The sequence below is a fragment of the Aythya fuligula genome, chromosome 10, assembly GCF_009819795.1.
Source record: "Aythya fuligula isolate bAytFul2 chromosome 10, bAytFul2.pri, whole genome shotgun sequence".
NCBI lineage: Eukaryota > Metazoa > Chordata > Aves > Anseriformes > Anatidae > Aythya > Aythya fuligula.
The window spans coordinates 16,452,145-16,729,672 of record NC_045568.1 but is presented as its reverse complement, the minus strand read 5'-3'; the positions used below and the strand labels follow the sequence as shown (position 1 = coordinate 16,729,672).

The following is a 277,528-nucleotide window of genomic DNA, read 5'->3' as shown; positions in this document are numbered from 1 at the left end:
TGCGGCGCTGGAGCACGAACAGGGAGCAAGCGGTTTGTTGTTGGGCAAGATCCTGACCTTGTGTCTCGGGAACCTCTTTGAGAGCTCGTCTTGTGTTAGAAGCTTTTCAGCAGTGCTGGTGCTAAAAAGATTCAGAAGGGGCTGGTCACAAGAAGCATGGGGGAGCAGGTTTTTAGCTGTCTGCGTTATGAAAGCAGCCAGAATCCTGAATCAGATGTGAGGCCCTGCGTTAAGTGCTCCACCACCAAATAACAGGAGACCTCTGTGTCCTGAGAAGCCCCCAGTATCAGGAGATGGGCTAGGTGAAGGCTGGGAGCGAGGGCACACAATTGCCCTCACTCACAGGTGCAGATCTGGTTCCTGAGGAGAGCAGAGCAGACCAACTGCAGTCACTGACTTCTGCTGAGGGGCCACGGAGGGGAGGTCACTTCAGCTGTCAGATTTCAGATACCAAAGACTGCTCAGCGGGGAAGAGATGAGGAACATATGGTGCGGTGGGAGGAGGTGACAGTGGTACTGAAGAGCAAGAAATTATAATAAGAAGCAAACTTTTGGTAGGGTGCTGACTTAGGAAACATTGTGGCAGAGGGCAGGAACCGGTGAAGATCTTGGTTGTGTGCACAAAGGAGATGGGAACTGTGAACAGGGATGAGTCTTGGGAAAGAAATTTGGGTGGTGAAATTAGCTTCCATCACTCACGTACTTCTCATGGCATATGACAGCCTGGAAGCCACTGAACTTCTGATGTGAATTATAAGAGCAGTTTGAAAGCTGGATGATCTATGTCCATGTGTTGTTCCCCAGAGGAATTAAAACTGGAGACCTCTGCTGATTGCTCTCCAGCTCTGATTTTGATTCAAGAGAGGACAGACCCTAGTTGTCTAGCATGCATGATGGTGAACGCAGTCCTGGAAGGAGGAACCAGCCCCTGGAGGAGATGTGCCACCTACCTTTCCTTTCCCCTATTTGCCTGGGGTGGCTCCATGGGCCCACAGGAGCTGCTCCAGCAGAAGTAAACAAGGAGGAAGCAGCTGATGAGGAGTCCATCCGTGGGACTGAGTCCCATTTCTCCTTACCCCATGCTGCTTCAGCATCAAGAGCTTTTGGATGTCTGAAGATCTGCAAAGGAATTGCTCCAAATGGGTTATGGTTTCTTGTAGAGTCTGGGTGTCTGGTATGGCTGGAAGGGGAGTTTTTCCCTAAGTTACATAAATTCAGCATTTGAAAATATTGTTGTCCCATATTAAGGAAGAAAACTAAAACCTCAAAAATTTTAATTGTGATTACTGCAGTTTGGCTTCTGCCTTTTTTAAATTTAACAGAAGTTAAATGCTGATCATTTTAAATTTCAGAGAAAGTAAGCAGTTCTACATAACAAGCAGCCTGTTTCAAGTAAAAAATGTATATTAAAAAAGAGTAGTTTAAACAGATTGCATTTTTTTTCTAAGTAACTGATTTTTAAACCTTCCTTTATCTACAAAATGTTTTGATTTAGGTGAATTGGCATTTACTGATGTTTCCTCAAAAAAATTCCAAACCTGTTGTTCTCACGATCTGACTAACAGCAGCAGTTTTCAGTGGCTTTTTGCCAATATGTTGTTTTTGTGCATAATTATATTGGAATTATATTAAAAGGAAAAGTTTTTTTTCCATAATGAGAATAACCTCTAGACAGATGAAAATGAATATAGAGTTGTAAATGAAATGCTCTGCAAAAAGTGCAAGATGCACTTCAAGTAAATCCATGCTCTGCTTTCAGGTCTGGGATGGTAATAAATTGAACACAGAGCATTACACAGACAGTGTCAGATATAAAATATATTAATCTTGTCAGAGAGTGTACTAACTCTCCCAGATTTATGATCAGGTGCACTTAAGTGCTGTTCTTCTCATTAATCTTGATTTACAAAACAGTGGCCTTCAGAACGAGGGGTCAGGAAAGAGAAGAGAATCGTAGATGTGTCACTTGGATAACTCACCTTCTCCAGCTACCCTGTACCTTTCAATGACATCCTTCCATCTTTAATTACTGAAAGGTCTTTAATCTTGTCTGTGTAAGGGCAGAATATGATGGATGTGAGGGGTTGCCTGTGCCACTCTGAGTGTGTTTTTAACAACGTATGCCATAGACATTGGTGGGGACAGCAAGATAATCCTTTTTACCAGTAGCTGGGAATCAATGCTGAGAAAGATCAGCAGGAGAGGTGTTCTGGGAAGGGGAATGAAATAGGAGAATGGTTGAAGCCAGTCACTTTCCAGTGAAAGCAGCCTTGTGGAAAAAATGCAGTTCCCGAGGCTTGACACACAAGTGGCATGTGAGATCATGTCCATCTGTAAAGGACTGTCCCTTTGTAATTCTTAAAAATATGGGGAGCTGGAAAAGCATTATTATTTTTTTTTCAGTGTAAAGAAAGCTCTTATTTCCACTGGTCAGTACTATGAACAAATCAGTCTTCTGCACATCATTGTACTAGGTAGGATAACGTTGTCCTGGACACTTGTCAGGGTGGTTGAGCTGGAGAAGGAGCACATAATATGCTCCCCAAATTTACTTGTAATTCATAAAGAGAGTGAACAAAATCATGAGGAAGCTGCACAGCCTCCATGTAATGATGTAAGAAGCTAGGTGTATGCCAAAAGAAGATGCCTTTTTAACCTCCTCTCTGATACAGCATGTGATCAAAAGAAACCATCAAGGATGGATTGAAGCACAGACTAAATTGGGCTCTGTATGTTCTTCCTGCTCTTTATTTTCCTTAATTTCTGTAAGGGTATTTAAGGGCTGGAGCCTTACATGAAGTGTACCAGAATTTGGATTTGCCTCATCTCCACTAGAAAAATATTCCATAGCAATTGATATAAAAGGCCTGTTTTCTTCACAGCTTTCCTAGATGCTTTGTTCTGAGCTTTAAGACCTCTCAGAGGAGCACTGTTGCCATGGGGGTTCATGGATGAAAATTCAGTCTTTGATGTAGTTGGGTCTTGAGACAGTAATTGCTTTGAAAAATAGGACCAGGGCCTTGAGTAGGCATCAGATGCTGTCTGTGAGCTATGCGGAAGACTTGAACACAAACCAGATATGCTGCTGGCTACGTGAGCCATAGAAAAAGCAGTTGTTCCCCATTCCCAACCAGCTGGAGCTGGTGTACAGCTCCCAAACTGAGCTTCAAAATGTGTTCAGTTGTTATAATCCAGCCCAGAGGTGACAAATTCATGGATTACTGATGCCACCTAAAGCAGCCAGACTTCTCAAGGTGTCAGACTCAAGGCACAGCTCTGGCAAATGTGGGCAGTGTGCTTTTCCACGGAGTGGAAGACGATGCTTCCACGAGTTCTTTAAAAAAAAATAATAAAATCCTTCTTCTCAACCTGCATTTTGGTTGTGCTTGGATTCATTCACTTCAGCCTTGCTTGGATTCAGTTCAAGCCATCTGCTCCTCTCCAAGAGCTAATTTCCTGGAGGTGTTCTGGCGTGCTTTTAGTGTCAATGGTTGTATCCGTGGAGAATGAGGACTCCGTCACTGCAGACTGTTGGCAGCCCAGCCTGCAGCACCTCCGTGTCTCTCCTAATCATCTTGTATAATTAATGGAGAGAAGAAAGGATTATGTGGATGTCTATGGCCGGTTCAAAGAAGGGAGAGCCTTCTTTGTGTCTCCACTCTTAGATCTGCTGAACACCAGTGGTAGCAACTACTTTGAGGAGCGGGGAGTTGGTAAGGTGCATGCAGGAATGTTCAAGGTCAAGGATGAATATTTGAAAAGCTTAAAGAAACTATTTATTGTTGGAAGAAGCACTTTGAAGTACTGGAGTCTGAATTAAGGCTTTTTGTGGAGAAGAAGCAAAAGTTAAAAGGGATATTTTTTTCAAGAGTCAAAAAGATCATTGTGTCATGTCTCAGTGATGTAATAAAGACTAAATACAACATCAAAACTGAAATCCTGGCTGGTCTGACTGGTTTTATTGGCATCTGATCTTGTAGTTAGCTGCTAGAACATTACACTCTTTTTTTCTCCTTCCCCTTTGTTTAATGGTGCTGCAGAATGAGCAACTGGCTTCAGAACTTATTCAACATATGGTGCAGTTGGAAGAAATATTTTCTGTGGATTTAGAAGGTGTAGGACAATGTTTTTCCAGAAACTTTGTCCTGCTGGTTTCCAGTTTCTGAGCCCTGGAGTGTCTCACTTATCTGCCATATTTTGCTCTGTATTGGGAGATTTGCATTTGTTCTTTAGCTGTGTGTGACTGGTTTAATCAACTGAAGTATACTTCAAAGGGCTGGATGTTCTTGAAAGGTGTCAGAGCCAAATGTCGTAAGACCTTTGTCCCACTGATGTGACTGAGGCCAGAGCTGTGGTTTGGAAGGAGGTGGCCATCTGTGGTTGGGAAAAAAAATTATTCAGTGAAGCACCATCCCGCAGTAAACTAGCGAGCATTGGTAGTAACTGCGAACGCACCATTCGCGGTGCTTAGCTCTACCAGTGCTTCCTGTATGTGCATGAGCGATGCTCGTGGTGAGAAGTAACAGCAGATGTAACAAGTTACAAATTTACTTTTTTTTTTTTTTTTTTTTAAATATGTAAAGCATAAATTAGCACATATAATAGAAAGCTGAAAAGCTGATTTTTATCCCTGAGAACCTCAGCTCAGAATGTTTCTTTGTTTTGTCAGATTGGAAAGGCTTCAAATTGTTTTATTTATTATTTCTCCCCATAGGATACTTTTCAACTTTGTGTGCATTTTGCATTGTATAGTTTGGAATCTTCTCAGACTGTAAAGTGCAGGCAAAAGGATGCCAATTTGTTTTGACAGTGTCTTTTATATCTTTCACATAGCCTTAATGAAAACAACAACAACAAACAAAACAACAAAACCCACTGCCAACACCAAAAACAACAACAACAACAAAAAAAACACAACCCAAATAATAATAATAGTTAATTTGGTTCATTCAGCGGAACTAGAATTTATATAAAAGCCTCTTCAAAGACCAAACCATGCAAATAAAAACTCATGTCTAAATACAAGTGTAGTAGGATTCGCTCCCAATAATTCTCAGAATAGTTGAAACAAGATCTTTCAGGAATGGTTTAAATAGATGTGCTCCTCTGTTGATAGAGGGGGAATAAACTGGGTAGACTTTTTCAGGCCCTTTGTGGCTCTGTCTTCTGTAATTCACTGCTTTAATTTATTTCCAAATAAGGAGGGATTGTTTTAATAAGAAAAGCTTAGTAACACTAGAGCTTACTTGGTCAGAGCACCATGAAGGCCGGATGAAGAGAAATAACTCTACTACTGGAAGTTTCCCACAGATTTCAGCAGGACCTGGGTTATGCTCAGTATGGAGAGGGCTCAGTGGGACACAAAGACTAAGCTGGATTTATGAGTATAGTTATACAGGAGTAGGTTTTGCCTCTCAAGGTCAGCCCACATGAAATGTATGTATATAGTGACATTATAGAGAAATAAGCTATAAAACTATAAAACGCACTGCAGACTGAGGAGATGTCAGGTGGATTATTACTTCAGCAGACTCATGAGACCAAAGCACAGGTGCATCCTAACAGCAGCCAATAAAGTAAGTGCTGACTGCTAACGAGGGCTCCCAAAGTGCAAAACTGGTAATACTCCAAGGAGACTGCTCCTTGGGTAGGTGCTGTTCCGCCTTGCTGCCTTCCAAGGCTAAGAATAGGCTAAGACACCCCTAAAGGGTGGATAAGTCTGCTAATCCAAAAGCCGTGTGCTCTCTCTATCCTCGTGAAGCTTTGCAATTTCCACTGGAGTTGCATAATCCCTAGCATGAGTGAGCATACATAATGAAATTTGGGAAAGGCTGGGGATAACGTCCCACACCACAGCAGCCTTGGAGATTTGTAATCATCAACACTGGGAAATCTAGAGTTCCTGTGGAGCTGAGTGGGGAGAACAGAGAGCTGCAATGGGGTTTGGGTTTGTTTCTCCCTCATAGAAGTAGGGTGTTGAATGCTCACCACCACCCTTTGCACCCATGGTAGATGGGAGGAACCAAAATGTTCCCGGCTCATGTCCCAGGTGAAGGTACAATATTCTGAGTGTTTTCCTGCGCCTGCTGTTTCTCCCCCACAGAAGTACTAGCAGTGTGTCAAACAGAAAACATTACACTGAGGTGGCTTTGTTGGCTTCAGCAGCTCCAAGATAGAGGTTTTCCTGGCAGTGGAGGCACCGTGTACCTTGCTGCCTAATTTGATGGAATGAGCTTTGCAAAAATGGATTAAACTATTTTCCGTACACCTAAGGAAGGGATAATTAGCTGGGAACAGAACAGACAGGAGCAAGTCACAAACACTGCACTTTCAGACACTGCCTTTGATTATGCTACTCCTAGGTCTGCAGTCACAAATTAGGGTGTTCTATCTGCAGTGGATGGGGCTTCATGCACATTGTGCTCCAAGCTGCAGTTTTCCTTGATTTCCTCTTCAAATACCTTTTCTGATGCAGAGACTTCCAGACTACCCTGGACTCAAAGAAACTGTGCTATCTCCAGCAGGCGTTCAGAGGAAAAGGCAGCCTTCCAGTCTTCAAGAACACGAGATTTACCTTCTCTGAATTTGAACTAAAAAGCAGAATCTCCTTTGTGCCTCATGGAGCTGCTTACTGAGAGGCAAAGTTAATTATTTAAGCCCCTGTTTGTTGAGACTTCTCTCTGTTCTACATAATAAATGTCTTTTCTTCACGACTATGGCAGACCATGTGGCTAGCGAATATCTAATAAAAATATAAAACATAGTCATGGTCACCAAACACACTCTGTTACCATAGCTGTGATCGATGGGCTCCAGGCAGCAATCCTGGCAGAGCTCAGAACCAGACAGCCTGCCTGATCAGTCTTGCATGTTTTCATTCCCCTCAAAGTCCTTGTTCATTCAATTTAGGAAAACCTCCGTTTCTGTCTGTTCCCCTCACCCAGCTCTGTCTGTAGTATCTGGTCCACCCTGGAGGGGCTGAGCTCCAAAGGCTGTCGCTGAGGGGAGTTGTGTTTGTGACTGGAGGGGCTGCATGGTACCCCCCTTCTCATGCTCACTGAATACAAGTGTTTGCTTTTCAGTTTTGCTGTGGGTAGTGGCAGGGAACTGCTCCTGGAAAAAAACGTGTCTGTAGATATGTCCCCAGAGAAAAGTCCTGATGACAAATGCGATGAGTCCAATACAGGAGAGAAAAATAGCCAAATTCCTTCTCTATTATGAGAGGTAGAAAGGAGGAAAGTGATGGAGAGACTCTTGGGCTGCTGTGCTATTGCTTTGAAACTGAAGGAAACCCCTTTACATGAAGGATGGAGGAACAACCCCTCAGTTAAGTCTGAGTCTGCCAGGTATGGGAAATGGCGCTTGATGGAAGCTCCTCTGTTACCAAGTCTATTGCAACTTAATTTTGTATCTTGCTTCCCTGGCGAGAGCCCTGGAGGAAAACGAAGCAGCTGGAAGGCTCTTTGCAAAATCTCGAGAAAAACATGGTGAGGCTGTCACAGGGTGGAAGTCCCTACGGCCCTTGTGGGAAACCTCAAATAAATGATTCAAAAAGGAAATTTCAAAGGATGCTTCATCAGTATAGCCTCCAGGACCTGTGTCAGAGAGGTCCTGCGTTTGAAGTCCACCCATCTATGGGGCTCAGCTCGAGCTGTTAGCGTTTCTGTTTCAGTGCCAGATGCCCTGTGTCAGCACCAGGTAGGTCAGCCAGGAGGGTGACCATCATGTTTCCCTCAGAAAAATACTGACCCTGCACTTGAAAATAGCACTGACAATGAATGTGCCTCAAGCACTGGTAATTTCTGGACTCAGGTCACACTTTACTAGCAAAGAATCCCCCAAATGTTATTTTGCTTTGAAAAAGGGATACTTTCTGTCCAAAATCCTGGGATCTGCTTTTAGAAAAATTAAATCCAGGCATTTAGGCCTTAGCGACATAAAAATAACCCCTCTAGGTAGAGGTTTGATAGAGGAAAGGAAATCGTATTATTCTTCATGGGATTTGTCATTTCATGTTATTGATGGAAAAGAAAGAGGAGGATTGCACTGAAATGGTGGAGCGATGCTGCTGGAAGTGGTTTGTGCTGCCGAAAAGCAGGCTGCATCTGATGGAAATTGAAGAGATGTGGGTTGGAGCAGCAGGCACGAGGCATACAGCAGTGGCAGGATTTTGTTGGTTAGTTGTGCCCATGAGCTGCTGGAAGGAACAGCAGGGCAGCTGCTGCTGTGTGATGGTTTCCCTGCGTGAATCCCAGCCCTCGGTGTCCCAGCTCTGCGCTGGGTAATTCCAAAAACCTCAGGTGCCCTCTGTATACAGGACTGTGCACAAGTGCCCCCACCTTCCCGTGCTGTGCCTCGCCTGCCCATCTTTATGTCAGCATTTCTATGGTGACCAAACCCTGAAAAGGAACGGGGACTGTGGAGATGGGCTGACTTTATATCGTTTCCCATTCTTTTGGCCTGGTTACAATGACAAAGATTGCATTAGGAGCTGAGCAGCTCATAAATTCCGAGAGTTATAGCTGTAGGCAGTTCATAAAGGGGAAATTGGGACTGGGTAGGTTTTGAAATTTGCATATATGCCACACCCACTGCTATTTAATTTGAATTTAATTTACATGCATCATGGTTAAATAATACTCATGCGGTACTTTTAAGGGGTGAGGATTGTATCAGTTTGTCTATGATTTATATCACTTTTGCTTTAAGTGTAATTTTATAGAGTAGTTTGGAGAGCATACAGTATAAACTTAAATTAAATTTCACAAAAATGATCAAATAACACTTATCAGCTGTAAATATCCAGTTCTCTTTGAAAATAAACGGTGTTTTCATGAAGATGCCAGATTAACAGCACTGCAGGCTGAAGTCTGCTGTTTAGCCACTGAAAAATCATAACACAATGCAATTACAAACTTCCCCCCACGCTGCTCTGGTACTGGCATCTGCCCGGAGCTGAGTGGGTATTCAGGGCTCGTGTCTGTACAAGGGTACACGACACCTCCTGCTTTAGGGATGGAGAGCTTTAAGGTCTGTTCCTTTCTTGTTTGCTTTACATTAATGATTCTTCCAGGCTGAACGCAGGAGCAGATTTATGATCCCAGGATGGTAAATGACTATCATGTAATTCTTAGATCATTGTGGCTAGGGTCTCTTGTGGGAAGAGAAAGTAGAAAAACATCTTGAAATATCTTTTGCCTTTTTTTTTTTTTTTTTTTTTTGATGTGAACTTGTCAGGAATTCAAATGTAGAAAGTAGAACCACCTGCTACTGTTTATTTTGTGCCTGTTCTGATGGCTCAGAAACTGCAACATCCTTTTTAAAAACTTGTTTTCTTTTTAAATGTATATCTGTTCTTTAGTACAAAGACCACTCCTGCAAAGACATTTTTGACACTTTAAGGTATGAGTAGGTGCACAGACATCCTCCTAAAGCACTGAAGCAGGGAGGTGTGGTGGGCCTCACTGGGAGGACATGAAAATTTCACTTAACTCTGCCCAGGAAAAAACATTTCAGTGCTTTCTTCCCTGAGGATCTGGGTCCATGTACTTCTCTGCACCTTCAGGCACCTACACATCTTTTAGCTCTACGTACACCTTTGGTCACGCGTTAAAACCCTCGAAGTGTCATGCACTGCCATCTCCTCCTCCTCTCCCTGCACTCAGAAATCTTGCATTGTAACCACCCTCTAATGAAAAGGAGCAGGAGCAGTTTTTCCTTGCATCCTCGCAATAAATCTGCTCTGAGACAGAATATTTCTGTATGGCAAAACAGAGATCTTTATGCGTCCCTTGGTGACAGTGGCTCCACAACATGAGCACCTGCCCGTTGCTGCTTGCTGTGCTACCCGTAGGCTGCCTGAAAGGTTGAAGTTTGCCTTAAATGATCTTCCAGCTAACAAATAACAACGTGTCACTCTGGGAACCTGTGGTTAAATTGGTTTGAGTCTGTAAGAAATGCTCTTGGTTTCTCTGTAACCTCCCTGCACCTGCCATAACTCAGCTCTGAACGTGCAGCCCGTTATTACTGTGAGCCTTTGACACTTCCACCCGAAATCTCCCTCCCCTTAACCTGGTCAGGCCTCTGCTGGTGTGATGGACATCGAGAAGGTCTGCTCCGTGGTGATCAGCGGCAGTTTACTTGGGGAGCATATCTGTAAATGGTCACTTTTGTCTCAGTGCTTCCATGCTTTCAGGAACTGGCAGGTGATGTCTCACCTCCCTCTTGTGTTGTCTTTAATCCCAGACACCTGCACAAAATGCTGCCTGGAGAGGAAGCTGCTGATGTGCTCTTATGTAGGCTGTAGACACAGTAATTAGCAAAACAGACCAAGCATGGATTTGTGTGCTTGAGGTCCAGGAGCCTTTCTCCGAACTTTATGCTCTTTTTGTTGCTTTATAATGTTCAAATGAAATTTCTCCCAAAGTCCTGAGTTAATGTGACCTGATAGGGTATTACCTTCTGATCCTTCTGAGAGTCCTCCAGCTTTGTTTCTTCATTTCTGTGATCATGTATAGCATCAAAAACAGTGTAATTGCTGATTTGCTTTGTCTAAGTTGCTCAGATGGCCTCCAGCTCCTCTGCAAATTACAAATGGGTGTCAGTCGCCTCTCAGCTTGCTTTTTATTGATGGGGAAATAGGTGGGTTCACTTAAGCTCAGAACAAACCCTTTAAGTTTTATCTCCTCATCATCTGGCTTTGCACTTGAATGGCTTTTATTAAATTCAAGCCATGAATGATCAAAGCTGTGGAAGAATACAAGCATGAGTGGACTGCTGAGCAGGATTTCTGAATAAGACCTTGGTGACTTAGGAGCCCAGTTGCACCTTTGAAGATCTGAGCCCTCAGAAATAACTGCATGAAAACAGTGTCACAGCCCTGAATGCATTGCCCTGTGCCTTCCTACCCTGCTGCTAATGGCTGTGCAGAGATTTTCGCTTAGGAGAGGACCGAAGCAGGAGGATGGGCTGGTTTGTCCTCTCTCGTAGCCCTGTCTGGCAGCCCTCGAAGGTATGAATTGTCACTTGCTGGCTGTGGTGTTCCTGAGACTGCTCAGGCTGCAGAGTGCTGCTACAACCTTAAAATCCCCTTGTTTACCTGCAAGTGTCCTTGGTGCCATCAGCTGCTGTCTGGTGCCCTGATGTGCTCGTGAGCCCACAGAGGTGGAGTTAAGTTGTTTTCTGCCTCCATCTGTCTTTTCGTATTGCCGAGGCTGCGGCTGCCTATGCATGGCAGCATGTGTGAGGCTTGGAAAACAATCTGAAGGAAAGCCAGTCACTTGGTGTTTGCAGAGCAACAGGAACGTGCTGTAAACACATACCCTTCCCGAGCCTGAATAAAATAGAGCAAGACACCAGGTCAAGCAAGAGACATGTGTAGCAGAAGGGGAAGTGGCAAAGAAAGCCATAAATATTCAGTGGAGGAAGTGGGAAAACACATTCTGATTACAACTCTAGCTCTAATGTATGCAAATGTAATAGTTTCCTCCCCTACTAAGGAATCATGTATTACATACATTACATGATGTACTACTGTGTAGCAACATAGTTTATGACTCCTAGGAGAAGAAAATCATAATTCACAGCCATTAACAAAAATAATAGTGCTTTCACCCAGAGGAGCTTTCCTTAGAAAGCCTGCACAGATTCTATCTAACCTAATTTAAGCAATGTCATGAGTTGGAACAGATCGCTATCAAGTCTGTCATGCTTGTCATAACATGGCACTTGAATAGAAGACATCGCTTCCCAGGAGAAATTCCTGCTAAGGAACTGTATTATTTAATGGAGTTTAAGATTCCTTTTAAGTTTCAGAGCGTGTTTATTTGAAAATTGTTCCAGTAAAAAGCAACTCTTAGCCAGGTTTCATTTAAAGAGAAATGAGTTTCCACATACATGATTATAGACTGCTATTCCTCAAAGTTATAATTAACCAGGGGCTGCAGAGGGGAAGCTGCTGCAGAGGAGCAGAGCACATATCAGATGGCTCGCATCTGGCATATATTTTCTCGGGGATGAGGTTTTCTGGAGCCTGCAAATGGATACGGGTATTTACACAAAGAGACGTTCCCCTGTGACAGCCACCTGTCTCTGTCGCACCTTCCCTCAGCCCTCCTCCATTTTATGCAAGCAGCTAATTAATTTCCGGCTTTTAGTGTGTAACGAGGCAGAGAGCCTGAGAAGGAAGTGGGAACCTACGGTCTCACCCAACAAAAATACACGGTGCCAAGCAGCAGCTTAGTGAAGATGTTTATTTAAACCCTTGGGTGGTCGCAGGCTCAGGCCTGCAACTGCTCATTTAGTTCCCGATTTAAAGCAGCAACAACGAGCGCCACGAGATGCAGAAGTTCAGGTTCGCTACCGAGTGCTGCTCCCACCGCCAGCCCTTCCACGTGCTGCTTGTTCATTTATTTCTGGAGAGCCTTGTGCGGGTGCTGAGAGGCAGATCGTGGGCACCCTGCATGGGTGCGCTCCGTTAGGAGCATGGGGGGGTGTCTTAATTTATTGGGGCTGCTCAGGAGCCTCCTGCTTGCGAGAACTTGGGCAGCTTGTCACAGCGTGTCAGCTGCTTGTCTCCCTAGATGGCAGAGTTTATGCTTAATGCAATAAATAGAGACAGGGAAAATTGCGTTACTTACATTTAGCTGATATCAGACGATGTGAAAGAGGAGTTAAACTCATGCCTTTCTGTCAGTCTCACAAAATATTTATTTATTTTTCTTACTTTATTCACTCCCCTCATTTTTATCTATTTATTTACACAATACCTTTAGGTTTTACATCTCTCTCTCAAAACTAAGTTGACATATTTTCCTTTTCACATCCCTTAGGAGACATTGAGGAATACCTGAACAAGAAATATAATGGGAGCAACAGTGACAAAGGTGTTGAAGGAAAAAAATAATCCTTACTTTCTTCTCCCTTGTCCCCCTGCCTATTCATAAACTTCCGTGCCCGGACCCCACCTTGGCCTTTGGAAACTTTGGTGTCTAGCTCTGAAGCTGTATTCAAAGCAAAGCCTGCCCCGTCCTGCGGCGGTGTGCAGGGCTGATCAGCGCTGCTGAAGTCAACGGAAAGGCTTTGAGTAAAGGCAGCGGGCTTTGGCTCAGATCCTGAAAGCATTATCATCACTCTCTGGCTGATCCTCTTGATACCAGTTCTCTCATCAAACCCTCTAAGAGAAAGAGAGAAAATCCAGTCCCCGCTGGTTAAAACAGCAGTTAAACACAGACTTTTGACAGATCTAAACCACCGCTATAGAGAAATCAGAGTTTGCCAGCACAGAGGTACACAAACGTGACTGCTCAAAACTCCTCTGATCTTCAAAGCTTCCCAAACACCCCAAATTTCCCCTGCAGGTGATGGTGATGGCTGAAGGGGTTTGTTTTCCTGGCACGTCACCTGGCTGGCAGCAGGGCATGGGGGAGCAGAGCTGGGGGCACAGGGAGTGTGGGGACCTGCCCTGACTGGGGACAGGGCTCTGGTGGGGGCAGCTGGGCAGTGGGGTCCCCAACTTGAGGACTTGATGGGAGCCTTATGAGCGGGATTTTGAGTGAGCAGGATCTTGAGCCTCATGGAAGGAGAGGTGAAGATGAAGAGCTTGCAAACCATAGCTGGAGGAGCAGCAGGAAGCTGAGTTTGTAGACCGAAAGGAAGAGATATTTAATGAATATTCAAGACAAAAAAATAGAAAAAAAATCCACAGATGATCAGAGTTCTCTTATTTCCAGTCTTCCAGTCCCGGCATCTTGATACCAAAGACCATAGCAGAGAGCACACAAATCCTGCCTCTTGTTCCTGTTTCAGCCTCAGCTGCAGCCCATGGGTTCAGTCTCTGGTGCTGCAGCGCCAGCAGGGGCACAAACCCCAGCAGCAAATTTTAAGCAGCTTCTAAGTCAAACAAGAAGAGAGAGCTAAGCAAATCCCCCTTGATTCAATCAAATACCTCTTCCCAGCCAGCAAGAGTAACAGGCTTTGGGTGTTAGATGGCTGGCCTGAGTGGATTAATAACTTGCTTTGTATTATCAGCCGAGTTTCATCTAGAAATAAATCCTGTCTGATCTTCGTGAACATGACATAAGATTATTCCGGTGAGCGTGGAGGTTGAGATGCTCGTTGCAATGGTGCAGAGGCAGGAAGGGCTCTGGGCTGGGGGGACGGGGAGAGGGTTTTGGGATGGTGCCCTCTGCTCCTCGCCTGTGGGCAGGGTGGCTGGGGGCAGCAGCGTGGTGATGGGGTGGGACAGGACAGGGAAAGAAGCCCGGCAGAAAATAAATGAAAATAAATGGCCAAGGAAAGTGGCCACATCCCATCTCTTGCTCAGACTCCCACCACGAGGCTCAATTTCCTTGATGCCTCCCATGGGAAATTCTGCATGGCTTTTTAATTAGCAATAGAAAGACATTTAAAGAAGCTTGAGGCTTGTAATTCCTTACCCATGCGTTGCCCATCCACAATGTGCACCTCACTTAGCCTTTCATTCCTGGTCTACATTAACAGTTTCTTTCAGTTTTATTTGGCCTGCATTTAAACAAAGAAACAGAGAGCACAACTGTAAATGATTTGGTAAAAATATGGCCTTGGGCTTTCTGCTAATTTCTGTATTAACTTTTCTCTGTTTGTACTGTGGGGACACATGGTTCTGGGGGTTTAGCTCCATACAATCCACAGGCAGAGCTCATTCAGAGCCCTCAGTGACCTCTGGCTGAGCCCACACAATGCTCTGCTCTCCTTGGGATTTTGGAGGGTGGGTTCAGCCTCACGGGGCATCAGCATCTGGACCTGTATGGAGGGGCTTGTGTCCAGGTACTGACAGGGCTACTAAGGGCAGCCCTTAACCAGTTATTTTTTTAACTCCCACCCCCAAATCAATGAGACAAAAACACATAGAAATATATTCCTGAATCCAAAAACATTTTTTTCCTCACCAAAACACTTTTTCCCTCCCACCACAGCAAGCTGCTCTCTGATTTGGAACCACTTTCACAGCCATTGATTAAATTTAAATGTCCAAGGTTCCTGAGCTGATTTGTGCCCTCTGGAAGATACCCACATTTATTTTTACCTGTCTCTCACCTCGGTTCCCTTTGTCTACTCTGATCTGCTCCATCTGCCCTCGGACAGGGCGTGTTCCTGCACCAGGCAATAACAGTGTGGGGAAGGTCAGTGCTCTGGTACAATCAAATAAAGCTCAACAGGCTCGTCCCATCACTGTGATCCTTAGTCTGGCAAAACCTCAAGCTTTCCTTGATTTGTCCAGCAGTACTGGGCAGCATTACACAACAGGGTTTAGTTTGTTTTCTTGCCTTTTTTTTTTTTTTTTTTTTTTTTTTTTTCCCTTTCCAGCTGGAAAAATATCATTTTCTTTCTGTCCAAATAGAAGGGGTGATTTTCTTGTCAGTCTTTAAATTGGCCTCCTTGGGAACGTGCTCTGAGATGGTGATGTCTACATTACAGAATAGAGACAACTCTCACCTTGCCAAAAAGTAGGAAAAAAAATATGGTGGTTAATAGAAAAAAAATATCTTCTCAAAAGACTTTGCAACAAAACCCTACAGACAGACAGCTCTCAGACTGTGCCTTTCCTTAGGGTCTCAGCTATGGGCTCTTCATCTCTTCATGGACCCTCAAGACCGATTAAACCCCTAGGGAGACATATATATATATATATAAACACATGAACCTATAAAAAAAAATAAAAAATTCTCTATTGACTTCAAAGACATTTCAATCCATAGTAGTAATGCAACTGTATATTTGTAGCTGATTTGAGGATTTAGGGAATCTCTCTCTGAACTACTTCTGAAGCCTGTTGGAGATTACAGCATTACTCCAGGTAGTTCTATTAAATTACAGACCCTGCTCTGATTGCAGCCCTAGTCTGCCCATGCTGCAGTCTTTTTATTTCTGTTTTGGACTGAAAGTCCCAGACACGGTGATGCAAGATTAATAATGGATCGTGCTGCTCCTGGAGGAGAACTTCTTGTTTACTGCTCAGAGGAGCCAGGGGATGGGGAAGTGGCAGGTCATTTTGAGGGGAGGGAGTTAAAAAGTCACATTGTGTGGGTCATTGCCTGTCCCCGGGAGCTGGAAGGTAGCCAGGAGGCCTGAGCACCCTTTCTGACAGTGAACAGGCAGTGTTGGTGTGTCGGAGAAGAGCCAGGAAGTGGTTTTGTAGAAGTTGGTGCAGAAGTGGCTGGGCCCTCCATCGCCTACTATCTCAAGGCGAGGGTTGGAAAGGAAGGCATCCCGAGGATGTGCAGATAGATAGATGATAGACGATATATGTATGTATTCACACAGTGCCCTCAGATGTTAATCCTACTGGTGGGTGATGCCGTGACAGCCTTCTGCCTTGGATCTATTCTAGACCTTGTCAGCATGGGAAGTGCCAGCACCTGCTCCTTCTCAGGAAACTGCACCCCTCCTGCCTGTCCTGTGTTGTGGGTGTGGGACCAAGGAAAAAAACTGGGTATGAGAATTAGCCCAGAGCACCAATATGTGGGTATTGTGAAATGAGATTTCTGGATCCAGTTGGGCAAGCCAATACAGGTGGCATGAAGCAATATTGTTTTGAAGCTGCAGAAGATAATTCAGCCAGTTGCTTCAGCAATTCAATAGCAATGTATTTTTAATGCTTCCACATCTGGAAAGTGTTAGTGTTGCTTCATGCTAACACATAGGCATCGAAGCATTCACACGTGCAATGCTAGTTATGCAAAAGGCAAGGATGATTTGGGGAAAAAAATGTATTTTCTGTTACTAATCTGCTTACCAAAAAGGACGAGCAGAAATATTAGCTATTCTTGTTTGAAAGATCTTTGTGACTTTGATCAAGTCAGATGGCCAGTGAATCTCCCATAGTTATAGTTTGCTGTTAAAAAGATCCCTGAGATTAAAATACTGAAAAAAAAAAGGCCGAATGAAATGGACAACAGGTGCATTTCCAGTTTTGCAGTTCAATGAATACAGTAGTATGAATATTTACAAATCATTAAAAATAAGAAAAAGGGAGCTACATGGGGTTTCATCTTGTATTATTCAGGCCAATGTGAGTTTTGTCATTGATGTCCCCAGGCAGGGGCAGCTAAGCTCCATTCCAGACAACTAATAGCTGTGCCTTATGCTTGTGCCTGATTTGAAATGCAGCGTATGGAACGTCCCATATGCATCTGACCCTCGACAAACTAGCTGGAATACATAATAAATTTTCAAGCTGGGGAGAAGGTAATGAAAAAAAGATGCATTAACTCATATTTTGAGTCTGCTGTAAATTATACTGTACTGGGCAGAAAGACTAAAGGAGATTAGTGGGACTACTGCACTTGATGTGGGCAGATCTGTGGATGAAGTATCTGTTCCTGAAACATGAATATTTAATAATCACTTTTCTGAGCAAAGGATGGACATTATTAGTGGGTGGGAAAGTGTATGATGGTGCAATGGAAGCAGAGCAGATGAATTGCATATAGTGCCTTATGAAGCACTATATTTGAACTCTTTGGCTGTATGATGGTGATTGTGAGAGTACCAATGAGGCTCTTCCTAGTGGAGGAGAATGGCTGTGTGCCTCACAGCCAGCATCTTTGGAGCAGTATGTGCTGGGCACTCACATAATCCTGAGGATCAGGACCAGAGTAGGTAGCAGAAGCAAAGACCAACTCCATCTAAAAACAAACTTGAGGGCAAAGTGTACATTTGTAGCATCAATAGCTCTAACTTCATGCTATAACGCTGGTACAATGCTTTGACATTCAGTGAACATTGAAGCATGATGATGCAGAAACCAGGAATTTCAATGGAATGGTCACAGCTAGTCGGTGTCTTTAAAAAAAAAATGTTTTTCCTTAGTTATTTTCCCAAGTTCAATTAAAGCTAAGAGCTATTTAGCTGTGTAACAGCATGGTAGCGATAACAGGTAATTGAACAGCATCTAAAAACTTGGAACTGATTCTGTGCTGGCACAGATCCATGGAAAGGTAGTGGCATCTCATCCATCCCTCTGCTAGGCTGGGGGCAGATTGCTGGTGCTGCAGCAGCATAGAAACAAACCCTCTTTTCCTTTGCATAAGACCAAGGATTCATGCATGTTCGCCCTGCAAACCATTGTTTTTTCCCTTGGTGAAAATATTAAGAAGAGGTGCCATATAATAATAGTTCTGCTCAGCACCTGTAAAATGAGCTCCAGAGGATGAAACCCTGGTAGGTCAACCCAAGGAAACACTGGACTGCAGAGTAAGGTCTGTGCCACCATCACCCTGGTATGTTTGGCAGGAAGAAGGTTTCCTTGTCTGCCTTCCTGAGCTTAGTTTTAAATGGATTTTATAAGAGAGCAGGATCCTTTTGTGATTTCACTGTATTAGATATGGAAGTAGCGAAGTTACACAATCGCAAGTAAAACAAAACAAAACAAGACCGCCAAACCTAAAGAAAAATAATTCCCCTGAGGGATTTCTCTTGCTTTTTTTACTTACAGTGAGTGGCTCCTTATGCTGCAGGAAGGCAGTGCCAGCACTGGAGTCACTGGAGACAGGGCAGTTTTTCCTGGGGGACAGTTGATAATTGTAGCCATATAGGCTGTATATTGCACCCAAATGGCTAGAACAAGTCTTGTTTTCTGCATTTTTTTTTCCCATTCTAATGAGCACTTAGATTTTTTTTTTTCTATTAGCCGATGTATACCTTTCAACCTGAGCTATATCAAAGTCAGCATTTAGCACTGTATATTTACATACGGTTTGCATGCGATTTGCAAATGATATACTGTACTTTTCTATAGTTAATTTGTACATTTCAGTGTATAATGCACCCATGGACTTTCTGAATTTTGAGTTGAAAATATGATAAGTGGGTTATATTATGCAGTGAAGGAGTTGTAATACAAAAACACTTCCATATCATCAATTATGTACTAGCTTAATACAAAATGATATTAATACATGAATCAATAAAGGAAGTTGTATAATACGATTCTCATGAGAACATGCATCTGATGTTTATTAAAGATGTAAGTTCCACATTAAGAAGGAATACTTTGCTTTATTCATTTATTTGATAAGCAGCTCAGCTGCCCTGAATGAAACGATTTCATTGTATATTCACAAGGAACTCTCGCATGGATTTCTCATTTTTCTTACAGAGTTCAGAAATTTAATAACCAATATAGATATCATAAAAAGCTGACTATTGGTTTATGGTCAACAATAGCACTTCCTTTGAGCAAAGAGGAACTCAGAGGCTTTGGAAATGATTCCTCAGGGTGTACACACTTGTGCACCCCAGGTGCAGGCTGCTTGAGCTGGCTGGGATCACAGCCCTTGCTGCAAGGACCTTGTGCTTCTGCACAGCATGATCCAAGCACCCTCAGAGTTTTTTTTGCCAGGTTGCTCTCCTGCTTATTTCACCTGGATCTCAAGCTGTGAATGCTCTACTCCTTCCAGAAATGTTTTCAGTGCCAGCTGCAGAGCCAAAGCTGCTGGGGAAAAATCAGGTTTGAGGGTTCTTGGAGGCATGGGTTGGGTTTTCAGGGTCAGATGCAGTGTTTTGTGGTGAGATTAATGTATCTCCTTCTCTATTTCAATTTGGATAGAAACAAAGGACAAACTGGATTTTAAGCTCAGAGGAAAATGGGGATGTAATTCTACATTTTTATACCAACAAGTTAGCAACCCTAATACACCAAGGCATTGGTTCTCCTTTAAAATCACTCGATGGGTAGGCATTAATTAGAGTCTGAGGTTCTCAAAGAATAGCCTAATATTTTCTGTAGCTCCTATTCATCTTACTTTTACCATCTTGGTTTTACCAGTATTAAGAACCAGAGTTAATACCTCTGAGATGAACGGGAGCCTCTGCATGCTGCATTTGTTTTTGTTTGATTCATATCCAATAGCTTTTTTGAGTACTACCTATGATGAGAGAATGTTTATTATTATTATTATTATTATTATTATTATTATTATTATTATTATTATTATTATTATTATTATTATTATTATTATTATTATTTTACAAACAACCATTAAGATGCTTTGGTGATTTGTGGGATGGCACAACCATGTTGTACTGCAGCTGATAATCATCACTGGCACCTACAGGCACCTGGGTATCAAGAAGACCCAGGGATACTTTAAAAAGAAATTCTACGCAGCTGGAGGAGCTAAGAAAAGAAATCCTGCAAGGCATCAGCATGAAATGCTGCACAGACAGCAACAGCAAGAAGGCAAAGCTTTAGAAAGCACACTGCTAGAAGAATTAGAGGGAACTTCAGGTGAGCAGCATGTGGCAAAGATTTTGTAGCATGGATTTGATTGAGAAGAGTCATTTACTGAGCAGAAGTGAGATAATACAAAGAAGAGCTTGTATAGTACCCAGAACTGGGTAAAGAAAAAGATTGACAACTGTCGTGGAAGTGAGAGGGAGAGAATTGTGTCTGTGTGTGAGGGAAAGAAGAGTGGCGATCAATATTAAGATCTGCCCCCAGTTTGTTGGAAAAAGTCATGGGATATACAGGAAAGCATAAACAAGGTGATGGAAGCATGGGAGAGCTGATGCAACACCCCTGGGAGTCAGTGGCAATCTCTCTTCTTCCTTGTCAGGTAACAGGGACCCTGCAGGGAGCTCCTAGCCTAGCAGCCAGACAAATCAGGTGCTACACATGGGACAGAAATTAAATAATAATTCAATTAAAAAAATCCCTGCTCATCCCAGGATCCCTAGAGGTAGTTGCTGTGGGACAGTCAAAACGCGAGTCACTCTGAAGCAGTTTTACTGAGGTCCACAGCAAGAAAGTTGCTTTATTTTTCATTTCCTTTCCCTGCCTTGCCAGCTCCCAGCCCCCAGAGCTGAGAATGGCTGTGGGGCAGGAGCGAGCATGAACATGTCCTGCTCCTCCAGCCATGGCCCTGAAGGCCTCAGAGGGAGCACTGGGGCACATCCAGTACGGTGCTGAGCTGCCCAACCCCATTTTCCAGCTGTTCTGGTGTTAAAGGCAGGAACTTTTGGGCAAACATTACCGAAAATACCATCCTGCATGCAGGCCCTGAAGCAGACGTGAGGAGTGGCCGAGTCAGTAGGAAATCTCACTTCTTTGTGTGATTTTATGTCCTATTTCTCATCCCCAGCACTCCACAGAGTGATGGATAAGCATTCAAAAACATGGAAAAACCTGAAACAGGGGAGCACTCCTATCGCTAATGAAGATGCATCATCACTGGGCTTGGTTCAAAGACCATTAAAGCTTCCAAGTGGTTCCAGTGGGAGCAAGAACAACCCTTTTCCTGGAGAAATAAAGTCATATATTAAACCTTAATTGGGAAGAGCCTCCACAAGGATTTTCCCTCTGAGGAGAAGGAGCTTTTGTGGATATAATAGTTTTGGAGGGAGTAATTATTCCATGGACATTTCCCGGGGTGAATGATGGCTCTTTTGTCTATTTTCCTGAGAGTGGAGGAGCTGTAGCTATCTTTTTATGGACTGACGGCATTACCTAGCAAGCCAGGGACAGGCTGCTGTTTCAACATATATGCACAGCAGTAGGAACAAGTTTTGTACGGTTTAGCTGAATAATTCTCTGTTATTCTTTACCCTGGAGCATGACACAGTTTGCAGCAATTGATTGACTTAGCTGGACAGTGAGATAAAAAATTACAACTAAGACCGACTGGAAGCTGTTCTTCTGTTGCGATTAGAAGTAAAACAGCCACAGCCAGAGCCATGTTTTGCCCAGGGTCAGATCAACAGACCACAGATTTATTTATTTATTAATGTGTTAATTTTTACACAGTTTCAGGAGGGCTGCAGATCATCATCTCCAAACTCCCTTCGTGTGATGGAGTGCGAGTGTCACTGTAAGCTGCAGAATAATCACTTCTTCCTCCTGGTCAGGAAGGCATGGCAGGGTGATGATATGCTGGAGGGAGAGGCTGGCTAAGATTGGAAAGAAAAAGGTGCATAAATCTGGGATGGGGCAGAAGGAATGAGGCAAAACATAATAGAGGGGAAGGTAGATCCCTGAAAAAAGAGCTGTCATTGGTGAATAGCTCAGTGTTTCTGCTGATGTTTTGAGCAATGTGAGCAAAATCCTAAGGGCTGCTCCCCACCTCTTGCTGGGGAGAGCTGCCATTGAGAGATTGCCTGAATAGGGAATGAGCCCAGTCTGATGGTTGCTTAGCATAATCCATCCCTCCTGGAAGAGATGCTGCACAGTGCGGAGGAGGAGAAAGACACTTGAAATGAGATAACTTTGCTGCAAATTAGTTACAAAATGGTTTTAAGCTTTCTTTCATCATTTCCCTCTCTTCCGTCCCAGCCTCCCTGTTTGTCTTATCAAATCTTGGCAGAGATATCAGCATGGAATAGGGAGCTGCTGTTGAGAAACTGTTTCCAGTGGTGTAATAAAGCAGTCTTACTGCAATGAATTTTAAAGGCTGTATTTGCTGCCTCAAGAAATGCTGATTTATGACTTGAATGAGTCATGCTTTTTGCAATTAGCAGGACACTGTCTTGAAGTTATAGACCATCTTAGGCAGAAATAGACATTACTTTTTTTTCCCCCCAGTTATTTTTTCTATTTTACTTTCATTCAACCAGCAAGTTAAATACTCTCCAGCAATAAAGAAGCTTTGTCAGTTAGGCTAGGAAAATTTCTCTAGATTTTGCTTTGGATTTGATAATGTTATCAAGTATGGCTCCCCAGAAAAAAAGATTGCCTTGAATGACACACAATTCATTAAGCAAACTAGTTTTCATTTGAAGGCACTAAAACATGTTACATTTCTTTTAATAAAACACTTATTTTTTCTTTAATAAAAATGCTTAGCAAAAATAGAATTTCAATAATGATTCTGATAACATATTCCAGCAGATATCAATTAAAATTTTCATTATAAGAGATGGCTTTTCTTGAGTTTTTTACGAGCTGTTGAATTTTTAATTGGTCTTAAAAAACAAACAAACAAACAAAAAAACCACTTTTTTTGGGGAAAATAACTTTAAGTTTAGACAAGAGTTATGTATAAACCACAAAGCATGATAAAGAAAACCTGAGATCTTTGTAATCTAGAGGGCATGCACAAGGTTAAGGTTACGTGTCTTTGTACTAACAGTCTCCAAAATGTGGAAAGCACATATCTTCTACCTCATCCAGTTTTGATCTAGGCTCTGCTCTTGCTATAAGAGAGTTCTCCTGACTTTGCTATTAAAACATGTCTGTTAATGCTTGGCGCTTGCATTACTAAGAGCTACTTCTGGAACTGAAGAAAGATGTAGAGTGAAATACTAAGCAATGAAGAGGATGTTTGCCTCAAATGTAGCATTTGGAGAGCGATGAGTATGGAGGAAGGAGGTCAGCAGTGTAAGCCTAATGCAAGCACTAAGTCATTTGTGCTCCATCTTAGTGTCAATTATTGCAGACACATAAAAAAAGAATATGCTTTTGGAAGTTATGGGGTGGAAATACTGCCCATTGTAGTGTTTGAAATAAACACATTATCCTTTGCTTTCCTATATGAAGCCATGGCAATATATAATCGTTCATAGTTATTATAATAGCATTTCTCCTTGCCATGTTCTGATTGGATAAAGTATCTCTTGGTTTACTATTAATGCACATTGCCTCAATGAATAACTTCATAAGGTAAGAATAAATGAAAGCCCAGTGTTAAACTAGTAACTGCATTCAAAAAGCATTTGGTTTATCAGACTCCTGCTGTGTCTGTTATGCACAGATTTTGATGTAGCCAAGTGTAGTAATGCAAAATGTGGAACATGCAAGCCTTAATGATGGCTTTGGCTCAGTATTCACCATATTTACAGCATCAAAAAATCACATTTTAAAAGCAAAATATGACCTCAGGAAATATAAGGTTTATATTCCTGCCAATTCCTATTGCAGTTTCCCAGGGAGGTGTTAAACCCATTATCAGTCATCATAGACGAAATCAGCACTTCCACCTTTCAATGCTGTTTGATTGAACGTACATAGTGAATGACAGGCTTGAAGCAAAAAATGGGTACTTTGCACTTCTGTCCATATGTACACGGAGCCCATTGGGATGAAAGGCTCAGCCTAAACTCCCCATATTATTACTTGTTCAGGATTGCTCAATAAAGCTGATTTTCCTTTGCTTTGAAAGCCCCTGTAATAGTAGCTTTGACTCTTTCCTTCCTAGGTCTACAGTGCATACAGAGAAAGACAAATTATGATGTTGAAAAGTGATGACTTCCTAAATTTTCCAACAATTTTGTGACAAATAATGCAAGGAAATGTCAGAATCATTTATGGTTAGATTAACTAGATATGGAGTGGCGTCTGTCAGCATTTCTTGTTTATGAGGATTCTATTATCTTGCCATTTTCTAGCTGCATTGGTTGGAAAACTTGATCCAGGGTATATATCATCTTTGTATTTTGTAGAAATAGGACATTATGTACTAGATGACGTTTTACTCTCCACTGCCAGAAAGACTAAATTGCTACATTTTATTTCTAAATGCTCTAATCAGAGATGTATTTGAAATAAAACTATTGGAGCTCTAGTTTGTCAACAGAAGCTGTAGTTCAAACAAAGGCACATAAATGTAATAGTAGCACGGGTATCTGAGGAAATCACCCCAAAGCCTCCTTGGACACCAATGCCTATTATTCTAATGCCAGTAGTATTTCCCAAAGCAGTGCTGCCATGATCTGATGTTACTCCCACATGCAGGTATGCTATTCACACATCCATGCCAATCATGGTACTGTTAGTGGTGTGCAGCTGCAGTGCCAGCTAAGCTAATGAACTGTTAGGGAGGGTCTGTGGCCTTCAACCCCAGTGCAGGAATCCCAACCTTTTGCAGCCTGGGGTATGTGCAGCATTGGGACAGGTAAATAAGCCTGGGGACGAATGAAGCTGGATAGCAGCTGGCACAAAATTCTGGCAGGGACACAATGCCTTGAAGCTCACATGTGGGATTTGCAGCAGCCTTCAGCCAAGCTGAGCAATGAGCGTTAATGTTAAAGTGCTTTCCTGAGAGAAATCAAAGCCCGGTGGAAGTGTTGGTTGATAACACCACTCCCTCACTCTTTGAGGCAGGCAAGAAACATCCTGTTACCACCTGACACGCAGATACATCGAAGTGCACTTTCACTTGTACTTTAAAGACTCTGTAAGCCAGAGTGGTACAAAGAAGTCCTAGCATCAGAGAATTAAGCCTTGAGGCACAAAGGCCAGATCTGTACTTGAAAAGGCTCCTTTGTGTTGCTGTGCTGGCAAACCCTCCTGCAAGGGATGAAGCATAGGTAATGCCACACAGAGGAGGAAGAGAGTTTTTAAATAGGTACACCTAGCTTTGTACACCAGGACTTATGTGGATAATACAGAGCGTTCACAAAAGCTGTGCTCATGGAATGATCTTGCTGTGCAGGCAAAAATTTCTGTGTGGCTGAGAGGAGGCAGGTGTGGGCAGAGCGAGCTCTGGCCTGCCTTGGGAGCTGGGCCGAGGCCTCGCTGCCATGTGTGGAGGTGCACCAAAGGACCTTCTCAACAGCGACCTGTGGCAGTGCCATCTGCTCTGATGACCTCCGATGGTCCTCTGTTGAGTTGGTGTTCTTTCATTTCTGTATTCCGAATGGCTCTATGTCAATCCCTTCCTACCAGGTGAGGTTCAAAGCCATTCTGCTGACTAAGAGCCAGCAATCTTGTCTGGTGTTAGTCTGCGTAACCACATGGTTGTGTCTCCTTTTTCTCCTCACACAGCTGGCATGCGAGACAGTTCTTCAGTGCAGAAGCTGTCTCATAGAGTAGGTTTCCTGAGGAAAGGGAGGTGACTAAGGATATTTCCTTTTGACTATCCGTGCAAGTTCCTGTCTGCTTTTCAGACCTACAATTCAGCAGAAACAAAGGAGAAACCATGCTGGTGACAAACAAGCCAGAGTGAGCGGCTGCTCATTTTATGCAGAGCTCAGAGCTTTTGGTTTTGTGCCTGCAGAGTCACCATATTTTAAAAATGGTAATTTCTGGGACCAATCTAAAAGGCTAATTGTTGCTGTTACTGATCTGCTCTAAAAGCCATGATTAAAACCAAAGAGAACAGTCACAATTCCTGCCAGCTGTGGGAAACTTTGTGGCTGCCTTGTCCCAATTACAGACTTTTTTGTAGTGAGCACACTGTATTAGCATAGCTGCAGCTCCCTTCTAACAACAAGTAATCACGAGGAACATTTAATGGCAGGCTACGGACCCTGTCTTTCTTCCCTTTTCTGTATAGCATTAGGAGTGAGACATTCTGGTGCCCCTAAAACATTTTTTTTCCAGTTTAATAACAAGTCTGGAAAAAGATAGCCAAGGTTCATGTTTACGTATTCACTCTATTTATTCCTTTTTCCAAAATGAAGTAGCTGTTGCAGGCTTTGGGTGGCAGTTTCCATTCGTGGATCTCAAGTGTCATCTCTCTCTCCTTTCACAAGGAGGGCAGGTGGGACAGAAGGGTGTGAGACAACTTGCCCCAAACCAGAGACTTTAAGGGGAAGAAACTAGACTGCTCCTTGTCCATCGCTTGTCTGGACAGCCAATGACTCAAGAAACGGTCTTCAAAAATCAGCCAACCCACCCTCCCAGTTGCCCAGGCTCTCTGTTAGAAAGCTGTTCACTAAAAACACTGATTTAATGGTCAAAACAGTCTTCTAGGAACAACATTGCCATAACACTGTCCCTGTCCAGCCAGTCATATTCTTCCTTGGACTTGATCCAAAGCCCACCAAGGTCAGTCAGGACCTCCCACTGACTTTATAATGGCTTAAGCTCTGTTTAGTTGGAGTTACTAATCTGATTTCCACAGCCAGTGCTACTGTTTGTGAAGCCCCAGTGCTGATACATAAAATCTCATTTGCTGCCAGCAGTAGCATCGTTATGGTTCCTGCTGGTCTCAGCTCTCTCTGAAGCAAATATGTTCCTATAGCTGAAACCACAGAAACTTGGACAGAAGTCTTGTAAGGTAAGCTAATTTGGGCCTTGTCCATTGTGAATGGAAGACCTCCAAGAACAACTCAGGGTATCGGCAAAAATCAACCATATAATTCAATAAACTGGCACTCTTCTGCTCAGTGCTGTTCCATTGGTTCAGGGAAGGTTCCTCTGCACTGGCAGAGGTCATTTCTAGTAAGACATATGATTTCAAGTCAGTAGAGACTGTTAAGAAATTCTTCCAAAACAAGAGCCATTGCTAAACATGTTTGTTATCAATTTATCGAACAGAGAGAACTGAACTGTTTCTTAATATTTGATATGTGATAGTGATACCTAACAGCCTGGTGAAGATATTGTACCAGTGCACAGGTGGACACAGCTTTTTCCCCAAAAAACCTTACAAGACTACTGTCATGTGTGCTGGAGTCCAAGGGTGTATGACAAGTTGATGAGTTTCTCAAATTAATTCCTGGCTTAGACACAGATTTATCTTCTGGTCTGACTGAGAGTATTTTAGTTTTCCTCTTCCTCCTTTAACCTACAATTACTCTCAGGAATCACTCCCATTTATTCCCCCAGATGTACAACCCTATGGCTCACTAGTTAGTGTTTTCTAACTTAAAATTCCCTTCCTGCAAGCATTTAAGATAGGCAATTGATCGTCTCAGAGTTCATGGACAGTGAAAACACTTAGGGACCCAGCAGAACTGAAAAGAAATTAGAGACCCAGGGAAATACTAAATAATTGTTTGATTCAAGTACAATGTCCACCAAGATGTGGAAAGGAGTACACCAATATTTATTTCTTGCTCTCCAGACCAGCTGCACAGAACAGTGGTTAGCAGAGCAGTTACCTGTAGCGTACATTAGGGAACCTTGAAAATGAAAAGGTCTTTATGACTGTAAATCAATATCATTCTCAAAAAAAGGGTATCATGTCCATAGCAAAAATGGCCATTGAGCTCTGCAGTGTCCTTTATGTTACTGTTGAAGTTACCTTGTGTTTCAAGATTTCCTAAGTTTCTTTTAATTGCCGAGAAACTGGAAATGAAACAGCAGCTATAAATCCTGTAAATCCAAAAGTGCCAGGTGTATAACAGCAAGTAGTTTATCAACTTCCATTTATCTGGAATTTCTTAAAACTTGTCAGATACAATGATGATCATTGCTGACTTCCTACTAAACAGGTCAATAGAGGCTTCTGTCTCTGATTCAGATACCAGATGAGTCGTCTATGAAACATCCATTAGGACACAGACCTCAGGTGCGAAAAAAGACAACAAACAATTGCAGAGACTTTCTAAAGGAAAAGTAATTTAAGCCATGATCACCTGGTTTCTCAGAAATAACTGGTAAAATCGGTGATATGATTTCTAGTGATGGCTTGCCTGTTTTGTGTCAGGAAGATGCAGCCTCGCAATATCTGATTAAATGTTTCTAACCCTGTAGCATTGTGCTAACAGATAACAGTTTTAGCAAGAAATGTTGTGCCATCCGTTTTGAGGGTGGGTGTGAAACATCTGCCCTGACCTCTGCCTGGAATGGTACTGGGAATGATGCCAAGCATGGTGTGGAAAGGAAATTTTATCTGGAGGAAATGTGAATGTGGTGCCATGCACACATGGTAATGGGTGGTCCTCAAGAGTAGTTGTACTGTGTGCTGCAGACCCAGGAGGTTCTGAGTAGAGTGGGACAAGCTAACACCGTGCTTAAAAGCAGAGTTTGGTTTGTCTGGTAAGTCATCTATTATGTTGTTAAAACGTGATAATTAGAATCCATGCATTACCAAGGGAAAAAAAAAAAAAAAAAAAGAGAGAGAGAAGAAAAAGACAATAATTAAATACGAGACACAAAGGGAAGTGAATTCTCCAGGACCATTTTGTGCAGAGAGAGGTATTTGAGGGTTTCAGCAAAGTCTTTATGAAAACCCCTGCTCCTACAATGAATCTTTCCAACTCTCTGGAAAATAATCTAATTATAGTTAACACTATTATGTTCTTTTGTGCTTTGAATAGAGCTGTGGGTAATATTATGATTACTCCAAAGCAAATAGCTATGTGGTTCAATCTGACATTTCCTATTGATAAAAACATAAACATTTTATTAAAAACAATGGGTAAGAGAAATTATTCATTTTCTAGGTAACACAACAAAAGAGGGGAAAATGCCATTGTTTTCTCAGCAACAGGAGAAATATGCTCTGCCAGAGTCTGTTCTATAAATACATTTAATTGAAACATCGTATTCCTCTTTTCATGCACTCTAAGGGAAAACAGGTGAAACTTAACTTTCTCTTTCTTGAAATCTTCCCATATAACTCCCCAAATAAATGAGTATCTTAAGAGTAAGACATTCACTTGAAGGCTTATAACTGCACCTGAAAAAGAAAGATTAAATATGAAAGAATGGTATAAAGCCTGAAAATGTGCATTTAAATCTTCCAGTTCAATCTCAGACAGACAGACCTCATTTTTGTTTTTAATTTTTTGTTTAATAAACTTCCAACTGGAAGCCAATGAAATTGGGAATGTATTGGCTTTACTTCATTTCTGGTGTAATTAGTCACACATTGTTGGATACTGATGTTAGATGGCAAAATACCCTCCATCAGCCTCTGTACAGAAATGAAAATGCAGTTGAAATTCACTGCTGTTCCTGAAGCTGGTTTCATTGAATCTGATTTATTTTCATAGTGATCTTGTTGCCAAATGCAGTTAGACTATGGAGGTTACCTGATGTTAGTGCAACACATGTTCACATAAGCATGACTGCATGGTCATATTTTATGGTAGGTTGAGTCACAAACCAACACCTCTGGCATTTATGAGAGAGATGTCAGGAAACTGGGATAAGGGTGGTTCAGGAGCTGGTTGTATGGGAGGCTCTTAGCAATCCCCTTTCTCCCAATGGGATAGAGAGGAGAGGGTTTTGGGGTGGAAGGGTGGAGGGTGGCCTCTGCAGCCCTTGCTGGCCTACAGCTTTGCAGGCAATGCAGCTACCACATGGCAGCCTCATGCATGGCTCATGGTATGCTCATTGTGGATTTGCCCTCCATGGTCCACCTCTGCCCCTTTTGAATTGCAATCCTGCCTGCTCTTGCCTGGCCAACCAACTCCACTCACACCATGAGGCTCTTCAAACAAGCTTCTTGGGTGAGGATGCACAGAGCCCAGGCTCATGCACTGCACAACGTGAAATAGAGTAAAGCCAGGCTTTGCTGAAACTGCATTAGAGTGGAAATGAGCCTGTCTGCTATTTGACTAGATGACTGACACCTTATATCTCCCCCCGAGAAAGCAAATATTTTTTTCTGTCAAAATGCCTGTAATACAATCCATTCTCACTCCTTCCTTGGTGTAGAAGCAATAGCTGCTATGATTTTAATCAGTGCTGGATTTTGTGCTCCCACTAGTATTAGAAATCCAAGAACATACAACTCTGTACTCTGGAGACCACTGGAGCTATTCTTTTTTAAGGTCACTGCAAATGTAATAATGCCAACAGCTCATAGCTCTCTTCATTAGGCTGTGTGACTTTCCAACATGTCAGTCACTCAGTGGAGGATGTTTACTTACTTTCTTTAACAGAGTGACTACTTTTTTTTTTTTTATTGATAACCTTATTTAAATTCTCCTTTATGGGACAGATGGGGCTGACCCAGCTGCTTCTGGGAATTTAGTGATGCAGAGCACAGAGGCAGCAGAGGGATCTCACCACCCAGAGGAAGCACCAGGACAGTTCAGCTATCCCCAAAGGCAGCCCGGTACCCAGGGCACCGTGCATCCCCCCCAGACCTCCCTCCCACTGAAGGACTTGGTGCTGGGTGGGTGATAATTGAATAGATGAAATTTGTACTTGGAAATGTCTTCTGTCTATGCAGGTCAGACCTTTAATGAGACTCTGTCGTACTCTGTGAGTAACTAAAACTTTGGAAAGGAGGTTATGGCCTGCTGCAAACCCTGCCATGGTATTGGGGTTAACTGGACACCTGGCACTGCAGCACTGGGCAGCCTGGATTCAGTCAGCAAGCTAAAATCACTGCTCACTCTGTCCTATCTTGCAACAGAGAAATATTTGGAAGTGAAAATGCAGAGCCACAGCTGCAGCTGGCTGAGGAGCACTGTACTCAGGCCCCGCATTTGGCTCCCCATGGCTGTCTCACTCTTGCTGGATGGAGGCTCAGGATCTCCCCAGGGGCAAGGCAGAGCTTCAGGGGGTGTTAGCAGCAAGGCAAACAGGGAGGAGCAGGACCCTGTGAGCTGGAGGTGAGGGTGAACAATGGGTATTGTTGGTCCAGGCTCCATCTTCTTCCAAGCTGCTCCACATTTGGCTGCCCTCTTCAGCCCAAAGGGTCATTCCTATGGGAACCCCTCTTCCCTTCTGCTGGCTGAGAGCAGAGGGCCCACAGCCACGCTCCAGCTGGGGTTTTCTGGTGCCCTGCCCATCTCCTGGCCTTTGTATGCCATGGTTTACATTAGGGTCTTCGGTGTTATTTAATCAGAAATTTGGGCTCGGGTGGTTGTTTGGGGTTTCTCTGCTCTTGTTTTCTTAGCATTAGTGGCTGGCTCCTGGGAGCTTGCTGCAGACAGCCACGCTGACAGCGCTGGGCTTTGGTGTGGTGCTGATGCTCTGAGCACAAATTGAAAATTGAGGTGAGGATAAGGCTTGGCTCACACCCCTCGTGGGGTTGCATGTGCAGGGATCTGCCCATGGGGAGAAGGCAAAAGGAGTGGTCCCCTGCCTGGGGAGCCAGGCTGGGGCTGTATGGGGCTGAGGGGCATCAGTACACTGGAGCTGCTGGCACAGGGAGGACTGGATGAAGCACCCCAAGAGGTGCTGGGCTCCTACACTAAGTGTGTTCCTCTGGAAAATGGTCTAGGAAAAAAATGTGGATGTTTTGTTTTGTCAGAAGCGAGCTCAGAATGTACTGAGCTGTCTGAACTTGGTGGTGAACAAGGAGAAGGAGAGGGGGAAGGCAGGTGGACGATGAAATGCTTGCTGTGCTTCGAAGCACGTGGCCACTGCTCCCGAGTGGCACAGGGTCACATTTGGTGCCAGCGGGCTCTGTGCAGCAGCCCGGCTCACAGGAGAGCAGTGTGTGCCTTTTTGGGGAAGGAGCAGGTGGGAAAAGGCTTCTTCAGGAGCAGGGGCTGGTTCTCATCCTGGGACAGCAGAAGATGCTCATTCACTCAGGCGGATAACAAAAGGAGAGGCATGTTGTGTAGATCCACTCTGCAGAGCTCTGCTTAACACAACAGCACTGGTGGGCATGCGGCCGGCACGGCGAGCTGCTCCGCTGTCGCATCTATTGTCTGACAAGAGTGGCAGGCAGCCACACAGCAGCTGGGCAAGCAAGGAGAAGAGCAATTTTCTGAATGCCTTCTGCTGAGTGGATGCAGGGCTACAATACAGCACAAGCACTCCATCTACCTGAAGTGGAGACCCAGTGCTGCCAATGAATTAGCCTTAATGCCCCTGGAAGTTTTAATTCAGATAAGAAACCATGTTTCTGGCTGTATATGTGAAGTATCTCTTTGTGGTGGAAATCTTCTCTTTTTTTTTTGGGAGATTATGTCTGTAGATGCCAGAAGGTACTTGGCAGTAAGTACCTTCTGCATTTGGCTCCCTGCACTGTCTCCTTAATCCATTTGCTGCCTGGAGATGATCAGCTGAAAAATTCAGGCTTACATCTTTGCTGTCCTAAAGCTGTCAATGCCAGAAGTTTAGGGTTATCTGATCAGTATTTCCTCCTTGGGAATTTGGTTTGGGACTAGCTTTTCATAAATTAAATAGTTTAGTACATTTTTAAAATTTTTTTTTTAAAGATTTTCTTTTTTTTTTTTCCAGCAAAGGCCCATCAGGGAATACTGAGATAATCAGTTTGAAGGAAATCCCAAGAAACCTGGCTGCACCTCTCCAAATAGGCCACCCACCAGGCAGCATCCTTGAAAATTGTATGGGGTACCTCTGAGATACCCTCCAGATTATTTATGGTGTTATAATTCAATTAAGTGGTGGCAGGGGATCAGTGAGGGTGGCTGTGGGATCCTCATGTGCTAGATATTTCTGGAACCTACGGAGGAAGAAGTGAGAGTATTTAGGATTGAGTAATTACAAGGGTTAGGATTTAACAGGCAATTCAAACTGCAATCTGTGAATATTAGACTAGCAGAGTAACTTTGTATGAGGGCATGTAATGAAAGCACTCATCAAACAGGTAGTTATGATGCTGCTTATAAATAATTGGTAAATGATCTCTGGAAAAGGAGCAGATCTGCTTGGATTATGTTTTATGACCACCTCTAAATTATGGAGAAAGATGCTCTAAAATGTGAACCTATGTTATAAACAGCAGGGTTTTAGGTTAGTAGAACACAAAAAAGTGATGGGGTAAAACCAGATGGATTTTCTTCTGCAACAGACTGCAAGCAGATCTCTCTTCAGTCATTTAAAGGGAATGGGCAAAAAATGTATAGGTGAAAGTATAAGGCGTACTTTAATGTAAGGGGCTGAAATGCTAGCAAAGTGCTTTCCCAGAGAAGGAGTGCTCACTCTCAGGATCAGAACTGTCCTGCTGGAGGTGTGGATGAAACATGACTGAGCTGAAAAGTGAGCAGAACATTGCTTCAGTTCAGCTACAATGGGAAAATATTTGCACTACTAGTGCTGTGCTCTCACACACTGGCTGAGTTTAGGACACCTCCTTCTGAGGAGATCTTTGCCTGGTCTTTCAGACTTTCAGGTAATATACTTTCCTCATGTTTCGGTTATAACATACATTCCTCATTTGCTTAAAACCTGAGGTTTCAGTAAGCAGGGCTTCCTAACTGCTTTATCAGACCTCTGCCTGCATTTTCTGTGTCTCTCATAAGCAATCAAATAACTGCAGCTCATTAAAAAGTTATTGTCTTGTCCTCACCTCTCTGGTTCCGAGTGAATGAGTGGTCTCCATCTGTTAATCCACTTGGTGAGAAGAGAGGGACAGCTTCGATGGCATTCCCTTATGTGGCTGCAGAGGATGCTGCCACTCACCTTGTCAGGCACTCCTGAATTTCATCACGATTCATCAAACCCCCAGGTCGCTCAGTCAGCTGCACAGCAGAGTGTTTGTGTGTTTTCAGCCTGAATTATGTACAGGCAGGTGAGCAAAGCCTTATTCCCAGAGGCATTCGGGCAGCCCTGTTACATGCTCGGCTGCAAAGGGTGTGCTGCTCGTCTGAGCCAGTGATGCCCACAGTGCCCCTGCCACAGGTGGCAAGGAGGGCTCCATGCTAACCCTCACCTGCCTGTATTTGCCCTTTCTGTGAGTCCTCCCCGACAGATTCACTCAAAATTCAGGGACTGGCAACATCTATTGGCTGTTTAAATTCAAGGATACTGCTTTGATAAATGGGCGAATGAAATCCTGGAAGCGGGGGGACGCCTTACCATCCTATGAGCACTCTGCAGTCGTGCTATCTGTTATTGTCTGGATGAGAAATCCACATTTCTAGGCCCTGCTAACCATCAGTAGTGAACAGCAAATCTAATTTATCTCTTGTAAAGCCATAAACGGACATGCTGTGGAAGGGAAAGCAGTATTTAGCAGTTCAAGTCCTGCACTGAGATGCAGCTAGTTTGGGTTCAGTTCCTGCCTCTGTTGCAAAGGTCTGACAGCCAGGGCAGGGTTCAGGGCCAGTACACAAACCCCATGGGTGGGATTGCAGAAATATTTAGGCTACTTCACTCCACTGCGGTGCTCACTTAAGTGCCCTAGGTGGCCACCCTCTCACTCTCCTACTGGGAAGTTAAGACAGAAAATCAATGAGGTCATGAAAAGGAAATAAGCAAAAGAGAGCCAAACTGTTCAGCCTAGGGAGAAAGGGACCTCAAGGCTCATTTCTCTGCTCCTGGGAAATTTTTATGTTTTTCCTGAAAACACAGGGAAATTTCAAGGATTCCTTTAAAGATGCAAAGTCAGCATCCCGTGCAGTTATCTGTATTCTCCTTCATTCCTCATTGCACTACAGCTCAGCTTCAGCAGGAGGATGGGGGCCAACAGCAGCACATCTAGAGAGTGGCCATACATTCAACCCCCTTGTGACGGGGCAGCCATGGGACAGGGTTCCTGGAGGTGCAACAAGGCAGCCCCATTTCCCATTCCTCAGACTGGGTAGCAGCTCGCCCCAGCCCAGTGTGCTCCTGAGATGGGACAAGTCCTGGCCACATCTGAAGCGTGGTGCTTCCAACTGGACACTTTGGTTGAACCCTGGAAAGTGTTGACATAGTCTTGACTTGTCTCAGCAAGGGAAGATCCCCAAATATAGGGTCTGGGATAAGAAAATAACCCTTATTTTTAAAGGAAGCAGCCATATCACCCAACAGTCATTCCTGGAAACTGCAGAGCTCATAAACAATGACAGAACTGAATGGCAATTTATGAAGAGACCTTGTGAGTTACTGAGGATCCCTAAAATGGAAAGCTGCGCTGTATTAGTGACATAATAAAACAGCTTTATAAGAAACTATCCATGAACTAGCTGTTCTCTGGACAATCAAATCATCCCACTGTCTACTCCAACTGCTTTTGTCAGGCTGGAATACTTCACACGCAAGTAAATAAATATAATGAAAAAATAACCCTGACATGCTCATTTGTCTATGCTGTCACCAGTGATCTGTATTTTTGAGGATATCCTGAGATGAATGGCTGCAAGAAGACCCTGATCTTGTTTTGAAAAACACAGGCTGTCCTTTTAAGCGAGATGATAGATTTATCTGAAGGCCAAGTGTCCCTCAAATATTAATTCCTGTTTGTTTTTAGGAACAACATGTGCTGTTTCTGGCTACTTCATGGAGTCTCTTTGACAGAGAAAATATATGCAGATTTAAGGCTACCCAGTGCCATTATGTGTATGCAGAGATGTGTGCACATGCACATCTCCACACACATACATGTTGTGGTCCCTATTGCACTGTGACAGCACAGATAGCCATGGGTAGCGTGTAAACAGCTGTAAGTGCCTATGGACAGCCATAGGTAGCCTGCCACACTTCAAGTATGCACCAAAAGACGTCACTCCTGCTTCACATTTCCTCTCGCTGACTGTCTCTGGTCAGTATTAATCACTAGGCAATTATGTTCTTTAAGATAAATCACCACAAATTTCTCTTCAGTAAACAGACAAACAGCTTTTCTTTGTAAAGATTGATTTAGTTGCCCTGCAATTTCCTGTTTAATTAAGCAGGATCAGTCTGACAAATGCAGGTTTTTAAACACTTTGTTTCTAGCTTTATTTCCTTCTCCTAGGAGTATACCAATGATGGACTTATTTTTCATGGCATTGAGAGGTTAGCTGGGTTAATACCGGTCACTTTGCCCTTGGGCATCAATAATATCAACTACATCAGATAATCTCAGATAAAGGGACTGCCAGTGTGATTCTGCACTGTCCTTTGCAGCCTTCAGCTTGTACAAAAAAAGTGTCAGACCATCATGAACCAGAAGATGTGTTTTGCCCAGATATGGGACATCTTTGCTCTCATTTCTTCTGAGACACAGTGAGCCCTGCTCAAAGGGGACAGAAACTTTGTTGAATGAAATCACAGGTCTGCACATGGGGCACATACATAAAGGGCTGTGTTTTCTTTGGGGTGGTAAAAGGTCTTTTGAGGTGGGGAAAGAGCTGAGAAATCCATGGACACAAAGCTGAGGAGTATGCTCAGATGGGTTTAGAACAAATATATCACAGACAAAGCACCAAATTGAAGGTTCTGGCTCTCCTATTGTCTGGAAGAAGGCTTAGGGGCCCATGGCTGTGGGTTATCAAATCATGAAAGCAGGAGGTGCTGGCCAAGAGAAGGATCAGCCAAATTCATGAGCCACATGTCCAGAGGTTTTCTATTCATGTCGAGAGAGTGCTGGTTGAGATGGACCTGACCCATGGGGCATTTCTTATCTTAAATGTTTCCAGAAGCCCATCAGCCCCTCAGAGCATGCACTGTACCAGTAGTGCTGCCCTCCCCATGACCACAGCTGTGCTAAAAAGGAGGTGTGCCCTGCAACATAGATTATTGCCTTATCTCAAAACAGTCATCAAGATGAAGTTAAATGGCCTGGGAAAACAGTAGACTGTCACATTTTTATTGGCTTTAAGATAAATATTCCCTGACATCAAAACCATCTGCAGATTCACTCCTGCCACTCCTTTTATTCCTGCCTTTGTTTAAACAATTTATTGAAATGAGAAATCCAAAGGATCGTTTATCCCCTTTCAATCTCTTCTTTGTATCCACCTGGGAATATCACAGACCACCCTACAAACAATTAGCAGTCGCCCTTCCATTATACTCAGTACCATTAGTGTCCCCACAAGATGAAGGTGTCAAGTTTCTGCTGCTTGTTCTCAAAACCAATAACAAGAGCAGGGATTTTTCTGGAAGAGATTTTCTTAAATTTTCACTTTGGGGTTTTAATATGGCACTACGGAGCTGTTGTGACCTGAGCTAACCCTGAGCCATGTTGAATGCTGCTTATCTTTTGTTATTAGTTCTGTTCCATAGGAAACAGTTTTAAATGTCCTAAGGGTTCATATTAATCCCATTTGACATTTAGACTGTGCTTATAAGGTATATCAGAGTAATTCCCACTGCACATATGTACATTGAATAAAGACTATTTTCTTGGGGCTTGGCAGAAAATGGTGGCAAAACTTCTTGCAGAGATCTGAATGCTCTCTCCCTTTTGCCTTTCGCCCACTTCCCATGCAGAGGCAAAGTCAAAATGCATGTGAATGTATTGCAGACGTGCTCTTGCATGCTATGGGAGTAACAGGAGTGGGATGGGTAGTATCAGTGCTGACTGGCACATCCATAGCATCACTGCCTTTCAGGTACAGCTCTGGTCTGCAAAACTTTACAGCCCTGCCAGCTTGCAGTGCCCTCTCCTCACTTTCTTCAAGGACCACACATTGACCAACACAGGATTACACTTAATTTGTGTTGGACAAATGGTGCCAATGTGTCAGGGAGGTGGTGCCAACCTCCCTGTGGTGGTATGGTAACATCGTCCCTGGCACAGTGGGACATGGAGGATGTCTGACCACAGAGTAATGCTGACAGAAGTGACTCTCATCTTCCCAAGAGCTCAATCTGTCTGCATGAAAGGAAAGGTGAGGAGGTGACTCAGCAGGAGCTATCAGCCCGAACAGGAATTGAGCAGGCTGTGGAGAGCTGGCCTTCAACGCTGAGGCAGCTGGAGCTGAAAGAGAGCATCACCCGTCTCTGTGAGGCTTTCCTTGCTGCTTAGCCTGCTGAAACATCTTCTCCCTCAGGCTAAGTGGTTCATGGCTCTCGGCTCATTGCTGTTACAAGACATTTATGTTTCACGGCAGATGGCCTACTGCACAACTTGTTCCTATCTTTTTTTTTTTTTTTTTTTTTTTTTTTTAAAGAAAGAAACAACCTACAAAACAGCTAAGGTAGATCAGCCAGTAGCAGTTCTGTCTCGGGCAGCTCTGGGTTGAGACTTTACTATTACCCCACATCTCTTTAAAGAAAATGAAAAAAAAAAAAGTAAAAAGGAGGAGGGGCGGAGATTATTTCCATATGCATAAGTTTTGTCAGGCTTTATAGAATATCTGGCTCATATTTTTAAAAGACCAAAATACGATGTCACAAGCAACTTTTGAAAACCTAGCATTTCCATTAAAATTCAAAATAATGAGTGAAAATATCCACAAGGCACTACAATCCTTTCTAACTGAATGCATGTAAATGCAGTGACTTTAAGCTTCACCGCATGGAATTTGACCTTGGCACAAAGGATGGCATTTCTCCACCTGCTTTCTGACCCGTACCTTTTCATACAATTCGTAGATTTAATTTACAATGTATTTCCATATACAGAGGAAAAGTGCTACAACTTTATCTGTCCATAGAGTCCCAGCAGTGTCAGCTTACCAGATGTTCCTTACTCATTTAAGCAGTACATTGAGCTTTGCTCAGTACAATAATTTTAAAATGCAAAGAGTATGGGGACACATAATGAAGAGTTAAAGGTAGTGGCTGTAAGGGTAAAATGTTGCAGAAGAAGATCTATTGCAGTGTGTCCAGCTGCATTACCATAACTGTGGGTATTAATCGCAGTGCAAAAACCTTATAGGTCACTCTGAGCTGTAAATTATATTTTGATTTCTTTTCTCAAGGCCAGCTACCTGATCAATAACCTTCATTTAAAAATAGGACCTCACTGCAGACAAAGCCTTTATTTTGACTCACAGCCCAGTGATCACCAGGTCGGTTTTGCTGCAACAGTGATTGTAACTGGCTCTGCAGTAAGAAGGCAGCTTGCAACCCATTTCACCAACCTGTACAAGACCTGGTGAGAGCCATTTCCCCTATCCCCAGCATTGCCTCTGAGCACAAAGCTGCCATACTCATGGCTGGGAGACAAAGTGTTTCTTGCTGCATGTGAGGGAAGGTGTGAAGGTCAGTTTTTGTAGACATATACCCTCGTACCTCTAACAACAGACCTGAGTATTCAGGGAAAGACTCCTTTGTGTAGTTTTCTGATTTTCGGTCCATTTCTGTCCAGCCCTTGCTCCCTGAAGTAGTCTGGCCTGGGCCAGGCATCACCCTTGGAGTGGATACGTGCAGTGCAATCTGTAGGAGCTCTGAAAAGGGCTTTGGTGAGTGCCGTGTGTTGGAGCAGGGATTTAGGGAGTAGTACTACTTACAGGCTGAGGGGCAATCCCTGACGAGCGTTCATTTAGCCCCCTTTCTCAGCAGAAAGGCTGGAGGTGTCCCTACCCTTTGTAGCAGCAGAGCAGACCAGCACAATGGACTTGAAGGGGTTGAGGGATATCAATGACAGCTCCTGAAGGGTGACCTGAGCATGCTGAATGATGCTAATGACACTCCTAGGTGTGCACCATATGCTGAGTAGCCATGGCCAGGTTCTACTTCACTTCAAAACAGACTGCATGGCAAAGAATGGAAGGAGAGTTTTCAAAGGCAAGAGCATCGATAATCCCTGGAAAACCTTCTTGAAATAGAACAAGCTTAGTGGAAAAAAATAAAATAAAATCTTGTTTTCACCCAGTTCACACACACACAAAATCATGTTTTTTACCAGTTGAAAGACAACTCCCAAGCCCATGTTTCCTATAGAAACTGAAATCTAAGAACTCCACATAGTTACCTGAATATTTACCGCTTAAGAAATGTTGGAGCTCTCTATTGGGTTGTGAGCTTATTACACTTTAAAATATGTTCTTCTGCCCTCCAATAAGTTACTGAAAAAGTAAAAAATTCTCAATCATCTTATTCAAGTTTGCAGTAAATTATTTTTGCTATATATTTACAGCAAGGTCAAATTTTTCTCCCCGAATTTTCTTGCATATAATTCATTTGAATGGAGTGGATTCTATGTCAGCTTTAATCTTTTAAATGCATCTTATGTCCAAATTATAAATCCTGGAAAGGAGTGACCTATAACAAATTCTTAACCACAACTATATTGCTGAACAAATATACTTCTCTAATATGCAAACTGTTAAATGTTTTCTTATCATACTAAAAGTGTGAATTAAATTATAATATGATGAAAAAGTAGCAGTTTGCAGTAATTCCAAATGTGGCAAATCTTCAGTAGTGCATAAAATTATTCAGTGAACTGTGGAAAACATCAGAGCAATTCTAGCCTTAAAGCTTTTCTTCCAACAACCAAAAAGTGCCAAAAACAAGCAAGCATAGCTAAGCATTTCATCTTGGAAGCAGCTTATTGAATTAATAAGACAAGTCAATTAATGTAATGCTCTGTTGCTTCAGGATAAAACATGAAAAGGAAAAATATGGAGCTGTTTACTGTAGTGAGATCAAGCAACCATGAAGTCTATAAAGCTAAAGTTGCTCATTTCTCTAAATCCTAAGGAAATCATCAGCATAGCCATTGTATACACTCTCTTTGTTTGTAAGTCATCTGTGAGATGTAGATCTTCATCTGTCCATACACTGGTTTTAATATCAATTTATTCCTCTTACGAGTATTTTATTTTCTTCTATACTGCATAAACTTTAAAATGAATTGTCAATATAATTCACACTGCTGGATGTTTGGCTACGCTTGACGAGTTTACACGTGTATCAGTCAGTGCATCTTGATGCTAAAATGTGAGGAAAGTTACTGCGGAGGCGAGCAAGGTATTTTGGGTGGGTTTTACACTTCCAAACTCAGTTTAGTCTCTGCATTTTACAGCAGAGAAGAAAATTGAGAGCTGCAGGTAGAAACCTTCTGTATTTCAGCAGAGCAGTCTGCGTTTCAATCATGGCAAGGTTCCGATAAATTGAAAGTTAAGGTTGGTAATCTTTGCTTTCAGGTCAGTTCAATTTTCATTTAACTTAATGTTAGGCTTGTATGTGCTCGGAAATCCTGATTCTAGGTGTCTGTGAAAAAGTGTCTGAGAAGGATGGAGTCAATCACTGATGAGCAAATGGTTTTCCTATGTAATAGGCAGTATCTTCCCCAAAATCCTTAGTATGCAAACTTTGGTTTTGAGTTGCTAAGTGATAATAATCCTGATCAATAACTTTACTTGTTGTGAACTCACGTTTTTCAGTTCTTATGCCCCAAACCACTGCCTTTGATTGCAAGGCACTAATTAGATCAGTTTAAATAGGGCTGCTGCAGGTTAATGAGGAATATAGCAAGCAACAGTCTCTTGGTAGAGTTGAGTGCTTCAATTATTCAGGCATAAGATGACTTTCATGCCTTACAGCAATATATGGAGAACAAGTCTTCCGTAGCTACTCTGTTCAAATTCTTTCGGGAGCACAAATGCAGCAGCAGAAAGGTGTAAACGAAAAGCAGAAGCTCACTGACCAGGTCTACACCTACTTTGTGTAGTTTGGGTGGCTTTTGAGACTCCTTTGCAGGTCTCAAGACTGTAAACGGTATATCTACAGGAGGTGCTTCAAGGTGGAGTTTCTGTAGTGTCCAGGTAGATGTGTGGAGAATAAGGGGAGGACCACAGGGGCTAGAAATGTATGACAACTATGTACTAAGCTGTTTTTAAAGTTTTGGTCTGCTCTTCCTTATTTTACCCCTATGTCTTGAACAGCACTGACAGTAAGAAATCCTGTCATCCTTATTTTTCTTTGTAGCTTTACTGCAAGACAGAGAAAGGGATGTATCCCTTCATAATTATAATCCCATCATAAGCGTTTTTGTAGGTTGTTGTTAGAGACACTGTTGAGATGTTATTATTGAGAAAAGATAATGTGGCAGATTTGAGAACTTTTGAGGACTGTCTCTAACTAAAAGGCCTCACAGATCATATATAATGAGCAGTCACAACTGCCACAATACAAATAATTATTGAGGAAAAAAAGACATTTTTAATTCAAGAGGGGGCCTATAAAGCAACATTGCGAATTGTGGGTCTGTCTAATCCACTTTTGAAGGAAACAGGTGTACTTTGGCCGAAAACAGTCTTCAGCCCTTACCACAGAGTCCTCTGGAGTGAATACAGTAACTTTCAGTCTGGAGAATCTTTCTAGGGATTAGGTAATCTTTGTATGTATCTAACTTTGACTTTGCTCATCTCCATCTTTTACCTAACCTTTCTACTCAGTGGTGAAATTTTGCTGTACCCTCAGTTGAGGTGAGTGACTAAAGGATAAAGAGAAGCATTAAATATTAAACCACCTAATGCGTATTTTAATTTGTAAAATATATGAATGCCTGGAATACAAATTCAGAATTTTCTGTTTCATTTGGTGTTGCCCAGGGATAGCACTGACTGGAAGATGCTACTTGGGGGAGCATTGCAAAGTAGAAACTGTGGGGTAAATGGACACAACAAATACAAGAAGAAAATGGCAGGTTTGTGCCTACTATTTTGAAATCTCCATTGAATTGTTCTCAAATCAGAGAATTAGAAAAAGATTGCAGAGCTGTAAACACATTCAAAGTTGTCCGACTGGAAAAGATGGGATCTAAAAAAGGTGTTTCGGTTATGAGGGTATGCTGGAATACTCTTTTATAATCCCACGGTGAAGCAAGTCATGAGATTAGCTTTGCTAAAATCCAATGGGATTTTATCATCTGTCTTGCTTTCTATGTCAAGTAAAAGAATAGGCTTTTGTGCAAGCAGAATATAATTTTTACTGCCTAGGACAGGGTGGAAGCAGGCTGAAAAGGAGATAGGCTATAAAAATATTTAGAAATCAGTGGCTGAGGGAGTAGGAAAGCTTATAGAAAATGTGAAATTTTTGTAATAATCACATCTCAGCACAGCTGGGCAGAAAAGAACAGTGTTGGCGTGTAACACTTTTAGGACTTGTACTGGAGATTTCTCCCCTCACTCCCACCTCCTTTTCTAAATCTTCTCTTAAGCCAACTCAAAAAAAAAAAAAAAAAAAAAAAAAAAAAAAAAAAAAAAAAAAGGGCATACCAATTAGGGTAACTGTTTATCCACCACCTTTTTGCTATTAAGTCACTGTTTGGTGCTGTATTGATCCCATCAGTTCTTGGAAGTCAAGGTCAGAGGAAAATGAAGGAAAATGAATGAAGTATTCACTGAAACTGCTTCTTGAAGGCACACATCAGACTGTGATGCTATTTTTGTTGTATTAGCAGGTGCTACTTAGTTTTATGTGCCTTTGAGAGTCTGGTGGCCAAGCTGAATGGAAGAAAATAGCCAAGCTGCTTGAGGAAAAACATTGCAGCCTGTTCATTCCTCTTGAGCAGATTTGAAGACATATCCTACCAAAATCTGCTGAAAAATCAGAAAATTGTAAAAAGGTTGTACACCTTCCTCTGGAGGAAAGCTTTATTTATAGACTCTGGTGCTGTGTTGGAAAGTCATAAGTGCAATTATCACACATATGTATCAGTCAAATTCAGGCTAGGCTTCAAGGGAGACACAAACCTGCTTACACTGGATACAGTGCAGCCCCTTTTGTACTATGCACTCGGTGCTAAATGTTAGATTTGCCACTGCCAGAATTAAAGGAAAGCTGGAGGGTGCCTGGAGGTAGCACTGAGAGGTAGCAACGTCTCTATGATAGGTCTCCTTCCCTGCTTACATTCATTACAAAGTATTTAATGGGTCTCAAGGTGACCGATCAGTTACTGCTCCAGAAGCAAAGCTAATGGAAGATTTGACTAAGGGCTTGAATTCACTGGGAGCCAAGTGCATTTTGTCTTTAAGGATTTTTAGCTGATCTTCAGCATTAATTCAGAATTGAGGTTCTTTAGGTTGCAGAGTGCTTTGAAGGTTCAAGCTTTGTCTCAAAGATGCTTTCAGGAAAGATTTTTTTTTTTGATGCAGAGGAAGGGCACAGAGTCTGTAGGCTTCAACCTGTAACATTTCCTAAGTGTGGATCTGCTTTACATCAGTGTGTGTGAGATACTAATAGGGCTTTGGGGACTTGGTACCAGATTTATAAAAACTCTGGAGTCTTTACTTGAGATACCATGTTATCTCTACAAATCTGGCTAGCAGAGTCTTTCAGAAAGAAAATGTAATTGAAAGAGTAACAGGGAAAAAAAGCCCAGACAAAAACTAGCACCACTGTGCTTGGATCCCAAATGCTGCATTTAATAGCAACTTGGGCTGTTCTTCATTCTCTATCTCAAGTCCAAGACAAGTGTGATCAAATCAACAGCGACACATTTTTCTGTTGCAGAGGCATAAATTGATGGCAATGCCACAATGATCAGTGTGCCAAGTTCTCTATACATGACTGTAGAAGATGCAACAAAGAGGATGGGCTCAGTGAAGGTGAGGAGCTGATGATTAGGTCCTCTGCTGCAAATAAAGTACCAGCAGCTGCTGCTTCATGCACAGGAGGGCACAACTGAGATGGACCCTGTGGTCTTGAGCTGGGGCTTGCTGGTGTGTGGAGCACAAGTACAGGGAGCTTCTGGCATAGCAGCAGCAGCCAGGTTGGGCTTCTGCATTCCAAAGTACTCAGGAAAAAGGAAAAGAAAGGTCACATAAATCACTGCTGTTTGGGGGAACAGCTCCCTGAATTGGGTCTTGACAGCACAGCTGCTTTTCTTTCGTTTGTGGGGTAGTACCAGTGGAAAAGGACTAATAGAGATGGATGAAAATAATTAAGTGGTGTGAAAGAGAGGGGATGAGATGAAATGAAAATGAAATGAAATAGGAAATGAAGAGGAATGGCAGGTGGGAGGAAGAAATTGCACATTCCCCTCAGCAGTATTTTAGGTCATAGGTAGTTTGCTTCAAATTTAGGCGGGCCTCTAGATCTCATTTCTAACTGAATCAAGGACAGCCATCTGACAAAGAAAGCAGATGAGAAATGATCAGCAGCAGGTCAATAACCTGATGCTCAAACATGTCTATTTTTAATGGTCATACAAATTCAACCACATTGCTCATTGGTGGGAAAACAAAAATAAACTGACACTGAGTGTTGGAGGAAAAGACGCCATTCCCAGGCCTGTGATGTGGGAAGGACCTCTGTACCTTTCTGAGTTTCATTCTAGATTTAGGGGTACTTGTCAAGCAACAACAACAATAATATATATATATATATATATTTAAGATGTGCCAAGTGTTCCCACAGATGAATATATCAAAAATAAAGATGTTACTTCCATGACTTAGTTTCTGTGTGTAGCATCTTCTTCCCCAGTGGTGATGCTCACATTTTTCTGTTGAGTATGTTATTTGTGCTTTTTGTTGGCTGGTTCTGGCACTCTCAGCAGCTTCTGTTCAGGAACCATAAAATCAAACCAGGGTAGGACTATGTCACTGTCCCTATGGGAGCAGGAGATGTTGGAGCAGGTCTAGTGGTGGTCTTTCATGCATGAGTAGTTCGCAAATCTCAGCTGAAGGAAGTCACCTTCAAGCTGTGTGGCTTGAAGTGCTGGCATTTGCACACGATTGTCTACACTTGACTGCAGGCACCCTAATTCTGCCCCCTGTGACCCAAGCTGAAAGCCAGGGCCTGCTGCCCGTGAAGTTTCACTGACGCGAACTTTGGATGAACTGTCTGTGATGCTGGCCCAGAATCTGGGAGTCCTCAATTCTACTGCTGGTTCTGTTGCAATTAAAAAAGTGTAAACTGGGGCAGGTCTCAAGTCTTGTGAGTCTCAGTTCCCTACCTGCAAAGCAGAGGATTCAGTTTCTTTTCCTCAGAGCGGCACAGTTGTATAAAGTATAAATATTTGCAGAGTTAAGTGTTTTGACTGTTTGAGTATTTTGGAGAAGACACCATAAATATGTGTCAGGCCTATGATCCGAATTCAAACCGGTGAACTAGAAAAAGTGTTGACAGCCTTAAACCAACTGCCCTTTACACACATCCCCTTCTGTCTACCTGAAAGATTATTTGGGGAATGTATTTCTATTTCTCTCTGACAAAAAAAAAAAAAAAGAAAAAAAGTAGAATACCAAGCAAAGAAGCATGACCCATTTCTTTGTCAGGCAAGCTCTAAAACCTGCTTGCTGGGATGTAACTGAGGTAGTGAAATAAGAGAAGCTCACATTAGGACACAATATTCATCCTGTCACTAAAAGAGTAACAAAGACTGCCACCTTCAGATGAAATGGATATGCTTTGAAGCCAAGGTAGGTTTATCTCTTCCACAGCTCCTCTATCATTTATAATTATATTTGACCATACAGTGAATGGGAAAAGTACTGCTTTCCTCTGACAAAGTGAACATGAGTAATGTAATACTGGTGGCAAGTGAAGAGAGTTTGGAACAGAGCTAATCAGTTTAGAATAGGGAAATATACAAGCAATACACTGCTGAAAATATCTGCACACTATGTTAATGGTTGATCAGTAGGTCTAATAGGAGTATCACTCATCATAAACCACATCAGTCACCTTCAGTATTTTTTTCACAGGCCTCTCTTTGTAATACCAGGTTTTGGTGCACATCATCCTGTTCAAAACCACTGGCCATAGCACTCAACTGTCTCCATGGAGCATTTCTCTTTACATACAGCATGAAACATATTAAAAGCAATATCAAATCATACCACACTGAGCTTTTTATTACTAGAGATTTTTGGACAGAAACATGTAATCTAGATTTTTTTTTTTTTGAATCAATAGGCAGATGGTAGCTACTTTTTTTTTTTTTTTTTCCCCAGTATTTTTTCCAACTTTCACATTTTTGATTTACATAACTTGGTTTCACACATCTGAGGAAGAAACACTGATATAACTAAGTTTGTCTTTGAGGCATTTACAAATGTTTCATTTTTTTCCCCCCTTTACATCCTTTTGTCTTGACTTCTGCCAGAAACAGTAACTTTCTCTTCTGTTGATGTAAATATTTTAACATTGTGCAGAGGACAGCATGACTAACACATTTCCATGAGGATAGGGGACGCATTCTTTCCACTACTGGAACACATTGGGTTTCCACTGGCCAAGGTGAAAAAGCAGCTATGACATCTTCCCTCTACACACTGTATTACTGTGCATATCACTGAAATACATGATCATTGTGACTCCAGGCTGGTTGAATATTTTTATTATTGTTTTCAATTTGGTTCACTGAAACAATGAAGGTTAGCTGCATCCAGCTCTTAATTTGACTTCACGTTTTATTAGTCATTATTTCTGCAAAGGCCTTAATTCCCCTCTAAAACATTTTAATTAAAACAGCAATTTCTCAGTGCCGCACTTCATGAGCAGATTTTGCAGCAACTTCAAAGAGACGCAGATGTTTACTGAATTTGGTGTGGTGGTATTTGAGGCTGCCTACTGGCAAAGAAAGGATTCATAAACATCTTTAGGAAACTTTACTGTGGAAATGACAACATTTCCTTCTCATATTTTAGCAAGTCTAATATTTCCCAGTCTTAACAGGCGTATTTCATAGACACAGGCATAAGCATTGTTATTTGCTCACGGTCTGAGCCATGTCGGATACACTGCTATGGGATAAACACCTCTCAATGGTGATATCTTGGAATTTGCCAAAGGGTACAAGATGCCATGGGCTAGTTTGTTGTGTGGGTGTCATCATTTAGAGCATCACTGGACTGGAAATAAAGAAACTCAAGTTTAGTTTTTGCCCAGTTTTCCAAAGACTGCTAATAAGATTTTGAATGGACATTTAGCTATTCAGAGACCATTGGTAAAGGGATGGTAACACTTTCTAGGTTTTAATTCCCCCTTATCTCGTAGCAGGGGATATCTCTTAGTGCAACGAGGGATTCCTAGCTCTAGAGGGTCCTTTCAAAGTGCTGTTCTAGCAAAAATAAGAAATGCTAAGGATTTTTTTGGAAAGAGTTTCTCCTTATTTGTGCCAGGTGGGTTTGGAGTTGGTTTGACAATCTCATTTTGGGAGCACACCTGTTACTGGGTAATGAGGCAGGCAGTGGTCCCCACCAAATCGAGAGGATGGGACTAGGGGCATGCATCCATGGTAGACCATCTCTAAAACAGAGTGCAGGTATTTTCTGTGGCTCAGGCAGATGTCTGTGGCCAGAAAATACATGGCCTGACCAGCAGCGCTGCCAGTGGGGGCTGGGCTCCATATGGTAGGATCTGCAGCTGGTGGTGAGGTTTGTTTTATCTAGTTTTTCTGTGTGCAGAAAAGAGAAAAAGATTTTTCCCTGTACTTTTTCACTCTGTTATCTTTTTAAATAATAGAACTACTTGGAAGAAACATCTCCATTTCTGCCGTGAGCATCAGGCAGGGACCAGCACGGAAAGCCTGCATGGAGGATGGCGTGACATGTCATGTAGCTACTTTAACACACAATGTAATTACAGTGACAAATTTCTGCCTCTTGAAACATCAGGGACTGAAGTGGTTGCCCCTAAGGAGAAAGTAAGTTAGTGAGAGATTTTTGACCAATTCTGGGTTGGGAAGTGCAGCACTTCCTCTGCATTGGATTAAAAGTGATTAGCATGGCTGAAGGGCTCCTGTGAGAGACAGGTAAGCGGGCTGAAAGAAAATTGGACATATTAAAGAAATGAAGCTCGACTGGATAAAATGAGTGCTAGGCTTCTACATTCCTTTTTGATTTGGTAGCATTAGGTGTACTGAAGGGTGGGCTGTGCAGACTTATGCATGAAAGAAAGACACTCTTCCACATGAATAACCCCCCTGAAACTAATTGAACTGCTCAGAAAAGTGCTTGGGAATGTGAACTAGGCTTGCACATTTGAGCCCTCAGATTTGATCTTTCTTCAGCAACACAAGGGCCAGGCTGCATGGTGAAGAGCAATAGCTGAGCTAGGAATGTGAATACTAGGAGTATTCACGGTTAGTAGCTAAATGCCTCTGTGGATGCATCCTTGCTGAAGATCATCTCATCTCAGCCGAATTCACCTTAGTGAGAAACATTAAAATTAAACTGAAAGAAACCATTATTGTGGGATCAAAGCACACAGCCAGGCAAAGTGGGTGTGCCTGTGCACTTGAGCTGTCCACAGGGGCATTCTCTTAAGCTAAAAATGCTTGTTCGCCAATTGCAAATTGACTCATAAAAAAAAAATAAAAAAATGTAGAAGCCCTCTTGCATCTCAGTCTAGAAAGAGCTTTGTTGTTGTTTCAATGAATTAGTGAGCCAACAATGCAAAGCTTTGGAGTTGGTTACTGGGATTTTACTGCAGTCTCTATGAGCTATACAAAGTCTGAAGACATTGTACGTACAGTACATCTTTAATAAGAAGGGAGCTCACAGTCTACCAAACTGCCAAATAAACTTTTAATACATACTGTACTTCACTCAGTAGTTGTCCATTTCTTCTCCACAGAATATCTAACAGCTCTAAAAATATTTTCTTGGAAGAGGATAGAATTATCATTGTTATATATCAATCGAGTATCAAGTATGGTTATGAAGCAAAGCCAGCATGCTAGTATTGCACAAGGGGAAAAGCCTCCAGAACACAAAGTTGAACAACAAAATGCCCTTGAAATTCTACTGAAGGGAATGGAAAGCTCTGGATGCTGCATCGATAGGATTCGTGTAGCTCTTAGGCGTCCTTGTACCGCAGCAGGTTTGCTTTGCCTCTTCACTGCCACATTTCTCTCTGAAACAGGTAGGGATCTTCCAGACCATTACAATAAAGAAAAAAAAATTACAGCAGCTGCAGCAAAGTGTGGTACTATTCAATTTCTTGAAGAGTGAGGCTTTTATTTCAAAATATCATATATTAATATATATATATTTCTATATATATATATATACTTTAAGTGGTATAAAGTAAATTGTAGATCCAAACTTATACTGTTGTTTGTACTTCGTAATCTCAGAAACTTTACCAAAGGAACCATTTTCTTCATTTTTCTTTTCAGCTGTCAAAAATCAGGGGCATTATTTCCACAGAATACTCTCTTTCACACAGTAAAGCCACTGTTGTTGTCTGGTAAACAGTCAGAGTGCAAATAAGAAATCCATTTGGCTTGTAAATGCTGAGATGGTTTTCAACTTTTGATATTTTGTCCTCATAAATCAGCTGGGCTTTCACTGCCTGTGTGCAGACGTCGCTCTGTTAGGTCCTCGGGTGAATCTGCAGTAAGAAAATGTGAGAGTCAGTCATTTTAAATGTGCCAGCGGAGGAAAGAAAAAAAAAAAAGACCTAAGCTTTGCAACACGTTGCCCTGCTCATTGTATAGCTGAGATCAAATTTCAATTTTATATTTTGTGTCTCTCTGCTCCTGAGGCCACAGTGATTTAAGGGTGTACAGAAGCAGGCCCCAAAGGAGCCCCTGCCCATGCCTCTGATCCTGGATTTGTGTGTGGTGCAGGAGATGCTGGCACAGCTGTGGGCATAAGGCCAAAAGCCTTCCATCTTCCCCTTCTTGGGGTGATGCTGATAGCTCCTGCTAGGCTGGGACATGTGGCTGGGCACCGCTTTCAGGTTCATTTACTCTCCCCCCCCTCCCTACTCATTGCAAGAGGGACAAGGTATGCCAGATGACCAAGGTAAGAGACTGGGAAGTCTGACCGACTCCATCCTCTCACCTCGGGTGAGATAAGATGGCCTGTGTAGCCCAACAGAGAGCGGAACCATCTCCCTTCATGACAAACACCACGATTGATCTAAGTGAGTGCACTAATGGCTTGAAGAGGAAACACCACCGCCCAGGGGTTTTTAAGAACAACCTACTAGAAGCAAAAAATGGCTCTCCTGAGGAGAGGCTTCCATTGCTTTCCCAAACCGATACACGCAAATGAATGGCAGAAGGAGTCCAACACTTTGCTAGATGATTAGGTCAGCAATGAAACTCATATTGACTTGAATATGAGCAGGCTTAGGCATAATAGGGGCTACATATTATTAGCTAAGCGCTAGGTGATATGAAGAAATGCTACAGTAAGTCTCATGGCAAGAGATATTTACTATTTTGTGCTCTACTACTTTGAACTGACCTCTTAATTATAGAGACTGTTATTGCAAAAATAGAAGGGTTTCTTCTTCCTTTCTTTAAAGAAAGGAAGGTGGGCTGCAAGGGAGGGTGCAGGCCATGAGGCTGCTCCCAGCTGAGGTGCTGTGCCAGTCCTCAAATGCTGAAGGCTTTAATTTCCATCCTCCATGGTATCAGCAGAAAAACAGCTTGTTGAAGCATTCGGAGGACTCATATATGAATGCCAGGTGTTATTAGTGTGGATTACTGAAAAAGCACATTTTGCCGTGCGCACAGGCTGGGCACAAAGCCCTGGGAGGAGCACTGCGCTCCTCAAGGGCCCTGCAAAGTGGTTCACAGAAGGCTGTGCATCGGCACCAGCTGCATGTCAAGAGCTTGTGGGGCAGTCCCTTGCTCAGACAGCAAGCCCCAAAACATGGGATAAGTGAAGATTCATGCTTTTGTGTTTTTCAGCAAGTCTGGTCCTCTAGGTGTTTAGGTGTGCTTGTGGGCACCACCTCCCAACATCCAGACTGAGACCATGTGTTCTCTTTCTCCCTGGTGCCAGCTGCTCTCCTGAAATGTCATGGCATGATCTCCAACCAAGTGCTCATACTGCTCTGAAAAAAAACCTCCAGACTTTCATAGAAATCTTTGAAATTTACATACTTAAAAAAAAAAAAGAGTAAATAGGGATTCAAAAAAGGTTGAAACGGTTCCAAAAATAGAATTAAAAAATGTTTTTTTTCCAGTGTTTGTCACCTTCTCTGACTATCAATAGAAAACAGATCAATTTACAGGGGCTGTGAGCTTTATATCTTTGGCTTTAACAACTTAATTAGTGAGCTATATTGAAGGACTAAGCCCAGGAATAAATGCATGAAAAGGAAGGGATGGAGGCTATGCTGGCAAAGCCTTCACTGGATCTGCTGTCCGCATGCTGACACTACTCACTCCAAAGTAATATTAATTCTGACACTAATTACTCCTCAGAACCAATCACATAGAAATACACTGTAAAATTGCACACACTGTGTACATGTATTCATACATACATATACACATACATGTACACACATGCTTATATGTGATATGCATGATATGCTGTGGACCTTGAAGATAATAGGTATTTTAATCCTGTGAGTCATGAATGTGAATGTTTTCCTTGCCAGGACAGCAGCTGCCCAACAAAAATATATTTTGTGTAAGGAAAAGCCTTCATTAAAATAGTTTACAGCCTGTGGTGACTTGCTCTAGCTTTTTTTGGCTAATCACCACAGATATATCTAGGATGATGACTGATTTGTGTTGCTTCTTCTGCTTTCTTAACTTCCTTAACTACATAAATTAGACATACATTGCCCAATCTTGCAGCCTGGATTGGGATCAGTACAGATTATAGTGTAATCTCTTTCTCTGATGCCATCTGAAATGACAAAACAAAGAAAAAACATGCCTGTTTCAGGATCTGATTGCTTCTATTATTTTATATTTATGTTGCCCGACTTGACGCAGCAGTACGGACTCAAGCAAAGTTTCAGGGATTATGAAGTAGGATTTTTTGCTTTGAAAATGCAAGAGACAGTTGCGCAGCTCATCATGTCATGTTGCCTTTGTCAGTTGGGCTCTGTAATGATATTTTAAAGCAACAAAGCAAAATTCTACTGGAAGCAGCACCATAAGGTATTCCCCTCACAAGCTAATTAAAATAACTCCTGTGGGTAAATGACAGAAATATTTTTTCAGTTATGAGCACTCTCTCTGTAAGTATTTAATTTAAATGAAATACAATAATGCATACTGAATAGATTGGACCATACATCTGCATATTAATGAAGCTGCTAAATTTCTAGCAATCACCTCTATCTCCTAGAACTACTTTATATGATGATGATCGGGAGAGTTAAGGGTAGGATAAGTTCACAGAAAAACAGCAAATGCAATTCCTAAATTATATAACTTGCAGACAGGCTGCAAAGCTACCACAGCATTGTAATTTAAATAGAAAGTATAACATACTTTATGTTTTTTATTGCTTCTTTAATATCCTTTTCTTCCATTTTAAATCCCTAATTTAGCGAGAAAACTGTTGCCTCACTGAAAAGGTCATATAGTAATTTGTTAGTTTTCCTGTATTTTTTGATTGCATTGCAAGGCACATACAGGAAGGGCACAATTTTAAGTGGTGGTGAGATTAGCTGTGCCAGGAGAAGGTGAAGTTGCAATACAAATCATTCACCATGGGATAAACCACATGGAGGGAAAGAAAAGAATTCAGAAGCCATGGGGATCAGCTTGGGTAAGATCTCCTTCAACAAAAGGCCTGGAAAATGTTAAAAATAATTACAGTTGAGACTGCAGAAAAACAGAGCAGAAAGGAAATCATGACACTAAATTTCCCATGAATTACTAGCCAGATATGAGTATGTAGAACTTTTTAATAAACAGGAAATAAAATCTTGAATATTCTGCTTTTTAAATTCTGTAGGTTTCAAAAAGTATTTTTCACTTTACTGAAAACCAAGATGCATTCATTCATGCAAAATATGTTTGAGTAGACAACGGTATAAAAAATTCAATCGTGGTGTGAAAACAATCTAATTAAAATTATTGAATACAGGTATAGGTGGCCATTTTATGTAAATGATTGTGAAATATTTGACAAAAGCAAAAAATAAAAAAATTATATTTTTGAAAAGATCTCCCCCCCGCCTCCTCCCCAAAGATAATTTCGTAGTGGAAGAAGCTTAGCCACCTAACATTCTACCTTTGCTATTTGCACCCATATTGCAGCATTTTCTTGGCAATGCATGGTGAAAGTCACCGTCACCTGCTGGCCTGTTTTAGCTGAATCTTTAACATCTTGAAGATATGTTAATAATGCATATTTTGAGCAAGTCCACCCTCCATGGCAAAAAGTTGAATTTATACTGCAGGAGTCAGTGAGCCTTATGTGTGCCGATTGCTGATGGGCACACAGGGCTAGACCTAGTTTGCAGTAAGACCTGAAACACAGACAGTGAGCTGAGTCCTCAGCACCATTTTTTGCTACAAAGTGCCTGCACAGCTGCTAGTACAAATGTGCCGTGGGACAGCCAAGGAATGCATACAGGATCCAATAGATCCCTTAGATCTTATGTTCTTCCTTTTAGCTACCAGAAAGGGACTCAGTCTTATAGACAATGTCTATAAGAATGTGACCTGGTGATTCAGTAGCTCTAAGCTGCTGGTTGCCAACCCTAGATTCAGCTGAGCAGCCTGAGTCCAAGAGTTTTCAATAGATCAGAGGCATTTTCTGGCTGGGAAGGTGTGCAGTGATCTTTGAGACATTTACAGCAGACATGATGCTGGAAAGATGTAGGTGTAGGTGATCACTATCAACTCCTCTTCCTGTTAAAACCTCACGGGTGTGGACAGAAAGACGACTTACTCTGGTGGTCTTGATTTTATTGCCAGTCGCACACATCCATCCAGAATTGTCAGGCAACGTCTTACATTCCTCTCCTTCTAGGCAGGGCTCCATCTCACACCACCATTTCCCAATCACTATTGAAGCTAAAAGATAAAAGACAACGATCACAGCAATGTTATAATGAAAATAATAATCAAATTATATCTCAAGGGGACAATGTTCTATTTAGGAGCATTATCTAAGCCCTTCATTTGAAATTTAGTTGCAAGGAATTCACATTTAATCAATTGTTTTGCATCAAATATTGTCCAGGACAGTGCACTGCTTGACACAGCTTCCTTACACAAAAGGCCTAATCTGTGAGTGACCAGTCTGATTTTTTTGTATGTAACAGAACAAGATAAGTTGAAATAGATTTCCCGCCAAATATTCTACAGGTCTTCAGGACTTGTAGCTCAAGGAACACTGGAATCAATGTCTGCTTTGCTACAGGTGGCTTTTTCTTCTACAAACCTGTGCATAATTGTTTGAACACAGACTTTCAGCTTCTGCAATATCCCATAGCAGGGAGTGCTACAACTAGAAAGAGAAGGTAAGGTATTACTCAACTGCAGGAGAATCTCAGTTTGTTGAAATGCGATTATGAATTTTATAGAAACCATATTGTCTTTAGCAGTTGATTTCAATTTCCAAATGCTTAACATTCTAAATAATAACAGTGTTTGGATCTTGTTTGAATTTAATCAGCATGTATGTTTACAACCTTGAGTGTATCTTAAATTAAATTTTATTTTTTTTCCTTGGGAATTGGTATCTGTCCGTAAACTTAACTGTATCTTAATGGCACTATTTTCTGGGGATTTTGATAAACTTTAGCTGACCTTGCAAATTGCAAATATTTGGGGATTGAGCGTCTCTGTCTGTCACTTGTTTTCCCTGGCAAGAATTAATTTCATGGTTGCACTTGTGACGCCTAACTGTCAAAGCTTCTCCCACACTCATTCAGATAGAAAGGCTTAACCCTTCTGTACCTCTCATAGCTGCGTCAAGCCTGTAAAGTACCTTTGAAGCAGCAGACTACCTTGCATCACACCATTTAGCCCTGGAAAATGCCCCCTTGTGCATGGATTGATTTAAGGACATTCCAGAGTTTATAATTAAATTCTTGATTTATTTTTTATCTAGCAGCAATCCGATTATGCTTACGAAGTCCTAAGGAAACACAGAGACTTATATACACATGCTTGTACCCAAAGAAAGCCAAATACCATTTCCTTTAGGTAAGAATGTAACAGAATGAAATGATTTATATTGATTAAATAAACACTAAATCATGTCACATACTCAGAAAGGATTTTTTTTTTTTTTTTTTTTTTTTTACATAAAGTTGGTAGTAAACTGAGGGAAATAAAAATGAGTAATATAGAGTGGGAAGTCCTGTGAAGAAGGTCAAGTATACTGTCACTAAACTTTAGTTTTATTTCTTTTACAGTGTGATAAAATTTTCCTTTGAAAACATGAAATCGCTGTTCCCCATATAAGCTGGAAAAACCACTTGCTGAGCAAGTTGACCTGAGCAGCGAGTGGTCAACACATTTAGTGGGCCGTACTGGAGGGCATCCAGCCCCATTAGGACAAACACACCAGAAAGAGAAGCAACATTGGCGGGCCAGCTATCTCTTTAGAGCTAATTAGCTCTAATAAAAGGTCACTCCAATTTTGGAGTCCAAATTAATATATCTAAAATAGGCCTTCACTTGGTATGTGATTATACCAACAGGCCCACTGGATAGCTGTCCCAACAGGAATATACTTTTCACCTGTTGGGTTTACTTGAAACACAGGCAGTAAATATTTTGGTTTTACAAGCTCATTTGTTCTGAATGAAGATGTCAATAAGTTGGAGCAAACGAGTTAAACTCTCTGTTTTTTCTCTCCTATTTCTTCTCACAGCTTGTGCCTCATTTTTATCATGTAATATATCATTTCTCCATATGTAGAACACAAAAAACCTTTACACCTGCACTTGCAAGGCAGTGTAATGATGCTATTCACACATCATTTTCAGAAGGTTATCATTAATGCTGCTAACAGTGAAGAAAAGAGATCTCTCTCTTTGCTATGCTTGAAAAGGCACATGAGGCTGAATCTGCACTCTAATAATAGATTGTGCAGTGGGCAAACTGAAAACTCTACCCTGCTAAATACAGGCCCTCACAGCAAGCATCAGAGCAGAGCATCCTCAGAGTGCTTTAGGAGAATTTGATGATATGGAATCAAAAGCAATGATCATATTTATTTATTAGTAGCAGTGCTGTAGCATTACTAACTGTGGAGAAATATCCTAGGATGCTAGTTGCTAAAGTCCACAAAACTAAATTCCCTGGCACAGAGAGGTTGCAATGTATTCAGAGATAGGAGAACACACTGACAGGCAGCGTGGGGAAACAGTGCTGCTCATTGTGATTACAATGATCTAACTCCTCATTGATGTTGTTCCTAAATTCAGCCCAAGCATCTGGTATTGACCCCAAAGAAAAATCAAACACAAAATGAGCGCTGAACCCTGATGTCAACTCTTTCATCTACCAGCATGCAGCTTTTAGTGTACCGATCCATTTGTGATCACAGTGCAGGTACAATCACAAGGAAGCCCTCCCAAGGGTCCAGCACCCTCACAGCTCCCTAAGCAGTACAGCTGGGCTGAGGAAAAGGCTCCTTTTTAAAAGGGAAAACTGAGGTCATTTGCAGATGAAAAGCACCAATTTGTTTCTAATACGTAAGTGGGCAAAGTTCTTTATAAGTCTGAAGCACTACAAAGCTTACTGTGGTCTTGTCCTCAGCACCACGCTGTGGCAGGGGCATCTAGAGCCAGATGAAAATTATTTCCTTTGAGTCCTGTGTTTATAGGTTTTCACTTCTATTAAGAGCCTTTTAATCTTTAGGACCAGCTATCTTCCTGGGCACTGCTGCTCCTTTGAGGTCTGCTCGATTTCAAAGTTTTACACCTCCAGCTCTGTTCAAAGAGGCAGGCAAAAGCTTTAAAATGAATCACAGGTGGCTGTGTTTGAGCTTAGGTACACCTGTATGGGGAGGGAGAGAAAAAAAACATCCTCTCTGGGGAGTACAGTGCGGTTTCACTCTGTTTAGGTGATGTCGCCCTGAGATGTGCTGAGGTGGTCGTGTGGGGAGAGATTTGTTAAAATTAAGGTGCTTTCCCTTGGCATGGTTTGTATTTGAAATCTCCAGGATCATGAAAAACCTGAGCTTCTCGGTGACCCAGGTTGCTAATTGTGGACAAGAATTACAGACTCCTGTTAGTCACCAGGCATTGCAGGCTGTGAGCGCTCACATCATTCTGAATTAGATGCTTGTAACATTTTGGAGCGGTTTTCACTGTGTTCTTTCTCACTGTCTGGGGAATACGCGAAGTGTAGAGTTTTTTCATGCAAGGCTGATTTGACTGAGACAGATACCCTCAGCCATGGGGAGAGAAAAAGGATATGATATAAAAGAGGCTTGACTGCTCCTGCTTCGTTTGTGTTATTTTTCCCCAGCTCCTGCTAGTGTAAATAAGGGATTGCTTATATCTAAGCTCTTTTCAAGAAAATGCATCTTTTATGAGAATATTAAACTTTAAGCACATAACTAATGGAGCTGGGGAGAAAGGAAACTTTCTTCTTCCTTCTTCTTCCTTTTTTTTTTTTTTTTTTTTTTTTTCAGTTCAATTCACACTGGATTTTTATCACCTTTGTTAGAGAAGCTATAGAAAAATTTTGATTAAAATATTTAACTTTTGATGCGTTTAGCTTGCATGAATTGCAGACAAAACAAACAAACAAAAAACCACTTAGTTGAAATGGCATTTTCTCTTCATGTATACCATCAGAGAAATAAAACAACAGATAAGAGATCTGGTAGTCAGATTCCATATAGGGAAAGAGCAACAGAAAGTTACGTTTGCTAGTGTTTACACAATTCTATCACATTTTAAAATGAATTTGTTCCCAAACAATGCCCAAAGACCCAGATGGCTGCAGGGAACTTTCTGCTTAGATTGAATTCAGTGGGCTTCAGCCTGCAAAGTTCATGAGATTCTTTGTGGGTTGCATAAGGGCAGTGACCGCTTTTTGACTTGTTCTTGTGCATCCTCTGTAGCACAAAGCTTGGGTGCGTGAAGAGGGCTGACTGGGGATATTTTCCCCTCAAATTTCATAGATAAATTATTCTATTACAGCATCACAATAAAAATGCACTTGAATGCCCTCAAACACCTACATCCAATCTGAGATCAAATTAATAAGGAAATATTAACCATTCGATCACCTTCCCCTTGAATCAAAAGATATTTGAAAAAAAAACAAAACAAAACAAAACCAAAACTAAACAACAAAATAACAACAACAAAAAACACAGTTCATTTGATTAAAACGCCCTTGCTCTTTTAATCTCCCAAACTTGCTGAGTTTTACATTTCTCAGTCTTCATCTTCAAGTTCTTGCATTAAACTGCAGTTATTCTGTCCTTCAGAGCAGCAACTGACTGCTCTCTTACAGGTGATTAACAGGGCAGAGGGAGGTCTGGAAGAAAATGTGCACACAGCTCAGAAACTTGCAGGCACTTGCCTCAGATGTTTGCTGTGCAAGTGAGTATAAAGAATGCGAAGATTTTTTTGACAGATGCAATTCTCCTTTAACTTATCTACTTTTGTATTTAGGAAATTGCTTTAACAATATGACAAACATATATGACAATAAGTATAAAGACATCATATTTAACAATACAACAGTATGACAATACAGAATAATATATAAATTTAATTCATGTTTATGGAACACCCTGAAATATGAAACAGAGCAAAGTTTCATCATGCATTTTTCAACAGTTCAGAGGAAACATGCTATGTATGAAAATGCTCCAAGATTACTTCTGCATTTGCCATCACAAAGCCACAGCAGCTATCTCTTTTTGCCTGTGATAAAGTATACACATTTTGTTTATTTAGAAATAGAATACAAAGGAATAGAGAGATTAGACTGTGCTTCCTCCTGATCATAGGTATTGCGTTACTCCAAGGAATAAGAAACAGAGATCGTTTGCAGAACCAGTATGACACTCATTCAGGATGGGAAGGTTTTTACTGTAAGTGTAAAGCATTCCATTTTAATCTAGTTTCCACCAGAGAAGATTGATATAAATAAAATTTAAATAGAGAACATATTTCACAGATGCCAGCAGTGAAAAAGACTTTGTCAGTCTAATGAAAAGATATCAATTTTCTCCAATTTATTCAATAAATTGTAAGTCATTTTCTAAATGGATTAGATTAAAGGAAAGTTCAAACTCCCCGTGAGAGACTCTTGCACTGATGGAGACTTTTGGCAATAGAAATAGCACAGAGGTAGGTAAAACACTTCAGGCTTTTTTTTTTTTTTTTTTTTTTTTTTTTTTTTAAACCTGGTATAAGCTAGAATAGGAGTATCTGTATCTGTAGCCCTGTACTCACCTATTCCTTAGAAAACAAAATCTCAGAGAATTAAATGAGACATGTAGTTTCTCATATTTTATTGGGATGTCATGGGGTGCAGAATGAACTACAGGGGAGGGAACACACTTTCTAGGAGGATGAGAAAACCGGAGTGAAACAACATGTCCTCTGTGTATTTCATAAACAACTAAGATCCCATTTACTCTGGGAGTAGCAAAGCAGTAGTCTGATAGGTTAAAGAATAAAAATCCAAAACAAGATTTCGGGTTGAATAACACTGTCTAGGAGAAATACAGGATGTTTCCCACTGGGAGTCCATCAAACTACCTGCTTTAATTCAATCTTACTCAATTTTAGAAGCATCAATCTAATGCTCACCCAGTGTAATACTTTGCAGACTTTGATAACAGACCTCTAATAATGCTGGGAAAGCTGACATTTCTCCAGTTTAACATACAAGCAGAGTGCAATCAGTCTGGCAAGTGATGTCTCATATTTCCTAATTACCTCAGATCCAGTCTTGCGGAGTTAATTTAATATGTTTTAATTATAGTAAACATTAAAAAAAAAGAAGAAAGATCATATTAATTTTTTCTTTTAGAAACTTCTTTGCAACATTCTCCAGGTTCTTGAACAATGTATTACAGAGAATTTAAGCTTTTTGTTTTTTATGGTTTTTTTTTTTTTTTTTTTTCCCCCATCTAGACTTCTTGATTTTTCATTGCAGTATATTCAGCAGCCAGAATAAGATATTTTTAAGGGCATAATAAGTATCTGAAGAACTCTGTGGGCTGCACTAAATATACCCATAAAATATGAAAGGTTAAATAAGAGTTAAAGAGTCCCTGAACAATTTCCATTGAAGATCTGCATAAGCCACCAAAATTCAACAGCATGAGAAGGCTCACTAGAGAAAAAAAAACACATTGCCATTTTCTAACAGTTGGCATATTGGTAGGTAAATTGAAAAAAAAAAAAAAGACATGAATGTTGTAAATTTCTCTCATAACATTGAGATAGTGCTGGCTAATGGCCTGGGAATCAGAAACTCCTGAGGCTTCTATAATCGTGGTTCTGCTTCTGACTGTCTCTGTTACTATGGGTAAATCATCTTGTTGCTGTTCCAACTTTCCATCTGTAATATTATTTACTTGAGAGGAAGAGGTATTTTTGCATTGTTTCCTTGTATGTTCCTCTCTATCCTTACTGACCTGTTGAGTTTCATCACTTTGGGACTGACCTTTTTTCTGCATTTCACAACTAGAAGAAAGGTGTCTTGGATGGTAGCAGAGCTTCCTAGGTACTATGATAATAAAAAAAATAACATTAGATTTATGTGATGTCTGTCTGCTGCCAGGAGGTTTTTAAGCACATGTATGACTTTCAGAGATGGTCTGCTAAAGAGCAGATTTCATCCAAAATAGCTCAGAGCTTGCAAGGGAATTTTTAGTCCTCATGCTGCTCAGTCTGTGAGGCTTATATGCTGCAGCTTGTCATTTTTTCTGTGTCCCTCTCATTGCACCTTTGGAAATAAATGTTGCTCAAACATATGGCTGAGGGGCATCTGTAACAGAGGCAGGGCCATGGTTTCTCATGGGTGGCACCTTCATGGCAAGCGAATGTGCATCTTTACTTCCAGGAATGTATTAATAATGACAGTACTTAACTCCTCTGAGTACCTAAAAAGTGTGTACAGCTGTTCAGATGGAAAAGCTCTTTTTGTCAGCTTAGGTGCACAGGTAAACACATCCAAGTTTTAAGGAGAACTGTAGGGATTACTTAATATCTTCTGAGTTAGGTACATCTCAGAGATCTCACGTGGAACCTTTAACTTCTAGATTTTGGGAAGTCAGATTTGTTTCAGATACTCACAACTGAAATCCCAAATACAGCATGATCCACTAATTGGGAAAATACACAGCCTGACAACTGGCTCCCACCCCAGGACAGGTCTCACTTGCTAATAATGTACTCAAAACATATGTATATATATATATTTATTTATTATTCCACATGCCACTTAGCTCAGATATGTGCTTGATATTTTTCTCTGGCAGTTACAGATCACAGCTGATGTTTTAACTGAGCCTTTTGTGCATTACTTATCTGGAAACATATCTGGAAACTTGATTTCTAGAATGAATGACAGAGAAAGTCTTGACAAAACAGGTTTCTGTAGATATATGTGCCAGAGAAGAAGGAAATGAAATGATGAAATAAATCATCATTGATAAATTTGTCTCCACAGAAGCACATAATGTTTTCTATGATTTTCTGGAGTGCTAGGACACAATCGTACTTTTTTTCTTGGTAATTCTTGAAGTTGTGCACAGCAACATACATCTAAAGCAAGCGTGGAGTCACCCACCCTTATTTATAGTTTTATGCATGTGAGTTTATTGCTGATTGACATAACCTCATTGCAAAGAGAGTGGGTCACTTCAGAGCAACCTGATGACACTAATGAGTGCTAATGAGACTAATGAAAACATGAAATGCTCACCTGCAGGGAGCTGGAATGAATGTATGTGACTGAGGATCCTGTCTGAACCCATATGGGGAAAACTGATCTTTTGTAGGTTAGGGAGACCCATTGCTGTTATTTACTGCAAAGTTTGGAACTGACTCTGTCCCTTGCTGCAGGATAAAGCCGATAAAATATTTGTGCAGTTTAGCAGCATTATTTACATCCTATTTGAACTGCTTCTAGATAGCCTAGCAAATGCTTAATCTTATTGTTATATATTTAATGAAATGCCAATGAACTGCAGCATAATTATACATTTCTGGAAAGACAATAGGAAGCAGCTCATAAATATTCACACATATGTCTCAGGCCAGGGTTGAGGACTGGCATGCTGTCAAAGAAGAAAAATGCCTCCATGCAATGTTAATTTTTCATTAATAATAATTCATTAATGGAGCAAATGGAAGATGCAGAACAAGAAGAGCCTGGCTGCGGGTTGAAGATGGGGGGGGGGGGGGGGTACCGGGACATCTGTGGGTGGCTTTCCATTGCTATTCCTCTGGTGGCAGCAGGGGCCCTAAATTAAATCTGGCTGATGAGTTGTTGTGGTCCTGATGCTGCAGTGGAGATGTCTGCTCACGCAATCATAAATGCCAGGAAATGACGGTGTTGAACCAAAGATATAATTACTATGACTTTGTCTCTCATGATGGTGGAAGTGAGCACCCGAGAGGAACAAATATTGCCTGTCTTTGCATTAGAAATCAATAAGCTGTGTTTAAGGTCTGATTCAACAGTTACTGGAAAAAAAAAAAAGAAAAAAAAAAAAGAGAGAAAAAAAAATCTTCCTTAGTTTTTGTGGGCTTTGAACCAAATCTGGTGTCTGTAAAACTTGATGTTTGCTCAAATGTGAATTCCCTGTGCCCTGGGAGGCCAGGTTTAGTGAGGTGGAAGGGAAAAACTGCAAGATGGGCTCCAAAGAGTGAAAGTGTATCATGAAATTTGTGTGAATGAAGTGCCAGAAACTCAGCTTAGCAGCAAAGCCATGAAAGAACACTGAAAACGAATAAATTATATAAACATAATGCATTTATGAGACATAACAAAGCATGCATAATATATTGGATAGTTATCAGTTATGAAATTAAGATCTGGTATGCTGCTTGTGTGGTATTTATCTCTTGTTTCCAGTCCATGTGGAAGATCCCTGTAAACAAATACATAAGGAAATAGTTTCCATTTAATTTCTAGACATTAATAACACACACTACAAATATGTGCTTCTGGTTGATGAAAAAAAAAAAAAAGCTTTGTATATGATTTCCTGTGTGAAAAGTGATTATTTTATTTTTAAAATGCAAACTATCATATTGTCACTGGATTTCCTGTTAAGAACAAATGAACAAACCAATAAAAACCCTATGTTTTCTGTGCTTTAAAGTCCTAAGGCTGAAAATGCTGGAGATCCAGGCCTCTCTTTGTAATAAAACAAGAGTTGTCACACATATACATGTTGTTGAAAGTATGCAAGGACAGGAGAAATTGCAAAAGAAACAAAGGCACAATGGCCAGAGATCAGTGTGAATAGTAAAAGGATGATGTTTCTCCTATAATCTGGATTCCAAGATTTTTCTGAAAAAAAGAGACTTCTAAAAAGCATGAAGTACATTAAGCTATCTTCTAATCTTCCCCTGAAAAGGATGGGAAGAGGTTAATAATCAGAGCTGGAAAATTCCTGAATGCACCTCATAATTTTGAGGTCATTACAAGAACCTGATGTCCTGAAAGCATCTGAGTATCACTGTTGGTCTAAGCCTCTTGCTGGGATGAGCAGCACTGGCAGATTCAACAATACATTGATGTGTGTGATTAAACATGGATTTCAGCCATCACTTTAGTGACTCAGGTTTGTGGTTTTATAGGAGAACCCTTGCCTGAGACCTCATCCTTTTGAACAGGCTGATGCAGCCATCCGAAGATAGGGTTGGGACATGAGCAGCCATGTGCTGGCATGAGCACAGCAGCAGGACATGGCTCCAGAAGGACCTTCTTGTCCTTCTCAGTCCCACCAGTACAAGCACTGGCCAGTGCAGTCATGCTTGCGTCCCAAACACCCACCAAGAACATGATTTCTCCTCTCTAATCACAGTAAAGCTGCCTAACTGGTCCATGGTTGGTGATTAAAACACCTCTCAGGTATTGAAGTTCATCTGCACTTGACCTAATGCCTCATAATATATTCTTGATATGTTCTCTTTCCCCCAAATATTCTGCCTGTTGTGTCTTACAGCCTAATAAAAAATGCACAGAACTATTATCCAAGATACTTATGCAGTCTTCATTAGTTTTCTGTTGGTGTGTGGCTGTCTGATTTTCAAAGTAAAGTGGTGGGGGGCAAAGCCCTGATGAGCATAACCCATGGATGACCCAGAGTTCTCCAGAAAAGGATGGAAGCATCCCTTTGGCTTTGCCTGTACACACCATTTATTCTCAGCCAAAACAGTCACAGAAATATGTTTATGATGGGCTGGTTTACAGCTGGAGGAGAGTTATTAAACCTCCACCAACCTAGAAATGCACACTGCAAAGGTCGGGTGCCCCATGTTCTCATTGTATGAATGATTCAATTTGAAATGCTAAACAAAGTCAGGTTTTATTGTCCTAGTGATGGTCTGGCACATGGTGTGCAGCTTTATCCATGGCAGTACCAAAAAGCAGAGCCTGCAAATTTCTAGGAGAGGTAGATCAGTTAACTTGCAATTACCTCTGCTGTGAAGAGAAGCCACGGTCCAAATTCTCTTGCATGAACTGGGGGCTGCTGTGGTATAAATAATAAACCTATAGAGCACTTAAACCTCCACAATCCAGCTCTCAAAATGTGTCTCAGAAGGGCATTGTTTAAAATCTGTATGGAGGAAGCTGTTTTCAAAGGTTACGTTAAATGAGCCAACTGCCACTCCACAAGGCAATTACTCATTTATTAAAAGTGTTGTATTCATGCAAATCTCTTTGTTCTGAGATGTAAGACAAGTCTAATTTTGTTTTAAAGATTAAAGGAACATTTGTTTTTTGTAAACAAATCCCTAGCTACTATTACAAATTACATCATGCATAATCTTGACATGATAGATTTGGAGATATTTCAGCGCAACAATGCCAGTGCAATCGGAACAAGAACTGTTAGGTTGAACTAAAATTGATGAATTGAGCACACAATACTTTGTATCTCATATCATAGCTTAATTACTGCTTCAGTATGCTTGGAATAAGAAAAGTAACTAAATTATAAAAGCTTATCAGCATGAATTAAAAACAGTGCAATTCATGAGTGGATATTAAACTGACCTTAACTGAGAAGCTTTTCTTTGAAATTATGTTTTTCTTCAGTGCTCATAATACCTATTTACTTCAAAACATTTTATAGAGCTGAGAAGTCTGGTAATGGGCACTTGAAATTTCATGGCCGTGTTGGTATTGGCACAGCTCGTGTCTTTTTACCTTCATTCAATTTAACTCTAAGGTGTATTATTTTAAAAGACAAAAATTCACTATCATTTACAGTGTTTTTTTTTTTCTTTCCTTTTTCCTTTTCTTTTTTTTTTTTTTTTTTCCCTCCAACCTTGGGCGAGTCCCTGGATTGCACTTATAACTCTTTGCTACAAATAATACATAAAACGACCTCACTCTGCTTTCCTTGGGGTGAATAATCCTGAAGTTATACAAGGATCATTATCTCTTATGTGCGCAATACACAAGATGTGTGCTTGAAAAATAACCATATGGAAGGAGCTGTGAGTCTTGGACTCCAGATACTCCAGGAATCCGACGCATGCTCTGGTCAGATGATGCTTAGCTATGAAGCCGCAAGCTCTGTTCTCATCACTACAAATAGGAGTCTAGCGTTTTATTTTTCACAAACATCTGTCCTTGTTCTACTTGATCTCATTAATGCTCATACAAAATGAATGTAAATGGAGCCTGAGCATGCCCAGCACAAGTTCTTTTACAAATCTGAGCATGAATTAGCGTAAAATGTTTTGCAGAATATGTTCAGCTCTGCCAGTTGCAAAATGTCTGCAAGCAGAAGCCCTCCAAAGATGAATAGCCAAACAATGATACTGAGAATTGCTAAAATGACAAACAAACAGAAAAGGAAGTTGTTTTAGGTCAAGTTTTAAAATGTTCATATTTTAAAGCGCTTGAAAACAACATGAGGTTGAAATGGCTTTTTTTTTTTTTTTTTCCTAAACAGTCACCACCTGTAAGTAGACAATATATGAAAGATAATTGGCTAGTAAATCCCTTACATTGCAGCCCTCATGCTAGTAAGATCTCTGATTTTCTGTTTTAGCAGTGGAAAAGATGGATGGAGAACAGAAGCAGGTGACTGGACAAATGTTGGGAAAAATCTGAAGTCTGGGTACGTGGAACAAATCTGAACTATCACGCCTCATAGAGGTGATTCCGTCTTTACACGTGCTTTGGTTTTATCAGCCAGCATGAATTCTCAGTCTGAGGCTTCACAGCAATAGCATCTCCTGGTCTATTCTGCATGACTGTGAAGTGACCTTACCAAGTTCTCAAGAAATCCAGGCACGTGACTCAAGGAACTCCCTGAACACAGGACATGGTGACAGAAAAAGAAGTACATAGTGAAAGGGATCATCTTGGGACATCTCTTTCTATTTAATTGATTTAATTATCCATTATCCAAATTCTGCAGAGCTACTTCTGTCCTGATTGGCACCTGCCATTTGTAATGTGTAATGACTTTGACAGCTGGACATGACCATGTGCACTGAGTCTGGGACTCAGAAGATGGGAATATCTCTGAAATGAGTCTTCACATCAGCAATCAGTACTGCAAAACTAACAACTCCAGACCTGAAGTTTTCTCCCATCTGGAAAAGAATTTCAACTGTTTATCCAGGGAGGTTTATGCTATCCTGCTGCTGCCATTTGTTGCTCAATTTTATTTTGTGTCTGTCCTCTCAGATAAGAAATCCCCTTGCACTGTTCAGGCTTATCTGCCATACAGTTGTGGGATTGATGTTCTTCCCAGGACTGCTTACAGTGTCTGACTTCTCACTCACTACATCCATCTGTGCGAGCAATTTCTTGTTTCACTTGCTCCAGGCTTCTCCTCTACACCTATATCTCCTCTTCTGCTCATTAATTCAGTCTCTGCACCTGTGATCTCAAAGTCAAGGATGGAAACTGATGGCTCCTCCCAGAAGACATTGAGCACGGGTAATTATACTCTCACATGCTTGATTGTGTGCCACATTTAGTATAACCACTCTAAGACTGAAGTGTTGATATTTCCCTTTAAACTTTAGGTGCTGCTTTTCTTTTTTTTGATGCTACCTAGAGATAATGCTCCTACCCCTTGTAATGACAGGCAGCAGCGATGTCTTTGTCACAGAAGCTATATTCAGAGTTCTGTAATTAACTTTCAATAAAGGTAGAATATGATAATTTATTATGAGTGCCTTTTGCATGGGCTTCCTCAAATATTTATAGTCTCATTTAAATAATTAATACATGAGTTTTAATAAACTGTTTATATTCACAAAAAGAATGTAATTTGTAGGAAGGACTGTTCAGGTGATAGGAACTATGGATAGACCACATGAATTAAAAATAATGTCTTGCATCTAAAGTTGATATGACCTTCTTTGAAGTTCTCTAAGGTTGCTTTCTGGGGGTGAAAAAGTGCTTCTGTTAAGCCGTTTAAGCAGTTAGGCTATGCACTGCACAGACTGTTGTAGGAAGGAAAAGGGAACAATCTTCAACTTGCCTGGAGACTGTTGAGATCAAGGTTTTGCCAAAGAAACAAAACACATTCTATTAAATAAGCATGTTAACATAAGTATTGTTCTCCCCTGTTCGCCCCCCCGTTCCTCCTTTTATTTTTTGACTAACTGTGGTTGCAAACTATTTCCAGAAAAGAGAAAACAAGATTTTTGTTCATTGGGAGAAATTTGCAATTATTACTACAGCGGGTCGTTATTTATTCAAACATGAGCTATCTAAACCAGCTTGCAACCATCTTAATTTGGTTAATAACAATAAAATCCTATTAACAAAAGCAATTAGTTCACAGGAATCCAGCCAGCTAGGGCTTTCCCACACTGCCTGGGCAGCAGTAATTTCCTTCTTCTGCATCTGAAGCCAAGTTAAGCACTTGGCTCTTGAAGGACACCTGCAATGATTTTGGATTCAGGCTACCATGGGCCCAAGGAGAGTAGCTCTCTCGGTCTACTATCTCCTATATGTTCCTTTATATTAGATTTGGGGGATTTACCCTGTCCTGAGGCAGGGGCCCACCTCACTGAGCTGAGCTCATACCCCAGCATAGCGGCGCTGTAGAGCCTGCAGGGTAAAACTTCTCTGCTAGTGCTGGGCTTGATCTGGTGCTCGGAAGCCAGGCTGGACCTGACACTTGACATCTGCCCTGCATCCACACAGCACTGAAAAGCAATTGCTTCCTGCCATCTTCTAGTTAATAAGTAATTGCTATTGCTTGCTCAAGGCATATCTCTCAAGATGTGTGTGGAAAAGGTTGCTTTTCACCCTGCTATCATTTATCCTCTTCAAGGTTAACTTTAGTCTTTCCGTGAACCACCTTGATGCACGCAGGTGAGTGCAGCTTTCCCTCAAACAGAGCTATTGCAGGTCTGCAAGCTTCTGCACGAGCCTGGATCTTCCTTATTCTAAGCACTGTCCCTTTGAGATGCCAGCAACCCTCACTGCTCCAGGCAGTGTGATCTCAAAGTCATATCACATATAATTTCTTTTCACAAAAGAAATGACAGGTAGAAAGGAGATAGAATTTATTTCCTTTTTTTTTTTTTTTTTTTTTTTTTTTCCCCCCCCTCACCTCATCTATATAGGCACAAACAAAAGCTTCACCACATTTGGAAAGGTGATCTCAGATAATTCAAATATTAAACAAATCCATACTTATCTTGTAACTTCTTCTGCTCCCTTAAAACCAAAGGTACTTTGTTCTACAAACACCTCCTCTTTGCTGTGCTAGTGTAAAGCACCAGCAACCTCCAGCTGCAACACTGGAGAGAGCTTTAGCGAGTAAACCAAGGTTGATACCAGGGAAGGAGAGGAAAGTATACAAATTTAATTGGGCACACAATAACTACTAATTCATAGCAGAACAGATCACAGCAATTCATGCTTATCCCATATAATTCAGTCACAGCAGTATTCATTTTACTATTAATTTTAATAGAATAATTACCTCTATAAAGAAGAAAGAAACTACTGTTAGCGGGTCAGATCCTCCCGTGGTGAAGATATGGTGATTTATGCTAGTTTGATGAGGTTTGTAATCTTCTTTTTTTTTTTCCTTCCTTTGAAAAGGAATTCAGTAATTGACTAGTTGCAAGACTTACATAGGAAATCTATGCTAAATTAAGCAAACTAAGAAGAAATGGTGGAGCAAAGAAATGTAAGCACTTAATAGCAAAATTTACATATGTGTATTTGAGTGTTTTGGTATGTATGTGCCTGGTAGATGCATGCACACACATAAATACCCACAAGCGTCTGAACAGTTTCCAGTACCTTCCCAAGGCTGTCTGGTAGGAGAAACAGTTCCCACAGTGACACACTTTGCTGAATTAATAATGTTATGTGTCCAGATTCAGTTTTGCAAAATGGCAAGCAGTTTGGGATTCCAACCAAATCCTTTCTGAGATCTTAAGAGAGAAGGGTTTAGAATATGTGCTGTATAAATGACCTACAAAGTAAGGAAGAGACAGCTATATAATCATCTCAAGAGCCTGAAGGGTTATGCAAATGACTTATAATTTTGCTCTTGGTTACCAGAAACTTTTGATAGAAATAGGTAGTAACCTGCAGCTGTTGTAGTTCTCATATTTATGAGAATAAGCTTATATGTTAAACCCCCACCTTGAGTTGCTACTCTCACTTCCATTTTTGTCTCCTGTTTTCCCTGACATTTTCCTTTCTTTTTCCTTCATTTTCCTATCTAGCCTCCCAAGAGCAGCTCTAGGTCTGCCTTCTCCCTGGTGTGGGAGGAGAGGAGAGTCAGCCACCAGGAGCTGCTGGGCAGCCTCTGCCTTTGCTTCTTGTCTACCTGGCTTCAGCCACTGCAGTTTGGGTACTTCAGGGTGCTGCGTTATACCAAGATGAATTGCACAGAGAATTACTACTGAGATTAATTGAGTTTATGGCCCCATCCAAGAGTACATGCCCTCTTGTTGTGATTAAAATAATCTGTTGCTTGAAACAGAAGTTAAAATACACGTCAATTTTATCAGTCAGCCGTGTTGTCATTGAATACTTTTACCTCTTAAAAAAAAAGTATTTCAAGATAATTGTTTCTTTTCTCTCTGCCAAGGTTTCATATTCAACTATTTTATTTCAGGTTTCTGTTTAAATTGAAACTACTACAGCATTATATGCAAAGAGAAACCAATCTCAGAGGGGGAAAAAAGAAGAACCAAATATAGATTAAAAAGCTGCCTCTCCAAAGATTTTGAAATATGAGAAGCCTGGCTCTGCATGTAAGATTAATGGCAGCTACGTGTGTGATGAATAGTTCAGCTCAAATCAGGGGAAAGTTTTACCCTAAGTATCTGCTGTTCTGAATGTTGAAACCCTAATTTCATCCGGTCATACAGCAGGTGCACACGGCTCCCCTATTCTCCCAGACTGCACAATGAAGTGAACAAAGAGAAATAATACCTGTGCTTATAATCAACCTACATCACTTCATGACAAAAAGGTAATTTTTCTCTCTGTATATCTTTTTCCTTATTTTTATATGTATTAATATATTGGCTTTGTTCACATCTTATTAAGAAACGTAGATACGACATTGGTGACAGATACTTGTCTCACATTGTGGCTTATGAATGGAGCTATTCTCGTACTTTAAATTATCTTTTTTTTTTTTTTTTTTTTTTTTTTTTTTTTTTTAAAGAATGGACAAAATGAATATTCAGTCACTGTACATTCACAGGCTCAGTTCATGGCCAGGGAGCATTTGAGGCTTCATTTCTGCACTGGGAGCTCATGGGGAGACCTTCAAGCTCTGCCTTGCAGGGTCAGGGAAATACAGAATCCCTTCTGCAAAGAAGTGTCTTCTTCAGTGCTGCTGCAGGATTTTATGTTTTAATATTAACGCATTAGTCAAACAATGTCATCATTTGTTCATTTAAAAACCTTGGAGAAATAGTCAAATTAGGACAGCTTTGGACCTCCCAATGCTTTGGTAGTAATGAGGAGGCTGATGGCACAGCAACATCAGCACATCACTACACCAGAGCAGTTTCCAGTATCTTTTTATCACCACCTCTGCAAGGATTTCAAAACACTTCCCAAGCTCTGCCTTGACATGGTAAAGCTCCGCCAAGGTGAAAGCAAAAGTATATTCCCATCCCTGGATTGTTAGGGATTGTACAAGCTGCTCCAAAGGACATGGGCAGGAAGGGTACCAACTATCCTCTGCCTAGGAGAAATATTGTGTTATATTTGTGTCCTATTTGCTGGAGAGAGAGATTAGTGGCGAGCTCCCTTCCTCTTTCTGTGGGCAGTGGAATAAAAAGGCACTCATGAATTGTTTAGCAATGGTCATAACCTTTTATATAGCTATAAAAAAAGGATTTTTCCAAGGCTAAAAAATGGGACCCAAGAGAGAGCTCTAAATGTTCACATGTACATTTATTATCACTGTTTGGAAGGAAATTGTCCAAAAGATAAAGAGTTACATAAACTTACTTTTAAAGTCATTGTGTTTGCTATTGCTTTCAAATGGAGAAAATTTGAGAAAACAAATTGTACATTTGTTAGTGCTCTTTGTTTTAAATTCTTAATTTAGAAAATCACTGAGGGCAAGTGATTTAGGTGGCCAATTATGGAATTTAGGTAACTCACTAAGTCCTCAGTCTGTGACAGTGAGGTCTTAAATACCTAGTTTAGGGTAAACTGAGAATGGAACAGGCTTTTTCTGCATCTTCATTAATACTTCCTAGTGTATTACATACTCTGGGGCTTTCTTCAGCAGTCTGTCACACCCACAAATCCCCACCCATTTTTAGTGTGATTGCAAAGAGCCTCTTTCTACATACACCTGAGGTAACAATATAGGACGGAGAGAAGCATAGCCTTGTCAATCAGATAGCTGTGAAATGCATTAGATATATACAATATACTTTTTTTTTTTCCTGCATCATTTTTCCCCTCTTTTTCAGGGCATTGAAAGAGTTGGGCAGTAGGGACACACCTTTTCAGCTTCATTTCCCTGGTAGGATCACAAAACTCCCCTCAGAAGCTGAAGCTTCCCTTCAGCTGATGCACATAATATCTGCCAGTAGCAATATTTTGAGAAACTCCACCAGTGTGGCATTGAAGAACTCCAACAAGATGGAGTTGAAAAAAGATTGATGTATACATTCAACATGTTCAGTTTGAAGAATTATGCAAATAATGCATTCTTTACCTGAAACACTAACTGTGCTCTGACCTCTAAGAGCTGTACCCCCCAATTTTGGTCATAAGTAGAGTTACTGTCTTGTCTAATTTCTTATATACTTATCTGCATACAGGAAGCCTGTGTTCCATATGTCTTGTCTGACTGTTTCTGAGGAAAGCTAGTTGCAAGCAGTGGATAACTTTCTAGGGACAAAAGTTACGCAAATACAATTTTGGATTTGGGGATCATGAGAAAGATTCACAGCTTCAATCCTGATCTTCCTGCAGACACCATGGAGTATGGAGAGAACAGCAACAACTGCAGTTCCCAGCCTGAGAGTGATGTGAATCTTCTATATTAGCAGACGGACTTCAGCCAAGGCTCTAAGCTATAAAACAAAGTACTCTAAAAATACCAAACCCTCACTGCCTTGATTCAACTAGCATGCGATGATTGCTAACACGCTTTACAATGTGCATGACAAACAAGGGTGGAATTAACATTAAATCCACCAGCATTTCATAATGCAGGACTTCTTCCTAACCAGAAACACAATCTGTTATCCTCCTAATTTTGATTCTGTCTCTTTCTATCATCATCTTTTTAGTGGTGACTAGGTATGACTGAGAATTAGTTTGCTCCATTTGATCCTAATTCACGGGCATATCTGAGACTTTCTACCTTACCCATCACTGCTGGTGAGTATACCTATTACAACCTATAGTTCACAAGGATTCTGGGATGACAGCAAGCCAGAGGGGGGACTTCAACTGAACCAAACCATACTTATCAACCTTATCATGAATGTCTTTTTATCCACATCTCATTCCAGAGCAGCTGGGAATCATTGCAAATATCTAAAAAATCACGCAAAATTTTGGTCTGAGATAGGCTGCTGTATGGTGCAGGCAGATCCTTCCCTTTAAAGAGGCTCAGAAGAAACCAGGGAGGCTTCAAAAGATTGATGATCAGACAGAGCATCAAAACATCATCTCAGCTGCCTCTCTTTGCTGCTTTTCCAGGGAGCGGTGTCAGCTGCTTCAGGTGTCTCCTCCAGAGGCTTCTTATGAAGCAAGTTGGGGTGAAATTTTGCCCCAAAGCATAGCAAATCTCTGCTCTGTGGGGAGCACATGTGTACTGAATCATTCCTGTAGGGTTTTTCAGTGTAGCAGGTAGTGGTGAAAGACTATCATGTGAGTTAGGTACCCCTTATACCAGTTGATCATGAAGGAAGAAATTCAGCTATGTGCTAGTCTAGAAAAAAAATGTCAAAGGGATATCAGAGAGATTAATCTGGTGCCTTGGAAGCAGCATAATTTGGACAAGACTTGGTAATTCTCTTCAGTGACAAATGAGAGATTTTATCCTTTTCTTGGCAGAAGGGTGAACACAAAAAGAACTCCTCTCCACAGGAAATGGCGAATGCTATTATAATTGCTGACACCATCCTGGCCAGAGATGCTCAATTAGCACTATGTACAATTCCCTTCTAGGTCACAGACTTCTGTGTGAACGTGTACTTTGTGGCTCAGTTCCTTAAGTATGCTGTAGGCACAACACCAACTCTTCTGTCTGCCTGCTCATAAGGTGAGGATGAATGATGTGAACACAGCTTCTGAATGCCCTGAAATGGGACAATTTCAGCCTCTCCTGGGAGCTGGGACTAGGAGTCTTGCACAATTCATGCTGGTCTGTAAACACAGAGCAGCAAGTCATCTCTCTGCAGAGGGAGACCCGTTCACTGCACCAGGCCAATGGTGGTATGGCTTCAGCACCAAACTCTGCCTTCCCTTAGAAAATATATTCTTGTAAGCACAATAAAAGCCTCCTGATTTTTACAAGGAATTAATTTTCTGCTCCCCTGTGATGAATTCCCTGCTAACCAACATAATGTGACAAGGAATAATTGTCAAAAAGTTAAACTCATATTCAGCTGTTTTGATGATTTGGGAGTTTTTCTACTTGCACAGACAGCAAGTAGTATTTTTTTTTTTCCAAATATACTGGACTTGAATACAATCGAAGATGCTCATGGTAAAATATCCACTACCTGTATTTTATAATGGAGAGAACTGTGGAGAGATGCAAGATAGGATATCAGAGCAAAGCTTGCTGGATGCATTGACTCTATTTTTGGCAACTCGCCACTCCCTGAAGATATTTGGTTTCCAGGGGGTGTATAGATCAGCTCTCTTAGGAAAGGACAGACCTTCATAGAAATTTCAATTTGGTGATCCATCATTATGCACCACTTCATAAAAATCTCAAGTAGACTCTTCTCTACTCTAACTGCTATTTCTGCTGTAAAGCTGAGCAAAAAGGGCTGTGCTCATTTCTCGTCAAGAACCTGAATTGACACTCCTGGAAAACTCCTATTAGCTTGAATGTGAATTGTCTAATGCGAAGATAAAGTTATAAATATGGAGTAGCACAACTGGCACAGAACCGACACTATTGTAAAAAATGAGGTATGCTTACCTTGGTCTACTTTATTCTACATATTCATTAATACAGCTTCCACGGCTCACCAAAGTTTGCAACAAACCCCTAATTTTCATCAGATGTCTATCCCACATTCAATGGCTTTTTCATGTCCCTGTGATTCCAGAGGGCATAAAGCTTTGTCAGAAGGTTACCTGAAATACAGTGTTTTCTTTGCAGCATTTTATTAGCAAAAGAAAAAGTAATAGAAAGAGTGTTCAAAGAGGTGTAATATAGTAATAGCATTGAGGTATTGATTTATAAGGAACTGGTTTTAGATTACAGCAGGATAAGCAATACTTAGAAGTCAACAGCAAGTAAAAAGAAAAAAAATATAACAACCAAGTATCTGAATTATTACTGGAGAGAGAAATGTGAGATGCAAGGAGCAACAAACTGAGCAGTAGGCTGGAGATCAGAACTACGCTTATCATCAGCACAGGGTGTCCAGGAAAGGAGTGCAACATGTCAGTTTGACACCAGACCTTGGTGAAGGCAATTACATTAGTGTTTTTGCAGGCAGAAAAAAAATGGAAGAAGTGAGCAACTTGCCCAAATGAGCTAGTAGAAGATCTAAGAAGAAAAGTTGAGAACAAGGCTATGGTCTTCATTTCTACTGGCTGTGACATTGCATTTCCTTGGAAAAGGAAGTGATATTAAAAGTTACTGTTCTGAGAACAGCAGCCTGAAGACACTCTGTTTGGGCATGACTAGAACAGGAGAACAGGCTGGAGAGGTCGTGGAGGGAGACAGCATTGCTGCAACACCAGCATAAGTGTAAAGACCAAAGAGACAGCTAAACTAAAACAGATTGCATCACTAAATCACTTTTCTTTCTGGCAGGGATGAAGATTAATCAAGACAGAACTAAAAGTGAGTCTTTGATAAAATGCTTAAGTGGCCACACTTGAACTGCAAATTATTTGCATCAACTAGAGGATGAAACAGTAGTTTTCCATTATGCTGCAGGAAATAGCGGCTTGCTAAGTAACTCTTAACTTTCCTCTGGCACCTATTGATTATATCCAATAGAAATTAAGAGTAGAAGGCAATTAAGTTCAAAATTTAATGGTGTTCTGCTCCTGTTAATTTACTGCCTGACCTGATCAATACATTACATTGGATAACAATCTATTGCAGTGAGGCTTGGTTCCTCCACTGTCGCTTCCACTAAAATTATTATAATGACTAACTTGTCATAAATAACTAACCTGTAAACAAAACATAAATAAATAATAATAATAAAATAAAATGGGATTATTCATAATAGTGATGAAAAAACAGCTTAAAACTAAATTGACTTTTACAACTCAGAGCTTGGACTTTGACAAAATATTAGATAAGCAACAACCTTAGCCTTGCATAACCCTCTCAAAATTGAAATCTCAAGCATGTTTTAAACAGCTCAAATACAGAGCAATATGACAAAACAAAACAACAAACAACACAAAGCCAAGCAAAAGAAAAACAACAAAACACCTTAATCTAGAAAGCAAAATTGAAGTGTGAAACTAAAGATCAATAGTAGTGAAAGAAACAGCATTGTGCTGTAGTTGTTCTTTCTGTACATAACGATTAAGGTCTCCAGGTGAATAACCATAGCGCAGACTTAATGCATAACAAGCTCTATCAAAAACCTAAAAGGAGTTTTGAGTTGACTGACGTCGGGATGGTGGTTCTGTGGACCTCTCTCCAAAACCCTGCAAGCAGTTTTTAATTCACCCAGAGAATTTTCTAAAGAAAACAGGGATGGGCTGGCATTTGGCACCTCCTTTTGTTCCCAAAGGTGGCACTTGAGGGGGTACTCAGAGGAGCAGACAAGCCTCCATACATCATTACCTTCCCTGCAGGGGCTGCTGGTTCACACAGTGCCACACAACACTGGGTGGACTTGGTGACCACAGGGATGCTCCTGCAGAGCTAATCCCTGAATCACACCATCCTGGAGCAAATGATGATCAACCATCCAGCAAGTGTCAAGCAATGGAGCTTTTCTCTGGAGAGAGATTTCCTTCCAGGAGCAGAATCATCAGTCATCTCTCTCTCTGTCTCTCTCCACGCGTGTGTCTATGTGCACACATGCATGCCTATGTAGCTGGCTGAATTTCATCACTTTTTTGCCAAAATTCAACATGTCAGCATAAAGTCAAAACAAAATATGATGAGGCTTTCTGAAAATATCGTCTTCTGTGATCGGCTGTATCCCTAGCAGCATTCACTGTGTAACCAGCACACCATTAATCACTATGAAACATTTTCATTTATTTTGACACCCAAGAAAAATTGGAAGGAAGAGTATTTTTGGATAGGAATGGAAAGCAGGCTGTAGGAATATTTTCTTTTGCCTTAGCATTTCCCAGAACCGAGTGTAGAACAGGACCCTGTAGCTCTGCCTTTCCCTTACATCCCCCCATGCTAGATGTTATCTCATCCTTCAAAGAAACAGCAATAGTTATCTGAACAGTGCATGGTTTTAATATATTTAGATACGACACAGTGACATTTGTTAGAAAGAAAAATAAATCCAAACGTTTGGGGTTATTTACCATTTCCAGTATTACCTAACACAGCAGGTGTGCTCCCACTCTGCACTGTAACCTCTCATCACTCCTGTGCTGCCCACAGCCCAATTTTTCCACTTCACAAAACCTGTGCTCCTGCCCTTGCAGGATGCCTGCCTTGTTCAGCAGCATAAACTAGTAGATTAGGGTCCCTTGTTGGATTTAGGAATACAAGTATAACCCCTTGGTCTCTGCAAAACCTGGCGAGAACCTCTCAGCATCTATGGTGCTGTTTTCTTAGTGACAAAACAAAGAAAACATGCTGTAATAATTCCAGGCACCTGTCATTTTACCTGAAAAGTGTGGTAGGAAGCAGCAGCAGTATCTACATTCTTTGATATACTGTACTATGCCACGAAGTGAGTGAATATAAGGGCAGACAATCAAAATATGTTGTACAAGCAGGACACTACTCTTACATAGCTGATTTATATTCTGTGGAAAGCTACATTTAGTGATACCTAATATTTCATGAAAAGCTAGCAGAACAAGCTCACGATCCACATCCTGAGCACAGGGATACTGCAATAAGCCTTGCCCATAACTCTGCTCAAAACCTGTGGACTCAGCAGAGCCAGGAAAGGCTCCGGCTGGCCCTTTTGCTTCTTCTGAGATCTGCCAGCACCGCAGATGTTCCTGGCTACACGTTTCCTCCAGGTCCATGGCTACTAGACTGTTACATTTAGGAAAGTAAAATAAATAAATAAATAAATAAATAAATAAATAAAAAAGAACACCAGGATAAAAATCCAGCACAACGCAATTGGTACTTTCTCAAAATAGCGTAAATGTCTACCAAAAACCATGTATTCATAACGGTGGTAAAGATGCAGTGTAACAGGTCATTAAGATCCAGTTGGTTCTTACAGGATTTCTAAGAAATCAAGAAAGCCTATGTATTACCTTGCATTTTTAGCACAAGCCAGTAAGAGAGATCAGCATGTTATATTTGCTTCTTATCTCACAGCATGTAAAACAGAGCCTAGCAAATGCTTCACAGTTAGCAATTTATTTGATTTAGTAATGTATTTTCTGTCCACGAACAGTCTGCTCCCTGAGCGTGTTGATTATTCTTTGGTTATTTTAGCATTATTGGGTGACAATTTTCAAAAGGGGGACAGTCTGCTCTTCAGCTACTGCGGTAGCATTTCAGGTGTGCACTACTGAGAGTTAGCTGGGCTGAAATCCTCCCATCTAAACCACAGCCAATTTATTCCTGTAACACTGCTTCCTCACAGGTCATCTGCATGGATTAGACGTGAGACCTTGGGGATGTTTAAAAGCAAGAATTTCTACTGCTATTTCTATTGGTTTAATAGTAATCCAATAATAAGTAATTCTAATCCCCTTTTTCTTTTTAAATGCCAGACTGTTTTTTGTTATAAATATAGAGAGGAAAGGGAAAAAAACCCTAATTAAAGAAGTTTAAATCAGCAGGGTAAAAGCTCCTTACAGGGTTTAATATATAAAGGCATTCACATGCAGGTATTTTCTACACCAATTATGTTTATTGTAACAATTAGGTTGTAATATTATTAGTGTTTCTGCCCCAGATTTCTATATTGCATTATATACAAAGCCAGGATAGGTTTTTCACACCACTTCTACTTGCCTTTATGGGACCAGATTCCTCACCACTGAAGACCAAGAAGAGAAATTAATGCTCAGCTCAAGCTGCTGGTGGTATGAGCATCTTACCAACCTCACACTTTGCCTTCTGCCTCCCCGGGCTCTACTGAGCCAAAACAGCCCCCAGGTGTGAGGTGCCCACAGCTGCTCCCAGACCTGGTCCTAATGAACCTGGGCAGGAGGCTCCCAGGCAGGGCTCACACCTCATCAGAGCAACTGATTTAGGAAATGAGCACAGGGCAGTGGGAGGCTGCCAACACTAACTTCCTAAAGGTTAATACTCACCACCACGGTTTGGCTGATATTTTCAAAGATGCCTAAAGGGAATGAATGCCTAGTCCCCATTAATTTTAATAGGAACTGGGCAGACACAGTCCTTATAAGGCTCTGATTATTTCAGCCCATTAATGCTGGTGACATAAGGTTTGGTGTTGCAGGAAGCTGATTACCTGCTGGGAGCACTGAAGCCAATGCAGCTCCCCTATTTTGGCTTGAAAACTGGATATGCAAAATGCATGAAGAGTGTGGCTATGCTTACCATAAAGAATGAGTTTAAAATTTAAGTGGGTCACACAGACCTGTACATAAGGGTCTCTACATTCAGAGTGTAAGCTTCTGATCTGTGTTGTCCATTTATTCTTTTTATTATGAAACTGTATGAGTTTTCAAAATGCTTTCAGTAGCAGGCAACACTAAATCACAGATCTGGGTGGCATATAATTACATTTAAATGTTAGGGATTTTGAAATTTCCCCTACTCATTTTATTTACCAATCCCGACTGTACACAATACATTTAGACCATATCCACTGTAATCACAGATCACTTCTGGTCATAGTTTCCATCCCGCTGTGTGTTAATGAGCAAGCTCAGCTGGGAAATCTGCAAATTCAAACCAATACTTTTTGTTAGGATCCTCATTTATGGGCACCAGGGATCATTTGAAGAATGCAAACCAGAGAGTAAGGCTGTTATTTACTTAATCTTTGTGTGCAAGTGCTGTTTTTCACAATGACCACATAGAACTTGCAAGCAGTGTTTCAGGGGATTAGTAGAAATGGATTCCACGATACTGCCTCATTATTGCTCATCCAGGGAAGTGCAGTTCTGCCATTGCTGACAAATAGAATAGATTAAAAAAAATCTAAGTCAATACTTAACAATGGAAAATTAATCTGTTCCACCGTTAAAAGTGGTTAATCAGCATGCTATTGCAAATAAATGGATAAAAGAAAAGATGTCAATGTTGGCCAACCAAACAATAACAAATTACTGTATCAAATAAAGCCAAACTGTAACTAAAGCCTTCAAAATGGGATGCAACTCTTCCATATATCTGCTTGGCAATTTTGTCCCCTTTTCTTTTACTGTGAAAGTCACAACACTGACAAAACATTTTTGTTTTCAAAGATTGCATTTCAAAAACCATCAGACAACCCACCCCCCCAGACTTCACCCTTTATTTGACATGAACTACAGCTGCCTGAAAACTACTGTGATATTTTTTTTTTTTTTGTCAAAGTGAGTCAATTCTTGCTATATTAAAAAGAAAAGATATATGCAATTAGGTATCTCTCTAACAGGTGAATGAATTCTTATGAGTCTGCTCTATGGCTCTTTTTCTTGAGTTATATCTATCTGTGGTACATCCATCCTTTGCCAGTATGCTGTGGTGGGTTTTATCAAACAGTAATCTCTTTGCCTTTGTGGGTATGGCAAAGCACTCTGTAAGCCTCCCAAAATATCTGACATTCCTACGGGGAAGCTGCTACCAACCTTCCCCAATAGTTAGAGTTAGTAATAGTTAGTTAGAGCTAGTTCTTTTAATTGCCAACCTACATTTTACTATAGAGGGTTTATATTTATTAAATCCTCCTTTGTTTTCTTTGCCTTTCCTGTTCTTGCTCCTTCATCCTTTGCTTTGATGCCCTGGAGGTCTTTCCTTTCAGCAGAGGCTGCCTGTTCTCCTGAGCAGCCCAAGCCTCTGCACCTGGGCCCCCAAGACAATCTATTTCCTTTCTTGAAGCTGAGTTCCCAGAACCACGCATCCATCCGAGGAAAGGGCCATGTGACAGAGAAGCATTACGCTTCTCCAGCTTCGCCACAAATTCCTCACCTGCTTCCCTGTCTGACATTCGGATGAACCAAATTCATCACAATATACAGACAAACAAGAGAAATGAATAGCGCCAGTGCAATAATGAGGGCAGGCCTTTGCTACTAAGCTGAATCCCAGAGGAAACATGACCTGTCAGAAAGTGTTCAGATTTTCTCCTTTACTGCTTCATTCCTGTGCTCTTCAGTTCAAAGCACTGGTAACCCTCCTTTCCCCTGTCCTGCTCTGAGCACCAGGTATCTGTGTCCCCAGATAATGATCTTGCCAATGCAATGCAAGTGTTCATTACACTAATGGTCTTTTATTTATGAACTTAACTATTTATTTATCAGGGACTACAGGTGCTCTGATTTTAAAATGTGTTCATTCACTTGGCAATTTTCAAGAGGAGGGAAAGGAATTTTCAAAGGAAATAGGGTAAATTTGATATTTGCATAACTGCATTAAATACAATCATATTTGATGGTACTTTGCAGAGGGTTTTGAAGAAAAATAAGAGGGCATTTTGTAATAATAAAGCCAATACACAGATATGTTTTCTACTCTCATTTGAGTTAATGCAAGATTTGCCATTGTGCTCAGTTAGGACAGTGTCATTTGCTTCTCAGTTTCATTGCAGAGTGATGGCTTGTGCTGATGTTTCACCTTGCTGTTTGTGAGTCCTGGGAACATTAGGAAGATAGATAAAAAAATATGTACTGACCATGCCCATGCATCTTGAAAACTCTGCTGTATGCTTGCTGCCTAGGAATTGTAATCAAAAGGAAATGATTACACAAGACCATGTATTATAAACAATCCATCTGCTTGCAGAATAGCTTTTATGTACTAATGACAGGGCAGAATGCTTAATTCTGTGGAGTACAGCTCCTGTCCACACCGCTATCTTTTGCACGATAGTTTCAAAAGGGAAAGGCAGCACTTTAAAAATATTATTGAATTTTGTCATTCTGCATCAGCACTTGTGCTTGCTTAACCTTGAGCAGTTATTGCAGTAAACAGAGTGGTCTACAGAAACCAAAGAGGAATAATGCCACCTTTGAGCCACAGGATTAGCAAACTGCTTTCTGACATGTAGGTATAGAGACCAGTTTCAAAATCTGCAGGGTATGTACATGCTGAATAATGGACTTCCTTGGCATAAAGTCTGAGGTTTGAAATAAACCCCTTGCTTGCAGTGTACTTACTTGATCCTACATGTAAGGCAATTCTGCAATGTTAATGCATGAAAATCACGTTCAGAACCAGCTATGGGCAGACAGACTCTGAGGGGCTTGGGTCCTACAGCTACCTGGCTGTGCTCTAAGAGGAGCAACAGGAAACACTTGTGTGATCAATTTTATGGATAATCCATTCTCTGAAATCAATTAAACACTTGTTAACTTGTCCACCTTTAGTTGCAGTGGCCAGATTAACCCATGTAGTTTAACATAATGGACAGTCCTGGGGCTAAATTAGTGACTCTCATTTGATCTCACTGAATGAATAAAAAGAATTAATGATTCGTATTCTTCTTACAAGGATTTGGTCATTGTCTCTTTAAAATTGCAGTGTGCAATAGCTTCAGGTTCTTGTTCCTTAATTTAAAGAGAGCACACCGCATAGCAGGGTTTTCCATTTTTACTTAATCATCCATTTCTTTTGTGTTCATATCCTAATCCTACAAAACACATTCAAGCCTCATGAACTAGCTCCTTGTTTATAGACACAAGGTAGCTGTGAAAGAAAAGAAAAGACTTAATGCTCTGCAATACTCTGATCACGTATTTCTATACCACATTAGAGATGCCTGTAGACAAGCTGCATTTCACAGCCCTGGTGCACTGAAAATACAGTATCTGATGCAAAAAGATGTGAGCCTGTGCAGAATTAGCCATTGAGTAATATGGCCCTTCCTGGCAAAGACACATTATCAAGATTTTGTGCAAAGGGATATAGTGCAGATGCTTACTTGACCTCAATGTTTCTCTAAGCTCCTCTTGGCCACTGTTTGGATGCCTGCTTGCTGCAAGTGGAACACCCCTCAGCATCACTGAAGATTTTTTGGCCATATCTGACATCCCTAGACTTGCATGAAGGTGAGAGTGGACTGCTGCCCTGTCCTGGGCTCATCCAGGCTGGCCCAGATAGAAGCCTATATGAAAAAGTTACAAAAAGCCCTTCCCTCAGTTGTTCTCTGTGTTTGGCCTGGCAGCACACCCATTTTTTCACTACCTGATCTCATGGGGCTCACCTGCATGGCCCTGCCTGTGGTTTAGCCCCTGTGAAATAATTTTCTCTCATTTAGGCTCTCTTTTCCCACCCAGCTTGTGCTTCTTTTTCCCTGTGGTGCCCATGGCCCTCTGTGCCTGTGCTCTCTGCCTCCAAAACCCCTTGCTGGGCTCTTTCCAGTGCTGTGATTAACACTTAATGCTACCTGGAAGACGAGAAAACTCCCACTGCTTTTCCATTTAGCCTCTAGCTGGCTTATGAGAAGTATTTTAGAGAAATGTTACTTTCCTCTGTATGGAGGTGAAGTAATTATATGTTCCTGTGTGTCTTCACACTGCTACGTGGCTGTGCCGGTCTCTAATTTCACCGTAAAGCTGCTGGTTGTACACCTTGGTTGGCTCTCCTCCCTCTGTGCCAGCACTGAGACCTGTCAGCTGGAGCGTGGAAAAATGACCGCCCCTCACGCAGATGCTGCCATGGCTGATGGCTTTTTTTTCCCTCTTAGAAAAAATAAAATAAAAAGAAAATGTTTTTCCTGTCGAAAAATTCATTGGGATTGAAATGAGTGCTCTGCACTTCAGGAGTGGATTAGTCAGCTCTTCTCCAGGCTGGATATTAAAAAGGGTGGTTGCTTTGCTACGTGGGAAACCAAGATGTCAATTGGAAAAGAAAGAAATATAAGACACAGGTAGAGAGATAAATTATAGCGGAGATGAAGATGTACTCACATAAGCCCCTAGTCAGATGATCTCATTAGCTGCACTGTCTTCACACCAGAAAGACGCGATCATCTGTCTGCTTCTCCCTGGTGCCCCGTGGAGGTTTGCAGGCAGCACAAACAATGCAGAAATGGGGAAGGCATAGCTCAGCATCCTCACTACAGATTTTGGTTCTTATTGGCTCCAATTTGACCCTTGAATATCCTCCCATAGTGTACCTCAACCACTGGGAACATATAGTTACACTTCTGTGCAGCACCGGGTGCTTTGGCGGGTCATCCATGGCAGGATGACCCTACACAGTGTGCACAGGTATACAAAGCCATACAGACATGGATACATAAGCACATGGTTTGCACATATGCTTGTTCAGGGAGAAGCGTGGCCACTCTGCTCTCCCTGGCTGCTCACTGGTGGGCTGGGCTTAGGAAACCATGCAGCTTCAACTCAAGGCTCCCACTGAAGTCATCTCAGCACCTCTCAGGGGCTGGCTGTAATTTCAGAGTGGCTGCAAGGGCGTTTCAAGAAGATGTGTTTTGGGACAAAAACAAAGTCTGAAAATATTCCAGTAGAAAGTTAGGCTTCTCTCTCTCTCTTTAATAGTGCATGTGATATGATTTTTTTTTTTTTTTTTTGAGCTTAGTAAATGGGTGTCAGTAGGGAACAGATACATTTTTTTCCTCTTTACAAATGAAGTCATCTGAATTCACCAAATCAGAAAATACGAGTCTCCTGCTCAGTTCCAGTGGTGCTGCAGAAGGACAGGGCTATAGATTTTCCCAGGAGTGTGAAATAATTCACCAAGCCTGCTCGTTATTCATACAGACAGTGCATTAATAATATGGGACCCTGAGATCTTCTCTTATCTAGGCTGAAGCACAGCTAGAGGGATGAGAAGCTGACTTCTTCAGTTGCAAAAAACATCTTTTTCCCCTTCTTTCTTCAAAAAATAAGAATTGATTGAAAGTATTTTCACAGAGTGGGAAAAAAAAATAGCTTTTTGGTGATACCACCTAACGTACACATAAGATAAATAGAAAGCTATTGGCTTTGTGACGGTGAACCATTTTCACTTGATGTAAGTGCTGATAGATACAGGATTATATCTAACAAAGTCTTTGCTAAGGAGCTGACCTAAAGTCAATGGGAGTCTTTCATCTGACTCTGCAGGGCTTGAATCTGGCTTCCACTTCAAGAAGAGCTGAAGTTTCCAAACGTCCCATGTCCTTCTTTTCCGGCGTGAGCTGGGGCAGCAGGAGTGCTGCAGGAGGATGCGCAGGCTGAGAGCCTGCTCAGGTCCCCCCTAGGGGATGAGCTGCACCTCTGCTTCTGCAGGAGCACGGTGCTTTTTAATTATGAATGCTCACTCTACAGTCGGCATCTTATCCATAATTTAAAAATAAAACAAATTAGCTCTTGTCAACAGCGTGGCTGCAATTACCACCTGCCCAAGGAGCAACCTACCAGCCACGACCTTTTCATTTGCAGGCGCTGGGTGATAGAAAGGAGGGCAAATGCCAGCAAAAGGAGCAAGTGCTGATGAAAGCTGTTCTCTCTCTGCTCCCATTATTGCACAGGGGAAAAATAATGTGCAGTATTGACTATCAGTAGCATGTCTGGAGAGTTGTGTGGTGCTGGCCCAGAGACGTACTAAAAGTCACAGTGCTCCCAAGAGTCATTAGGACTTGTGTTCAGTTTGTTAGCACTGTCCAGACAAAGTCTGATGTAAAATCACAGGGCTGTGTGTTGGCTACTGATGGATAATCCTCAAACTAATAGAAATCTGAAGTATGTACATGCATGTGAATATTTCATATATTACGGAATGATTTGAAACTTGATGTGATCCAAAGCCAGTCTGGCAGAATGGGAAATATTGGATTCATTTCATTTTATTGTTCTGTATCAGTGAGTGATTTCCCTTTTCCCTGATGCATGGCTGATATAAAACAGGCCAGCAGCAGGCATGGAGAGTTAGCACACTAGTCCTGCTGCCTGAGAGCTAACAGTTCAAATCCTGTATCTGCTCACAACACAGACTGGGATCATCTCAGACCTTAGCAGAGACGTTTCTTATGGGAATAATTTACAGGGAGAAATAATGCACAGCAACTAGGAAACACTTTGGTAACACCTTCCTTCTTACTCATTGGTTTTGACCAGTGTTAAAAACTCCACATTTCCTAAAAGCCTTGGCAACATACACAACCTGTATAATGGTTCCTTCTTGAACAATTTCAAAAGCCAGTGCCTGTGCTTTTTTGTTATTCCATACCCCACGGTCCAATCAATTTCACAGATAATTGTATAAGAAATACTGAGATTGCCTCTGAGAGAGCTTGAAAGAGACTGGAAGAAGTTTGAAGAGAAGAAATTCAAGCACTACAAAAATGTGTGTCTGAGAGCATCATTAACCATAATACAGTAAACTTCAGCATAGATGAACAAATATGTATTATTCAAAGTTCTTGAAGAACACATGGGAATAGCCACTTATTGACTCCACAGAATGGCCCAATACATGTAAATGACATGGTACCATGCACATTATTCACTGTGTAAAAGTGACAGTATTAAGATTAAAAATAGCTTGTATTATTATTACATTTTTAGATCAATTATATAAAGTATTAGAGATGAGAAATTATTACTAGAGCTTTTCCATTAACAGTGACTAGTAACCTCAGGAGTTTACTTCGCCTCCACTCCCGTTTTCGTCACACTTGCTCTTTGTGACCAGGCCTGTTTACTGATCTCCTGAAAGGAATGTGTGCAGCCACTGCAAAGTGCAGTAGAAAGCAGAGGTGTATCTAGAAAGAGGATGGGAGACTTCCAAATAGGAGAATTCTTAATGAAAGTGTAGAAAATGTGGTGACTCCTGTGTATGCTCAAACATTCATGTTGGGTATACTGAGTACCAAAATGAACTGTTTCCAAAAAAAACAAGCAACCACCCACCGACAACAAAAAAGAAAAAGTGGCCATGAGACTGTTTTCGTAATGGAACCAACTGTAGAAAACTGCAAGTCGTGTGTAGACAGTCCATAAAGAATCAAAAAAAAAAACCACCACCACCACTACCAAAAAACTACAGCAAGAACAACAACAAAAACCACCAAAAAGACAAAAGTGCACTAATCAATTCACGGCTGCCACTTGCTCATTGTTGTTCTCTAGTCCAAACAGCCAGCTTCATTCACACCAATGAAGAAAATCTTAACTTCAATTTTTAATGAAGATTAGATCAATGAAGAATGAAGGGTGGATATTACAGTCCTGACCCAAATATGACAGTGTTGGTCTAACCTTTACATTTGATACTGTCATAACAAAGTTATTTTAAAGTCTGCCTGAAGTTATCAAACCCCATACAATGCCAAGTTCTAGTAGAACCACCAAACCTCAAGCAGCCTGCAGCCACATATTTTAGGAAAGTGTTGTAACAAAGCAAAAGCAAAATAAAAACAACTTTTTGTTGAGCTTTTCTGAATGCGAATCCTTCACTGAATAAACATTTATGTATTTTAAGAATATGCTGAGTGCATCTGGAAAAGCTTCAAACAGTGATTTTAAAGGCATTTAAAAGCCGCATTTTTTTCATTGGGGTTTGCCTGTGTTTAGTGCTCTGCATACCAAGAAGGAAGATGGTGCAGAAACAAAAACTCTGCAGGAATGATGAACAAGATAAAGAATCCCTCCATGTTACTCATGAACAATGGAGAAAAATCTTGGCCCGCTTAATGTAAAAGATGTACTGGTAATGGTGGAAAAAAAAAATATTGAAAAAGACATACCTATTAAAAAAGGATAAATATCTGAGTTTTTTTTTTTTCTTTTTTTCTTTTTCATTTTAGCAGATTCTTTTAGTGTTATGTGGAAAGATAGAAGATTCACTTATTAAGGAAAAAACAACTAGAGCCATTGCCTAGTCTTTATGCATGGAGATGAACAGAATTTCTAAGGGATATGGGTTTGACACCTAACAGGGTCATCAGTATGTGCCCACTGCCACCCGAGTGCCCTCGTAAACCCACAGAGACCATTGCAGGAGGAAGAAAATTCATGGGCTTCTGAAATTAGCAAGACAAGCTGTTTGCAAGTAAAGTGAAGAAGGGTATGAATTCAGAAGTATAGGTTAGAAAACCATGCAGAAATAGAGTGTCACACTAAGGATCTGCAGTAACAGCAAAGTGAGAGAGAGCAGGTCTGTCAGAGTGCAGACTTAAAGGGGTCTGCATGCTGGTCTGAGCTGCAAACTCAAGCCCTGAGCTGGCCATGGCCATCACGGGGACAATGGGCAAGACATTAGAGCATGAACTTGCTCTGGTACCTTCAGCCAGCCAGCACACAGGCTATGTCCACCAGCACTGTTAATACTCAGCTGCACAGGTCCCACGTGCTCCATAGGCGGAGGGCTGGGGAGCTTCTGGAAAGGCTTGGCACTGCTTCCCCCCCCCCAAAAAATGGGACAATTCCATGCTGCTGCAACGGAAAGTGAGTGAATCCACTTGGGACTTGCTCTAGAGAGGTATTTGGGCAAATGGAGAAAATAGTAACAGACATGACAGAGAGCTGAGCAGACTAATGCCCATAGTACATGCTGCTGCCAAGTGACACACAAGATAAATTGGAAGAGAGAAGGGAACATTCAAAACAACCCTAAAAAAAACGACTTTGGAGCAGTGAAGGGAATCATGAAAGTAAATGTGCAACAGAAGAGGCGATGAGAAATAATAGGCTGGCTTCTCTGTTTCATGGCAAGATTTGGCTTCTGTTTTGCTCTCACTGTTACTACACAATTCAGACAGATTTTAGGACAGTATCTACTGAATGAGCAGCAAAGGAGAATTTAGAAATTCAGAGGCTGCCTTGGCCTAGTCCCATTCTATCTGTTTTAATATGAGGCCCCTGAGAAAGGGTTTGCAGGACTTGGCAGGAAGCATTTCATGGGGACAGACAGGAGCTTCCTGTCCTTTCCCTTCCATACACACAGCCTGGCTTTCAGGGGGAGAGCTGCATTTATGAGTCTTATGTACTACGATGGTGTGCTATCCACAAAGAGATTTCACAATGAGAGACAAAAGGGCCATTTGTCACCCCCGATACTTACTGAAAAGGTTACGCTGACCAACTCATATAATTGTGTTCTCCCTCCTACACAGCCCAGCTGTGTCCTAGGGCGTTGGCTATTGGAGTGCAGGGAATGCTGTCCCTCCTCTGTGACATGAACTCAAACTGTCAAAGCATTGGCCTTGATGAAGTGTTTTCTGATACAATTGGACTGAGAAGCATCAACAACTTGATTCTGATCCCATTAAGTCACAATTTGGCCAATGGTACAAATAGGGCTAGGCCGAGGTTTATTATATATATAATTTTTAATTTTTATTTTCTTTAAATACAACTAAACAGCTATCAGGTGGAGATGGCTCAAGACAGTCATCAACCACAGATGAGAGGAGACTGCTGACGTGGTATCTCCCAGTCTCTGTCACCTCAGAGGTGGTTGGCCTGTTTGGCTGTGAATATACTGCTGTAACCTGAACATTCATGTCGTATTTTTAAAGTAATGGACCCAAACAAGCTTTCTTAACCACAGATTGTGGCTTGAAATCATAGGCAGTGTACAATGCACCATGGTTAAAAGGTCTTAATCCTTCCACTAATGTAGGTAAAGAAGGTAAAAAGTTACAGATGACATTTTGAAATGTCCTGTGCAAAAGAGACAGCAAATCCCAAACCTTTATTTGAGTTAAAGTATTGACTTCCACGAGTCTCCAATGGGAAGTTTCAAGAGTTTTGCATTAGCAAGGACAGAAGAGCCAAATAGGTCAAAGTTCTGACTTAAAACAGGTCAGTATGTCAAAAGTCACAAGGCAAAGTCTGGGATAAAACAAAGGCCAAAGAAATGTCCCTTCTATTAATTTTTACAAGCAGCATATTGGGCTTTTGAACTGTTCACCAGCCATCCACAAAAGAAGCTATAGTCTGACTACAACAACTAAACTTGAAAGGGGAAGACATTCCTTTGTAGTTCACGTTTTCAGGCTTTGAAGTCACTGTGAGTCTTACCAGTGACTTCAATGGGACTAGCTTTGCACTTTTATATTAGTCATTGTTTTATCCTTACTCCTTTCAAAATTCCAGACAAAAATGTTTCTTTTTTATTGTAATCCTGACAGAGCAATTAGGCACCGGTCCACACCTGCACCCAACTTTTTCTCTTAACACAGCAGGAGCTCCTGTCCTCTGAACAGAATTATGAGATCTGAATTAATGGTGTCTGCTCTATGCGGTGCCTCTGTTTCTCATGACCTGCCAAAGAACATGAAACTCTTCAAGGCTTGTATGGTTGATCTTTGGTTAAGATCCACTGTAGGTTTCACTTATGGTTTTATGAGTGTGCTCAACAGAAAATAAATAAATATATATATATGTGTGTATATATATAATTAATTGGGTTAACTAAGCAATAAAAGAATGACAGAATATAGATTAAAGTGCAGTCATTCACAGGTCCATTCATAGCACATTTTTAGCACATTTCATGAATTCAGAAGCAGAATAGCATTCCCAGTATAACAAGCTTTAAATGACTGCCTCATAACTTAAAATTCTGAAAGTATTTTTGAAATTATGCAACATTTTCTTTCAGTCTTTAAAAGATAAGCCAAATACATACTCACCATGGATACTTGCTGAGAAAAAATTAGGTTCTCATCTCTTAAAAGTGCTCCCTGTTTTTCATCTTCTTTAGTACTGAATATGCAAGCCTCCAAGCTTCGTCTATAAGGTCTTCCTGTCCTCAATACCCAACAATTCTCCTGTCTCACTTTGGGCACCAAACATTTACCATAAAGAGCAGCAAGGAACTTTTACAAAAAAAAAAAAAAAAAAAAGTTTCACAAAGCTGCTACACAAAGGGATTCCTGAACACCCAGTGGCTTGTTTGGGAAGAGGAATTGATGGCACCACTTACTCCCTGTCAATTCATAATCAATTCATACTGTGCTAAGCACATCCAAGCCACAGCTAGCTCCCCCTTGCTGCCTGGTTTCACCTTGCAGGGGTGCCAGGGGAGCCCCAGAGAGGAAGACACCCTGTTGAGCTAGACCTGGGGTGCAGCATTGAATCCCAAATACAAGTAACCTGGTGTTCTTGCTACAGCAAAAAATCCCCGTGACTGACAAGATTCAACACACCAGTGAGTTCAAAATACAGAGTTTTTTTCCTAGCTTTCTGTAATGTTCATTACAGAATAAGACCACAGCATTTATTTATTTATTTATTTGCCACTGACTTTTCAAATGGCTAATTAAATCAAAATGAATGGCTGTTGCCCTTTGAAATATTTATGGATCAAAACTAATGTGGCACCAGGAGGCCTCTTGAAGTGATGCAAGGGATAATTTAATCCAATTATTTATTAAGGGCTCAATCCTGACACAGAATCTGTTACACTAATCTGAGTGGCTGCACAGAGTGCTATACTCATATTTTCGAGAGTAAATCTTGACGTGATCCATGTGCATAGTACCACGTGTGAAAGTAACAGGCAAGCTGGTTCAAATATATGCTTGTGCTGATAGCTTTCCTGTTTCATTAACAGATAACACAACAAAATTCCTATGCATACTCTATAGACTTAAAGCTGCTTACTGGATGGTACAGATACAGACACATATATACAGGAGGAGCTACTTGCCATCAACACAGGAAGGTCTGTTTCTTGTAGTCCCAGCCACTTTCCCAGGTAGACAGGAGCATTTTACTGTTTGTGATCTTTCCTCAATTCGATTCTTATTACAGCATCTGTGTGCTGCTATAACTTCACACGTTCCTCCTTCTGGCAGAAAAAAAAAAAAAAAAAAAAAAAAAAAAGGAAAGAGAGAGAATATTGACACTCTGATTAGGAAGAATAGTGGTGGCTAATCAAAGCACCTGGGCATGCTACTGTCTGTGTCTCTGCACAGTTTCTGTGCAGCTGGGATTACGACATTATTTCTCCCTTTATGTGTGAACAGGCACATGCTGCTATGCTTCAATTTTAATAGAAAATGCAGATAAATATCCCTCTAGAACAGATATTGTTTGCTTGTCATATATTAGAAACTTTTCTGACATCAATAAATTTCTGGCATAAAAAAAATGGAGTATGCCACAAATATAGGTAACTTAATGCTTATGTTGAATGCATAAATGCAATAACTTTTGGCTGATTTTATACTAGTATTGTTGGTTGCCCTTTTCCCCAAATATTCTCTCATACAAGGACAGGGGTTAAGGGAATACATCTAAAAATAACCTTTTTTTCCTCTAAATATTTGATTCTATGCCAGTACTCATCCTTTAGTGGATGGCAATCAGCCTCTCCAAATCACTGCATGGTGCAACAGCCTTTTCATTTCCTACCCCACGCACAAAACTGGAAGTTTTAAGGCAGAAAACATTCCCTTTGTTTGCAAGGTCACCAGGCTTATTTAGTCTTCTCCCTCATTGTCCTTTATAAACATTTGCAATGGTTTTACTGGGTGGAGAACACAAAGGAGTGATAGACAGAGAGGTAGAGCCTTAGGGTTTATGTATACCAGGTATTTGTGGCATATGCTATGACAGAAATGAAGTGTCACGTGTACTATTCCCGTTCACCTCAGCAGTGTAGTGAGAGAAGATGAGACACCACAGTGGGCTAATACGCTGCCCAGTAATTTGCTGATTCCTTAGTTCAAATTCTGTTTAGCTCATGATCGCCAAGCATTTAATAGCACCAGTCTGTTCCCCACAGATATTTGGCTACTTTATGAAATTGCAGCATAAATTTGGCAGGACTTCTTTAAACTTAGTAGAAAACATCACATAGAGCATACTAAAGAGCAGGATAAGTACAAAGGTTTCCTAGAAAAAAATTATTATTTTATGTCAATATAAAATACTAAATCTACATTGCCTTTACGGTAGCATAAAAAGCATTATTCCTATCTTTGGCATTCACTCTTCTTTTTGAAACAGCTTTAACAGCTTCTGAGCACTTCTGCAATCCTGCAGGCAGGAAGGAGAATAAGCAGTGTGGAGACACTGGTCCACATGTTGCTGTGAACAAGGATTTCAGAAGAGGTTGAGGAATCCAGTGGCCTCTCTTCACTCAGGAGTGAGTCCCGTTACTACGTGACTCCGTGAATGTGGTATTTCTGTAGTGAACTGCTGGGGTAGGTAGACAGGGAATCTCCTTTGACTGCACGTTGTCAAAACAAGGCAAGAGTAACTTCTGCCAGGCCAAGGCAGAGGAGAGGAGAAGCTGGGACAGGAAGGCTGACCAGATGGCCTCTAGGTACAGTCCAAAGGTTATGTTGGAGACATGATAGATCTCTTTTTAGAGACCCTTGTGTCCTGTGATTCGCTCTGTCAGTCACTCTGGATCAGACATCCTCTCCCTCCTGACCAACTTCATGACAGGAGGCAGACAGTGACAAGGCAGGCTTTTTGTTGTCTGAGAGGGCCTCACAGCCAGGGCACCACCGAGGGTGCTGTGAGCTGAGAAAATGTTCCCTCCTACCTTCCCACCTGCCTACAGGAGCTGTGTCTTCGCTCTCATCTGTACCATAAAACCCAGTGCTGCATACAGTAAATCTGTAATGGTCGTGTTGAGGCTGCTTTTTCTTTCTTGACTTTTAAGGCCTTGAAAGGCCTTGAAAAGGCTGTCCAGGCCATCCAGGTGGGTATTGCCTGGCAAAAGGCCATCCAGGCAGGTCTTGCCATGAAATAGGAATGACATTTTGCTTGAAAGTGTACTCCCAATATTAAGTTGCATGACAACTACCATTGAAGAAATACTCCACAATGTGTGGAAATGTTTTATATTATTAAGTTTTCAAATCACTGACCTTCCAGGGTGAATCAGTGAATCAAAGCTGGTGAATATCCATTAAGGTAAATGAGCTTAGGTTGCATGGTCATGAGGTTAAGGACCGATGCATCCACAAGCCTGAGACAAGATTGACTGCAGTAAATATTCAACTCATCTGGAGAGAGATGCTGCTTCATGTATTACTTATTAGGTGTATTTGGCCTGCTGACACAGTTTTTTTGAAAGCCAATAGGTACCACAGAAGAGAGATCCCAACAATTCAGAAAGCTTTTGTCTGACAAAAGGTCGTTTAATTGTCTCTCAGGAATAAGAGGAATTGTGACAATCAACTCAGCCCCAAATGCCTTTGTCTTTCTATGAAGTAATTCATCACTTAAATTCCCTGTTCCCCCATCCAAATCATATTGAAAGCAATAAAAAGATTCTCATTGGTTTGATTCATCTTATGGTCATGTCCTAAGAGAAGAGAGATTTGTGATTTTATTGATAGAAAACTCGACAATAAAGATAATGTACACAGTAATAAGTATTTCTAATTTTAGACTACATATACTGTGTGGTAAATATCTGTGAATAAGCTAAATGCTTCATTTTCTCTATTAATTTCCTGTATGAGTAGTAATAACCACATGAGCTAGTCTTGCTCATTTGGTTATCCATTCAAAATAATGGGTTGTAGTTGATGAGCTTTATAAAACCTTTAATTCTTATGTGGAAACTCAAGTTGTGGCAGCAATAAAGAATTTAACTCAAAATGTATAGATGCTTAGGAGCATCAAAACATAACAAAACTGTAAAAGCAAAAAACAAACAAACAAACAAACAAAAAACCTCCTTTTGTTACCACTAGATAGTTAAGTACATTAACTGAAGCTTTAAACTGTGCTGACTGTAGCTGTAATGAAAATAATAATCACAATAATAAAAAGACCCTTTATGGTGCTGACACAGAAGAAAAAATCCATCTCACATGGAGAAAGTTATGTGTGTTACACACCCATTTTCCTAAAAAATTTGTTACATAGGATCAGATTTTTCCGTTAAAACACACTTTACCTATTAACCATCACTGGACAGCATTACATGCACTGAGTTTTGTTGGAATATATTTTAACAACATTGCACATACATGTTACACTTTTTAAAAGCCACACACAAAATAGGAATAGAATATAATGCTCAGATAAATACAAATGGACACAGTGAGACTGCTAAAAAAAATCATTGAAAAAGCACACTCCTGATTACTGTATTTATTGAACCACATATACAACAATTATAGTGAGGATACTTATCCCCCATAAATTTGAAGAGAGCTCAAGGCCTTGTTGGCTTTGATTTTGGATGTGACTTCTTTCTGATGGTAAAATAATCCCCACCAGTAGGAAGGTTGATTTTGCAGAGCAGGAAAATATGGTATGGAGCTTCAGAAATTTGTGCCATGGCCTGACATTGGAAAGCATCGGTGTACATGGTTAAACATTATTTGATTTTGTATTTCCCACACATTGTCTAGAAAACAGATCACTATATCCACAATGTTGCTAATACTAAAGATTATGAAATGTGTTTTCCCACACCTTCTGTTTCTCAGATGGAGATATAAGCAGAAGCATAGCTGGAAATATTTTCCTTGAGCAAAAGAAAACAAATATTTTTTTTCCCTTACTTCCATTTGTCTAGTTGCTCTAGCTTCTCAGGTTTAATATCAGAGATTAATTCTACTGAAACCAGTCCATGGGAGATGTAACACAGAAGTAGCAACCTCGCACATTGCCAAGAGGTGAATTGTTAATAAAACTACTACTCCGACTTTCTTAGCCTTTAACAGTGCACAGACAACATTTTGGACTTCCATGCTGCAGAGTACAAAGATTGGGTAGTACAGGTGCATTATGACATTTGTTCTTTCTTGATGCTGTTTGCTGTTTTGGTGTTAATATTACATGTGTCAACTTTTAGTTAGCAGGAAAAGAAAAAAAAATGCCCAAAAGGTATTGTTCACAGGAAGCATTGCATTTGGACAAAGTGTACATTTTGTTTACCTGCCTAGAGCTTGATATTGCTTACTAAAGATATCCTCACCCAAGGAGTAAATTTTATTGAAACAACACTGGTGTCTGGTCAAAAATGACATCTCCAATCCTGCTGGGTAAATGTGGATTTCAGGCCTTAGGACATCTTTTGAAATTTGGAAACCAGCATATCTCCCCTTTTAGTTGCCATTATCCTTATGGGAAGGAGAAAAGATCCCAAGTAATATAATCGGTTGTCATCATCAGATCTTTTACAAATCACTGAAGCTGGCAATATGTACAATTAGTACAGGTGTAACAGCCTGTTTTAAAGAAGAGAGGAAGAAATACTCAGACATTTTGTAGGGTATATCAGGGTTGACCTGGATGGTAGACCAAACATATATATACATATATATATAGGCAAATCATATACATATAATATATACTATATATATAATATATAAATACATATCTATCTATCTATATATATGTATTTATAAGTTTATGGACTTTTAAAAAACATGGATTATTGACTCAAAACTGTAGCAGCTCCCTTGGAGCCATTCCCATCTGTTATAAATGAATATTTAGGGTCTTAAATAAAAATGTGGATTATTAACCTGACAGGCTGAGTGCAGAAAAAGTTTGAATCTTTGTCACAAACAATAGGAAAGGGTTATTTTTTTAACGGTTTATGGTCTACCGAGCTAATATGGCTTCTGGCTTTGTTTCTACAATAACAGTCTCATCCAACTCATAGAATTCAATAGAGGATTTGCTACCGACTTTAGTAGGAGAGGAAAGCACCCTAAAATCCTCTAAGTAAGAGTGTTCTGGATGTCTTGCTGACGGTTATATCCCACAAAGTGGCTGCATTACCCACCAGGGAAGAAAGAAGGCTTTGCTTGCTTGTTTTTTTTGGTATTCACCCTCCCCCAAGAAAATCAGGAAAAGATTAGAAATACATACGACCTCACAGATCGGGAATAGTTTTGCTCTTTCTTCAAGAACCTTTGGAGGTGAATGTGACTTGCATCCTTTTCACACTGAACATTACCAGCACTTGATAGTAAGAGCAGCTGACCCTTTGTGAGTGCTCAGTTCACGGATTGCCCTGAACTTTGCATAAAGGAAATTTGCTGTCTACCTAAGCAAGAGGGACAGAATTAGCTTCTGGAAAGGAATTAGCTTCTTCTGTCAAAGACTGCAGCTATCTACAGCATTAAGACTGTCTTTGTATTTCCTACTGGAAGTCTTTGTTCTGCATAGGTTTAAAATATTGAAGTACAGAAAATACCTATCATTCTTCGTATAAGACAGGGACAACTGTTTGTTACTGCCTGCAAATGTTTTAATTCCAAATGGAGGACACCTAACTCCTGAAAACATGTTCATTTTTATCTCTGTTATAAAGCCACCTTGAGTTTACACACTGCAGAGTGAAATATTTTATCATAAGTATGAACCAACTGTGGGTGGCTGTGATTTAAACTATCTAATCAGCAATAGGGGCTGAGTGCATGCCTGGCAGAAGCCAAAAAGCCATCTTCTAGTCATCTCTGTTTTTTATATCTCTAGCTGAGAGGTAATAATAAAAGCATATTTTGCACTTCAAAATTATAACTCACCTCTGTGTTCTAGCAGAGCCTGAACTTATCAGTAAACAAACATTAAAAAGGCAAACACCAGTACTTATTTGTGTTATACATTGTGGAAGTCATTAACTATGACTCAGGTAGAAAAACTTATATGTTCTCTCTTTGACAGTGATGACAATTTAATAGTATTTGACTCTGCTGAGTTACATGGAGCATCCTGCAGCAATGAGATAGGTTGTTTATCAAAATGATAAACATGTTTTCATTTGCTCCTTGGCTGCATGGATGTGATCAGAAGTCTAAGACCATCAAGAATTCACTTATTCTGGCCACCAGGCAGACATTAAGCTATTCAGGACCATCTGTGCTTGAAATGAGCTCCACTTAATGGACCTTTGTAGGGCAGGTCAGCCATAATGAATGCATGCGTGCATGAATGCATGAGCAAAGCTGTGCTTAGGTGAGGCTTCTTGGGTTGTTTGGCAGAGGCACAGACAGCTGATAGATAAGATCTGCCTTTCTCTTTGGGATCATATGCCCAGTGATTTTAGAATTCAGACTCTCTGCTGCATTTTCTTCTATCTCCTCTTCAGTGCACTGTGCAACTTAATCTGGTTGAAGGTTGTTGTAAGAACTTGTTTGTGTTACTTGCAAAAAAATAGTGATACCCAAACAACTATATATGCTCTGCTGGTCAAATTCTGCCCTCTGTTACACGATAAGCAACCCACTTTAGGAATATGAACAAAGGAAGTCATACGAACCAAGTCCTTTCAAAACAGCATTAGAAATATTACCAGTTTTGATACCTCTATTTATTTATACAGCCTCATCTAGGTAGTGTATGTTCCAGTGTTGTCATCCTGTTTGAGGTCATATGCCCAGTGACATTGTTCTGATAAATGCTTGAGTACATGCAGATGTTCCTAGACCCAGGATGTCACAGAAATCTTTAAAGAGAACTAAAGTTCTTCAGACCTTCAGACTGCAAACAAATGTTTAATAACACGGAAGTTATAAATCTTCAGACACTTAAAGACTTACTGAAACTAGTGGGAAAAAAAAATTGCACACTTGCTACTTCATTTCTTTATACAAACATTCTAGAAAAAGAAAAGACAATCCTGTGACAAACACTTCTACAGTTGCTGAAAGGAATTCAGATTTGGGAGCAGTGGTTTGAAGAGTTTGTAGTTTGAATAAGCTTTGGAAACTTCCCAGGTGTAATTAATACATTCATAAGCTTTAATCAAAATGTTTATGCCAGCTAATGTGCCAGAACTACAGACTACATTGCGCTCAGGGGAAAATACTATACTTTACTTTACTCTAAGAAATAATAAGCTACTACTATATTACTTACAAAAGAACATTTTTGCTCCTGACAGGAATATGTAACAGATGGAAAAACAAAATCCCATGCTACTCCATGAGCCACTTCATAAGTGAACAAATAAAAGACTCATCATAGCCACAGTGCAATTATACTTCAATTTTTATCTTACATATAATGTACTGACATCACAGAATCACAGAATTATAGCGGTTGGAAGGGACCTCAGGAGATCATTGGGTCCAACCCCCAGTATACATACTGTATCTGCTCCAGAAAGAAAAGGATCAAGTTTACAGGACACATTTCTGCACTCAGAGGAGCGTGCCGTTCTGCACTTGGAGAGTGGCAATGGCTGCAAAGCAATCAGGCTCAGGGTTTTTATTCATTTTTATGGGGTTGAGGCTAACTGCAGCTCAGTTGCTGGAGTGCCATCAGTTCCCATCAAGTTACAGAACAGTTGAATTTGGCTTATGAGGTTTAAGTAACGCAAAGGTATGATCAAAAAAATGGACCAAAATTTACCATTAAGCCAGAATTCTGATTTCTAACTCATACTTAATTCTTGCCGATTATGAAAACTATTGTAAATAGATTCATGGGCTACTCATTATACGTGGAATTACAGTAACCGTGGCAATTTGTAACCCACTACATATGCTCTGTGAGCCTCCTGGTTATACACTGCATTATTTTTTTGCCCAGGGGATCAGAATAAGACTGTACTGGTTTATTTCCTAAATTTATATTTATATTTTCATTAATATTCAGTATTTTCAATGTTCATTATGTGGCACATATATTATTTTCAGTGTGGGAACACTATGCAACAGCAGCAACATAAGTGATTCCCGCTGTGGGTCATTAAGTTTTAGGCTGGGATATTATTTCCTTAAAAGTTGTTGCTATGAGAGGGTCCTGGAGACATGGGGTGTCTCCTCCAAAGAAAATGATATTTGTTTACAAAAGACCAGAACAAGTAGTTCCATGAGGAGTGTGGCTAACAAAATTTGGTTTCCTATGGATTTGCATCTTCTGGTTTATTTCAAGCTACTATTGAAGCTTCTTCTAACACCTAGGTCACTTAAAAGATTACCCGTGGAGCTCAGAGCTTGGCTGTGAGGCAAAGGACTTTTCTTTCCTGGTGAGTGGTGGTGCAACATTCACGTTTGGCTCAGGCCCTAATTTCTAGACCACTGATACAATGACCCTATTTCTAGTAAGACCAGAAATATTATCATCTTTGTTCATGTAGACCTGTGGCACATGTGGTCCGAGTCTGGAGAAGAACTGCTGGACAAAGCAGTTCTTCATAGGAAGCAGAAGTTTTGACAGTTTCTGGAGTCAGAATTCAAAACCTAAGGGGGTCAATGTGCTCTCAGTACAGGCATCCCTGGCTATTTACACTGTTACAAGCTAGTTTTCTAAGACTCATTTTTTTGACAGAAAAGGCCGTTTCCATGAAATCAAACTTTTCTACAAAAAATCCATAACAACAAGAATTTCTAGAAGAAAATAATACCTTTAAAGTGTGTTGTTCAGAGGACTGTTAATGTTTCATTTGAATACTAAATCTTTTTTTTTTTTTTTTTTTCCATTTGTATTTTATTTCCCATTCAGTATAACAAGGAAAGCAGGGATATGCAAAGCTCTAATTAACACATGGATTTGTAGTCTTTTACAATTTTCTACTAATGCTCTCCCATCAGCCACAGGAGGTTTTTTATCTGAGAGATTTACCAATTCTTATACTTACACCCAGAGTAGACTCTGATCCTCAAGAACTGGTTTATTCGCAGAAATTAAAAATAAGTATTTTTTGAAAAGAAGAAATTGTATGGTTTCTGCTCTTGAATTCACAAAGAAAACCCAGAGCACACCAGTGTATAAGATGGGGGTGGATCTAGGGCAGGCTTATGGATTTCCATATCAAACCAATATACACACTAGAGAATAGGTCTTTCTACTAAAGAGCCTTGCAAATTGATCTCCTGAGAAATTTGCACAGGACCTTATTCTTATGCATATTAAAAAAAAAAAAAAAAAATCTCTTAAAAATGAATCAAAGGAAAAAATGGTATCCAGAAAAACAAGGCAGGCTTCGAGCAGCTACTGCCTCTGGCACATTGCATTTCAAATGGCAGTGCACTAACCAACACTGGCTGAAGTATTCAAGAGGACAATGAAGCAAGAGTGGCTGGAGAGGAATGCTGATGAGGAATTTGCTTCTAGCTGTTACTGAAGTAGAGTTATCGGTAGCCTTAATTACAATTTTGTATGCATGCGTACTGTATCCCCTTAGACAAAAATGACAGTTTATGAGAAAATCCCACCTACTGCCTGTGCCCGCTGTCCCTGATAGACAGCAGAGGGAGAGCTGTCAGGCAGCACTGCCTGCAGAGGACCATACACATACCCTGTACATTTGATTGCTTTTTTTGTCACAGGGAGTGTTGAAAGTGCATTGTAATAGGCGCTATTAGCATTCTTGTATAGATGAACTACAAAAAGCAGAGATGTAACCCATGAGGCAGTCGAGAATCCAACAACCTCTTAGTCAGGATCTTCAGTCTTTTAATGAGATTTTTCTACTTCAAAGGGAGATCAGCTTACAGCAACTTGGAGACATAGAGGCTAGAAATTAGAAGTTTTGGTGGGATTTACAGCTTTAGGATGACATTAAGAAATGTATAAAGAGGCAGGACTTCAACAACTCGGAAAGAGAACATTATTTTGGAGAAATAACTTAAGTTCCATTTCAAAAAGTAATAGGCAGTATGACTCTAATTTTCATTGACTCTCAGTGAGATATTACATTCCTAAAGGTCTAGATCATTTGTAAATGGGATTTCTTTTTTCTAAATGATGTAGACCTGGAAAGGCTGAGCAAAAAATCTTGAAATATCTTTTAAAAAATTGTGCCCTTAGTCACTTGGGTGGTTTGGAAAATTTAATATTTGATTTGTCAGAGAGGATAAGAAAAAATAGTGTGGGAAAATAGATATACTATGCCTGCATTCAGGTAGGGCTCCTCCTGTAACTTAAACTGCAGGCAGCAGTATAAACTAGAGATAAAAAAGACCTATGATGTTAACAAAACTGTGGAGAAATGAACATTTCTGCTATTGACATCTCCAGTTCCTTGCCAGCTTGCAGTGAATATCTATACTGAAATTAGGCCTGAAAATCTCCTAACAAAAAATTGTGGGTGAACCACACAATATTATTCTTAGGGCCTCAAAGTATTTTTTTCCTAAACAATGCCAGAAAAAGGCATCCAAAGAACAATGTTAAGTTAAATGAGTCTTAGAAACGAGACAGAGTAAAAGATGGAATAAATAGACTGGTAAGAAACATGTGATTTAGGTACATATGCTGATGAGAAATGAACATAAGAAGTTCATGAAAAGCAGTTGCTATGAAAATTTTGAGAAATTATTCTATGTCAGCCAGGTGAGCACTGTTTGATCCTGTGAGCACTGTTTGATCCTGTTAGTCTGTCTTGCGCGGGCTTTACCAGGATCCAACATTTTTTTCCTGGGCACCTTGTTGTTTCCAGAACTCTAAAACTGACCAATCCTTTTATTCATGGATCTTCACTTTCCAGATCAGTAAACTGTATTCCTTTCCCTATCCACTTCAGAAGAGACTACAAATTGCTCTGATTATATTCGTAACATATCCTTTATATGTTTAATATGGTACCCCAAAGTCTTGCACTTCTGCTTTGTTTTTTGTTTTTTTTTTTAATATTCATACACAAATCTACCAATTAAAAAGAACAGCAATAATAAATTTTAAAATCTAGATTTTCAGTGAAAACAAAATGATGTAGGGACCTTAAACACTTGTGGAAAAGCAGAACAATGCTATTCTATACAGTCTGTCATTTGATATGATTGCCGCAGATAAATTCATCCCCAGATAATTTTCTCCACTAAGGTAATTAGCCTATGGAGAGTCTATGATATGTTTACTGAACAGAGTAACATAGTTTATGGTAATGCTCTTGTCATGCTTTATAAATGTGTGAGGTGTTTTTTATGAAGTAGTTAGATAAGGGGTGGTGAAAGTAATGTTCTCCATAAAGAACGTACAGCGATGAAGAGCCAGGATTGCATAGATACTGAAGACAGACTGATACAGAGAATTATTACCAGTGCCGAAGCTGCATTAATCTTCCAAAGAATGGCAGTAAATAAAATAACAAGGAGGAACAAGACTGAAAGAACTTGGCCGATGTATAAAACTGACATGGTAGGGCGGGATCAAAGTGTAGATATTTCAAATGGGATCTCTTGCAGATGGGTTGTCTTGCTATAGTGGCAGTAACATTTTTGTCAATGGGGTTTAGCACGTGTTACAAAATCCACAAATAGGAAAACAAAGGACCATAAGTTATGGCATATGTAATGAAAATGTCACCGTACAGGTGCTGTGTGCCATGAGCAGCTGCAGTAAATTCCAAACTCTGTTGCAGCTAAGCAATGTCAGGCCATTATTTCTCAGTCATTTTTCAGTGGACAAGCGTGCACATTATCCCACGCCATATATATTCCTGGAGTCATTCACACCGTGACGACCAGCAGCTGGTCCTATACTTGTGTAGAAAATCATATCTTCTCCGGGAAGTGACTGTACAATGCTACAGAAAGACAGAAAGTGGAACTGAAGGGACAGAAGCCATCAGCTGGTTTTGCATGGTAGGCATTTTACACTCTATGCATTACCTATAGCAGAAGAACGTAGTAGACTCCAGCCTGCAGAATTTATAGTATGTTCATTACTGGACTGTATTTAGTCAAATACTTAAGTAAATGTTACAGACTGAGTAAGTGAATAGCCATATTTTAATTCTCAGACTACAATACCATGATTATAAGTAGAAAAGTTTTAAAAATTTATTTCCCAGCATAATCTATTTCAACCAGATTTAAACATAATTTACCTGGTTTACATCTGGTCAGGACCAAACCAGGTCTAATTATGGGAGAGATGCAGAAGGTGATCTGGGATCCAGCCCTCACTGTTCCAAGTTTCATCTCATCATTGTGGCTACTTCTGTGGGAAGCCTTATGGAAGAGTGATTGCCTTCTCAACAGCATTTTAAGGAGAGGACAATGGACAATATTTTATTTCATTATAACCTTTGCCTCCTTATATTTGCTTCTTTTTGTCTTGTTTTGGTGACATTAATATTACACACAAGTCTGACAGATTTTCTCTTTTCCCAAACTGCTTTAATGATTCCCAAGAACTCCTTTCCCTTACATTTTTGAATAGTCACTATCCTGAGTTGCCTTCTTGTGCAAGTCTCCATATTTTGATGTCTCTCTCCTTCTACTGTTATTGATGAGCAATATTTTATTTCCTGTCACCTTGATTTGCTCTGTCTTTCCACTCCAGCTCTCAGCATACAATTCAAACGACATTCAAACCACAATTTACTCTGATTCCTCTCTCTCTCTTTTTTACCTTTTTTACTTTTTTTTTTTTTTTTTTTTTTTGGTAACGGCATTGAATGATTGAATGTTTTCTCTTTGACAATTTCTTGTCTCTGTTGAAGCTCCTGGTGAACAACACAATACCATACTACCTCCTGATAATTGATCATCTGGCTCCTGCTCAGATTTGTACTGCTTCTTTGAATACATGTGCAATTCATTCACTCTGTTCCCTTATAATATGAATAAAAAGGGCTGCATACTTGAATGGAAATGCATGAAGTCTAGTGAGCAAATAATTTCCTACTTTGAAAGCAATGTGTGATATATTACAGCATTGGCTTGAAATTTATATTAATTTATTTTTTATTAGTTAAACAGCAGCAGTGTGCTGGGAGCTCTGCAGTTAGCAGAACCAGAGAGGCCAGACAGAAAACATGCATGTTTTTCTTTCTCCTGTTTACCCTTGTTAGTGATCAGTATTCATCCAAATACTATCTCTGAGAATATGAGGTAGGATTTTTCTTAATTAATGTTTTCTTTTTCAATAGTTTTTTTTTAGTTAAAACACTTCTGGTGAAAAATACTGATGCTTCATTGGCAAACATCAATACATTTCAATTTAAGGTAAAATCCCTCTGTCGCAAGGGGGCTATAAGTCATATTATTTATCTACTTTTAGCTAATGGTTTCCACTTTTATTCCCATACAATATTACAGCCAAGGAACCTTACTATGTACTCATATGTTCATCAAAAAGGGGAGAGCATCCTGAAAGCTGAAGTTGAGACAGAGAAGGAAATCCAAGCATCACTTACTTTAACTATGACTCTTGGAGTCATAAAACGGAGGAGCCATTTTACATGGGGAAAAAGAAAAGAATTCAATTCCAGCACCAAATAATCCAAACGATATATTTCACAACAAAAATATATATACATGTCTTTATGCATACACTGCAACTTCCTAAGGAAAAGCAATCTGATGTGCTGCAGATGTTTAGCTTTAGATATCTCAGGTTTAATTGACATTCCATGGGGTTCATGGGCATCCAGGGTCTGCTCCTCCAGGTTAACCCTTCCAAAGAAACTACCCTAATGTCCTGACGGCTCCCACTCCAGTTTCATCACAGTCACCCAACCCACCTCTGCCATACTAAGAGACACAGAACCAAAACCAAGAAACATCTGGACATTTTGACTCCCTCATGAAGTTCTAAACCTGTGACAGGCTCCTAGCTTAAATATGTCTGTCTGAGTTCAGTTATCAGGGTAGCAGGGACTGTTTTGTGTTGGTTTGGCCTCAGAATTTGAAAGCTTCACAGTTTTGGACAGCTTCATTATTTCCATTCTCAGTTCAGCCCTCCCTTTCCCTTTTCACTTGAGTTTCTAATCTTGAAAGTTTTGGATAATACTGAATTTAAACTGGGCCCACATTACAAATAAAATAACCAAAAATGCCCACAAACTAGAAATAGAGGATCTCTGCCAACTCTTTTTAACAAAGTGCTGGAAATCAGAAGCAGAAGAGGTCATCTTTCCCAGTCCTTTCCCAGTATCAAAATGTTTCACTCTGCACACTCATGACCATCTTGCTCAATTTATTTTCACATTACTTAAGCAATTGGGCTTCTGCTGGTGCAACCAGGGATCCTCTGAAGATACCATTCTAGCATCTAATGTGATCTACTGTTGGACTCAACAGCAAAAAAAATGTTCTGTGTTTTCTTTTGCTCAGTTTTCCTCATTAACCCTAATTGTAATGCTATGACCAACTGAACACTACTACTCCCTGTTCTATGTTTACAGATGTCAGATACATTTAGATGGTCATCACATCCCCCATCATCATTATCACCACTTAGCCAAGCTGTGCATTTTCTACTTTCTCTTCATCTTTCTTCATAAGCCTGCCTCTAACACCTTAATTATGTCTATAGCTCTTCTCTGCATCATTGACATCACTGGTACTGATGTTTTTAGGATTCTACTATCTAATAACAACATTATTATTAACAGTAATAAAAAATTCTGTGCTCTTAAGTTGAGGAGCATTATTGTCTCCATTTAAGACAGGAAATCTGCCCTCTTTTCCCAACCCAGCATTTATCTCTAGTCTGTTCTTCAGTACAGTGTACTTAGTTGAAACATAGACAACAAGCATGAGTTAATCAAGTTTCAAAAATATTTGAGCATCAGCATGTAAACTACAAGACACACAGGCATTTATCTATTATTGCTTAGGCACATAGGCACTATAGAGATAGACAAGGAACGAAAAACAAGCAATAGATAGAAACAGAGACAGCTGCTATGTAATAGAAAAACTAGCCAACAGTCTGAGGGTGGAAGAGGAATGCCGTATCTAATTGAAATGGTGCTCTGTGCTTTCCAGCAGTGTTCTCAACCAGGCAACTCAGAAAGAGACTATTACCTCTTGCTCTTTGAGAAAATGCCATCACATTCCTGCATTTTTTTTTTTTTTCATCTCCGCTGTAACAGCTAGCAATTTTCCAGCATTAATAGTTGAATACTTCTTTTCCCCAGATATATTAGTTCACATTTTTCCAGTTCTACTCACACTATTTCCTTTGCCTGTTTTTCAGACTTTTCTGGTCCTTTGTATTATGAGTCATCTGTTACAACACATATTTTAACATCGGTAGTAAACGGGCAGGGACCATGTTTCCTACAAGGCATAACCTGGAGAGAGCTGTCCCCAAATATTTATTTTAAAACCCTAACGATGAAGGCGTTTTCTTGCTTGGCACAAAACTAACACATGTGCTACCTTTACAGCTCAAAATGGAGGAAGGGGAAAAGAGCTGAAACCTGCTAGGATATCCAACATGGTAAAGATGCAGGTTTCCCTCTTTTTCCAAAGAGAGTTTTCTTACTGCTATCAAACACCACACTAGAAAAGAGGGAATTTAACCCTGCAGCCAGGAAACTACTGGCTCTCCACTGAACAAACGAGAATGTAATATCTGAAATACCTTAAAGGCAGGCTTGGTTGACAAACAGGTGTTCTTTCTGTAAGACAGTTTTCTTATTGATCTGTGCTAACATCTTGCAGAAGTGAACAATCTCATTGCTATGTCAAAGGCTAACCATCTGTGAACAAGTAATGCAGCTAGCAAATCCATGTTGCTACAATAATAGCTTTAGGACGTGGGTCTTATTTCAATTGCCACGAAGAGAAGCCCACAGAAAACATCCAAAAAATTATTGTTCTGACATATTAGTGTATCCAGAAAAATACTTCTGAAATACTTCTGATTACACAAATTTCATCTGAACATGTTACAATAATTTATACATTCCATGGAGCAGGTAAGCTCCTGAAATCAGTAGAAAATTCACTGAAGACATTTCCTCCTTCGATATTACAGTCTCCTCCTCAAAGTCACATGCATTTTAGTCCCCTTATTTAGAAAGCATAATTCACATTGTGAGACAACTCACTTGCACAATGTCTGAATATATATGTTAATGTTTTCAGGATCGGATACTTTTCACAGCAATAACTAATATTCAGCCCTACTGGAACTGGAATATTAATGACCATTCTGAGATGGGGATATGCAATCACAGTTTCATACCAAGAGGCAGTCCAGAGAACTAATGGTGCTGGAAAGGAAATCTAATGTCTGAAGTTTCTTAGACCAAGAGATGGTCTTTGTTGGGAGGTTTCTAACTCAGTGAGATAGCACTTGGTCCCAGGTAATTGCTTTGTCAGGAGATGCTGAGGCTGCTTGCCCCAGATTTTGAGTGAGTGACTTCATAATCTGGCTGCTCACATAAGAACATGGACCAGGAATTTCCTTATATCAAGGTCATGAATTGTTAGTCTTATCTCCCTTTGAAAAGATGCTTGACGTTGTCCAGTGCATATCTAAGTGTTACATAGATAGTTTTATTACTGAAAAACCTAAGGTCATGGCTAGATCTGGAAGGGTTTAACTTTGTCCTTCCATTTGCTGATTATGCTCGGGAGTATTGTAAAATACAGTCAGGACAGCACCCAAGGAACAACTACAGTTCCCATCTTCCTGATGGGGACCTGTGAGGAGCAAAGATGAGTGCATAGCCTTTCTGACCAAGGCAGGACTGGTGAGAGCATGTGGATGCAGACGTTTCACTGGCATAACAAGCAACTAAGATGTTTGACTTAACTAGCAACTAATGAAGTATAAATTTGTGTACCTTCCTTCCCAGTTATTTCTAAGATAATGGTGTCAGAGCTGAAGACATGGAGCTGAAAGTACACGTGCTTGTAACACTTACGCTCCTGAGCTCTTAGTTCTGAGCTTCAGCAAAGGCAGAGTCAGGAAGGGAATCCTTAGCCCTGAGACCTTTCATCTCAGTGCACAGCACAACGAAAAGCTGGGCTGGGAAGAAGCACAATGGGACACAGCTGCCCCAAAATTCTCATTCTCCTTTCCTGCTTTGTTCCTTCATGTTTTCATTGCAATGATCAAAAGCCTATCATCCCCAGCCAGTGTAGGGAAGCTATCTGTGAGGTCTATTCAATTTGTGCATAAATATTCCACTGCTTGCTGCTTTCCAAACAGATCAAATCTCCTGGGCATTTGTGGTCTCCTCCCTACTATCAGTTTTGTTGACTTGCTTCAGCTGAAAATTTGCACGATCTTGAAGCATTGATTCCAATTCTTTTTGAACTAGGTTGGATAAAGAAACTATTGTAGGGGCTGACAATAGAAAAAAAATACTGCAGAGAGCTACAATAGAAAATAGAAAATGCAGCACTGTCAGTAATTCAGCAAACTCATAGTTCTCACTTCTTGGGCTCTTTCAACCCCAAACCTCAAAAACAACCAATTGGCACTTCTTGATGTATATTTGCATACTTGTTTACTTTTCAAAGTAATTAGCTTTTAAAGTATTACCAGGGAGCTGAACAAATGTACCGTATAGTTCCAAAAACAATACAAGAGAAACTGTTTGCATTTGAATGAATTTACTTTGCTGGTACCATGCATGTATCAGCCGAGTGAACATTTAATGTTGAACATTAATTATACAAACAAAAGAAATGGCACAAAGCTGTTGTCTCTGTTAGTTTTCTTCCAAGATTAATCCTTGTTTATGTTAGAGGTTTTGTGTCCTAAATAAATTACTAGCTGTGACTGCTTCAAAAGGGATGATATTTAGGAAGATTGAAGATATGCACTGATCAATGCCCCAGACAAACTAGCTCTTAGCTCACTCACTGACCCTCACTCAGTAAGAAATTCCTTTTATCATGCTGTGAATTCCATGAGATGGTCATCAGCATGATGGACTGATATCTCTGCTCCTTTCTTGACACTTATCTAACTTACGGGCTTTCCAGACAACTGATCTTGGTTTTATGCCTTTGTTTCTGATTCTCCAGGGACAGAGAGTAAGCACTTGGGCATTAAAAACAAAGCAAAACAACAACAACAACAAAGCAAAACAACAACAACAAAGAAAACAATGAAAACAATGTAAAACTGCACTGCAACTTCTTGAATAAATATAGGTTTTGTTAAAGTGGCTGTTTGAGCTAGTCTCAGTACTTTGGGCTGTTGATTATTTTTTAAAAAAGAGAAAGATTACAGTAATTTCTACAAAAGATAATAGCAATCATCGTTGCAAAAGATGCAAATGGTGCAAGATTGCAAAGGTCAGAGGCAAGAGATGAAGCCAAATCTGACCAAATTTTGACTGAATTCCCTATAGGTAGGAATGAAACAGTGTCCTAAGAAAACTCAGTCATTCCATAAAGTAGCAGACACCACCTCGTCAAGATTATTTTCTGGGAAGTATCCTCTATTGCTCTTTGTCCCACAGGACACCCTGTGCCACAGAATAGCAAGGTCTAGTTAATGGCTGCTACCTCACAGACTTTGGAAAGTCTTCCATACAGTTATGGACCACCTAACCCAGACATCATACCATGACATCCATCATAGCCTCATTCATCGCTTCCTGATAGCTGCTTATTTTGGTGTGTATGCAAGAGGAAAAACAAGCTTTCAAGAGCCAAATCACTTCAGCAAAATTCATTGCCAGATGAATTAGGAACATTCACAGTAACAGAAGAATCAACTTCTCTACAAAGTTTCCCACCATAAAGCCAAACCAGATATCACTCACACTCTTCTGTATGCTATAAGAATTAAAATTAACAACAAAATACAAGTAGCCTATTTCCATTAGGCAAAGAATACAGCAATGTTAATGTGCCTTCCACTTGTGGGAGATGCTCTCGTACTATGATGCTGAATGCTGGCATAAGACATTGGAAAAGGGACAGGACTCTGACTTGGGTACTTGCATTGCACATAAATTCGTGCTACACTTCCAGATGAATATACTTGCCTCTTCACTCCTGAAACTTCATGCAGTTTGGCTGTGGGTCATTGTGTCCTACCGCAGAGAAGCTTGCACCATAGCATGACTCAAGATAGCATTATATGTTTCTTACTTCTTTACATACGTTAGAACACTTTTTATGAAATTTACCTGGCAAACGAACCTAAAAAGCCTTGTGTGATTTCTCTGCAGTTAATGCAGTTACATAAATAAAATGCTTTGTCTCTCTTTCTCTCCAAGCTCTTTGAGATTTTAGTATGAAAAGGCACTACAAGACAAGAATAAAAATAAGTGCTTGCAATTCATTCAAAATTCACAAAGAAAAAATACAAACTGCAAGAAAGTTCATATATATCTTCAAAAAAAAGTGCATATTTCTGTTTTGGAAAAAATTCAGAACATGCTTTTAGTCTCTGAGGAACAGTAAATGACAGTTACAAGAAGAGCTGCTGTACAGGACAGTCCTCTGAACACCCGATCTCGCATATAACTGCAGCTCTGCACCTCTCCGCCTGCAGCCTCGTGTCAGCACTTAACTCCTGTGAACAAGACAGCTTTCCACTGACCACAATGTCTAAAGGAATACCTAAGTCAAGTTCTTCTGCGGTAGCTCTTGATTTTGGATGTCTACTCGAAGATGTGCTAAGAGACCTGAGTGGTAGGAAAGGTAAAAGATACATGTATGCTGCAAATTGGACATCTTTAGGAAAATCCAGTTTTTGTCCCCAAAACAGAGTCCTACAAAAATTAGTTGCTATTCTTCAAGGTGTTTACCTTAGGTCTGCTTAGTTCTTACACTGCTTTATTTTTTTCCCCCCAATAACCAATTCTTTTGTAACAAATCATCCTTTGCAGTATCACCACATGGCTGATGTCTCTCTCACCACTGCAGGAGCAGTAGGTGGCCCCTGGTGAATCACCTCTAGGAATAACCTAGCTTTGCTTTCTAATGATTCTTGGCCTCTTTCTCTATTTCCTTCCTGTCCTTTTGGTCTTGAACTCCTGTTACCCTATTCTGCAGTCTCTGGCCCCCTGTTAGCAACTAGAAACAATTCACCACACATTCCCCTGGGTGCTCTTCTCTCTCTGCAGTTTACATCTTGAAAACATCACTTCCCTGGTTCTTCACTTATATGATCCCTCACAAATCCATTATTCATATTTGGAGAACAATGTTGCTAACCACATCACACATTGCATCATGTTAAATATAAAGTACAGTGAGCAGATGTTCTGCTTAGGGGATGAACCAGGTCTTGAATTGAGTAGTTATAATTTAATTAGAGAACAGTACTGTGAGGGACATGCACAAGGACTGGCTTTAGCTCGTTTAAGTGGCAATTTAAATGCTTACTTCTTTCCATTGAATATAAAGGCAAAATAATGTCCCAAGGCTAAAATGAACATTTGTCATTTTTGTCCTATGTATGTGTTTTTTTTTTTTTTTTTTCCTGTTTTCATCAACATGGAAAACCACCTGCCATTATACTACCCATTCATCTGGCTTTTTTAGTCCCCATGAAACTCTTTGCCATGCTCTCCATCACCGAGGACTATGAGCTTTGTCATTCTTTCCAAGTCAAGTCTCTCCTTATGTTTGAGAAGAAAAAAAAAAATAATGTTACACATTTCCAGACTCACCAGATCATTACTCAAAGGTTTACTCCAACCTAACTTAGTGTAAGCAAGTCCTCAGTGCTAATTAATAAATATTAAAAATAAGATAAAACTAGCACATTTCTTGAAAATAGTGTTAACACGTTAAAAGTAGTACTGGAGATAATTCCATTATTTGCACATATGCACCCTCATTCTCCCATGTACATGCTCTATTACATGAACATTATTTCATTTTAATTTGTCTTGGTTATACAGAAATAAGGATTTTTTAATTTTAAGACTGGGCTGCCTGCAGCATGGAAGAATTTCATGTTACAGTGGGGAACACAATTTTATGTACACATTTTAGCCATGGTTATACATGTCAGCCTGTGGAAACTCTGGATGTGCATGCACAGGGTGGACAATTGTGCACATCAGCATCCATCCAGGTCTGCAGCCATCAGTACTGAGCATGCCTGTTTGTGGTCTGCATGGAGATATAAAGGGTTTTGCATGTTATACTCATAGTCCCCGTTACAAAAAAATCTTGTTCATTAAGCATGAACAGTACATTTTTCTATATTTTTCAGCACATTAAAATATGTTCCTCAATATATTTTTAGCTCAGTTCATTAAATGCACACACAAAAATGCACAAATGTATATAATTCCGCTAAACTATTCTTACAGAATTGCCAAGCAATATTAAACGCTCTGTACTGCATATTTTGTGTTTGACTATTACTGCCATGAGGTTCACAAATGTAATCACCAGAGTGACAATATTTCAGACAGAGCTGTGGACTGAGGCCATTGCATCTGAAGTGGTGGAGGGCAGATATTTGACATCTGCTTTTGTGCAGAAGTGTAAGAATTTTATTCATGGAAAGCTGGTTCTGCTGAATACCATCCATGTCTACAAGGTATTGTCACTACAGAATATCTCATGGCCTCTCTACCACATTGCTTGATTCATGATGCCAGTCAAAGCAAATGGAGAAAAGGTAAAATGCTGTTAGCTGTTATCCTTCTGTATGTTTTGTTTGTTTGTTTGTTTGTTTTTAAATATACTTCAGACTGTGGATAAGAGATGTTGATTCTGTTTCCCAAATGTGTTAACAGGTTAATGCCCTTATGCTCAGGCCTTTTCGCAAACTAGCTCCTGTCCACTTTTATTTTTCTTTTGATTGTGGCAGACCACCAGCACATCAATTTAACTGAGTAGTGGCACTGATAAATACCTTTAAGCACACAGCTCAGCTTCAACTTCTTGATCCCAAGCTGGGTGTAAGACTGACGCATATGGAGGTGTTTCTCCATTCCTGTACCTACTATAATTACGGGGTGTCTAAATGTTTTTCATGGGTAAAATACAAGGGAGGAATGGTCTCTTTCATAATACAGTAGAATTGGTAGCAATAATTAAGTAATCAGAGAGTATAACATACAGAAAAATAGAATGGTGAAAGAAAAAGAAAAAATTGTGAAAGCTGAAGTTCAGATTCAGTAACATCAAGAATCTGAAGAATGTAGACATTTCTGTTTCTGGATCAGCCCTTAGTCACTCTGAATTGCCTCAGGTATTCTGAGCATATGTAGCAAAATCCACCATAGTACCTTTCTGAGATGCTTCTAAGGAATTAAGGTACTTGAAAAGAAACCTAACTTGTCAAGACAGTTCATAGTGGTAAACTTGATGGGAGATTTGGTCCCTGTATGCCACACGCAATCTCAAGGCAAAATCTAGGTCCCACTGAAGAAAGTGCCAAGCATGCCAGGACTTCACTCTACCTGCGTAATTATTGAAGCTGAAAACTGCTTCATTTATTTGTGGACTGCATGAAATCAATCTGCCTTTGTCTCACCCATGCAGCCTTTTTCCAGTCCCTGATGAGGGATCCCAACCTCTAAATGCAACAGGTTAAGTGGGATTTAAAAGCTCATTCTGTGGAATTGTTCCTTTCTCCACTGTTCTGGGTTATAAATGATTCAATTACTGAGACACTACCATAATGCCTCTTAAGTGTTTATTTTTTTCAGGAATCCAGGCCTTTCTTCAGGTTATTTTTTTTCATACAGAGGCTTCTTTCTGTGTATGTTAGCCTCCCAGATTTATCATTTTCATGTTTGTTTAGCAAAACACTTCAAGGAAGAGAAAGAAAGGATGGAAAAAATGTTCAAAGGAACATGCAACACTAGATAAATGTGTCTGGCTGTTGAAGCTGAAGGGGCCCAGCCAAAAAAAAAAATACTCTAATAAGGCAGTATTGCATCCCATTACTTCCAAAGTAAACACCCAAACCAATATGAATTAGCTCTTCCTGAAAACTTCAGTAACCCAGAGTATACTTATGACATATGCAGAAGCATTCCTTTTAATATCAAAAGTGTTAACTAGAATATAAAATAACAATTGAATTATGCCTTGATAGTTTTTGCTTGAGCAGAATAGATAATGAGGCTTTACTCCTAGTTACATTAATGTTTAATTTGGAGTAAATATGGTGCCTACCTGAACTGGAAGCACGAATAAAATGAATAAAGCCATGCTATATTGCCATGCCTCCTCCCACAACTTCTTTTATGTAATGTATTTCTGCTCTTCCTAAGTAAAACATTACACAGAAATAACAGATACAGCACCGTGATTGTTGTATGATTTTAAAAGTATAAAGACAGTGTTGTCCAAACCTATGGAAATGCTTACAGGAATAAATACATTGCTGTTTTCAATGATATATGATAAAACTTTTTTCTCCTTCTCTCCTTATATTGTCAATATTCTAATGTGTGTTTTCTTGTTCAGCATAAAATAGTAAGATTTCTAAATAAATCACTCTTTTAAAGATTTCTATGTCTTAGTGTGATGTCAAGCTGTGAATTTAAATGGCAGCATATGTCATATTTATTTGTATAGAATGTATTTCAAGTGACTAAATAGAACAATATTAGTAACACAAATTTAGCAACTTCTCAAGCTGCTGAGTGAACCTTTGTAATAAAAATTGTATCAAATGGCATATCTACTGAGTAACTAATGAAGCAAATTTTGCCCTATTTCTTCCATCTGCAGACCCTTTTTTTCTGTCAGCATTTATTAGGTGGCAATGCAAGTTGGCATCTTGTTATTGAAGGAAGTCTTGAATTAGCCATGACAATAATACCACTGAGATCCAATAACTAATGAGTCCTGTCACTTACAGCTGGAACAAAGTAAAAATCAGAAGTTAACCAGGCAGCAATCAGCTCAGTACCTGACTAGGTACCTGTTCTCAGAAAAGGCATTTTAGGCATTCATGTGACTGCTTTTATAAGCTCTGATGTTTGCTTCTCCATCCTTTAGCTTTACTGTGGAACAGCTTAAACTTTACAGGCAATCACGTGCAAAACACGGTCAAAGATTACCCTATTTGTGTGCAAATAGCATCCAAACACCTTTACAACTTCCTTTGCAACAGCCCTTATGAAACTTATGAAATTACTGGAAAGTTCGGATGAGTGTAAAGAACACTATCTGTATATCATAACATTTACTTTAGGGAGTCAGCTGAAAATGTTGCAGAATATTGAAAAATGTCCAACCTGTTTATTTTTTCCCTAGGAAAACCCACAGGTATCAGCTATAAAATGTTGAAGCTGCTTGGTCCTGCATAATGTATTTACATATTTGTACAAACTATACAACCCTAATTCCCGATCGTTTTTGAGTAACACATCATGAACAACCAGTACACTTTTTGATTAAACCCTTCTCTCATTTTTGCTAGAAATAATGTTATTAATCATTTAGTCTTAATATAGTAGGAGAATCATATTCATCCCTAAATGAAGAGCTCCATCATGTCTGTAATGGCTACAAGTGGTGATGGCTGCTGGGGAAGAGCATTTTTAGCAGTGCATGTCCTACACTAACCCAGCACTAACTGCTTTATGAACTACTGTATCACCTCTTTCTGGTGATCTACTGTTGCCATCATAGCATTAAGTATCTCCCCGCTATATGCTTAAATTCACTGTATTTTTGTAAAAGAGCTGTTGTTTGGCTGGCTGGAGACAGTTTTCTACCTGGATGAGTTAATAAAGTAACAGTGCATTGATTTATTTCAGAAAGGCTACTGCCACAGCAAGAATAACTGGAAGTTACTTAGTTACTTGGCAGGTTGTTTTATTTTGGAAAGAAAACAGAGTTTCAGAAAGGGTATGATTCTAGGATTCCTGAACTTGTCAAGTTGTGTGGCTGAGATTTTCCTTTTTTTTTTTTTTTTTTTTTTTAGTATGAGAGTTGGGCAGCAAAACAAAATGTTGAAAAAGTGAGTTATTTTTCATTTGGTTTCATTGCTTTCCAGCCCTAGAAAATTACTTTTAGAGCTGGTTTTCAAACATGTCCCCAAACTAGTCTTTATTATAATAAAACCATAATTATGTCTGAAATAAAGAGAAACAAACACCCTGATAATGGCTTCACTGAGCTCACACCATTTATTATTTTAAGCCCAGGTAAAGAGCCCTTTCCCGTTAAAGGCCACTGGTGTCCTGTATCTCTTGTAAGATTTCCTCCGAACTGCAAACCTACCTGCAGGACATTCTCCTGCTTGGACTGGGACCATCTGCAGCCCTCAGTGCCTCTCCCAGTGGGTGAACTTCCCTGCAGAGCGGATTCACTGCTCTCCTACCCCCATAAACACCCTTACAATCCGCTTCTGAAATGGTCTGGGGGAGCAATATTTCATCTTCCCCAAAATGGAAGGATGTTTAATGGCAATGTGCACTCATCTATTCCAATCCCACCCTCTGGACCTTCATAAGATAATTCTGTAATTTCACTAATTAGATATTTTAGGGTCTTCAACATCATTTACATGGTGTCAGTCACTTTTTTTTCCCCTTTTTTTCCCCCTTCCTCCACCCTGCCCCCTCCCCCCTCCCCCCTTTTTTTTTGAGGTGGAGCACAATGTTTGGTCATCTTTCTTCCCAGCACAGTGGGCAATCTCATTTTCTTAGTGACTATGCCTCTTGTTACTCATCTGCTGCTTTCTTGGTATTCCTCTAATTCTTTTTTTAGCTGCTATCAATGCGAAACAAAATTCTTAACCACATAACCAACTGAGAAATACCAGCTCTGCTAAAGCTGAGGAAACCCATTTCAAGTCACCAGACAGCAATTATTATTACACCTTTCATGCTACAGTAAGCTACATTACGTTTCTTCAAAAGACCAAGCAAGAGAAGATAATAAAAGGGTCCTCAATTAATGGCAAATAATATTATCAATTTCCACCTATAAAATCAGAGTCTGAGTGTAACTTCACTTCTATGATTTTTTTTTTTTTTAAAAAAAAAAAAGCTAATAAAGGAGAATGAAAGAAATGTTATCTATTGACTTTGAAGCAGGGCATATTCTGTACTTAAATGGAGATTATAATGCCATTTAAGGGTGCATTTGCACATAGAGTGAGTATCTCTAAAATCCATGGACATGTGTATACACATACTCATTTTTAAACATATATATGCATAAGGGTTTAGCTAGCTTAGAATTTTAAATTCAGTTGTATATTCCTCGGGAGTCTCTGACTATCTTGAAAGATACGTGCTGTTAGCAGATAGCTTGAGGTACATTAGAACAACTGCTCTGCCTTTACCTGCTGTTATTATCGGAAACAAGAGGAAGCTGAGTGATGTCTTCTACTCTTCATCTAAAAACACCACAGGCGCTAGTAAGTGTTTTAAAGCATCTTTGCTCGAATAACTTTCTTAATGTCATCTGGCATATTCTGACATTTACTAGCTATTTGCAAGTTAGGTAAGAAATTGAATACACAGATCATTTTCTACAATATAATGTCACGTTTTGGTGATAATCTAAGTTCACCCAGTGAATACTAACTCTACATTGGAGACATCCAGATAGTAGAAAGGATGATCTGTTATGTTAATTAACTTTTTATCAGGCTTAATAATTCATTGGTTTATTTTTCTGTTCTCTCATGTTTAAAAAATACCCAAATTGGAATCTTGTTTAAAAAATACCCAAATTGGAATCTTGAACTTCCGTGGATCAGCACAGCTACTGTGGCTTGATATGACTATTTGATAATGCTTCAATTAATTAAAATCTGGTTCATAAAGCTATCATTGCCATGAACTGCATGTAGCATCTCCTGCAAAATGGTTCCTCTTCCTAGTGCAATTTGGTTTCTCATCAGGTATCCAACCTGATAAGTCTTCTTATTTTCCTGGTTTGGACTGTTACAGGAAATTTATACTAAGCACACATTAACACTTTTATTCTTTGGCAAAGGTTGTGATTTCTCCTTTCTTAGTCTATTGCACAGTCCTGAGTCGTGATTCCTTATTCTTGCAATTCCCTTGTTTTGTTGTTTGACCAAAGCCCAATTGTGTCATCTCCAAATTTGATGTGACAACTATATGCAGCTAATAATGTTTTCCAGAGATATTCTGAATACAGAAAGCAACAAGTTTTGGTGATACAGGATGTTTGTCTACTTCCATATTTCAGTCTAATCTTATCTTGCTGCTCCATGTATATACCATTATACAATTATCACCCATGTGTCCCTGAATTCTCATGCATTTATTCCACTGCTCACTTTTTCACTCATGCAAACACTTATTTGCATGAGCTCCTTCAGTAGATGCAGTAACAGCTTTGTGCAGCTGCATTTAGCAATCTCCTCTACCATCACATTTTGTGTTTAGAAATGATCAATAGTAGAGAAATTGAATCCATCTCCTGCTTGCATGTCTGTGGCTAATGTGCAGACACACACACAACTCAGAGCCTTACAAACCTTGTTACGCATAATTACAAAGCATATTCCCTTGCATTACTATAAATATAGAAAGCAATCCATATTCATGTTGTTGTGATATCAGGCAGGATGGATAAAATCCTACAGGCCCTCTGAGGTGATAAAGTCAATGGGTTTTCTAGTCAGTAAAATCTGAAAAAAAGACATCAGGAATTTGTCTGATATCATTAAGAGGTCCTTTCTGTATTACAAGTAAAGTGCACTATATTACCCACTGTTTTCAATTGCAGAATATTTTACAGTTTGTCATATTACACTGCATGCTGTTTAGAAGTCCTTATCCAGTAGCTCTTAACACGTTCTGATGGAAGCAATTGAACTCATATCACATGAAAATCTTTGAGGTGTTATTACGGAGATAAGGTATTTGAGGGGTTACTGGGGAAGAAAAAAGAGAGAGAGAGAGAGAGAGAGAGAGAGAGAGGGAATTTGATGCCTTTGCTTACCACACAGGCAAAAGCTTCTTTTTATTCCTGTTTCCAGAGACAGAGCTCTGAAAATATAAGAACTACTTAGGAGTAAGCTATTACTTATTGCAGTCTTTGCATATATCAGAACAGTAAAATCAGAGGGTTGTCAGAAAAAGTCCTTGCACACCCCTGTGGAGAGGTACACAGATGCATACAGACAGATGCATACTACTACCAAAATTCTTGAGATAGCTGGAAAATTCATCCTTCACTCTTAAATTGCCCCTGAAATTTGGATACAGCAGATTTCAGATGAATATTTTATATTACATCTTAAAGGCTCCACACTACAAGAAGTAAAATAATTGTTATTAAATTCTCAGCAGATTACAAGGCATCTCCAGAACACAGTGCAGAGGAGAGACTGGGCCTTTGTGATGCGTAACTTACTGAGCACTGGGGAAGTGGATTTTTGCTTTTTGAAGGATATTTGCCTCCAGCATAATACCAATAATGGAAATAATATCAGATCATATAAAGCTGAAGCTTTTATTCTCTATAGAACTAAGGAATGATGAGAGAAGTACTCTGGGAATTTTCCCCTTTAGATTAAATATTTGAGTCGTGAACGTCTGAGACAATCAGTTTCAGTTCTGAAATTACCTTGCTATCTCAGGCATAGGAAGAATAAAAGACACTCTCTGTATTACAATTAAGACATGGAAAATCTTATTTTCAACAAGATTTTATGCTTAATGCAAGAGAATATATATTTTTTAATAATAGTGCTTAGCCTTGATGTCATTTTTTCCAGTAGCATCTGAACTTCAGCCTGTGCTTGCAAGGAGTGACCTGCCCCCCTTTGCACACTGCAGCCAGCAGTGGTACAGTTTCAGTACAGGTTCAGGCCAGGTACCTGAACCTGTACTGAAATTTCCCCAGATATCTGACTTTTTGATAATGAGTTTTATTCCCCCTAAGTTTCTCCATTCACAACTAATACAATCTGCAATGCAGCAGATTGCATTTTTCAAGTTCTCTATCATTTCTTCTACATCAGCAGTAAACAAAACTCCTTTCCATGCTTTTCTGTAGCAGCACATGTGCATGTTACTGGCTGCAGGATAGCCGGGTTCGCACTTTCACTCTGTCTGACTACAGAAAAAGCTTCTCATCCAACACCATTCCAACCCCAGCCTGGAGCATAACAAATAGCAGCAATTTCCTGATCCAGGGTGGGCTGGGAGGACCCCACCTCAAGACCAAAGGCTTCCTTCCCCTCTTGGAAAACATCAGGCTGGCCAGTGTCCTCTCAGGCAACTCTTGGGGCCAGCAGGCACCCAGAGGACATCCAACCAGCCGCGGTGCCTGGGAGCCTCGCTGGGGTTTCAGAAGCATTTCACAGCCAGCATAGAGCACCTTTGATAAAGGACTTTTTTGTACCAGTTTGGAAGCTCAACACGATTACCAAGTCATTTCTTTCCTTGTGAATTTGACTAGTGGAACACATGAGCTGCAGATGCCCTAAGCAGTTCATCAAAGGTTTGTTCTTGAAAAATTAAACAAATAAGGACAGACCATGCATTTTTTGTCTTCATTCCAGAAGTGTTACTTCTGTGAGTTAGAATTTTCTCCGCTTTGTAAATTTGATCTATAAAGCTTTTGTGAAGTTTCTGAGGAGTTTTCATTGTCTAAAACAAATGGATTATAGATGTAGAGATTATCATGACAGAGGGATTACAAATGTTTGCAGAACTAAAACTATTCTCAGGCAGACTTTACCAAATAGAGAAAGATTAGTGTGTGCCTGCATGTAGATTAAGAGGAGTAGATCATATGTATTTACTTTATTATAAAAAACATGCTAGATGTTAAATCTAAAAAAAAATATAATAAATCACCTTTATGTATGTAAATTTTTTTTTTATTTTTTATTTTTTTTATAAAAAGACAGTTTGAGAGGGGAAAATTTGATTCATATCTCCGGTTCATTGACTTCTGCCTCAGTAAATATGCTTATTCAACAGAGTGTATGAGGCCCAGCAATGAAACAGCTGGCTGAAGTCCTGTGACCTATATTACACAAGAGAATGGAATACATAATTCCAGTGACACTTTCTGACCTTAAAGATCTTTGAGTTGGTGGAATAACTGTAGAAAAAGAAGTTTCTCACATTTTTTGAAATGCTGAGCTCATGAACCTTGAAAGGATTCATTCCATTTATTCCTGTTTTTGGCTTTTGCTTTAGTTGTTGATATATTAAAGATGTTCAGATACATAAGAGATTGAATTTAAAATTTGATGTAATTATGCCTCCACCTGAAAAGAGAGAAGCATATGAAAATGTTGACATTACTTGGGAAAAACTTATTTTCCATAGTCAGATTTGAGTTACATGTATAAAAATTTCACTGAAAAAATATGGTTTGACAGAAAACTCCTGAGTGATTAAAGGACTAACCAAGTGCTCATTAGAGGCATAACAACCTTTGGTAGGATAGCCACAGACCTTTAAGCAGTACTTCTTTTCTATTACTAGTTGACTGGGAGTTATGTAAACAGAGTAAAAAGTAAACTTGATTTCTATATAGACCTCAAGTCCTGAATAAGTAAATAAACTGCACCAAACCTAATACAACAACTTGAAATAAAATAAGTTTCTGACTTTAAAATAAGCAATTTGTTAACTGCAGCTTTGTTTCTGTTAAAAATTTTACTACTCACAGGTTTCGGCCTAAATTGGATTTGGGGTAATTAGTTGTATACCCAGGGAACAGCTGAAAATGTGATCCCGATTTGTACTGTTAGGTGCTGCCAGGATTTTTAAGGTTTCTCTGATTTGGAGTTCTGACATTTTGCTAATAACAGCTCATACCAAGAACTATACTGTGCTCACTACTGGTAAGCAGTGCATAGGTACTGGTTCAGAAACTTCACATGCGGAGTACAATAGTTTTAGAACAGGACAAGTATTGGTGGAGTTTGAGGGAAATATCCCCCCAGAAAATTTCAGCTTTTTCCACATTTCTTCTGTTTGCTTTCTATATATATTTATTACTCAGGGATTTGCTTGCACAGATTTGAGCTTAAAGTTCTTCATACCTTACAAAATTGTCCCCTAGTATCCTATGTTTTCTTAATTCTTTTAGAGGTACCATATGACAGAAGCAATCATTCAATACAACAGAAACTTTGTGTTTCTGGACCACCTTCCTCTCATCTACCCCCACCTGTGTGCTACTGTAGATGCAGTTAAAAGAAAAGGGAGATAGGAGTAGTAGGACTTTCAGTCTGCCTAATATTTAATTGTATTTCTATGTTGGATGAAAAACAAAGAAATGATTCATGATTTTTTTTTTTTTTTTAATATTTTCCTTCCAGTTCTAGTTCAGTTCCCAAAGGCCTGCCAGAGGCAAAGGAAAAAAAAAAAAAAAAAAAGAAAAAAAAAAAGAGGTTGAATGCTTGGCACAAGTAAGAACTGTGCTGATAACTTAGAGACAACTGCATGTTAATCAACATCTGAGGTTAGTAATATTGGTGAAAGCTATGAGTATCTGGTATCTGAATTAGCATCACTGGGGGCAATTTTTGCTTATCCAGGACTAAACATCAATTAGCTCTATGACAGTGGCAAGTGCAGTATTTAGGCAGCAAAAGGAGTAAAGTATGTATACATAATATATGAAGACAGTAGAAATTTCACATCTCGGTTTGCAGGTGAACAACTCAAACAAAAAACAAAACAAACAACAAAACCAAGCCAAAACCAAAACACACACACACATAGGAATACCTTTTAGAGTTGATTTCCTATGTACCAGATGAAAATAGACACCATAAACAAACAATCTATAAAGCTATATAAAATTGCCCCATGACAGGTCCCTGACAAACCATCAGCTCTCCACACACAGGACCTCTGCAGATCCACCTCTCTCTGAAAAGCTCTCAAGTTTTGGAGGCAAAGATCCAACAGCCCAAAGATTCATAAAGTCACGTCAACCATTTTAGGAGCCATTGATTTGTCTAAATGAGGAAAGCACTGTAAGATTAAGATCCAGAATATGTTAACATGCAATGAAATCTGAGCCCGATGTATGTATGGTGGTTGTTTGAATATCTGTCTTTTGTCTGGATAGATATAATCGTAGCTTAATGTTGAGCCAATTATTCATGAAGACACCAGGGGACTCACATTAACAACTAGTTATCTTCCAAGTTCTCAAGTGAAAGTGAAAGATGCATTTCAACTGTTTGTCTACAAATATTCAGCAATTATACAGATATGAAGACATTCAATAACACTCAGTAGTCATGGCAACCTGCTCTCACTTTATTTGAAATGGAAATCCAAAAAGCTATTTGACTGGAGTAAAGTGTGTCATTTTTTATTCTTTATTGATCTAGGAACAAGATTTTAAACTTTTGTGCTGTGTTGTGAGCATGTCATTATGAAGATTATATCCTGGCTGTGCTGTTGTCTACATTTCTATTTTCATTTCTCCTTCTATTTATATAAGTAATTTATGTTTTTACTCGTTTTCTCAGTTTTACTTCAGATCTGATGGAAATATATGGATGAACTGAGCCCTCCTACCTGTGAGTCTTCCACGTACCTGCACTTCCTTTCTCTCCTGTTATCTCATGAATCACACTTAACTTTTAGTTGTAAAGAACACACCAGCTGACAGCTCTGTGCTGCTCATTTGAAATTATGTTCTTGTTTTCAGTCATAACAAAATGCAGCTAATTTCAAGCTGCTCTGTGTTGCTTTTTGTTTCAAAGCTGCAAAGAGTGTGGATGCAGCTTTCTGGTGCAGATAATGCCTCCTTGCAGCAGGGAGATGGAAACAGCTTCCACAACCTTGCATGTCGGCTCCCAGAAGAAAATGTTTCAACTGTATAGTCTGACTCACCTATTTCAGGTGGAAATCTGAGCTAATGCACAATCCTCATGCTGTATTTTAACCTTTTATGTACCCATTTTATACTCGAATATTTCCTTCACATATTTGGGAACAGAAACCAAACATTTGGATTAAGGGACATAACACACATGAATCTGATAGCAATCAATAGGGGTATAATATTCCAATACCTGAGTCTTCAGAAAAAAACACAGCATACTTCAAGTTTGGATGGAGCAAACGCTGTTCCAGAATTATTCTGAACCCTATAAATACTTGGTCAATATTGCATTGGTATTTCCAGGCTTAAAAACACTAATCTCAGCTAAACCTTGTCATACTTATTTTGTATATATATATATATATATATATATACACATAATTATTTTATATATATATATATTATATATATATTTTATATACAAATATAATATATATAATATATATATAAATATATATAAAATTTATATTTATATATAATTTATTTACATATATAATTTATATATATATATATAAAATTTATATATAAAATATAATATATATATATAATATATATATATATATATATTTTTTTCCCCTATAAAGCAAATAATTGCCAAGATAAATAAGGGTTTTCTCCCTTTGAAGGACCTGTGGAGGGCTGCAACTGCCGAAGAGGTACTGCTGTGTACTAATGAGGGCGGCAGCACGGGTAGAGTGCCTTCTTAGCCTTGTCTGCTGTGCTTGCCTCAGTTACTAGCTTTGGGGTTGGGAATGATTCTTTCTCATATAAAATCTGCAGGACTGTTGTGCCTTTCCCTGTAGGACAGGCAAGGTTTTCCTGCTGAGATCATCCTGGCACTTAAAAATGTGCCATGACTCTCAACTCTCTCATTGTCTGCCCACCATGTGCTGTTCACATTCTGAATAAGCATTAGTGCAGTCTCCGTACAGGATATTTGGATGAAATTAAAGTTTAAGAGCAGTCAAAACAGAGGAAATAATCACCTCCTCTACCCTTAGAATCCCAGAAACTACCAAGTGGTAAAGGTGGATTTAGGCCAACACTGACTTTTCTGCATACAAGTATTGAAAAAACTATGAAGAAGTAGTTGCATAAACCCGCAAGGCAATAAGCCAGATAGTTTTGCTAACACCACTTCCAGGCAATGTTCCATTCCCAGTGGAGGATTTTATTGATCAGTAGTTACTCTTGCTTGCAATCAAAGGTAGAGTTGAAAAAAAAACCACACAGATCTCTTTAACAGAGCATCATCATAAAGCTTATCAAGGCATAATCTTTCAAAGTTCATACAAACTACGGAGGACCTTTTGATTGCACCACACATCCAATTGTTATTTTATTTTCTCTACCTGCCTTCTGTTTTGTTGTTTGTTTGCTTGTTTTTATACTATTTTCCTTTTCCATCACTTGGAGTTTGTAATAGCTCTGCCATGGTCAAACACAAGAGTTTTAATATTTATAGCAGCTAGAAGCTGCTGCAGCTGTCTTGGGGTAGGTAGCATCTCATCCCCAAAACCATCCTGAAATCACCAGTGCTCTGTGCAGTGGGACTCTGCCAGCGGACACTACCATGGATGATGGTTTGGACAACTGGATTTTCAGCTCATTTTATGCTGAAATAACACTCTGTATGACTCTGTCTTCTCGCATGCTTGAAGCATCCTAGGAGGCTGCATATGTTAGCAAAGGCAAAGTCAGTCTATTTTGTAGGGTACTCCACACCTAACGCTTTTATTCAAAGGCCTTTTCCAGAAAATAGAAAAAGATGTTGAAAAGACAACCTAAAAATTGCTGAATATTTAATTTAACAGATTGTAAATGTTGAGGTTTTTAAATGCGTATGTTATGCTGATGTTTACAACAAAGCCCACTGAACTCCAGTGTCTGACTTACATGTCTGCTCTCCACAGGTGTCATCTTCAAAAGAAAATGCAAAAGATGTTTCTTTTGAGATTTTCACTCTCCTGGTAATATAAAGGTTAGGTTATTTATTTATAGCTTCTGTGTTTTTACTGTTGTTTTCTATTACAGGATCAGCATTGTCTATGTGAAACAAATATGTATTTGGCTTTAACCACCACTAAATGTACATCTTTATGAATGCAGGTTACTATAGTTACACTGGCATTGTGGGTAACTCTTTTATTATAACTGCTGCATGTTTGTATATAAACAGCTGAGCTGCATTTTTTGACTTTAATCTAAGAAGCCACGGGAAATGCTTTGATTTAAAATTTGCTGATCAAGCCTGCAACATTAAATATGTGAGATCGGGGTGAAATCAGCATAATTCGCTGCATTATTGTTGCAAAACTTAAGGAAAAATGTGCTTCAGAAAGCTGAAAAAAGTGTTAGAATGAGACACATGAGTGGGTCCACAATCCATTAAGATTAAACATGTGCTTAACCATTTCACAGATTCAGATTTTAATGCCAAATGATAGGCTTCTGTTAAGTGGACCATGAATCTAAAGGTTTGCTGTATGCTAGTGTTTCTGTGATACCTTTAGATCTATTGAAAAGGAATTCTTCCGGTGCAAATCTAGCTTGAGATGCTTTTTTTTTTTTTTTTTTTTCATGGTGTGATCACTCACCTCAAAAAAAGGATCCATATTTTAGTATGGATAAAAAAGAGTCAATAGTGAATGAGTATTTCTCAACTCTTTTCAGTATTTTTGTCTAAATAAGTCATCCAACAACTCAGGACCTGAACGGAAACCCATGTTATTTCTGACAGAACCACCAAAGGCAGTGACAACAAGTATGCGAAGTCTTAGACAGGCATCTTCAAAACAAAGAAAATGGGATGAAAAATAGAGAAGAATTTTAGAGGGTTTCAATCCCTAACTTCACACATGTGAATTATAATTCACATCTTAAACAATCTTGATTTTTTCTTCTAATATGCCAGTTTTATTCTCAATTTCTGTCTTTTTCATTTAATACCTCTGATTATATTCATTCCAGGTAGGATTGCTTATTTGAAATAACACATTTTTAATATGTGCTTTAGTGCTGTTTTAGGAACAGAATAGTCTCCACTTGGTCAGATTAGTGTATCTCTCATTTAATTACAAATCGAAAGGTTAGAAAGTTTTATCATGCACACATATTCTCTGGGAATTATCTGACTCTAAAATATAATTAATCATCCTCTGTCATGCTTTTATTATACCCACTGCTCTCTGGAGTCGTTCTTTTATTTCGTCTTCATTCATATTCCTCTGACCTTCCTCCTCACTCTGTTACCACAGACCTCAGGTGAATTTTAGCTGACTGCTCAGAAATGAGTGGATATTGTTAAACCCATTTGTCAACCACATTATCAACTCACAAACATGAGATCTCTGCATATGTTTCGCATTTTCCACATATAGCAGTCCAAGTATTAACATGGATGGCATCTGTCAATGTTGACTAAAATTAAATTTTGGAACTACTGTAAATAATAAAGCAGTCATATAAAGATTATTTCTCCAGAGCATAAGCTACCAGTAAACATGATTTGCATATTGTGCTTACAGCTGTTTCAACATGAACTGTTTGCTGTGGTTCATTAAAATGATTTGATTTGTCAGATTCCAGGATAGTTGTGAGTGTACGTACACCAGCGTGTATGAGTATGGTGACAATTCAGGTTTTCAGAACTATGCACGTGTGTACTGGATTAGTGAGCTGAATTGAATAATAAAGCTTAAAAAGAGATCATTAATCACATGTTTCTGACGAGAGAAATGAAAGAGGGAGTACCTCTGAGAGATGTTCCTAAGAAACGAAGAGTACAAATAGCAAAGCAATGTCCCCTGTGAAAAGAAAACCTCTTTTATAGACCTGCATCTTGCTTCCATTGAACATATTGCAATCTTTTCTATTGACTTAGTGGAAGTTAAACTGGGACTTGGGCATGAAATAATATTTCCATATAATACTCTTGATCTAGATAATAACATTCATATATCTGGGAAATGTTTTATTCTAAGTTACAGTAAATCCGCACAAAACATTTTTTTCCCTCATAAACATTTTCTTTATTTCCTTCTCCCATAACATTGCAAGAGTCTAAATTTTCTCTCTTCTCTCTTCCTCCCTACACACATAATCACAGTGGAGTGGCAAAGAGCAGGCAGAAATCTGATTTCATCTACGCAGCTGTCTATTTCCCAAACAGAAAAATGGGAAGATGTTGCAAAGACTGAATTAAAAGAAATCCTGCGCTATGAAGGCATGTGAATGTGAACATAAGACTCACTGGAGAGCCACAGCACCACTCTGTGTGATTAGGGCTGTATTTTAGCATTCAGCTATGCCAGGGAAGAGCTACAGAAAGAGAATCATGGACATCACTTAGGGCCTGGGGGCAAATTCTTCATTATAGCAAACACACGAAGCCTGGCAGGGCTGGCTGTGAGGTTGATGCTGGACCCCAGGTGACTTCAGCTTCCCTGCACCACATCTCCAGAGTTCTCAGCCCCTGGTCCTAGGGAAATTTATAAGGCAAATATGATGAGGACAAGAGCAGCTGCTGTCTTCTTGGTTGTCTGTCCTTCCTTTCTAACACCTGCTCTCAGCACTCATAAGAGGGGACGATAAAGCAGTTCCTAGATGCGCATTGATTTTTCTTCGTTCGCAGGGCATTCAAGCCACAAAGAGCAGAAGAGAGGACAGGTGCTGCCTGACTTTTCTCTCCATTACAGACAAAGCAATAGATATGTGACACCCACTTCAACAGCTGTGTCCTGAGCAAAAAATACTCCATTTTTGCCATCTCTGCCTATGCAACTCATTACTCTTCACACTCCTGAAGTGTTTTTCAACTTTATTGAAAGAGATAAGGATACCAGAGTGAGGCACTACACTTTTACAGAATTTGGACATCATTGAACATACCAGTGCAGCTTTTAGAGATGTGTTTTCCAGTCAGGAGAGATCTTAACTAGGAGGGGTGGGTGGGATGTGGTTGCAATAACCCTGATTAACCAGTGAACCTGCGAACTTCAGTGGTTAGCAAAGGCCTATCATTTGACCCTTAAGTCTTCACAGTCCAAAGGCAATAGACAGATCTCCACTGCTGACAGAGTATTATAGGAATCTAAAACCTGAATTTGCCATAATAATCAAAGATTTAAGAAAAATATATTTAGAATAATTACTCATGGAGTATGTGGCCAAGGAAAGTGCTCTGTAAGCCATTTTGGAGCAACACAGTCTGCCTCAGGAAGAACACACATGCAAGATGTTTCAGCAGAAAATATTATCTCTCTAGTCACAGGCAGAGAGATTTGCTTCTAGAAAAGCCTGTCCACTCTCAGAAAAGTCTGCTAAAGAAATGTAATGCTACATGAATGCTGGAATAGGGAGAAGGAAAAAAGCTTCTTTGGTTTCTCAGCCAGTTCTGAGATTGAGAAGGAAATTGGTTAAGGTCAAAAAATATATATATGCTTTTTCATCAACAACCAAACCTCTGCATTTAGAATAGAAACAATATGAAATGCTTCATTTAATCTAAAATAAAGTATTTTATTATGTTTTGGTTTATTTAACTCCTCAATGAAAGACTGTTTCCTTTTTTAGTACTCAAATCTTCTATTAAAACAAAAAATGCTGATTTGAAGCAAAAAGCTAAGAAGTTGGGTCATTAAAGCATTAAAATGAAACATTTTGGTATTTCCCATGAAGTAGTTTTGAATTCTTTTTTGTTCCTATATTTTTCCTCAGGAACTATTTATAGGATTTGACCCAAATTCTTTTCTTCCCAGCTAGCTCCTATTTTTCAACTAATTTATTAGTTGTCCAGTAAAATAGTTCCCAGTTCTAAAGGTGGCATCAGCTTAGTTACCTAAAGGAGGTAGAAAAATAACTCATAAAAAAAAAAAAAAAAAAAAAAAAAAAAAGGAGAACAATGGGCAGAAGAGCTTTTCCTTACTGAACTTCTATTTTTCAAAAGATTTCCTAAGAAGAGGCCCTCACAATAGACCAACTGTGCCTTCAAAATGCAGCTTATCTTATTTGGCGATATATTCCTTATTCCATGCCTGCCTGCAGGGACAGCTCTTATGCCTCATGCATGTGCTGAAGCCCAAGTGGATGTTATGAAACCACATCAGTGTTCCTGCCCTGCTGTCCCTGAGTACGATGCTGCAGGGTTCCCAGCCCACGACACTGGGATCTGGGGCTGTGTGTCCTCCTTTGCAACCCATGCAATCAATTCCCAGGAATTTCTGTGCATCTAAATGGGGACTGCTGCACTGGGTGAGGGCTCAGGTGGGAGCAGCCATATGTCTATAGCCAGTAACACAGGGGCTTGGGACAGGGGAGCCACCGAGGTTTCTCCCAGCAGATATGTGAACTGAACCAGGTATTCCAATCTGCGTTTTGCACAGGAGCTCTGTTATAAGCTGCAGAGTACTTACTGAGGCATGCTTGTTCAGGTTTTTTACTCTGTTTTTTACCCCTACCATTTTCCCATACCCATGTTGAGTTCCAGTTTTCAATTTAAAGTGATTTATTGAAACCAAATTCTAGCCCAGCTGCTGACACCAAATCGCACCCCAGAAGTTGGCACAAAGACTCTGTGTGGGTAATTGCTAAACTGGCAGAATCAGGTTCTTTTATTTTAGCAAGCAGAAAGGCTTTGCTATAGTTTAAATTATAGAACTGAGTTTTCTTCAAGGAGGAAAAAGACCTTATTGAAGTCAAAATCAAAACTCCCATTTACTTAAAAAGGTCAAAAAAGTAAAAAATCTAAAACTTTTGTAACTTTAAAAGGAAGTCATAAGTGAGCCAGCTATCCCATTCGTTTACTGGATGTGTCTGAAGGGTCTGGTCTGAACAGCTTTTTTTAACATCTTTTTTTTTTTTTTTTTGAGAAGATTGAAGAAACAAAATGACTTGCAATAAGGGAAAGAAAATAGATGACTATTAAAATTCTGTGGGGGAAAAAAAGAGAAAATAATCTTAGTTTAAGGTGCAAGTTATGAAAAATTATTGTGATTCATACTAACTCAGTCCTTACCCTTTCATTAGCAAAGGCTGCTGTCTGCACCACATTACTGATGGTGGCTTTGCAATCACTGCGGCACACCAAACGCCACCAATCGTCACGCTGAGATTGTTTTTAGAACCACACAATGCAGCCATTGCCTTGTACTGCAACTGCAGATCTGATTAAATAACACAAGCTGCTTCCAGACTAATGAGTTTTAAAAAGGATTTGTTTACATACTCAAGTCATCAATTGCATATGAAATTGCAAAAAAGGAAAAAAAAAAAAAAAAAAGAAATGAGAAAAAAAGAATGAACAGTTGCAAATTCATAAACAGATATTTATAAACCCAAACAAGTCGATTACAACAAGTAGGGAGAATAGGGAGCTGTATATTACCCTCCTACAGGACAATATGCATAGGACCTTGATAGAGCACTGGATGCTGCAGACAGACAGCAACAAATATGAGGTGTCTAAAACTCCATCACAAATCAGCCTGGTAACAGCACATGAGCAGGCTTGCAATGACCTCAGCACCACTGTGCACACTCTTATCTGCTAAATTGCTTTGTGGTAACCTCACCTCATGTCCTTGACCATACTTTTAAAACTATTTGTCTCTTGGTTTCTGAAGAGCTGACAGAAGGACCTTTTGGGCTTCTGAACATCAATTTTTTATTTTTAATTATTAACCATTATTTCTTGCTTATTTATTCATTTATTTGTAGATGCAAACCATTCCTTCTTACTACTGACATACAGCTAAAGAGCTAAACCAACTTTGGAATATAGCATTCATTTGTCACACGGGCAGCTACAGCTTTAATTAGCCAATGGATAGATGGCAAACAAAGCAATTACATATGGAAGTCAGTGAAATGGGAAACTTCTAAGAATGCTGTGAGAGTCTAAAGGGAAAACCAGAGTTTTTCAAAAATGAAGCATTAAAAAACCAGCAGAAAACCTCAACACAAAGCAGTCTTTTGGATGTAGGTACTTTAAAATTGACGTTGATTTTTCAATATACTCTGAATCTGCATGCATGAATTCAGTCTGGTCCCCTTGATAATCTGGATTATCAAGGGCACCTAAAATTTCACCATCCCACCTCCTGGGTTTGGTCTACCGGTTGAAGGTATCTTTACCATGAAGTAAACACACTATGGTGACTTCATGGGCCCAGTCTGCAGGAGGTGGGGAAAACACACCTCTCCCACCTTGTGACATCCCCTGAAACCAGGCTGGTGGCGGGCAGCTCATGTCAGTCTCCCCTGCTCAGCCAGTGGAGAACAGGACCCACACAGCTAACCCAAGCTGGCGGGGGAGTATGAATCACAGGGAAATTATGCTTTAATTAGTCTTCCTTAAGGAAAATTTTAAAGACTTGCTTAGAAGCCCTTGGAGAAAATCCACTATTCAAATGCATAACACAACTATATTCAGCCTTTCTTCATCCCTCCTCTCCTTTCAGTACCTAGCAGCTTTCTCTTCCACTTTTCTGACTATTTTCCAGGATGGAAGGAATTGACTGTGGTATTTGTTAAATTTGCCCCTTCTCTTTGTGTGTTCTATCCCCTCCTGCCTTTTTTAGTTATAGAGCAAACTTTCTGAAGAAGATACTTTCTGTACTGTCTGTACTGTGTCTTTAACCACAGAGTCTCATCAATGCTTGGTTTGTTGGCACAACAATAATAGAACTGGTAATTATTATTGGTCCATGATATTAAAGTTACATCAGTGACATTAATGTGGAAAAACATCAAGCTGCTGTAAGGAATATCTGTAAATATCTTAGCAGATGTCATGCGTGTGCAAGATGAGTTAAGGAGCTAAACAAGCACAAGTCTGTTTACCAAATGATGAGAATGCTCAGAAAGGATGGAATTAGTTGGCACACACAAAATGGAAGTGTTGTGTGCTAGATACTTACTTCACCTATCCTGTTTTAAATCAGGGGTCATACTCCATTACCTTGTGCTCCAAGCTCCAAGTCAAATTTGATTAGGGACTAATCTGATTCCACATAATGAGAATACTATTTAGGATGCATGCTTTAAATGTGGCTTTTAGTCTACAGTTTGTTAGGTTAATGAATTTAACAATTGAGATGATTCGTATGTTCCGTGGGTGATTTGGCATGAAAGGCATCTGTAAAATGTGCAAAACTGGCTAAAAAATGGCATTTCATGCAAAACAAGCAAATAATTATGGCTCTTGTTACCACCTGCCTTTGTCCTTCATTGACATACAACAAACAGCATGCATATAGTTAATATTTTTCAGACGTTTTTAAAAGTAAATTTAGGAAGCATGAAATCAGGAAGACTTTCTTGGACAGATAAAATACAGCAAGAATATTTTAATTATCTGAGCAGGTAAAAGTAAAGGACTAACAAAGGACTTTGGTGCTACAATTGCTATGTTTATAAAGTGCTTCCAAAGGAGTACAAAAACATCCTATGCTTGGAGCATAGAGCCTCTAAAATCAATTCTCTTGTCTAGCTATCCATCAGCAAACATGGGGACAGCTGTAGGATTTAACTGCCACTTATTTAAATTCCTATTACAGGCCATTTCTGTGTGGGAAGGTCCCACCCAAGACCCTCTCTGAACACATGCAACCATGTCCTTTCTTTCAAAGCATAGGCTCTGATAGAATTCTTTGTGTTGGAGCTTTCCTTTTTTATTGCACAGCAGTTTTGTTGCTAGAGCATTCAGCTAGAGCCTCAGGTGTCCTCATCACCCACCTCTACTGAGCACCCTGGTCACTACACAACAGGCAGAGCAAGCCTGTGCTGCTGGGTAGGAGAGATGAAAAATGACCTCTAGCTACCCCTGGGAAGGCAGCAGCCCTGGATCCTGGACCCTGCTTGCAGAAATACTGGCAAGTTTTATACAATCACACAAGGTAAGCTGCTAAACCAAAGCATTCAGGTGTCCTCAGAAATAGGTAGCTGGCTGAGCTTTCAGAATTGCAATTTTAGACACAGGAGCCTGAATTTTGCCCAAGCTTTACAATGATGCTTAAATCCTTTATTGGATTTGTCTTGCTCGTTCCTAACTCCAGGACCTGAGAGACAATTGCTTGTCAGAGGCATTGAAGCAGATTGGTGGGAGGGCAAAGAAACTCGAATAGCACTAAAAATCAATAATGACTTTTCTTATATTACAAGTTTGTTGCAGCACAAAGCCCTGTAATTGGATGCTCCATGTATCAGTGCACTCTTTTAAAATTTGGAGGCATGGGGGATCTCTTGGTAAACAGAGCTCTGGGAGATTCGGTGCTAAACTGGCTGTTCTAGAGGAAAGAAAGTTGTGTTTCCCAGAGCACCACCAGGCCCTTCAAGGAAGCAACAGCAACAAGACCATCTAAATGATGTTGTTACAGAAAGAAAAAGAAAAAAAAATCCTCTTCCATGGTTACACTGTGTCTCAGTGCTCACTCTTTTGTTTCCTTAGAGCTCTACTGCAAAGATCATTTTGCTGCTGGCATGTCACAAATTCCTGTGCTCCCATTCTTGTGCTTAGGGAATGCAAAGTTTGCCTTTCCTCTTCTTGCTGAGCTGAAACCAAACCTTCAGGGAGAAGTGCCAGTGCCTCTAGGAAGAATGGATGACAAGTTCAAAGAAACCTGGAGGAAAGGGAACCTCTTGGCAAAGAGACACCAGTCGATGCCTGGGAGGAGCAGCAAGAGGCAATGAGACATTCCTCCTCTCTGCCTCTCACTCCTAAACACTCATGACACTGCATGTGCCACCCATGGCAACCTGCCTTCACTGAAACCCACTTGCTTTTGCAGCTCTTTGAATATCATTTGCAATTACACAAAATGTCAGGTCAGCCCTCCAAGTTTTCATGCTGCTCCTAGTGCAAGTCAGCCGTGTAGTGCAAGGCGAGGAGATGCTGCCCGCCAGCCACCCCTCCTGGGCACCCCGTGTGCTCCTTGGGTCCCTGTGAAAGTACAGATATAGGACCTCAAAGGGCTTTTGGTTCTGTCACACACGAAACACAAAAGCTCAGGATTTTACTGTTCTGAAACATTATTGTGTCATCCTATTTAAAGGCAGAAGTATTCTCTCTCACTTTGCTCCCCTGCTGAAGCAGTATCTCTGTTAAGTGTGCAGGGTACATCACTGGATTCGCCTTAGGGCAGAAACCGTAGTGACTACATTTCCTGGCTAATGAGCATCTGAGAAAAGGCTGTACAGGGAAGACAAAAAGAAGCAGCAGAAATGCTTTTAGTTAAATATCAGCCATTTGATCAATTTTATTTAAGCTCAATATGAGCATAAAAACATTAAGGTCCGTGCTGCAATTTCCTAAGCTATGAGTAGCAGACATGATCTATGGTGGATGATGCCTCTCCTACTGCCAGTACAGGATCTGTCACTTCTGAACAACCAGCTCACCCACCTGACAACCTGCTAGACATTTTATAAAAGGTACATTTATCGTGGGGTACATCCTCACTGATACAAATTTACTAGGCTGAATTTTGCCAGCTGAGGATCTTGCCTTGGAATGATGACAGCAGAGCAGACTGGAGGAATATAAGGAGAAATAAACAGTTGGTGTAACTTCTGCTGTTGTCTTGAAGTGCCTCAATTGAGTTTAATGGTGATTGTTTACAGCACAGAGTGCAATACCAGTCATAAAGTGGGAGAGCAAGTGAGCAGATGACAGAGAGAAAGGGATATGAATTTCTTCCTCCCAGAATACTTTGCAGAAACTAAGTATTAATTCTCTAAACTTCTTTCCTTTGAAATACCTCCTTAGATGGATCTGATGATGCTATGATGCTGTATAGTCCAGCATTTACAGAAATAAGCTGGCAGGACTATACTAATATTAGCATTTAGGAGAAATTATCTGGTTGAGTTAGCTTTGGACACATGTGCATTCTGTTGAAAAAGCACACGAGGGAATCTTCAACAAGAAATAATCATTGCAATGAGCACAAAACGCTGAAAGCAAGCACTGTTGATTGCTGGATGCTGACCAATGCATTAGGAATCCTAACTATGAGCTTTGTGTGGATATTTAAACATATCTATTGCTTATATCTTCACGGTTTGCTTAACACTGACCTTCTGATCTCAGCTACTCATAATAACCAGAAGTAATTTGCCAAAGGTAACAACGGTAACGAGTTACAACTGTACTTAGGCTTAGCTCCCATATTGCCACAATAATATAACCATATTAGCATCTGATGGAAGGGAAGATTTCAAGTCCCAGTACAGTGAGACAAATGTTACTAAATGTTAGACTGCTGTGAAAGATTCAACAAAACATAATTACTATGATTATAGGATATAAAAAGTAACACCACAAAAGAGCTCACTTAATACAAAGGAGAAGAGGAACAAAAAATACATTTTTGTCCAGGGGTCCATTTTACATGATTACAGCACATTTAGAAGTTGATAAAAAAGCCAGGTGGTTGTATGCAGAAAAGCAGAGAGAGTTGGGACTTTCATCAGGACAGTGGTATGTATCTCTTCACTTCCCTGCCTCTGTCTGGTTCTACTGGTTTTGTTCTGGTGAGAGTTGGTTTAATGGGCCATGGCCAACTTGTCAAGGTATTCAGACAATGCGTCTTTAGCATAAAGAGCTTCACATGGCCCACGGCAGCACAGAGAAAAAAAAAGGCCTTTGAAAGGGTCCCAAGGAAACACAGAAGTAGTGGGAAAACCACAGAGACATAAACTTTCTGCCATAGACTACACAGAAAGATTCCTTCTTTTTGGTGATGCAGAGACCGCTTTCATTAGATTTTCTGAAACTAGACCAGTGGACTAGCCCCAGGCATACATTGCATGCAATATATCATACAGAACAGTAATGTGCACGTCTATATTCAGTGCCACTTTGGGATATCGTTCATCCCACAATACGTGCATACACATCTGCTGCTTGAGGGAGCATCCACTCTTCCTCTCCACAGCGACATCTGTGCCACATCTGTATTTCAGCTTTTGCCTCATTCATGAAACAACATTTGGGACTTTTTGTGAATTGACATGAGTGAATATTTACTGAAATCTCAAAAACTGACAGCCATTTTTCTCCTGCTAAATTGTGCTGATATTTTCTATCTCCTACCAGGGAAAAGTAAGCGCACAAACACATTCCTCACAAGTAATGCAAGCATAGCTTCTTAAAAATATTATGTTAATAACATGTTAAAAATATTTTAATGAAAGATATTGTACAGGCATTGTACAGCCACAATGATATGTATTTTTGGTCTTATTTGGTGTTCTTGTCAATTACATTTTTCCTCACTGCCTCAGTCATGAGTTGCAGTCAGCTCAGACTCTGCTTTGGACAGAATTAAAAACTTGACCCAGAAAGTACTACAAAGGAAAAATGATTGCCAAAATAGTTTGAGGTTTTAAATAATGACTCCCTGAAATAACTTATAAACAGGTCACCGTCTTCTTCTGGTGGGTAAGCCATTTGTTATTTTTCCACTATGAGGAAACATTTTTTGGCTAGACAAATAATGTTTTGCCCTGCCATTTTGAGAAATTGAAGCGCACACACACAAATAAAATAAAAAATATATATTGAGCTTTTTTGATTTTCAGAGAACTCACATCTATGTGTGCTGTAAAGGCATAGATCTGTTGTGCCATTCTCTGACTGAATGCAAGCAGTTTGAATTCAGTGGCGATACATTAAAGGAATGCATGCAAAGGATATGGTATTATTGAAGTGAGAAAATTCAAATAAACATATTGAGCCTGTTTTCTCTATCATGAAGGGCAGAGGAGGAGGATGAAGTAGGTTTAAAGTTACAGTGGCAGCTAGGACATGTGGGCTTATTTGAACCTCTGCTCTTGCTGGGGCCTCAATGGGAGCGAGACACTGAGTGATGCTCACAGAAGAGCTTGTCTGCACTTTTAGGTACTTAAATGACGTGGATAATCTTAATCGTCATCATCAAAACATCACATTGTATTTACAAACTCGGAAGACAACATTTCTATTAAATTCATGCCAGGTACTGAACAAAGGAGAAAAGCAGAAATGAAAACTACATTTATTATCTTTGTGTATAGTATGCTCTCTGAGGGGTATTTACACAGCATGAAGAATGTCCCAAAAAGAGCCTCATTAGTGGTCTCCCACCTCCTCTGGCTGCAATTTTAGGAAAGACTTCAATCATGACATGTTCACAAAGTGCCAAAGAACACAAAGCCAGAAGTTGTTAAGAAACTCACGGCATATTCATTAGTAGCCCTGAGAGAGATGTGCATTTCTCCAGCAGCCTTTCAGGCAGAAGCATGTATTGATCTCTGCAAGTTGCCTCATTCAGAGGGGCTGCATAGCCACCCTGGTCACATCTTCTGGATGTCCTCATCTCCCGTGGAAATAACTACTCTCCTGAGAGCAGAATGTCCTGTTTTCACATCCTTCCACCTTCAAGCCTCTACGGAATTTACTTTTTGTGTCTGTGCTGACAATCTCGTTGCAGCAGCTTCCATATCACCTTCCCACTCTTACTTCCTAACTGGCAAGTCACCAGGGCCCCTTTTTTTAACCTAAATTATAGCCACCAGGAGGAAAAGCAGAGAGATGGTGATGGGTGTCAGGTGAGGGCAAAGGGTATCGGGCAGGGGGGCAGTTTCAGTAGGGTTTGGGGTAGCTGAGCTCAGCAGTGCAGTCACCCACTGCTTGCTGTGGGGAGCAAACTGTTAATGAGCTCCCAGTACAATCTTGCTGGGCTTATAGACTGGAAATGGGGCGTCTTACCACAATGAAATGTGGCAGGACCATTCAGATGCACACATTGTGACTCTGCAACCTTTGTTTTAGGCCAATTTATTCATTATTTTGCAACTCAGCCACATGCACTAGGACATGACACAGGGAATTTTTTACATGTGCAGATGCATTTTAACTTCAGCTTTGCATAGGACAGCAGTGCTGATCACTTATCATGACTAACGATCAAATTGGAGGTAAAAGTTTCCGGGTGATAGTGATAAAAGTCAATGGGAAAAAAAAAAAAAAAGTCTTTACAGTCATTGCAATTACTTTCTAAATTTGGTTCATAGGTTATAAATTAATGCTTAAGTATATTGGGGGAGTATGTGCCCTTTATTTAAACAGCAATATAGATATCAATTAAAGGACAAATTAGTTATACCTTTTGACTTATGTGCGAAGAAGAGAATTGCTACAGTATTAAAGAGTTTTTAACTAGTGGGTAGTCTTGTAATTAGGGAGCTGTCAGAGCTTGTTATGTTATCTAGCAGCAGTTGGTGTTCAAAATACTTCTTGCCACTCATGATCTGAGTGGGATGTTGTTAATATGCAGCTACAGTCTACAAGAGTTCAAAGGGTAGAATTTAATTACGATACTGTAAATTCTTAATTTTCAATTACTATGACACAAGGGAACTGCCCTTGAGAAAGGGCAGATAAAAGACATTTTGGCATTTACAAATGTATGAATAAATAGGAAGGCAAAAAGAAATATTTTTTGTAGGATTGTTATGCTTGCAAATTGTGCAGTTACTTTTTTTTTTTTTTAATATAAATTTATTTTTTGCTGTACTTGATTGCAAAACACAGTTTTACTCTGTCAACAGTTATAATGCATCATTTCCGGATATTATCTGACTCCAGGTGGCAGTTTTGAGGCCATCAAAAATAATACTGTGATCTGTAGCATATCATAAGCCATGCACACCTGATGGTCAAAAGAGTTATCTACAGAAATAAACCACCTTTTCAAGGAAAAAAATCTGATTTGGAAAGAAATGCCCAGCTAGCTACTTCGCCAGTCTCACTTATTCTTGAATTCACAAGATCATCTAGGCTAGTGATACCCAAATTTTGGGGAGCAGGTCTTTCTCTGCCTTCCAGTTTTACCACCAGCCATTATTAACTTCCCCACCAAACTCAGCTGGGAGTAGGATAGGAAGGCCCCAGCTTCACCACCAGCTGGCCTCAACCTGGAGGCTGGGGACCACAGTGGAAACACTGGATCATAGGAGCCCTTTCCTTCCTGGTGCTCTGTTACTAACTGTAGCTCACTGAGTATGCACATCAAGGCACAGAAGATAACTCTTATACTAAAGGCTATATATTTCATAAGATGGAGTACAAGGAACTCTTCTGAAGTCAACATTAATATGGGAGGCAGAAGAGCAGAGGGAGAAAAATTGCCTGGATAAAATAATTAGGTTAAAAAAGCAATTGATTTCTGCCTTGTGAGCAGTACTTGAGGAGAGAGAACACCAAACATCATTCCTGTGTAGCCTCTCTCACTGGAGAGCCTTATCTTTGCACTCCTCTTCACAGCACAGCCTGTTACACATCACTTACCAGTATACCAAAAGCATTTAGTCTGCCTGGTTTTCCCTCCACCATTTTCACAGGTGCCAACACGAATGTTCACCTTAGGGCAACACAGCTCAAGTCAGAATATTGAACATAAACCTCTCCTGCCAACGGTGCAGTGAGAAACAAAGTTGCTCACCCTCATCCACATTCAGGGCCACGTACTGTGAAACACGGCAAGACAAGGGTGCGAGCTAGGGCTCACTTGTCACCTTTGCCCAGAGCCGTTTTCCAGTTTCTCTTGTCCAGGAGTCATAAGCAACTCTGAAACAATCCTTAGCAGAAGGATAACTAGCAAATCCTCTCACATGAAAGGGAAATAGGAAACACTCCATGACCCCAGGACATTTCTTTATCACTGAGGAGCACTGGTGGCTTGCATTTCAGACTTACTGTTGAGATGCTGCTGCTTAACAAGTTACAGCAGGCTCGCAGAGGTACACCAACTGCCAACGTGAGTGCTTCTTGCCCGTAGCAAATGCCAGCCAGTGCAGCTTCTCTTACACCTTAGGGAAACAGCTTTCAGGACAAGTCATGTTTGCCATGAAGGTTGTAAATAGTTATGCTGGGTTTCTGTTTCAGTGGGAAAATGGCCCCTCGCCTGCCGGATTTGACCTTTTTGACCTGCCGCAGGTTTGCGTTCCCGCTGTCGGTGAAGTTCTCAATACCAGGGCTAAAAGTTTCACAGCTCCCAGTAAAATGGAGTAAGAACAAACTAATGGCAGACTCCTTGTTCCTCTTGGAAACGGCAGGTGATTCTCTTATGATGGTCTTTACACCACTTTCACAAACAACCACTGTTCGAGGGACTGCAGCAGAAATTGTATTTGTGGGCGTTTCCTACAAACCTACAAAATCTAGTTTCCGACCAAACCTACAAAATAAAGAAGAATGCTCCAGGGCCAAAGATCTGGAGAAATCTTTTATTCAAGCTGAATAAATAGCTATAATTGAATCCTGTGAAACAGACTATCTTTGGTGGGGGAAGGGACAAATAGCCATAATCGAAAGTTTACGTAGCGTGAGGCTCCACAGTAGGAAACTGTGCTATTAAAGTATTTTTTCTGATGTATTTTTAAAACATTTATAATTTATATAAAAACACCAGGCGGTACCTTTAAAGTTATTTAGCATGAAAGTCCAATAAAAAGCTCCTTAGGTTTTAACAGCGTGATACAATAGCTCTCACAGTATGTATAGTTAGCCAACTCTTATATTCAGTAGTGTAGGAAACAAAAGCACAATGCTTAGCACTCTCTGTTGAATCAGGAAAAAGTCATTTTGCCTCTTACAGTGATTTACATGCATGGCAAGTCAGTCCAAAATGCAGGTGCCTTATCCAAGAAGAGAGGGGAAGCTCAAAAGGTCAGAGGCACAATCACAAGCACTAAATACAAAGCAGTTTCATTAGGTTTTCCCAGATACGAGATGCTGAAGGAAATCCCAGCTGAAGCATGTCCTTCAAGTAACACACATGTAGCAATACACTAATTTGCTCAGCTATTCAGCAGTGGAGATCGTGTCAGTTTGTTAATAAGGCAATCAGCATGTGAGACATCAACACGAAGAAGTAGGAAAACAAGCTGCATTCAAGATCTGGGTGCACAGAAATAATTTATTTGGGGTCTTTAATTTCCAGTTCTCTGCTCCAACCAGTCTCTTGCATTGGTGGTTTTGTTTATTTCTTTGTTTATTTTTCAGAATGAAAAATAAAACTAAGGCAAAACCTTTAGCCTCAAGTCCCTCTCTGTGATCTCCCACTGAAAGTCAGTGGGAGTCTATAGATATAGCCGAGGGCAGATTCTGTCTCTGTGCCTGTGATTAGTGATTTGAGGAGGTAAGAAGAGTAAAGAAAAGAAAAATAGAAACAAAACTTATTTTATGTTGGACAGCTGCTTTTTCACATTCTGGACCACTCAGTACCCTGGCTCTAACACTGACATGGACCAACCTGCAAACAGGCATGCAGCAGAAGCAAATCGTAATTACGCTGGCACCCATGGTACAGGCAAATCTGCTTTTCATTATTTGTTCTTTTATCTGACTGACGGCCGCAGCACCAACAAAATCTAAGCCATTTCTCCCTATTGCAGCTTCTAACAGCTGTGTGGTGTGAGTCCTGCATCTCCCAGCACTCAGGGAGGGGACACACTCCAACATTTTGCAGTGACAAACCCACAGACCCATTCTTTCAAGGTCGTCTTTCAATAACCCAAAGTATTAATAGATTACTTAATAGCCCCCACACTAATCCAGATATGCAAGCTGTATACACTGACAAAAAAACTAACAGATGTCAATAAACAACTGAGGTAATGCCATCTATTGTTCAGCTTGGTTAATGGTTGGGGCTTGAGAGTGTGCAATGGTAGCTTCATTTTGACAGAGAGTTACCTACAACTTTGTCAGAGGCAGACACTTATTGTCAGAGACAGAAGTCACAGAACAAAGTTTTAAGCTGCGAGAACATGACTTTATCGTGATCACAGAAGAAATAAGTGTTGGAAAATCCTGTCTGCTCCCAGATCCCTAGGCTGTCTGGGGCTGGGTTGGCCCACGATATAATAAAGCCGCTTTAGTTATCTCCAAACATCAAACTTATGCCACAGTGCCTGTACCAGACTGCCATAAATCCAGCTGCTTGGAATACCCTGCCACTGGATAGATCTAGCAAGAGCATGTTACCCAAACACGGATTGAAACTGCTCAGGGCAAACCTGCTGGTCCACGGTCAGCCACAGGATGTTCCTGGTGTTTCAGGATCTTCCTGTGGAAGAACAGTAGTCTGGACAGGAGGGTTCACAGCTCACCTGTGTCAATAACCCTCCTGGCACAAGTAAGCAAAGCAGAGTGTAAGAGTCAGATACGTGCAGGGATCAAAGGGATTTTGCCCAGAATGCATTTCTAATGTTTGTGCAGTTGTGCTGACTCCAAAGCTATGAGAAAAGTTAGTAATGCCTTTGCACTGCGTTCAAAGAACTAGTAGGGTTTTTTTGTTTGTTTTGTTTTTGTTTCTGTTTTTTTTTTTTTAAAAAAAAAACTTTACATCCCAACATTGCACCTCTACTTCACATTAGAAGTAATATCAGAGGAGCTCAGTGCTTTACGCTGTAAATACACCAAAATTGAAATAACATTTCTCTATAACAGAATAACTCATCATCAAGGCCAAGTTCTACATTGATTTACATTCCATGTAGCCTCAGGAAGACTGCATGGGCTGTAAATCAGTGTAGAGCAGCATCCTTTGAGTCTAAATCTCCCCAGCCATTCAGAAGTCATGTTAATATGTTGCTACAGCTGTAGTGTACATGAAGTGACTGCGGGTCTGGGCTGCTACAATCAATGGTATTGAAAGAGAGAGCTGCGGTTAGCTACTTTATTGATCATGTTAGAGTGATAAACAATTACAACTACCAACGCAGTATCATTGCACAGGACACTAAGTGAAAGATTCCCATGTCTTTAAGGTTGCATTTTTTATAGTTGATTATATCTTTGCTCAAATTATCGAGTTTTGTTTAATCTGTTTTTCAACTCTCCCTAAATGATAAAAGCACCAGGGTCTGGAGGACAAACATGTCCTTTAAATCAATGCAGCGAAGCTACACTTGGGGATGTGGCTGTAAAAAGGAAAAAAAAAAAAAAAAAAAAAAAAAAAAAAAAAAAAAAAAAGCCTTGCCAAGCTGCAAATTCTCTGCTTCTCCATAACTTTCATCACCTCATCTCCATAACTTTCATCAACCTGATCTGGGTGCCAGGTTGTTTTTGCTTTAACCAATAGCACTGTGTGCTTGACACTCCTGTGGGCTCCTGCCTGGGAACAGAGGGGCAGAAACAACACCAGAGACTTGGGAAACTGCAGCCTGAATTAATGTGATGAAGTCAGCAAAACCAGCTCACTTCCATGGAGGCACCTGGTATGAAACAAACACTACTGGAATAGAGCATGCCTTTCAAAGTTGTTCTAAGCGAAACAAATACAATTTCAAGTACCTATAGGAAAAAGAAGCCATTACAAAGATGTGCCTTATTTTCTCAAAGACATACTTTTGAGGCTATTTTACACACTTGAGCATGTAGGAATTTCTTCATCTTACCAAAAGGTGGATGAAATCCACTTCAGTGTAAGGACAATGAAATCAATGTTGACTTGTGCCATTATAGGCTATATAGTGACATATATGAAGAGCAGAGAAAATAATTTTCTCCTGTTTATTTCCTTTAATCCACATGCCATTTCTGCATCCTATATCACACATAATAGCTCTGCAAATCTGGCTTGCTGAGTCCTGACACAGCAGTGCAGCTGTACCTTACGTGGTTAGCAGGGCTGCAGCACAGGCCCCACTCTTTTCAATTCCCTGCGCTGATGTTCAGCTGCCTGTGCTGGACACTTCTTCCAGACACCCAGTTATCAGATATATTTTCCATTATGTGCTTTGAGCCAAAAAAATGGAGACAAATGGATTTCTCCAGTTGGTGCAGAACAGCCGAATCATTCTTTTTTTTTTTTCAACATAAAATTATCAATGATGGGAGCAAAAGAAGTGAAGGTACACCAGAAGCACTCAAGGTGTCAAATTTTGAATGAAAAATGGGTGCCACTGCCCCCTGAAAATGGCTCTCCTGCTACCAGCAGGACACACCTAGGACACATATTTTTAGGGTCTCCCATGCAGAAGTGTCTCTGCATAAGTATTTTCCAGAGAAGTTTTACTGAGGTATGTCTACATCAGTAATTCCTCTCGTGATTCGTTGGAGCTGCTGCTGCCACGGTAGGGCTGGGGGGACATCTGGGCTTTTGAAAACGTAAGATCCTTTTTTTCTTTAGTAATAATAGCACCGCTGACTGAATAAAGAAATGGGAATTAGGCCTCTTAGGCTCCCACATTTAAAAGCGGCCGTGTAGCATGCATATTTGCCCATCAGGTGGTAAGCACTGTGTGGGAGCCTTGCGCACAAATCTTATTAAATAACCTGTGGGATGCATGCCAAAAGCCCATGCACCTCTTTAAATAAACGTAGCATGAACATTTATTTACCATGTTCATTTTCTCTGTCAATCAGCTTTCTGAAAAAAATAATAAAGAAGTCAAATTGACAGTCTCCATAACGCCTCAGTGCAGAAACACTGAACTACTAGATTATTGTCTCCAGCCTCTTTCTATATGGTTTTTGATAAAATTTGGCATCTAGTCTAGTTATACAGTGTTAAGTGTTTATCCACACATGAATCAAATGCAAAGGCTGATAAAAAAAAATAAAATAAAACAATCAAAAGTCTCTCTACATTGCAGTGCAGAAACAACCAAGCAGAAGAAGGCACCAACCCAAACAAAAACAACCCCTGAAACATTTTGGAAGGCAGACTGATTTTCATAAACTCATTAAAACAATTCCCAATTAGGCATAAAATAGAAGAGTCAAGATTCACATTGTGAAGAAAAAAACAGTGTCTCCATCCTTATGGCTGATTTATGTTGTGATTTGCCTGAACTTTAAAAATAAAACACCACGCCATCCTCCCTCCCTTGCCCCCATTTTAAAATATTGCTTTCCAAAGCAATCAAGAATACCTCCTGGAAGAACCAAATCAAACTATATCTTGTCCTTGAGGATATTAGCTGAGAAACGATTTTTGCAAGCTACACTGGAAGGCATACATTGATCTGATGACAGCTTTTGAATCTTTAGCTAGAGGTGAACTTTGGCTTTTTTTTTTTGCCCTTTTTTTTTTTTTCCCCCAGAATGCCAGTATGTCTGTCTCTGTGAAAGCCCTGCTACTATATATTTTTTTCAAAACAGAGAAATATATCTATGAAAAATTGTTTTGTCATTTCATTTTGCTGTTGCCACTTCTCTTGTAAATTTGTGTCTGCCCATGATTTTTTTCCTACCTTGCTATAGAGTAGCATGTGATTTTAAAGAAAGAAATAAAAGTGGGTTACATTTTTTTTTTTTTTAAGGGAAATGCAAATCTTTTTGTTTTCCTCTTCTTATGTTTTCTTATCTTAAAATAATTGCCAGCATTTTCCTCATGCATTAATCCAGGCATTTGAAACAATTCAAAACCACATGCAGAAACACAGAAGGAATGAAGAATATAAAGTCTAATAGATGGTTATTTAACTCACATGATAATGAAGGGTGGAATACTTTGGAGAAGAGGAAAACAAAAATCATTTAATAGTTGAAAAAGAAAACTTCGTGTCCTCTAGACGCCTGTGAGAACAAAGTCTGCTGTGAGCAACCTTGCTTGCCACTTTCATAGAGTTTATGTCCTGTAAGGGAGAACTTCTCCATAACTCTCTTACGGCTCCCAGCAGCTTCCACTATCTGTGGTTTTAGTAGTCAATGAAATCTAACAAGGCCCTAAAAATAATAATTCACTACTGGGAAATCAATTTAATGCCAACAAGAAAGATAAAATAACTCTTAAATATGTAGATAATTCCCAAAGAATAGAAAACTTCAGTGCTCAGCCCCTCCATCAAAGTCTGTTGATGTCAATCAGAAGATTTCACTTTTGCTGAAACATCTAACTTAGTATGTTGTGAAGACTGAAAGAAAATGGTGAAAGTGGCTAAAACCTGCCTTTTCTCCTATTCTGTGTCACCTCCATATTCAGGTACCAAAATCAAAAAGATCTATGCTAAGAAGCTAAAAATGCAGCTGGAAAGAAGGCATCTCCTCATTCTTGCACCTCTCAGGCAGGTTACATAGGACCTTAGAGATGAAATCTGGGATACACTTGGAATCCACACAGCATTGAGCGGTTTAAGTAAAAGAATATCTATGGCACAATTTCTCTTAAATACATCTCACATCTGTCAAATCTGTAATGCAATCAATACTCTTATGACTGTAGCTGCAAGTTGCTGAAGAAACATAGCAGTTATCTTTTAAACTGATATCAGCTAGATATAATGGGATATCGGAATTAACATTAGCTCAGCCAAGCATGACAGCTTGGTGTAGTGACTAAGTGTCAGCTATTTTGGAAGTTTACATCTCTTTTAATTACCACGATTACCCAACTGACTGGTTTTCTGCTCATATAATTCCTGGAGGCTACAAACGAGCAACAGGACATAATACGTCAGCAGACTTTTCCACTGAATTGTAAGGATCAGATGTTGATCCTTATCAAACTCTTGTCCCTCTGTTAAAAATAACATTGCAGATAGCCTTACCACTGCTTGGAATGGGGAGATAAATCTTATTTTTGCCCTATTACTCAATATAACTGCTGTCCTAGGCATTGAGCATTGGGGAAACTTGATAGATCAAGGATCTTTCTTACTGAAAGGCCTCTCGTGTATCCCACCAAGTTCAGGGGTGCTGAAAGTCTGTTTGCTTTTTCCTAATTAAGGTTTCCCTCTTTTGTCTCCAGGCTAATGCAGCTCTTTAAAACAAATCTTGTGGGTTACATATTATGCACAAGAACCACTTTTTTCCCCTTTAAGTACAGAGAGGCTGGAAATACAAACCTAACTTTTAATGAGTTCTTTTTTCAACTATAACACCTTCCACTTTGCCAGCTCAAAACTACCAAAAGCCAAAATTCCACCCGAGAGACTACTAGGTGAACATGCCTGTACATAAAGCCTTTGACTTGAGTCCATCCTCTCCCACACCTGCACAAGGCATCACTGGGACTCACCGAGAGCTGTCTCCTGGACTAGAAGAAACCTCTGACTTGTGACTGCTGAATTGAGCTCTTACCCTTGCTGAGAGAGAGCTTGTTGCAGTAGGGTTCACTGCCAGGGTGGGACATCTTTTTACCATCTCTCCTCTCTATCTGTACTTTGGCTTTCCTACTCTTCACCCCCACTTCTGTGGATTACATCCCAAGTGTACTCCTCCTTAATACATTTTTGAAGCAAGTATCACAAGAGCCATGAGGAGACGTTTTCATAATGAAGGTAATTATCATTGCATTTTAATGTACTGTAACACGGAGCCATGGTTCAGTAGCTTTATTTTAGAGCTACTGTTTTAATAGAGAGCTTTAGATCTATCATGAAATACATCTGTAACTAACCTTTGGTGCTGCGTGCCAGCATTTTCTCATCCTAAACACTAATGAGGTGTGCTCTGGCCTGCCTGCCACAAGTGGCTGAGGCTCTTCTAATGAGTCTACAGCTACAAAAAAAGAAATAACTATCAAGTCACTTTGGCCTCTTTTTATATACAGTGCCATCTAATAACTCTAATTGTGACAGAACATTGCCTCCTAGAGATTGATATCACTACATTCAAAATAATCAAATCGGAGCGCAGCAAAGGACAGTGGAGCTCAGAGAAAAACAAGATTAGCTCTAGATATGGCCAACTATCAGAACCATAATACTGTTATAAATCCCATTTCTTTCAATATACCTGACATAGTATACACAGATAGCAAGTAGCACTAAAATACCACATACAGGTTCATTATTTTCCTTGGCACACACCACTTGCTGTATAGTGCTGCAAGGAGGGGAGGAAAAGGGAAGAGGGCATTTAGGGGACGGTGAAGAAGAGCCAGAGATGGGCAGCTGACCCATCTTTTTTCAGTGAGAAAAATCCCCATTCTGGACATGCACAAGAAACCAACAGCAACCCCCAGGTTGCCTCCAAAGCCTCTGAGCCTCACCAAGGTTTAAAAATCCTTCTCCAGCCTCTCAAGGCCTGGGTAAGGCAGCTGAGCCTTGTTAGCAAAGTGGCCAGGCAGAATAGGTAAACTTCAGTTATCCCAAAAGCTTATTAAGAGGACTTGCAGGGCAAATCTGTTTGGTCAGCAACAGAAAAGATTGGCAGCCTTGGTTTGGGAAGAAGGAGCCAAGGTAGCTGGGATGATTACCAAGGCTGTGTGAGTGTATGATGCTCTCTAGGTCTCAGTGATGAGCAGGCAGGCAAGCAAGACACCGCACAGTAGGAGATGCAAGGTGGAAACGCTGTTAATCTGAGACTGCAAACAAATCCAAGGCTGAGCAGAGCTCCCCTCTGCATTGCCCAGGTGCTGTGTGAAGTGTGTTGCTTCTGCTGTGCTGGCTTGACCCCTCCAGCAATCCTGCTATTAGACAGCAGAAACATTAGGTGTGTCACTGTGCCTCCTGCCCAGATCTCTGCTTTTGCTGAGAAGCAGCATTTGTGCATAAATAAATAAGTGTGGAGAATTTGGGATGGAAGTCTCCAAGAGTGAAATGAAACTTTAAAGCAAAGGCTGTGAAAAAAAAACAAACAAACTGGAAGCAGTTTACCAGCACTAGAGCTGGTGGAGGCAGCAGATAGAGCAAGGGAGAGAAAAGAGCATGATGCATAAATCGTGGGGCCTCAGGTCAGTCGGAGGGGAATGGGTAAGAAATCTCCTTTATTCTTTATTGTGATTTCCCCTGCAGGAAGAAGGAGCTCTCCAAGTGAAGAAGTCATCAATGCAAGCTGAATTTTATGTCGACTACAAAACTCCTCTCCTATTAACCCTTCCTCTGAGAATCACCATCAGGCTCTTCCTGCACAACACAAAATCCCTCTCGTACCAGAAAATCTTCTCCTTCATAAAAATTGCCCTGTCATTCAGTTGCATTTTCCAAGGCATGAGCCAGGTAGTTTCCATCGCTTCCTGCGGGAGCCTTATCTCACCCCAATCAATCACTTTCCAAAGAAAGCCTTCCTATTTCTCCATCTCTCAAGGCAGGCAGAGCTGACTGCAGTAAAGAAGCATAGGTACAACAAATCTATAAAGAGAGGGGCTACACAACTCAGAAATGTTAAGCATTATTAATGCATTAGAGATGTAACATGGTAGCTATTCTTGCTGTTACACTCTTCAAAATCGAATCTCACCTTCCACACAATTCCTAGCATCTGCCCAGAGAAGCCGCAATTACTGTCTTGGCCACATAAAGGAAAATGCTGCTTTTCCATTGTGATTCTACCCACAACTTCCAATGCCATATTAAAATAATTTGCCCCTGACTTTCACAATATTCTGAAGGTGACAACATTTTAAGATGTGACATCCTTCTCAAACAACGAGCGCAGTTAGAGGAGTTTTCTAATGGCCCTTGCAAAGTAATTGCTCTGCAACTTGGAAGAATAAATATGAAAAAGCTGCTTTTATTAAGATCCTTGTTTTCATTAATGTCAGTATGTTGGACATGTATATCATCCTGTGGATATTGATGGCAGAGAACTGGGTACTACAGCACTCAAAGCATCTCCTCTTGGTGATTTACTTTTCTGTAAATACCCTTCATTTATTTTATGTAAGAATGAAAAAAAAAAAAAAAAAAAAAAAAGTGAGGAAAAGAACATTTTGATGTATGCTGTTTTTTTCAAGCTCGGGTGTAACGTGTCTCTGGCAAAGATAATCTGTCAGTATTTAGAGAATAAACTCAATGAGACACCTAGATGTTTCCACTTCAATCTGTTGGGGAAATCTACTGAAAGACACTTGGGAGCCCTATCCAAAAGAGGACTTCTGGAGATCAGAAAGAGCCATTTGTTTGAAAGTTTCCATGCCAGCAAAGCTGCTCTTTGTGCAGAGAGAGCAGGGACAGTCACTGGCAGACCGCTGCTGGCAAACCTCTCCGGTGGCCTCCCTACACCTTCCTCGAGCATTCCTGCTATGATTTTATTTTGTTCAAATAGATCAAAGTTCTGAATCCCCTCACAAGTCATAAAAACATAAACACTCACAACAAAAGCATGCACCAGCCATCTCAGAAATGGCAGATATCAAGCACAAGGAGCTATTTTTTTCTCACATCTGTAGAACTTCTTAAGTAGCTCAGCAGTATAATTTAAAGAAAATTCTGATTCAATTCTCTGTAACTTCAGGCTTGTCCTTGACTCATACTGTAGGAAGATATTCTTTCAGTAATTTTACAATTTTGTAATTTATTCTCAGAGCTGCTCAAGTACAACCCCACTCTTGGCATGAATCCTTTGTAGATGAGTTTAAAGGTCTCAAATGTCAGTGAATATGCTACAAAAGGGCACCCCCTACCTCTTGATTCCGCTTAAGCAAGGCAATAGATTCCCTCTTGCTTTACATTAATGTGGTTTGGCAGATACTGTCCATATTTAGAACTGAATAATTTGTGTGAGCATTTGTTCAATAAATGCATCTTCTCCCAGTCCCAAGATTGGTATCTGTCTCCCCAGCACTGCAGCTTGAATATTTTTTTTTTTGGCAAAAAATAGTTACAGCTGAACTTATGGTTTTGACAGAAATAAAACAAGAATATCAACACATCAAAGCTCTCAGTTTGAATTCAGTGAAGCTATCACATTTTTCTTCCCTGCTTTTTATGAAAGAATTCTTTGAGAACCATGTCCCAAAGAAACTTCTGTGGTATTGTGACTAAATTTTCATACCATTCATCGTTAGTGTAAGCATGGCAGTCTGGTGAGAACAGTATCCACTCATAAAAGCTGTCGGAGACTAACAGATATTGCTGGCAGAAGACATATGATGGCAAAGTCAGAATATACTAAGAGGACCATGTTTTCTTCCCCCTCAACCCAACCATTAGCAGAGCACATCTGGGCAGGGTACGGCCCCAGCTGGGGACACATTTACCTGTCACATTCCCAGTCGCAATGATTATAACGAGTAAAAATCTCCATTTCCTCAGTTCCTAGCTAGCTGAGTGTCTCTGAAGCCACAGAACAACCAGGGGCAACTTGGAGCCGCCCCTTCAGATGCTCTAATTGAAATCAAGGCTGGAGCAGATGGGGCTTGCGAGCCTGAGACCTGTAATCGGCTCCCTGGTACCCCTCCTCTGCACCGAGCAGATCTTGAGTCTGGGCCAATGTACACTGCACTTGGAAGGGTGCTTGAAGTAGCTTAATTAGGGAGATGCATCACAAAAACTGCTGTCATACAAAATAAATCATTTACTAACATAAAGTATAGAAACAATTCAATTGGTTTCAATATTTCCAAGTCCAATGCACCCTGTGGAGCTAAGGAGAATGCTTACAGCTTCTTAAGAAAGAAAAGCAACAATGAAAATGATGAGAAAAGAGCCTGAGACACCAAAAATCAAGCAATTAAAAGTGCCTAATATCATATTCATGCTTTCATGTATCAGATGCTCCCAAACTGTTCTTGCCGCATGCCTGCATTCATTACAGTGTGTAAAGCTGTGAGTGATAGTCATGGTCTTAAGTTAAATTATCCCACATCAAAAATCAGTCTCTGCACTTCTACCTCAATCTTGTCATGTTGGCAGGCTCCAGAGTTGGCCACTTTCCTTATTATAATCCTTATCTTTAGTGCTCCTTTCCCTTCCCCCTCTCTCCACATAAAAAAAAAAAATGCATTGTACTGCTAAACATGGTAAAGGATTTTAGGAAGGAGGAAAAATCCTCACTGCAGCAATCTCTTCTCATATCCACGCACCTATTTAGAAAGTCAGGGTGCCCAAGTAGTGTTTTCCTCCCCTACATTTTACATTTCTCTCCCCAGAGGTGACCCTTCTGAGATGCCACCTCTCTGACATGAGCACACTGTAATTAGCAGCGGGGTCATGGAGGAGCACAGAGCTGACTGCACAGTGGGGTGCAATGCCAAAGTCCATGTTCAGATGTGACCCAGGGCCTCTCGTTTCCGCTGATGCAAATAGGAAGCACCAGGATTCCCCTCAGATGCTCTGTGAACACCACCTGACAGAAAGGGAGCTTGTCTAAGCTAATTACTAGAAGAGTAGGACAAGTAAATGAGTCACAGCAGCAAAAATCCCACCAAATGATGGTTGTCCTCCTCACCACATTAAAACCTGACATATCCTTTGGGAAAAAACAAAAACGTTTTCCTTCCATTAATAAAAATTATGTCAGAAACATCAGCACAGGCTTACAGAAATATGACAAAGTTTAGATATTGGAGTTGTTGTTTTTGTTTGTTTTGGAAAAGCTATTCAAACCTGCTAAATAATCTTTAATAGAATGCTTTACACTTGATTTTTTTTGTGTGTGTGTGTGAATTGTTTAAAGATAATAGAGGCTTTTAAAGCTACATTTATGTTAATCCCAGTCCTATGATACCTCTTTAAAGTTCAGAGCACTGGCTATGCATTCAAGTACTTCATTACAGACCCACGTACATCAGCTGGAAAATCAAAATGTTATCATATTGACATGCAGACGTTACCAGGAAAAGAAGATCAAGTACACATTTTCTACAAGTACAAAAAAATATAAGGGAAACTATAATTTTAAATGAACTGGAGAATTAAATAGCATTAACATGGTGGCAAAAAAAGCTACTTGTAAATATTCCAAGAAAGAATAAGTGGACTTTCAAGGCTTTGGGTGGGCCTGAGATCCTCCCCACTGAAGTCAATGGCAGACTTCAAGAGGAGCAAGCTTAGACCAACAAGACAATCGTTTTGAAAAACAATGGGTTTCTTGCCTCAAAGGTTAAAAAATCAGAAGCTCCAAAGGATCTTTTTTCAGCTGAAATCTTTGAAATGGGATAATCCTTGAAATGCGTGATTGTGCTTTTCCCTGCACTTATAAGAAGTCTGTAACACTAAAACCAAGAGACCATTCCTGCACCAAAATTAAATCAAAAAGAGATTTCTCAATGTGCAAATGTCTGTTCCTGAAGGAAAGATGGACTGTGAAGTTTCACATATGACTTTCAAATTGTGGCCCTTTGCAGAGAATACGTATTTGAAGTGCTTTGCCCAGGCACCTCCATAACTCAGGAGCTTTTCTGTAGTGGAAAAAAACTGGCAACTCCTCTGAGTGATTTCTGCTCAGCAGTGACCAGGCTCAGCTCTTTCGTACTCCAGTGTTAGGGCAAGAAGGTTCTGTAACTCAGGGCATTCAAACCGAGTGTCTCAACTTTCACATTGGAGTTTGTACCCCATAAGGCATTTCACTACACCTACAGGGCGTGCTGATCTCCATGGAAATAAATAGGATTTTTCATCAACGATAGGTAGTGCCCAAACAAGTATTCTGATACACTTATAGAAGCAGGAAAAGAATGAGCTGAGAATAGGCATCATATAATTATACAGAACGGATCAAGAGACTCTGCTGTGCATCTAATTGTTCCTCTGTTTATGACAAATTTCTACATGATTGAAAAAAAAGTAAAGTTTTTCAATAGAACTGTAGTAAGCCATTAAACCCCACAGCCTGTGAAGGTTTGAAATGTACCTAATGTGCAGTATCGAGAGTATTTTAGGTCTCTCTTCATGTCACATCAAGCTGTCAATTTTTTTATTGATGCGTTACATTCCTGGGGCTGGGATGGCAGAAGCTGCAGGGAGGTCTCTGAGGTGCAGGTCTGGGTAAAACAGAGCATTGTGTCATGAGATATTTATCAAGTGATAATGTGAACGACCAAAAAAGAGATGAGGTGGGGACAAAGGCTTCTCCAGCTGGGAAGTTATTGAGCAGTTGGAGCCTAGGAACAGATAGCTTAGTGGCAGCTGGCTGTCCCTGATTCCCTGAAAAATTAATCATTGCAGATAAATGCATAAAAAGACAACACCTTGGGCTCGATCTGTTTCCCACTGAAGTTGGTGGCAAGATTCCTATGTCTTATTTCTACTCATCACCCAATCCATGCCGTGAAACTGAGATGTGATTGCAGGAGTGGTGGTGTTGGATTAGAATGTGTGCTGGCACCACAGATTTGCCCAGCACTGCCTGCAGGGGAAATCCACAGGACCCAGGTCCTAAGACAGTAGCCCCTGCAAATACTCCTTGACTTAGACGTAGTCATTCTATGGATATTTGTATTGATAAAACCATCTCGCAGAAATGTTCATAGAAAATTAACACAAGTGGAACACAATGACCAAAGGAAATTAATTTACATGTGTGATGGAATAAATATTCCCAGGAGACAAGCAATTGAACTAACTCCAGTTATCATAGCTCTCTCAGTGTTTTCAACATTGGCACTACACCTGCAATAAAATTCTACATCCAGCAGAATAGCACATGCTTAGAAGACTGACAACAAAACCCAGTTAGATATCTTCTATGTTGATAAAACTAGGTCTTGTAATTGCAGCATAAATGTCCATACTGTGTGAAGTTAACAAATTCCCACTTCATGCCATATGTTCACATCACAAAGTTGATATAAGTAACTTCGCAGTCTATGTAGGACAATGCTACTCTTTTTTTTTTTTCTTCTTCTTTTTTTTTTTTTTTTTTTTTAGCCCCTAATGAAAAAGAGAACATTTAGCAACATGCAGCTCTGTAATTACTGACTGCTGGTAGCTGATAAAACTTCTGTGGTGACATTTCTATGGTGTAGACTTCACATTTATTGTGCCTTTTTTTTTTTTTTTAATTATTTTTCTTAAAACAACAACGACAAAAACAAATAAACAAAAACCCCTGGTTGCAAAGACAGCTCCTGCCAACAGCATGGGCAACCAGATGAAACAGTTTTTGGAAGAGCAGTATGGGCTGATCCAGTCAACAAGGCTACATCAGAGGTATTCCCACCTTTTGCTCCCCTGTAGCTTGCCCTGTCCTTTCCCCAAGCCTGCCACTTTCCTTCTTCCCCACCTCTGCTACTCCAAAACAACCACATTTAGGAGCAAGAAGCCTTTCTAGATGTGCAGCCACATTGGCAGGGAGAGAGCTTCTCAACAGTAGCAACATACTATTTAGAGGCAGAAGTTATGTGAATGGCTTTTTAAGCTTAGAAATAACCACTACATTTGATTATCAGATAAAAACCTGGTTTCGGGAGGAATAATTTTTCCTTGTACGTTCCGCAGTGATACCCAGCACTTGCTGAAGTCAGGCAGACTTTGCCACTGACTCAGTAGGCCAGGGTTTCCCTCTGTGTATACAGCAGACCATAAACATTTCATAAATGATTGCAATCAAATCCAAATAAATATATTTAATAGACCAATCTTCTCAAGATTGATTCTGAAGAAGCTCCATAAAGAGATACGTGCTTGTACATATAAAATAAAGTAGAAAAACAGGCTTTTTTCCTTCATGTTTTAAATTACTGAATTCTTCAGACTGGTACCTTTGATTTTAATCTAAGAGGCTGAATTTGCAGATTGCCTAAAGATAAATGAATATTCGTCATCTGTCCCACTATCATTTTTCTAATGTATTGCTTCTCCTTTTGGCAAAGCTGCCAAGATTTGCGTATAGCTTTTATCTCCTGTTGTAAAACCAAATTTGTTTTGAATGACAAGTAATTCATTATGGAATATATTTTTTTTTCTACCTTTCCATGCCTGAGCCATCTTTTCAATGGTCTCAGAGCATTGTTCTAACCAAAGTATCAAATCCACTCTCCTATTTATTGCACCATGCAGTTTTGTGTTTTGTTCTGGCAAGCTTCCCACTGAATTAATTTGACATTCACTGATCAATCAAACTGTCTCATTACTACTTTCTGCCTGCCTTGTCATCATGGTCCACTGTTGACAAGAGTAAGAAATGAACATTCGCAAGGTCACCTTCAGAAAATCTTCTGTTTTATCGTAGCACTACGACTAAGCCCTGGGGTTATCTGCAATTTTCCTGTATGTATCTCCCTTTCTTTTACATGGGTAGTGAATTATTAGACATAGGCTCACGCAGTTCACAGATGGAGTGACTCCAGCAGAGTTATTTAAGCAGTGGCCTTAGTAATTACACTGAGTGTTCGCATAAGGAGGATTGTTTTATTTCAAAAGCCACATGAATGACAGGCCAAGTGGATCACTCAGAGAAAAAATATTCAGAAAGGGATACAGGGGAAAAATTACAAAAACCTCAGTGTGGTATTACTTATATTTATTATGCAGAGGTTCACAAGAAAGCCACTTTCCTCGTTATATAGTAAATTATTCTAATTAATTACCATTTATGCAGAGTGCCAATCAATGTGATATTTGCCAAAAAGATAGTAGCATTCCTCACCAGAACAGGCACCCTCTTCTCAGAGTAATATGAAAACCTTATGGCATCAAAACCTGTGTGTCATATACAAGTATTTAGATGGCACTACCTGCTCTTTTGACTTTTTCTGAGTTGGCTTAAATTTTCCATAGGAAAGACATACATCCTTTTTATGCCCTCTAGGGTATTTCCTCATGAGGCCATTCTGGTTCACATTTTATACAAATGACTACTGCTCCCAAGAAGTACACATTACTGGAAAAGGAGTTGAAGTCCACTGTATTCTCCAGAGATAAATATAAGAAAGTTTTTGGTACCTTTAGTTACACATATTCATGAATTCTGGCTTAGGAACATCCTAATGTTTATTACCACCTGGGGTCACATATGACATGGATCCTTATACACCATAATGTTTCCAAGGCAGCAAAATTAAACCAGAATATGGATCTGACTGGTTTTGTCTGAAAAACAGATGATATTCCTCAGGCTTATAGTAGGATTTGGCCTGCTGCAGTGGAAAAGCAAGTATGATGTAATAAATAGGACTAATTTCTTCCAACACATTGCCTCCTGTGTTGAATAGCTTATCTTAATCGTCTCCTATTACCTAGAATTTTTTAGACAAGAAAATGCAACAAAGAAAGCAGTAATTTCTATGTTGCACATAATGTCTTTTCCATTAATAACATTTCTGTCTTTGTTAAGTACACACCTTGACTGGAGCTCTGCATGTGTACACACAGCAGCAAATGCATCCCAACATCACAGACATGCAGATTATTAATCAATAAGGACATGATCACCGGTACAACACGGAAACTCCATCACTGCCACATAGTGGGTAAAGATCTTTTTACAAGAGAGAAGCTGTACAATGAATGGGGCGGATGTTTCAACAAGTCAAAGTCATAAGACACTTTGGGACCAATTTATTAGGTACTTAGAAACCAAAGGGTGTCATTATCTTTAAGAGGAAAGCTCACTTTGCAATAAAACACAAGCTATCAAACTGGAGATGGGAGAGTTAAAAGGAGTTATTAAAAGGATAGGAAGTAGGCTGGCAGCAAGCCTTTAGGTGTACTTCCTGAATGCAAAGGGGAATTAAGGCATTGCCACTGCAGTCCCAGAGGAGAAGGTATTGGCTTACAAGGAATTTGTAGAAACATATGGTTAGGCCTACACAAGGAATATCTGAAGCAGAATTAATAATCTGTGAAGCTATGAAACCAGCAGAGATAAAGCAGAAAGAAAAGAGAAAAATCAAGAAAAAAAACGTAATTTTGTTATGATTTAGAACACTAAGCGCATAATTATGTCCAGAATAAAAGCATTGGGGTGGACATCTCTTTTGTTGCATTCAGTCTAGTGCATGCTGCAATGCACACTTTCTGTGCTGAAATAAGATGCTTCATACCACTTCAAGTCTGCAGGATAAACCTATCAAAACCAACAAAAATGTCACAGCCTAAGCATGGGCCACCCACTGAGTCCTTTCCACCACACCTGCTTCCAGACCATAAACTACAGCTTGCCACCGCCAGGCAGCGGATACACTTCTGGGAGATAGAACTAACAAAGAGGATGAAAAACAAATCTCTGGACCCCACATTGCATTCTCATGTGCCATTTTTAGTAACAATTTACAGTTCACCCAGATTTGGAGACTTGCAGCTTTTCAGCACACAGACAGATTCCTCTTGCCCAGCTGATCAGGTTGTTGCCAAAAGAGAAAAAGCTTGTCAGGACCTAAGTCCCAGAGGACATGGCAATAAACTTAGGAATCACTTTCAAAAAAGAAAAGGGGTCATGGAATACTCAAAACAGGTGTATATATGAAAGAATAGAGGGCTTGAGCATCTTAAAATGTTGCGTTATTATCACGGCATTATTCTGAAAATATCTCACAGCTTTGAGAGGTAATGACTCTCATTTCATTTTTAAACTGGTCTCAGTTTAGATGAGCTTGGTTGTCATATATTCCATTTTTGAACAGTTGGGATATGCACGATGAAGAAAGAAGAGAGAGGCAGAGATATTACTTTAAAATGTGATCCAGGAACTTGCTCTGACTCAACCCACAACTCTAGAAAAGTGCAGAAGGCTTCTATCTTTGATACCCTGGAAAGACATCCTTTCTCCAAATGAGATGTTGCGGTGTTCAGACAGCTCATCAGAAATTGCTGATTTGTTCCCAAGCAAGTTTTAATTGATGGTGCAAAGCTCTGTTAATAACTCCATGGTGAGCTTCTATGCCACACTGCAATTTGCAGTCCCCTGTTCCACAGTGTTCCTAGTACATTCTCTATGCTGACTGCCACTCTGGTTAGGTGTTGCTGTGTGGTCTGCCAAAGGCATTTCAAAGGCTTGTTCACCCTCAGCGAACAAAAGCCTCTCCAGCCCTGGATTATAGGTTACAAGCCCCTGGCTCCCAGCCCTGCACCCCGAGCACTAAACTCAATCTCATTAATTCAAGCAGAAGTGCAAGAGTACAATCATGTTTTCACTGGGTGCCAAGAGAGATATTTGTTGACATCAAGGGAATGCTCAAATTTTGTTTCCTACAGTTAAAGCTATAATAAACTGTGAATCCTCTTATTTTCCTTCTTATTTACAGTACTGAGCTGCAAGACAGATGGTAAGAGCCTATACAGTAGAAAGGAAAAGGTAGTTTTAATTGGCATTTCTGTTAAAAGGATTACTGTTTGATAAAGTCTTGCATTTTCTCCTTGCTAAAGGAAGGAAATTAGATCTTTGATGGAGGTTTAGGATTATGACTGAAGAAAGTATATATTTCATCCTTGGGATGGATGGTTTATTTACAGCTGGCTGTGTAGCATTAGTTTATCTGTTCCCTCTCAAAATGTGATTTACCTATGTGAAGAAAAAAGCACTGTTTTTATTGTCTCTAATGATTAGTTTTCACAGTTTTTGTTATTTCCAGCTGCAATAAAACAGTTCTAGTGACAGAAGTTTCAATGTGTTCTGCAAAAGTTTTATTGCTGTCAGCATAGTCAGCACACATCTTTTCTTTCATTTTCTGTGATGTTTTGTTTAGATTGTGCTTGTATTAACAATAAGAGATTTTTTTTTTTTTTTTTTTTTTTTTTTTTCCCAACAGATTAATCTATGTATCTTTAAAACTACTGAACTCATATCTCTGAAATTAAGTACAATCTTTTATCCTTGGTCTAGATCGGAAAAATCTACAAAACGTCCATTAGACATACAATAGAAGAACATACAAGAACAGAACCCTAACTGTTCCATCACTGAAATCTTTAAGGATTCAGAAATTTCACAGCAGATCTTGAACAAATCTCACACATTGCCGGAAATCTTTCAATTACGTGATTCTAGAAGTATCAAATCTGATACCAACTCACCTTATTTCCTTTCATTTGTTCTCCAGAGCCTTAAACCCAATGTGAAAGTTAGATCATCAGCTCTACAGACTTACTGATGGACAAATTTTCTCACCTATATTAAATGAGAATGTATTTTAGGGAACTTCCTTCCAAAATAGCTGGGATGTGACTATTTGGAGTGAGTTCAGAAATATTTGGATGCTGGACACTGATGTCACAAGAGCAACTGCTTACCATAAAGGGATGAGAGAGCAAGACCTCGTTCTTACCAGCACTCTTGACAAAGCCAAATGGAACCAAACTTAGCACTGAATAGTTTCAGAAGGGAAGGGTTAAGCTTTTGCTTTTCTCTTGTTTGCCTCTTCCACTTTTTTTTTTTTTTTTTAGTTTTGCAGAAAAAAATATCTTGGCATAAGTCAAGTGTCAGTAACATTTCTGAGACTGCGACAATTTCAGCAACTTTTGAAGTGTAGTGCTATTTGGAAATGGTTTCTTACAGTCTTCTCTATTTTTTCCTCTCTTTTCCTACATACTGTTCGAGTGTTGGTAAATTAAGTCCTTGATATGGCAAAAGTCGTAAGCATGTGATTAACATTAAAACGGCTTGTCAGCAGTCTCAAAGTGGATTTCATCATGAGACTACTGAGGTGCTTAATGTTCAGCGTGAATTAAGTGCTCTGCCAGTTAGAAGGTCTGTTTGCCATGTTGTGCCTATATTACCTCTGTAAGTTAAATTACCACAGTCTATAAAACACCTTGTAGTCCATTTCTTCTGGATGAAAGGAGCTATGCAGAATAAATTGCAGTTTCTGAAACACAAACACCCGCCTGAAATGATTATGGAAAAAAAAATACAGGAAAGTGTTTGTAGATATATTTCTATTCCACTTGGATACCTCAAAATTCAGTGTTTTCTGTTTGTATCAGATGATTCCATCTTGCTAAATTTTAGGTCTCACCAACACAAATTACAAGCAAAATGTCAAAATAACAGGAAGTTCAAGCACTGGCAGTATCACTTGTCTATCAATAAACTGTGTCTACTCATAATTAAATCTAAGATACTGATCAGATTTTATGTCAAAAATAAAGGTAAGAAATCTTCCAAATAAGCATATGCTTAATGTGTGAGAAACCTGCATCAGACTAGTTTTAGAATGTGTAAGCTGTACATCAGAAGAAAGAGATGGAACAAATATGTGCATGCTAATAAGGTCTTCAATACCCCATTTCAAGGGGCATAAAAGCATGTCAAACTCTTCCATCTTTCTGGCTGGCCTACAAGGAAATAGGCATTAGTAAGTGGCATAAAATCATTCCATTTTGAGCACTAACCTGACCCCTTGTTTTCAATTGTGTCAGAACTGAGAGCTCAAAGGGACAAACGGGAAAAGATGGCACCCTAGAGACAGGTAGATCACACATTTTTTCTATCAATCAAATGGTCTTTCTTTGTGCTTAGATGGACTGAACTCAAAAACGTGGCTTGAATTAGAATCACTGTCATAAATTTACCTTCAGCATTTGATACACAAACTACATTTCCATGCAAGAATTAAGGATTTTCCACTGATGTGGTGAACCTGATACCTCCAGAGAACACAATGTTCCTTGGATCATCCAAAACTCGTTGGAATTAAGCAGAACAATTTGACATGGACGTTACAGAGTGTCTAGTGATGTGCTCTAAGGTATTCTGAGGTGGCAGTGACCACAATACGGCATCCCATAATGTATAGTAACCTTGGGGGGAGAGGGGGGGAGGGAGTGAAGTCCTACACGTGTACTATGAGCTTGGGCAGCCCAGAATGATATGCCAGTTAGTATGACCCATACAATTCTTTGAAGAAGTCAAGACTAAGATACTTAGTGGTTATATTTACTCTATTTGGCATCTGAAAAAGTTTTAAGGCTAGTGTTTGGTTGACACAGTGATGCAACCAAACTGATATCAGTTTTACAAGAAAATTGAGAAATAACTTGGGAAACACTACATTAAAATGATTTACTCTCTATAATTCAAAACAACAAACGGAATTGGCTGAAAATGCAATTTTCTTCAGATGTACTTAGAAGGAAGCATCCAAACAATATATATTTATGGCTGATATTTTAACATAGATGTAAAAGGTATAGATAAACACATGGGCTCTTCCAGATGGCCAGGAATGCAGAGAGAAGGAAATTCAAACACCAGTAGCTGTGGGATTTGCACGGAAATCGAGATGAAGTTTCTGGTAAAATCAAGGGATGAAAAGAGAGGTATTCAAACTTTCCTCTGCTGGAAAGTGTCATAGACAACTGCTTGATATTCAGTCTTTTGGGCTGTAAAGTCTGATCCATTTCCCTGAACATTAAACTGAAAAGATATAAAATGAAATTATATTTATGCAGTAACATTCCTGATGATGGGTAGGTGGGAATTTGCCATTAATTTATCCTTTTGACTATGTATAATCAAGAATATATATATATATGTAACCTATAGATAGATAGATGCATGAGAATCTTTGCACCTGGTCCGTGGGAACATTGCAAACTTGTAAATATCATTTAGTGATATTTAATAAACCAGCCAGCGTTTGACAAAAATAAGCAGCACCAGTGTGAAAGAAAGCAAGCATTTTCATTAAACAACATTTTCTGAAATCAGTTATATTTAACTTTCTTAAAGAGGCAAAAACACCAGTACCTTGGCAGACAAACTAGTGTTTTGCTTGGCGTGATATCCAAATTGCATCTTTTGCAAGGAAGAAAACTTTGGTTCTTCATTTAATAATTGTATAAGATTTAGAATAAATTATTTTTGTTTATGTAATACACCTGCAAATATATGTGTATTTGTGAATGTATATTTAAAAGCTTCAAAAATACATATGCACATATGTAGAGAGAGAAAGAGATGAGCTTAACTTTCAAGCCTGTTCCCTAGCTACCACAGGAAAGGAATCCTGCTACATTTTCAAAGGTAGGCCTCTCATCATAGTTTTTTTTTTTTTTTTTGTTTTGTTTTGTTTTGTTTTGTTTTGTTTTTCCCCTTTGAAACTTGTACAAAGACAAAAAAGCAATTTCAAAGTACTGGGGTTAGATTTTCTGTCTGGGAAAAATCAGTATAGCTCCGTATTCAGTACAATATAAAAAGTCACAATCAGTTTGGTCAATATATTTAAAGCCTAAAAACCACCCCAACCTCACTACATGCCAATTCACACAAGGTGAAATCTGGGCTCACAGGTCTGTACAAGGCTTTGATACCACTCACTATTGTTTCTACTGCATTGCTTATGTTGTCTTAACTAGTGATTAAAAATGTATACAACATACATGCTGTAATATTAATTCTGAACATCCAGATAACATTAACTGAACCATACAACTATATTATAATTACTGAGTCAAGGCATGTCTGCTAAGGAAACTTCCCAGAAATATGAAGTAAAAGAGAGACAAAAGCCACCTTAATCAAGATTAATTCAGACAGTAAGAATGGGAAGTGCCCAGACAAGAAGCCACTCTCTTGGTACACATCGTTTAGGTGTCCCCCTCAGATTTGAATGGCAATAACCGGCCAGATGAAGTAGTTGCTTCTCTACTCCCTGTGCAATTTATTTATTTATTTATTTATTTTCTCTAGAAGTGCTACTTTATTGTCGTTATGCTAAGGAAGCGCACTGAGGTCACGTGAGTGGGCTCCTTTTTTATGTTATTTTTATTTTTCATAAAATGCTTATGACAAAGAAGTACATTTCAGCTGGGGTTGACAGATAGCTGTCAAGTAGCACAAGGGAAACTCGAGTACCAGGAACTGCTGCTGTTTATCTGGGCACCATGAAAGCCTATTGCAAAACCTGATGTTTGTGAAAGGGTCTCTTGAAATAAGGTCCTAGAAAACAATTATTTTTGTCATTTTGCTTGCTTTTCCCTAGTTTCTATGTTCAAGTTAAAATTCACAAGGCAGCACTAATGGGATCTGAAATGTACATAAGAAAAATCCAATAGTAATGTAGATTACAGGTTGATTTCCTTGAGCTATACTTTCATGTTAAACAATCTCTTAGTAAACTTTTACATCCGAACACTGACTATGCTATACAATGTTCTCATAATGTAGGTAGGCTCAGTCCCTTGAAATATCTTAAAAGTTTGGACACAGCTCTGTAAGTATCAAAAATACTTTGCAGTGGTGAATGATTTGTCATAAATAAAGCATCGCATTTTTCCCTCTTTGTGAATTATCTGCAAGCAGATTCTCATTTAACCAAATATATTTGTTATGCACATTTATTTATCATATAATTTCTGTAAATAATTTGTGCCCTTTCATTTACTCCTAAGTGATGAACTACAAGTTTATAATATCAGAAGTTGGAAAAGGTGAGGATAGCACATGCAGAGCAGAAACTAGGCAATCCTCCTACCAGCATTATGTGAATACTACTTGTTCACTTCTCCAGATCAAGTATTTTTCTTTTCCCAGAGTTCTAGCAGTGCCCAGCATGCTTTTCAATTCTCATAAATGCCCTGTGCCTTTGGAAAGGGTTACAGCATTTGCTGCTTCCCAGCCCTCATCAGTGACCCTGGACAAGTCCATCAGGAATCACTTGCATATTAAAGTTCCTAAATACATTTAAAGACTCAAGCCTCAGGGCAAGTCTATATCATAGATAATATCCAACATGTTGATCCCTGAGCTGAGGCCAGGCAGCAGAATTAACTCTGCTCTCAACACCTGCTGACTCGGCCATGCTCTTGCTGGGACTGAGCCAGCTCGCTGCGCTGAACCAGAGGGGACAGAAAGCTCCTGGTGCCCTGACTGTCCCCAAAAGGCAGAAAGGGGACAGGGTTTGCTCATTCAGGAGGCTGCTACCAGGCTACAGTGGAGTGTGTGCGTGGGGGGGGGGTGTCAGGCTCCAGTGTAATGGAAACTGAAGCAGCACAAATTTTGATACTTCCTATTATTTAAATCATTCTATTAAGTTGTTCTAGTTTCTATTATTTAATTGAGCATAAAATAAATATGTACATACATAAATCTGTAAACAAAAGCAATATTTCATTAAAAAAAGAGACCATGTATGTAAAAAAATCCTCAATTAACACATTAAAACATTCATCTAAGAACAATCTTTTCTTCTTAAACAGATCAGAATTTCAACTAAGCAAAACAAACATACTACAAACAAATATATCGTGGTCAGTGCAATAACGCTGATTTACACTGGTTCAGCTTCTTCTTAATGAAGTGGAGCTGTTGAACATGACACTTACACCCTCTCTACTTGTCAAAAGCTCTGATCCAGAAAACATGTTGAGGGCAGAAAGCAGAGAGGACACCTAACCATGCTGGGGATCTGCCAAAGCAAGTAGAGTGGTGTGCAGCTGGGAGGACTATGCAGAAAAGATCTCGTATGTATTAGCTGCATTTCAGACTTTCTAAGGAATTAATAACGTAGAACTACGTTAACTACATATATTTCAATGATGCCATATAAAGTTGGTAGCATGGTCTCAGACAGAAATTTTTAAATGAAGTAGAAGAAAAACAGGAAACAACATTTTTTCTTCCAAAAAAAAAAAAAAAAAAAAGGACAAGACTGGTTCAGTTGTCACTTCAGCTTTTTACAAGACCTGTCTTTTCTGCTATATCATAAGTGAGCAGCTAACCAAATAAACATGCTAAAAGACCGTTTTTGCATTTCCTATTTAACAAAAGCTTACGCTGCAATTTAGCCACAGGAAGTCATCCAAACTCCCTCAGTCCTCTGCTCTTGAGAGAGATGCCAAGGTCATTAGGTGCCAAAACATACATTTACAAAAATTTCTACAGAGGTTGTGCTCCTGGGGAATTGGATGCCTGGCTTAATTACTGGCCTTGAAAATTGCTATCTCTATCTTAAGATGCTTTCATAACCTTGAAAATTTAGCCTCAAACTACTCCTGAAAATGAGATTTGGAGACACAACACACTGTTGGCATTTTATCCAGGATTTCAGTACAGAAGGGCAGGCACCTATTATTGAGTAATTAAGGAAAAAAAACATGAATTATTCAGGGGAGACCTGTTTCCCTTCCCAAAAAAAACATTTATGTCCCAAACCTGAGGCTGCAAACAAACAAGCTTGTGTCCTGCTGAGCTAGAGCCACCCAAAGTTGTACAAAAGATGTTGCTGTAACAGCTCCCACTCCCTCTTGGTATCCTCTGAAATGTTCACAGAGGTGGCTGCTCCCATCAGGGCAGCTCAGGAACTTGTTTTAAGCAAGAGAGGAGTATTCTGTCCAGTTGAGCCCCCCTTTCTAAATTACCCACTGGATGAACCTATTTCTCCTCTACAAAATTAAACTAATATGGACTTAAAATCTTTTACGTGGGGGTAAGACTGACCTGTAACCACCCAACCTGTATTGGACAGCCTACCACCAACCCTACTGAAGCTAAAGCTTCTGTGGTTTTAATTTGCGTTAGAATTTTTAAGAGAAACTCTGTGCATGGGATAGCATTTAATGCTAATTCCAGCTACAGAAGTTTTGCCTCGATGTATATTTGGTTTCTAAAAAACAGATTCAGCTGGTCAGCAGATGAGCTTGGGCATGGACATCAGCCTCCCTGAGGTGAAAGGAGCCACATGAATTCCTGCATGATGGGTGCTGTAGGAGAGTCCAAAGTCATGCCCTGCTGTGCTCACATCACACTTACCTGAGCCTCTCTAGATCTTGCTTTAACAGCAATCGAAAACACTTTCCTCGCTCTCCTCCTCTGGCAAAGACAAACAAAAAGGTCCTACAGCAAGCCTTAAAATAGAAGCTTTTTCCTCTCGTCACCTACAGGCCTGATGACTTGTGCCGATAGCTAATTAATTAATTAAGGTTAGTTGAGGTCAGGGCCTGGAATCAGAGCAATTAAACTGTTTGCTCCCCTGCTAAAACAAACCACGTGTGTGAGGCGAGCTGCCAGGTTGGGTATTTGTGAAATTTGAGAATTTTGTGTCGCTGCACCTACCCCTCACTGGCGTGCCTCTGCGAGCTGGCGCCAGCTCCAGGGCTGCCCCAGGGGCTCAGAGATGGCATGGAAGGGGAAGAAAGAAGTCCTGCTAACTTTGGCTTGAAGGAGGACTTTTCCTGCCCTTACTGTGAACTTGAATATCTGGTATTTTAATTTTAAAGCCCAGCTCTTGAAGTCAAGTGATTAGATACAATATCTTGCCTTTGACAAGAGAGCCTTTGTGGGTTCAAAGATGAACTTGAAAATGAAAGCAGATTAAAGCCTGAAGGGTCAAAGCCAAGGATGGAAATAAAAGTTATTTGACACAGGCTTTTCTTTAAAGATCACACACATTTAAAACAATTGCATGATTTCTGACTTACATAATTCAGTAGTGCAGGAACAGAACATGTAGTTCATGGAGGGACAAGGGTGACCCAGGCTGTTTGAGGCAGGGGGAGAAGGACTATGCATAAGGACCTCCGTGTGGCAGTGCCTGCTGAGGCAGGCTGTCCTCCCAGCCCCCAGGCATTAGCCACTACTTGGCCTATCATAAATATATAAACAGACAGATCATTCCTGCTGTAAATAGCATAAAGCTACCAGCTGTGAGGATTGTACTCATCCATTTAAAAATTAATAGCATTTTATTGAGAGCATTATTTATTTATTTATTATTTTTTGCAAAAACTTTTCATGCTCTTCAGGCAAATGAAGATGTGTTGGAGAACATCCTAAATACTGCTAAAAATGGAAGATGAGCATGCAGCTCATGGACATCATATGGTCACAGATTGACAAAGCCCTCGGCACATGGATATGGATGGATCATGCTCATTATTACTTGGATTTTCTATCATTTTCAGGAATTTCTATTTCGCGCTTGTTGTTAATGTGTCTAGACTTATTGATAAGTGATCCAGAAAGTTTTTCTGAAACCAAACAAAAAAGTATCCCAGAAAGAACTCCCTCCCCACCAAAGCATTGGAGCATTGCTAGGCATAATCCTAGCAGTGGTTTGAAATGTAATCACAAGATTTCATTCCTATTAGTTGCATTTTAGATTTTCTAAGAGATAATATATTAAAGGCCATTTCAATAATTATTCTAGATGTGAAATTAAGAAAGCCTTGACAGTATATCCCCAGACACACAAATTTAAGTATTTTTTTTGAAATAACAGGGTTATTGGCTGTAAAAGATTCATGTGACCCACTAACCTCTTCAGTGTCATGCATTTTGTCCAATTAACTCATTATCAGTCAGCCTGCTGGATTTATTATTTATTTACCAATAAATGCTTTGTATTGATCGGGAAAAAAAAAAAAAAAAAAAGACAGGAATGACAGAAAGCCTCAGTGACCCTGGAACATGGAGACCCATCATGGGAGCCAACCTTCCTGACAAAACTGACTCAGGAAAACTCTTCCAGAAAGAGTTGTCACCTCCTATGTTAAGAGCCTGCCCTAGCTCTGACATGGAAATTTAAAATTATTTTTATTTATTACTTTATTTATTTTAATGTGATGCAACATTTCCTCAGGTCTGTTTCCTTCCTAGCTTGACTCATTTCCCAATTATTCATGTACCAGGTATAATATGGAGATATAAAGAGGTCATGAACAGGTCTCTGCATAAATACTGCTGGTGAGTTGCCTCCACGGCTCATTCAGGGAGTTTAAAATGGCCAGGCAGGAGGCTGCGACTGTAAAAACCTGCTGCTCATTCTTTCTCTAGGTTGGAAGACTGTAACTGGTTGAAGTCATGACAAGAAGCCTGGGTAGAAAAGCCACCATTCAATAAAGTCCTATATAGAGTTCACTTTCGCAGTTAAGCCTACCCAAGTTTTTGCCTCTTGAGTATTGTGTGATTGGTACACCCACAGATAAATTTAGGGGAGAGCTTGAATGCTTTTTACCCTACAATGTCTCTTGGGTCCAGAGTAGCAGGAAATAATGTCCCTAATTCCTTCTTCATTCATCCTTTGCACACAAGGAGAGGGGCCTTGATGCAGGAAAACACTTGAGAAGCTGTTTGATTTGCTTATGTACATGCTTGTAATCCCAAGTGAATTGCTGAGCAGAGCTAGACTTAAGAATATATTTAAATATGGGATGAGTAAGCATGCAGCTGTAGCAAAACATGGTAAAGTATTTTAAACCTATTTGTTAGCAAAACAGTACACCAGGATGGTCAAGCTGTCATCTGTACAGATGGTTTTCCTCAGCCAGAAATTTGCTTTATTCTGACACATAAAAAATTAAAACACTTTGCTAAAGAATCCTCTGGTTTATGAGGCAAGCTACTCTGGAGAAGAATATAAATGTGTTTGCTGTTTCATTGACAGTCTATACTTCAGATTTATTTTTTTAAGATATAATGTCTGAAGCCATATTTCCCTAGTGATAAAAATCCCGATAGTAATCCTGACAAAATCCGAAAGGGCTAAAAAGCAATGAAGAGGATTTCTAATGGTAAGTTATAAATCCTTTTAGAGAATATCTTGCTTTAAAATGATTCGGGGAGAAAGAAATAAAAAAAAAAAAAGAAAGAAAAAAAAAATTAGAAACGAGGGAGTGCTACTTAGTAATCCTTCAGCAAGATCAAGGACACTTCGGAGAGCTGCCACTTCCTAAGGCAAGGAGACGATGTTGAGCAGCAGCTTTTGCAGGTCACTGGGCCAGTGAGGCACCAGGTACCTGAGGCCATGATAAGAGAGGGAGAGATCATTTGTTCAGTGCTGTCTGTAATCTCATCTTCTAGAGAACATATCGAGTTCTCTCCATTAGGTCAATAAGAAGATAAGTCAAGATCATGAGAAAAAGCGATGTGTGCAGCTGCAGTAAATGGGGTCTTCAGAGCAAACAGCGATTTTGAAATGGAAGCAAATAGCAGAGTGCAGTACATTTGGCTGATTTCTCCTGTAATGCGGGCAGGGCTAACTTAAAACATTTTTTCTCGTACCACAGATGATTTCCACTTAGTGCTCTGCACAAGGTTCAAGACTTGTTTTTCAGTCTCTTTTTCAGAGGGTATTTGTGCCACATAAACATCTGATTTGTAATTTTAATTATTTTTTTAGAACACGTGCAGTCTTGGAGGTAACGGGATGCATGTGTACACCCAAGCATAGCATGTACATAGTGAAACTCACACTTGTGAAATACAACAGCTTCTGCTGAAAACCAGACATCATGTACGTTTAAAACAAAACAAAACCCCACTATATATATATATAATATAACTTCATTAAGTCTCATAAACTGCAAATATATAGTTTATTCTATAAACTCAACAGGCCAGGTGCATACCTAGTATTATTTACCTACTAAATTAGAATGGACCTGAATTTGGTGTGGAAACTACTCAATGAATGAAATAGGGGGAGGAGAGGAAGTAATTGGGGTCTTTGCACTTCATGCCACCAAAGGCAGAACAATAGAGGCGATTAATAATTCGTTATGTTTGATCACTAATTTATCAAAGAGGCTTCCTTCTTTAGTCACCTGGATTTTAACAGGGATGGAATCAATAGGATTGCACAGGAATCGATAAACTCACTATATTTAAATAAATAATTATATCTTCTGGAGAGTTTTAAGGACATTTATAGCCTCCCAGAGCAGAAGTGTAACACTCGTTAAATTCTGCAGGCTGCAAAGAAATGATTACCAGTCTTTATCTGCAGCAATGGTACTGCTTTTTACGCAGTGAGTAATTAGAAAAGAGAGACCACTTCTGAAACGTGCCCATGACAAGAGGCTGGAAGAGGCAGGGAAGTCTCTCAGGGACAGGCTCAGGAAAATGATCTTGATAAACTGGAGAAACAGACTGAAAGTGAGAAAATGGAATTCACGGAAGACAAGTGCAAATTGCTACAGTGCGGAAGGCAAAGCAGATGTGCTGAGACAAACCAGGGCACAGCTGGCTCTGGAGGTACAGTGCAATGCAAATGGAAAATGAGGGAAGACTGTCAGGTTTGTGGACATTTGAACAAGACAGGACCCACAGAGCCATCACTGACCCAGATTGTGGAGCAACCCTGGCCTGAAGGAAACTCCCCAGGCAGCCCCTGCCCTCCTTCCCATGCCCCCTTTTCCAATGTGGAAATTTTCCTCACGTGCTGATAGACCAAGTCCCTGATTGGATTTAGCCTGAAATATTTTATTCAGCAAATTAGATTTTAACCTCTCAGTGAGGTGTTTTGGGATAGCTCCAACCTGTGCATGTGAATAACTTAATCCCTGAAAACGTTCGCCTAACCCTTAAATCTAATCTTAACCTGCAACACTCACTGCACAGGTTGCAGAGCCCTTCCAAGGTGGAAAGCCACATGAGAGATGTGTACAACTATGCCAGATGCATAGGAGAATGGTGGGTAAGAGGAAACCTGGGGATTCAGCCTGAGAAATTAAATCAAATGTGCGAGGGGCTATTGCAGTACCTCTGTGGGGCACCTGGCCAGTATTTCAACAATGTGGTCATGCTCTACTCTGCAGTATCACAGATAGGGAAAGATATTCAAAGAAGGAATTTGTATCTGAAAGCAAAGTTCCATTTATCCTCGTTGAAACTGCAGCAACTCCTTCTCATGACATTCTTCATACAGCATTATATGGCGCAATGTTATTTTAGAAGTCATTCTCAGTCACACCTTTAATTCAAAATGAGAATGTAATAGTATGGGAAATTAATACTGTTTTTCTGCTGTGTCACATAAAACTTGTTCCATATTCATGTAATAGCTTGTTACTGATAGGATAAAAATATTATGGACAATGAAAAGCCATTTGTTTCAGAAATACTATGAACATTAAACCTTACAATAACTACCTTGACTACTTAAATATACAACAACACTTATAAAAAAAATCTTGTATGGGGCATTGAAACCAGTTGCTGAATAGATTGCATATTAAACAAAAATAACATCTGGTGAAATAAAAGTGTTTTGTGATGAAGTGGAAAAGCTTCCTAACTGCTTATGAATAACAGATATTGCAGAAAACTAATTAATCGAGTCAGTTGCCTACTTAAAAAGTGATTCAGGAACCATATATCTCAGAAGACATCTTAAGCAGGTAAAATCACCTTTTCCACCTCAGCTGGGGAGGCTTGCTCTACCCACAGCTCAAACCAGGAGCAGTCTGCCCAAAAGAAAACAAGGCCTTCGAGGGACTGCAAAAAAGTTCATGGGGTATCTCCATCATACCTTTTGTCTTTGGTAAGGCCAGGCTTCGGACCTGGGCCATAAATGATCCAGACACAGCTTTTCTCTTTACCTTGAGTTGACTACTATCTGCAGATAAGGTTAAGGAATCGCCAATACCTGAGGATAAGTTTAGAGTCAGATCTGAATACATCAAAGAGAAGAAAAATTATTATTTAACTTCCTGATTTGATAACATTACTCCTAAATTATTATTAATTATATTTTATGAATACTATTATTAGCAGCCATAGCAAAGACATCAATATTATTTCATTTTAATTTCAGAACATTAATGGTTGAATGGTCTCTCTACCAATATTATAAAAGTTATATTGGCCAATTGACACCATTCTTCAACTATGTACATTCACTGGAGATAATGGATAAAATTATTGCACCATTAAGCTTTGTTTATGGGCATGGGTAAAGCCACTATTTCATTCAGGGCTTTTACTTTGGTGCCTGAAGCAACAGTGGAGTGGTAAAGCAAACAAAAGTGGCATGATAATAGATATTGGCCTTGCTTCTCTGAAAAATGTTGAAGGATTTGGAAAAAAACAAAATAGTCACAAAGTATCACAAGTGCTTTTTTAGCACTTCCAAAAAATTTGTGCTAAACTATAATATTGAAGTTTTAAATGTGCAGGCATGAACACAAACAAAATAAACATGGCTCCAAGTCCAGCCAAAATTTGGAGACATGAATATGCAAAATGGGACCTATTTCCAAAGCTAAATGTGCATATCCACTTGTTTGCTGTTGTTCCCATCTTAACCATCCTACTTTCCCGCATTATTAACCGAAGCTGTTCACAAAAAAAAACAACTGTAGTCAAACCATACTTTGGTTAAGATGGAAATCTGTCTCCAACCTGCCTGTTTCTGTCTTTATCTGGGATGAAGAGCAAAAACTCTGGACTACAGTTCAGATTCTGGAAATTAAAACCTGGTTCATAAGGAAATGCCAACAGTCTCTGTGCATCTGAAGGAGCTATCAAGTTGAGGTGATGAGGCTATTGAGATTATATTTTTAACACAGTAGGAACAGATAGATATTTATAACATGGATGCATATTTATGACCCAACACACTTATACAACCATTACCTGTAATGAGAAAAAAGGGATTGCTCCAGCCTGTATTTGAAATCTGACCTTAAATTGTATGGTTTATTGGCCAGATTTTTACTAGAGTATCTCTTTGTAGCACATAGATCTTTGCAGTATATGAAAATACCATACAGGCAACAAGAAAATTCACTCACAAGGAGTTTGTGTTGGAGAATGAGAGGGTTTGTAGTTGTTAGTTAATAAGGACTCAGGGGAAAATCATTCATAAATACACAGCTTGTTTCTAACCATCACAAAATGAAGAGTCTGAGACATTTTAGCAAACCTCCAAACTATGTTTTAAACTCTCAAGTTATGAAACAAATTGCTCCACATTGAGTCACTACTGAGAGGAAACTACCTGTAATGCTAGCAGAAATAGAAGGGTATTGCAGAAATTCCTCACATCTGCAAAGTACCTTACTTAAACGATAATTATCTTCTATAAAGTGCTTTTACTCTTAGTCACTATTTGCTTTATCTATTCTGAGTCATATTAAGCTTAGTGTCTCAGCTGCTGAGAATTTCATTACACCATTTGTTAAAGCATCTTTAATAGGCCAATTTCAGCATCCGTCTACTGTATCTTACTAAATGGCTTTTATTTGCTAAATGGTACAGTTTAGATGAAGCACACACTTCAGCAAGACATGTGGTTGCAATACTACAGATGTCATACTAACAGCCAGAATAACTTTCTCTGAGATCACTGTGCGGTGTGAGCCAGGCTCAGTGAGGTGTGAGCCTGGAGTCAAGAAGCTCAATTTTGAAGCCTTACGCTGGTAAAACTTCTACTAAATTGCTTGGAACTGGAATTTAAATTTGACATTAAAACATGATTTGGTGGTTTATTCAGAAGAAATAGAAGCATTTCCTCAATGTTTCATTTATAAACTCTAATCCACACACATAGATTAAAAGGTAAAATATATATTTCAAGGACCTACTTGGCTATTTAGATTCAGCCATGGTATCTGCAGTGATATATGTGTAAGACACTGCAATAAAACAAATTTACCTTGTGTTGCACACAAGGTACAAAGAGTATAGCAAGTCTTGTTGGTTACCTGTTCTAATTTTCAATGACTCTCTCCAGCTGCTTTTTGGTAACCAAGCCATCTGTATTTCCGTAACTACATACAATAAGCAGCCTTGCAGAAAAATGATCAAGTCCAATTTATACTAGATTTTTAGTCTTGTATATCTGTAGATAAGCAACATAATAATAGAGGTAAAAGATCAAACTTCAGCCTTTTTTTTTTTTTTTCTCTCTTCAGTATTTCTTCAAATTTCTATCCTAGACTAGCCTAGACTAGAGAGGTGTGCCATCGGCAGGATCCAACCCTGCATGAACTGATCTTTCTTTTACACTTCATTGATTTTGTAGTGGTTTTCGTTCCTACATCCATCTTCTTTTTTCTACTTGGTCTCTCTAAATACCTAGTACTTTTATAACTAGTACTTTTACACAGCTAAATGCAGGAATTCAAGGTCCTTTCAGTCTCTATTAGGTGAACGAAGGAGAAATATCACTTTAGATGACACTACTGAAGTGATGCTACTGGTTGTGTTAGTGCCTGGACAGGATAGCTCCACTGAGAGCTGCCAACAAGCAAAGATGCCTTGAATTCAACAGTAACTAGCACTAACTGTAGATAATTTAGGTAACCTGACTATTTACAATTTAATTCTTAAATTTGGCAGTATCCATCTCCTTTTATCCAAAGAACACCTTTGTTTATGTCTGTAGGAGTATTTGCACTGGAGCAGAGAAACAAAGATGGGGTGCATGAGATGCAGAAAATGGTTTATTTCTTTGAATGTGTGACTTCTAGACATGCCAGGCATTGTCCTATGCCCTGATTAACATAACACATCACAAAAGTTTCCAGCAATCAATATGCAAATACAGAGTAGAGGTTGAAGTAAGAAATCTGTAGATTTTTCCTGAAAATTGAATTAAAACCTACAGAGGATTATATAAATTTCCATGCCCTATCACTTAATGACAGTTGCTCAAGGTGAAAAAGCTCAACAACAATATTTGCAGATAAAGTCAAGAAAGATGCACTGCTGCTAAGGCATTTTATGTCCAGAATCTGAAAAGATCTGAGAAGCAGAGGTTGAGATTGAGCACCCACAGTGTCCCTTGCTCAGCTTGAGCCTTTCGATTGCTCTGAGGGAGAAGACAGTGGTCCTCAAAGAGATATTTATAGAAAACTGAGGAGAGTAATCATTGAAAGAAGCAGCTGGAGGGGCAATGATATAAAGCAAACCTGCAACAGACAGGTCCTGCAGCCCCACATCTGTTAGCAGAGATGGAAATTGTGTAGGTTTGCACCTAATGCAAAAAAGAAAGGTTGCTGCTCCCTGATAATCACCAACCCTGGATTAATCATCAGAAAAGCCAGCTCAGGTGAACATTGCACAGGGTTATAGCACCTCAGATTTTATGCAAGTCTGTAGAACTGCCTTGCGGTGTGAGGTCAGCAGCAGCTAATGATGGCAATTCTGGGGAGCAACAGCCAAAGCAGCAGGTGAGCAAGAAAACAGATACCTGCAATTAACTTCCCAATGGACTATTCTTTTTTTTTTTTTTTTTTCTATTTTTTTTAATTTAAATTTTTATTTTTAATTTCCCCATTAATTAATTCCCTTGGGTAGTTAAAAGGAATATTAACTGTGTGCCCAGTTTTAAGAAGTCAGCAAAAGTTTCATTTTTTTCCTAACATTTCAGTGCATCACAGCATGTTTTGTAGTTGTTGGCCAAAGACTGACAGTTGCTTTTCACGAAGCACAGTGATTTACTGACTTTTGATGCTGAACTAAATTATTAGTCCTAGCTATATCTTTGTACTGTTTCCTCCTGCATGCATTTTCTCTTTAATTACAGTTGTTGGAGGTCATTGCACATTGCTGAAATCTCTGCAGGAAAAACAGTCTCTCTGTTTTGGTGCAGTTTGAGTCTCACTCCTTTCTTCTTCTCGGTTAAGTTAATGCTTCCTTAAAGGACAGAGCTATGAAACGAGAGTTAATTTGCAATTGAGTGCAGATTTTGTCAGGTATCTTTGTAAAAATAGCTTACCTTCTTTAGCGTTTAACTCAGCCAAGCACTTAAGCACATGTTTATCTTTAATAGCTCCATTGAAATCAATGAAACAACTCATACGACAGCAAGATACTGATCAGGGGTTTACTCCAATGGATGCTTTACATCTTATGATTAAAAATAATTTCTACTTAGGAGCTGGGAAAGCATTTGTTCAAGCCTGCTGTTTGCTGGTTTCTTCCATGAATGTCCTCTTGATTAGAACCACACAAGCGCCACAATCTCCGTATGAAATATTTGGAAGATACACATTTTCTATGTATCCAAGCAGTGCTTTTCTTTTGTATTGGATGTGAATGCCAAGGCAACTTTATGCTCCTTTTATACTCAAATGCTCTGCTGCCACATGCCTGTAATGTTCTCTGGCGGGTCTCATGAGTGCCAGCAGTACAAAGTACACCTGCTGTGGCCGTCTCTGTGTTTTCTTTTCAGTTTTTGTTGTGGTTGGAACACATTCTTCTGATTACTGCCTAGCATCCTTCAATGAATTTCATCTTATTGAGCTGATCTGCTGGATTTTTAACTGCATCCAGCTCTTTTGCCAACAGCATAATCTCAGCAACTTTTATTGTTCTCTGTATTTAGTTCCTGATTCCGTCTCTTTAACACATGCACTCCTTGCATTGTTATGCCTGTTTTTCAGGCAATAAACTGGAAGAAAGAAAAAAAAAAAAAAAGACAAAAAGAAGCAAAAACCAAACCACTGCATGACTAATTTTTCAGTGTAAATACAAAGCAAGGGGTCTCTGATTACAGTCTGTGCTCAAGACCACCCATTTTCCACAGCAGTCCCTGATGTCTTTGCTATCACAAGCAGCAGGGCAGAGCCTGGTACACTCAGGACCAAGCCTGCTGGGTTTATCTGAAGCACTGGGTCAAGCTCAGACTGCACCAGTCCTTCAGCAGACCTCCTCCGTGCCCAGCTGTGTGATAGATAAGCCCATCATAAACTTTGCCATGTGCCCTCTCCATGGTCTGCCCTATAGAGGTGACTCACTTTAACTATGTGTTTTCATATTTCCAGCTAGTTTTCCAGAATATTTTTCTGACAAATTTGTCTCTGAATTTCTCAGAGAAGTTTTAGCCACCTCCAGGCTGCAAAACTGAAGTGCAGTTCATAGTTGGAAAATTACAATGAGAAAATTCATGTATGCGTATTGACTCCACAATAAGACTTTTTCTTGTTATTTTACCGCTTCAGAGTGAGACAATCTGCCATAACTCCTCCAATAATCAAAAATGAGATTTGCTGCTGTTGAAGAGAAGATGCAAATCCTGATTCTGTTCTGAGAGCTGGAGCCCAGCTTGGATTTGGTGTGAATTCAGTTAGACAGTCTTTTATGACATTGTAATATGCAACTCAAAAGAACTCATCAAGTTGATCTAATCTAAGCTTCTCTACAGAAAACTCAAATAAGCTTGAATTCTTGGATTAGTCAATGTTTGCAGCCACTTGAATTACATTTCATATATACATAAAATGAACATATGAATCTCAGCAGTTAAGTACTCTGCTGTCAATTTCTTTCTTTTTTTTTTTTTTTTTTCTTAAGAAAAGAGTAAACCATATTTAAACTCATCATTCTGAGGAGTAGTATCTGGCTGTGATCAGATACAATCAACTGAAAGAAAAGAAACAGCCATATTTGCATCCATAATCTTTTTTATCTTGACACTGAAGGCTAATTGTCATATCAGTAAATGTGGAATGAAATATAGTATATGCGCCTGAAGGTACCATATTTTCTAAATTGCTTAACAGCAGCTACTGCTTGCAGTTTTGACAAAGATATACTCTTGCTGTCTGATAGCACATTTCTGTAGGAGATAATTTTGAGTAGTCTCTGTCAAATAAAGTTAGATTTAATGCAGCCACAATGCTAGTAATAAAGGAAAAGCATTGAAATTTTCTTCTTTATAATTAGATGTTGCCACCGATATCCAGAGTGAAGACACTGTTGTCCTGAATAGTGATTGTTGCTCGAATGCTCATTGTGTTTCCTGAAATCTGTATTGTCCCTGCGGGTATGGAGCATATGTGTGCCAGTGTTGTACTTGTGACTGAACTGTCATAAATCTATCAAAATGTGAAAGAACACTACTAGATGAACCCTACCTAAACATCCAGAAAGTGTATCTCTCGCTGCCACTGGTTATTTGTATTATATTCCACATTTTAAGGACACTAATAATGTGTTATGCCCTAGGAAAGTGTTTTTTAAAAGCCTAAGAATTATTAGGGGATGAGATTTGCTACCAGAGACCATATCTACCTATTTTGTTTGTTTTCTTTCTCCCTCCCCCCCATGTAATCATTTATCTGAACCTGGTTATCAGTTGATGCAGTAGAAAATAGACATTTCATTACAAAAGTGCTGTGACAACCTGGTCAGGATCAGGGTCCTGCCATGCTATGGGCTGTATGAACACAGCAAGGGCAAACTTGCTGCCTGGAAATGCTCACTTCTGGCTTTGACTCAGGGCAGACCCAGGGAGCAGAAGATGTGTAGACCAAGTTTACATTGAGGGAAGACATGAAGATGCATTTAGTGATAACAGAAATCTGCACTGTCCACCATCCCCAAGCATCCCATGCCATCAAACACTGCCAAGACCAAAGCGATGTGCCTGTGCCCTCACTGTAGCCCCACCTCCTGCGAGATGCAGACACATCCATGGACACAAAGATTACCTGGCCATTGCTATGTCCAAAGAGTGTCCCCTATGGTTATTTAGCCGCAGGATATGTTCTCATAGACTGAAAATAATAAATAAAGATAGCTACATGACTCTCTTCTGGAGGGAAACAACTGGGGCTGTTCCTAAGGTAGACGTCCTACCATTTGGTTTCTTGAACCAATTTGCAGTGTTCCGTTAAGCTTACACACATCCTATTTAAATACAGAAATTGAGAGGGATGGAAACAAAGAGACGGAAACAGAGAATATAAAATGCAACTATAAATATTGTAAATCCTGCAGCAAGCAGGCAGCCTCATTTTATCCTGAAAGCTAGAGAGATGGAACTGATTAGCTCTCACTGAGGAAAGGATATTGATGTTTAATATCCTTCCGAGGCTGTTGGACTCAGTTATTGGATTCAAAGCAGGACACCTGATGGTATAGACAGTAGTGTGTAATGAGGTTTTCTTTCCTAACAACTGAAAGTCCACAAGAAAATTACCAGTTCCAGCTTAGAAATGAAGGTGCTTCTTTGCTGACTGAAAGTCATATACTTATGAAACAATTTTAAATTAGTTGCCATTTACAGCATTGTAGTGGGGGAAAATCAGCACATTTCTTATGTAAGCCAAACAAAAGTTCTCTCTGCCATGAGGTTTGCATATGCCCTACTGTGTTTTATCTTTTGGGCTGAGTTTGTTTTGTTTTAAAAATGACTATATGTATTGTTAAGATTTAGTCAAAACAGATGAGTGATGGGAGTTGGGTTTTATCCACACCAAGAGCAATGATGGGATGGGTTTTCCCCTGCAAAAATAAAAGTACCTCTGGAGGTGAAAATAAAAATTCATGAAAAATGAATGACCCAAGAAATGAAAAATAGAAAAGTAAATAGTTTACTCAAGGAAAATTGCATTTCTATGGTGTAATCTATACAGAATTTGGGACAATAACGTAAATAGTTCAGTTGGAAGGGACCTTCCAGATCCCCTAGTCCAAATACCTGACCACCTCAGGGCTAACCAAAAGTCAAAGCACATTATTGAGGGAATTATTCAAATGTCCCTTGAATACTGACATCCATGGGGCATCAACCACATCGCTAGCAAGTGCTTGACCACCTCAGCGTAAAGAAATTTTTCCTGATGTCCAGACTGAACCTCCCCAGGTGCAGCTTTGTAGTGCTCCTGCACGTCCCGTCATTGGTTACTGCGGAGAAGAGACCAGCACCTCCCTCTCCTCTTCCCCTCCTCGGGAGAAGGCATTTATTTGTTAAAAGATGATGTTATCATTTAGTATTTTAAAAATAAAACTTCGATTTTTTTACTTTCAAATCAAATCTTGGTTTAGTTATTCTAGAAAATGCCAAAATATTAAATAATAACAATAACAATGAAGCTTAAAATCCTTATAAATACAAAACATCATTTTTGTTCAAACAAAATGTTTTAGGTAACCTAAAATCATATTTTTCTTCCTAAGTGAAAATATTTTGCTCTAAAATGACTAAAATAAAATAAAATAAAATGAAATGAAAACCAACCAACCAACCAAAAGAACAAAACAGTTCAGATGGCAAACAGCCCTATCAATTATTTACACAGCTCTGTGAAGAGCTGTTTGCAAGCTCTCTACTACAACTTTTATTCACAGAATATGGTTTCTTGCAACCAGACATCGCACCTGGATCCTGTTTTAAATCAGACAAAAAAGTGATCATATAAATGACAACTGTAAAATAATTGGCAAAATGCACCTGTTGCAGATTATGAAACTTTGGGAAACAGAAATACACGTGTACATGGTAGTACTTACAATGCATCTAAAATATTATAGCTTCAGAATATTTTTGTCCTGCAATGCCCTGTTAACTTCACTAATATCTTCAGTGCATTAGTTGCTAAGCCTTAGCCTACAAGCAGACTTTGACATAAGAAACAATATAATCACTTTCTACTCATGGCATCCAATCCTCCAAATAGAAACTGAAAATAGGATAGGCTAGTTACAACTCTGAGTAAAACAATTTTATTACTTAATTAATTACTTTAATTCTTTGCTCTCAAATTATATCCGAAAATTAATATATGGCAAATTTACACCATACAATTTGGGAGACATGAGTGAAGGTTTTTGTTTTCACTTTGACTTATCCTACCTGAGCTGAAAAATACAATTCCCATTCAAGTTTCGCAAACAAAGAACAACAGACTATAACAAGCATTAGATAACACTGGCCTTTTCTTGCAACTTAATTCAACCAATCAAAAGTCATCAAACTTTAAAATGTGTTTCAAATACTTTTCAAAATTGAAATATGACTGTATTAATATGCTCCAAACTTTATACCTCACTACAGACAATGCAGAGAACCATATCAAGTCATGAAGTGCTATGGTGCATGATAACGCGTGGATTCCACTTCATTACATCCTAATGTTATGACACTGCTCTTCAATAGTTGGGCATAATTAGGGACTTAAGGTGCTATATTACCACATAATGAAGTCCAATTAAGAATCATTAACCTCTGACCTCCATCATATACTTGATGGACAGTGAGCATCTTGGAGAAAAAGCTAAAAGGTGAACTTGAATAAACTCAGTTCACTGGATGACATTTTGAGGAGTTAAAGATACCTCAGATGATAATTTACATCTGATGCATCAGGGCATGTTGACATGCTGATTGATAAATGGAAACATTATATGAGCTGGTCATGCTGGCTGAACATTTAGGATGATTTGTGCTGAAACATTTGCTTTTTATATATGTACCATTATTACATGGCTATTTTATGTTAAAAATAAAGTGCTGTAAATGTTACATCAATAATAAAATATGCACTAGATATGTGCTTTATTGATTTTATTTGTGTGTGAATAAATACCACCACATTCACGCAAAAATTATATGGAAATAATATACTTAAACTAGGCACAGTGACAACCTGTAACTATCTGATGGTGAAATTAATGCAGAAATCCAAGCATAGAAGTCTGTGCAAACCGAGATTCATTCAACTAATATATGCCAGTGCTTAGATATAGTTTAGACTCTTGATGTTCCTTTGAGATGAATAAAACCATCTCTGCATATTATATGCACCTACACATGCAGAATTACTCTGCTGCGATATGAGACACAGTGACTTGGCAATTACAGAAATGTTAGCAAACTCCGCAAGTATAATGACACATTTTCAGAAAACTGCAGAGTAGAAGTAATTTTACTTTGCTATTATACACTTTTTTTTTTTTCTTTTTTTTTTTTTTTTTCCCCTCCAGTAAGTTACATATCTTCTCCCCCTGGTAATGACCATTTTATCACTGCCTGCTGATCAGTCCATTTTCAGATGTGGCTGGTATCCTCTACGAAGGACTACTCTGAAGGAGGGGCCAGCATGGGAGTATACCACATTGTGGAGCCACAAACCATGTGCTCTACCAAAGCTTAAGCTATCTTGGAACACCAGATATCCTGTCCTGCAACCGTGACCTTATGCATAGATGCCCCTGGGAAACATCGCTGCTAAGGTATACATGAAGCAGAGGTGCTTTTTGCAGTAAATCTAGCATTTCGGTAGATGACTGACCTAACCAGGCATGCAATGTAAAAATAAACTTTTTGTGAAGTCCAGAACTTGTTTTGTGGGTTAGTGATAAATATTCAGTGCATATGCAGTACTGTCAATACTTGCAGGCTTAGTTTGACTTACTGTGTGCCTGCAGCACCCTTGACCTTGCACCCAGGAATTCTGCAGATAAAGACTACTTTGTAGCTGAAAAAACACAGCTTATACAGGCCAAATTTTACTTAGAAGAAAATTATAGTACTGAAAAGAAAAACAGTATAGAAAACCCCAGACATATGGTACCTTGAAGTTTGACTCATGACGTATATAGGAGATGGGGAAGGAAGTAACATTTGGAGTTTCGCAATGTCAGCAGTTCTGAGTTTGCAGCAAGGTGCTGTGACTTTTTGCAGGGGCCCTTGCTTTGAGACACTTTACGTCACACAGATTTAGCTGGCTCAGGCATGGCCCAACACAAATTCTTCTGAGCTAAGTAAGGAATCAGGATTCATGGAATAAAAGGAGCAGTGCAAGAGGGGAATTGCTGTGCAGTTACTGCAGAATGCTGGGCTCTTAATGCAGAGTGCAAAGCTTCAGCTCTAACACAGGCTGTCAATAAACCATATATTATCACAGCATCAAACAGCTGTGAAGATACTGTGCTGTCCTGAAATTCAGCTGACTTTCTCTGGAATAACAAAGTCCTGACACAGTAGGCACCCCCTATTTTGTTGACAAAAATAATAACCTTTGAGGGGACAGAGGTGACAGATCCCCACTTGGCGCACAGCAGAGCAGTGCTTTCATGACAGTGGGTTTCCTAAGGCTCTGGCTGACCCCTCGACACAACCTTCACCACTACTCCCATGTGCAAATTTCTGTTACAGAAGGCAGCAGAGACAGCGTGTACCTTTAATTATCAAGGATCTCAATAGTGTAAAAGCCATTTCTTCAGTTCAGCAAGGACTAAGTGGCAGCAAGGGAGAGGATGAAGCAGGGACAATGGCAATTAAAAGCAGAAGGGATTAAAGATATTCCCAAATGCCTCAAAAGTAGCAGGAGGAGAAGACCACTTAATTCTTAGCTAGTATTTACCTTTTAACATGGAAACTGAGTTTAGAAATAGAAACGGTAGCACCCAGGCAGTATTTCTTTGTTATTTGTACCGTACAGTGGTGATGTAAGTTCGGAGGGAGGACGATCACACATCACTTAGCAGATAACAATTACCCTGCATACACACAGGCACATGCACATTTATCTCAGACATACACAAACAAGCCTGCTGGCACGTATAATGCACTCCACAAACCCAATTTGTTTTCACTTCATTATTTTTGAATACACAGGGAGAGTTCTGGGAATGCATGATGTTGCCATGCCAAATTCTCCAGAAGTACAAGTTCTTTTGGTGCTAACAGGAGCCTTTATACCATTTTCATTCTAATTTTCCACTATAGCACTGCCAAACACCATTTAGCTTTGCTCAGAAAGTTGAAGCTTTTGTCGGCAAAGCCCCAGAATCACTTTTTTTTTTTCTTTATTCCTGCAAGCAGCCACATAAATCCCAGATGTTCTCTATTCTGCATGAAGTAAATATTGAAATTGTGCTAGGAGATATTCAAATAGAGCTGAGAGAGATGTGAGCCTGAGACCCAAACTGTAGTGCACTTGAAACGGTTCTGTCAGCAATTGCCCACCCTGACAGCACTGTGTATCTGCTGTCTGCAATCAGTATGGGGTGCCATACATCTTCCTAATCACCTTTCTTTCCTGTGACAAATATGAGCAAGTTAAAGCTAAGGTCAAATGAAAGCACTAAACACCTTCAATACATCAGGAGAGTTATCCTCACAGAAAATATGAAGCTCAGAATCCAGCAAGCATGAGCGATGCAAAGCATTTGGGGTAGGAAGTTTGTTGAAGGAACAGCCCGAAAAAAACCTGGATGCCAAATGCCTGGAGGTTTGCTGAAGGCTGGAGAAGGCTGCTCTCTGCACTGGAACATCAGCTGGGAGCGCAGCTGTCAGCACGTCAAACTGGGCCGTGATGGCAGAGGCATCTGTTGCCATTGCCATATGTAAGTGGTGTTTACAAGGGAACGGAGGTACGGTCCCACAGGGCTGTGTAAGGGACTTTACACGCATCCCACCGGCCAGCACACGCTCAGGGGAGGACAGCCCCGGGGGGTGCTCTCGGCTGGAAACTGGGCCCCTCAGGGCTGGGCCACCGCGGGCTTCACCAGCTGCAAGGACGGCATGGAGCTTGGGTATGATGGAGTTTGCTGTGGTACAGTTTGCCCTTATTGCCACTAATTTCCACGTGACAGTCCTTTAAGTCGTTTCCCCTCCTTACAGGACCCATTGAACACTGCACAGAGGTGCCACCACACCATACAAGCATGGATCAAATCATTGGGTTCAACTTCAGAGGCTTTGCAGGAGGGGGTCGCAAAAACATATTAGTGTTCTGTTGTTTTAGTGCATCTCCCTACTGAGCTGAAACCCAAGAAACGTGGGGTCCAGCCAGGATCCTACAGCCACAGTGCGGGCTGCGACTTGTGGGTTTTCCCCTGGGGTGGAACAGGGCTGGGACCTCCCTAACTCCTGAGGACAGCTGTGAAAGGCAGGTGTAGGGCTGGCCACAGTGTTCTGGTCACAGTTTATTATGGAGAACAAGGGAGATAAATACTCCTATGGGAATGACCTGGAGTTAGATTACTAACACCTTTCTTTTTGGACAGAACAAGGTTTCAAAAACTTTCCTCAGGAAAAAAAAGAAGGAAAAAAAAATCAAGAAAAAAAAAAAAGCCAAATTAATTCTATCTGAGCTTCTCAACCAGACGACAGAATCACTTTAACTTGGAGCGAACAGGGTAGATGTAGAAAATGCAACTTTTACCACGTACAGCAAGCACGAACAGGCACAGAGGTACCTGAATGAAAGTTCAAACCCGAACTTTGTGCTAGGCAGTGTGAGTAGTCAGTAATTATTTATAGCTACAGGCCAGTGCCTTCTGAGCATAGAGGAAGCACTAAGCAAGCTACCTTTCACCATGAAAGAGGCTCTGGGAATATTCCAGGAGGTTATGGGAAGAATATCCATTGAGGGGTCAGGGCGCAGGGCAGGAGGCTGCCCGGTGCAGTATGAATTACGTTATTTTATTCTGCAGCCCCAGAATGTTCTCTTTCGTCCGTCACAAGGGCTGTCAGTCAGGTAAGTGGAGCCTGTGTCTTATGTATTTGTGCTGTTATGCAAAGGAGAAATGGCTTTTCCTCCCCTTGCATGAACCCCTAAACTTACTGAATGCACAACCCAGATTCTAAATTCTTACAACACAGCAAAACTTTATCCAAAAGCAAAGGAAGAGCTGCTTGAGACCCTGCAAAGCATTGCAAACACTGGAGGCACATTCCTGTTCCAAGCAGCTCCCACCAGCACCTGGGTTGGGGTCTTTGCCATGTGCTCTGCTGCTCCACTCCCCATCCTTCTCCTGCTCTGTTGCCCCTTCAGGGGCTCTTCAAAGAGGTTGTTTTTTAGCTCCCAGCACATGTAGACTAAACTCTTGTTCCTGCAAACCCTGTGTCTGTCTGAACTCGTATCTTGACAGTAATATTTGTGGCTCCAATTTGTATCAGCAGCAAGCTTTTCCATACAGTTTTCCCCAAAGAGGTTAGTCAAGAACAAAAGCTGTTGCCCTTCAAACCTTATTCCCCTCACACACACACGTTTAAAATAAATAAAGGGATTTGGTATTGAAATTCCCAAATTGCTCATTTACTAAACCTCCAAAGAGAAACCTTTCCGTGGTATGTGTGTGCTGAAAAGCATCAACTGGGAATAACTCCACGTGCCCTAAGCACCTTCCCACCCAATATGTGGGGCGCTCACTGCACCCTCTCAAGTGCACAGGAGCATGGCTTGCTTCCCCACTACGCTAGGTTCAGTGTATGAATGCCCAGCGCAGTGCTGGGCTGCCCCAGCCTCCCAGCAGGTCACCTGCCATGGTCCCAGCATCCATGCAGCCTTGGCATGACATGCACAGCCACCCTGGGGAATCGCCTTTCTCTCACATCTTAATCCCCATAGATGTAAGTCCATGTAGGAGATAGACCAAAATTATTTTTGCCAAGAGTTATTTTCACTATATTCCCACCTTAACCTGTTTCTAAATGCCCTCCAGGAAAATGCTGGTAACACGTTCACGTGGTTTTCCAGCGGTGAGAACAAGGTAGCTGTAACACGCTGCTAGGACAGACCTCTGTGTCTTGCCCTGAGCACTAACACACTGTGACGCACCCAGGTCACTCTCCACGGTGCTCAGCATGCTGAGCGATGCATTTCAATCAACAAATGCAAGCGGTTAGAAAGCAGCTCTGTCCTTGGGCTGCTCAGGTACCTGGGAAGGGCACTAGGTCTCACAGGCATCCCGGCTCCACGTGCACTGCTCCACTTGGCCTCGTACAGGGCTCTGCCCACGTCTCTGCCACCGGCAGCCCGAAAGGAGGAGAGGAGGGAGCCGTGCTTCCATGTGCAGGCACAGGTTTTGTCAATGAACTGTCCCTTTCCCCTGATGCAAAGAAGGCCAGAACTACCCTGTTGTGTTACAGGGTAATATAAATGTTGGTTTTGGACTTTGGTGCCTCAGTGCTCCTTTTCCAATTATATAAGGCTCAATTGTTCATACGAGAATTCCTTGTTGACTAATTGGCAAAAACATATACATGGCTAAGTAGCACACTGTGTCCTACTTTGATGAAATGTGCTACCGTTCCATCCTAATTAGAAATACTCATTTGCTCTTTTAATTGCATACCTTTGCATATTTACAGCAATTAATACATTGTAAAAGTGGAACATACTAAGTCAGTCTAATATTTGCATTTCTGCTGCTTAAGTCTGTTAAGGCATCACTTCTACATTAGGCTTTAATTATGTGAGGAATGCAAAACACCTGATGCCATGCTGGAACCCAGAATCATTTTATTTGGACTCCTCTACCTGGTCAGCAACCAAAGCAGTGTTTTCCCCATAAAAATTGGCTAAAAGTCTGCTTCCCAAGGAATTAATGCTATAATTGCATGCATTTTTCTAACTGGGTATTATGCCCTTGAAATACTGATACAATCTTAATTACAGGAGTATGAACAATACCATTATCATGAACTGTTTTCTATTTTATGCCAATTATGCAAGTAATAAACTGCATTCAGTGAAAATAAGACCTTTTTGGAACATTCAAGGCTTTTCCATATTTTTAGCAAGTTTGGGAGCTGCTTGTTTTTACTGCCTGAAAATATCTTGCCATACTAAATATTCTAACATTAAAATGGATTGACAGTACATTTTTTAAACTTTTTCATTGAACAGGCTGAATTCTCAGCTTGTTCTGGTCTGAACCATCCTTTGGTTTCATTGGGACTACACCATTTTGCACCGGCTGGGACCTGGTTCTCTGCATAATACTACAGGAACTTCTCATGTTTAATCTAAAAATTGGGTAGGGTCTTTTCTCCCTGAAGAATTTATTAACCACTAACCAAAGGTCATTCGTAAATTGTAAATGGTTTGGTGTACAAACAGATTTTTATATATGCAGATGTAAAGTATGCATGCTAATTTAAGCTGTGATTTGTGCAGCAAACCAGATAGGATCAGGAGGCCTTGTGTTCAACAAGCTCAACACAAGAAATAATCAATTTTTTATACCTCCCTTCATACTCACTACTTTCCAAAATCTTCCTAAATCCACATATGACACTCTCATGAGACGATAACCTCAGGATCACTACCAGTTCTCACTCCCAAAAACAAAAGGTCGCTGACATCCCTGCCTTAAACTCCTGGCTTTATGCTTTGCTCTGGGCCAGGCTTTTCGCAGCTGGCATTTCACCTGGCAGCAGCAGCACCGGCAGAGCTCACCCGCCCAAGCTGAGTTGAGAGCCTTGCTTCAACATTTATTCTTTCTGGGGCCAGCATCAGGTTTTAATAGAGCAGGCACAGCTCATGGGATTTTTGGATGCTGTTGGTTGCCTCAGGAAAATAAAGAGGATGGCAGGAAAAGAGGGAAAGTACAACACTCCAGGCAGCCCATCACTGAAATCGTCTTTCATGCAGACTTTCCCCAACCTTTGCTCCATGGCAGGGGTGGGGAAGCAAGGACACATAAGCAGAGAGTAATTGTTTAGTGTTTTTCTGAGCATTTTCTACAGGAAATGTACACTGGAGCAGCCTTTGCTGTGGGGCTGGATGAGGTACTGCCTGACCCCAAACCAGAGCTGCACTGTGGGAGTGAGATGGGACGTGGGCAGGGCTGGAAATGGCCAAGGGATGCCATGGCCATGCAGAGTCCACCTGCCCAATATTTCATAACACGCATATAGCTGCCTGCTATGTCTCGTTTCAGAGGGTGCATTTAAGTCCATCTTCTACTTATTTCATGGTAGAAAGCCCAGCCCGAGTTTCCCATGTCTTAAATCAAAATCATTCATTCTCTAAAAGCTATTTCTCACCCACTTTTCTCACTTTTTCTCTACATTTCATGCAAAGAAACATATCAACCACAGTAACATCCTCAGTACTTTGGTAGTGAGCAGGATTTGATTAGCAAACTCATCAGCTGTTGTATTTTGCAGATAACATTTAAAACATCAGACAGGGCAGGGGAGAATCATGCACTGTTCCCTCCACCCACAGCTCCAGCTCCAACTCTGTCTATTCAGATGCCTTTATGGCACCGTGTTTAAGTATGCAGCTATATTTGCATGTATTCATTCATTCAAAACCAAGCATGACATTTGTAAAAACACATACAGCTGGGGAACGAAAGCGCTGTCTTATTCTTTATTCCAGATTTTAATGTCACAAGATAAAAACTATTGTGTGTTGTTGTTTTTTTTTTTCCTCTTTTCTTTTTTTTTTTTCTTTCACTGTAGGGGGATTTAAAAAAAAAAAAAAAAAAAAAAAAAAAAGGCAGGTGAGCAGGATTTACAACTTCAAGCTAAATAATTTGCTAAAAAAAACAAATTGCCTTTGCACTGCAACTTTTCTCCTTACCAGTTTCAGATGTTTTCAGAGAAAAAGGGGAGGCTACATGAAGATGAATGGGAAATTTACCCCAATGGTGAGTTTTCAAAAAAGCCTGAGAGTACAAAGCAAACCCGATCACAAACTTGTTGCCAGAAATTGGCATGCCTGTGTGTGTGGCTGGGGTGGGGGTAGAATTTCAATACTCAAAAGCAAAGAAATTTCAAGCACAATAGGAAATGATGCCGGATGTCCTCTGGGAGATGGAATGATTTCCTCCACGCTCAGGGGAAATTACCGTATGGATATCTGACAGGATGATGGGACTTCTTGTGTTGAAACCACACAGACATTTAATACGTTACCTTCAGATAGGGCTAGGGTTTAGTCTGTAAACAGAGGTCAGCAAATTAAGCAACAGCCTTGCTACCAGTTTTGAAACAGACACAAAGCCCACCAACATGACCATGCAGGTATCTCTCTGCATTTTTTTTGATGTGAAATAGTTTAGAAGCACAAGGCCCACTGAAAAGCAAAATTTAATTTAAAATGATGCCCTACAGGAAAGAATATATTAAGCTTTTGATTCTCTTGCTGTCTCATAAATTACTAAATGTTTTTAAAAAATTAGTATTTTTATTCTCCAACAGTGACATAAAAAGGATATATGCTCTCAGATCCCAGCATTTTTAAGTGAGGCCATTAAGATCAGAAGTGTATAGCCAGAAGGGAAGGGCCAGGAATGGCCTTACAGGCTACTGAGGGACTGCCTAGCACCAGCTTGAATGTTTTATGTGGTTCGCAAGAAACCAAATTGGTTTCTGCAAGTCTGCACTCCCAGCCATAGGCAGGTGGAGAGCAAATGGCTCCTCAGATGATCTATGCCTGCAGAGAGTGGGAGAGGTGTGGGCGATACAGAGGGAAGGCATGCAGAAGAGAGGAAATTCATTTATTTAAAAAAAAAAAAAAAAAAAAAAATCTGCCCTCCCCAGGAAAATGTTTAATTTTTCCCTGACAATTCTCTGATCTTCTGCAAAGCTCCCAGTGGTGATGTCAGACAAATCCTGTGAGTGTTTTTGGAGGCAGATGCTCTCCACAGAGCATGCCAAAATGCCTTGGACAGAAGGTAGCCAAGGTGTGCAAATGACAGGGGTACGTCTCCTGCAGATGGGAGATCACTTCTTACATGGGAATTGTAAGAACTGAGTTGCAATGAGAATAGTTAAGCAAATAAAATTATAGCATTCTCCTCTTTAGAGTAATGCAACTCATGTATAAAAATAAATACTTTATGGACATTATTTTGCAAGTTTGATGGGAATGTCTCTCTGATAATGTGTAATTTCCTACTGATAAAGCATTCCTAGTGTAACTGGAAAATCCTCTCACACATTGAACAACAAGGCTGTGATTGACTGTCTGCACAGAAATGAGTTATAATGGGATTTGGCACCTCCGAGGTGGGAGGACACAGGGAGGCCAGCAATTGTTTGCATTTCTGGAGGGGTTATCCAACTTCAGAAGTGTTCAGCGGCGTGTTTCAATCAACAGCAGGAGAGTGCAGCTATCTCCATTCTGAAGAAGTTTAATCTATGGCTAGGATCCAAAAAGACCAAGCGTCCTCTGAATTCAAAGGCAGCCAATCTTCATAGACTTGAGAAGAGATTATCTAGAGATTATGTTGGTAATTAACTGAGGAAATGGAAAGTTGGTCTAAACCCTGTGGATCTGTCTCAAAGTGACATTGCTGTTTTCGTTCCGTAACGGATGTGCGCTGGGGGCTGTGGACAGGCTTTGAAGAGGAGCATGGTGCAACACGGGTAGGGAAACCAGGGGAACCTGAGTGCAGATGCATGTCTAAGCTACCTCTTCACATTGTACTGAGCAAGTGGGTGATAATTCCTTCTCTGAAATTCAAGTTAAAACTAACAATTACCCAGCAATACCCACCCATCATCACATCAACAGTAACGCAAGCTTTAATGTCATTAATAGCACGTATTCTAACTACTCTGTTATACCACTAGTTTACCACAGTTATTCCCAGGTAGAGATTGTAAGCACCACATTTTATACCCAGTAAAGCCCATCACAATGCAGATGAGTGGAATGTCCCCTCTGCTGCAACCCTGTTAAATGTATAGACTTAATTTTACATTACTCTAGAGCACTTCACAATAAAAAGAAAAGAGCGCACTTCATCCTTATACATTTTTTCCTCTTATTTGCATGGCAACATTTTACAGTTCTAAATCTTCAATTACAGAGTAACTATTTTTCTTGTCTCATCTGGTAGCAGCACAGAGTGCCACAAAGGAGTGCTGCATAGTTGCAGACACACAGCAGCCCTGCTATTTAGCATTTAGATGGTGCACCTGAACAGTGGCCGATGTACCAGCGCTGGGCGGAGGGGAAGTGAACACAAGCAGCGACAGTTGGCTGGACAGAATGCCCCTTCTCATTTCTTTCACTGTGACCCTTGCCAAAAACATTATGCCATCACAGGGAAGCAGAGGAAATGTGTCCGCTGTCCATGGGTCTGCTCTAATCACCGCATCCCACTCTGTGGCCATTTCTCAGGCTTCAAGTCATCGCCGTCTTGCAGAGTGAAGAACAGCTTGAGACAGCTACAAAAGCCCCATGCACCAGGCAAATCTCCTGTTGCAAACTTTGAGTGTGTAAAATAGACATGAACATTGAGATCTGACAATTCATCTTCCCACGGCCCTGAGTGATTACCAAATCCCTGGTTCCCCTCCCCCACGAGCTTAGCCTCTTCACCCAGAATATCCAAGGATTTCTGGGAAGTTGTGGAATCAGCGCTCAATTAGTAGTTCATTTTAAATGATCCTTTTGCTCTTTCTCACATGAATTATTGTTATTTGCATTAGTGAATGCACTTTATGCCAAATTTCCCACAGGCCTCTTTTCAAATTAGCCATCTGCAGCCGCGTGACGCTTTACATGCACACTAAATATGTGAACAGATACCCAAAGTACCATCAAATCACATAGGTACTTATCCATCTCTTAACATACCGCGTGCACACATTGGCCATTTCAGGTAGAAACAGTGAGATTACAAAGAGTGAAATACCATCTGAACCACCGATGAGCACAATCACGCGTTCACGGCCATTGTTCTCCAGTCACCAGATTCACTGTAGCGTTAGTTGCACAGCAGGAGAAAGCTCCCGACTAGGAGTGTCCTTCATTCTTTAACAAGAAGGTAGTGTTTTTCCATTATTTGCTCCTTAACAACAAAACATTTAAGGTCTTTACTGCCTACTGCAGAGTGTTAATTTTTAATGGGAGAAGCAACATGCTGCCTGATTTCTTTAGCGCACAAAGCAGCCAACCAATCGTGCAGCACCTATTCCTCCAGAACAGCAGTTTCAGCAAGGAGTCTTTACAGCTCAGAGCATCCTTGAGGGCTAAAGATGTCAAGCAGTTTAAATGCCAATGAAATCAAGACGACACCAGGCTCAGATGTGTTAGGTAGAAAGGACAGGAAAATGGAGACCTCTACTGAGAGCATAACACTTTGCTCTGAGTTAAGAAATAAGAACCCACTAAAGACAGCTATAAAGCACTCACCTGGTGAAATGGTGAGAGGAATATGCAGCACCAATGACAAAGTATATAGAAAATTTTATGATGAAAAATGGCCTGGAGGATGTGAGAGAGTCCAGCCTTCCCTCTGCCTGCACACAGAGTTAACTGTACCTGCAATTTTACTGACACATTCCTAGTCTGTCCTGTTAGAGGTCTTATGATGAAGATCCTACTGTGTTCCAAGACTTAACACCTAGAAAGTTTGTTTCTTGTCTCCAGTAAGTCTGTAGAGTACTCAAACTCAGTGCACTATTGCCCACTGTCTTGTAAAACTCCCAGGCGTTCAGATACTACGGGATTTCCTACATCTCAAAGCTTAAACTCCCTTGCTAAATTGTTCACAGAGCTGTCAGGAAGGCCCATGCTTGTGCATCCTCCCCATCTATTAAGCCCTTCTTTCCTGGAACATGGGAAAGATGTAGCACGTAGCTCCAGGCCCTGCTAGAAGTACAGCACAGAGGAATCTCCACAACTTTCTGAAACTGGACAGCAATCCTCAAAATGTATAACATCACATTCAAGAGACAAAGTAGCAAATATTTCAATAGATAATCTAAGTTATACTGCTGTAAAAAGCCTTTTTTTTTTTTTTTTTAAACACAGTAATATTTTTTTAAAACCTTCCAATATGCTGAGCAGCAGGACTGAAAGTTAATATCCATTTAAGCTATTGCCAGAATAAGGATATTTTTGCTTTTGTGTCTTTAAAAATCTCTTCTGGAATGAAGCCATGGAAGCCAAGTTTCAAGGTTGAGTGAATTTTTATAGCAAAACTAGAAATCCCTGAAAATGGAGGATAAAATGGAGAGAGTTTAATAAGCCTTAACAGAAACACTATCAGATGCCTCTTTTAATAATTTTAATAGAAATGTATCTTCCCTAAGACTATCCCACCTGCGAGCAGAGCATTCAGCAGTGGCATCATTTCTGCTGCAGGTCAGTATTTAAAAGTTCAATATTTGGAATACACTGGAGAGACCGTATGGCCTAGCAACAAGCACGGTGGCTCTTCTGCAGCCAGCAACATGATACAACACAAGCAGGGCTAGCAGGTTTTTCTCTAGCCCACTTCCACACCACTGTGGCCGCTGTGAATTTAGCACTGCCAAGCATTCGCCCTCAGGGGAAAAATCTGCTTGTGTCATTAACTGGGCACTGGATGCTCCAGACCAGCAGGCAGGGGCTTGGTGTTGCAGCCTGGGTGCTGACACAGTGCTGAGGAGCATCGCTGAGGCTGTCCCCACCTTGTGAGCATCTCTCCAGTCCTATTGTGAGATCACAGACTCTAACCAAGTCGATGTGACAGTGAGAGAAGAGGGTGTTAATGGTGGTGTATTAAGGAGGTAATAATCCATGAGCAGCACAATGGGAGAAGGGGAGTTTACCCCTGGCACACACCGTTTAATCCTAGAATCATAGAACCCTTCCTGTTGGAAAAGACCTCTAAGATCATCTGGTCCAACTTTTTAACCTGGTACTGACAAATCTTTTAAATTACTCTCCCGTCTCCTGTTGGGTGGTGCCAACTGGGACGCACCGATCTGTGATCACGAAAGATGTTTCGTGATTTCACATTCCTGACTTCAGGATTATTTATGGATGGCTTCAGCCCACTTTCTCCTCAGAATTTACAGTGCTGTGAGTTCATTTTGTAATGGCACTCTCTTGCTGGTGCACTGATGTATTCCTGTGCTTCAAAAGTAAGAAGCAACAAAACATGTCTTGGTGATGAGAAGTGATGAAAACGGACAGCAATGCAGGTGCCAATAAAGGGCTGTAGCCAGATCAGCTCCCGGGAGAAGCACTGATTCAGTGCCTAACAATGACAGCACACAGAGTTGCTCCTAACTAACACACGGCTCTTTGCTGCTATTCCACATACAGTTACTTGAAACCCTCACCATTTTTCAAGACACCAAGGAATACTCAACAACAAGTAGACAGAGACATTAGCCTGCTACACCTGCAATGCACTATGAAATCTGCCCCGTGGAAAGATTTTATTTTTTTTCTGCACTAGGTCAAAGTACAGTTTGGCCCGCTGTTTTGATTTAGCTGAGCATGTGTAAGTACACCCTTTTATAACATTTATTCACATCAATTTTTCTGTCTCCCCTTTTGCTCAAACTGTCTTCAAGATCAATCCTTTCCAATTCTAGGGGGGAAGATAGGCTTATCTGAGAAAAAACATCTACCCTTTTTGGTCTGTCCCTTTTTTTTTTTAGCTTCAGACCATGAGCAAACAAAAGCACATACAGACAGCAGTGTAATATGCAAGACAGAAGAGCTTCAGCCAAAGTTCCTTAATGGAAACGGCAACTGCTATTGATTTCCTAAACACAGAGGTTGTGCCCTTCACCTCTATGACAAATCAGTTAGTAAAGACTTGGGACTCAAGGGAAACCCCGTGGTACGTAAACATGAACTTGTGGTTTACTGCTAATACAATATACTCTACAACTTTCATGGTGAAATCTGGCAAAATAGAGGAGGAGTCTGCAGGTGGCAAATAAATATATTTACTGGAAAAAAATCCAGCACTAATATAAATAAAATTGAATTCAACAGGCACATAAGGACACCAAGAAACCATCACTGACATTTGGATTACATTAAATTTATAATCAAAATGAAAAAAATAAAATCAAATTTCTTCTTCTTGCAATATAAAACACTGATAAAGCAACTTAATTATCTTCTGATAACTGTGAGGTGCACTTAACACAATGAAAATTAGTGTAAGAACACATTTTGACAAGGAGAAATGTTGTATCGTTAGTATCTGAACAGATAGAAGAGAAATAATATTTTTCCAAACAATAAAATGAAGTTAAGAAGATCTTCACTATTTGGTAACACATTTTATGTTTTGAATATGAGGACAATCTTATTTAGTAGAATCATAGAATCATAGAATATCCTGAGTTGGAAGGGACCCTTGTTCCTGAAGCATTAATATCCAATGATTTTACAAGCAACACCAAGGCTGGGGTACACCGATCATAGGAGATGTTTGTGACCCCTCCTCTCACTACTGACAATAAAAGGAGAGTAAATGAAACCACTCACTGGCCTAGATATACAGGCAGAAAGATCAGACAGACAGCTTAGATGACTAACACTGAAAACAGAATAACTTATTTTGTCCTTGAAACAAAAGCAACTTCCTTACACCCTTTAAGTTAATAATGCTTTATTTTGTCCCCAGCTGTTAAGTTTATAGAAATTAAAAGTCATGACTATTTGTCTTTTGCCAGCATGAATTTAAAAGTGCCTTTAAAATAATCTCATTATCATTGTGTTGTGTTTTTTTTTTTTTTCTCTCAAGCAGATTCAATACAAAACAGATTACATCCTGCCTGCACTACTAAAGTGCACATAAATTTTTCACAAACCAATTTATCTTAAAAATTTGTCTTTCCTCATTTTAATTCTGGACACAGTGCACATCAAAAAGGCACTTCAAGTATTTTTTAGATAACACAATTCTAGAGATGGTGATGCATTAGTTTCTGAGGTCCTTCTGTTCTATATTATTATTTCCAGACCGTGAAAAGGTACCATTTATGAAGTGAAATCTCTAATATGAAACAATTACATTACCATGAAATTTTAGTCTGATGTTCAATCTGAATTTTAAGATTAAAACTAGAACTTTTTAAAACTACTACTATTCTTCTACTACACAGCTTCTAAAAAAAAAAAAAAAAAAAAGAAAAAATCAAGGCAGGGACACTTGTGGAGCAGGAAAACTTCCACTGCTACATTTCATGCAGTATGTCTCTCTCGCTAGCAGTGATGACAGTCTTTTCACAAGTGCCACAGCTGCTTTACAAGGAGAAAAAGACATGAGCATGGTTGTGCACAAAACATGGGAATAAAAGGTAGCTTATATTAATCTGAGTCACTTACTGTTAAAACATGTCAAAACCATGAATCTCTCCTATTCTTTCATTTGCTTTCAATCCTGCCTAAGGAAGGTTTTGGGGTATACTTACAGATAATAAAGTCTTCACTAGTAATAAATTTACAAGTAATAGTGTTCTTGTCCCCTTTTTGTGAGGCAAGAGCTGTCTAAGAACAGTTATTGAATAACTGGGCCCAGCAGAGGAGAAACAAGAAGTTTCCTGGATATTTGGGTGGTCTCTGCATGTGCTGTATTATTCCTGCATGCTTACTAGTCTTGGAGCAGAAGTGGTCAGCATGTCATTATTTTTCACAAGAATCTCAGAAATAGACCGTCTCAAGAAACAACCTTAATCTAAAGGCGAAGTGCAAAGGAAACACATTTCTTCAACCATAGCAGGCTCGTGGTGTAGTGCAACATACCATACAACCTTGACAATTTGCTCTTCCCAAATTTCAGTTTATGAAAAAAAGATATTTTCCTTTGGAAAAAATAACTCATCAGAAAATTCCTGCTATCCTTGTCAGATTTCTTCTTTATCTTTAGTATTGCTGCCTTTTGAAAAGCAGGTGTGAGAAGGCAACTCCTCTACTGGCACACAATCTTTACTCTGATTATATTCCTATGCTTTATAATAGGCGCTTCCAGAAAGTAAACAGTTGGAAAGACTAGATATAAAATTTCAGCTTCAGTTTGCCAAGTCATTCTTTATCACTGGAGGGTTGATGGGACACCAGTTCAGTAGGAATCCAAAAGACAAAACAGTTCCTGATACCTTCTTCTCAAACTGGATGAAATTAGCCCCTTCCAGCAAGGTTTTGGCGAGCGTCAACTTTTCAGCATCGCTGCGCGCTAAACTGGGAGCAAACATCCCACAGTGAGCCCTGGGAGGCCACCTGACTCAGAGATGCATTTCTGAATCACGATCACCTCCTCCCTGTGGGAGGGAAAGGGTAGCAATTTACTGCTGGCCTATAACAGAGCTGAGTTATTACCTCCCCACACGTGGGTGCTGGCTCAGCTATTTTGACCCAGTGAGTGGGACGGCTGAGCCAAGGTGTTACCCAGCCCCTGGAGCTACCCACCATCTCCCAGTCCACTTACTGGAGGTTTAAGTAAGCTGTGCGATGGAGGATGTATTGTATACCCTCTTCCTACCTTATTTAGACAGATGAAGGCACAAACCAATTAAGCTACAAACCATCCCACGCTTATTTTCAAATTAAGGCTGTGTTTAATACACAGCCACTGTGTGCTTCATACTGTGAGTTCTGCTGAGATCCTTTCAGAGAGCATCAATGGACAGCAGGAAGCTGAAAGTTAGCAAAAGGTGCATCTTGCAGCATCCTGAAATTACCAATATTGTCAAAAAAATATATATATATATATATATTTTTCAGGCCCTCAGACTTCTAATGATGCCAAATGTAATAATAGTTGTGTCCTTACCGAAGACAAACTGAGTTTAGGATAACTATCCTTGACATGTATTGCAGGAAACAAAGCAATGAATTATCCATATTGTGTATTGAACAATTCTGTAGTCTGGATAAGCCTACATCATTAAAGTGTTAGAAGGAAGTTCAGCAATAAAAGACCTGAGATATAAGAATAAATGTTCGATGCAGCAAGAACCAATTATACAAACAAGCATTACGTTTTTAAATTAAAGTTCATTAGTTCAGTGTATTTAGGGACTGACAGCAAAAAGTAAATGACAACGGCATGGCAATCAAGAGCATAAACAGGAGACTTTTAAATTTTAGCAAACTCCAGAAATAGGAACCTTTTTCTGAGCCAAGAAAACTCAATTTCCACTTGGCACAAAAGAATCAATTAGATACGACACTTACTGGTCAACTGAGAGTTGGATACACCTCTCCTCTCTTCCAACACTTCAGACTTTATACAAATCGATGATCAAAGTAAACACAATCATACAAGTTTGTGAGTTTGTCATAAAGCCATTAATTTCTGAAGTTTGTTGCTGTGTGTGGAACTTTCCCATAAAAATAAGAGATAGATGCTGTCATAACTAGTGTCCATTGCTTGACAGAGGAGAAAAGGAGGAGGAAATCAATAGGTTTACAAACTCAAAACTAATTGAGCCATTCTCCAACACTGTATGACTTGCGGCAGAAACAAGGAACCATTTAATGACTGAGGTAGTTTACTTCTAATCTAGGTATCTAGGTGGCTTGACACAGAATCTTATTTAAGGACAATTTCAATTGATGTTTATAGCCAGAGATGAGGGCTAAATCTTTTTCCCTTACCCAGTGAAGCGGATAAGATGTCAATAGTAAAAACACCTTATCCAACGACCATTGAAGGCCAAGATTTGGAGGAGACCATCTGTGCCAAAGCAGGGAAATGGCCCTAACTGGACTTGCCTGAAATGCAATGTCTGGTAGATGAATCAACCTATGGGACCTGGCCACTTCATTATCTTTACCAGTCCAGGTCTTATGCAGAAAGACTCTAAAATGATTTAACTGTGACATTAATTTATTAGAACCAGGCTTCATCTATTCTATACTGCCTTGAAAAGAACAGCTTGGAAAAAAAAAAAAAAAAAAAGATTTGAAAACGTAGCCTACTGTTAACATTTTTCTGTGTTTCATTTGCTCTTTAATACCTCATTTCAATACAGTCAGTAGAACAGAATCATAAAACAGCCAAGTTCTCACATTAACTCAGATTTCTGAACAGTATTCTCCTAGTGAATGATACTATCCCTAATCTGATGTACAATAAATTCCCATCCACCTCTTCTCATTTCCTAATCTCTCCCCAGCAATGGCAGTTCCTCATTCCTTTTACTTTACTTTCTCCTTCAGTTGTCTTCACATTCTTGATGGACATAAAGAAACTGAAGAAACATGCAATTAACTGTTCTATCTGTTTTTAGATGCTAGGATAAAGAAGAACACAAGTACTTTCATTGTTCCCATGCAAACGTTCCACCATTGGACACTCCAGCATTTTCACAGATGTCAGGACAGACATAATCAGATTATTCATTCCAGCAACTCCTGCAATTTTTGGAAGTTTTGCAACATGAATCCTCTATCCATCCAATTAAAGGCATCTGTCCTATACTTGTCTCTTCCGTCTAAGGATCATATGCCCCTTACTCAAGTCTTGCTACTTTGATTCCAATTCATCCCCTTGCCTGACATTTTCCTAGCTGGAAGCTCTGACTGTAAAGCACCCCAAGAATTGGAGGTGTGATGCTTGGTAGTGCTTAATACCCTGGGTAGAATGAAGAATATTTAGCTTGCACTTGCAGTAAACATCACTGTGCAGTTAAATGGTGCTAAACCACAATGTGCATCATTCAAGTGATGGGAATTAGTCTATTTTGTGACAAATATTGCAATTGCAAAAGCATCTATCACAGAATGTCATGGTGAGACCAGAAGGTATTTCTTAGTACATCATCATATTTGCATAGAACACAGAAACATCTGAAATAGTGAATTAACCCCCTCTCTTCCCCCCCACCAAACCTGCAACAAAAAATTTACACATCCCTGAACATGTCAAGATGTATGGAAAGGATTCATTCTATTTTTGCCCCAGGGCACACATTACAAGACAGAAGACCAACTTTATATGAGGATATGAGGCAGAAAGTGTATTCTAATAGCAAAAGCTGTGAAAACATTTCTGAAAAAGAAAAAAAAGAAGTTATTTCAGTGAAAATGTAATACACAATAAGTTAATGTTGTTTCCAGTAAGGTCCTCAACAGGTTGCTTGAAAATAAAAGGATTTTTTCAAGAAATACAATACCTTTGATTCAGGAATGGGAACTATATTTTTAACTTCTGGTAAGTGATGTTACATCTTTCCCAGGCTCAACTATTTTAGTCTGTTTAGCTTCTATGCTGTTTAACTTCAGCGGTGTGGTTTCTTTCATATATATAATAGTGTGACTGAGGGGGGACAATCTCTTGAGGTGGGGTGAAGAAAAAGAGGAAAACAAACTCTGTCCAAGGAGACAGAAATGACAGGAAGAACTTCCCCAGCTAGAGAGACTGGGGATAGCTAATAGAGAGAACAGAAACAGGCAGAGACCAACACTGAGAGGGGATCAGAGTATTTTTTTTCTGCAGTGATGGAAAGGTTTGAGTTTCCCCTATGCAGCTTGCAGCTAATGGGCTCATCACTCTTTGGGTGCTCCCATACAGACAGCAGCCACAGAGCAATGTTCTCAGGGACACAGGAAATGAAGCTCTCTTGTGTCACCTTCTTTTCCATCTTTATGCTGTACAATAAAGTTATGATGATTCCCTATAGAGCCAGAGTATATCCCAGACCTCCTGAAGACTTAAGTCCATTCCTCCCTCCCAAATAATAGGCCAAAAGAGGAAAAAAGAAATCCAAGATATGACCTGTATTATCTGATTCTCAGTTCCCTACCCATATACACCGGAAAAGGCACTGAACCAAGGATTGGTTATTGGTTTTGTTGTTATGCTTTTTTTATTTTTATATTAAAATTATAGGAATACCTAGAAGCAGCAGAAGACAGATAAGCTGTGCATATTAAACACATTTGTGCTCAACATAACATATCTAGTTTAAAAGTATGTTCCCAAATCTGAGATAACTTCTCCTGGCAGACTGGAAAAGGAAAGGTAAATGTACTGTACTTGTGCAGAACTGAACAGCATCTGTCACCAGTCGACCATGGAAATAGAGAATACAGGCTTCAGCAGCTCACATCCCTGGAATCAGTTACCTAATGATTCACCTTTGCCACCATAACAGTTGCAAAAATCAATTCTACAGATTTTCCTCCATGCAAAGTCTTGGGCTTTGCATGGAAAAGCAACTATTTAAATTAATTATTTAAGCAAGTACTTTCAGAAACTTAAAATATAACAGTTAGCTATGTTCTGTTTATCTCCTGATATTTTTAATCAGTATCTCAGATACACAGATGTGATTAAATGCAAACACTTGTAAGAAATGTCAATATGAATAGTAGACAATGAAATACAGCTTTTCACTTCATTAATATCTGTATCTTAGGTGACTGCAGGTGCACCTTAATGAATTACATGACTAGTAAAATACAATTAAATGCAGCTGCATATGTTTACAAAACTGCAGAACCAAATTACAGGTATCAGTAGCGCCCATAATTCATCCATAATTGACAATTTTCATATTACCGGAATAAGGAATCAAGTCATGCAGATGATTACTGCATTTGCCTTTGAGCACTGGAGACCCAGGTTCATTTCCTATGCAGCACCACAAATGAAACAAATTACATGCTCTCAGGTTAAGATAGACCTGAAAGCAAAAGCACCCCTGAACGACAGCCAAAAACCAAATGATTCAGGTTCTATTTAACTGTCAATAAAAAGTTCATGAATGGTTGACAGTTGACAAAACTTAAGCATACTGTTAATAAAGTATTCTTCTTTATGCAGGACTCATCAAGTCTCTGGTGCAGAACCTGGCTCTGACCCGAGCTATCCAGTGGGTGGATTTCCTGGCTTCAATGACATGACAAAAACATAATGGAGAGCACAATTCATGCCAGAGATTTTATTTTTCACCTATCTTCCCTTTTACATGCAGTTTACGGATGATCTCTTTTTGGCAGGTTGTTTTCTATTGCAACAAAGCCTGTCTGCAGTTAATTTTAGGTTGACCAACAGACCTCATTAAGACTTCACACAGCATGGGTTAATTAGACCTTGACTGGAAAAGTTCCTGAGAAGCCTGCTCTACCTGTCCTGCCATGAGCAGGAGGTTAAACTAGATGATGCTCAGAGGTGTCTTCCAGATGACAAGAACCCAGAGTTCTCTAACTATAATTATTTATAACACCTCCTATTTCAATATGTGCATGTTGGTGGTTGAGTGTTCAATTTGGAGAAGTCTTAGAGAAGACCTTAGAGAGACCCCCTTCAGCCCTGCACAGACAGCACCTCACCATGCTGCACACAACCACTGACCAAAGAACTGGACAAGCACAGACATCAAAGAACCTCTCCTAAGGCAGGATTTAGGATGACAGTATCAATAAAAGTACCTGAGATACTCCCCAAAAGTGCAGACCAGGAAGCCTGACTTGATTTTGTTCCATGATAATGTTATTTTAAAAGAAAAGAAAAGAAAAAAAAAAAAAAAAAAAAGAAAAAAAAGAAAGAAAATGAAATGAATAAATCTGTTGTGTCTCAGCTTGGCATAATCCTACCATGCACACACATAAAACAAACCCTCCTGACAAATACCCAATAAAGAAAAAAAGTCTAGGTAAATGGACACCAGTGATCCCGAGGTAAAACCAATCACTGCTTCTTCTCTCTTTTTTTTTTTTAATACATATCCATTGTATGCTATCTTTTGATATGTAAAAAATAAAAAAAAATTAAATGCAGCCTGTTGCTGGTTTCATTTTGCTTTAAAATGAACGATAGCCAGTTCACATTCTTAAGAGCACAAATAATATATTCTGGAAATCAGAGAGGGAAAAGAATTAATTTCAAATGTTTCTTGTTAGCACACTAGCAGATCTTATCTTTTTATTATACTAAGCAATTTGAATCCTCCAAAGTATTTCAGCACCATATCCCAACAGATACTGTTGAGAAGCAGGTACCTAAAATAGATTAGGAGCTGCTGAGAGGATCTGAAGCTTTCAGGTCTATTTTCTTCCAGAGCTGATCAGGGCCAGCTTTCAGGGTATTGGGTCAAGGGCAAGGTTGTTGCCTAATCCCCACAGGGTGACTGTATTGACCAAAATAGTTATATAGGAATGCTTTGGGTAGGGACAACGGTAAAAGCTGCACCAGTAAAGTCTGGTGGAGGAGCAGTGTGATGCTCTACCTGTATAACTGCACGCACTGACCCTTCTGCTTAGGGGTAGTGTAGGGCCATGTGCAAGAGCAAACCACTGCATGCCCACCCTCCTGACAGCACGTCCTGGGCCAGCTGTGCAGGGGTCTAACCAATAAGCCAGATGGGAAAATCAGAGCGTGCCCCATGTTTTGCATTCCATCTGGGTTGCCATGCCTGATAGAAGGGCTCAGCAACCTCTTCATACGCCCTCCACCTTGCAGTGGGGTCTTGGGACTCTCTGAAGGGGGAAGGGGTATGACTGAGTGGATGGAGATTTTGCTTAGAAGCAGTATGGCAACAGCAGATGCCATACATGTAGTAACCACTAAAATCAATACAGCCATTCTGGTTGCATTACACTGTCTTCATAAAACTGGGGTCCAAATTCTCAGAGGGATGAAAGAAGGAAGGATGAAGTACATAAAATGGAGAAAAAAATAAGGAAAGGGGTAGTAACACCTGAGATGCCAATGAGTTAATTCATGTAAGCTCTATCATCCAGCTAGGAGCTTAACGGAGTACCAATTTATCTTTCAGGAAACAGCTGACTTCACAAAGAGGAGCTGCTCATTTTATGAGTCTTCCAGTATTTATCTGACCAACTGAAAAATTCTAGCTGGCTGCACAATGAATGGAAGCTATACCCAGAGCGCCAATGCTACGATGTTACTGTGGGTGAGGTGTAGCAAGCCTGATCTTCCAAAGACAAAGATAAAAATCAATTTCCTGAGATCATCTCTTTGAAAGTCCTTTTGCTGGATTTAAAGTATAAGCTACTGGTAGGATTTTATTTGGAAAAAAAAAAAAAAAAAAAGACAATTTTGCAAATTTATACTGACAAGTAGGTGTTTGTTATCACTTAGATTTTGTAAAATGCCATAGTTTTATTTTTGGTTGTTTTATAGGTTCTGTTACCAAAGGAAGTCGTGGCCACTTCTCTACAAAACCAAATGGATGGTCTCTGTCTTGTAGGTGGGGAGCTTGAGATCATGAAATGCCAGCTCCCATAAAGGTGCTCAACACTGTTAGCTCTGTCATCACTTGATAGAACTTGAGATGGGGAAAGAGTTGATAGCATCATGGGCTGAGGAGCCATAATTCTCAGCACAAGATACTTGGAGAGTTTTTACACTGTTAAATTTAATTGTGCTTATTTGGTATCTGAGTATGACCCATTGATTCTGAACACAGAAGGATATCACAATGTCCTCAGCAGCAAAAATTGTTTCACAGTCTAAAAGCACATTTTTAGTGCTTGTGGAGACATGAAAAGATACAGTTGTCCAGTCTAATACATCTCCAGATACCTTCAACCAGACAGTCACAAATGGGAAGACGGAAGGTTTGCATTCCTGGCTCAGCAATTTTCTGCAGCGTTTTTACCAATACAAATATTTGTACCACACCTCACTGCACAGAAATGTTGTGTCACACTACACGCCATCAGCACACCTTTCTTGCATACTCATGACAAACCATCCCTGGTGTGGTCAGATTTCCATGTGTGGTGTAACAATTTCAATCCCATCAGTGCCCAAATGCTGGTCATGGTCAGGGACTTGCTAACAATAGAACTCATTGAAGCTTAACAGCCATTCTGTGGGAGATCACAGAGCACCTATTAAGAACATTTTGAAGACTAGGAGAACAAAGAGATGACAACAGATGAGCAGGAAGAAACGCACCATGATCCCCAAATGCCACCATCTTTAAAACAATATGACCTTGAGGAGACATTGTCCTTTCTGCAAATTCATTCTTCTAGACATGATACGGGCCAAATGAGAGCCAGGTATGTACCACCTGTCATAGACTTCTTCTGAAGTCAGACTTAGTGTTACCCAGATTTCTCCATGACCTCCACAAATGGGTCAGGTCTACTAACTACACACAGGGAGCAGAACTAGTCCAGATCTATCCCCTGGGCTGACAGCGAGAAAAGAGCTTTGTATGGACACTGCCCCAGAAGATCCATGCCAGCATTTCAATACTCTGTGAAGACAGGACTGAAAGCTATTGTGAGTTTCTATCCACATAGTCCTCCCACTCCTCTGCCCCCTGAAGAAAGAAAGAATCGGAATACATCCTGGCCTTAGCAGGAGCTACTTATATCCTGTAGTAGGAGGCTTTACCAGCTTCGCTTAGTTTTTAAGTGATATAACACAAATCTGTCACCACAGATGGTTTAGCTGATAGCATCTGTGGCTGAAGTGCCGAGAAAGGAAGCCATACTTCTTACCACTGTGTATAAAAAGAAAACTCTCCTGCAGTAATATTTCACCACTGACAGCCTAGCATCTTGGTTAAAAAAAGAAACACTCATGTATCCTAATATTCTGCCTTCCTAAATAATAAAAATCAATCTCTATGTTTGCAGCCTGTCTACTCAATACTTCCCTTATAAAGCTAACTTATATTCCATTTCTATGTCTAGAATAATGCTTAATGGAAGGCTAATCAACACATTATAGAGTCCTGATTTTCTATGTGTTACAAAGATTCCTCTATCTTTGTTCACTAAAAAGGAGGTAGCTTGCAAAGCTATTATTCAGCTCCAGCTTCACAGCACACACTATTTCTTCTGCTATTATTTTGCAAAGGTCTAACTTGCATGCACAGATACATGCAGGATTCACCTCATGGATTTCTCCTCCTTATCTATAATCACAACCATATAATTTATCCCACATCCGTAACTACATTGCCTGCCTGCTAATACATTTCTCTGCAATTTGTCTGAACATACCAACACACCAGACATTTCCTTCCTCAGCAGGCTCACACAGTCATTTTTAGGAAAACAAGAGCCCCTAAAGTTATCAAAACATGTTTTTTTCATTTTCATTAAATGTGGAAAGCCTCTTCACCAATTAATCTTATCCAAGCCACGGAAGTGCCTTGGCATAGCTCTTGGCCAGTAAAAGCTTTTCTAGAAGTACAAATGTATCACTGTAAAAGTCCATTATCTCACATCCCTTCAAAGTTATAAGCAAAGGCTCTTTCCCTCAGAAAAGACTGCACAAGCATAAATTCAGCATGACTTGAAAATCTAGCCCAGCAAGTCAAATTTCTTTAGCAGATATTCCATATGCATTTAGATTTCAAAAGTACTATTCTGCAAGATAAATGTCATGGCTCCTTTTGCATTCTAATAGACACTTGGAAACTAGGATCAGTTTTAATTGCTTAATAAATGACAAAATTTCACTTATGTGCTACCTAAATCTGGGCGTGGGCTACAAATATAACAAAACATATGTAGACAGCAGACCTTGCAGTTACATAGTGATGGAGATTAAACAAACATGCCTTGAGAAAAACATGAAGCTGTAATCTGCTCATATACTTTCCATAGCCAGAAATGTAATTTGACAGGAGCATGTGTTAGATTTACTGCATTTAACAGGCAGCTTTAAGTTTACAGAATATTAACACACACAAAATCCTGCCTTCATTTAATTTATTTTTTATTTCTTAAACACCTTTAAGTCTCAAAATTTAAGCTGGTCTCCTGATACATTAGTTTTTCCCTAATTTCACTAAATGTTAATTGTGACAGCAAGATAACATGGTATGGTACAAAAAGGGTTTTATATACCTAGTTTTCAATATCTCTTGACAGTTGAACAACTGAGAGATGTACTTGCCATCTTATTTTAAATAATTCTACCTTTCAAGAAGCTGTATATGCCAAATACAAACAGACAGCTTTACAGGGAAAGAAAGAAACTATCCTACAGAAACCTATAGAAAAAGTTGTGCGCATCATGATCTTTGACCAAGGTAGATACAATAAACTTTTCTCTTTTGTTCTTGCAACTGTGGAAATCAAGTCCTGTTCTCCTTCATCTCTGGGACTGGACTTGATGCTCTGATTACTTCATCATTTGGATAGCCACGCTGTGGGGTCAGGTGAAATTAGGAAACACAATACTCATAATACAGTAGAGCACAAGATCTAGTGCAAGCGGAAACTGTTTGACTACAAGGATTTATGTCAGTAAAGTTGCTGTAAGGTCTCTAAAGAGACTCTTTCATAAACAATAATCACAGAAAATGACTGAGAAGAATGCTAAAGTTGCAAAGTCAAGTCCTCAGAAAGCAGGATCCAATCTACTGTCAGGTCTAATCCTCCGCCATTAATCCTGTGCATTACAGCAGGAGTTGTACATAACTCCCTGCTCCTCAGGACCCTGCCCAAATCAGTATGTAGTTCAGCTGGCAATGCAGACCATGCAACATTTATTCTTCCCTTCAGCATTCAATGTGTGGTCCCACTGCTTCAGTCTTTGCTCAAAATCCAAATCCAGCAATAAATGAAACCATAAACTTGCTGAATTCCCCACCATAGAATACTTCATTCACTATCCTACTTACAGAAGCAAGGAGATGGGTGTCCTGAGGAAAATACAAAGACTGAAGGAGCCATGCCTCAGGGAGAGAAGCAAGCTCAGGAGGCTCATGGAAAAGATGTCACTTTGTTTAAAATCTTCATGGTACAGACAAACGGGATAAATGGATGTTTTAAGACCTACCAGTAATAAAAAACAACAGCATCAATCATTTTATTGCTGCTGCAAAAAGGCATTTATCTTTTCTGGGCGGGGAAACTGGCGCTGATTGAAATGCATTGCCCATGGAAATTGTGCACTCTCAGCAAAGGCTGTCCATGGATCGCAGCATGGATCCCACGTGCGCCCCAGATTTCTGTTTGTTCACCAGACACCAGCAAGCAACACACATTGGTCCATGGAAACACATTAAGCCATAAAATGCAGAGGGCTTATTTTTAAATTATTATTAAATGGCTAGTAAATAAGGCTAAGACTTCAGAGAATCCTCTGCAATTTTTGGTTGGCTAAAAGACCTGCGCAGGTAATGATGAGTGGTACCAAATGACACCAATTTTTACCCATTAAATATAAAGATACGAATTTGCTACTCAGAGAGTACTTTGAGAATTTGGGTACTTCTCAACCAAGTAGAAGAGATCGAATTTCTATGATAAAAGTGAGCTATTGTTTACCTTTTATTTTGTCTATAGAGTACTCTGTCATCTTCAGCAGGAATCCAGGGCTATTTGTTTTTCAAGATAGCTCTTTGGAATTAATTACCCTAATGTTAGGCTAAGTGACATAACAGGTAGTGCAGAACTAAGGCTAACAAGAAATTTTGTCTCTCAGCTTTTTAGAGTCAAGTTATTCTCCCACCATGACTGACAGCATACTATTTCATCACTATTTTTGCCAAGACGCATTTTAAAAAATCCTAGATTTTCACTTCTAGTTGTGTTCCTTTTTCTTTTTCTTCCCTGTTTTTTTCTTTATTTGCTGGCTTAATTATTCTAATGCCATATATATATATATATATATATATATATAATATAATTGGTTCAAGCCAGATACGTGTAACAAAAACTTAATATATGCATCTTGTTTAAATTCAGTTAGTGTTTCTTCCATCTGATGGCACTGTATCAAACATGACAGCTGCTCTTCCATGCCTGATGTCCAGCCCACCTGAGGTACGGCTGCTACATCTACTGAGTTTGTGTGTTGTTTTGGTGATCATCAGAACTGGCAGAAAGTTAAACTCCCCACCACAGTGTTAATAATTAAGTAGTTTCCTGAAGTATCAGAGTCAAGATGACATTTGTAAAGTGGCCTCTGATGTTTGAACCGAAAGATATTAGTTTAGATATTAGTTTATTTACCACCCTCTCTACTTTGACTTCTGCAGGACAGCAAAAGGCAGTGCTTTATAGTGTACAAGTACACCTGTGGATGCTGCCTGTTGAGCCCTCTTTTTGCTATTGAGTGCTGCCAAGAAAAGACAACTGAGCAGCACCTGCTGATACGCATGGGCAATGTGGCTTGAGGCACAGTAATAAATCAGGTTAAATGAGAAAGATGGTTTACGATGCTCTGCATCCTCCAGGAAATTCTTCCCATCTTCTGCCATGTTTTGTTGCCACCTCAGTTCTGCATATAAAACTCTTTATTGGGTCATAATATAGACTGGATCTCTAAAAGAGAGGGTGAGAACAGCAAATAACCTGAGGGGTGAGAGCAGCAACAGAAGGCAAGACTCAGGGCCAGCATCAGTCATCCCGGGTTTGCTAAAAATCAGCTAGAAATCATCAGCATTCAATGATCTTCACAAGGAAGAGTGATGATTTTAAAATTAGATATAACCTGCAAAAACTTCCTGAAGCAACCTTAGAAGTGACAAAAGAACTCTCACATTGTATGCAGCCCTGCTGAAATCTATTAGATAACTTTTGTATGTCGTGTTAACGTGGGTTTTCAGGTGAAACAAATGTAACATGGCCTTATATATCAGCTTTAAAAAGCCACGTGTGAAAACCTGCCAGCAAAACTGTCAGTGAGCAGTGCTTCCAATTCATGTTACAGGACAGGTGAACTTATCTGCCAGCTTGCATATTCATGCGTTCAGCAGAAAGGGGGGAGCCCCATTTTGCCCCATTAGCTTTTGTAAAATGGCACAGTATAAGGAATTTAACGCAAAACAGCGCATCCAGCATAAAATAACAACCCTGCATTTGGAAGTGAATCTAGGAAAAAAAAACAAGAAAATTATTCCAAATGAATGTATAATTCCAAAAGATAGAGACCTCTAACAACAGAAAACCATAAAGAGATGATTTCTATGAAATCCTTGATCTTGCAGGTTTGTTGGCAACCATGCTTGCCTTATTAAAATGAAAAGAGAAAATTAAGTCTAAAATAATTGGATGTATTTATTTATTTGAATATTGTATAGCTGCCCATGGATGTGTTTTCTAGTCTCTGGCAAAAATAAATTAAAAAATGTATGTGGAGGCATCACCGATGACCAGTGAGATGAGTCCAATATGAAAGAATAATCCAGCCACAGAATATTTTCTCCCTTTATTTTGTGGGATGAAAGTGCAAAACAAAGCAGCTAACAAGCCCTGACCTTCAGCTGAGCTATCTGATGAGAACACAGTTGTGAGAACAGAAGTAGGACAATTAATTGCCAGACTGAAAGCAGACTGTGGCTGAGAAAAGTGGGGAGAAGAAAGTTTGTGTTAAGGAACTGTCAGGGTGGATGTGGGATGATTGATCAAGACAGTGCCATAATGTCTCAGAGGCTCAGGAAGGGGACGTGGAAAGACAAGGTAGTGAATTTATTTTTAACTGTATGTGCTTTTCTTTTTTTCCCCCCTCCTAGGACAGAGAAAAAGTGAGGATGTGAATGGAGGAAAGGACATCTTCAGCCAAATCTTATATACTTCTGTTTCTGTCTGATCCTTTCCCTCTCTCCATTTTAAGGGAGAAAAAAATTAAAACATACAATCCTAATATGTCCTTTTTTAAAAATAGGTGAAGACAAGACTTATTTGAAGCAGTTGCCATGGAGAAACTGTTCAACTGAAGAATAATTACTAGGGCAAAATCACATACAATATGGGGATTGATCCTTCAGCTCTTACCCATGCAAAACTCCCACTGAAGTCAACTTGTTATCACACATTTTTAGCAAGCCAGGAAGAGAAAAAGAACTTGTACTTCACTCCTACTAAAAGAAAAAAAAAAAAAAAAAAAAAAGTTTGCGTAACACAGCAGAAAGGATAGGCTTTTTCAGCAAAATCCTTTTTTTTTTTTTTTTTCAGGCAACCTTGTAGCACAGGTGGGATGTTCTCACTCTTATGATCAAAGAAGCTAATTAATGAGCAGTAATATATACATATATTTTCAAGTGCATAGTACGCTGTTTCCCGTACCACCAGAAATATTGCAGTATGTGTGCTTAAAACAAGATGAGATCCCTCTATTTTTTTTTTTAAATCAAAAATAATAATTGCAAATCCAAAGAGTCACTTTGTAGGCAGGTTCCAATAGGCTGCCTATTGATGCTGACTGGCAGAAAGAAGAAACATTTCTTTGTCCTGAACAGACCCAACTTCCAAATGAGTTCTGTGTTTGTTTTTTGTTGTTGTTGTTTGATTGTTTTTCCAAATAATAGTGGTTACACAAATAAGATTTGTAATGTTTTTAACTGAAGCTTGCACAGAAACTTCAGCAAATTAATTCCCCCTTCATCTGCATTGCCTCCTCTACCCTTTAACTCACCCAGCCTCAGACCAAAGCCACCAGTCTAGGAACATGCTCCTCCCAGCCCCGAAGGGAATACTTGCTGAGCATGCTGCTTTTACATTTCTCTAAAACTTCCCATGCCTCGGTTGTTTAATAATATGCTATATCACCATCTTGCTGAGAGTGCACACCACTCCATCCCTTTTCAGATTCCGTGGTGCATCCCTGCTAGATAGCTGCTTTTATTATTCTGCAGAATAGCAGCTGCCACACAGCCCATGGACAATCCCACTGGGGTGGGCACCTCTGCCTTTATTTTAACATAGTGCTGGGATGTCGCTCTGTGATGCCACAGGTTTGGCAGATGATGGGATGCCCCTGTGTGGAGGGCTTGAGCAACCTGGCACAGAGCGAGCTGCAGCTCTCTCACAAGGTGGACATGCCTGCCTGAATTTACTGCCTGTTACACAAAGCACATCATGGTGGAAACACGATAAACTAGAAGAAGTCACCCTCATTCTGGAAGGCATGGGGTATTTATGGTGGTACGATTACAGCTGTATAATTACACTGGTGTAATTATGCCTGTAAATTTTCCCACGTGGAAAGGCCCTTAAGCCCCTTGGCTGTGATAGCTGCCAAATAGCCACAAACACTCAGTGGCCTCTTCCCTAAACAGCAATAACCATTTATGAAACTTCTCTGGAAAATAAGGACAATACTTATAGAACTGATAATCTTAAAACCACTCATATGGATCTTTCTGCTGTTTTCATCTACTAAACAGTCTACACAAGGACTGGATTGTGGTATATACCCCATGTTCGTATCACCTAATGGGGCTATTTCTCTTCTCCAATATTCATTTCAGAGGAACAATAACATTGCAAATTGGGATCAGGCTTCAATGAGCTGTGGTTCTCATCCTGCAATCTAATCCTTAAAGAAGCATTGGTGTGGAGGTTCCCAGCAGTGGTATGAAATCCAACATTACCAGCTTCAGGGTTGCTGAGAAGCCAGGCCCTGATCCATCAGCCATGTCCCCACTTTGCCCAGGACTCACAGCACCTTTCCAACATTGGATGCAAAAGATGCTTTCCCAGCCCAACACAGTGAAATATTATGGTTGTCATATTGAGGGAAACCTTCAATAAACAAGCAAACCCCACAACCCAGGAACAAGATTTTTTTTTCCCTTGAAGCACCCAAATTACCTTGTACAGCAAAGACAGCACACAATTAGAAAACTTAATTAAACCAAAGGCAATAGTACTTATTTTAAAATCATTAGTGCAGTTACATCAGTAGACCCGCTTGGCGAAGCAGTAAATGCCTAGCTCTGAGGGAGGCATCAAGCCCATTCATCTGATCGTGCTTGTGGATGGTGGTTGGGGTAATCCATCTGTCTGCAAAGGAGCAAACGTCTTACAGGTGTCTTCTCTATTCCCCTCACAAACAGAGTTATGGACAAAGCAGCAGCTGCCCTCTGCATCAAACTGAGTGAAGTGAGAAATGAGCATCACAGGCTCGAGCTAGACAAGGCAAAGCTGAGGGTGGGGGTGCAAATGTATATTTTAGCATTACAAATGAGAACATTGCATTCCATGAACAGCAATAAAAAATGGGTAAATCAGATTGATTTATAAAATTGTAGATTGTTAAAGGCACGGCTGCTGTCAGAGATGAGCCCTCAGCAGTATGAGAAACTCAGTGAAACACTATTAGAGCTGCAGTGGGATGGTGAAGTTAAAGAAAACCATCAGTAGGACAGTGTCTGAGCTGGAAGCAGACAAGGGATTTTAAAAAAAGAAAACGTAGGCTTAATAAGCTACATTTAAAATGAAGTAAATCAAGACACATTAAGAAGGACTTGCAAGTATTATTCAGTAATAGTTTTATATAATGTTGGCACAGGCACTGAAAAGACCACCCCAGCTTGAGCACACAAATGAAGGTGGAAGAGACGGAGCAGGAGAGGTGCTCAGGGGGGCAACTAGGTTAAAATCCACAATTCTGCGCTATTTCCACCACGCTGTAAGAGAAGTGTGTAGTGCTTCTGATATAAACCAAAATAAACTGCTATGAACAGAAATAAGAGCTGCACACCCTCTTCCTCTAGTTTGGGTAAAACGGTGTAAACCTGCTTGTCAGCCACCACCCTAAAAAGAAACTAGAGTGTCAGGAAAAGGGAGAGGAGGAGGGTGAGGAAAGGAGGCTGGTTATAGCTGGGAAAGCAGCCACCAGCGGGGAGAAGAACAGGAGTAGGTGGAGCACAAGGGCTTGCCTGCAGGAGGACAGTAAGAGACGGGAACCTGGGAAAGGAAAGGGACAAGGTCATAAGGGAAGGAGAAATGGCAGCGAGAGGTCTGGAAGAAGGGACAGCAAAAAAATTTGAAGAGTAAGAAATAGAAACAGCAAAAGAAGGACAAGAGGAAAAAGCAATGAGGGAAGGACTGAGTTTGGATCTCCTCCTGGTGGCCTCCCGTGGGGTCACTTTGGAGGTACCACCAGAGGAGTGAAGGTGATTTGATCCATGTGGCAGTTCTGTCAACAGCTGGGACGCTCCAAAATGGCAGAGCAGATATTGTGAAGCTCTTGCATTAATTTTACAGAGATTTAGGGTGATTTTATTTATTTATTTAATGCCGGAAATAGAGAATAGCAGCTTGCAAGTTATTTTCTGAAATATCAGTAGTAAATACCCTCATTGGCTTAACTAAGAGTGTCAGAGACACAACATTTCAACACTAGCAAGACGGCATTTAGGAAAGCACTTTTCTATTTAGAACCTTTTTTTTTTTCAATGAATAACCAAAATGAAAATGAAACGCATACATGCACTTACTGTTGTAGAAATAAGAGTATCAAGAAATACACATGGAAATGAACTGATAAGTTATACCCAATTAAGGATTTCTTGATTTGTGTTCTCCCATGATTTTCTGCTGACAAGTCTATAAAACCAATAGACAGAAACAAACTTGAAATACTGCTGATGAATTCCCAGAAGCCCAAATAGCACATTTCTCAAAGCCGATATCTAGCTAACAGAGACAGAGAAAAGCAGTTAAATTTAAAAATAAAAGCAAACTCATTCCTCAAATGACTTATTTCTCACTTAAAAATATCTTTGCTTCTACTGTCCTCTAATACCTCCTTTATACCCACATCACTTTGGTCACTAAAGCAAAACGGGCCTTGATTCTTTCCAAGATCAGTCCTTGCCCAGGTAGGGAGGTTGGCATCACCTTTTGCAGTAAACAGCTGACTACTCCAATCTGAGTATTTTAATTCTCCTCCCTCCCCTTCCACAGGGACCACCTTTGGCATCTTTCATCATGTATATTTCTGTCAAAGAGCACTTCTTGATGCTGCTCCTGCATACCAGCTGTCCCCCTCGCACACAGAACTATCTCAGATTAATTTGTAGACATACACTTGATTTTGGGGAAAGACAAGGAACTCAAGGCTTGGCAGTAGGTTTTCTTCCATTTTCAGCATCATCTGTGCTAAAATCATAACTGCCGTACTTGCTGCGTCTAATGCTCACAGCAGCATTTGGTTTGGCCCTTATGTCTCCTTAAGGAATGTTAATGTTCAGAGATAATTAACTTGGGGACATTCTGACATTACTTGCAGCAGAAATGTTTCAGGTGTCTCATAGACCCTGTGAGCATAATGGGTGAGATGACCCATTCTTGGAGAAGTCTCTCCCATGTTTACTTCTAAGGCCTTTGCTTCAGATCATGCTTGGAAACATAGGTGAAAGTCTCGCTGTTACTGGATCAAGGAACTTTACATTGCTTCTAGACACATTGGTCATTTTGTTTGGAAATTTAGAAATAGAGGTAGCTGGGTACCAAGAATCCTATACAGAAGTGTGTTCCTGGAAGGACAAAATACTGGAACAGACATCTAAGTGTTCCCATTTAGGCAAGCTATTTCCATCATTACTGGCACTGTCTTATTCTGTTCTAATTATAGGGCAGAGAGAAGAAAATGTTGTAAAATGCTGATTTTACTGTTCTGCCAGATAACACTAAGAAAAATAACAATTCACATGTCAATCTTTGCTATTTCTCTTTCTTATTTCATGACAATGAATTACTGAGATCTGGCATAAGCAAGCAATTTACTGCTTAATAAGTACTTAAGAGAATTAGGATCCTAATGACTACAACTGAACTACTCAACAGCCCCCTAAAATCAATGAAAGCATGGAACAAATTGAAAGGAAAACTGAATTATGTGCTCCAAAAAATTCTTCTCTCCTTCCTTTTAATTTGTGTTTAAAAGCTTGCTTTGTTAATTAGTTGTATACCCATGTTTTTGAAAATCAAATCTGACCATGCCCTTGGCTTTCTGCCAAGCATAGTTTTTTTTTTTTTTTTTTTTTAAACTAGCCAATACAAAGAATAAGAATCATGTAACAGGTTTGGTTTATTTATTTTATTTATTTATATTATTTTTAATAGCTTTTCAGCACTGAATAACTGGCCCTGACATATCATCCTGTTTTCCTGTTTGGGTATCAGTATGGCATATTGCAGGCTACTTGCAGCAGCCCAGGAAATGTAGCACTCTGCAGTCATGTTTCAATCTTTGCATTTCTCAGATTGCGTTAGTATCTGCCAAAAGCTTCACCATTAACAATACCAGCAGGTTGTTGTTGTTTTTTTTTTTTTTTTTTTTTTAAGGGTTTGTCAAATATTTAAACATTAGTACTGTCAACAGTAGTGTTATTAACATATATTTCACCGATACAATTAAAATTATCCTTCTGTTCTTAAAAATTCTTCCTCACCCCTAAACATTATTTAAACAACTTATGCAAGGCATATGTGAAGTTAGAGACATAATCCTGAACAGTTTTTCAAAACACAGTATTGTAGCCCACAGCTCTGTGAAACAAATGAGGCAGATATATAAAAAGTCTATTTAATACATGGTTTCCATGTCAATCTAGTCCTCTAAAAATGCACAAATATGATTATCATGGGTATCAGATTTTTTTTTTTTCATATCCCTTTTTGCATGAAATATAACATCCTGGAACTCACATGTAAGATTCAGTAATATTTTCTCCTTATTTTCTTAAGTCTTTCTTGAACCATATTGCAGTAGACATTAAGGAGAATTCTTTAGTTTCACTAGCTACAGCAAGGTCCAACTTCAGCTGCTGGATCCTTGAAAATAGTGCCCAAAACCACTTGGAGCTACAGGCTGCGCATGCAAACCCATCCTGTTAATGTGACATGATTGAACTAATGGAAGATACAAAACCACACGGCCTTCTTCTAGCTCAGAAAAAAATAAAACCAAATTAATTACTTAATGAATAAGTGATGATTGCACAAAATAAATGAAATTAGAGAAAGGATTCCCAGCACTCTGTTGGCCCCAAGAGGTCTCTGATCTTCTAAGGAGCGGAGCAGTGTGACAATCACCTCCTAGACCCCAAATCCCTAAGGAGAAGTTTGCAGTGCCACGTGCAGAAATGCAGCACACTGAGTGTTGGGAAGCATTTAAAATGACTCTAAGAATAAACGTGTGAGAAAACCTGAGGACTGTCAAAAGTAGAGGACCCTGAGATTACAGAAGTGGATTTTGGTCCTTGTCTCATTGCAGTGCTTTTGAAATAATTTGGGATTTACTCAACATGGGACTTACTACGGATATATGAAAGTGCCCATATTTATCAGGAAGGAAGGGAGGATGGTAAGAAGTTTTTGTAACTTCCCAAAGGACCAGACTGAGGATTTGAAGACAGGAGTTTCTAGCACTTGCTCTAGGTTTTGATGCCAACACGCAAACAGTTGCTTGACCTTTGTGTGTTTACAGATACCTCCCAAATTTCATAAGAAAGCAGTGTAAAACTTGCAGCCCAGGAAAGGGTGCTCCCTTACATCTTAAACAGAATGTAAGTTCTCAAAAGAAAAATAAAAAGATAAAAAAAAAAAAATCCAAACAGAAAATCTGAGCTCTAAAGGCCACCGTATAGTTGCAGAGAGCCAAGAAGGCCATTGTCATACATTCCAAAGATCAAAGCAATAAGTGCTACTTAAATTAAATATACAGCCAGACTCCCATAGCTATCAAAAGCTGCGTATTAAATTAAATAAACAAAAGCTGATTAATAAGACACTTGGTGTTAAATGGTTAGCATCCTGCTTGCTCTGCAATGTTCATTCTACAACAATAAATGAAAAATCATCATGTCTAAGCATGTCTAAATCTGGGCTATAAAGATTCTTAATATATTCCTGCAGTGAGGCAGACTGAACAAAGAATTATTGACATGAAAGGATGATACAGCATATACTAATGGAAAATTTGAAGCACTGTCGCAATTAACACGAGGTCTATTCAACTCTCTGTTAGGAAATAATGAAATTTGTTAGAAGTTTTCCTTTGTGGCTGAGATGAAATAGGATTCAAGGGACCTACAGGATAAAGAAGAGTTTCACAGTGGTTATAAGACTGAAGAAACCCAAGGCTACGAAGCATACACACACACAAATGTTGCTCCCTATCCCCCACAAAGGTATAGTTGAGGACCCCAGTCCCAGCTTGGCCTGGCCTGACCCAGCCAGATATGCAGCCAATGCAAACAGATGGACAAAGAGATCTGATCAGAGAAATCCCAGCTGGAACAGAAAGCTGCAACAGTCCCTGTAGTTCCCAGGCACTGCAAGTAAATCAGGTTACTCTTCTGTTCTTTAAAACTTTCTAGGGATATAAGCGTAAAGTGCTTGCACAGCCTGAATCCCACACAACCACCCACATCAGGGTGTGGAGCCACAGTAGAGTGCTTCTCTACCAAAATTACAATCAACTTGGTGTGTATAGATTGAAAACTGTCTTTCAGGATGGTTTCACGTGAAAAAAAATATTTCTACAATGAGGATTAAGATCATGTGTGCAAGATGCTAAACTTTCCCAGGTTGAAGAGAAACTACAGACACTTGAGTCTTTTTTCTTCAACAGCATTCACTTGAGCTGAACAAACTCAATGAAATGTGCATATTGCATAAACCAAACAAGCAAAAACACACAGGCACACTGCAGCTCACACTTCCCTTCCCAAGGAGAAGGTGAGAACAAAAATACATAGCAAATGTTAACAATATTGCATAATACAGTGAAAGGTGTGTGGTGCAGATGTTTGCCTACAAAAACCTGTAGACAATAGGAAGAACAACATAAGAGGCAGTTAGTGCTGAATCTTCCTCTTCCCTAAGATCAGTTCTTCACTTTTTGGATAGTCAAATGAAGACTTTTCCAGACCTTTAGCTCAAAAATAATTGTTTTAGGGCTTGTCATCACAGGAAAATTACTGAGAAGCAAATTATAAGTGTAGCCTGCCCTAGTTGCTCTATAACAACTCTATGAGGACACCCAGGGCACAGTATGCATTGGACAGAATATTAAATGCACATATATTACAAAATCAAATACAGAAAATTATCTGGAATAATGGTTCCCAGATCGAGCAGCAGTGATGGGTAGAAAGAGCACTGAGCTTTGGCAAAACAAACCACTTCTCTTAATGTTAAATAATGAGGTTGTGTAAGGTAAATAACAAAGTTATTAGAATGAAAGGTTAATTAAATAGACAGACAGTTGTTTGTTGATTATTTCTGAATAAAGAAAAAAGTACAAGACAGACTATTTATTTGTTCCTTTCAAAAGCAGTGCTCTGAAATTCAAATTGATGCTTGTCGTGACCTGTGAAAAAGAGGGGTTTCTAAATATTGACATTGTATTAGCCATCATTCAGCTAGTTAATAATAAGAAAAACACATTCAACAGCACCACGTGATTTCTAAGAAATCAACAAATAACCATAAGACATTTGACAAACTTTATATGTTTATTACAACTGGTAGGTGGAAAGATTCACCTGCCATCTATTTCAATGCAGTGCTCCTAAAAACTTGTACCCTAGGACTGAAGAAAAGGTAAAACAACATTATCCACTTAAAGCCATGAAGCAGAGAGGAGCTGCACGGGACTAAGTCAGAAACATACCTCCCTTGTTAACAAGCGTGAAGAATAACTGTAACCATATGCAGATTGTGCATTGAAGGCCTATATATTAAAAATTTGGGTCTGATTCAAGGAGAAAAAATTGAGAGCCAGTTATCCATTTTTAGCAAGCACTGAACAAAAAAATTGTGGGAGGTCTCATTTTCCTTAGGGTAAATACTGGAAAACACTCCTGTCCTGAGGTGGAAGTTCTCTGTGTAGAGTACCAGGCAGAGCACAAATGGACTGAGCCCTGTGTGAGATGTTAGGTGTAGCCTATGTACTCTGTACGCGATGCATCAACTGTGAATCCAGCAGCCAGGAAATATGTTCACTTGATTATGACTGCATGCCCTGGAGCATGCTAATGTTCATAATAAAGTTGCTTTTTCATTTTTTCCCATAGATATAACACCAAAAGAGGTATCCTTCCTTCATTAAAAGTAGTTCACATCCAATTAAATATCGGTACTCCAAGGGAGTTTCAAACTGGGGCTTGGATGTGGGTTTGATATCCCAGGGTCTACATCGAGAGGCTGAAGAGCAACTCGTCCTTCTGCATGAGTCACATCCTCAGGCATTCCTCTAAAGAGGAAAAAGCCCTATGCTAATTTCCAGTAGTATGGTCCTGCTCTATTCCCCCTCCTCCCTCTTTAAGATTAAGCTTTTAGAGTGTTAATAGATCTAGCATCATCAGACTAGCTTTAATGTGTAAAAGAAAAGCTAATTATATGTTGTTTGATGATGGTAGAAAAAAATACAACACACACACAAAAATCAAAAATGTTTTATCTTATTTTTCCTTTGAACCCTCACAGCTCGAGGAAATCCTTGGCTGACAGCCTTGGGCTACAAAGACATAGGGTGAAATGGGCCCCTGCACAGACTGCAGGCAATAGGCTTGTGCATGGCTTTCTAAGGATTTATGCAGTACTGCAGGTAGCTTTCATCTAGCAGCAGACGCGACAAAGAAAGAACATGTCCCAGCATCGCCCCGACAGAGGCTGGTGCAGCTCATCCCACACTGCTTTTCTTGGAAGCAGCCGTACACCACATGGCAGCAGTGGTTCACATTGGGAAAGTTTGCAAACCCCATTTGCAAACACTAATGCCTGCAAAGCAAACCTGGACAACTCAAGGCCTGGGGTCTGCTCAGCAAGACAAGGTCTCTTGTACATCTTTAAAACCTGGCTCTGGTTCTGACATGATGAGAGTCTGGACTAGAATAGCTCACACAACCCAAGAGGCTCTCTTACATGGTCTGGAAAGGATTTGATTGTTAAGAGTTTGTGCCAATTGAGTAAAGGCACAGTAGTTCACATAAAATTTCCTTGGAACTCAGGAAAATATGAAAAATAAAGTCTCTGCCAGCGTCCTGGGGGTTTTATTTAGAGTGCTGAGAAATCAAACTGGGCAGCCTGTGGGAGTTCAGCACTGTGGGGGAAACTCGTCTCATCTGAGTGCCAATGTTTTTGAAACCAGAGCCAAAGACAGAGCACTTAATTGTGCATCCACAAAATATTGTTTCCCTGAATTTCAGGTTTTATACTGCAGTTGTCAGTAAAACCAGATTCAGACACCCCTGTTTCTGACATAACACAGTCTGTTGAGTCGCCCTGCTTGGACTTTGGGTTTGCCTCCCCATCCAGAGACGTGGCCAGCCATGAACTCACTTCTGCAAAGAATTGACTTCACCTCCTCAATATCCGTACAAATGCTCCACAGAGTTTACATACTGCTCAAACTCTGATCTACGCCTAAAAAAATGGCTAGATAAGGAAGATAACACAGGTCCATTATACACAAAAACACACGCATAAACTGACACCTCAGTACCTATAGCGTTTTTTCCTACATTTGGTCTGAAGGAAGAACAAAGGGAACAATGCAAAAAGTAAATCTTTCTTAAATAAGGCACAAATAGATGCAGTGTTTTGGCACAGGTCTCTCTAAATTTAGTTTGGGTGCATTTTGTATATTGATTTTGTAATTCCCTATAACTCCCTATCCAAAGGCAGACAGGGAAAGTTACTTTCTAGGAGAGATTTAAATGAATTAAGGGAGTTGCTGGGGGAACAGAGGTACCGTGCAGTTCGATAGCAAGCACTTGTGAGCAAGGACAGGCTAGCGTAGATCAGCAGCTTTCACCATGACATAAAATAAAGAGCACAGACAAATCTCCTCAGAGCTGAACTCCACTACCCCCACAAAAAAATGACTCCAGCCTCCCAGGGGAACGAGACATAACCGCACCAAGCAGCTTAAGTGCCTGTTTGTGTAAAAGGATGACATCCCAGAGCTGTATAAATCCTGCTCACCCGCTTGCTTCTCATTTACCAGGTGATTTACCGTAGCAAATTGCAGAGTGACTACCTGCTCTCTGCCACTCTGGGTGGTTAATACCCCTGCATTGGGCTTTATTGCTCACACTGGGCACCCACACCTCCCTCAGGCACCCCTTTGCCTCCTTTCAATGTGTGAACACCTCACACACCACCAAACAATTATTCGGCTGCACATCTGCCACTCTCTGGCCCTCTGAAGTACCCAGAAATGTAAAGAGGGCAAATAAACTCATTCCAAAGCCCAGACAAATGAAAGTCTGTTTCAGGCTTCCGTGATGCCAGGCAGTGGTTCCCAGGCATGAAGAGTCCAGGAAGCCTCCTAAGGTCAAACCCTACAAACTGAACTTCTGAGCCAAAAGGCATCCTTAGTGCTTGGCTTCTCTCACAGCACTAGTATTAAATTGCCTGTCCTAATAACCCTGTAATCCTGCTCACTCCAGGCATGTTTTATTTGAAGTGGCTGGAGTATGAGAAGCATTTCTGCCCCATTTCTGATAGATGCACAGCAAAGGATATGTCTGACTTCCAGTGGCACAAACACGCCTTGTCACTAGCTTCAGCAGAGGTGACCCAGAACACACTTCAGGAGCAGAGCTGCTGAGCAAGGATGCGTCACTTTTCCACAGCAATTTTTCCAAAAAATACTCCTCTTAGTGAAATAAAATTTCCCGAAGCTTACAACACCAGATGCCTACTGCTTATGCATTTTTTAATTTTTTTTTAAAACTATTCTGAAACTCTACAAGCTAAAGATTTAATTAACTGCTACTTCTTAGATAATAGATCATTTAAGAAGCTGTATTGTTAACATACATACACATAAGTGGAAAGTATTTATGCGTTGTCATGTCTGTGTAGGGAGAAAAAGTGGATATTAACCTATGCTGCTAGTTACTAGGAAAAAAAATTACCTCAACTCATTATTTGACTGATAGAAGCAAATTAGCAGGAGGTTAAGATGCCAGGTTATAATGTCATCTTCTAGCAAGAAAAGTACTCAGAAAAGGCAGGTTTCCCAATCAAAGACTTCAAACACTTATTTCAGAAGCTGACATATTTCTAAACAGCGCTGTCAGGAGGAAGTTTCTCATGCAAGTGCACTTAATTTGTATTATTCTCACAGAGCTGAATGACTAATTGCACAGGTTGAGCTGGGTTTCAGGAGTGAAATCCATTTGGCTTTAGTGTGCCTGGCTCCCACCGATTCCTCTTCTTCCCAGGTACCTTCCTAAGGGCAGGGGGAAGCTTCTACCCCAGCAGCACAGCACCATTGGCCAGCAACAGAAATGCATAACCAGGAGCAGAGGGAACATCACTGGAACTTATGCAACACCTTCCCCACACCAGCTAGACCAAAGCTGGCAGATCCACCGTTACCAGGATTGCATCTTTTCGGCAGCCTGTGACGTACCCTCAGCGACACAGCAGAATCCCTTCATGATGAGATATTTTTGTCTGTCCCTAAGTAGAGAGGGTGGGTATGCGGCTTTCCTGCACTCTGTTCTGTGCAGCAGGGAGAAAAGAGTGGGAAAACAGATCCTGCTTGGTGAGCAGAGTGGCAGCAAGGCTGAGAAGGGTGCACAAAGCTTGAAGATGGCCTGAAATCCCTTTAGAAAAGCTCTGTTTTCCTGAGAAGTTTGATTTCATCTCTCATGCACAAAGCAATTTGGAAAGAAGCCCTCCCTTTCCATCCCAGGTCTCCACATGGCCTCGCCAGAGCCCATGTGCCTTCACGCATCTGCCCACTGCCTTGGGCTCTCTGAGGAGAGACTGGGACACAGAAACCCCGGGGTGAGGGAGAGGGAAGAGCAGCTGGAGGTGAGCACATGGAGAGGGAACTTTCGTGCAGAAATAACTCCAATAGCATTTGTGAAAGAGATGGCATTAGGTCCACTAATACTGAAAGGGGTTAATTGTACAACTATTCTCTAAACATATTTGGAATAAAATTTAGGACTCAGATGTTAAGCTTATTTTAAACAAAAATATCTCCAAGAAAATTAAAAAAAAAGTCCTTTGCATAACAGGGGAACTTTTCACTCCCACCGCATAACCCGAGCTGAAGTGGGACTATACTAGTCCTCTGTGGTTGAGGAAACCACCAACAGCCCATCCCAACAGACACCAGAACAAAACAACTGCATTTATTTTCCATTTTATGATGTGTTAGTTAAGTGAAATCTGATTGCAGTGCATCCAAAGCCTTTTTAACCATTGATTTCTACTGGGCCACTACCTCTGTAGAAATACACAGCATGGTCTGGGTAGTAAGCTTTTCAAAAATAACCAGAACAAGGCCTGTCACAATTTTCTTGGACATGACTTGCACCATCAAGCATGAATGCATTTGAAGCTTAATTTCAAGTTGATGAGCAAATCCAGAAACAATCCTAATTATTTTGCTTTTCAGTATACAGCACTAATTCAGTTTGCTGCAGTGCCCCCAGGCATATTAAAAACATTTCCCCCGTCCTCTTGCCTTTTTAGGATATAGAATGTCTTTTCCCTTTTATGCATCCTTTTCAGTATCAGTACTGGTCTTCCTAAGAGCACTGCTTCTTTCTGTGATTAGACAGTAGGAATAGTCCAGGTGTAATACTTTACAGCAATTTAATTTAATTTGAGTTCTTATGATGCTGCCTCTAGGGTGCTATGTCTTCTTTTCACTTCTCTATGTGTTGGATTGATTTATTTTGCTTTTCTTTCTGCCATTGTTTTTTTGTTTTTGTTTTTTCCCCCAGCCACATCCTGTCTCCCTTTACCAGTCTTTTCATAGCCTATACCTACCTAAAGGCATACAGCCTTCCATACTTACCTGGAAGCCATATAGCCAGAGGCAATAACACTGAGACAGCATGTGCCTTTTCAGGTAGAAACATGGACACAAGTTTCACTGGCTTTCTCATTCTCACAGCATGAGAACACCTCAAAATCTCTCAGAAATTTACCTTTGCATCTTACTGTTGCAAGATGCTGTAGAGAGTCCTACTGACAAAGGAGAAGCTCAAAAATTGATACCCCAAGTGATTCCATGCCCCTGGGGAGAAGTCTTGGGGGGAGTACTAAAACCCCATAAGAAATGTTTGGGACATCCATATCTGCAACTTAATAAGCTGAATATGATCTTCTCATTAGTTGGAATAACTGGCAGAAAATACAAACTTATTGAATCTGATTTGTGCACAGCAAAATATGACCAAACTGAGTCCATCTAACCAGAATAAAATTTACACAGTAGCATGATGAATGCACACAAGTACATTTTAATTTTTGCCACTAGTCAGGTTCATTCATCACATATTTTGCTTACAACTGCATGTTTATAATGTGCAGAATAATCCAATATTTTGAAATGAACATATAGCGAAGCAAGTCCTATAACACGAATGTACTTTGAATTCAACACAGTAGTGCCAACTATAGGGAATTCATATGATGCTTGTTGGAAGATTCCTAGGTGTTTAGTTTTCACAACTAATATTTCAAATAGAAGTTGTGCTTTATTAAGCTGTACCCTTTAAGCACAGGAATCACTACAACTTGAAAGAAACATCATTTCCACTACAAGCACCGGACAGTAAATTGCATTCAACTTTGAAACCAAAGTGACAAACTCTGTTAGGATGCATTGACTTATTAGCTTTATATGAACCCCCTCCATTTTGCATTATTTCTGTGGTAGCATGACTGGAGAAATGTTGCTGTTACCTAACCTCACATCCTACCTACACTGATACAATCTGTGAATGAATGTGTTCGGTTTAACTTTAATCAGCAGCTACCTTCATTAAGCCAACAATCTTAGAAGGTCTTCTGAATGGTAGCTCTCTTCCTTTGCAAAGATATTTGGCTAGATTCCTATGCAAGTTTGTACAATAGATTGCTATTCTCAGCTGGGGCTTCTGAGCCCAATTATTTAAGAATAACAATACACACCACACGTATACACATTGCTCACAATTAAAAATTTAGTATTTCTCCAACAGTTAGAGTTATTTGAGGTACCATTTGTTTGTGTATATGCCTGAATTAGCAAATAACTGTGGTGAGAATACAGCATCTGTAAACAAATTCTGAAATGTTAATAGTGGCCACTATATATATGCAAAAATATGGTGTGGTATTAATTTTTAATTGGCAGTCATCAGGGATGTCTCCACTGCAGATAGCAAACTCCCAAGGAACTTACGAAGGTCATCCCAAAGAAATATTTGTGAATCCTGGGAGTACTTTAATCCACACTGCCACATGTAACATATTTGAACATCAAAATAAGTGAATAAATAAAATTAAAGTGATTTAGGTTAACTGTGGTAAATTTCCTTTTTCTCTCAGCTACACACCTGGTTGAATTTAGGATCAGGGGTACATTTATGCCCACCTTTGGAAAATGACTTTGTGTTTAACTTTCCATACAAGAGTTATTTTGAGGTAGGTAACAATTCCTCAGGACCTGACCCCATGACATCTCGTTCTGGGAAAGAGGGAGACCACTTTCCTCTGCTAATCCTACAGAGTCACTGGCTGTTGGATCTCAGCTCTCTGATAGATCCAAGACTGAATCCAGAACCAACCAATCTCGCACCCTGGGTCAGAACCAATTCTGCCCATGTTCTACACTGACATTGGTGCCAGAGAGCTCTTCTGCAGTGCCTTGTTTTAAATGTGGCAGCTACAGTAAGAGAGGCTGAGACCATTGTGAATAGACAACAGGGAAGGGGACTAGACACATTATGATACCAATCCCTAATTGGTTTTGCAAGTTATGCACTATTATTTTGTGAATCATTTATGCATCAGATAAAGAGGGAGATCTATCTATTAAATTTACATATACATCACTTTGGATTTATATCAACACCCAGGTATCATATTATCAACATGGTGTTATAATTGAAACAAAGATCAGAATTACCAAGTAATACAAATGAAGACAGGTCTTTACACAAATGCTTAGGGAAGGCTCCAACAATCTCCATGTTTTAATTACGACTAAAGACTTTGAAGTTGGACAACTGTAGTTCTAACAGGCATGAAGGGGATAGTTGCTGAATTTCTAATACATACAAGTACAAAGGCACAAAATGACCACAATTCCCACAATTCAAAGGCACGTAAAATATTTCATAAGGTTTTCAATTCCAGATTAGAAGATATTATGATTAGACATTAGGAGCTAATATTAACTATTTAACAGCATTAAAGGTCTCTTCATCCGTGAATAAGCAAATAGCACTGGCAGTTGCACATATCTATCAAACAACAAGCCTAGCAATCTTTTAGGGCTCCAAAGAAAAAAACACCCCAGGATTGCCTGGAAACATATCACTATATGTTGTTTCTTTTTCCCCCAGAAGTTTAGAAGAGGAAAGAAAAATAATCGAATTAAACTCAAAACACTACCACAAAAATACATCATTTTAGAGAGGGTTTGGAAAGACACATTTTTGTTTTCACACAACATGTAAAGCAAACATTTATCTCTCCCGATACAACAAATCCAGACAAAGGCACAATCCCTCTGGAAATGGACAGAATTTGGAAATTTCCTTCAGCCTCGAACTAAATATAGTTCTTAAAGCCATCAATGCCAAACTGGAAAACACATGCAAACATTAGAGAATCCCACCTCTAAAAAAGGCAAATGTAGCCTTGGGATTTGGTGGGTTATCCTGTCAAGGACACCCCCCTTTTCAAGCTGCAGATAAAATTCATGACAACCTGACAGAGGGATAGCATTCAATCATATTAGATTTTAACCTCGTGTTTCTGGTAGGAAAGTAAAGCTCTTTCTGTGTCATTTAAAATAAGAGGCTCAAAAGGGCAGCAGAGGTGTTTGCTGTACCAGCTGTCTCCAGCTGCCTCCACTCTACTCTTGTCCTTCTCAGGGTGATGGAGATGTACAGTTTTTGGATTAGTTGCACCTTTTTTGAAATTGACCTGAGAAATGAAAATAAGACGGGAATATCAGCCGCACACTAAGATTTCTGGGGACTTGAAGTGAAAGCTGCCACTGTTACTATCAACTCTCTGAAAAGCAACCTAATAACATAATTTCTATCATTCTTACAGCTCCAAAGGACAAAATTAAGGGCATCAGCTCAAAAAAAAAAAAAAAAAAGACTAACAAGAAAGGTGGAAATCAGATGGAAAGAATCAATATAAATTGAGTTGAAAAGATCGGCTTGGATACAAAGAAAATGTTGGTAAACATCATTCAGTATTTGTTTATGAATAGGTTTAATACATTATGCATCCATTTGCCATGATAGTATTACACACTAAAAATCTGCATACATTGCAGAAAGCTTGGACACAAGATACAAGAGGACCACGCAGAAGATTAATCTTTCATATTGGAAAATCTGAGATGAATCTACTTTGGAAACAAGCTAAAGAACTTGCAAACTAATCGCAAAATTATTTGTCTGTATCAATGAAATTTCATTCGGTTCTTCAAAAACAACAATCTGCCTCCAGGTGATGACCAGAGCTGAGTGTTTCATTGTTAGCAGGGGAGGAAATGAGAAGGGATGGAAAGCTGGATTTTCATTTTTCATCCAAACTATCATTAGCAGCACATTCCTAGGATGTGAGAAAACAGCTAAAGCATCTCTTAGCTCAAATTAACATACCCTCTCCCTACTCACAATGTATGGAAAAGACTGAGGATTTTTAGAGATGATGTACTACCACAAGTATCCTGGGAGTCAGCGCTCCCTCTCCCACAGAGACAGTAAAGTGCTGCTTGAGGCTAACGAGAGAGCCTTGAATGCTTCGTGCCACCCCATCCCCTTGTGCCTCCCCAGCACCTGAAGCCCTGCACAGGTCACTGTGAAGGATATGAATGTCTATTTAAAAATCAATCTTTCTGATTCATTGGGTGCCCCAAGCTGTAAGTTTGAAGAATTCAATGAACAGCTCCCCACTGGCTGCTTCTCTTGCCCTTGCAATTTGGTAACTCATGGCCACTTCGCCTTCAACCTTCTTCTCCTCTCCAAATGGAGGGGCCCCAGCCCAGACTCTTGATTTGGGGCTGTGTCTGGGAGCATACTGCTTGTGAAAATAGAGTTGTCATCTTCAACCAATTATTGTCAGTCTCTAAAATGTGCACATTAATAATTCATCTAATCTATTTAAGTTGATATCTACCAGCTGATTCTCTAGTACATAAAGATTTGATTGTGTCTGAGATTTCAGGCCATCATGAAAGGGCTTTAGGAAAGAATAGCTCTTCCTTCCCTCTCTCCCACAATAGAGGTTGATTGAGAAAGAGCTTGCAAGCATAAAAAGGGTGTTTAGCCTTGATCTGCTAGAGCTTCTGGTAAGGACCAGGCCATCATGAAGGGCTTTTTCTCTTGTAACTGAATGCTGATCTTTGTCAAAATTGAATTTTTTCTGCAAATTCCAGTGACTTCAATACAAACTTCTACAAAGCTATTGTGGAATATAATGTGTTCCAATGAGGTATTTTTTAAAAAGGAAATTTATGGATATTTTTAGGAGTATTGAAATACATTTGATGTATTTCACATTTACATTTGTCAACAAGATGATAGTAACATCCTGCACTACTTTTCTATTGACATGCCTTAATGTATGATTTTTGTACAAGTGTCAAACTTACCCTTCATTGCATCTCAAAGCAGACACTTTGCTCTAAATAAAGGGAACTGTGATTTGATCAATGCAAGGCAATAATGATTTTCAAAACAACATGAAAGGAGATACAACATGAAAGAGGAGTTGAAAAATTGAACCACTATTCACTTGTTGAAAACATTGCAAAACCAGTAAATAGGATATTGAAATTTGGGAAAACCAAAGCAGTTTCAAATCAAAATAAATAAAAATCCCAAATTATTGCCAGCTCAGAACCCAATGCCCTCCTGGGAGACGGTGCCAGCGGATGTCATACACCATCATCCATGGAGGGAAGAAGTCAGAGACAGATGGGACTGCTCCAGCAGGACCCACAGCACCTCCCAGCCGGTGCATCCCCCTTGGCTGCCCTACCCCAGGGTAGATGTGCCACAAAGTGCAGTCAAGTTTCTTGTGCTAATGCACCACCTGGCATAAGCCTCAGTTCATCTCTGCTGTTCGCACACTCACCACAACCAATCTCAGCTACCAAAACTAAAATATAAGGCAAACTAACAATGCCATGTTTTCCAAATGCATCTGGTATTTCTGAAGAGTCATGCAGCACTAAAAGAAATCTTGCCAACCCCTTTTCCTCTCTTGCTATAACAACGCACCCCCCTGCAAGCATTTACTGAGAAAAGATCACAGGAGGTCACCAGACTGGAACTTGCTACAAGTGCTGCAAATGGAATAACACCAAACACGTAACGGCAAAAAAACTGAGCAAGGACGTTTCACTTGGTGATGAGGAGCCATTTATCTAGTGCTTGCAATGTGACTTGTACTTTGCTGGCAGGAATGAAAGGGATCCTGAACTAGAAAATAAAACTGAATGCTCATTTTCGTCCTCTCCCCTCTGGCTAAATGTTGCAGAAAATGAAGAAAAACTGTAAGGAAGGAGAATAAATTTAAAAAGATACTACCTGCTCTGTAGAAAATGTAATATCAATAATTATTGAGCTATTGATATCCAGAAGTCATTACAGTGATGAAAAATTAGACTAAGTCATTCATGTTGTACACATTTTGTCAGATGGGCTAACTATGAGTCTGATGATATGGAATTTAAAGCACATGAGGATAAACATGCTTCCTGCCCAACAGACCTCACACCCATGCTGCTGGCTGAAGGGTGGAAAGCAGCAGCACTGTAGGCTCTGGAGAAGGCAGAGGTGATGTGTGCTCCTCTCCTAAAAAGGAGCAGGGAGATGGAGGTAAAGTCATCCAAGGTATTCAGCAACAAAATGCATCCAGGAAATAACACTGGGACTGATTATACTTTTATAGAGATCCACACCCCATGGTTTAATCAGCATTTGTGGCTTAAAACTACTTTCAAATCATTTGCTGGCCTATAAACATCCTATTGTTTAAAAACATTAAAATATGTCTGCTACCCCAGAACCAATAACATCTTTTCAAGAGCTGTGCAATACTCAAAGCTGTACAATTAAGTCAAAAACAAAAATAAAGCAGAAAGACACACAGAAGGAAATGAGCTGGACTCTCCTATTGCCATAAAGATGACCTTTGGGTTGGAAGGTTCTTTAATGCATTTAGTACATTGACTGAGACAGTAAGGCATACTTACACTTCATGTTTGCAGCCCACAACGCTACAGCATCACTCTTTCCCCCACATGCACCTGAATTGCATTGTAAATTACGGTCATCTCTGCTCTCAAAATTAATTATTGGATAAATAGAGTCAATGCATGTGGCTGCTCTGCAACAATCTGTTTGATGGGATGTTTGGGGCATCGCAGCAGCCTTGCCCAGATGTGGCCACTCTCAGCATTTGGGTTACATGACCAAAGGTCCCCTATTGAGGCAGTCCTCTGCACCTATTGCATCACAAGGGGCTCTCTGACACTCATGTGATTCCAGTGGATGGGCAGCCTTATCTTGAAGAAGAGCAGCAGTCTGACACTTCAGCTTTAAATGTAAATACCCACCCCAGTGGCCAAAATGCTGCCTTCCAGCATCAGTACATCTAGACAAGTCAGAAAAAATGTACAACATGTCCATCAGCGCACAGCGGCTTTCATTTGTTAGCAGCCTGGGATGCAGGCAGCTGCATCCCAGATGCTCTGGATAAGAGAAGACAAAAAAGAAGAGCTAGTTTAATACCCGCCTGAAAAAGGGATGTTTCCCTCCTGCACCCCCCCGGTAAATAGATATGTCAATCAATAAGAGATTAGCAACATCAATCAATAAGAGGCAGTAGCCCAAAATAAAACGTCTGAACTATCATGGGTTTCTTCAGCATCTCAAATTAGTTAGTGCCAATTAATTAATGCTGAAAACACCCTCTAGTGCACTCTTCCCATTTCAAGAGGGAAACAGGAAGCAGAAAAGATAAAATGACTTAGAGTAACAGATAGCTCAATGAGACAGACCAAATTCAGGTAGTGTGGCCTCTATTCTCAGAAAAACCTATCCCCATCATGAATTCACTTTGAAATCACCAAAACAGACATTTTTTCCTCTACCTCAATCTAACGTTTTCTTTGACTGCAATGGTCTGTGAACAGAAATATTTGGAACAAAGCACAAACTTGAGCAGAGAAAATGAAAACCCTTGGGGCTGCAAGTTCATGTAGCCAGACCCAGAACAAGACCACTACAGCTTCTGGCTCTGCCAGGCCCAGGTACTGGGCTCTGCCTTGCATCACAAAAATGTCCCAGTTCAAGCTTTTACCCATTTCAATAACTTCTCCCACTCTGCTTTTTCCCTGAGCATTCACCCAGCCTGTTACAACCTGAAACCATTCCTTGGGAAGCTGAAAACCCAAGCAGAAGAATAAATAAAAATCCCACCCAAACATGAGGTGTGCTGCGCACTTCCCAGCCCAGGCACACAGCAGCATCGCCTGACGATGACTGATGCTTGAAGGCTGGACAGATCCCTTATCTGGGAGGAGGAAATGAACAGTGCCCTCAATAACTGGAGGTGTCTCTTTCAGCAGATGACAGTGACAATGTAGCAGTTTGTTACAGCAAATCTAGCAGCATTTAATTGCATTTAGACAGCCAAATTGGAAGAGTGGCTTGTTCCTTACTGCAGTGACCAGCGCTGCTTAAAGATGACTTGCTGTTTATTTGCAAATGGTTTTTACTTCAAACAACTGGAAAGAAATAAAGCATTTCCTGAAGCAGAGAGGGCTGCACATTTACCTGCAGATCTAAAGAAGCTAGGATATATATAAACAAAAAAGGCAGAAAAAAAAACATTGCTGCTTAATTGGTAAAAAAATTAAATAAATAAATAAATAATGTCAAAACACGACTCCCCAAACTCCAGAACACAAAAGCTAGGCAGCCTATTTGGATAAGCGTTTGTTTGGCTTGTACGTTTATTGTGAATAAAGAACTGATTACTAAAGACTCATTTCACTCAGTAGGCCAAGTTGCTGTCACCCTTCCAAAGTTTAAAGGAAAGAATTTAAGCCGGATACAACTGTGGGAGAACTCAACATTTAGAAGATGTAGGACCACCAGAGACATGAAAATGCTTGCACTGCAAAGCAAGCAAGAGCCTGACTGACATTTCTGCCATCCCCAGATCCATGGGTGACATGAAACGTCTCCTCTGTCTCCAACTTTTAACCTTTTGCCATAGATCAAAGACATTCAAGATAGTTTCCTTTATATTCCCAAGAAAATATTTTAGAGTTGAGCTGCCGGCTGTCACTCCTTTGTGTGAATCAGATTGCTTCAATTATACAGTACAGCATAAGCCTGTATAAACATGGATTTATCCAAAATGCAAATTCTAAATAGGGAGCACGATGGCCCGCCCTTTGGGTCATCAGCAATATCCATGCCCTCCTACATACAGGGCAGCCTCAAGATCAGGAGGATGACCCATCACAGATATATCCTGCCACAGGTGCTGCTTCTTCTTGGTAAACAATAAAACATCGCTTAAATCTGAAAAGCATGAAGATTCAGAGACTGTTACAAATTCAAGATCCCAAGAAGCCCTAAGGATTTTAATCAAATAAATTCAGCAGGACTTCCCTGAAGGAAGAATATCAGATCTGTAGACTTAGATTTGACTCATACTCTTCAAACTCAACTAATTCAGAAATTGATTCTTTTGAAGAAAAACACGCAAGGTGGTATTATATTTTTGAATTAAGCACAAATCGTATACTAGAAACATTTTAGCATTTTCCATGAAGTTAGGAAAAAAAAAATTATGCACATCAGGGTTTTGGGAGCACTGAAAGGCCACCTACAGTTGAAGTGATTGACATGAAATTTTGTGTTATTACTTCCTCCTCCAGCTGTATGGTAGAGGGCAAATGCCATGATGCCACCTGCATAATGCAGACACAAGTAACCTGTCACAGTGGATCAAAAGCCTTAAAGGAAGCCTTTTTCAGGGTCAGATGTGTTTGAGTATCTAATGTAAAACAGAAAAAAAAAAATGTAAACAGGTGCCAACTGCTAGATTTCTAAAGGGCTTTTCATTTGGTTCTTTCATTTTCATTGTGGGCATCGATGCCAGAACATAAAAAGAGAACAAAGGAAAATAGTTAAACAAGAAAGAGAGCTTCAAAGGGATGATATCTTCCCGAGTCAGTTGTAAAATATATATTACTGTTGGCAGATCAATATTACCAATTTCTGTCTGCACTTCCATCTCTGGATGAAGGAAAATTTTCTGTTACCTTTACAAAAAGTTCAAAGATACGGCTGTACTAACACTCGCAATGTTATGATATTAAACCCATAATGGTTAATTGCACAACAGGTTACAGCTAGTACTCACTAAGGCTTGTCCCAGGAAAGCAACGGGAAAGTGACTGCACAAGGATTCTCAGCATTTCAGTACTGACTTGTTGATCAAAATAGCATGCTACGTAACACCATCATTCATAAACCTAGTCAGGCTCCTCTTGCTCAGAATCCCCCATAGCCTTGACCACATTTTGCACTTTGTAGGGAGATCGAAGGACCCAGCACGGTTACAGTTCCTCATGGTCATAGTTCTGAGAAATTCATTCATAATTTGAAGAAGTTTGGGCATGTTGAAGTGCTAAGAAAAGCTTAGATATTCATAACCTCAGGTCAGAACATACAGACCCAAATAACTGTATTGCTCTGGGTTAAATGCAAAATGCTATGAGTAATTTTGAATTTGTTAAGAATTCAAGTTACTATAAAACTATACCCACAAAGTGCATACCTTAGACTCTGACCTTATACATTGGAGACTAGCTGTCTGAAAAGTCTATGAAGCATTTTTCAAATACACATTTCTGCATTGTGCTCGTGTCCAAGAAGAGTGCCAAGCAGCCATGTGCAACAAAATGGAGCTACGAGCTCCTTCCAAGAAGAGCACACTACAAGAGTACAAAAGCAAATACAAAATGCTGGAGTTCAACTGGTGCTCGACAAACACCAGACCTTTGTCCCTGAACAACGTATCTGTTGTGCCCCCGCGTTTTTAGAAGCTCATAGGGAAATATCATATGTCACACAGGATTTATTACAGGCTCTCTCTATATGATTAAGTTCCTTCTTAGCTTCAGGCGAGGCTAAATTAATTTGACTTTAAAACAAAGCAAATGTTAGTCTAATATGCACATGTGATTTTGCTCTTCCCTTAGAGAGCAGGTCCTGTATCTTGCAAGCAACTGAGATTCCTTTCTGAAGCCTATAAGCATTTTGATTGATTAATCACTAAGGATTTATTGCCTAGTGAACAAATGATGATGTATTATCTAAAAGAAATGGAGCAAGCGGTGTCTGTAGAGATGCGTGATGACCAAACACAGAAGGTGAGGCTCACATTTGTGTAAAAGCATATTTATTGTTTTAACTAGTATTATTTGCATAGGAATACATGTAGAAGGAAACAACCTGTTTTCATTTGTTTAATTGTTTTTAAGGGTAATTGAATGTACTATTTTAGCCCAAGGAGACACATCCTTATTCATATTTTGGGTAAGCATTGCTTAGAAGTAGAAACGCTTGACAAAACATGGTAAAAATGGCCAATACTTAATCACTCTGAACTCAAGGTACCAGCTCATTGGGTTTTTGTGTTGCATTGGTCATGTAACTCTAATTACAACCCTGATTTAAAACATCAGTTTCCTGGTTATATGAGTTAGCAGTTAAGTGTTAATTATCCTTAGCCTATACAATTTACTGAAGTCTTCAGGCTCTTTTCTTTAGACCCACAGGATAAAGTGTTTTTTTTTCTTCTTTTCTGGAGAGTAAGCTCTATGTTTTAGCATTAATATCTACTTTTTCATCAATTTAAGATGGGAAACTCTTCATGTGGAAGTTCTTATCTCTATATTTTGCACAGAGCCACCACATCTTCCCATGAAGGCAAGTAGAAAGAGCTAGGTTCCACTGGGGTACTGGAAGCCTGGCCCTCACTATGGCAGCAATGAGCACAAGAGTGGTTTGCAGCATTTGAAAAGGTTAAAAAAACAAACAAACAAAAAAACACAATAGCAAATACTGCAGCAGCTAAGGACCCAAGCTGGTATCTCTGCATGCCACCACTCTGCTTCATACAGATATTGGCTTGCTTGGAGGTAACCTGCAGATCTGTTCATAATTCCACATTACACAGAACGCATATTACCTTTTGGTACTACCACATTACAAACAAACAAAAACAGAAAAGCAGCAGTACATGACTTTCATGCTTGTTTCAACCTGTTTGCAGCTGACTATTTGAAGTCCAGTGGGGGCATTACAGTAAAATCCCCAGCTACCCCAAAACCTAATTAACCCAAGTAATCATATGTCAGGACATGTACTCAGTTTATTTTTAAACAGACATGAGAAGAATTAATGAAACACCTGCAGTTATCCTTATCACATGAATTTTTCCAACAACAAATAATTTTAATGATAAAAATTATGTAATAGTCTTGACTGTAAGAAAACACTTTTCAGGTATAAAACTGTAAAGGAATGAGATGCTCTCTGCAACATTAATGAGTTTTCTTGGACAAGTTATGTTTCAATGAAATATTAATTCTTGATCATTTGTCATGTGTTAATTAGCAGAATAAGCTGTAGGAAGTCTAGATTACCATGCAAATGTTAATTAGGTCATAATTTATGTTAAGCATTTCTAAGTATAGGAGCTCCAGAATCTCATTTAGCAGCAGTTGAACTTTAGAAATAATTTGCATTTGCAACAGCTATTTTTCTATTTAAATTTGACAGTTATCATGTTTTAATAAATACTAAAGGATCAATATTTAAATAATGAAGATATTTAAAATTGTGTAAAGTCTTTTCTTCCCTCTCTACCTGAGGTCACACCTCTGCTAAAAGTTTATACAGTTTGTTCATCCAGGTACAGTGAAGTTGGGAGCAGATGGCGAGGTCACTTTCCAGTGCAACAACTCATGGGTACCATAGGAAGCCTGGGGAAGACCTAATGGCTTTAATTTATATCAGAGCCAAAACAGACAGCCCCTCAAAGGCTCATCGAGGTGCTGTTGGAGCTCACCTTCTGTACAGTCAATAGCAGCAACAATGACCTTAGGAGTTTACCTTTTGTTTTTAAGGAAAGCAGCTCACTGTGGCACTTGAGATAGAGAAGGTGGCTCAGGGATGTGAGAATCCTTTTCAGCATTTCTCCTGCTCCCTCAGGAATGGGAAGATTTAAAGAAGTGAACCACAGGATGCTCCTGTCCAAATCTGTGAGTCAAGAGCATCCTCTGACCTCAAGCTTCTTTGCCCATTTTGTGCTGTTTACAGGCACAGCTCCTGGCACTGGTGTTCTGTCAACTGATTAAGCAGGAACTGCATCTAGCCCAAGCCACACATGTCAATACAGGCAGATTTTGGGGCTGTTGTTACTTACTGGCCCATTACCTGAAAACACCCATATGCTGCAGCCAGTTGGAAGCAGTGGAGAAGCTGGCTCTGCATTGGTATTTTATGTGGAACAACTATTGAAATAAACAGCTGCAGTGACACACTGCAGTGGGATGAAGATAAATTTATTTTTCTATTTCCACACTCCCACAACTTTTACACCTCCCCACACAAATCTGCCCAAGCTGCTTCCACTTGGTTGGTATTATCAAAGGAAGAAAAATAGCATTGAGGCTCAAAGGGAATACCAGCACTGACTCCCCCTGCTTCACTTTGAAGGCTGACATTAATTGTTATTTTAATTTGTTGAACTGCTTTTTAACTGAGGTTTTTTTTTTTTCAGGTTTTGTTGTCATTGTTTTGTTTTCAAGAACAGAAAAGTCATGAAATTATATAAGAGTTAACAACACTGATGCAATCCCATTTCAAGCCATAATGGTCAGCTCTATCTTCTCCAAGATACTTCCAAAGCAAATAACATCAGGTTGGAAAAATCATAGTTCAGCCATAACGTCTGACAAATTGGGAGCTAGAAAAATAACAGCTTGGAAACAAATTCAGTAGAGAAGGACTAAAGTTAAATACTAAAAAAAGGAACAAAACTTAGGATCCCTGCCCTAAAAGAGGCAAAGTGGGAATAGCAGGAGATAGAAAGTAGCAACAGGATCAAGAATAATCAAGGACACTAAAAGATTTAAACACTTCATTTCCAGCAGGACCAGATAAAGGGGAGGAACACAGGAAAGTATAAAAATAGCTAATGACATTGAAAGACCAAGCAGACTGTTATTTACCATTCTTCATAGTGCAACACTAGTGAACAGCACTAAAACATGTGACATACCAGTTTGATTTAGTTACTATGCCACTTTAAATATTACCTCTACAGCACACTTACTTTACTCTAGAAAATCTGTGTGCTCTCATGAACATTGATTACTTAGTTCTAGGTCACTACACAGGCTTGAGCTCTACTACCGAGGGGAATAGAAATGAGAGGGGAAAGCAGGAGTCCATTTCCCAGCACTGCAAAGGAAATAACTTGTGTGGCCGTTGAATCCAACGCCAGGTCACTGAGCCACAGCACCAGCCGGCAGCAAGACCTGAAACCCAGAACCTGCCTACTCTACACCGGACCTCAGGCACTTGGTCTGCTCAGCAAGCAGCAATCCTTGGTGAATAAGGGATACTTTGTGAGTGTGCCGCATGTATAGATGCATAGCTGCTGGTCACCAGAAGCACTGAGCTCCCATGGACATTTAAAAGTGTGAGCTTCCCCTTTTCAGAGTTGTGTTTAAGTATTACTGATGGTATTATGTGTACTATTGACTGGAACAATTTAAGCCTCCCAACTCTGAGGGAATTCCCTGCTCCACATTTTAATTATCTTTAAAAAAAAAAAAAAAACACAATTATTAGTACCTTATTTCAGTGGATATGAGCTACAATGTCTTGCTCTATTTTTGGAACATCATTTAAATCACTTTGTATACTACAGCAGTGTTGATCTCACAGCATCTCAAGCCAAAATAGCTTTCTTTCAACATCATCCATATATTTTTCAGTGCAGAGATACAATCAATACAAGCAAAGGAATCTGAGGAACCAAAGAGGAACAAGAATAGTTTTTGTGGAATTGATGTCGCCGTGCATCCATTAGCCCCACTCCGTAATTACAAAATTAAGTGTCTGATTGCTCCCCTCTATTGAAGGTCACCCTTAAGGCCCTAACATGGGGCATAGATACTAATTAAGCGCTCGCTTGACTGCTGCCGAAGCATGAGCTACAAACACCAGCAGAAATCCTGTTCTAAGTCTCTGACTATTACTATAAACAAATGCATGTTCTTCTCTAGAGAGAATATTTCTGAGAGCTCCTAAGCCTCAGGTTTATTACCACAGTTTGTAAGCCAATTGCCCAGCCTTGTGCATATACTTCACTTTAATAACATCTTCCTTCTTGCACAGCAGCATAGTTTGGTTCAAATTAATAAACCAGGGGTACTATGCATACTCACATGTATAAGTTTAATATTAAATTTACCTATATTAAGTTTTAGCTACACACTTATCATTTTAATAATCATTAATTTAATAACAATATCTGAGAACCACACAACACATACATGGATGCAACTAAGTTAATAACAGAAACATAACTGAGAGACATTAAAATATTGATTTATTTTTTTTTTTTTAAGCTAAGCACCTGAAATGATAAAAGAGTTTAAAACTACTCTATACCAAACAACTGAGCCCCCAAAATTTACAATGACCAGATACAAAATGCTGGAGCAACACAAATTAGCCCAGCAGGACACCAAATGCACATAGCAATCAGATCAAGCTAGTATCTCCTGATGCAACTAGTCTCTTCAGTTTATGCAAAAATTATCTTTTATCCTAAATACAGATATTTGAAGGTAGTTTCTAAGGAAAGTCTTTCTGTCCACAATCATAGAGAAATTATAATAGCATGTCAGACCCATTGTTACATCTAATCCAGTATCACATTAGCAGCTAAAGTGGCTTGGTACTTTAAAAGAGTACGCAAAGCACTATGTGAATGAACCACATGAAAGCACGTGCAACACAATAAACAGGAAATAAATCTGCTGAGGACAGACCAAGAAGGCTATTAAAATGAAAACAATCAGTTTATAGCAGATGCAATAGAGAAAAGGATATGAGAACAGAGGGAAGACAAGGTACAGGCTAAGAGACTGCCTCATCTTTACAGATATGAGGAAAATGTACAAAACTTATGAAGACCAGACAGGTAGAAATAAGTGGGACATGAGACAAGAGCCTGAACCAAGGCTTCTGACTGAGCACGTAAACTGGAATGAGTGCATCTTAGACAGCTCATGCAGCATGATTTAGAGATGGCCTGGATGACACAAGCTGAGGAGCTGAAAATGACACATTACAGGCAGGATGGAGTTCTTCACAGTGGACGATATTAAAAGAGATTGAGCACGATAAGGAACCCTGCTTTAACCACAAGAAGAACCTTGCTCTAGCTACAGTGGGTCAAACTCAAAAGCCAAATGTCATGGACATCAAGCAGATGTCAGCATATTTTCATGTAATGATGATTAGAATTTGCAGTAGACATGAAGTTAGAGGTAAATAGCAAGATTATATTGTTAAAATGAGGGTTATAAACTACAAACAACATAGCTGAATAAATCTGCAAATGATTCCATCAATCATCTAAATCTCTAGTCTGTTTTCCGAATCCCAGTTTGTTTTTGATTTGTAGTTAACATAACACATTGTGAAGTGGTTCTGAAGTTTTGACCTCTTCTTTAGGAAAATTGCTACCTTCCTTCCCTTCTTGACCACCCAAACATCTCTGCCACCTGTACACTTAGTTGTGTATTGCTCACTCCTGTGGCACTAAACAACAGTCGTCCTGATATAAATTTTCTGCCTCTATGGAAGAGGTTAATTTTACCCGGGCTAAGATGAAATTTCCCAGTTAAATATCTACTCCTTTCTGTAATGCATCACTTGACTGATCTGAAATCCCTCATATGAACTATCAATGAAATTAGTTTTGTACAAAGTTCTACAGGTGTTTTTAATGTATAGACCTAGAAAACAGTTCTCCATTGGCCCCAGGACTGTTGAGACCTGTAAAATGCCATTGAATCAGCATGGTCTTTTTGCCCACGTTCTGCTGACAAAGTAACACTATGATGAAAACTCAACTGAGTGCCAACTGCCTGTTTTGGAAAGATTTCCTCCTTCTCTACATGAGTAGCAACTTCTTCCATCACCTTTTCCTTGCCAGTTTGGAGTCTGAGCCCCAACATTAGCAGCACCTCATCATCCTGCGAGCTTTCAGAAGCACTGCCACCCTCATGGGTTCGCTTGCTCTCCCCCCACCTCCCTCCCCTGCAGCTGAACTCAGCATTTTGAATCCATCTCCTTTTGTGTGGCCATGCCAGGAGTGCCTGGGACAGCTTCTCACCAGTGCTTTTGATCATGCAGTGGTGTCAGATACAGAAATCACCTTTAGCATATCCACCCCCAATGTCCTAGTGTGCATTTTATTGTCACCCTGCAGGTAAAGGCTGGGTGCCATACACCTTAAACAGAAAAAAATTCCAAGAAATACTAATACTCCTGTGCTTAAAAAAAAAAGGCAAAAATAATGCAAATGACAGTCAAACCCACTAATGACAAATTCTCAAGAAATGTAGAGGTGACGATATTTCACAACAGAAATGTCAGGTTAGCTGAAATATCTGCATAATTTTTAATTTTAACTTTCCATAAGGGTTTTCACATTTTTCTTCAAATGGAAGTCTGACAAGAACAGCCATAATCACAAACAAGTCCAAATTGATGCCAAAAATGTAGTTTTGTTTTCAGGTGATTTACTACAGCAGCATGTGATTTAGATACAGCGACAAAAAAAAATTAATTGAACCAAAAACATTTCAGGAAGAAGAAATCTGAGTCATCAGGTTTTAGTAATCAAAAAAGATTAATACAATGATATTCATGACCTCTACACCAATAAAATGCAGTCCAGAGAATTTCTCTCCCTTCAGAAAATGAACAATCCATGGGAGTCTCAGAAATGATAATTAGTATTAATTTAGGTGATTGTACACTGAGATAAGTTGTACATAAAATGGTTCCAGACTTTAGGGGAAACAACCAGCTACATACACCAATTATGAATTTTTTAAGAGACCTGGAGATAAGCAATTAATTAGGGGAATGCAGGCAAAAAGGGGATTCCAGCTCCAGAAGCTGGTGGCTGTGCAGACAAGAGCTGTGCAGTGACTGGAAAGAGGACGTGGGGCAGCAGGAGAGGAGCAAGCCTTCTCTGCAACACCAGGCTCACCAGCTCCACAAGCAGTGGAGATCAGCTCAGCTTAATTGAATTAAGCACAGTGACTAAAGTTAATTGGGATTTTTTTTTCCCCTGGTAACTATTTTAAAAATCTAATAGCATTGAAGCTTTTGAGGATAATAGCTATTTGGCAGCAATTTTACAGGAAAGAGTTACTGAGGATCAGGTCAGTTCCTGGTCAGAGGCACAAACAGATCAGAGCAGCCTTGCCAGGGCACTCTCCTGGACCCTGAGAACCAAATGAGAATGGCAAGCCCCACATCTCATGTCAGGACATAACTCCACATTTCCCATGCTCCGCTTCTTCCCTGCACCACCACCCCCAGCCCAGAGGCTCTTCTACAACAATTCATGGATTTTAATTTGTTCCATTCTTTATTAAAATGTCTGAAAGACATTTCATCTTATTTCAAAGCAGATATTTTTAACTAACTGTTTACCAGCCAAGTCCAACTGTGAAGTGTAACTACTGCAGCTTGAAAAGCAATCACTCTAAACAGTTTCATAGATGGGAAATGTCTAAGTCAAGATGTGAGCTGCAAGGATGAGCAAATGAAAAAGGTTTTAAAAAGGCCTCATGATGTCAATGAATCTAATTTACTATTTCTTTGTAATGCGTGTCCTTGTTCATGATGAAATTGCTCAAGACTCACCAGTAAAAACAAGTTTTTGCTTTCTGTTTGAATGTCCAAAGACCTGTCTGGGCTGCAATTACAAACCGGTGTCATGATGACACGAAAACGTAGTGTTACAGTTGTAACAAAAGCAAATCTAAAGGATTGCAGTGTTTTAATATTTCAATAAGGTTAAAGCAGGAGTGTTAAATTATTTAAGTTCTGGAATAAGATATAAGCACTAGAGCAATATTGCATCCACACTCATGTATCTTCTCACGTGAAGAGGTGATACCTACGTGATAAATTGTAGGACTGTGAGATAAATTAATTTTTTATGCATTTTGATCACAATACCCTCTCCTGGCCTACTAATCCATTTCCCAGCAGACTTGCTCTAGCATCCCAAATCACAGAACATTTTCATTGCTGCCATTAAAAACAATGTTTTATAGTCTACCTCATTTTCTCCTCACAGATGTAGAAGTTTCCTTCCTCGAAAAAATAAATATAAATTAAGTTACAGAAATGCATCTTGATGAAACCTTTATATCCTCCACTCCCCCATATTGTATAGCTATATATGAGACTTAACAAGAGAAAACATCTTCAAATACTGACAGCTGGGTGAGATGCTGCGATGTCTCTATGTTTCTGTGGTGGCAGGGGAAAAATGAATCACGAACAGATGTATAGTTCTCCAACTATGATGATTTAATATTGCCAATAAAGAAATAATACGTATCTATATATAAATCCTGGAATAGCACTAATAGTTAAACCTAATCTACAAATGTGCTCACAGTTTGACATTTTCAGGCTATAGACTATTACATGATAAAAATGCTAATTAATATATCCATCACTGCCAGAAGAAGTGTGATGAAACCAAAATGTTTGGCAAGCTTATCGTAAAGAAAACCTGTTACTACTTCAAATCCCCACTCACTGCTAAATACCAGATCTTTATGCCCCATCCGAAAATGCAGCAGCAGCTCAGGGTACCCATGCAGCAAGGCACCGGTCCCTCCTGGGGAGGCCACAAGAACCAGAGCGCAGTGCACCGAGGTGCAGAGCTGGACAAACTGTACACACCTGGGCTTTATTGAGCAGAGGATCACCCAGGGGATTATTTATGTAGATTTGAAACTTCTGAGTCTTTCCACACACGTGGAAATGTAAAACCCAGTGAAAGAAATCCATATAATAGCATGGAACTTAAAGCAGAAAACAAGTTGGCTTGCAGTAAAGGTATGGACGTGTATATGAGCACAGCTTAAGTACCTTTGTTTGCAGCATGAATTGCACTTATCCATGATTAAATACGGATAAAAGCAGTCATGGCACACTTAATGACTCTTCAACCATTTTCAGCACTGGAGTTATGTACTTCAGAATTTCTTACAGGAATCATAATTCCAAATGTAACAAAAGTATTTCTAGAGAAGAAAGGCAGGACAACTAACATTGTTCCCAGGCTTCATACATTTGTCCTTTATGATTTTAAGTACTTCATTTAAAAAAAAAAAAAAAAAAAAAAAAAAACAACCCTCGTAAGCACTGAGGTCATGCATTTCCACCTGACAATGCAATGTAGGGATTTCCTGACAAGCAGCAGGTTCTGCAACAAGCATCTCTTTCCAGCCTGGCATTCACACCATGATGAGAGATGCTCTCAGCAATAGACTAAGGAAGCATTTCAGTCTTCAGCCAGACCCAGCAGAAATACAACCAGTCCCCAAATCCTTGCAACTACTGCAATAGCTGACTTCAAGACTTGGTCAGCTGATGGGAAACATTTACCATCCAGTTATCTGTAACAGTGACTAAGACCTTGCCTCTTTGAACATTATCACCACAGGCTATTTTGAGAGGATGAGAAATAAGGGAAGAGCAAAGGACAACGTTCTGTGAAGAAAATAGGGCCAGAATCCAGCTCTGCAAGCCAAAAATGCATCTTTGCACTACAAGATGAGGTAACACACAGAGGCTTGTGCCCACGAATATGCATCACCGGGAACAAAAAGGTTAGGTGCACCTAGCCATGTGAACAGCCACACACATTTTGGGAGATGATACATTGCCACCTTCCTCAGTAAGTAAGGAAAGGAAATATGCAAAATTATAATAACAGCCATGAATAAGGAGGCTTTGCAATAGAACAAAATTAAGCTTCCTTTTCTTACAGCATCTTTCCAAAACTTTCAGTTACACAAGAGGGAGACACTTCAGACAGAAGAGGTTATCCAAAACTGGGTCAGTTATTTAGTGGGAAATAATTACATTACAGATGTCAAGGTACTCAGAGCACTAGAGCAAAATGGAAAATTTTCATCTTCTTCCTGTTACAAGATGTGTATTTTTGTTCTTTTGACATTTACATGCCACAGTAAAAGCAATGAGAAAAAAAAAAGGCAGACAGTGATATAACCCAGCATAAATACTTGCATTCATATCAAAACTGTTAAGGAGACATCAAAAATCAGCAACTTCACATCATGACTTACTGTCCTAAATACATTAATCAGTGTTTTTAGTAGGATGATGGCACCATTACCTTCTGTAGATACAATTCAGTAGACATTTCTCAAAACTGCATTGCAATATGTTCATTCACAGGCTTCACATTAGAAACTTCCAAAATTTATAGGTACCATTCTATGTAAATAACTGTAAAAAAAAAAAAAAAAATCTGGGGCTACTTGTTGCTTACTGTCACAATTCAAAAAGAAGGACATGAAAATACAAAGAAAGTAATTCATAATGGTAAAAACACCTCAGACCTTCTTAGTTTTCTAAGAAACACATAATCAGCTCTATCAGCTTTGAAATGAATCTACATTTCCTACTCAATATGATGAAGGGCCTTCAAAAAATAATAAAAAAAAATACACCCCTATAAAGTTTCAGCTGGCAGAAATCTGGGGCTCTGCAAGGTATGACAGCACCTGGTTGTCCACTGAGCTAGGTAGCAGTACAAAAAGACATCACACACGAGTATGCTGGCACTTGCACAAGTCACAAAGCTGCAGAAATATCACGCGCTTTTTGTTGCTGAAAACCAACCCTCGGGCTTTGCACTGTGCTGCTGCCTGGCCATACTGTTGGGTCCCCGTGTGCTGAACGAGAGGTCAGCCAGATCAGACTTTCTCCCCAAGAAAGGAAAAATTCAGACAACTCCGTAGCACCAGTGCAAGACAGATTCCAGTCCATTGTCTGGACCAGCTTCCAGGGACATATCCAAAACACCACGCTGATGACTATATTCTTCAAAGAGATGCTGAGATCTTTTCATTTAGTTTATCAAAACGTGGATCCTGCCAAAATCAGTACATTCCCAATTCTTATTTTTGTTTTTTAACTGACAAAACTAGGCAATTTCACTGAAGGTCTTGTCTGGCACATGATCTCTATTTAACTTACTGTAAATATTCTTCTTTAAAATACAATCCAGTCATTTATGACTCCCACTACACTCCCTGAGTGCACACACAAAACCCTCCAGAACTTGTCATGAAAAAGGCATAAGTAGAAATATTTTAAATAGCTGTTGGATTCAATGATTAATATTAGAGTACACAGACAGAGCATCAGTGCTGATAGATGATTACATTTTCTCCAGAAGCGGAGAACAGCAGTGCTCTGCAAAGCAGAGCTGAGTTTACATAAAAATGACAAAAGCAGATGCTATCACTTAGATAAAGACAGCATTTCTAATACCAAGCCTCAGTCAAAAACAAGAAAAAAAACTAGAAGCATCATCTCTTTTAAAATAGTGAGATTTCAGCCTGTGTTCCTTCAAGGACAGCAAAATAACTGCTACAGCTGTGCATTGGGTAAAGGAGAAGGGGCACTGGTCTCTGACATGGATAACTACATCACCCTGACAAGTGAAACAGGCTCATGAAATCAGCAAAGATCTTAAAATGACAGAGCAGTCAGCTAAACACCCCGGTAGCACCATAGACATCAGTTCCTTGTGGGCTCCTGCTTCTTTTGTGAATGGAAGAGCAGAGGCCAGGAGCAGTGCCATAGCAGATGGAAGAGAAGATCCTGATGTTTCACCTCTGCTTTCCTGATTACTTAATTATTTATTCAAAATTGATATCTCAGGGGCTACTGGAAGTCACCCACCCTCTCTACCAGCAGTATTTTAACACCGCAGCTCTCCTTTTTGTGAGAAAGAAGAGGGGTCAGTTCCTATGGCAGAAAAGTGATTAAAATCAGAGTAGCTCTAATCAGATATAATACCAAACACAATTTAAGGAAAGAAGCAGTACCTTCTCCTCTAGAGTTCATGATTATATAATTATAATCTGGCCTTTTCCTTGCTTTTCTTTTAGTGTTTAGAAATCAGACAAGTTGTTTTAGGTTTTCTTTTTCTTTTCCAGTTAGTAAGGAAAACAATTAGATTGCTCTAAACTAATTTCAAAATGTAAATACTGCACCAAACCAACATTTGATATCTTGCTTTGGCTGTCAAATAAAAAAAAAATTGAATTATTTACACTGCTTTACTCACACAAAGGAAATATTGCTTTCAAAATGCAGTGTTACCCTGTGTATTCCTCCAGCCTAGGAAAATAAAACAATTGTCACAATAGAAAAGAAAATTTGCTACAATTTCTTAAGCACATAAAAGCTCATAACCACAAGAGGTTAAATCCAGCAAGTTTTAAATTAATTCTGCAATACAGATGAAATCAAATCCCAGTTTAATTCTCAAAGCCTAACAAAAGCCTCCAGATGCCCTCTGCAAATTAGGCAGCGGCCATCAGCTGAAGCTCAGCTGCCCTCTCATTGCACAAGAGGAGAAGGATCCTGGGGAAGAGAATCCCTTGCCAGGAGACCTCAGTCCAACCAGGTGGCCCCAACATGAGCTGGGATATTGGATTCCTGCTATGCCTCTATGAGAGAATGAAATCCTGCCAGGAAAGAAGACAGTATTCATAAACACTCATAAAAAGCTATAAAGAGCCAAAACAGGGGTAAATAGTGTGGAAGACCTTTTCCTAAGCTCATAGGTTTTCTAGATCCCAACCAGTGAGAAGCAGAACCTCAACAGGAGGCTCAAAACCCAGTGGCAGCAGCCAGAAAGGGCCTCCAGTGGGGAAGGACATGCAGCACCCTAACAGAACCCAAACAGCACCCCACTCTTCCCCAGTCCCTCCACACCTTTGGCTGGGCCAAGCAAGACAGCCTTTAGGGGTGCTTTTCCAGTTCGCAGACTCCCACAGCACCGTCCTCTTGGGGACTGATCTTCCAGGCCTCTCCAGAGCAATTCACATCTTCAGAAGCAATCAAGAGATTAAAGGTGTGTATGTGTGTGGTTTTTTTCCCCCAATTGTGGCAAGTGAAGTATTCTGAATTTTTCCCCCTTATTAAAAGAAAAATGACATGATTTATCTTGCCACTGGTTTTTATGCTGCTGTAGCCAGCCTGCAAGCATTTTAAGATAACAGCGTGCAGTTAACAAGATTTGCAAGTCAGACGTGTTATAAAAATACACTGAGTTATGCAGAATCAGTGTTACCCTGCCTGCGAAAGATTGGAAGCATCATGCAGAACTCTGGTGGGAAGCTCAGCTTTCAAGTGAGAAATACACTTAAAACAGAAGCCTTTTTGTCTAAAGACAAACCCAGCCTTATCTCTTGAAGGAAGCAATTAAGCAAAAAGCAAATTCCACGTTGAAGCAAATACAGCAATGCCCATCTGCACATGCTGAGCCCGTGGTTCAGCTGAGTGTAGGGACACAGGGAAAAAATCCACTGCGCCTTTACAACTTGTTTGTCAATGGAGTAACAGTAAGTGAACGTGAAGGCTCTTTACACCTCACAGCTGGGGCAGTCGGATAGATTATAGCTTAACCACCATGAAAGTTTAAGCCAGCATGAAGTTGGCCTACACTGAAGCACTTGATTTCATGAGAAGAAGGAGCAAAGAGCCTCCAGGATCTATCACCCAGCTCACAGCAACACCTGTACTCGATCACCAAGCCATGCCAAGGATGGAGCACCAGGGATGGGATGCCTGTCCTGGCTGCCAGCTGGGCAGGTTGGGAGGTCGGTGTCTTTGGCAGCCACCAAATGCCATAAACTCACTCAAGGAACAGAACAATGAAGCCTCCATTATTTGGGTCTCCACTACCCTAAATATACCCACGGTGGTGATCTCTCAGTATCTTCCTGTGATCCAATGTTAAATTCTGTGCAACTGCTGCACAACTCTCTCATGGCTGGAGATGAAGGAAAAAAAAATGGACAGAAAAGCAGGTGTTGGTTGGGTACCCTGTAAACCTCTGCTCTCTTTATAGAGAATGTTAGTGTTCTGGAGATCTGTGTGTGCTATCAGAATACTGAATCCCCCCCTTCCCCTCCCCAAGGCATTTCTGAATCTTGGTCACATGTTTACTTACTTCTGATGTGAAACGTGGGCAATAAAGTCTTTTTTTTTTTTTAAAAAAGAGACAGGATACAGCTTACAAGAGGACCTCCAGAAGTTTAGGTACTAAGCATACAACACACTTATTATGCAGAAAAAAATATTTTGTTAAATTTACATATGAAAGCAGGACTGCATTTTAAATTCTATATGAATTTCCCCTAACAGACTTTGATTCATAGATTCTGCCAGGACTAAGGGATTATCACTTCTCACCTGTTAAAGAGCACAGCCTCTCAGAGGCAGGGAGCAGCCCACTAAAGACATATAATCCTTATCAGAAGAACTTCAGCATAAATTTGATACTGCTTTGTAGTTTGTTTCCATCTCTAGACACTATAGATTCCCCCCTATTCCTCTGATAGATTAGAAAACAAGAACATTAGCAAATAATTCAATTTACATAAGAACTTGGTTCAAGGGGGACTTGCATAGCCTGAGCCTTAGAAGAGGAGTACAATTGGCACAAAAGAACCGCTTGATACCCTGCTGCTCGTATAAAGCACATCATCACGAAACATCATGCAGCTCAAAGCCAATTCAAATCCAATCCAAAAAGTCAAGGAACGCTTTTACCAGGGGAAACCATGAAATGACTCACATTGAAAGCAGAAATCCCCTTCTCTTTAATTCGTGCCTATTTTTATCCCCAGCATTTGAGTCTGTTGCTCTCCTAAGGGTGGAGATACAATGTGCACAGCATGCTTGCTATCCACATCCTGCTCCCAGTCGGGGTATCTTCAAATTCTTTTTACAACTTTGTTCCACTATTTCCTCATACCGTCCTTTAAGTAGAAAACTCAGAGCCCACACTTATCTTTCAGGACTTGAGAGTCTAATCAACATCATACTGAAGCTGAATAACAAATAAAAACATGAGATAAAGATCTAACAATCACTGTCAACTCGTTCAGTTCCATGAGTTACCAACAGGAGGAGACTGGCACTAAACAGTTACTCATTTCTGTCTTAAGGGATAAGGGAAATGCAGAGCATTTCCAACCAAGACACTGAAGAAGATGTGTTTCACCTCCACAAGACTCACTGAAGTATCCCACTTGGCAGTTCATCTGATGCACACGATGCACTGTGACATACTGGGATGTGCATGCTGGAGCATCACTAATGGACGTCTGTTTGCCAGGAGTCCCATCATCCACCTCTGCTGTGGATACAGATGGGTGTTAATAGACAGAGGAAAGGTCCTGCCATTGAGTAGCCTTGGAAAAGTCAGGAGGTCCCATGGGCACTTTTTCAATTAACAGGGGACAGCTAATGTCTTAAGATTCCCATAAGATTAAAATAAAAAGGCAAAGGCAAAAGAGGGAAACAGTGTTGCCTTACTCTTAGGTATTTAATAAACTCATCTCAGGATTGCTAGCTGTGGTGTTTGGGCCTCATTAATTTTCTCTTCCGAAGTTAGCAGACACTCGCAGGCTTTTGTCTATTGCTGTCATCAAGGCATTTGCATGCACTAATCCATGACAAATGGTTTCATTTGATGCACATTGGATTTCCTTGCCTGCCAACCAGAAAGATAATAGAAATACCAAGAGAAGCTAAATTAAAACTAAAGGAGTCATCTATTTGTTGGAGAACTTGAAACACTTTTAAAATAAACACCACCTGGGCAGCTGAATTCATGGAGAAAGGGCTGAGGTTTCAGCCATGGAAAGCCAGTTTCTAAAAATGCATCTTTTTCTTCCCCAGGTCATTAAAGCCTCACAAAATACAATATTACTACAGAAATAATTATACTACAGATGTGGAAGCCAGCTTGGACGCAATCATTCTGTCAGATCCTGCACTGGCACACTGAAAGCAATTACAAACTCATTCAAAGATGTCTGTTATCTCCAACTCATCTCTAGAGTTCCTATTTTCATGCACAATAGTGCCTTTTGGCTGACTGGCCACCCAAATTTAAAGGCATCCCAAAAGTAGCCAAAGAGAGGAACTTCATGAGTTTGTAATATGCGCATCATTAGTAGAGCCCTGGTAACTTACAGACTTAAGCAAGATTTTAGATCAGGGAAATACATCCTATTAGAACAGCAGAGAGAGTTGATTATTGGGGAAAAAAGGCAACTTTTGGAAAAATAGGCCTCCTTTAAGTTCACTGATGCTGCACACCAAAACAAAAGCTGGTACCAACTGGAAGAACACACAAGACCCTGTCTGGGTTTGTGTTGGCATTGGACTTGAAGTCTGTGAGGTCATCATCTTTTCAAGAAAGGGCCACTGTTGGCATATCTGAATATATGCTTCCAGACAGAATTTACTCATTTACCAGGATGAGTACTTGTTTTAGGTGGCTGCTGGGATAATGGAGAAATTTTATGCTGATTTAAAAAGTGTTTATCAAGAATATCAAGGTAGAAAAAGAGGAAGGCAGTGAGATACCAAACTAGTCTTTTTTTTTTTCCCCCCTTACATTATTAGACAGTTTCAGCTTCAGAAAGCAATTCCTCAAAAACCTTAAGGTTTCAGAATTCTCCACTCTGCTCTGATTTCACTACTAGAACATGAAGTAGGCTAACATTCAAAAGCTTCTGAACAGTAAAATCAGCTGATTTTTAAATGGGTAAACATATATATTACTGTATCATAGCCATAAAACAATATATTGTATTATAATCATACTTCAGTGTATTTTACTATAACTTCCTTATACAAAACACCTTCAGCCAAATGCCAAAGCTGAACTAGTTTTTTTTTCCCCTCACAAATGTATTTTTCAAGATGAAGTTCTGAACACTACCTTACCTTTAAGGTCAGTCTTTCTTGATCTCAATTCTGTTTGGTTTTGAATTTTTATCTAAATTCAGAATTATTCAGAACAAGATAATTTCCTTCTTAACAGGTTTGTATAGGGAAATATATACAGTACTATGTAAACATTCATCCGTGAATCTGTACAGAGCCACAGCTGTTATTGATGACAACAGTTCAGCATTTAAGGAAAAAGGTCCTAAACAACAAGGTCCCTTCATTTATTCACATTCTTTAAAAAAAGTAAACATACAAATCAATGAAACTGATTTTCCAAATAAACCATCCTTGCTTGCTCCCAACCACTTAATTAAACACAATTAACTCTAGTTTGTTTTGGCAACCAATTAATGTCATGATCGAATATAAATAGACTCTGCAAGAAAAGATTATAATTAATAAATCCTTAACAATACAGTAAAATTACACTGAAGCTTTGCTTGCCAGAAATACTTAACAGCATTTTTGAAGAGCATTAACGAGGACACTAAAAAAAAAAAGATGATAAAGTTTCACCAAAGTGTGTACAATTAAGATCCTGAGGCTCTTGCCTGCACTCAGGCTGACCTATATAACCTACTGGCATTATTTACATCAGAAGTTTTCAATGCCCAGTTCCCTACCTCCAAATAAACTGGAATGGTTTATCATGCTGATCATAGGTGCTTCCCAGTCAAGTCCTCCACGAGTACAACTTTTACTTGCATGAAAATTAACTGCAGAATAGATTTTTACTCATTGTATTTAGTGTATTTGCCACAAAGGCTCTTGATTCAGATTTGTCATCTACAGAATCCAAACTATTAATCCAATTGGACTTTTGGATCATGTGAGAGGGCAGATTAAATGCACATTTTGACCTGAATGAGCAGCTCTCCTAAATAATAAAGGAGCAAAGGTTCCCATTTAATCTGCATTTTAGCTGCCTATTTTTATGGTGACAGGGTGTGTGTCATAGAAACAAACCCTCAAAGCTCAGAGGAGAAACATTTAGGCATCATTCTTAAAAAAGACCATCATGCATGACTGTCAGTGGGAGCTGCTGGTGCAGAGCAGTCTTCTCCTGGATTACACATAGCTCAAAGTTCAGGCACCACAATGAGAGCACCACTGAGCAAGTTCGGCCACCTCTGACTACAGATTGGCCTTGTCTTACTTCACTTGGCCTTTCTCAAGGAAGAAGTGAACTCCAAGCCTTGGAACAAGTACAGTGCCCCCTTTGGCTGAACCTTGTGCAGTGCAGAACCTGCCCAGTACCTTCACAGACTGAGCTGTAAGAGTGCTGAATTAAAAAAAAAAAAAAAAAAAAAAAAAAAAAAAAAAAAAAAAAAAAAAAAGCTCAGTATCATGAGCTGATGGGTGTCTACCACTAGAGTGCCAGATGTGTAGATCACTCCAAGCATTTAGGACTTGATTCCAAAAATTCTGATTTACTCACATCATCCATGAACTAGTAAGGTCCTCCCCTCCCACAGTTAACTCACTTCCCACCCTCCCCAAAGGAAAATAAAGATTACAATAGAATACTATGACAATTATTGATTATCAAATAATAGCAACGATGATCCTGTCACTGAACACATTACCTTCCAAGGACAGCTAGATTGCTTTCTTCACCCCATGCAAAGGAAAAGGGGAAAACCACTGTTCTGGAAGCTACACAGAAGGTGCATAGAAGAGAGCAATGTCAGATAACAGTCTTCTAAATAGAGCATAGAAATATGAGTCAGATACATACATGGGGCTTTGTAACTTCATTCAGCTTAATTTACACCCCCAATTCCCCACTGTGCATCATTGACTGAGTATAATAAATTTCGAGTCCAATTGTGCTGCAGTCGTAGCTGACCCTGCCTAGAGCACAATGAAAAGAAGTCTCCAGCACTGCTACTATGCAAAAAAAAAAAAAAAAAAAAAAAAAAAAAAAAAGTTTAGCTGGAGAGAACTGCTCTATACAGAGCATCTGGAAACAGCAAAAATGCTGAATCCCATCAGGAAAATAAATCTTGCTCACAGCAAAGGCTGATTTCACAGCAGCTCAGAAAAAGAAAACATTCAAAGAGAAATCCAGAGATTGTAAGAGGGATAGGATAAAACCGTATGAAACAATGGGAGAAAAAGACACCTGTCTTATGAGAAAATGCACTCGGATATTGCCTTTTAAAATATAAATGAGTCTTGGACTTAAGTAGGCTAATCATTAAAGGGAGGTTTCTGACATTATCAGCACAAATACTCCAGTGCAGAGCAACCTATATTGCCATTGGGGGTTATATTTGTAGGTGCCAACTCTTCCTTGGAGCTCAACCACCACGGTATGAATTCTCACGGTCTTTAAAACCACGATTGCAAGCTACAAATAGCGCAGAGAGGTCCCTCCATGCCTCACCACAGCCCCAAGGGCTGCTCTGAGATCAGGAGGCACCTGCTGGGGCCACTGCATTCACAGAGGTTTTCTGGTCCCTGCTCCCCCAGAGCAGCTCCTGCCGTGCAGATCAACATACCTTGCTCCTGCCTGCCCAGCCACCTGCAGAGAGGTCCAAAGGGGAGCTGGGATGGCACAGGCAGGGGATCCAAACATGAGCACAGAAAAATTGCATGTGCAAGGGACAGCCTTCCTCTTGCAATACCACCATAAGCACCCTAGGCTTGGGGCTCTTGCACAAGGAGACACAGCGGTGCTTGCAGCAGCTTGTGGAGCCACACTGTGCACAGCGGGCAGCTGGGTGCACACCATACAGCATGGCCATGCTGTTCTTCACAGCCCATTGAGCTGCAACACCTGCTCCCCTCAGCTTGCCTTGTCTGCCTGGATCAGAAGTAACAAGGTGTCACGTTCAGCATTGTGACCGGTGACAGCTTTCCTCCACCTGCAGCTGAGCTACACAGTGGTGAAGGAGAGAGGTGTCCTCCTGCTTTCGGCCCTCCATCGAGCTCTGCTTGCTGCCTGGCAGTGCTACGTACCCTCTGCACTCTATCTTAGAGACTGTTAAAGCCCTAAAGTCTGCTCCTGTTTGGAGGTTTGATTCTTCAAAAGCCACAGGCTGCTATGCCTCTAATAAAGCCTGCTGCTGTCAGCAAGTGCATCACACAAGCTCTGCAGGTGGTTCATCGCTACCGGGCTGACAGCAGTCCTACTTTGTCCCGAAGTGTTGGCTTCATTGCATCAGTTCTCTGCTTCCACAAAACACAAACACATTCGTCCACATATATCCAGATATATTTCGTGCATGACCAGGAACACAGTAGGTAGCTCCAGGCTGGATTGCTTTACCTTGCAGTTGGTGATTCCACAGTTTCAAGTACAGCCTGTGAAGGCCAGAAATGTACAACAAAGTCACTGAGAGCGCAGAGAATTTCCAGCTAGCACCTGTGGAATGCCAAGCTGGAAGCAGGTTTTTCTGATCATGAACCAACCAGGATGCTGCTTCAAGTGTATTTACTGACATAAATGACATCTGAACCAGATGTTAAAGCTTATCAGTTTGTTCCTTTCAATTAACACAGCAGGAAGCTCCAGTTGTCAGCTTTCATGTCCACGATCTGATCTACTGCATACAGGCCAAGTTGTTGCACAGCATTTTAGACACTATATACTGAAGGTAATTTGCATTCACACCAAATTACTAATAGAATACAATTCTTACTGATCACAGAAAGCGTACCCACTCATGTATTAACTACCTAGTTCTAGATCTGCTTCTATCAACACCAAGAGCAAAAACCCTGTTGAATTCATCTTCCAAATCTTAATTGCTCTGCCAAGTACAGAAGAATATTTTATTTACACCTTACTGAGGAGTGAGATTCAGACCAACATTCTTCACAGGCTGTTTTGAACTGGATAGCCTCGCATTCGGTACATATGAAAATAGCAGACCTTTTGAAATGTGAAAATATGCAGTTTCCCCTCAAGGCTATAAAAATCAGTGGGAGGGCCAAGATCAGAACTAAGAAATTTTTTTGCTCACAGCCACAAATTCAAGTTTCTGCAAAATGCTGTCTGCTAAGAAAGATGCTCAGAGAACTCTTAGGTTGATGTTGGTTGTTAGCTTGCATAGAATTGCTTCGATGCTGATTTTCTTCCTCATAATATGAGGTATAGAGAATCATTTACTGAGGTGATTTTTAATGGGCACATCATTAACTACTGTCACAATAAAAGATACTTTCACATTTACTGACTCACAATTCCAGCCATACTTGATTCAGCCCATGACTTCCCTCCTTTGAATAAACTTATCTTTAATTAACATATTTGCAAATGTCAGCACTGCTATAGTAGGTACATGTTTCTGCTTGTGTCTGCCTCACATCTTTATGCTGTGTGCAAGACTAGCCTAGCATCTTAACGTGTAGCCAATTATTTTGCATGAACTTACAGGTTCCAGTGTACTTTCCCATATTTTTAAGCAACACATGACCAGTGCTGTCCAGTGTGATTCAGTGCTAGTTAATGGTCCTCACTGGGTGCAAGACATCCCTCATTCATAGAACAAAGCCAGAAAAATTACTAAGAATTGCACAGTTTTGGGGAGGGTTAATTGTTATTTTTAATTTAGAGAAAAATGAAACACTGCTTTTTGAATATTTTATTTTCTTGCCAAATGCCAGCATCTACACTCTGCCTCTGGGACAGAGTCAATACTGTCAATCAGATGATCAATGGACTATCACAGGCACTCAGCTAACTCTGCAAATCACAACCTGTCCACTCTAATCCTCAGGCCAATTCAACAGCTCTACAGCCATAGAGCTTCTTACAACCTAAAACAGCCAATGTGGAATTCTACTCATTATTGCTGGTTCTTATTAAATCATGCAGAAATGACATACTTCTGAAAAATGGAATTTGTTTGCACAAAGTTATTTCCTGTGAATGCTACAACACATCCTTTGCTTAACAATTTTCATCAAAATGAAATATATCCATAAAAAGCTGCAGAAAACTATACGTATTACCCAAGGGGAATCATGTTGTAATGGCATTCAGCTAGCTTACTCCCCATTAAGGTCTCTGGATCCTACTGAAAAAGCTCAGAAATCTACCCTGCCCACCTCACCTGTCTCAGTCAAAAGGAACAGCTATCATCACTTAAGGGTACTTAACTGCAGCATTGAAACTTTTCATTGTGTTAATAAGACAAGAAAGAATTCATGAACAGGTACAGACAATACAGAATAATCCATCTTAAAAATCAAGCAATATGCTCTTACTATCTGTGCCCTCATGCCAACATTTCACAGAAAATAAACCTCCAGTCAATTACAAATGCTGTCACGTAAAATGGTTCATCACATTTGTTTTCAAGTTCGCACCTTCTGCCAAGTCATCTAACTGAATAAAATCCTGAACTATAAAACTGTATATGGCACTGAAAGGAAGATTTAAACTTCTGTGACTGCATACCGAGTGTAGAAACCTATTTCAACCCATTCAGATGCTTGCTTAAGATAGTTACAGGAGGAGAAAAAAAGAACAAGCTCAGAAATGTCTGATAATAAACTAATCTTCTCATACATTACCCTCGATTTCCAGTGTTTCAAAACTGAATTAACCACAGTACTACAGATGGGTATACTCACTGCATTAATCCATTGAGTTCAGTTCAAGTTTATTACGCTAAATCCTCTCTGTGAGGATTTTATCTTTTACCTGCACCTTCCTGTTCTTAGTGAGGCTCTTCTATTCATCAAGTATGAGAAGCACAAGACAGGGTAAAATCTGCCTTTTTAATCATGTTGTACCAAGGTAGCCCCAAAATGGAGTTGAGCAGCTAAGAATTGCCCTTATTTTAGAGCTTCTCGTTATCTATGGAATATCACGAACTGAGGGAAAAGGTATGCTGAGCATGCTATTGATTACAGCTACATTTGCCACGATCCAATAAGTTGAAATTTCATATACCAAATATTAAATTACTGAAATTATGTACTGGTTCATCTGCATCCATTTTTTATTCACTTTTATTTGGCTGAACATTTTAATCTTACTTACACAGTGACTAACTAAAAGTAAATGACGCATTCCTAATATTATAAATATGAAAAATAGGGTGTGCTCAGGGACTGCAGTTGAATACATTAAAATCACTCAGTTTGCTAGTTAACATATTTCCATCCCTTTTATGTACAACCTTTCGCATTCAGTTGGCAGACTGCAAATTCATGGCCTTATAAAAAACAGTCTTGATTTTCTGTTGTGACAGCAGAAATTGCCCAAAATCTTGAGCAGTTTCCCTAAAGGATGCCCGCTCACTGTTACTTCCCAGGTGCCACACAATCTGAAACCGAGGTGAACATCATGTCAAATTCTACTCATCTGTCAGTGTAGTGGATTATTTCTTGAGAGACTGAAATTGGCTGCCTGGGATCAGAACACCATCAATCTTATTCGTGTAGGGTGTGGAGATGCTGCCTGAGAAAGAAACAGCCAAGCTTTCCCTCTTGCGAGCCTAAGTAGGTGATGAGGCAGCTGTAAAACCTTCACTCTATCTGTATCACATCTCTGAGTGAAAGATTTTGTCATTTTTCACATTTCTCTAACACTTGGTATGCATTCAGTGTCTTGCTGTTCTTGCCTCATAAAAGAGGTGATTTTTCAACCTTAGGCAAATGTTGCAGAGCTCTGAATCTGTCCAGCTCTCATTTTTTCTCATAATGTCACTTGTTTCAACTGATTTTGCAAAACAAGATTACATTTTCCTTTTACCTACCTGCTTAGTTGAGCTGTTTTTTCCTATTTTCTTCACTGGGGGACAGACTTAAAAAACTGGCAGCATTACCCACAATTGTGTTGTAACAAATATTTTGTTCATTTCTCTGCAAGTCCCAAATAAAAATATTGCCATTCAAAGACTCAAACTTCCAGTGCAAGCTAGTAAAGATAATAGCATTAATCTAATGTTTTAATGTAGCTACCTGGAGCTGCTCTGTCAAGGACTTAAGTTTGTTTCTCTATATTACACATTTTATTACAAGAAAACAAGACTATGCCAAGAAAGCAAGATCTATGACTCTTGGATAAGGGAAATAATTGGGAAAAAACTTTGAATCATTAGGTTGATAAAGACATCTCTTTTTGAAGGTATGCCATTTGATTATGAAAAACTCCAAGTATTAACTGCCAAATATTAAGTGATGTGTCACTGAAACTTAACATTTACCATCTTCCACTTCTAAAGCTCTTAAGACCTCTCTCTTCTTTCTGCGGGTCTAGATCTGTAATACACAACTCATGGTCTATCTAACTTTAACTAGATGATACTGCACTAGAATATACCAACTTCTCAATTTTTAAACATGGCTCATCCTCTTCAAAGCACAATTAACAGTTGAAAAATTGAATTTATTAATAAAAACACAAGTACAGTAAAACTGATGTGCAGTCTCTGTGGATCACAACAGTCAAAGTGAGTTGCATTCATTGCAAACCTGAGGGTCTGACTCAAAGCCTTGCACATGCTTAACTCCATTGAGAGACACGCCCAAATTTTCCTCTGAGCTGCATGTCTGCAAGTTTCAGAGGTAAGCTTGTGAACCTAAGAAAAACTGTATTGTCATTTACACCAAGGCAAACACCTGACCTCCAGTGAACACTAAAGACTGAGGGAGATGTGGTAACAGCATTTCAAGTAAGCAATACCTGTCCAGCTTAAGTTAGATAATGCAAATAAAGTTACCCAAAACTGTGCTGTTACGTCTTTCAGTGTTGTACACCCACTCCAGAACTGCATGAAAGGGGGAAAAAGGGAAATAGAAATAAGGACAAAGGCAGAAACTAAACTGTTATCCAGAATGGGATTCCCATGTTGGGAGGTTATTAGAAGACAACATTAAAGGATGAATATTACAACATAATATTGGCAAAGCGCAACATGTTAGACCAAAAAGGATGCTCTGCAACATAAAGGCAGAAAATGGATATAAGTTAAATGATAAAATGGATTTTATGATTAGTCAGTCATTTATAAAGACAGACACGAGCATGGTGGAGAGCCTGTAATCTTACAGCATCCCACAGCTGATATCAGTCCTACCTGGTCTGTGCAGGTGATGCTGCTGGAAAGTGTGATGGAGGGACCCCTGACAGAGCAGCATTGCACAGGCACTTATCCACAAATACAGGACCCAGGACATTGCAGAGACCACTGCCATTCTCTAAACAAAATATTAGATAGACGTTATTATCCATCACCTTGTAGCACACAGAATAGTCAGTTTCCATTACAACAGTATTGTTATTTTTCTACTCCTTTTGTTAAACATCTTTTTTTTTACCTGGTCAGTTTTTCCCCCATGGGATGCAATTGTCATACAACAAAGGTCATGCCCAAAAAGGACAGTTGATGTAACACTATGCCAGCACAGGAGCCTGGATAACTTTAATAATTCAGTGGCAAAAATGAAACTGTAATGATCTGAGGACTTGGGGGGAAAAAAACACAACAAGAAAATATAAACAGAAGGCTGGGAAATATTCCCACACTGGTCCACTGCCGAATTTAAAAGCGGGGAGGGAAATCGCAAGGCCAGCTAAAAATACTGTGATGTCCAGACAGCATCAAAACTACTTTAAACACATTGCAGATAGGGATACAACATTATCAGGCATCTGAGATGCATTTCAAAAATATTCCATCCCCAGTACTGGAAGACTAATACTGCCCCAGAAGGTAAAAGATTTTTTATTTATTTTTTACTTTCGTGAGCATTAATTTTTAATCATGATGCTGTCTGCTAAACAAAGTAATTGTTTCTCAGAATTATTTTCTAATCCCCAGATGCAACCAGATTCCTTTTGTTCAACCTCTGCATGTGCAAAAGGGAACGGAGTATGGCCAGACTGCCTTTCATACATACTCTATAGAATATTTTATCTTTTTCACAAAATAGGTTATGTCAATTTTTTAATGAAAAACTTACTGAAAAAAGGGGAAAGGCACTTTCTGTCTTTCAGTGCTGATGTACTTGTGCATCCAGTACAGCTGATCTGTTTTTTCGTACTTGTATTCACTATCATACTAGCTGGCTAAATTTTCCTGACTTTTCAACTTCAGCAGCTCTTCCTTAATGCCTGCAAGGATCTGGAGGTTTGCAAGGCTCAGCTACGCTACACATCGTCCAGTTCCCTTAACAACACCTTCCGCTGCATTTCATATTGCTAAATTAATCAAACTTCAGGCACTCTCCTTCTTCAGCCAATGACATGATGTCGTTTTCTATCTAATAATCCAATCAGCTGAACATCATTTTCACAGAGGAAGAAAGACTTAGAAAGATTAAATCTCTCACATAGAAAAAACATGCTTTACACAAAAATTAAAGAAGTCTGTGTGACTTATCAGTGGAATTTCTGCAGTAGGAAGATTAGCAGCATTAATAGAGAAAAACTCAGTGTCGATAAAATATATCCATGGAAAAATATGTTCGCCCAGTTTTAAAGAAGTAGACATAGCCTTCGGGAACCTTTAAGACTAACTGGCAGAAAAGAGCCACGTAAACTGACAAGTCTAATTAATAGCAAACACCCAAACATTATTTTGATCAGCATGAGGCTCTTTCTGTGTTCAGAGGATCTGATGCACTACTCAGCATATAATTAGTTTCACTGCTGACTATTTACTTCCCGGTGTACAGCGTACTTCTCCTCTCTTCAGACCTAGTTATCTTGCAAAATAGATTCAGTCCCCTCAGATCAGGGAGCTCCCAGAAGGCTTCCTGTGTCTTCAAGAATTAATGCCTTTTTGTCATATTTGGTGCTCATACTTTTTTATACAAGAAGCTAAGAGAGAAAGGTAACTCTCAGAGATATTTCAGGTATTCGGGTTATTTAAACTGAACTTTTAAAAATCTAGCCAAGCAGTAAAGCAAAGCCAAACTTCTATGGTCTGCTTAATTCTCCTGTGTCTTTCTTCACGCATCATCTTCTAAACCACATGGACAGCAGACTTCCTTAACCCACATTTATTTATGGTCTCTAATTTTTTTTAAACCTTTCTGAAACTACACTATTACAAACTACCTTTGTTCAAACCCCAGCATTTCTTACAAACATTTGTCTTGCACTTTTGTCAGCAGACTTATACACAGTTTTATGCACAGATCATCTTATCATTATTAAGAAACACAGCAGAAAGCATTCATCCCGTTATGATCTGATGAGTTCTAGATCTGCTTTCTGAATCTTAAATCCTAAAGAAGCTCCTTACCTGAGTAATCCAACCAAGAGCAGAGCACTCTATTAGTGTTCATTGGAAAGGTCTAACACTTTTTAAAATCCATCTGTACCACAATAAGGGATTTTAATAGCTTCCCAATAATCTTCTTTATCAGGATTATGAGGAAAAAAAAAATCTCTTGTTACAAATCCTGTTCCCAGAGTAAAGACATCTGAGCTCTCAGACACTGCCGTCAGAAAAGTGGCCAAGGTTTGAGGGGTGGAAACCTTCTCATTTTCACCTTTAAATCATCTCCTAGCATCACCCTCTGCTTGACGAGACCTTTGAAGTGATCTTGAGATAATTTGCAGCTTCCAGGATACTTAAGGACGAGCAGCAGTTCAACGCCAAGAGCAGCCTCACTCCAGCGCGGGCGGTGCAGAGCCGGGCAGCCGTAGGCACGCCGCTACACGATGCTGTAAGTACCGTAGCCTGGATCAACGCATCCCTGCTCGGGAAGGGGATCACATGCCTTGAAACGACACGGCCCCCGGTGGCGAGGCAGGGCACCGGAGCTGCGGATGGGCTCCGGCACCGGCGCGGGGCCGGGCGGGCAGTGCCGGGGGGCCGGGCTGCGCCGCGCCTTCGCTCCGCGGGCGCTCCTCCCGCACTTGTTCGCGACAGCCGAGGGAGACGCTAAGAAAGGCTCCGTCTCTCCCTTTCTCTCTCCTCTGACAGACGCCTGTGAGCGGGCAGGGGCGGTGCGGGGCGGGCAGGGGCCGGATCCCGCACGCCAGCAGGGTTTTTGCAACACCTTGCCGCACCTGAGAGAGGGGCTTGCTCGCAACTCCGCTGCCATGCGGCTCAACAGACAATAGAAAGGAGCTTTGCTTTACTCCTCCTGAATGCTAAGATGCTAGGGCTGTTTATGCTAAAATTATTTATTACAGTTATTTATTTATTGGCTACGTCTTAAGTGGCCATTTACAGGAATGGAGTGTTTTCCTCTCCCTGTCGTACCATATGTAATTATTTTTTTAAAGAGCCATTGTATATATTTAATACACATCGAAGCACACCATTCACTCAGCATTACAGCTCACATCTCTGCCTACAAAAGGAAGAAGGCAAGGAGACAAAACAAGTTTCCATTTTAAGAGCTCAGGGTGAACATACAACTGTGTTGGTATTTTCTTAAACCTGTGATAGAAAAGCATACTACCTTCACTGCTTACCAGCTCCAGACACCAACAGTAGTAAGTAACAGTGATAGGTATCCTACTCCCAAGCACCCCATTCTCAGCACCCAAGGACGAACATCTCAGTGGAAATGCTGAGAGTTGCAGTGAGTTTACCTAACAATCTGTACTCTCCTTTGGAGCCTCTGTATTTCATTGGGGAGTGCACATTAAGAGCTTGGCCCTGCAGACTGGCAGGATCATTGCACTGGTCTCCACCCCAGCGCTCACAGCAGCTCTTTATTACAGCCTTGTCACAATAAAGCTGTTGGGGTGAGGGGTGAAGTGACACGGGAGAAACCCTCCCCTCACTCCTGACCACCACTGCAGCACAGCTCCTGGCAGGTCCCAAAGCTGCCCTGGGGAGAGGGTGGCTCAGGACAAGTCCTGTGGTGGCCACAGATGCTTTCAAGAGGTCAACATTTCTTTTAGATATTTTGTGTAAAACCACGCAACACTAGTATGGTTGGGAACATAATGTTCTCTTTAATACACGTTTTCCCTAAGAATTTCCTTAGATACTGGAAGAAGGCCAAGAACTGGAACAGTTGCTGCTACTTTCTGGCCTCAGAAGGGTCTAGAAGTTTCCAAAAAAAAAAAAAAAATGCTGATAAAAGAGACAACCAAAGCACATCAAGTACTAATGCCTAAGGCACCAGGACCTGGGACCAGGTGCAGCCCACAGCAGGAGGTGATGGATGGGTGGAGGGCTGGTGGTCACAGCTGCTGTGATTTTCTACCAAAGCCACAAAGAGGCTCAAGACCTTCCTTCTTTCCATGGAAATGTGGGGAGCATTCCACAACACCTGAGGGGCAGGTGATGGGAATTTATTTTAAAAATAACACCTTTAACAATATGTGCTCCCTCTAGGGCAAGTGAGGAAGGGTATGGAGTGGGGAGGTATGAGGCAAGAGGAGGGAGAGGGGCCTCAAGAAGCAAACAAGATCTTCTAGGAAAGTGAAAGGCCTTCTGGACAGCAGGAGGAATCAGACAAATTGTGACCACACACCTTGGCAGAGTAGGCAGAGACAGATTTATGCAAGATACAGATTTATGTAAGGTACAGCAGAACTGTCACTCTGCCAAGCACTGCTAACTCCCAGCTCCATGAGGCTAATGCCACCATAACCCCTGACAGATGCTGCTATTGCTCAGGACAAGCTCTGCAGAAACATGGGACATGTTGCTTCTGCAGGGTAGGGGGGAGATCAGAGGGACAGAATAGAATATTAAACAGGCTGCACTTGCAGTCTCTTCCCTGCTCTGGCTTCCAGCATCAGATGGGAACAGAGGAGTCCTTGGCAAGTCTTGCAGTAGCATTCTTACACCTGTTTTGATGTCCTTGCTGCCAGTTTTAACTTTCAGTGGACCAACAAGACATGAAACAGGTACTCTCACCCTGCTTTAGGCTGGGCAGTGTCCTCGACTGATGCTTTGGGGCTTTATTTTTGCCTTCTCATTTCAGGAGTCACTGACTTTGACAGGAAGGGAATGCTGCCTTACATGTGCCCATAGGCTTATGTACGGAACTTGGAGCTGCTATCACTGACAAGGCTGGAAACAGAAAATGTGAAGGAAAATAAGACACCAGTGAACAGTCTGCACATTTTAAAATCCCTTGTCATAACAAGGAAAGGCTGAAAGAGTAATTTATGTCTAGAGGAAAGAAAATGAGGCAAAAGGTTGTGGCCAGCCATCCAGCATGCAATGGCAGCTCCACCCAGTGCAGGGGCAAGATAGATCCAGGCCCTGCACCAGGGGTAGACCAGTGCCTGGGTTACACGATCCATTCCCCTGGGAGGGGAAATGGCAATCAGTGCAAAATCAAAGACAGGCCAGGGAGATCTGCAGTTTGCACACCCACAAGCCTGTGAACAAGATATTATTTGTCTAAAAGCAACTTGCAGCAGGACTACAGGGAAGCAGAGTATTCGTAAACAAGGTCTTGCCCCTTGTCTCCCTCCAACCATCTGGCAGCAACCACAGTAGAGAGGAGCCTGTGATCTGCCCATCACAGAAACAAGAAAGGCTTAAAGGTATGGAGAAGGCCAGGCACAGCAAAGGTGAGGGTGAAGTTGTTAGCTTATGCTAGTAACACTTGAGTGTTCTTCTCACATTGGTTTGTCCTCCTCCCCACTTGGTCCTTCCACTAACTCTTGATGGCAAACAGAAGAAAGGACAGAAACCAGGAGTTTTGAGCTACCCTAATCAAAGAGCAATGGAAGATTGCCTGTCCACAGCTCTGATAGAAAAACTCTATGGGGTTCCTGGCAGGGTTGCCAAATGCAGGCCATTACACTGATGTGATATTTCTAAGGTGAAGGTAGGTTGCAAGGGGTCAGCAGGCATTAAACTGCCTTTGAGACAGGTTGCCTCACACAAACAATGATTGTATTCACAAGAAGAATAGCCTTTCCGTCCTGGTTCCACCATTCATCTGAAGATGCCAAGGGAATGACAAAAATAGGCAAATAAAAATAAATGCTCTTCAATCCCTGAACCTCTATTTATCACAAGTTTCTGTGCAGACCGAAAAGGAGAGCATATGCAACCCAGGCAGACTAATGCAGACAGCAGATTGGTACTTGCACCCAAATAAGGGCCTCTGTCCTCTACTTTCTCATGCTGCCATCTCCGTTCCTCTCTGCCTCCCCCACACACGCCTTTTCCCCATGTAGAGATTTAACACGACAAATCCCAGGCATGTATTTTACAGGGTTTGAAGAAGGCTCACCACCTTTGAAATGCAAAGCTCATTAGTTCTAGTGCTCCTGGGACAATGAAGCTTTGGTTTTCACAGATTGTGTTCTCCATCCCTCCCAGCTGCTCCCACCCACCCTACACCACTCTTTTCCATACACCCAAACTCAGTTTCAGCTGCTGCCTGGGCAACAGGCAGTACACATTGCAGCTCATCAGTACCTACATGTTCCTACTCCAGGTGAGCCAGTCTAACAGTACATTTTACCTTACCTCCACCATAAAGGGAAATTACAGACTCCCTCATCTCACATCTACAACATTTATGGAAGCTTTCTTTAAAATCCCACGGAACAGAGCTTTTGCTTGCCTTCCCACCCCACCATCAATTGCAACAGCAAACCTTGGCTTCCACTGAAAGCCAGTCCACATAGACAGCCAGCAGCTGGGCACACAAAGATCAATCTGCATACATACAATAGCCAGAACAGCAACCACGAAGCTCAGAATGAAAACAGCCATGAAACAACCCCTCATTCAGGGCCCTGTGTCTCCCCAGGCATTTCTAGCTCTTGGTTTCTTCCCCCAGAAGAAAAAGGGAGAACCAACACTAAAGCAGGATTTTTTCAGAGCACAAGAAGTCTAGGAGCTTCCTAAAAATTAGGCATGGACACAACTGTGCCCAGAAAGACAGTTATATGCTCAATGCATACAGGTGTTTGCAGCAGTTTGAGTTTTATACGCACATCTCACATGGCCAGTCAGATGCACACAGTAGTGCTTTATTTCTTTTTCCCAGGAAAACCTTGCTTCCCCCTCCTTGCCCAGAACCCAGAAACTTTCCTTTCTCAGTCCCCACTGCTTTTGCTCCTCTCCTGAAAGGGGTCTGGTCCAACCTTAATGAAGGAACCAAATATATTTCCTTTTCTTCTTTTGTCTTCTACAATAACATTAAATCCTTTAGTCTGTATTGTCAGATTTTCTCTCCTTCAACTTTAGTGGAAAGCAAAGATTTTAATTGAGTGTACCCACACTGCCCATGAAACGCTCAGCCAGAAAGCTACACAACTTTTTGTGAAGGAATCACGTTTGGTGATTTGTCTGGCTGTGACTACAGCCTCTACTGGCCAAGTACAAACTATACAATCCAAAAGCCTAAAGAAGCAGAGATGAACAACAGCACATGCAAGGAAACCATTTTCTATGGGAGTCCAGGGGCTAGTTCACATGGTTATCATCCCACCTCACATATGGTATGCAAGCAAGTCTGCTCTGTTCCTGCTGCAGCCACAGCTATGTAGTGCACAAAAGGAACTTTCACAGTATTTTTTTCCAGCCTACCTTTAAAGTACTGCTCTTCCTGGTGAAAGACAGGTCTAGTATTCACAGTTCCCGTGCTTGAGAGACAAAGATTCTGCTTCTTACATATTGTCCATACCTAAGAGGAGGGAAAGTAAAAAAAATATATATATATATATATTTGTCAAGGAATTTTATATCAAAAAATTTATGTCCCAATGTATTTTTAAAGTACATAGGACAATGCACAACAAATCTCAACCCTTGTCTATTTAGCCAACAAGATCAGTACATGCTATGAAAGTAACAAGAGGAATTAGCTATGAAGTACATTAGCGACAAGCAACCAAACTTCAGTAACACCCAGTATAAGCAAAAAACCTGATTGTGCTCAGGATATCATGACAGGTGAACATATCATCTCCATTTTATGGAGGCTTTTTATTTAGTTCAGAGATGCCCAAAAAAGCAAAGTAATCTAAGTTAAAACAGCCTTGACTGATGCTGATCATGGTGTTTTTGTCAAGTAATGACATTGTTATTCTTTATCAGTTATACATCAGCTGGAGAGATTATCCTGGTCTGAAATTCAGAATCTCTTCTCATTGACTCTCAGCTTCTGCGTGGCACAAACTCAAGAGCCTTCAGCCCATGCATTTTTCTGTTAACATAGTTGAATTCATTAAATTAAATACTTTTGGAATACCCCTAGTTTCAGAAGGAACTCTTGTTGGTGTTAGTCTGTGGTTGCCCTTCTGGACCAACAATAACCACATTCCATCCAAGACCCACCTACAGCAGAGAAATCAGGGGCTATGGTGCACGAACTGAAAACTAGCATATCTATAGTTAGAGAGGACACTTGATATTGGATTAATCAGTTTCAGGATGTCAAATATCTGTCCCCAGGCAGAGGTTTAGCATTTACTTCTGCTGCTAAAAAGTCAATTTTTACATGAAGGTACAAGTGTTTTCAAAATTCACAACATAAATAAAAGAAATCCAACCAAGACAAAGCAATTGAGATATGCTGGCAGGCAAATTCACTGAGGAGAGCTCAGACATGGTCACTGGGCTGCCTTCATTCCCTCTAGCCTTGCTGTGTTCCCAGCTTTAAATTAAACTTAACAAACAATAGGGCTCCATTATCTCCAAGTAATGAAAGCAGCAGTTAAGATAAGCCTCTTCTGTCAAAATTCTTGTCTTTCAGGAAGGCAGAAATAGGGCTCCTGGGGAAGTGATTTTCTCCCCAGGTGCTGCAGCCAGAAGCCCACCTCTTTCCTTGTGCTCCCTTGGCCCCATCAGCAGGCATCCAGCTAGGTCCAGGAAGGCAGCGGGAGAAGCAGCCAGGAGCAGAAAGGCCCCCACACTGACCACAGTTCAAAAATGCATCAGCCCTTTCCTGGACACCCCTAGTCCCTCCCAGCACATGGCTGGGAAGAGAAAGAGCTGCCCCAACACAGTGCAAAACCTCAAAGCGCACATTTAAAGCACAACCAGGAACCCACTCCTTCAGCCTTAACCTTGAAATATCCAGGTCTGATCTCTCAGAAAGGCTTAGTTTCCATTTCTGCTTCCCCCTAACTCAAGAACTTCATTAAATAAATTTGTGGCTATATATATATATATATATATTTTTTTTAACCTCACTTCCAAAACAAACTCCTTAACTTACCTCTATTCCTCTCACCTCATTCCTGAGGTGGAGTGAAGGGAACCTTTATAAGCTCAGACCACCTGGGATCACTTTGAGGGGGCCACAAACTGACACAGCTGTAAACTGTTCTGAAAGCTCAAAAAGCCACCAGATACATGACATTTCTTTGGTTACAGTAAGTCCCTGGGATAAGATGTGATCAGGCTGATTTGGGAAGTAAGCCAGGACAGTCACGCTGTGTGACAGGGTGCACTGTGTAGAGGCACACTACCAGCTCAACGCCCTTCCTTGCTGCACCACCCCTGAATGTTCCAGCACACACTAAATGCATGTCTTTGCCCAACCCGGCATCTGCGTTCAGAAACATCTTATTTCAGAAAGAAAGATTTGGCTGGTACCTCTGCAAAAGATAGATCCAAGGAGCCAATTCAGCTCTGCAGTGTTGCACTTCTGGTCTTTATAACTCCAGGTGCTACCCTGAAAATAGCACTTAAGGTCAATTTACTCTGCATTGGACCCAGCTGCAGAGGGAATGTCAGCTCTTGTGCTGTACCAGGGCATTGACCTGGTACAAACAGCTTATTTGCAAACTTGTGTATTTGCTTCCAATTTACCACCAAGAAAGCCAATGGTGGAAAAAAAAAAAAAACATTAACAAATTGAGAGGTTTCTTTGCTACCTGCTCCCTGTAGTGTGAACACTTATGAGGGATTCGCTATGTGATCTTAAGATATATTTAGGTTTGTTACTTAAAAAATATCTTTAATTTTGAAGGTACATGGTGTGGCTTCCGTACAACTCTTTTAGGATGCTTGGAGTGCCTCAGATTAGAGGTACTACACAAGGCAATTTTGATTATGGATTAAAAAAATAAAAAAACATACAGTGTGTGATACTATAGCCTAGAATTTGAGGGAAAATTCTTGGAAAGATTAAGCAGGCATACAGGGACAATTTATGTTCAGGGTAAAAAAAAAAAAAAAAAAAAAAAAAAAAAGGAAAAATAAAATGATAAAGAAAAAGGGGGGGGGGGTCGAAAAGAAAAAAATAATGAAAGCAACACAAAAGAATCCATTAAGGAGTGGAAAAAAAGAGGCTGGGGAAAGTTCTCCCACTGGAACAAGAAAAAGTGAGAATCAGCATGAGTATGTGATATACAGCAGCCAGTGCATCCCCGATGCCATTGCTTTGAAGAACACAATACCTTATGATTTAATTCGCTGTCACTGCTATGGGCTTTGTCATTATTTAAGACAAATACTCCAAGCACTCCCTTCCACATCTCATCTACTTGTTTGCAGAGCTGGGCAGAGTGCCGCAGCCAGAGCCCCGTGTACTGAACTGCTGGAAATGGGGAGTTTCTGAGTAAGGAATTAGTGCATGAAATGAGCATGGAGAAAATCATATACTGTTCTGCCTTTGCTTCAAAACAGGTTGCTTGATTGACAGCCAACCCTATATAATAATTCCTTCCAGGCAGATGGCAAGATCACGATTTGCTCTTCAGTTGCAATTTTCTGCTGCCTCGCACAAGCAACCTAGCTACATGATCTACCAATAAGAAGGGTCTGGGCTGCTTTGTATAAGTTTTACAATACTCACATCAAAACATATGGATTAATATTGTGACTAGTTCTCGTATTCCATTTTGTAAAAATTTGCCTTGAATTTGCCTCCAACATTTCCTAGCTGATCGTATGTAGATAATAGCTTCAGAAATCCACACAAAAGCAACTTGTAAATTGCTCCACCACCCCTGACAGACAATACTCTTTTGAACGTTTGCGTAGGTGTTGAAAATCTTGCCATACATCTCAAGCTCTCTCAGCGCATATTGTTTTTAGGCTGCCATCTGCTAATGCACAGTTCTACCCTAAGAGAGATGCAGGAGTGCTCCAGCCTCCAGTCTGTTCTGTTTTCAGATTTACTCCTTTATTTCTTCCAATTCCCAGTGCTCAGATTGTGCCATTTGTAACCCCGACTGTAGCAACAAAGTTCAAGAGACATATCCACATCACTGCTAATTTTCAGTGATAAAGAACATGTATTGAGCGGGTATCCAGGCAGTTGTTTTAATGAACCAAAGCAACGCTTCACACAGTTGTGTCTCTGGAAGAAAATTCATTTGTCTCTGTGTCATTTGTATGCATGTGGAGAGGTGCAGGGCTGATCAGGAAGTTTTGAAGTACCCATTTTCAGTGTATGTATACCAAAAGCATGTGTATTGAGTTAGTGGCAAAGAAAGAAGACAACGCCCAAAGATATAACGTGGGTAACATCTTGAACAAAGCAAGCATGCACATCACAGTGCGGAATGTCGGGAACTAATTATCATAGCAAATAAGGAATGATGAACATTATACTTGACTGATTTTGTACTTCACTGAAATTGTCAACAGTGCTCTTTGTCTGACTGCTGATTTTGCTTCACTCCCAAGCACATCTGCAAAATTAATAAGATGATATTTTTTGTTTGTTTGTTTTTGTTTGGAAACAAATTTATAATGGATAATTTCAGTTAAGTTTGCTATGCAGGATCCATCACTAAAATACACTTGGAGCTACAATTTTAACTGTAGGAAACTGAGGAGTATGTTATCGCTTGCCAGCTGAAATTTATCTGCTTTGATCCTTTTTTTATATTCTTCTTCTCCCACACATCTCTTTTACTATCCCACCTTCTTCTCAGGTTTTCAAAGATTTTGTTGTCATTTACTTTGGAATAAAATACTAGATTCTGTTGGCATTGTAGGCTCTGTACATCAAATTGTTGTTCGTGTCACACTGAATTCTGTGCGCCAAGAAGAGAAGTCAGAATAAGTAAGCATACACAATGGCATAGAAATCTTTCTCATATTGCTTGCAAAACATGAAAATGAATAAAAGAGGACTAAGATAAGAAAACAGAGACTGAAAAATGAAAATATAAAGAGGTATATGTTTTAAAGAGGCTCAACTAGTAGTTTTGGTTCTTTTTTTCAGCTTGTGCAGCAATTCTCTCTCATTCTCTAAATTGGACAAAACTAGTATGTCAGACTTAGGCTATATGTTTTCCTTGGGTCCAGTAATCAAGGTAAACCAGAACAGTCTTTTCCATTGAAAAAAAAAAAATAAAAATAAAAAATCTTTTTACATCTAAGCAACAGCAGTAATTTTTGTTTCTTCTACCTATGCTCCAGCAAAAGACTGCAACTGCCTTAACTGCCTTTTTTTTTTACATGCTTTCAGTTGCTAGAGATACAAACTCTCTCTCCAAAGTATGACAGATGAATTCTCATGCCATGAAATATGATACCTTTCAGAGGGCCTGAAAGCAACTAATAGATTTGCAGGAAAATGCTAAAAATTAGCTTAATGTTGCGTAAATAAAGATATTTATGCAACCTGAAATGAAATTCCACCACAAGCAGAAAACTAGGTCCTACTTATGATTCCAAAGCCTTCTTCTGACAGCTTACTCTCTAATGGACTTAGGGTCATTTGATGGCCTTCTGAATCTCACCTGATAGAGTCATCATAACAAAATTTTAAATATGAATAATTTGGGGGGCAGCATAATATCTGTTTGACTCCTCCTTCCACTTCCCACAGGGGGCTGAAAAATGTTAAACTCTCCTCTTCACAATTAAATTCATGAAACACTTAAATTCTATGGCAGCCAGACACCAAGGAACAGGAAAATCTTTTCATCTCATAATGTTTTAGAGCCCCTAGGCAAATGTAAACAGTGTATGCTGTGATAGTAGAAGGATTTATTGCTCCTGCTGAACAGAGAATCTGCTGATTTATTTCTAATTCCAATAGATTTTTTAGGGTAATTTAAAATTATTTATTGCAGAATTTTGTTGGAGTTATTATTTAGGAAGTTTGAACATACCAGACCCATTTGTGTGGAAATACATTTTAAACAAAAAGACACGGAACCCAAATCAATCTGTATTGAGCTGGCCTGTAACAGTGAATCATTATTGCACTCTCTCTCCTGCTGGAGCATAAAAGAGGGTTAGAGCTGCCTCGCACATCACAGCTCCTGGAGTCCAAGCAGCATTTTATGGGCCCCCACCAAAGGTGCTGTTTTACCAAACTCACGCTTAAGCATGGAATTGTCTAAGTCACTTTTATATTCTTGCAAACATTTTACCCAAGACTGGTTTCATTGATTTTGCTGAGAAAAACGTCACTAAGCTGTGTAACACTCAAGTGCCATTTTAACCACTTGTTTATAGAGGACTCAGAGTGACAAAGGTTACCATTTCAAATCGGTATATCCCTGTTACTATATCAAATTCATAGAAACATTAGTGAAAATATGACTTTATGTCTTGCCACTTACTTTCACAGTAGGCACTTAGCTTTCCTGGAGTGCACTCCTGTGCTGCAGCTGTACTCAGCAACCTTGGGAACTGGTTGGAAAGCTGGAGGAGAGTAAATGCACTTCCATGGCAGAGGCTGAGCCACAGGTTAGCAGCGGATGTGTGCTTGTGGGAACAGCCACCCACACACTAGGCATCTGTCTCAGAGGATATTCAGGCTCCAGCAATGGGCTGTCACCTTTTGTCTTCTTAGCTTTTGGTCCTTTCCAAGCTGGCTCCTGTTGCAGTCTGTGGGTTAGTGCTTTGAGCAGAAGCCACCTCCTTTATGTCTACGTGTATGAGAGCTAGCACAAGAAGGCCGATCTGTGTCAGAGCTTGCAGTCACTCCACAGCACAGCTAAAGAAAATCATTAGGAGTTGTAATCTGATCATCAATCATATTTGCCAGCTCATCACCTCTGTCTCCACTAAAAGGTGCTTGAACATCACATAGGTAATTAAAAATCCTTCTTGGTGTCTTTTTTACCTTCTATGCTTATTTAGGAAACCTGTTTAAAAAATATACAATTTCTGAATTTCTCTTTCACTGAATCCACTCCAGACTGTCTGCCAAGCTGGCATTCCACTGAGAGTGGAAGCTCTTTGCTTTGGCTAACTTGAAGATCTTGAACCACATCTCAGATAAATGCTGTGGAGAATCAATTTTCAATTTCCTGCTCCACGTTGGACATATATTTAAATACTCACTACTTCTGGCATCTGGAAAGAAACCAACAATAAAATCAAATGATCAAACTATTCACCTGATAAGAGAAAAATCTGCAATAAATCAAGCAAACAGGAGATTCAGACATGAGCCTGAAGGCTACATTGTGTCAGCACTGATATAAAAGTAATGCCATGATCTTACTGTCTTTTTGACAATATCTAGCTACTCAATAGTTGTTTTGTCTAAACCAAGATATTTCTGTAGAATTCATAGTTCATTTTAAAGATCTTATTCCTTAGTGGAAGGGGGAAAATGGATAAAGTTCTTAATAAGGTTAAAATCAGAGAAAGTGCTGAGAATGAGTTATTTAGAAGAACAGATTCAGACAAAGGAATGAGAACATCTGGTCTTATGAGAGAGATACTGGAGGAGATGTTGATGTTCCTGGAAACAGTGAGAGTTCAGTCATTGTTCATGACCAGACTTTTATGCTCACAGCAAACTCTACACCTCACTGTATGTAGCTATTAGGGTGAGAATCTCAGCAGTGTACAGGTTTGCCTGCTTGCCTTTTATTTTTCTCCATCTGCAATGTCCTTAATAATAATAATAACAGAGTAAATAAACAGTCCTGAAGAAAATTCATACCTGAAACAAGGACATTGGAAAGATTCATGTGAAAAGACTCATATCATTTTTGGCTGTTCTATTTGAACAAAATTTTAACAAATAGATCAGTGTTCCCTGAGAATATTAAAATGTTACCAAGTGAGAAACAGTGCATTTTGGCTCAGCCTCTAAACAGACCAGCAAATGCATCTTGCTGCATTCAGAAGGCAAAATATTAATTATGCCCACGGAAAATCATAGCTGTGAGAATATATTAAACTGGAATAGACTAACTAGGAAGGAT

The 277,528-nt window shown here is 40.0% G+C and overlaps 1 protein-coding gene across 1 annotated transcript; it reads right to left on the bottom strand.

Annotated features, from left to right (window-relative positions):
• Nucleotides 1-47,059: 47,059 nt before the first annotated feature.
• On the bottom strand, nt 47,060-265,275 carry TAFA1 (TAFA chemokine like family member 1). Its single transcript, XM_032194135.1, has 5 exons — nt 264,750-265,275; nt 262,578-262,698; nt 92,536-92,676; nt 54,718-54,842; nt 47,060-50,449 (listed from the first exon to the last, which is right to left on the bottom strand). Exons 2-5 carry the CDS (start codon nt 262,693-262,695, stop codon nt 50,432-50,434), a joined length of 402 nt encoding a protein of 133 aa, XP_032050026.1. The 5' UTR covers nt 262,696-262,698; nt 264,750-265,275; the 3' UTR covers nt 47,060-50,431.
• Nucleotides 265,276-277,528: the final 12,253 nt, after the last annotated feature.

What these genes read in the sequence shown, in the direction of transcription:
- TAFA1 (XM_032194135.1), bottom strand. Translation starts at nt 262,695, where the DNA reads ATGGCAGTGGTCTCTGCAATGTCCTGGGTCCTGTATTTGTGGATAAGT. An exon ending in GCATCACCTGCACAGACCAG is followed by an intron (nt 92,677 to 262,577) that starts GTAGGACTGATA and finishes TTTTTCTGCCAG; the next exon opens with AAGGAGGAACGTGTGAAGTT. An exon ending in CAGACCTTCCTGTGTTGATG is followed by an intron (nt 54,843 to 92,535) that starts GCAAGTAGCTCC and finishes TTTATCTTTTAG; the next exon opens with CTTCAATAGTGATTGGGAAA.